Source organism: Haemaphysalis longicornis, unplaced genomic scaffold, assembly GCF_048455015.1.
Source record: "Haemaphysalis longicornis isolate Haplotype H1 unplaced genomic scaffold, Haemaphysalis longicornis Haplotype H1 scaffold_2, whole genome shotgun sequence".
Lineage (NCBI taxonomy): Eukaryota > Metazoa > Arthropoda > Arachnida > Ixodida > Ixodidae > Haemaphysalis > Haemaphysalis longicornis.
Window position 1 is genome coordinate 214,451,617 of NW_027526295.1, and position 288,358 is coordinate 214,739,974.

At 46.8% G+C, this 288,358-nt stretch overlaps 7 protein-coding genes and 1 non-coding gene across 9 annotated transcripts in view; 6 read left to right on the forward strand and 2 right to left on the reverse strand.

The window, feature by feature from the left end:
• The first annotated feature begins 202 nt into the window (after positions 1-202).
• LOC144167624 (uncharacterized) lies at positions 203-43,706 on the forward strand. Its single transcript, XM_077696820.1, has 22 exons — positions 203-348; positions 722-873; positions 6,604-6,709; positions 7,969-8,094; positions 11,396-11,446; positions 12,303-12,555; positions 17,051-17,254; positions 20,960-21,174; positions 22,811-22,972; positions 24,738-25,043; positions 26,436-26,480; positions 28,070-28,163; positions 32,761-32,918; positions 33,475-33,572; positions 35,327-35,414; positions 36,507-36,674; positions 38,926-39,071; positions 39,713-39,806; positions 40,349-40,375; positions 41,610-41,666; positions 42,714-42,785; positions 43,551-43,706. The coding sequence occupies exons 1-22, from the start codon at positions 291-293 to the stop codon at positions 43,574-43,576; spliced, it is 2,706 nt and encodes a 901-aa protein (XP_077552946.1). The 5' UTR covers positions 203-290; the 3' UTR covers positions 43,577-43,706.
• A 14,854-nt stretch (positions 43,707-58,560) lies between these two features.
• On the forward strand, positions 58,561-60,325 carry LOC144169875 (NPC intracellular cholesterol transporter 1-like). Its single transcript, XM_077699283.1, has one exon. The coding sequence runs from the start codon at positions 58,975-58,977 to the stop codon at positions 59,761-59,763; it is 789 nt and encodes a 262-aa protein (XP_077555409.1). The 5' UTR covers positions 58,561-58,974; the 3' UTR covers positions 59,764-60,325.
• Positions 60,326-87,836: 27,511 nt separating this feature from the next.
• Positions 87,837-87,918, forward strand: Trnal-aag (transfer RNA leucine (anticodon AAG)). Its single transcript has one exon. It is a non-coding gene; the product is annotated as a tRNA-Leu (tRNA).
• Positions 87,919-98,423: 10,505 nt separating this feature from the next.
• On the forward strand, positions 98,424-100,011 carry LOC144169877 (NPC intracellular cholesterol transporter 1-like). The gene has a single exon (XM_077699284.1). The coding sequence runs from the start codon at positions 98,577-98,579 to the stop codon at positions 99,351-99,353; it is 777 nt and encodes a 258-aa protein (XP_077555410.1). The 5' UTR covers positions 98,424-98,576; the 3' UTR covers positions 99,354-100,011.
• Positions 100,012-112,044: 12,033 nt separating this feature from the next.
• On the forward strand, positions 112,045-157,645 carry LOC144169879 (uncharacterized). Its single transcript, XM_077699287.1, has 19 exons — positions 112,045-112,352; positions 121,478-121,511; positions 126,001-126,238; positions 128,274-128,522; positions 133,512-133,747; positions 136,726-136,884; positions 138,835-139,146; positions 142,756-142,803; positions 143,451-143,550; positions 144,561-144,721; positions 145,206-145,309; positions 147,763-147,868; positions 148,137-148,307; positions 150,399-150,556; positions 151,498-151,600; positions 152,444-152,482; positions 154,426-154,518; positions 156,056-156,103; positions 157,256-157,645. Exons 2-19 carry the CDS (start codon positions 121,481-121,483, stop codon positions 157,345-157,347), a joined length of 2,448 nt encoding a protein of 815 aa, XP_077555413.1. The 5' UTR covers positions 112,045-112,352; positions 121,478-121,480; the 3' UTR covers positions 157,348-157,645.
• A 3,803-nt stretch (positions 157,646-161,448) lies between these two features.
• Positions 161,449-227,872, reverse strand: LOC144169878 (uncharacterized). 2 transcript variants are annotated; one of them, XM_077699286.1, is made up of 23 exons: positions 227,743-227,872; positions 221,614-221,686; positions 218,342-218,441; positions 217,419-217,493; positions 214,208-214,461; positions 212,532-212,729; positions 208,957-209,390; positions 203,641-203,908; positions 201,464-201,712; positions 198,823-198,966; positions 196,406-196,680; positions 192,244-192,423; positions 191,145-191,466; positions 190,253-190,374; positions 188,287-188,449; positions 185,165-185,293; positions 181,052-181,125; positions 174,784-176,356; positions 173,811-174,176; positions 169,026-170,153; positions 167,414-167,493; positions 164,390-164,554; positions 161,449-163,026 (listed from the first exon to the last, which is right to left on the reverse strand). In XM_077699286.1, exons 2-23 carry the CDS (start codon positions 221,672-221,674, stop codon positions 162,985-162,987), a joined length of 6,402 nt encoding a protein of 2,133 aa, XP_077555412.1. In that variant the 5' UTR covers positions 221,675-221,686; positions 227,743-227,872; the 3' UTR covers positions 161,449-162,984. The 2 variants fall into 2 exon arrangements, with proteins under 2 accessions (XP_077555412.1, XP_077555411.1); XM_077699285.1 differs by having other exon boundaries at positions 188,275-188,449.
• Positions 227,873-228,043: 171 nt separating this feature from the next.
• Positions 228,044-230,483, forward strand: LOC144169880 (centrosomal protein of 19 kDa-like). Its single transcript, XM_077699288.1, has one exon. It carries the CDS (start codon positions 228,321-228,323, stop codon positions 228,816-228,818), a length of 498 nt encoding a protein of 165 aa, XP_077555414.1. The 5' UTR covers positions 228,044-228,320; the 3' UTR covers positions 228,819-230,483.
• A 10,161-nt stretch (positions 230,484-240,644) lies between these two features.
• Positions 240,645-288,358, reverse strand: part of LOC144169881 (uncharacterized) — a 109,711-nt gene continuing 61,997 nt past the window's right edge. The window contains exons 2-13 of the mRNA XM_077699289.1: positions 271,126-271,347; positions 269,307-269,410; positions 265,970-266,072; positions 257,742-257,816; positions 257,122-257,208; positions 256,047-256,203; positions 255,567-255,615; positions 254,644-254,730; positions 252,869-253,013; positions 248,168-248,317; positions 247,922-248,025; positions 240,645-246,292 (exon numbers count right to left, since the gene is read on the reverse strand). Coding sequence (XP_077555415.1) covers positions 246,142-246,292; positions 247,922-248,025; positions 248,168-248,317; positions 252,869-253,013; positions 254,644-254,730; positions 255,567-255,615; positions 256,047-256,203; positions 257,122-257,208; positions 257,742-257,816; positions 265,970-266,072; positions 269,307-269,410; positions 271,126-271,347 — 1,434 coding nt within the window. The 3' untranslated portion in view covers positions 240,645-246,141. The remainder of the gene's footprint in view (positions 246,293-247,921; positions 248,026-248,167; positions 248,318-252,868; positions 253,014-254,643; positions 254,731-255,566; positions 255,616-256,046; positions 256,204-257,121; positions 257,209-257,741; positions 257,817-265,969; positions 266,073-269,306; positions 269,411-271,125; positions 271,348-288,358) is intronic.

Below are 288,358 nucleotides of genomic sequence, written 5' to 3' on the forward strand. Positions count from 1 at the left end.
GAGGTCTGCATTTTACCAGGGGAAAGAAGAATGAAATACCTGTAGTGACCCATGAAATGTCGAAAGGCAAACATGTTTGCTAGCAACTTGAAGCCACAATTGGTCCGAATGACGATTACCTTGCACTTTCTTGAGTGCAACGACCCGTAAAATTTTCATTGCCGTTGTTAGGTTTCACTATTTACCACATATTCGCAGGTTTGAAAGTATTCTCTGTGGGGCCGAGGACGGACATCCTTCGCGCCTTCCAGCATGGCCCCCGTGACGCGGTTGTGGTCATTCCAAATTCTATGGACGACACTCTACTGAGACAAATTGCTCTTGAGCTCACCGAGGAAGTGTGCCGAGGTGAGGCCATATTCTTATTTGGAAGAAGTCAACGCATTTTTGTAAGCAACCTCTGAAAACCAAGTTCTGCAAATACATGCTCCCCTCAAAAAGTTAGCAGGTTAATGGCTAGTTTGAAATAAGTTAAGAGCTAAAAACGTCAGCCTCACTTTTTTTAAATGTAGGAGAGAACGCACGGTGAAATACTTGCGCAAGAGAATGGCTCGGAAAACAATTTTATAGCTCATTTACAAGCGTTGGATAGCGCTAACTGCAGAAAGGCGTCTGGAACATTTTTTCGCTATCGACAGGCGTCATTTTATGCACGCCTTTTATGATTATGCCGCCGTTATCTGATATCGCTTTCTCTTTTTTTTTTCTCTTTTCTACACAGCTCCTATGAGCATAGTTTGCCACGAGTGCCAGCGGACGGCTGTCGACCACGCCTCGGAGTCTTTGGAAGACTTCCAGACACCGCTCACCGTTCGACACTGGGCACTGCTCCCAGCTTCCTTCGCAGATATTCCTCGGATGATAAACGTTACCGTAAGGAAAGTTTGTGCGCTGCTTAGAAGTTGCCGGTCTTCGTAGTGCAGTATTCTGGCGTGGTTTCATTTAAAGGAGCCATGAAGAGAAAATGCAAGTTGGTTTTATTCGAAAGATTTCGTGTTTTATAGTGCCCCCAGCGCTTGTCCGGATACAAACGGTGCTTTATTCACTGAGAAATTAAACAATTTAGGTTAAAATTTTGATTTTCCCGCTCAATCATGCGTTTTCGTGGTCCCAAGTGACATCACTGAAACCGACCACTCTGCAGCCTAGAGTACCTTCATTCACGCATCCGCCGTACAGGGTAGAGACACGTATACGCTGGCGCCGCCATTTTCGGTTGCTCGCTCGCCGCCGAAGCAAGTCATTGTGTCAAAACCGCGCGAAAATTATCGCCGAAACGCGGTTTACTGAAGAAGTTTGAATCATATTGTCTGTTTCGCGTTGCTAGGTCTCGTGGGAAACGAAAAGAATAACGCGTGGAGCCCGTTGGCCCAATTGTGGCGGCACGGGACCGTTCAAAGGTTGTCTCCACCCTGTACAGCGGTGTTGGTTTGTTCCCGCGTTTCTTTAAGTTCCGTAACCTAGATGGCGCCACCATACCGTGGCAAGCGTTTGGTTTGTTTTTGCCCGCATTTAAACCTGGCTTGTTTTTGTTCTGGGAGAAAATATTCGTTCCCTGAAACAGTGCTCGCTCGACAAATGGGGTCACGTAAAACACCGTTGCTTGCGTCAATCGGCCAGTGTCGTCTGAGACAACCCCAAGCCCCGTAGTGCTGTGCAGCGAAACCAAGCATGCTGTGCGCAGTACGAACAGCAGAACGCATCAGTACTTCTATGTTTACATGTGCTTTCGTAACTTCCACTGTTTGTCCCATCATTCTTATTGCTTTGTAAAGAATGTGCCCTAACTTTAAGCGCAAATCGCTCGTTCGTCTAGTTTGTAAGTTCTACCTAATTTGCGTCTGCTTCTGCCAGCCTCCGCCAATCGCAGAGCTTAGCTCATGTGACGACATAGGTTCTGTTGCGGGAAATGAGCTGGTGGGTTTTCCTAATTATGTAGCTTATTTGAGCGAAGTTTACGTTAAAAGTGGTGTCAGTATGATTCTAACGAGACAATCTTTTGAATGAACCAAACTTGTGTTTTCTCTTCATGGCTCCTTTAAGCGTACAATAAGGGACAATCTGATCCAGTGTTTACGGTTAAACGCTGTTCTTCAGACACTTCTTTTTCTGCGTAGACCCGTTTGCATGTGCTTGTGTCTATCTACGTGCGTGTGTTAGCATGTTGTATGAAGGCCAAGTAATTATAGAAAGCACACGGACTGATCAGCAGCTGCAGAAAAGAGTTACGTACTTTTACTGCGAAGCAGTATATGTCGAACCCCCAGAGTTTTTTATTCATGTGAAGCCACTTTACTCGGCGCCGCTTCGGCTTTCCTTTTAGCCACCACCGACCCCTCTTTCAACACGTTTTTGCCGGTGTCTTTCACATTTAATCACGCGCGCATAAGCGGTTGCCGGTTTAGGCGTGCACGTGCGGGGAGTGGAGGGAGCAAGGGGGGGGGGGGGGGGGGGGGGGGGGGGGGGGGGTTGGTGGCATGCACGCGAAGTTACAGAAACTGAATTTAAAACAGCGCTAAAAGACGAGACGAAAAACGACAACACACGGTGCCTTCCTTCCTTCTCCTTCGGGATATCTGGCAGGCAGCGGAATAAACCTATCGGTTGCTATTCAGCGCCGTGTGTTGCCGTTCCTCGTCCAGCCTTTTAGCGCTGTTTTGAATTCAGTTAGTTCAGTTCGAATTCGGTATGCACCAACTAGCCCAAACCACCATTCGAGAGATTAAGCTATCGGTTTCATGCCCTCAGCGATGACATGTCCGTTGTTCTGGCGGGATGCTTACGCGTGGACGACCAACAGCCGAATGCGACACTGGTCGAACGGATTGGGTTGCCACCCGGTTGTGTGTCACACAGACAGCAAGATGCCTACGACGCGGGAGGAAAACAGACGGTCCCAGTTTGCTCGCGATAATAATGCTCGAGTCGGAACCAAGTTTCATTCACATAAATGGCTGGGAAGTATGCTCAACCACGAATTACAAAGAAACGTGGTTTGTTTCGTGCACTCAGTCGACTGCGTCCAGCTTCGCAGGTCACCCATCTTCACAGAATGGAAGGACACTAATTTGTTATATGGAATTACTAGCAATTTATTTAAGATTTTGCAAGAGGGTCCGGAGAAAACAAAGACTAAATTATTATTTAAACAGCAAGGCCAACGAACTAAAGCACTAGAATATTCTACATTGTTAAGGGCAAAGTGGGATATCTGTGTAGAACTGTGCCGAGTAAAAACAACCTTGTCACAATGAAATCACTTGAAGATTATACTCGTGACAGCCGGAGTTAGTTTGTTATCACGGGAGCAGCGACCTATCTAGACGACACCAAAGTTACTTGGAATTATTTTGCAAGTGCGAAGATGAGATTAAGGTTGCTTCCCCCCCCTCTTTATCTGTTTCATAAAGGACAAACACTTCCTTCACGAACAATAACGCCCACCGCCGCTTTCATTTCTTTTTACGACTTGTTTTTTCTCTTGTTCGCGAAGTATATGCGTACTGCTTTCATGGTCAGTGACAAGGGCGTAGCAGGAGGTGGGGTTTGGTGTCACAACACCCCCGAAAATTTTATAAGTGGTGTATCCCCTCTCCTTTCGGCCTTTCTTCCTCTCATTCTTTTAAACACTTCATTTATAGGTTAAAATAAAAAATAAGAAAAGAAAAATAAGATATCGTTTAAAAGCAGACTGTCTGCTTTCATTTTTTTTAACACCCCCCGAAAAATATTCATAGCTACGTTCACATTTCTTTTTTGAGCGAGGCTTCAGTGTCCTCCTCACTGATGCCGTTGTACGATAGTACGCCCTGCTGGAAAGCCAACTTTTTCTGGTGATGATGATGAATGATCCTGGGTGAAGTGGAAGACAAAAACAAAACGCTTCCCGTGGCCGGAATCGAACCTGGGTCCCTTGCGATATGAAGCTGGCGTCTATCCAATTGCTCGTTTTAGGCTTTTTTTAACAATAACTTTATGTACAGAAATAAATATGAGTACAGCTGGCATGTGGGCAAGAGATATGATGTGAAAGTACAAGAGCGCCTACAAGACTTGTTATTACACATGGACACACAGGCACATAGAAATATAGGAAAAAGGCCTCGGTCACAGGCAATAACAAGGCTTGTAGCATAAGAAACAAGTTTCACAATGCACCAAGAAAAAAAAAGCCAAGAACAGTTTGCGGACTATGCGGTATATATACAAAGCATGAATCAGACTTCACGAGATAAATCAAAAGAAAAGGAAACGGAAATAAAGAAATGGATAAGGTAAGTACTGCCGCCTGCAGTATCTGGCGTGCATGCCTTCAATACCAACGTACCCCGTGCAGCGTATGTGCTACATAAGATAAGTAGGCGAGACAGACACGCGTTTGTCTCAGATTATGGGCTCCTTTGTTCTAAAGGAACTCGCCACCTGACCACTTTTCGCCAGTGCCTCACACACTGTCTCGTCCGACTCGGGTCTCTCTAGCGCACTCGTGGCCCAGTTTAATTTTTGGACGAAGTGGCGCCAGGCTGGTTTTGGGCTCACCGAGCACTCAATTGCGTCCACCCGTGCCCCCCAGAGAGAATGAAGCCCAGGACAAGAACACAATCGCGAAGGACCGGACATTACGCCTCCGCACTTAGGTACCTGAGGCTCGACCAGGTTATATGCCATCGTGTGCCAAAGAAAGTCTGTGTATTTCATCCCAAAGTAGTGGGCCGTGTTGCTTGCAAAGAAGACGTTCTCAGGCGTCTGTGTTTTCCCGCGCAGGATGCATCCTGCGTCGTAAGGCCCAAAGAAGCCCCGATACTCCTGTCGCACCATAACGGGCAACACTCCGACGTGAAAACGAAGATCTTTAGACCCGGTGGGCACAGGAAGAGCTCGCACACGCCTCAATACGTTCTTGCCTTGCGCGCTCTCGGGAGGCTGCCGATAAAAAGGAGGTGGGAGGACTTTCGCAAGGGGGTTACAGTAAAGCCCTCGTGGTGTAGCGGCGAGGAGTTATTTCCAGGAATACTGCTCCTCCGAGGTCACGGGCGCAACAGCTACCTCTCTGTAGCAACCGGTGTGACTTAGCCCGTGGTTAACTAAGGCCCTCTGACGTGGCGACCCACCTGGCCAGGTGTGTGGAGCCGAGGTGCTGTAATGCCGCGCGGAGGAAAAACGTCCGGCGAAGCCTAAATGGAGGACGAGACACATTGCTCTATTTCAGCTTGGTCGAAGCGAACTTCAGCAGCAGGTACCAATTCACGCCGTACACCCCAAACCCAAACGTTAGGCCTATGGAGTGCACACCCGAGAGTGTCTGTGGGTATTCTAGAAAAGTGGTGCGTACCTCCAGGGCAGCACATACTCGCAGTGTGGTATTGGCCAACCAAAGAATCCATCACGAGAAAGCTTCGCGTTCAGCCATCGTCGTCGTCAGACGGGGAGTGCAGGTTTTTTTTTTTGTTTTACTGCTATGATAGAAGCACAAGCTCTCTAGAACTCTGAAGAAACCAACTTTCCTGCTAACTACTTGAAATACACCGCTTCATTTGTCCAGCAGTGAGGCTACAGAACACCCTGGACTCATAAATTACCAGAAAAGAAAATTGCATCAATTTTAAACCTCAGTTTAAACTGCGAAACAAATATTCCTTAAATGCCTATATCCCAGTGCATTTTAAAATTTTGTGTTACGCTATTTCTTGTTAACTCTGGTGTGAATAGAAAAGTGTCGTTTTGGTTGTCGAGATTTATTGTTCGTAACCACAACAATACATTCAAAAATTTGTTCGTTCCTGTGATATCATATACGCTTTCGGCTGTACAGTCTAATTCAATTGAAATGTGTCAGATTTAGCCAGGTGGCAATAATTTGATCCTGTCAGTAATAAACTGTGTAAAAACCTCCAACCTCGAAATGTGGAATTACACATACAAATGACGTATTTTTGGAAACAAAAACCAATTCGACAATTTTACCTTTCTAAAAAAGTTGGTTTCTTAAAAGTTTGAGAGTGCTTGGGACCTGTTCTTCTGCTATGTCCTCGACCTGATATGATATAATGCATGTATTGTGATGCTAACCAACATGTTTCAAGAATGCGCAGGATAACAAAAACTCGGTCGCATCATATACGCGTGGTTGTAAGGAACTCTAACCACAAAAAAAAAGCAAGCACACCATGTCACGCTATAAACTACAAACCCGTGGTGCTATCCCGTATGCTGAAGCTTAATGTTTCACACTGCGTACACAACAGAAGAGAGTGTGACCAAACCATGGCATCTACTCTTATAAGCCATTGAGAAACACTATATTGATTGGTGTGCGACAAACAACCACAATAACATTTCGAATACAAGTCAAGCTCTCTTTTAAAGGCGTCATTGGTGAGTCTCCGGGAGGGGGTCTGAAAACTTAGCAGCGCTTACAGCGGAAAACCGAAGGAGTACACATCTCTGCAGACTCGCAATGCACACAGGCCAGTGCATTTAATTACCGAAAAGCGGTAATAAAGAAAAGTGCGCCGAACATTTCTGTTCGTATCAGGACGAAATTAGGCTGGCTGAACAACGTTCACCGTATAGCAGTTAGGACGTACTACTTTTTTTTTTCAGTTTGAATCTCAGCACCTGCCAATCAAGGTGTGCCTGGACCGCTTGAACTCGAACGGAACCAAGGTAACTGCGTACAGTAACCTGTGTCAAGAGACTGGCAGCAAAGGTAAAGTATAGAGCAAACCTACATCTTATTAAAATATCGCATGCAAGTTTAATCGCTGCCGTCACTTTTCTGGAGGAAAAGAAAAGGGGGGGGGGGGGGGGGCGGCGGCGAGGGGTGCTACGCCCCGAAGCTAACCTGGGCTATGATTTGTCGAATCTATCTTTGGACATTCGTATGAATAATGTCTACCGGCAAAAATCAATCACCTTACGAACGTAAAAAAATATTCTAAGGTTCACAGAAGTCCAGATTTAGCCACGTAGTAATTTCACCTTTCTAGTGGTAAAATATGTAAAAACCCTGAAATGTGGTTTTAGACATTTCCACGGCGTATCTTTAGAACCGAAAACCAATGGGACAATATTACCTGCCCTGAAAACACGTTTAAGCCAGATGTCATACGTATGTACATTAAGGAGGCAGTTTCTGGATGTACTGAAAATATTTTTATACCGTTATATCGGTTATATTTAGACGCAGAAAACAATGCGACAAAGTTGTGGAAATTGCAGATACGGTTTGAGTTATGAAGCAGGTCCCCGCCAGTTGCTATTCACATAACCTCGTTTGGGCCGTGTACTTTAAGAGAATGATGGTATTTAGTTTCTTGAGCTTGGTATCAATATTATTTGGTGCAATGCGATAACTTTACGGGTTTAAAAAATTTTGGTACCTGTAGAAGCTAGTTCATCCATTTTTAATTCCTTGAGGTTCAAACATGTACTCTAAAAATTTTAAGCCCCTATTCTTAAGTTCTTTAACTGGGGAATGTAGAGCGAACGAGTGAGTGAGTGAGTGAGTGAGTGAGTGAGTGAGTGAGTGAGTGAGTGAGTGAGTGAGTGAGTGAGTGAGTGAGTGAGTGAGTGAGTGAGTGAGTGAGTGAGGGAGTGTGTGGGTGGGTGAGTGAGTGAGTGAGTGAGTGAGTGAGTGAGTGAGTGGGTGAGTGAGTGGGTGAGGGAGTGAGTGAGGGAGTGTGTGGGTGGGTGGGTGAGTGAGTGAGTGAGTGAGTGAGTGAGTGAGTGAGTGAGTGAGTGAGTGAGTGAGTGAGTGAGTGAGAGAGTGAGTGAGTGAGTGAGTGAGTGAGCGAGCGAGCCCACGCCAACAAATTTTGCCTTCATGGGAAGGGAAACCTTTTCGGTGCCGTTTGCCCAAAGCCTTTTCTTCATTTTCTTCTGCACATTAACACCTTGAAATTGTTCATCGACAAGCGTTACGGCGCGAAAAAAACACGTTTTGCTTATTGTGCTCATGTATTTCAGCCAAAGCGATCCGGTACAGCGTAAAGAAAATCTGCGCCAGCGAAAAGTCTTGGAGTTGTCATTCCCTGCACTTCTCTGTCACTGTCCAGCCCCGAAAAGCCGGTGATCTATTCTCGGAATGCACCGGTAAGATGACCGCGAATATCTAGTCTTTTTCGGCCCTGAGTATTTTTTTCCTGCGAAACGTTGTATGCTCCACTCTCGTTTCCATTTTTGCACACGCTTACCCCGCCTCTACTCAAGCGGTAAAAGCAGCAAGAACTATACTTGGCACCTTACATGGTAGCCACTATTGTGCCCTTACAAATTCGTCGAAAAACTGCTGATCCCCGTAGAATATCCTATCCCCTTGGTAAAGAGTCACTTTATCTTCTCAGATAAAGAAAAATAGTCGCTGAACACAGCTGCAACTGGGCCGAAGGAGCCGCAGGCAGCGGGTAGGGTATCTCGGCGAATCAGTAACAGCCGAAAAAGAGAGTCAACAATGCAGCGAATATTGCCTGCCATACCAAGTTATTCCACGGCCGCTGGCATGGCTTAGGAGCTAGCACCATATGAAAAAAAAAATCAGAAAAATGAAGAACTTCTATCCGCATTAGAGTTGCGATGAGAGAGCCCAAATAAAAGCTGTTAGAAAACGGGCCGGCTTCACACAGTGAACAAGGTGGCAAAGGATTATCTTTTGAAAAAAGTTTTGGAGACAAAATCGAGCAGATGCATCCTGCGGAGAATCGGCTGGAAAGCGGCAGAAACCTCGGAGAGAGACCAGCTTGCGGATGAATGGCAGGATGTTATATATATTAAGCCAGTCTCAAAGAACATGAACCCAATGCACCGCGGCGGATAGAGCGTGGGCTCTGTCGGAATAGGAAGGCGTAGTGTTCATGGATGCCTCTAAAAAAGCACAGCCCTGATGAACCATACAACCGCTGCGGTAACAACCACGCAAGATGTACTGACGCGTGTATCGGCAGATTTCAACGTAGTCGAAGAGCCAAAGGAGCTGGCCATTGCCCTGCAAGACCAAATTGGTCACAGAATCTCAGCAAGCGTATGAAAGCTTTCAGTCAGGTTGGGTGTCCCAATTGGCACTCCGCGTGCTCGACGACCAACAACCTCCGGAAGGACAGACAGAATGTAGGTTACCGCCGGCGATTTTGTAGTGGAGGTCAATGAGTCTAGCTACCAGCAGGCTGCAAAGCACTGATTTGCGAGGCCACGATCGTGGAAGAGGGGAAAAGCCAACCGATTCTCAATTGCAGAGACATAGCCCCGTATTACAGGCAGGAAAGGCGGATGCTACCGGCGCCGCACGCAAACCTTGCGAGGGAACAACAAAATATATACAGGCAAATTTAGTTCTTTAGGTCCTTTCCGCACCGCCAATTATTCAACCGTGCGTTGTCAAACTAATAAGAAGCTTGACCAGTGTGTAAATTAAGCACTCTTCAGCACACGATAGGAGACCGCAGGTTCAGCCAGAAACAGCCGCCATCCCTTTCTGTCGCTCTTCCGATCACCCCCACACTGATTTCAAACGAGAGGTGGTGAATCTATCTGTTCGACCCCGCCACTGGGGAGCAGCTCCGGCTGGTCACAAGGGGTCAGGCGGCGACAGCAGTGTATGGATTCCTGTGAAGAGGAAACCAGGTCCATACGGTGCGAAGGACGCACTGATATCCGCTTGAAGGAAGTTTATTCCCTTTCTGCACTTATCTCTCCACGCGGAACAGACCTCCCAAGTAGACGCACTCACTGGCAGCGGGTGTTTCGAGTAGGGGTGGCTGTCTCTCGCGGTGCGACCTGGGTGCATACCTCGGCAAAACTGGGCGCCACTCACTCACTCGCACAGAAAAATATATTTTTCCTCGCGCATTCACTTACACTCACGCTCACCAGTCGCCCTCACCACTTGTACTCACTCTCATTCACACTCACTACGCGCCCTCCAGCACTCGCAGCTACTCGCGCTCACGCTCACCACTCGCCGTGACCACTCGCACTCACTTGCGCGCACGCTCACCGCTCGTCGTCACCACTCGCCCTCACTCACGCTCACCATTCGCCGTCACCACTCGCACTTACTTGCGCTCACCATTCGTCGTCTCCCCTCGCACGCGAATATGTGTAGCAGACCCTCCGTGAATCATGAAACCGAACAGTACTAGTGCATTACGGCGTCAGATGTCCATTTAAATCATATTCATAAACCAAAACGCCACCAGAGAATTAATTCTAGGGTGCCCCATAGCAGGATCTCAGTGACGACATATTTCCGATGTAAAGCAATCTCTCCACTGACAAACATCACAGCGAGCGGCTGCTGCGACAAATAGCCAACAGCGAGTACAAGCGCAATAGTGGCGCTCACCGCTGTAAGCCCTGCAAATGGCGCGAGTAGCGCGAGTGCACTCGCCAGTAGTGAGCGGGGCTCCCCACGAGTTGCTCTCGCAGTGGTGAGTGGGGCTCGCAGCGAGTGGCGCTCGCACTCGCAAGTGGTGAGTGGGGCTTACTGCGCGTGAAGCTCGCACTCACTGGCACTCATACTCGCCAGTCCAAAACGATGGCGAGGCACACTCACCACTCACTCATGAGGGATGAGTGGGGCGTGTGTGACTGCACTCGTGAGTGAGCCTGCCGACCTATGCCTGGGCGTACCTACCACTCTGTCATTACCGTAAGGCTCTTGATGTAGAAGCTGACATCGCCTTCTGGGGACCTCACAGTCATTACAAGCAGTCTCAATTTGGACCATCTGAAGCGCAGTCTTCTATCCTGGGAGACCCCCGACCTCGAGTGGTAAATCTGGGGACCGCACAAGAGCTTCTTTTTTGGGTCCCTCCGAGAAACGAGAGGAAACCCGTATCTCTCAGTTTTAAGATTACTTTCTTTTACGGATGTCAAATGGCTTATTGCCACATTAGAAGAGATGGTTGCAGCGCTGTGACCAAGGGGCAAAATCATTTTTTGGGTATGAAATTGTCGCGTGACATAAGAATTTGAACTATTGTTGATACAATGCGCACATTCATCAGAATTTCCCAAATAAACGTCGGTCCACCCTCCAGGATTAATGCTTTGTCTCCAGCGTCAAGCATGGGGTTTTACTTAGGAAAATAATTATTGGTCCTAAATGCATTCCCGCATCCAAGAAAATGCCCCTCTTCCTCTCTGTCACCCTGTAGCAAGCTAGGCGCCTTGGCCAGGCTAACCTCCCCAGTATCATTAAAGACTATTCTCTCTCTCCTTGTATCTCTTACATGCATTCAGAACATGCGCGAAGCATTGTACGGTATGCACCAAACCATATCCATTTACTTTTCCCTCCGTGGAAGTCATGCCGTTATTTCAGAGGGCGACTTTTCTGTATTCGTTTGTCCATTGTCTTATGAGTTTGCGCCTGATTATCCATGCTTGTCCCTTTCAGAGTCTGGTTGTCTGCTTCCAGACCAAACAAAGATTGTGCTCACCTATAACAGTAAGTAACTGCGACACCTTTAGCATTGTCAGAAGCTACTATCAGATTCAATCTTTCTGCGAGAAAGCATTAGGTGCTTCACCTCGTAAAATTTCGTCTTTCGTTCTGTGGTAGTGTGAAGCCCTACTGTATGTGCATAGGGAAAGCATGGTAGCTGAACAGTATGCACATATGATGCATTGTGGAAAGAGCGTTAGAATATATATAGCCGGGATCCGTCTTACGTTGCCTTGTCTGCGCGTGTTTGTGCATCGTCTCGCAATAGTTTTAGAGAATGGAAGGCAAACTACTTCCACCGATATCAATTTTTATTTCTCATTTTAATCATTTTAATTTTTATTTCACATAATAGAGCTATAATTGGCATCTTCAAAAACCATATGCATTTCAGTACGGAACTTTCGCACAAATTCTCTCACTAAAGGCTGGTGGGAGATATTGATTTTATGCTACTAAAATACTGAAAACGGTTCTTTGCAAATATTAAATTGAGCATGCGTGTAAGTTGGGCCCGCGTGCACAATGCGAGACCAGTTCACATGCTTTCTCAGGATTGGTTATGTTATTCTTCCATACGTGTTACGACGGAACGGGTGGTCTAGCAGGTGTAATGTTGTTTGAGGACTAGCAGAGGCGGTACCGCAACTGTACTCGCGGAATTTCAATGAGCGATATGAGTTAATGTCGCACATTTTTCACATTCTTACAGTAATTTTACATTATATCAGTATCTCGCAAAAACTGAATTTGCGCTTCCTTCAATACGACTTGTGCGACACTAAAAAAAAACTACTGATTTTTGAAAAATTTTGCAAGTTCTTTGAGTGAAATGCGCTTCTTTCCCATTGTCTCTCAGTTGATTTCCACTCCCCCCAAGACAATGCGTACCCGACGCTTGAAGAACGCGACAGCATTCGCCTCCCTACCGTGCCCCAGTCGCCGCAGTCGATACTGAAAGGCCTGAGCGTAAGCTGCCCCAAGTACGTCGAAGCAGGACATGGCCAACCTCTAGCGCTCAGCATGGACTACTTCGTGGACTTGTTGGAGAAGATTGAGGCGGCATACCCGGAACAAAACTTGTTCGACGTTGCTGCAATGCTGCTGAACTGGTGAGTGAAGCCAGAGGTATAGGAATGATGCTGCAGCACAACGAGGTACAACACATTTTTTCTACTACATTTCTTCTGCCATCACCGTGTGTTGAGACATCAACACAGGCTAGCGTTTTCGTAGGGTCAAAATAAGTGCCACCGTGTCAAATGACAATGTTAGCAATTTTCACTCAGGGGACCCCTTTTTTGCAAACGAAACATGTTTCTTACTTCGTATAGCTTGTCAGCTTCCCATCTTCATCATTTTCTTCCTTGGAGAAAAATTAGAATGAGGAATAACTGATTGGAGTAAGGGTTGGGGGGGGGGGGGGGGGGGGGCGTTTGAGCACCCATCCATCCTGTGTTACCTAAAGAAAAAAGGAGTGAAGCTTAGAGGCTAGTGAACACAACAAATGCTAAGTTGGCCCTTCTTTACTTTTCTTTGTTGGTGGCAGCTATTTCACATTCGGTCGGTAAGCCATGGTGAAGAAGACCCACAGCAGACTAGCTGTATTAGGGTTTACACGTTCCAGGCACAACAGAACGTTTGTGCGGCGCGCTGTTTGGCTTACTACGCTGTGTCTACCTTTTCTTGTGGTGGCACCTGTAGGTACCCAATGCCCATTATCTGCACTCTCATTAAGAAACAAAGAAGAAAAAGTGCATAAAAACAGCAATTTATGTTTTGTGCATGGGAATACTTGAGGGTAATGAAGCGCTCGTAGCACAATTTCTATCATTTAGGGTTTGCTTTTGAACGTGTGGGTCGTGTACTACAAGGAGATAATTGAAGCTAATCTTCCTTTCTTCCTACCAATGGTGATTCCATTTACATTTAGCTCTGCGTCAAATTAACAGCTCCTCTACTTAACTGCTGGTTCTAAACATAGCAGCTCATAATTTTAAATGCTCTGACACAGCTCTTTTATCCTAAATTTACCTGTTTGAGCTAGGAATGAAAGCAGATGAGACGAACATTTCCCCATCAGCCAATGGCAATTAACGCAGAAAAGAAGTGTTTCGCACTTATTTATTTGATTTCTCAATCTATAATTTTTGCCCTAGTTTACAAGGTTGTTAACCTAAATTTATGCTCCGTAATGTCGGGATCAAAGTAGAGAGTAAGGGGCTTGTTCTATCTACAAGCCTAATTCTGTGCAGCACTGATGCTCTTGCAGCCGAAACATTCAGGGAAGGTTCAGAAGGCTTTTACGTGCCGTCATTAGACGTTGCTTGATGTCAGCGGTAGCTAAACATTTCCAATGTATAGAAAACTTCCCGCCCTATCCAAAGAGTAACCGTGTCCCATACAGCGTGTTTAAAAGTTGTGGCCGGATTTGAAGAGCAGTTTGGTTGCACCTTAAGAAAGCTGCCCCATCACGCACCATACCCGACGGCGCGTGAAGACTGTGTTCTGAACATTGTGCTTCTCTTGGACTCTATTTCTGGTCGTATTCTTCAATCGTGCAATTTAGTAAAAATTATTCTACACTGAGCGGCTATAGGACGCCCATGACACCATGTTAACTGTAGACTTCGCCCACCATTGCTCTAGATTCGACCCGAACAAAGGAAACAAAAGCACATTGCAGCTGCAAAACCGTAGTAGAATGTACGCCGCCTATTACGCTCAACATTAAGCATGCGGTATCAATAAGGTACATTGGCACCATCATTATACACGCGCGCATTGCGTCCGCCTGCAACAGCGTTTGCTCTACAAAGGCCGTTCCCGAAAGTAGGGTCAAGGAAATAGCCGTGGGTTCTTTTACAGCGAAGCTGTAGATGACTAGGATCCCAGAGTCTCACGTCCGCGGTTAACATGAAAAAATTAATTTAAAAAATTGGCTGGTGATTACGATACTCCCTAATGCGATATTTGGGCGCAGCAGCAGTGCGCTGAGGCAGGACTCGTGGGTTCTCTCGACGGCAGCGATGATGAGCCTGTGCGTCGGCGGCGCGAAGTGCGTCTCAGGAAGGGACCGCGAAGTGCGTCTTAAAGGGACCCAGAAAAGCTTTGTGAAGGTGGCAATCAAATGCATTAAGGTGGTAGAACACATAACGGAGGATTTTTGAGCAAAGTGTGATCCCCATACGTTGCACGGATAATTTGTAAACAATTTTTGAAGATAGCCTTTCTTAGCCGATGAGCGCGACGCCGCAGCGAGCCGATCACTGCTGACGCAACGGCGATCGCGGCTGACGCAACGACGAGCCGCCCCCTGATTCGCCCAATCGCTGGCGAGGTCGGCAGCCGGTAACGTCACTGCCATTGGCTTCCGGTTGCTCTTCCTCCTTCTGCGTGACCCTGAGGGAAAGGCGGGTCCGCAGCGATTGATGTGTGCCTAGGCGCAGGAATGTAGCTAGCGCAGAACGGAAGTCGAACGTCGCGATGTCACATGGCTATCCCCAGTGTTTCCAGCTGCTTTGAAAGAAGCAGAGAGGGAGAAGGAATCGATCGGCAAGGGGGGAGAGGTGCATTAATTGCTTCTGGCGCAGTTAATACTAAATGTAGATCAATAATTCTAACGGCATTGCATCGGTGTATTGGTGCTACGCGACAATACAGGCATTTTGTAACTTTTACAAAAGGCTTTTCTGGGCCCCTTTAAGCAGGGAACGCACATCATAGTCACGCGCACTACCCCCTCACGTTTTCGCCAAGCGTCGCGATGTCGAGCGCCTCGTGCGGGCACAGCATACCGCCCCCTCCCCTCCCTCACCACACACTTACGGAGAGCGCTGGTTTGCGCCGCCACGGCGAACCGCCCTCCCCTCCCAATTTCGCGACACTCTCCTCCCTCATCGGGATGGCCAGCAGCGCCCACTGTGACGCCTGCGGGGCGGAAGAGACTATAGAACATGTGCTGTGTCGCTGCCCCGAATACTCGTCGGAGAGGAGCGTGCTTGCCACCGCTCTGAGCCGACTGGACAATCGACCATTTACGGTGGAAGCTATTCTAAGTCATTGGTCTTCACCATCGACCTCGCAGAAGGCGACGAAAGCCCTTCTACGTTTCGCGAGTGAAACGAACTTGCTTGAAAGACTATAGTGCCCCAAACGGAACTAGAGTGCGCGCTTTCCCACTCCTATCTCTTCCTCTTCTCCCCCCCCCCCTTTTTTATTCCCTGAGCCCCATTCCCCCAGTGCAGGGTAGCAAACCGGGCTCTACACCTGGTTGACCTCCCGGCCTTTCCTTTCTTTTTTCTTCTCTCTTCTCTCCTCCTCTGCTTTCTTTCACCGTTCGCTTTTTTTTTTTCACTCGTCGGTCCTGCCATCATTTCCTCGGTTACGCCAAGAACTGGCTCAGCCCAGAGACGGCCGCCAAAGAGCTGTGCCCTAAAAATGGAAGCGGCTTAGCTCAGCTGACCTTGGACAGGCAAAGCAAAAGCTTGGCTTAGTCTGGCTGAGTCTTGCTTTCGCTTGGTTAACCTTTGGTGTAGCTGTGTTGCCGGCCACGGCTCAAAGCCGTTCGGTCTCGTGCAACGCTCACAGAAGGAGGCCCTGCCTCGCTTTCATTTTCGGCGAACGCGGTGTTTCTTTTACGGCGCAAGCGGCGCAAGGTGAGTCCCATCGCCCGAGACGCCCCCGTGGCGCATACGTGGTTTGGTCGGCTGTCGACCAGCTGAGCGGCCGCTCCGTCGCCGCCGCGACGGGAGCGGCGGCCATGTGAGTAGAACGACTTAAAATGGGGGCTTTGTGCACAGCGCCCACAGCGCCCACAGCGGGCCCTGCGAATCACGCGATGCGCTTCGAGGGGTGTGTCGCTGGGGGTGTTTCTCCGGTCAAAAGGTTACCTTGCGCACCTTCCGCGAAACCGCTGGGCGAAAGTAGTAAAGCTTTGCTTTAAAATACAACAAGGTGATCTAAAACAAGAAGGCTTATATTCAGCAATGCCTTTGTGTTTAAAGGTGAAGCCGACTTTAAGGGGATCGGTGTAAGCTTGGGCTTCGTAAGCTGGCTTTCCCCCATTGTGAGTTGCACAATGAAGCATGGCAATCTAGGGAGGGAGTGCGGTAACAGCCCCACTATATACTCCTCTCTATAGCCGCCGCCTCTTTCCCGACTCGGGTGGGTATCTACTCCTCTCCACGCGAAGTGTCTCTCACCCCCTTGACATTCCGCAATGCCGCGCGCTCTTCGGCGGCCACCTGTGCGGCGCACTAGAGCCCGCGCTGTGATTGGCGTAGCCGCGCTCCTTACCCACCAATCATGTCCTCAGTCTGTGACATAGAGGTCGGGCCATTGTCCTTACAATTCAGTATAGCAGATTCCCATATAGCGAAACCCCAGCATAGCAAATCCAACCAGAGCACCAGCTTCTCTGGACTTCCCTTTTCCCACGGTGAATGGCTCTCATTTTTTTAAATTCAAACCACTGAAAAAAAAAAAAAAAAACCCTTGGCTGTGAAAGTGGTTGGATCGGCGATTGTGTCTTGAGATGGCTGTCATGGTACATCAAATAATTTTCCGAAAACCATGTTGGAACTCCCTGGCTTTCTCTTCGATCAGGTTCACGGTCAACGAGTTCGATATGACCGACGGCCGCACGGTGGGACGGGACTTGCGTGAACAAATGGCGCTTGAATCTTGGCTGAACCCGTGGCCTCGAGGCCTGGAGGATCACCAACTACCGGCTCTCAACAGAAGCCTGCTCGACGAGAGGGAAATGTGTGCCTTGTTCTTCATGCTTCACCACTCATTCCACGAAAGCACGTGAGTCTGCGTTGTCGTCGTTACTGTTTGATCTCGCAGCTCGTGACTGTAAAAGAGCCATGAAGACAAAACGCAAGTATGGTTTGTTGAAAAGACTGCTTTGTCCCCATAAGAGTGATACCAATTTTATCGCAGACTTCGAACAAATAATGGAGATGTTAAAGAAAACACGAGAAGCAGCTGTGATTCCCCAACCACCTTCTAGGGATTTTTTTTATGACGTCACACAGTCTTGTCTCTGCCATTGGCGCCGCCAGCCCAAGCCACCGCCAAGAAGATTGACTGGGCGATTGTACTACAGTAGCCCGGTCAATCCTCTCTATAGTTCTGGGGTTATATAGTTCTATAGTTCTGAGGCCTCTATAGTTCTGTTTGTTCTTATCACTGGAACGCTAACGCGCAGTTAACACGTTTAAAACCACGCTTCAAGTGTTGGCCCACCATACGTCACTTTTGCTCATAATGTGCCTCCTCAATTTACCAGTCCTGGACAGTCGGCGGGCAGTCCGAGGACTGCCCTCGGACTGAAGGTCCCATAAAATTACAATGGAAAACAGTAAAGCAGTTTCACTCAGCGTCAAAGCGGCCGGAAGTGCAGAGCAGTGATTAATCCGCCCGAGGAGCTGTGGTGCCGTTATCCGTTCATTGCTACCACCCCTCACGCTCTTCCCCTCCTGTCTCACTCCTCTCTTATTGAATTGAACAGAGGTTTTGTCCAGTGCAATTCAAATTTCCTTTCCCGCCTTCGCAGTGCTAGCGCGCTCTCTGCATGGAACAGCACGAGCGGAAGTTCTGTTCTTTTTGTGCTTGCTTTCATCTTGCACGTGCCGGAGCCTTACTGCGCAGTTTGGAACGCGTCGTTTTCGGCGGCCACTTTTTTCGCTTACTATCGTAAAAACCAACCGAACAGGTACTAAATGGACGTGGAGGCTGCCGGTTATTTACATAGATTTTGCCTCAAATGTACCTGCAGTTCTGTTTTTTTTTTTCTTGCGTTGAACAACGGAAAGGTGTATGACAAGCGCCAGTGGTTCAGGAATTTTGAAAGGTTATGACTATATAAGCTGCTTGTTTTCCGAAGCCTCTGTTTGGATCCGTTACGCCGCTATGCCATTGTGCTCTGCTTGGGTCCGTTACGTCGCTACGCCGCCTAATTGCGGCGTGGCTAGACATCGGGACACCGAACGATCCACGACGACAAGGCGGGACCCTAAAGTGCTCTGCACTTAAAACGAGCGCTGGATCGCATCCTGGGATGTCCGCGAACAATCTTGTACTGATAATCCAGGAGACCTATTGCATCCCGTGGCGCAAAATATGGAAGTTTTTCAATAGTTCTTGTGTAAAAAACGTCTTTAGCGGGTGGAGTGGAGTTGAGTGAGTCACCAAAGGATAGTTTTTTTTCTTTTCATATTGAGCAATGACGTATTTTGTCTTTATGGCCACTTAAGGAAGGATTCAGGCGGGAATTTGTCGGCTCCATTGCGTAGTTTAGTTAGCGCAATATCTTATTTTACCCTATATATTCGGAAATCTGGGGTTTTAATTTTGTAAAGCTATCAAGAAGAAAAATCGACCAGATGTAGGGGAATGCGTAACACCTTCACCGCTAGTCGTAACATATTTCCACAATGACGCCACACAGATTTACACTATTTCTTGATGGTGTCACAGTCTCTTATACAGTCCTGTGGGTAAAAAACATTACGAGCTTATTTGGAAGATTGCCTTCAAAGTCATGCTTTACAAGTCTTTTATATGGGAGCTGCCCATTTGCAATACGTTAAATTCCACTCTTCTGACTTGCGGGTGTGTCGTATCCTAAGTTTTGTGACATCTCCACGACGTCATGAAATCGTGGAAGGAGGATAGTAGAAAAAAACAGACCCTTTCAACGCGTAGTGCATGCATACAGATGCATGCAAACTGGCGGAAAGGTGAGACGTCGATTAACTGACTCTGCAAGTGACATTAGTCGTGGTTTTGAAAAAAAAAAAAAAAAAAACAGCTGTGGCCATTATTTAATAACTTGGCGTACCCAAACTTCGCAGTTTGCCCGACATTAGAATATTTTTTTCGACCACTAAACGCTCGCATTTTGTAAAAAAAAAAGGTTCGGGAGTTATTGCCCAGGTGTACACCGGGCTAATGATGCACACCGTAATAGACAACTTAAAAAGTTTTTATCACCTGATGATTTCTAGTGTGCGCCTTTTTTTTTCACATTCACCAGCAGAGTAGCCGCTGAAGACGGGGCTGTTCTTATGACCTAGTTTCACCTACACAAAAGCTTACTCACCGATTCGCCATGAATAGTAGTGCAAAACCGCGTTCCGAAGTTTGACATAACCTTCAGCAAACTCCTCGGACGAGTTTTTTTTTTAATTCAGAATTGTTTCCACCGGTGCTATCCGCGAGAGGGACAGAGATATAGGCGGAATGCCTGACAAAGCCTCTGCCCACCTACAGTTCGACGTAGAAGGTAATGCAAAAAACGTATTCTCAAGCACGCAACAAAAGACACTCGATACATAGTGCTTAGAATAGAACATTCAAACATTTAACATCAGGTTGAATAGAACTCAAACGATACTTTAACAAAACTTTAACAAAATAAAACAACAACAACAACAACAAAACTCGGAACGATTCCGTGTCATGCACAAACACAATGAGTACATTGCAAGTGCGTAACAAAGGGCACGCCTTACATAGCATTTAAAATAAAATAAAACAACCCGATGCATACATTTAAAATTTACAAAACATGTCACACAATGCGCAAATTTGGCATGTCAGCTTTGATAACTTGGTAGGGTAGCTCAGAGAGCTCCCTTTAACGGATTGCGCATGCTAATGTTTGTTAGTATAAGTGAACACGAATCAAGGTCAGCGGTTTTTTTTAGGAGTAAATGGTCACCCAGAAAGAGAAATGTAGCCATAGCGAATGACGCATGTACATTTTTGCTTCCCACAGTTTACTTGCTTACATGGTATCGAATGTGGAGCTCGCAATTGGCATGACCTTATTCGACTTTCTCCAGGACATTGGTGTGTCTATGGCGTTGTAGTCTTCCCGTCACTTCAAAAAACTTTTAACTCAATGTCCCGAAGCAGGACTGTCTTTTTTATTTTTTTTCTCTTCTGCTACTCTTCTTAATTACACCTACTGCCTTTTTTCCTTCTCCTCCATTCCCTGCAGAGCAGCATGTCGGCGAACTCCTGTCGGCAAACCTCTCTGCGTTTTCTTCTGTAATAAAGAGTCTCTCTCTCTCTCTCTCTCTCTCTCTCTCTCTCTCTCTCTCTCTCTCTCTCTCTCTCTCTCTCTCTCTCTCTCTCTCTCTCATGACTTCAGTTAGACCCTTATTTTTCTCTATGTTTCAAATAGCAATCCCACCATTCACAATGGTGTAGAAAACATAATTTTTTGAGCTGCTGTTCACGCTAGCGTTGCTGCTAGATCCTCACTTGTACACAAAAAGTGCCGTCCTTGTTTCAGTGCTTGGTTTTGCAAACTTCCAGAGGAGGCCTTACATACTCTAGTTATAAACATTTTAAAAGAATTTCGAAGCGGAGCGGACTGCTCATGCTACGTAGACACCCAGATACATGATCATAAATAATGCTATAACTTTACTGCGCTATTCGTGCATGGGTGGGCTTCTGACTACATTGGCGTTTATTTGCACTATACTTCTTTTGCAGGGATAACGGTAGTATGTACACCATAGAGAGAGGAGTGGCGCAGGTCAGTTGGGAAGCGCCTAGGATCGCCGTGGCCGTGGCCAAAGTGCTACAGGGCATCGTGGTCGGCATGATCGACAGGACGGGGAACGTGACCGACATCTGGCAGGCGGACGAGGCAGCCAGGGACAGCCTCGTGCCACCCATAGACCCTCAGCTGTCGGCAACCATCGGGGGTGCGTACAGGCTCTACCTACAGACACTGCCACCCATGGGAATATCGTTAGTTCTTTCCACGCATAAAATTTAGCCCGGATCAGTAAGGTTCCAAGAGATAACTCTTGGGAGCGTTTTATATTAAGCAGAAAGGGGACAAGTGCGTCAGCGATACATCTGTGCTCTTGCGTGCCAGCGAGTTTGAGTTTTTGAAAACGTCACTTTGATCGTGTCCTCGGTTTGATGCCTTCCATTTAGTGCACCCTAGTGCGCATGCTCCTAATGATACGTGGATAAATATGAGACGATGCTTCAATAAATGTTAGTTGCAAGTTAGCGCTTGTCCCGGCGTCCTTCTTTACTGTCGTTGTCCAATTCGCGCTCTATTTTTCAAACATAATGCACCAACTTGCCCAACAACTGTGTTTAACAAATAAGTTGTTTAGATCGGCGCGTGTTATTCTTTCATGGCACGGCACTTACGTTATCCCATCTGCGTGTATCGTGTAACCACCGTGCGTGCTGCGAGACATGGCACTAAAGAAATTGTGGCTGCTCATTAAACAAGTGGGGAAGTGCTCTCGCATTTGTGTGCGACTTCATGCAATCATTCACATTGCCCTGTCTCCTGGCTATAAAGCCAGGAGACAGATATAAACACACTTTGCCCTCCCATTTGCAATTGATGTTCTGTAGGTAAAGTATACGCTTCTTTTCGATCATGATGAATAGGTGCCCACAAACGTCAGCAGCTGCCGTACTGTATGAAAACGCTGGTTTCATGTTTTCCGGCTCAAATGAGAAAAACGCTACCCATCCGGCCCGGAATACTCTAACCAGACATAAATCACCGTCTGTATCCACATATTGTGCCGCACGTAGTCCACGACAGGAACGTATTCATGGGATGGGAAATTCAGTCCCCTTCCCGATATGTGGCGCAAATTTTTCAGCTGAAGAAGTTTATATAAAAGAAATCGAGCTTAAGTTTTGATTTTCCATTTCTACTGGAATAGTGGGGTTGGAGGGTAGAGGTATATACACATGTATAATGCATTGACTCAAAAGCCAGGCGCAGCCCTCCCTTCCATTTCATCCCCGCCCCCTTCGAATGAAATTCCGGGTTCTGCAACTGGTTAACACTATGTATGCGTGCACGTGGTGCCACAGTTCAGCCTAACAATGGCCGCATATTCGGGTACGTGTGTACTCCTCTCAAGTATTTTTCTTTGTAGAGATGCAGAAGTTATCAACACAAATACAGTTTAGGTGCAGTGTCCTTTGTGAGGTGACAGTGGGGAATCCGCCCGACAATTGAAAATGATGAAATCAGTGAGTTGAATGGCTAGAAGTTAAGCTCAGCGGGACAGCTTCATGTTGGGTTGAGTTTGTTTCTTAAGTTTATAGATAAGTAGGTAACGAGAGCTTTCGCGACACTGCTTGTTCTGATGCGCTCTCCTTGCCTTGAAAATCATAAGTGCTAGCACGCACACGAGGACGAAAACGAGCGTACGGTTGCACGCGCAGAAAAAAGGTGGGATGGGCTGCAATACAGCATTCTGTGCCTGAAATGAGTGACCCCTCCTCTCATTATCCAGCAATTATCAATGACCGATCGCGCCTTTCATCCGTCGTCTATTATCCGCTCTTCTTCAGTGGTCCTCGCCGTGTCGTCAGTGGAGAGCTTGCTGCACCGCTATGGCGGTAGCATCATGGGCCACGAAGGGTCTTGGACTGGTGAGACATGTCCTAGCGCCTACAGGACGCGAGGCAAGAGACACTGGTGCTCCTACAGCCTGCTCAGGGGCGCCATCGATGGTGATTACCTTTCTTATGCCCTTTTTAATGTTGTAAATGGCTAAACATGTGTACTTCACACCTAACTAGCTTGTTTCTCATGTAATAGCAGCCAACTCGCCGCTAAATGTGGGCTAATCTTTTGTCTTTGCTTTCAAATATAAAAATACAAATGAAGACATCGTAACTTCTGGACTATATCTGATGGTGTAGATATGCCTTTAATAGAATTTCGGGTTCAATACGTATGTATAAGAGCTATTTATACACACTGAGGTCCTTAAACGTGACGAGAAAGGAATGCGAAACTACTAACCAGGAAAGATGAGTCTGACGGAAGAGTTTAGGCATCCCGTTGCAGCATCAGACTCAAATAACGGCGCACGTTTTTGAGCTGCAGAACTAGATGCGCTTTGTGAACAGACAAAAACCGCGACAAAATTGCGCACCTCTACAAAAAATTACATCTGTAAATTACGTCTTCAGTCAAATATGTGCCATATATCTTTCTGTACGTGCCTAACCTTCCACTGAAGGTGTAAGAGCGCTTTTGTTTAGCCAGAAAAGTACCCTCGGTATTTTTGCAGACAGCCTATGCGAAGGCTGAGACAGCGACCCGACGGGTTCTTGTAATATTCCTTTTGTAGAGTGGCAGCAAGGGAACGCTTGCCATCAAATACGCGGCTGTCGATGTGGTCCTTTGGGAGGCTCGGAACCTAGATTTGAACACCCTCAGTAAACTGCACGCGACGGCCACATCTGTGTTACCACTTTATCACTTTATCGCCATCAGTATCACTTATCAGTATCAGTATCAATATCAGTATCGGCAGTATCACTTTATCGCCATGACTTTATCACTTTATTCACGTTTTCTGTGATCTCTCACTTACATTGGAATCCTTGGAAGTACATGGGGTGCGCTTTTTCACAACCAATTCTGTCTGAAGCCACGTTACAACCGTGCTGCCTGAGTGGCACTGCGACGTAGCCGACAGCTCCCAACTTGGCGCGATAAAACCCGCTGAAATTGGCGTTTTGGTTTAGTCAGACGCTTATTGAAAGGGGGCCACCGATATAATGGACAGGAGAAACAACAACCTCATTACGGTGGGGACGACTTGCGGACGTAGCGTCGAGAAGGTGCTTCATTCCTTAATTCGTAATGGGTTCAGTATATGCCATGTTCATCTAAACCTGAGTACTTATGCGGTTGCTGGGCAATGGTTTGGTCGTCCAGGTATCTCGGTACCGAGCGAGAATGCGCAATAAAGGCACCAGATTTGGATTTTTTTCGGACACGCCGCCATAACACAGAACTCAAGCTACATGTAGCTTTCAGGTACGCCACAGTACAATGCCAAATTGCACCTTGCGGAAGCGCATATGCCGTTCAATAAGCAGGTTGAAATTTTCGGAAGCCAATCACGTTTTTGGGATAATACAAGTCCACCAGAGTGTACTTCAAGACTAACAAGGGTTTGCAAGTCCCGCACCACCAAAAGTCAGGAAAGGACGTCTACTATATGGCATACTAAGCAGCCGTTAGGAAAATTGTGGCCACCGGATAACTGCGGGCTATTTTGGTTGACTCCTGGCATATATACTATGCATCAGCCAACTATGCCTGAATGACGCCCTCTCCAAGCATGTAAGGTTAGGCGTCGACGCGGTTTATGTGCTTCTTCCGTAACATTGTCCCTCCACTGTTGTGGCCGCAAGTGTTAAAAATTCTTATTGCAGACACCCATTGATTAACTTCACGCTCCTTCTCGCCTCTACAAAGGTCTCCTTTTGGGCAAGCACGCGAGGCGGGTGTCGAGCCGAGGCATTTCTCTGAGTCAGCTGTTACGCTTCTTCTACGGTGTGTCCGGCGTACCTCGGTCGGTACCCGGGGCGCCGGGCCTGTCGGTGTGCGGCCGCCGGGAGCTGCTGTACCCGTACCTGCGGGACGGTCTCCTCGAGGGCAATGTCAGCCACATGGCCCGAGCCTACCTGTTGCACCGTTACGGCCAGGACTCACACAGGCTCAGCCTCTTCGTAGCCGCCGCAACAGACGAGTTCCTGCAGCGACTCAGACGCGACCTGCTCAGTAAGTGATGCCATGGGCGCGAGCTCCAATAAAATTGAGTGTTGCGCGCGGACATAACCTGAAGCGGAAGGGTGTATAGCGGGTGTTCGAACTTACCGTTTTAATCGTGCTGTAAATTTTTTAATTGCCTTTCCCTTTATCGACTAATGTTCCGACAAGAACTGATGCTATCAGTCGCCTTCAAAGTGGTACCGTAGTAATTTGAACAAAAGTGTGAAAGTATTGTACCGGCTCCCGGTCCACAGAAGATTTAGCTAGGGCCCCAATCTGAGGGGATAATGCACTAGTGAGACGTGGGAGTGCGGCTGAGATGCAACATTTGATGTCCAACAGCGCTCTTCAACAATTTGCCCCTCCGCGGTGAGACTTCAAGGTTGCTCTCACCTGTGATATGCGTTCTAAATGGTGATTTCGTGCCCATAGTATGTGCAGATTTATAACTGCCGCAATAAAGTTATACTGGCATAAGACGTAAGCAATGACTCGGGAGTAATGTGCTTTTCTAGCAGGAGGATCATTTCTAGTAAGCGATAGCACCCAGAATTTATATCCCTTGAGGGCCGAACGTACTGTACACCACTGCGATTCTGCCGCATTTCCTTAAAAACAAGACGTAAGCGTACTATTTCTTTGTTAAGACGATTCGCTACAGTCCTTCATTAAAGCAGCGACATTTCTGCTATAGAAACCGTGTTACTTCATCGCATTTTTATAGGATGTGGAAACTGGCTATACCTGGTTAGGTATTAATTAGTGGCAGAAACTGGCGTTGCTTTCAGAGTGCGCAACAAGGTGTACGAGAAGCCGGTTATGCACAGAAGAATGCAAGGCCTGTAGCTCAACTTTGCGGCACTTACCATGTCCGATTCGGGGTCAGCTGCTGTTTAAGGCAACGATCGAGGCACGGAATGAAACATAAGGCTGGAAGCCCAAGTGACGCCTGGTCATTTGCGGGTCGGTGACGTCCCACTCAGCCGCTCCGTTTCACACGCGGAAATCAGAAATTAGGTTTTGTAAAAAGGCTACATATTTCAGAAACTGTCCAGAAACTGAATACTACATTGTTATGTACAGTCAAAAAGTGATCTCACGAAAAGTGGAACCTTTCATTTGTTAGCTTCCTCAGAGCTATACTGGGACGATAAGGATAACTTGAACATGTGCGTATACTATGTAGGCAGTATGAGCGGAGATTTGAATAAGAAGTTACATATTTGTGTACGTGCTGCGTGGTACATTTGTCTACTTAGTGCACGTGCCTATTAATCAACGCATGTAACCGCAAAAGCTGATTTGGAAGCGATTAAATTTTGTTGTAGATAATGTCGGTTTCCTCATAAAATGCTTCTCTTTTCTTTTCCTTTTCGTTGTTCTATAATAATGGGACTACAGGAAACCCCGAGTTTTGTGACCGGTACCCTCCGACATCAGAGCAAGGTGAGAAGAGCGACGTGGTAGAAACGATTGCCTGGTAATGGCTATACACCTTAACAAAATTCTGCCCAAAAAACCGCGGGTTCGAGTTCTCATATATATCCTATACTCTTGAAACACATCCGATAGCGAGAGGAAATCCTTTGTAAATTCCGATATAGAATAACATGCGATTTGTTTAATACCTAAATTAATATTGAAGGGTAGAAAGTGGGAATTTGGGGACACTGAAACAAATTTCGCTGTTTATGTATTTCTATTTGGAGTCCCCGCGCGTACAAGAACCCCGCATACCGTTCAACACCAGTGAAAGCTTTGCACCACAGTGCCCGGGCAATGCATCCAGCTAGAAACGATGAAATTAAGAGCACGGTGATCACAAAAAAGCGTAGAACTGCTAAATCTTTATTCGTTGATTATGAGGCTTAACGCACTGACGCTACACAGGCGATGAGACCGTAGCGGAGGCGCCGTAGTGGAGGGCTCCAGACTTATTTTGACCACCTGGAGATCTTTAACGTCCGTCGAAATCTAGAACACACGGGTATTTTCGCTTTTCCCCTCCGTCAGAAAAGCGGCCGCCGTGGTCGGGAGTCGAACCCACGTCCTTGGGCTCATCAGAACAACGCAACGCTTTAGCCTTTGAGCCACCGCGGCTGCTAAATTTCTATAAAACGGATGTAGGAAGCCGGTTCTTCAAGTTGTTCACTGGGATCTGCCAACTCTTCAAAAGCAAAAAATTCCACCGTGAAAAGCGACAATTTCATTTTGAATGTGATGCATTTCAGGTTAGAAAGTGCGTGATACAATCGGCTACTGAAACATTTAGCATTGTGCTTGCACCTGTCACAATTCATCGGTGTCTTTACGAATGTGGCATTTTGAGAAGGTGAAAACGGGATTACATTCACATATTTTTGGTGTTTCCTCGATTTATTTTTTGTTGGATAGCATTGATAATCCCACTGTGTTTTTATTTCTGACCACTGGCACGACACGACTCTAAAAATTTCCCAAACTTAAGAATTTCAAGTGTAATGTCAAGAGATGACAAAAAAAAAACCTCAACATGTTTTGGAAAGGATAAATACCGTGCAACCCCCCCTCCCCCCTGCACCTCAGCGAAAATAAATCCCGAAAAGTCAATTTTGTGGCATAAAGCAAGGATTTACACGAAGAGCCGTCTTCAGGATTAATGATCGTGATTTTTACCATCCCAATCAACATTTTTCAGGGAAATATTGCTCTCAACAAGCCGATTGGACCGAACAAATATTTTTCCCCGTCATACAAAAACTTCAAATACATTGAAGAAAGTAACTTTAGAACAGTGGTTCTAGTTCCACTTCTGCAGTTACTTTTTTACGCTGTATGCGCTGCTATGAGGTTCTGAACTTGTTAGAAAGTCTGAGTGTTACAAATAAATCCCACCGTACGCCAGGCAGTGCTGGAAGTACGCATGCCAGACGTGCGCGAATTGCTCACATAACCTCGAGTGCCCAGATTAACCAATGAAAGTGGTTTATGAATGTCCCCTCAAGATAATGGCTGCCGTCTTGTGGAGCAAACTGCGTGTTTCCGTTCCCACACAGCTGAGTGCCAAACACCAGGGGACATATTCATCGTAATGGATGCGGATGCGTATGCAAACGACGACTGGATGAAGCAGCAGCGAAGAACGGTCGAGTAAGTTCGGACGCGTTTTATGTTTTACAAACATTCCAAACATGAATGACCCCTTCTTTTTCTGTATGTGTTAGAACGCGGTTTTAAATGCGAATGCATTTCTTAGCCGCAGGTTGTCTTGCGTCGTTGAGCGGCGTGCGCCTAGCAACAGCTGTGGCGCGCGCCTAGCAACCGGAGCAGGTGCGGAGTAGCGGAGGGCAAGGGGAGAGGAGGAGCGCGCTCGGCGTGTGAGGGTGCTCGCATCGCGGAGCTCGGGGCGGAGAGAGGGGTCGCGCGCGGGCTGGCGCGGGTCTCTCTCTCCTCTCCGCGTACCCCTCTTCGCTCGCTGCGCATATAAATGCAGGGAGCGCGCGCCTCTCTCCGTGACTGCTTGCCGACTGGCGCCTTGATAGCGATGGAAGTCGGTGAAGTCGAATCCGTCGCGGCAACGATACCGCAAAGAAGAATTCGGTGCACCCAATGCATTCGCATTTCCGCACGGTGATCTTCGGGGAGGTGGGGGGATTTTTTCAGACAGACGTAACGTTTTTGCAACACGTGTGATTCTCCGATAGCTTTCTTTTTTTTTTGCGATAATAAGCCCGTTGGCATAAAAAACATATTTACAGGTTAAGGTATGAACCCACCTCGTGGAAGAAGGTAAGCTCTCTTGATCCCAGAATGAAATATTACGAGATTGGCAACTGTTTACCTAAATATTAAGGTTCGGCTAATATGAGAAAATGTGAATTTGAATCGCATAGCTCTTGTTGCTCGACTCGTATTTTCATTCCCCAATTTCGTATTCGATGTCTTCGAATATTTGTCTCTTAGCGAATAGTCGGGTGTACTGACGTGCGTCGACCGCTAAACATGATCTAGTCGGCTGGAGAACGTGCTGTTACCCTCGAAACCCGGAGCCCGGAAAGGAATCATGCCAGTATCAGGCATCGGATAACGGAGAACCACAGATACACATCCGGGTTCATCATTTTTTCTCTGTTGGCATATTATCGCGATCCAAGGGTGTCTACACTTTTAAATAGCACGCGTTTTTCTAGAAGTATAGTAACATAGCAAAACAGCATCCAGTATTTTCCGAAAACTTGTATGATTGCTTTCGATTTATTCAAATTTCACTATTTGGGCGTCCTTACAATATATAACGATCGTTTAAAGTAACTTGGCACTAAACTAGAAAACATTCAGAAATGTAAAAGCAAAGCGAAATAGTTGATTATGATTGTGTGCCCCATCCTTATATTTACTGTTTGTTTATTGAGTAATTACTAGGCGCGTGTTACTTATTCTCCCAATGAGAAATAGCGTTTCTATAATTGCGTCGTTGAATACTGAAGAACTATTGCCGAAAGATGAAGTGCCTGCTATAGTTTTGTGAAAGCAGTTTCACATCGCACTTAAAGAATCTGCGTGAAATGGGCGACCGAAATTACCGGCGTCAAACACGGGTTAATAATTGTTGAGTCTTTCTTGCGCCAGGCGCATTACTGCAGCACCAGAACCGGCATCGCGCGTTTCGTTTCGGATACACCAGGCAGTGTCTCTGTAGTAAGGTGTTCGTTTTTCAAGCACGGACGCCGGATTCCCATCGGATGAAATCATTTTTCTGCGATTTACAAATAAATAGGTAACGAATTCCATCCGCGTTGTGGGTGTTCAACAAAACAGACACTGAAATGTGACCTTCGTGAAAAGTTTGAGCGTGACTAAAGGAGCGGTTTGCTGAGAAAATAGCTTCTAGGACAGTAATTTGTTGTTGTAACATCCTGTACACATTAGGTGAATTTGTCAACGGTAGAAGCAACTGCGCGCCGCACGCTTGAAATGCCTGCTTGTTTCCATGCTTGCTCCCGTCTTTCTTTGTGCTCTTTCTCGGTCGGAAGGTTTGAGTTTAGAGACCTATGACTGCTTACGTGCGTAATTGCGGAAGCATTGAATTTTATTAACAGCGGAGCTATTGTACAAGCTGTAAGGTCGGTGTTGTAGGAAAACATTTCAAGAAGATGCGGAGCGCTCGTGAGTGCGTTCCTCGCGCCGACAGCCGAGCGTCCCCGGCACGCGCAGTAGATTTAGCAAAAAAAAAAATTACTGGCAAAAACCACAAGGAGCAAGAAAATGCCTAGCGCGTGTGAGCGCTTGCCTTGCGGCGACCGCTGAGTCCCGGCTCACGCAATGGCTTTGGAAAAAAAAAAAAGAACTCTAGCGCTGTTGACAAGCACTACCCCACATGTAATGCTTGGAATGAGGAACACGACGATACCGACGCATATGACGATGACTACTTCTAGCACAGTGCGAAGGAACGACAGAAAATGTAAATAGGCCATTTCAAGCTTGTAAAAATACGTGGCGATGTGTCCTTCAGTGCTCACGTTTACAGATATCCTGCAGATTCGCTGTGGTTCAAGCCTTGCGCGACTTATGCCTGTGCTACGCGGCTGTTTCAAAGGCCTTCCGAAGGCCATTGAACAAGTTGTCTATTGAGTGCCCTATTGTAACTATTGTGGGCGAAAGTCCAATCGTCACGTGAAAGTTACCGTGTAGCACAGGTATTAGCCTGTTGAGCTTTGCCAGTTGAGCGGGTGGAAGTCTAAAATGCTGAGGATGACTTTGCATCCACCACTCACCGCAAAGAAGACGACGTTCTCTTCGATGCTGATGGCGATGATTACTAGCGCCGCAATTATGCAAATAACAAATGATACTTAAACTTGACTGTGTTTCCGCCAATGCTCACCTATAACAGCTCCGCCATGGAAGTCTTGCGCGTGAGTACAAGCTTCCCTGAATTTTTTCAATCTATGCGACTTTCTTTTTCTAATAGCTGGCTGGTCGGTCATGATTATACCATCTTTCGTTGCGGCAAAGGCTTCGTCATCACAAAGGTATCTCCTCTAAAGGTGGCGTCGACACTGTTTCGGTAATTGAACGACGAGGATGTCTGTCAGTATCTAAGGTATGTAACATATTGACAGAGAGAGAGAGAGACAACCTTTAATAGAAAAGGATGACCACTGGTCACGATGGGGGAAAGGAATGGGGAGGGAGGGTAAGAGAAAATAAACAAAGTAATGCTGGTCGTTCTCAGTAGACTCAATAACTGGGCCAGTTCTTGGAACCTGCAATTCATGGGCCAGTTCATGGTGATCGCAATAGGGTTTGTGCACATACATCAGTTCGTTCGGGGGAGGACCCGCTCAAACAACCCATGCCAGATCACTTTTAATTGAATAAACCGCTATTTCATATAATAGTTGTGCATCAGTTTGTTGTGGATCGGGATGGGGTTGGGGCGATTTAAATGTACGGTGCGTGGCGAAAGCTGGGCACCACCAAAGTAGGTGTGTGAGGTCTGATGGAGTGGTGGTACGGCAGTAAGGACATCGAGGGGGCAGGTGAGGGGTATACCACTTGCTAAGTGTTTCAGGTGTGTACGCTGAATTTGCAATATATTTGTTAATAAAAATTTCGCCTGAGCGGGGAATAGGAGGTAGGCGACAAGCGTAAACATTGTGCCTTGAACTATGCTGCGCTAGATAACGTAATTGCATCAAACCGATTTGAATCACAGTGTATTGTTGCAATATGGCCCCCTGAGTAAACGGGGCTAACTAAGACATTGTCAGAAAGTGTCGCCCGAGGAACTACATTCAGCTCTACATCGCACGCCGCTTTGGGGGGAGGATTGTGTGGGACACACCTGGAGCATATATAGGCAGATTTCACGCCAGTGTAGTTGCATCACAAATGTTATCACATAAATCACATCTCCTTTACGAACACTGTCACCGCCTCGCATAAAAGTTGATCTGTAACGTGTCCAAACAGAAAATCTCAACCGTGAATGTGGCCGGTGGCAGCAGCGCCTATGGGTGACGGTCGGAGCGATTCGTAGCTGCTTTCGAAACTTTACGTTAAAGGGCTTTCAGTGGCTCCTCTACGTGAAGTTTCTTATATAGCTCCCACAGGGAGCCGAGGAACTCCACTTCTATACATGGTGCCAGTGAATAAAGTTGTATCTTTCTTTCTTTCGATACCAACGCCGGGTGGAAGGGCGCATGCATCAAGACACCGTGGCCCCTACTGCCAGCTCTCATGAAAAAAAATGGAATGGGGTATAGTTAGTGTACGGTGAACGTAAAGATACAACATTTATTTTTACTTACTTTGAATGCGTAGAAATTCTTTGCTGAGTACCACAAAGCGAACGGTGAAATGTCATGTGCCTCCACAGAAATGCGCAATTGTCGAAGTTAAGGCATTTGATTCTTCTAAAATTGAAAATGAAGAACACTGCACAAAAATAAAAATACAATCAAATGAGAGAGAAAGAAAGAATGGTCTTTAACGGTGCTGGTGAGGTTAGCCTGGCAAAAGCGTCTAGCTAGCCCATATTGGCTATTGATAGCCGAATCGGGAAACCAGTGCACGTCGAAGGAAGCTTAAAAACTAAAAACTAAACTGAAGTAAACAGAGCAAGCGGTACCTGGTACAGTCATCGTGGTAGAACGGGACGTTGGTTCTGAAAATATAAGGCAAGTACGTTTAGCAGCGCTTGTAACCCTAATGCTGAGTGAATATTTTGCCATTTTCTCAGGCTCCTCGCCCAGCGCTTAAACATCGGCAAGGACAGCCGCCGTTATTTGCACGTTTACGTGAACAAGCGAGACATGGACGGAGCGTTGCAGGTGCAACTCGCGAACGAGACGTCGCCTTCAACCGCCAGCTGCTACGCTCTCACGGCGAACTTTTCCGGTGAGTACCACAGGCGAGTACAACCCCCGCCGCGGTGGCTCAGTGGCTAAAGCGTCGTGTTGCTGAGCCTAAGGACGTGGTTTGGATTCCCAGCAGCGACAGCGGCTTTTCTGATGGAGGTGAAAAGCGAAAACTCTCGTGTGAAGATATTTCGGCACATGTTAAAGATTCCTAGGTGTTGTCAAAATTAATCCGGAGCCCTCCACTAAGGCACGCCTCATAGCCCGAGTGCAGCTTCGGCGTATTAAACCACATAATCAGGTTAATAAGACCATAGACACGAAATAATGAGGGGAAAAAGTGATTTATAACAGGCCTAAAAGAGGTCTCGGCTGGCGTGATGGGGCGCCTCGGGAGAATGTTACATGCCCATAAGGGGGATTGGCCAAGATTTCGTAAAAGCTGCGCGCATTGGGTATTGCAGCTTGCTTGCTCGCTCGATTAATTTTCCGCTCGTTGGCTCGCCCAGCAGTTTCGTCAGGAAAAGTCAACCACCCTTTTTTTTTTCCATATACAACGTTGCGTGACTCTTGACACGATTTGTGCTTTATTTCAGAGATCGCGACAGACAACGAGGCTGGCGTGTTTGAATCTCTCCGTAGCCTCGTTGCGAAAAATCACTACGGTAGTATCGATCAGCTAGCCCCTTCAAAGGTGAGATGAGGAGCAACGTCCGGGGATCGCTGCACTGAAATTGAAAATGAAGTTAAAAATATCTTTCTCTACCACACCCACAAAGTTTAGCTGTCTCTGTATTAAATGCAATTAAGCTTCTTGGGCCGCCAGCTCTCGTTCTTGAAGCATTGGTTTCGGAGCGTGCATTGCGAGGTTTGGAAGGGTGAGCGGCGAGGTCACCCGGCGTGCGTGTCGAGGTCTTGAAACTTCAAGGCCACCTCAAGTTCACCTTTTCGAGAAGTGTCTGTTGTGGCTGACGGTGAGTTCCCCCAAAGAACGGCCAATCTCGTGCTAGCGGGAAGGCCACGAGCGCGCTCGTCCCAGCGCGACCGCAGCCAGCTTCGTGGTGATTCGCCCCTAGGACCGAAAGACGCACTACGTCAACCTCTCCCATTAGCAGGTGCCCGGGAATTTCAAATCACATATGAGAGCGAAGCTGTCATTGAAAAATTTGCCGCCATTATTTGCGCCCATTCTCGGTGTGAAATCATTGCCGGCCAGCAGTGCAGTGAAGCAGCACGAACAATGAAATAGCGCAAATGACCCGCTGCAGACACTGTGCAGCGACTGGAAATCCATGTGTAGTAAACCCTTGGTAGAACAAACTCCTGGGGACGCAAAAGGTGACCTTGTTATAAGCGGTGTTTTGTTAAAAGGAGGAATTATTATTTCTCCCTGCACTGGAGCTGGTACGTGAAAAATTTGTTTTGTTATAACACTATAACGAGCGTTTACTCTACGGAGGGACGAAGATGCACTTGTGAGTGAAAGAGATCCTTTGGTGTGCTTACTATGTGTTTGATGCGGGATAGATCAGCATTGTACGTAAATTATGCCTGTTTTGGGACCTCGTTACTGGATATACTTGTACGCCCCTCTGATTATTGAAGAGGAGCATTGGAGCTGCGGGAAACGAAGGGATGCGGGACGCACATGCCAGCGACAAGAATATAGCTTTTAATGCAATACTTAAGAATTATATCAATTGCGCTTTTATCTCTCTCACGTACGCAATTCGGCTGCCCGAGTTCCAAAGCGGACATGAAGGACCTCCAATGCTAATCCCGTATCCCACCCATTGTAAGCATGTAAAGCAGACTGTTGGAATGAGCCGAAAGAACGGAGAGCAGTAAAGGCAATCATTACCTCTGAATTTATAATCAATGTTTCTTTTTTGCAACCCCGGTAAAATATAAGAATCTTTACAAACCTTTAAAGGGAAAGAACCAGACGCTTCTATTCTAACGGTCCCTTCTGATGTACTCCTTTTTCATGCGGCTGTACCGGTAAAAGAACACAAAATATAACTGAGGTGAGTGCCAGTAATGAGTCGCTTTTATTACCACTGTGTCCCCTGTCCTTTATTGCTCGCCGCCTCGATGGTTCTACCAACAGGCCCTGCAGTCCTCACCACTCCGACATTTGCACTAAAAAAACACAATGAAACAACTGACTACAAAAAAAATTGTTTCTTTTATTGAGAGTGTGTTATACAGTGCAAGAATAAATGATCCAATTCGCTTTTTCGCAGACCGCATAGAACATCTGGTACGCTGTAAATGGCAACGCTGGCGTAATTCAAAGCTTATACGAATCCAGAAGTTTTTAGAACTTCTAACCAATTGAGTCCACAACGCTACGAAACGTTTCAGTAGAGCCACACTTTTCACAGAAATTAATTGATTCGTTCGATTACTAAAGTTTGCACTTTTTTTTTTCTGTGTACTTTGAAGACCATCGTGATGTTCAAGTTCGGCCATCTGCGTTCAGCGCCTCAGCGGCTGAGAGCACTGCTCCCCCGTGTTGTAGGGAGCAAAGAAGGTACGTAAAAACGAGAACGAGTTAAGGAACACGAATACCCACGCTGTAAGCATCGCCATTTTCACTCATTGTTTTTTAACGCCTCTAAGCATTTTTCTCAAAGAAAAAAAGCTCGAAAACAAACCGTTGACATTAGAACATGGAGCTTCAATGGCCCAAATATGGCTATCGGGTGGTTTTAAGAAAACATCAATTCATTTATTTATGATCCCCTATGGAGCATTTAATAGGAACGCGCTCAATGCCTATTCTCGAGAAGGCCGTGATGATTACGAAATACATGTTAGGCGGTTGTTCTCAAGAATCAGAAGAGGCCCTGTACGATGCGTTGCAAGTGAGGCAAAATATGAAATATGCGCAAATATGTTGAGAACAAGTGATTTTCCACACACTAAACTTCTTACACGATTTTTGGCCGGAACATTTGTAGCGTAAGTAGATAAAGGGTGTTGGGACGCCATTACACCCCTTTTTGATGATATTAACGGAGTTGATGATATTAGGTGTTGATGATATTAACGGAGTTGCTCAGGTTGGCAAAATATGATATCCGCCATAGATCACGCAGTTAAAATTCATTGTTCATTATGTTAATTTCCTTTTGCGTGTGTGTGCGTGTGCGTGTGCGTGCGCGCGAAATGAGCGCCGACGGAAATTGCGAAACCAATCTGAAGCCCTCCTGCCGTTAGGAGCATAAGAGAAGAAGCAGAAACTCGTTCCACAAAAACACAAGCGAGAATCTGGCCCGCCATGCCAATGAAATCAATGTCGCAGCGAAATTGTCACTTAGAGCGCAGAAGGTTAGCATGCTTTGGCCGTGGTTGGCCTGTAACATACTTTGGGAAGCTGGCTGCCAATGGCGGTCGTTAGCCCCCCGTTGTCGCAAGTACGTTGTGTCACTCTACTTTAAAATAGGCGCATTTTTTTTGTCGTAACCCGCGTCGCCATATGCAATCCGTGGATAGAACGGGTTGTATATGGAGACATCTGTTGTATATGTCAAATAGAAGCCTGCGCATGTGTTAAGACCTATATGTCAAATAGAAGCCTGCGCGTGTGTTAAGACCTAAGCGCTTTATTTCGTGCTTCCAGAGTCAAGCTCGATCATCGCCATTGGAAACAATTTTACGTCGTTGCGAAAAATGGTTCGCAGCGAAGGACGAAGCGGCGCGAGCGTCTACGACAAAGTCTTCCTGCTACCAGACGACGAGGATGCGGTTAAAGAGGTCGCAACAAAGATAGCCGAGGAAGCCTGCACAGGTATGGGATTTTTAACATCGTGTGCGGCTGCGTTAATTTTTTCTTTATCCAGTGTTCGACGTTGTACGTGCTTGAGCTGAATCTGTGCTATGAGGCGCGCTCAAGTGGGGTTCTACGTATTAGGTTATACCAACTGAGGAACTTTTATGTCTGCCGAAATGTTGACACACTGGCGCTTTTGTTTTTCAGCTCCACCAAAAAAAAAAAAAACGGCTGCCGCATGTTACAGACTACGTTATTTTAAGAAACGTTCTGAAGTTTTAGCATCTCTGGAAGTTTTTGTTAACCTTTATTATATTAAGGCTTGAAAAAAAATGAATGCTGTAGTGCAAATATATACAGATGAAAATCAAATAGCTCAGACTACACTGTTTGCAGGCGGCGCTGAAGCTATTACTGTACACGCATGACGACCTAGGTTCTAATGTAACTGATCCCGTGGCGTTACTACAGATGGCCCCGATTTCAAGATATGGGGAAGTTGTATGTGCGGTTGTAGCTTGAAAAAACCTGAACGTGTAGCTGCGAAATAAAAAAGACAGATATGGGGGTGGATATGAACATATACTCTGTACAGAAGGAGTGGGCCAACCTAATGATATTAAAACATGACAGCTTATACGGCTTCGGACACGAAAATATTGTAAAGCTTCTTTTTATACATCCCGACCACCACAGCTGAAGGGTACTAATATATTGTTAATGCTAAGCAAACAGAAATAATACACTGATAAGATAGCGGGTGACACCCGTTCAGGTATACGCGTTGCTTAACACCGATACTCTCAAGCTGTGTTAATTGGCTTTCTTACTTTGGAAAAGTGTAGTCCTTACTTAAATGGACACAAACTGAATACTACTTAACGTTCAAGTCCTCAATGCCTGTCTATAGAGCCCCTGAATATGTGTTAAACGGGTCTTAAGTTTTTGAGGCTGCCCGCAGCGGTCACGCAGTGGCTATGGCGTTGTCCTGCTTAGCCCTAGGACGCGGGTTTGATCCCGGCCGCAGTGGTGGATTTTCTGATGAAGGCGATAGGCGAAAAAGTCGGAGTGTCGAAATTTCGGCACACCTCAAAGATCCCCATGTGGTCAAAATTAATCGGGAGCCCTCCACTGCGTCGAGCCGCATAGCAGGGGTTTTTCTGCGGCGCGTTAAATCCGTAAAATTTGTAGGTAGAAAATGTAGAAAATTTGTAGAAATTTGTAGAAAAATGATTTAAAATTGTTTCTTCGGTCGCATAATCCTCATCATTGAAAATTTAGTGCGAACTGAAGCAGGGACAAGAAAAGGGGATGACACCAGCGCCACCAGCACTGGTGTCGTCTCTTCTTCTTGTCCCTGTTTCAATTCGCGCTTAATTTTCATTCATGAATGTTCACCAATTAACTTGCCTCCACAATTAACTGCGCAATCCATCCAGAGTATTTCACGGTGTTGGCTATGACAGAGGGCGGAAATGAACCAATTGAGAGCAGGGGTTGACCTGGTTTAACTGCGCGCTAATGGACGAAGTGTCAGTTTTCATCTCGGATCGGTCGAAAATAGAAGAAAGGAGGTAAGCGGAAGGCAGGAATACTAACCAGGCTATATCCTATTTTGCTATCCTGCTCGGGAAAGGAAAAAAAACAGGAATAAAGTGACAGAGCAGAAAAGGAAGGTGAAAAGAACCGAGCGCTTAGATGTGCACCCGGCATTAATTAGGGCACTAGTCATCAGAGTTCACTGGTCATTGGGGTGTTTTGTGCTGCAACCTTTTGGCCGTAACCCAAGACGGGTACAATAAAGAACTTCACAGGACAACAGCTGGCCGTACGTACACCCGTTGCCAAATTTTTTTAGGCCACCTAAGCCTTCTCGAAAACAAAGAATTCAAAGAACCAGCTTTACCTTCGAAAGTGACAAAATATATGATGACAGCAAGATATAACGATGTTTTCTCTAACTGTCCTGCATAAGAAGTTTCAGCCCCGATCGGGACGTAAGCTTGTTCTTTGAATTTTTGGAGGCCTGCCCATTTCCGGCTTCACCTAGAACATTTTTACAGACTGTACATCCGATTCAAATACGCACGTACTATTTCCTGCCTGTCAAATATTTGGAAAATCTACCTCATCACACGATGCGTTATGTCCTCCTTGTTATGATACGGTATCAGGTGTCCGCATCAGGATTAGTCAGACATTTCTTACAGGATAATTTTTTTTCGAGTTTCCCAGCACTGCTCGTCTTCTCACCCGATTTTCGCTGCAGCTCCTGCAGTGCTTCGCTGCTTAGAATGCACAGAACGAGAGATAAAGAAGAGCTTCTCCTTTGAGGGCACTGTCAAAGAGAATGGCGTCGTCTACATTGTGCTCAGTCCTGAAGATTACGGCGGCTTTGAGAACCTGCGAGTAAAGGTATGGCCCTTTCCCACCATGTTTTCCATCGCGTTTAAACTGTAAGTGTCACAATATTCGCCCCCACGGATTAGTTCACGTCTTGTCTCCTCCCGTTCATAACCCGCGACACCTCATGAACACCACCAAAATCCTTTTCTTGAGTGTTACCTCAAAAGGTGCTGAATTCCAGGACGGTGGTGGAGCTTTATGGCCAATCCCGCCTTGCCAAAAGCGATGGCGACCATAACGTTTGGAATAATTTCATCACAAGCGACGCGAGGGCCGGAAATACCCAACCGATGAAGCCGTAATATATGTAAAAATATTACATGCCTGACATCGAGAGAAGTAACATAGTAACGAATTCATAGTGCAATGCAACGGGCAGCAAGTCGTTGGCAGATGAGTGATGCTTCACAGCAACATATGCCTTCCGATAGCGGGAGGTTGTCGGTATGTGTCATAGCTAGAGGTTGTCAGCGGGAGGTTGTGAATCTAATTCGTGGTTTGTGGTAATCTCGCTGGTAGTTAAGTATAGTATAGCTCAGAGATGTACGGTGTTTGACGCTGGCCTTCGGGGTTATATATCACAACCTAATTACGTGGTGGAGTCTCAAAACTGCATTTCTCAATTTTTTTTTTTCCCTCGTGGAAATCAGGTTCAATCTATTCGCGGAGCATTGAAGGTCTGCCACCAGCGTTCTCGATTTCGGCATTTAAAGCCCCAGGACTGCGACACTGTGTCGAAAAACGGTACGTCCTCGATTATTACTCCTAATAGGTGCATAAAAGGATTGAATAATGCCATTCGCAACACGTTGGTAAAACTCGATGTATTTTTCAGCTCTGCGAAACTGTTCCCTAGATTTAAATCCTGCATATTTCTGCTACACTTCGCGACTACCATTATGTGTATAAAGTTCGCTATATCAGTGTGTGTGCAACGGCAACCACGTTCGCGTATATAGCTGTTACTGGGGGTATATGAAAGGTTTTCGAATGGCGCGTTTAAAAATAGCAACAATTTCAGAAGTCCTTGTTCCAATCGAGGCTTAGCAAGAATATTTCTCTGAATTAGATTTATTTTATGGTAAAGTATTCCTCGAAAAAGTAGCAACGAGCGCCTTCGTGAGTGTAAACACCGGCTTCGAACTTGCTAATTTATAAGTTCCTTCCTTTTATGAGATCCCAGTTCGATCCATTCACCGGCTAGACTTGTCGACCCTGACTATCTTGAATTGTCCATGTTTTCCTCTTCAGTATCTGACATCCCCATTGCTTGCTTCTTCTTACAGAGCTCATGTTCAGGCCAACGTGCAAAGGTAAGTTAGTCGAAAAATCGATCGTCGACTGTATGCATACTTGCTGGCAGCAGGCGAGGTACACGCAATAGCCGGCATGCGGAGCAAAACAGCGTTACGGTGTGCGTGCCGCTTCCAGCCGCCGTTTTGCCCATAAAAATTAGTGTTTCTTTCTCTGCACTTGCTCCTCGTGCGGGTGCGTCGCCCTGTGTTATCTGTCTTATCTTCGGCAAGTCTATGCTCACAGCCCTCCCAAAACAAGGAAAACATGCATTTTTCACGCCAATTCATTCCTTGCACATGACGTCACCGCAGCCATTTCACACGCACTGCTCTCCGCTTTCCTAGCGCTGCTCGAGATAAGAACGCCAGATAGCTCACTGCCTTTCACTGTGCACGCTGTTCACGAACATGGCAGCTACAGTGACGTCAGTGCAATCTATGTGTAACACGTCATTTTAAAATGGCTGCCGCCGTTTTGCAGAATTCCGCCCCAGTATTCTCCCTTTACCTGCGTGGCTGGTTAGTGTATTAGAAGAAGCGTAGAGCCCGAACGCTGCGTTAACAGATACCCCCCCCCCCACCCCCGAACCACCCCCCCCTCCAAAAAAAAAAAATATTAATTATAACTCTACGATTTATCCTTGAACAGGCAAAGTAGCAGTAAAAAAAAAGGCGGTTAAATTTTATCACTTACTGCGATAACTCTCAAATGTTAGTGGATAAGGATATAAATTTCTACTCCGGAGCATTGGATTTTACACTTATGCCTACCTAATTTTAGCGATCTCGCTGAGGTCGAGTGAGCGAGGATCGCCTATGTGGCACCTAAAAAAGTGTCTTTTTTTATTATTGCTTACGGTAAAATGTATTTATGCAGCAAGGAGTAAATGCAAGACGATTCGTGCGTCCATGATCGCTTATTCCGACCTATGTTTGCTTGCTAAAGAAATTATAAGATTAATTTTGGAGCATTGCAATTATGAAACCTGTAATTTTTTAACTTATACCGTCGCAGTGTGCGTGGTTTGAGCACCATTTCATTTTTAGCGTTTCGATTATTTTGTGTGTGTGCTTGTTTCTTGTGGGAAACGGTGGACCAATACGTGAACTGCAGTAGTAGTACATTTCTGTAAAATAGGCTTGCTTTGTAATAACGGATAAATATCATATCCCGTACACGGTCACTTTATACAGCCTGCTACGGAATACATTTTACTGAAATCTACTACTCGGTGGTGTGAAATAATTTCAGACAACCCCTGCCAACCCCTCTACGTGGCAGTTGTCGGCACCTCAGAAGACTGTTACTGTAAGACAATTTTCTTTTCTGTATTAGTGGATATTTTCAGTGTGCGAAAGCGTTATGCCCTCTTCTTCTAATAAAACAAATTCGTGTTGATGTTGACAATTCGGCCAGCAAAACAAACCCCGAAATATTCTCGAAATTTGTACCGAAGGCGTCAGCACAAACTCGGACTTTTTGAAGAATGCTGCATTAGTAATCAAACACTCAGGGGACACAGACGTGTAAAAGCCAGAAAAAATGACTCATGTCTGAACATTCTGTAGAACAAGGCGTAGCACTTTCCGTGCAATGTTCTCATTGGTGTGTGTACAACATAGCTTTGCTCCGTGTCAGATATGTATACAGCAACTTTATCGCGCATAGCTTGAAAAAGAAAATTCTGTAAAACCTACATAAATAAAATCGATAACTCAGAATTTATAATAGCTCGAGTGGTTGCTCGGTCCCGTGTAATGGCATGTAAGAGCCCGTGCTTATAGAAATGCCTGTTCATTTGGTATCCGCTGGTCGCATGCTCCGTTATTCAAACTAGCATAGCTGTACAGCCTCGACTTCTCGAAGTGGGATGGGCATGATGAAAAATCGCGTTTATGTGATATAAATATCAATAACAATGTCATTATGCTAGGGTGGCGAAGCAATATAAAAACGGTTTAGAAGACCCATAGATTTCCTTGTTGCTTTGCGGATAGCTTCTATGTAGAGAACCTTAACAGCGCGCTCGTGTGTAAGAACACACAAGTGAAGCTTGGAAATCCATTTCTACGCTCTGGATTAGGGTACGAATTCACTTGTAAAATATAGCAATAATATCCCCGATTTTTAAAGAAAAACACTCTTTTTACGCTCAAAGAAAACTGGGTTACTCTTGTCAAACATTTGTGTGCTTCAAATTGAGCCCCATTTTGCGGTTCCACTGGATTCGAAGCAACACTATAGGCTATTGCCAAGGTACTGAGCCTAACAAAAGACAGGCATCGCCTGAGTATGGGAGGTCATTTGTTGCAGCTCCAGTGACTGATACTATCTTGCCAACTTCCACTTTTCTAGCCGCAACGAAGCCATCAAACAGCACGTGTGCTCCATCAGCTGGACTAATCAAATACCAACTGACCTTAAGCCGTGAGTTTGATTGCAGCGAATGTTTTTTGTGTGATTTCAGCTGAAAGACAACGCATCGAAGGTGCACTGGAGTGAGCCTGCTGAGACCATATTTGGGACTGAATTGTACAGTTTTACCCATGTTGTAAATAATATGACTCTTAAAGAAAAGTGTAGAGCTTTAATTCACCTGTAAATGGCGACAGGAGGGAAAACCCTTCACGGCAGCCGCACTGACGGCTGCATTCTTCAACATTTCGATTTTCGCGTACTTAATGGTTAATTTCGAATGGTTAATGTTGGTTTATGCACAGGTTGTTGAGGAACTTGTGAGGAATCTGCTAAATTACATATGCGGACATGTCGATTCAGGGAATTGGCGGTGTGATAAAAGCGGTAATTTCAAACTCACCTTTAGCGTTAGAAAAGCTAGTAAAAAGATTGCAAAAAAGAACTGCATGGTTTACGCATTTTAGAATTTCATCTGGTAAGGCAATCGGGCAATGTTTACAAGTCACTGTTGTGTCACTTTGAGGAACTTCCATGGATTAACTCCGCTGCAACACACCTCTTTGACAAATGATTGTGACAAGCTTAACAAATAGGCTAGTGATGTGGCCAAGCATGCACTTTGACTCGAAGTTGTGACCTGTGCAGTGACATTTTGCTGCTGTGTTTCGTGTGTTGCAGGCCCGAAGGAAATAGAGAAAGAGGGGACATATCAGCCCCGCTGCCGGATCTCTCTAAGCTAACGCTTTTTTTCTACTTCGTTTTTTTTTTTTGCAGGTGTCCACAAAACGCTAACCATTTGAAAGTGGACCCTATTCACGACTATTTATGCTCATACACCATCTTGTCAAGAAAAAAAACATATTTCCAGCCACGACATTATTTGTACCCTTGGGGATCAAACATCATCCAGCGTCAAATAAAGGAGCTTCATCCGGTAATGACTCCTGAGGTCCAATTCTCTCAAAACGAGAGGCCGTCGTTTTGAAACGGCATGGTAGCGTCATGCCAATCCAATTCACGTGTTCTCTGGTTGGGGCGCCGCTTTGAGGGGCGGAGGAAGGGCGAAAACCAGTGAGAGGAGCACTCCCACAAGGGCGCGAAACGACACGGAAAATGACAGGGGGGGGGGGAAGTGCGTGTCGCTTTGCGCCCTTGTGGGAGTGGTGTTATAATGTATTTGTCAGGACGACAAATACAAGCTTGGTTCATTAAAAATGCTTCGCCCCGAAAACAATAATACTATTTTTTCCGAAACCTTAAAAACACTGCGATATTGCAACGTGGCGCAGGGCTTGAACCATGCATGATGCGGACGATGTATTTTGCAATATTTACATTGCGGCTATCACAGAGCTCGCACACGCTGCACGCCAGCCACTCCCTCGTCGGGGCCTCGTCGTCGTCAATGGTGGGACATCGGGCGTTTCCGTAACATCATCGAAGAAACTAAATTTTCCGGCAATTTCTCTATGACCTCAGAGAACCTTGTTTGTGCGAACGGTGGTCGCCACCGCCAAGAGTCATGAGTGGGCGTTTAGTGGGTCCCTCCAGTCCCATTTGATCGAATTATCTGAATGTTCACGCGCAGTTAACATACTGGTAACTATGCTTTCAGTGCTGGTCTCCATACTGTTTCACCCTTGTTTATATTACGTCACTGCAGCGCCGAATTTAAAAGCTTCAATATTTCTCCCGTTTGTTTTATATTTTTGGTTAAATACACGTCTTTTATTGCTGGCATGGTGCTGAGTGAGCCGCCAAATGCTACCTCATACAAAACAAAGTTGTACTTTGTCTTTATGGCCCCTTTACGGTAGACGAAGAACTCACAGAGAAATAAATGTCGTGTGCTGGTATCCCCCACAAAAAGAAGTACTTGCCCTAGTGCTCTTTAAAATGAGCTAGCTAGGAGCGGAGGGCAGAAATATAAGGCTGTTGCTGGGTATGAGCGGCGCTGCCCGCTGTACCCTTCGTCATCACCGCTATTGTATCCGAAGTTTTAAAGGAATTCCACAGTTGGAAAAGAACTCCTGGGTAACTGAGCCGAGACAGCCGAAGGTGACTGCGCAGCATTCCAAAGTGCGTCTATCAAAAAGCATTTCGCTGGACAAATGAGGTGGTGATGCGAGATGCAGAACAGTGGAAAATTCACGTACCCCTGAGACAGAACAAGGAGTCACAGTTAATCTCTTGAAAACAGTGTGTGCGCGTGTGCGTGTGAGTTTGTGTGTGCGTGCGTGTGTGGGTGTTGAGACAGACCGATGAAGAACAGTAAGGAAGGAACAGGCGAGCAGAGGCAGGAGTAACCTTTCTTGGCCACAAAGAGTTGCATGATTACTACGTAACCAAGCCACGCAGAAGTTCGAATGTGTGTGTTTGGGTTAGGCACAGATTTCTGCCAACGTCCCCGTCTGATGTGGGACAATAGCCTATTTTCCTCGCAAGCAAGAGCGTTGTTAAGGTGAAAAATAATTCGCGGAAGCATTGTTTAACGAACCACAATCAAGATTACAGTGTAACAATAACACAGAATTTTCGTTGCCACAGTGTCCTAGCGCTTTCCTTTCAGGGTTTGGTTTATCGTCGCTTGTGCGAATATTTTTGTCGTCTGAGTGCAATAATGGTTCGAGCACCGAAATCTCTCTGTTGTTTTCACGAACATTAGCCAATACAAGTTGCTGGTGTAGCAGAGATTCCCCAAGCAGCGAGCCCTTCGACATGCCTTCAAAACAGCGCCGCTGTGCTGTGCCAGCGCCCTAAGAGTCATTCCAGGAAAAGCGCACGCAGAAGAGGGCTTCGCTCGGTATTCATTCCGGGCACAAGGCCAAGTGCTCCCGCTGGGTTCAGTTCGAAGTGCCCAATGATCTGTGTCAATGCAGCGACCTCACCCTATAACATGCAATTTCGACACAAAGACAGATGCAACACGGTTCTTAGAAGCGATTTTCCCAAGCGGATGCATAATGTCTGCCACTGAAGTCGCTCCATGAGGAAAACTCAAGGAGTAATCGAAGCTTAACGTTAGACACTCATTATCGGCATCGGAGAGAGAGAGAGAGAGAGAGAGAGAGGAGAGAGAGAGAGAGAGAGAGAGAGAGAGAGAGAGAGAGAGAGAGAGAGAGAGAGAGAGAGAGAGAGAGAGAGAGAGAAGGGAAAGAAATACGAGGGAGAGGAAGAATTAGAAAAGATTTTAGTGTTAACTGAGGTATCAAGCCTGCCAACGGCAATGCTAAGGAATAAATAATAATAATGTGCACGTGATTTAACAAAAATTTGCAGAAACTGGTGAGTTGTAATTGCCAGATATTGCATATTATTTTTTCAATGGGTTCGTCTCCGCAAATGCACCTGTACGTCTGGTTTCACTGGAGGCCTAAGGGTATTTCATTGAAGGTGACTTTATTAAATAAGAGACCCTTCATTAAATACTCCATGTATACGGATACGATGCGCACCATGTCATGCGTCAAGGCAGCGAATGGACGGATCAACCGACTTCTATGAGAAGTCGCAAAACATACGTAGGCATTAAAATGAAAATAGTAAAGACAACGAGAAAACCTTGGCCAATCATTTATTATACTACAAATCCCCGAGGCGCATATTTATAATGTGAACACAGCGAAAACTCTGCGCCAGTAGCTCGTGCTACCCGTAATGCGCATATTTCGCAATGAATTGTATTGACTTCATAGCATTGGGGACGGTGTCGCTCAGCTCCGACCCTGAGACGCAACTAAACGAAGTCCAAATGGCCGAAGACACCGCCAGTGCTCAAGGGCTCCTGACCGCCATTTAAAGGGCTCCAGACCGCAATTTCAAAGGAGCGCCATTTAAAGGGACCGCCATTTAAAGTACGTAATTCCAGAGGTCGAAGAGGACCAAGACCGGGAAAGACAGATAAATTTTATGAGCAAGTTCTTAAGTTATCTGATGGGCGTAGAGGCGTAATTTTTGGCTGATGTACTTCGCGATACCCTAATATAATAGCACTGTCACACGGCAAATGTAATGGCATTTAGAGCAAATGTCATTTGCTATTAGTTCGGCGTTACGCGAGAACACCGAATGGCATTCAAGGCGAATAGCATTTAGCAGCTAAATGAGGTTGGTGAGCTCATTCATCGGCCAAATGAGTGGCCTCGACGGCAGCGGCGCGTCACTAGACAAGGACGTTCAGTTATAAACCAAAGAATACTGTTTCTAAAATATGTCAGCAAACTGATATCTCCCCATTCATATTGTGGTCATATAAAGAAAGACAAACAAGTGCTTACAACAGAAATTTCGTCCCCAACCCTCATGCGGATTTCTTGCGGACTTGTCTCGGCTTGTGATGCCTACTTATGTCACGTTAAACGGTGATTTTCTTCTTTTTAATTTAAAGCACATAATTATTTGTTTTGTTTAGAAAAAACTATTATGTAGGAAAACATTTTAGACGCACTTGAACCACAATTTTGCAATTTTGTGAGCTCGGTAATCGTCACCGCTATCACTATCAAATGGAATTCGTTTCGCCGTGTCTACCCGCGTGGTCAAACCAAATGTCATTAACAGCTAGTGTCATTCACTTTGAACGACATAAGATTTGCCGTGTGACAGTGGTACAAGTACTGGATGTGTTGGCTGTCTACATTGTGCAAGCATTTAGGATTTCGGAAAAAGTAGCAAAAAGTGTTACAGGGTCCCTTTGAGGAGGAAGGACTGGCGAGGGCTCCCACCCATCTCTTTCGTTACTCCGTTTTGAGCACAAATAAAGTTTACCCCCCCCCCCCCCCTCTCTCTATCCTGATTTTCTGAGTCCGTGTTTATCGCGCTCCAATTTTTAGAATGAACGACGACGACGACGCTGACGACGATGACGACGACGACGACGACGGCTAAACGTTGCGAACGTATCTTGGCTCCAGCTGCGGCTGGTGGAGCGGGCTGCAGCAGCTGCAAGGCATATGGGGTCCTGGACTGAGGACTTCACCTCCTGAAGACTCCATGCAAATTTTGCCAACAATAAAGATGTTTACCCTCCTCCTCCTCTAACCTACCAACCAGGCAACTACGAAGCCTAGCACAGTATTATATTGTCACGTAGCCAAGGACGAAGCAGTTGTTTGGAAAAGAAACAAGTTTATTGGAGCGAACTTGTGCTCCCCTAACAACTGAAAAGAATACAGAGGCGGCGAAGCAGTGGTCAACAAAGTGACGTACGTGCGTCGGCGAGCGTCGCAGAATCGAATGCCCCGGCGTCCGCACTGCAGGCTTTTTATCTTTCGGCGCGCGTGGTTCTCGAAACGTCGATTCACATCGAGAACATAGTAGATCCAAGAAGATTATTCTGGGCTGTTCACGTTAGATCGGAAGGCTCTCCCTATCACAACAGATAACACATGAGGAACAGAAAGAAAGAAAGAAAGAATGGAACACGCGCTTCCCTTGGCGCAGAGATAACACAGACCGGCGCAGCCGGGCGGTAAAAGCAAAACACAAATAAACAAACCCAATGTATGGTTCGCGGCATTACCCCCCCTCTAAGAGTGCATCGACCCGATGCTAACATAAGCGACAGTCCGAACAAATGAAAATAAAAGTTCGTCATCGTCCGTAGAAAGGTTTTAAGCGAACCACGTGGACGACTTCGGGTCGCGTGCGTCGTCGTGATGTGCCGGAGTCACCACTGGGGATCACTTCGTAGGTTAATTGCCCAACACGTCTTAGAATCTGGTAGGGTCCGAAGCACCGTCGCAGGAGCTTTTCACTGAGTCCGCGTCGTCGAATGGGAGTCCAAACCCACACACGATCCCCTGGTTGGTACGCGGCGTCTCGGCGTCGGAGATTGTAGCGGCCCGCATCCACCAGCTGCTGGTCTGTTATACGAACTCGAGCGAGCTGGCGGGCCTCCTCCGCACGTTGAAGATATCCGTGGACGTCGGCGTTGAGGTCGTCGTCTTCTACGTGCGGAAGCATGGCGTCGAGCATCGTAGTCGGCCTTCTACCGTAGACAAGCTCGAACGGCGTCAGCTGCGTCGTCTCCTGGATAGCCGTGTTGTACGCAAACGTGACATACGGGAGCACTTCGTCCCAAGTCTTATGTTCAACGTCAACGTACATTGACAGCATATCTGCGATTGTCTTGTTCAGACGTTCTGTTAGTCCGTTCGTTTGGGGGTGGTACGCCGTCGTTCTTCGGTGATCCGTGTTGCTGTAGCGTAATACTCCTTGCATCAGCTCCGCAGTAAATGCCGTTCCGCGGTCTGTGATTAGGACTTCCGGTGCTCCATGTCGTAGCACAACTTGACTTATAAAGAACTTCGCCACTTCTTGTGCAGTCCCCCTCGGAAGAGCGGCGGTCTCTGCGTAGCGCGTCATGTAGTCTGTCGCTACGACAATCCACTTGTTCTGTGCTCGTGACGTAGGGAACGGGCCTAAAAGGTCCATTCCAATCTGTTGAAATGGTCTCGATGGGACGGTGATCGGTTGCAGAAGCCCGGAGGGTCTTGTTGGCGGAGTTTTTCGTCGCTGGCAGTCACGGCAGCTCCGGACGTAGTGGGTGACGTCAGAGGTAAGGCCGGGCCAGTAGTACCTTGCCTTGATTTTTCCAATAGTGCGGGCTGTGCCCAGATGTCCGGAAGACGGGTCGTCGTGGCACGCTTCCAAAATTTCGTCACGAAGGTCCGCGGGGATGACGAGAAGGTAATTCGCTCTTGTTCCGGGGCTGAAATTCTTCTTCACAAGGACGGAGTTTCTCAGGCTGAATGCTGGTAGGCTGCGTTTGAAGGTCCTAGGAACGGCAACGTTGCATCCCTCGAGGTACTTGATTATGACGCGTAAGTCGGGGTCGGCACGCTGCTGGGCGGCTAGGTCGCTCTCCGTCACGATCCCGAAGAACGCGCTGTCTTCATCAGAGTCTTGTGGTGGTGGGTCGACGGGGGCGCGGGACAGGCAGTCGGCGTCGGAGTGTTTCCTGCCGGATTTATAAACGACTGTAACGTCGAACTCCTGCAGGCGCAAGCTCCACCGCCCAAGACGGCCAGAGGGGTCCTTCAAATTGGCGAGCCAACACAGCGCATGGTGGTCTGTTACAACCTTGAATGGCCTTCCATACACGTATGGGCGAAATTTTGAAATCGCCCATATAATAGCCAGGCACTCTTTCTCAGAGGCAGAATAGTTTTTCTCCTCCTTCGACAGACCACGGCTGGCATAGGCGATTACCCTTTCGCAGCCGCTTTGCTTTTGGACAAGGACGGCACCCAAGCCTATATCACTGGCGTCCGTGTGCATTTCCGTTTCGGCATTTTCGTCGAAATGAGCGAGCACGGGCGGCCTTTGCAGGCGTTTTTGCAGCTCGCAGAATGTTTTTTCTTGGTCGTTTTCCCAGCTGAAAGGGGTGCTATCTTTCGTCAAGCGCGTGAGTGGCTCCGCAATGCGTGCGAAGTTTGCGACGAAGCGCCGGTAGTATGCGCACAGCCCGAGAAATCTTCGCACGCCCTTTTTGTCTTTCGGCCTTGGGAAGTTCGCAATGGCTGAAGTTTTTGCCGGGTCAGGTAGGACTCCCGCGGCGTTGACGACGTGGCCCAAGAACTTGAGTTCCCCGTATGCGAAACGGCACTTTTCAGGCTTCAGCGTCAACCCCGACGTACGAATGGCCTCGAGTACAGACTCCAACCTTGCAAGGTGTTCGTCGAAAGTCCGGGCGAATACCACTACGTCGTCGAGGTATACGAGGCAGGTGTGCCACTTAAGGCCAGCTAGCACAGTGTCCATGACTCTTTGAAACGTCGCTGGTGCTGTGCACAGCCCAAACGGCATCACCTTGAACTCGTATAGGCCGTCTGGGGTTATAAAAGCAGTCTTCTCTCGGTCCCTCTCGTCCACTTCAATTTGCCAGTAGCCGGTCTTCAGGTCCATCGATGAGAAGTACTTCGCGTGGCAGAGGTGGTCGAGGGCGTCGTCGATTCGGGGGAGGGGGTACACGTCCTTTTTCGTGATTTTGTTCAGTCGCCGGTAGTCAACGCAAAACCTTAATGTGCCGTCTTTTTTCTTTACGAGTACGACGGGTGCAGCCCAGGGGCTTTTCGAGGGCTGTATAATGTCGTCGCTGAGCATGTCGTCGACTTGAGTCCGGATGGCTTCCCGTTCGTGTGAAGAGACGCGGTACGGTGACTGTCGGGTAGGTCGGGCTCCATCTTCGATTATTATTCGGTGCTTCGCTAGAGGGGTCTGACGTAGTTTTGCGCTCGACGAAAAACATTCGCTATAGCGACGCAGCAAAGCCAATAATTTGTTCCGTTGTTCTTGCTGTAGCGCCGGATTTACGTCGAAGGGCTGCGGAAGCTTGAAGGTGTCATCGGGTGTGCGTTCAAAGTCGGCGACCGCGATCACGTCACTTGCTTCTTGCGTATTTTCGAGGAACGCAATTGCAGTTCCCTTGTTTAAATGCTGGTACTCTTCGGTGAAATTAGTGACCAAAACGTGAGATTGGCGTTGCTTAAAGTGCGCAATCCCTCTTGCGACGGAGACACCGCGGTCGAGAAGCAACCTTCGATCACTCTCTACGATAGCGTCGATGTCAGAAGCAGCATCCTCACAGTAGACGGCGATCATCAAGCTTGCGCGGGGTGGCAGGGTGATGTGATCGTCGGCGATCCTGACAGCAGCACGGTGACCGGGGTTCGGCTGCGGCGTCGTGGAGTAATCGGAGGAAAAAGTTATCGATTTGGTCTGCAGATCAATTATTGCGCCGTTGTCCGTCAAAAAGTCCATTCCGAGAATTACGTCGCGGGAGCAGTTAGGCAAAATAACGAACTCAGCAGGGTACGTGGTGCCGCCTATGGTGACGCGTGATGTGCACGTTCCACTTGGCGTTACGAGATGGCCTCCTGCTGTGCGTATATGCGGACCGTCCCATGTTGTCGTAACTTTCTTCAGCTTCGACGCGAATGAGCCGCTCATTACCGAGTAGTCGGCTCCCGTGTCGATGAGGGCGACTACGTCAAATCCGTCGATGGACAGCTGGACGTCGGACGCCGCTTTCCTGGAGTTTCTGGTGCGTCGGGGCGTTGTATCTCGGCTTGTGCGTGTTGACGGGCGGGCACCATGCGTCGTCATTCTCGTCATCTTCTCAGCGGCAGGCTCTGTCGTTTCGGGTAAGCGTCGCGTCGTGTCGTTGTCGGGTTCGGGAGTCACGTCCGGGTTAGATCGAGTCGTTGGGCTGCAGGTACGGTGTTCGGTGCGGCCATGCGTCGTTGGAGGGTTTTCGTTTTTTCGCCGTTCTGCAACTTCACCTCCAGAAGTTGCTGCTTTTAGTTTCCCCCGCGTGGGCTGGGGGACCTTCCACGGGCGAAGTCAGCATTGCTACGGCGGTTCGGCGATTGGTACGGGTAGGGCGATGGCGAGCGGTTGAAACGGGATGGGCCACGGCTGGTTTCAGATAGATACTCGTCGATCTCACGTGGTCGTTGGCCAGGGAGAGGGCGAGGTGCGTCGACGGAGAAACCACGCAGTCCGAGTCTCTTGTATGGGCAGCGACGGTAGATGTGGTCGGCCTCTCCGCAGTGGTAGCACAGAGGACGATTATCGGGAGTTCGCCATACGTCCGTCTTCCTCGACGTCTGGTTTTGGGCTACCGGGGGTCGGGCGGGTGACAGTGGGCGGCGGTACGGCGGGGCCTCTTGACGGCGTGTTGGGGCAGGGCGGGGTCGACGAACAGCCGCAGAGTAGGTCATAGCTTGTGGCTCTCGGGGTACCTCGGATGGCGTAGAAGTTCCCAACGCTTCTTGCACTTCTTCTCTAATCATGTCGGCGAGGGAAGCGACTTGGGGCTGCGGCGGCGTTGGGAGAAGTTTCCGCAGCTCCTCTCTCACTATTGCGCGGATAGTCTCGCGTAGGCTGTCGGCCGGGATCCGCGTGCTGCCAAAGTCGTTTGCATTGGCCGCGCCAACAAAGTTGCGGTCATACTGCTTAGCACGCATTTCGAGGGCTTTCTCAATGGTGCTGGCTTCGGTCACGAATTCGGCGACGGTTTTGGGCGGATTTCGGACAAGTCCAGCAAACAGTTCCTCCTTCACTCCGCGCATTAAGAAGCGCAACTTCTTTTCTTCCGTCATTTCGGGGTCCGCGCGGCGAAATAGCTGCTTCATCTCCTCAACGAAGATCACGACACCTTCGTTGGGGTGTTGCGTGCGCGTTTCCAACAAAAGGGCGGCTCTTTCTTTCCGCACGACGGTAGTGAAGGTCTTAGTGAACTCGCTTTTGAACTGAGCCCAGTTTGTCAAGGAGCTCTCGTGGTTCTCGAACCAAGTGCGAGCCGAATCTTCTAAGTAAAAGAAAACGTGCCGGAACGTTTCTGCGTCGTCCCACCTGTTGAATTTCCGGACGCGCTCCAGTTTCTCCAACCATTCTTCTGGGTCTTCTGCGGGGGCTCCTCGGAATGATGGCGGTTCCCGTGGCTGCTGCAGAACGACAGGAGGATTGGCTTGGTTGAGCATGGTGCTGGTTGCGACGTTTTTCTTCTTCGTCTTCTCCGGTAGTAGACCGAACTCGGGTGGTAAATCTTGCACGCGGAGGCTGGCTCTTGTTGGGCTGGCTTGGCGGCTTCCAGAGGTTGTAGTGGGCATGAAGGGTGCGTACCCAGCACCTCCACCAGATGTCACGTAGCCAAGGACGAAGCAGTTGTTTGGAAAAGAAACAAGTTTATTGGAGCGAACTTGTGCTCCCCTAACAACTGAAAAGAATACAGAGGCGGCGAAGCAGTGGTCAACAAAGTGACGTACGTGCGTCGGCGAGCGTCGCAGAATCGAATGCCCCGGCGTCCGCACTGCAGGCTTTTTATCTTTCGGCGCGCGTGGTTCTCGAAACGTCGATTCACATCGAGAACATAGTAGATCCAAGAAGATTATTCTGGGCTGTTCACGTTAGATCGGAAGGCTCTCCCTATCACAACAGATAACACATGAGGAACAGAAAGAAAGAAAGAAAGAATGGAACACGCGCTTCCCTTGGCGCAGAGATAACACAGACCGGCGCAGCCGGGCGGTAAAAGCAAAACACAAATAAACAAACCCAATGTATGGTTCGCGGCAATATGCCATGAGTTACACACACCCTCAGGGGTGTATTGGGCGCCGCTTCATAAGCAAGAATTTGTACTGACTCTGAATCACATACATTACAAAAATTCAAGTGAAACCCACCTCGACCCGTATCTTTTATTTTTTGGTTAAATGCACGTATTTCATGGCTGGCATGGGGCTGAGTGAGCTGCCAAATTCTGGCTTTTTCAAAATAAACAAAAGTTGTACTTTGTCTTTATGACCCCTTTAAGCTAGAAGAATAGTCTAAAAAGAAATCCGTGTCGTGTGCTGGTATACCCCCCACAAGAAGTAGTGTTGTCCTTGCGCTCCGGTTCATATGAGTCATTAGACTCATATGAACCGCATATCTGGCTTATTTTGCACACCATGAATGAATCTGCATAAGATTGAGCCATAATTTAACACCGAAACAGTATATACTCAGGACAGAAATAATTTTTTGCGTCCATCGGTCCACAAAGAGAGAGGCTTTTGGCACTTGATTCTAATCGATGCTTGTTAGTCAGTGAGTGGTAGCACTTAGGCCGGTTGGGTAAAAATCAAGACAGACTGCTGTCAGTGAGTTGTGAAAGCATTCTGTTTTGATTTTTACCCAAGCGGCCTAACCAGTGTTACTGCAGTGGGATTTGAACCAAGTGCAAGAAGCCCCTTCCATCGACAAAAAACCGCCCTGACACGTCAAACACTTGCGGACGATGAGCGAAGAATTAATGCAGGCACCGCACACCATGCTATAAAATGTTGGCCTCCTCCAGCCCGAACTCTTCCAACACGAACTGGACGAACCACTTCTTGTCCGGTTTGGAGACATCCAAAACTGAGGCCAGCGACGACTTTCAACGGAAGCTGTTTGTCGACCACATATCACCCAAGCAAATGGCGAGTGCGCGAAGTGCACACTGTGAGTTTCAGGTGCGTATGGGGTGTGCGTACTATGAACACCAAAATTGTGTCTTTTTATGATACTCTCCACAGTTGATGGCATTGCTCTATTCTGTCTGAAGAAATTGGGAGGCGAGGATGTGGAGTGTTTGCATACAGCATCGCTGGCCATCCACCTTCACGGGGTGAAATGATTCCTCTACTTTTATATTTGGCGGTAACGGAACGTTCTCGAATGGAGAGCGCTTTGAACTAACGGGGGACAAACAGACAAAATTTCTACGTGCGGATGGATGAAGCGCAATATTCATCCGTCTGACCGACCGTGCGTCCATCGTTTTCGTGTTTTTGTCCCCCGTAAGTTTAACGCGCCTCCAGTTCTGGAATGTACCGATACCAACTAGCCCAAACATCGTCTCACTCAAGTAAGGTAACTATAACGCAGTGGAGATCATCGACGCATTTGTCGCTGTTTCTTTGTCACCAAACTATACCTAAACTGAGGACATAAGGTGCGCACCGGGGAAATTGAGGCTTCGTGACCGACATACATTTCCTTCTAGGATTCCTTACCCAGAAATGTTTTTTTATTGGCAGTGTGTGTTGCCCGTGTTTAGTTTTTTTTTTGTCCATGTGCGTTGAAGTTCAGCAGGAACCGTCAACGTAGACTGCCATACTCGGTGGCTAGACTTGTTGCCACAGCGTAAGGCATGGGCTTCAGCCCACAGCGAGCATACCAGCCTTCCTCAAAATTTTACTACGAAACATACAAAGCACTATAACAGGATGATAAGAATTTTACTTTTTTTTTCATTTGTTTTTACTCTTATAAGTACACTGACGAACGAAATTGCTGACAATTGAGGCACAATGACCTAACGCGATATGCAGATGAATATACCCTTAAGGGCGCGAAGCCAAGGCATTGTACTCCTGGATAGAAAATAAGGTTGGAAATGCCTTAGCATTGAGCAGCGTTTAATGTATTTCTTCTGAGCTTCGAATATTACACGAGTCGGTAGCGCAATACCTAACGTGTTTTTCTTCTGCGCACAATAACAGGACCACTGGTTCGAAACCAGATTCCACGTAGGCCGTTGTTCTGATGAATGACTTAAGCAAAAATTGGCGTGTTCACAACGTCACGTCTACTTCAAAAAACCATAACTAACGTAAAATATTTTGTGACCCACATTTTATGTATTTCTACGTAATTTTTTTCAAGCAAGGCAGCTAAAAAAATTACACCATCTTCCCGTAGGGGAACCATGAGTAGTATGCAAAGCAGCCATGGGGTCGATTCAAGTGCCCATTAGTTTTCAGTTCATCGTTTCCGTTAGGTTGAGGTACGTAGCTACCGTTATATTTACAGTTTGGTTTCCATGGTAACTACCACACTTTTCACTTACCGGAACTACGAAATGGGAAATTTCGTAGTTCCGGTAAGTGAACTACGATAAGTGAACTACGGTACCCCTTTGCCCTATATACATGTACGTATGTATGTATGTATATATGCATATAATATATATACATACGTTTGTTTATGACGTCAGCCCTTTTCGGTTACATTGCTTACGTATTTCTTTTCTGTGTAAGCTTGCTATGTTAACTGAGTGTACAAGCCGGTGGCGGGGCGAGGTGGCGGCACTTTCTGGAACTTTGCACTCACAGCATTCCAAGCACTCGTTACTATTTTTTGCAGACCTAGTACCGTTCACATAGAAACGTCTTTGAACCTATTGCGCTGATATATGATTTTTAAAAGTTGTCTCTTACTTTAGGCCCTCTCAGTACTGAGAGAACCACTAAAGGTTCCTTCGCACGCGCCAGGGGCACACTCGTAGAGCATGCATCGATGTGCCGGGAGCCTTTACGCCTCTACCATTGTCAGCTTCATGTCAGTGCCGTTACGAACATCTCCGGAATTTTAGAGTGAGGGCCCTTACACCCACAGATATATCACTTTTAGTACCACATAGCCACGAACACGATATACTGAGGCACCAGATAAGATACAGTTGAACCTCGCTACGACTAAGTACTATCGGGACAGTAAGGTAGTTTGTTATATCGGATATTCGTTGTAACGGTAGAGTTAAAAAGCAGCTCGAAACACTCCGTAATCTGGCTCCTGCAAAAATCCCTGATACAGAAACGCATTCCTTTAAGCTTCGAAGCTGCTACCGACAAGGTAACCCTTACCATTCTCCTTGTGGCATTTCAAGCTTAACGAACCAGCACATGAAACGGGAACTAGAGCAAAACAAACTTCACTAGACAAAACAGGCCAGTGTTTTTTTTTTTTTTTTTGAGTAAGCTTGTGATCGTTGTCTGGTGGCTATTCACAGCACTGACTAGGATGAAGTTTTGCTCAGTGTCCCCGAACAAAAGGGCGTTTCTACTTCTGCAGTTTCGGATGCTGGGAGTTTTTTCAAGTAGCTTCCTAACCTACTGGCCAAATATGTCTTGTTTACATCCGATATTGCGCGGGGCTGTCATGGCTTCGCTTTCGTTATAAAATAATAAGGGTCATTGAAATGAAGCGTGACCAACCGAAGTTCGTATTTAGTTCGTTATAGCCGATAATTAGCCATATCAGTGTTCGTTATAATGAGGTCCAACTGTAGACAGTTTTGACCCTGAATGGCGTAGCCAGATGCCCTGCGACCATGAAGACGCACATACCACTACCCCTACCTTTTATGTAAGAAATGAACAGAGTGCGCGCAAGAACAGAACATGTAGCCAAACTGCAGCACGCCATTCCAACAACTGTACTGTGGGGCGAACGGTCATATAATGCGCCGTACTGCAAGTCGCAGCTCGCAGAGCATTCTTCTACTACTCGAAGTGCGAAAAAAGACCGTTCGGTGAAAGTGCCGAGTTAGCAAACAATTATTGAGGGCGGCGGGCTGTGCCGTGCCGCCTCTCCATTCCCTCCACCCCGGAAACGTCCATTATCTCCTTTCAGGGGCGCAAGAATGTTGGTTCAGGCGGCCACGCGAGTTGTAGAAGTGGTTGTGGCTAAGCTCCTATATTTCTTTATATCTTTTTCCTCCTTTGTATCCCGAAAACTAAAGTATCTAGGGCATCACGGATAAGTAGAAGTACTACTAAATATATATGCCAAAAGCCGTTTGTCAGGTGAGAACACAAGTTTAATCGACAACCCGCGGGCTTGCTACAACTGCCTGGACTGTGACATGAATGCTGGTGCAGCTGTCATATGGTCACGCACTACGACTATGATGGTAACTCGGAGAATACGCACGCAAGAGAGGGAACCGGAGCGAAAAACAGCTGTAAACCAACTTCACCAACGCGAAATGAACGGCAGCGAAGATTACTTTATATTGAAATTCCAAAAGAGTAATAAAAAATACCATGACCCTTTCGGTGCCAAATCAGGCAGTGGCGGCGTCGTGAAAGTTACTGAGGAGAGACAGCCCGAAGACATTTGTCAAAACCCCCTCAAAATACCTTTGCATAGCAGGAGCGACGCCAACTATAGAACGATGGCACGCTGTTTCCATGCCTTTTTACCAGTGTTTTTGTTGTCTAATTCACCCGATGATTATTCTACACTTCACTTGGTGGAGATTTTGTACCCTGATATAAGAGATGAAATGCTAGCTTCGGACGGTCCTGCATCATGAAGCTGCGCGCATAGTGGCGTTGACTCAGACAATCCTCCTCTCATGTTTCAGGCAACATCCGAACCGCTCGGAGGCGTTCGTCATCTGATACGTATCGTCGGTCACGAGCACCGGTAGCAGAAACGGGGAGCACTTAAGCGCGTGCGCTCAGGGCGCTGACACGCATTCAGCGGCCGTCCTACGAGCGTCGCTGGCGACGACGGTCATTTTCTTGCGAGACTTGTTGCTAGGTGGCACGATTTTTCCTCCATAGACAACCATCTCCAGACGGAGAGTGTTTCACAGGCGTTTTCTTTCTGCCTAAACTGCGTCGTCTTTTCAGTAGCGGCGACTCAGCAGTGGCGACTGGTGTGACGGGTTGATTGTCGAAGCAAATAACGACCGGTGCCGCTTTGATCCGAGGCCAGCCGAGCGGAACGGCGCTGTGTACACGACAGCGTCTTCCCTTCTACTGCGTCGTATCGTCGAGGACAAGCGGTGACAGTTTGCAACGAGAGAGGGGCCCCGCACGCACGAAGCCAGTCAGCCGGCGTCGCCCAGCCCCTCCGCCAGCGGGAACCCACCATGAAGTCGTCGAGCCGTAGCGCCGCTTTTGCCTCATCGGCAGCCTTGGTCTTGTTCCTCATTGCCGCAACGGCTGGCGCGGTTTTCGATGCGTGCAGCGAGGGAAAATGCGTGATTCGAGGCGACTGCGACGTGAATGGCGGGCAGGTGCCGTGCGTCTACGACGGCGAGCCGAAGAGCATCGAGAGCGCCAAGAGCCGCAAGGCCCTGGAATCCGTGTGCGGGGACGTGCTGGGTAACGTGTCCCAGCCGCTCTGCTGCGACGGCAGCCAGGCCGAGAACTTCGCCGAGAACATTGAGTCAGCTAATGCCATCGGACTGGACAACTGTCCCGCGTGCAGCGTCAACTTCCGGACGCTCATGTGCCAGATGATCTGCTCTCCGCGCCAGGCCGAGTTCATTCAGCTCCTCACGAGTGACCTGACGGAGAAGAAGGAGCGGTACGTGGTCAGCATGAACTACTACGTGGCGCCGCACTTTGTGCAGGGCTTGTTCGACTCGTGCAAGGACGCGCGCAGTAAGGTAGCTTCCCTCGGCCTTTTCAAGTTCATCTGCGGCCGCTGGGGATCCGACTGCACCCCTGAGCGCTGGCTTGGCTACCTCGGAGCGACGGCTGCTGAGGGCGGTTTGTCGCCCATGAGCGTGAAGTTCATACAGACTAGCGAGGAGCATCGAACTTCCGAGGGAGCTGTGTTCAAGCCGCTGTCTCCGGAACCTTACGTCTGCCACCAGGACAGGGGAGCTGTTAAAGCGTGTGCGTGCGACCACTGTAAGGCTTCCTGCACGTAAGAACGAACTGAAAGCTAATGCCACACGCTCAGATTTCTTGGCTGTTCGGAACCAACTTCTGACGTATATTTAATAGCCTAATGGTCACTAATTCACTGCAAACAGACTTTGTTTGCGTTTTTTATGTAAAAAAATTCCATGTCAGTCACATGGGCGCAAACCATGGGAAATCATGTGTTCTCAAGTGCGTCAAATACTGCTGTGCAATTTAAAAACAAACCCGAGGAACGAGGCCGTCGCGTTGTAATTTTTTTTCTGCTATGCCGTGACGGGGTGTAACCATGCTTTCGTCCATTCCCTGGATGCTTTGCGTTTCCAGCCGGCGATTACTTTGACACAAACCCTGTGCTCTGTTGTGCGAAAGGACAAAAAGTATGTACATCTGTTTTCAACCACCGGGCAGCAACTTTCCTTGGACCTGTTCGCATTCTGGGATGGAAGTGTTATTTGTCATTTGCAATGGTTTTAGCGACATCCTGTTCATTACATTTGAATAGCCTGAGGTGCGCCTTTAAATTGGTTCATGTTCCAGAATTCAAATAAAGACAAAGTAGGATAAAAACGTACAGCTTCTTCCCTTTTGGGGGGAACAATGAAGGGACCAGCGCGTTGTTAATATGTGTGCTTTGTCAGCGTTGTGTCTGCTTTACCAGTCTTGTCTGCGATCTATCTTTTTACGTACAGCGTCGTTATTCACAAGGTATGAGTCTACCTTCATGAGTGGCTTGTTAGAACAAACTCAGCTTACGTCTTTCCGTGGACAGACAGACTGTATGCCGTTATCATTAAAAGTAGACGGAGACGCTGAGGATGCCAGTTTTTCTCCTCATATTTACACCGAGCAGATGATTTTTTTTCCGCAAGATTCCGGCATCCGAACTCAATCGAAAAAAAAAACAAGTAAACTCGGCTGCAATGGGAAAATGATTAATACAATTAGAGCTTCAAGTCGCTGGTGTCATAGATCGTAATAAGAATAAGTGATTTAAGCTTTTATTGGTGGTGGTTCTTATGAAACATCACCCGTTTATTAAGACACCTGGGGATGCTTTAAACAGGAAAACTGTGGCAAAAAAAAAATTAACGACCGATGTTTGATGACGTAGCTTCTTGAATTACTGCGACAATCCGTGGGACAAATGAGCAGTCCTGACAAAGCTCCCGTAAATGCGACACTTCACGCATTATTCGCTGAGCCCTTCGCTAAGCTCTCTACTATTATGTCCTGCAGGACCAAATTTAAATTACCTAATGTGCGCTAGGTAGTCAAATTTCGCGCCTTTTTTGCACTATTGTTATCTCTGTGAAGAAGTGTTCAGGCTAATCAGTTAGCGATTGTAGAACTGTGACGGCCTGTAGTCAAAGGATAACCTGCTTTGCGTCCCGTAAAAACTAATTTGAATGCCTTTTCCACTGTTGTAGCCTAGTACGTGCACGAAATTGTTCTTTCAGCAGTATTTTTGTCAGGATCTGTGAACACAAACCGGTTGGGCTGTGTTAAAAAAAAACCATGCCACGACGGGAAAGCATAATTGAAGTTACATTTACGTAACGAGAAAGGTGACATGACAAAAAGGATAATGGCGACAGCACCACTTTTTCTTCGCAGTAATCATACTTATTTAGCCGAACAATTATGCCAAATCTTTTTCACGCGGTTTTCTGACCATCAGGTCCTGACCCCTAAAGCTTAAAGCAAACTTTTCTTCTTTTCATTTTGCCGCGGAAGAAATGTGCTGATTTTTGCGCATTCGGGTTTCTGGCTTCATAATTGCGTCAAGAAGATATAAAACCTCTGGTAAGCATGATTATTTACGTGGTGGTAGGTACGTGGGTTGTAGAAGAGAAACCTTAACGGGAAGTGCTTCATCGATGAGCTATACGAATTGACGAATGACCTTGTATTTCCGTATTGACCGATCACGATGTAGATGCACAGACAAAATAGAATATTTAGCTATGCGAGGTTCCGTTGTGTTCTTCACCAATACACATTGCCATTTGTGGTTTTTGTTTGTCTCCAACATTTTTAGTTAAGTTGCCTTGACGTTGTCTTATGAAAGAAAGAGCTTGATTTCTTTCAAGAGCTCGGTCATTAGTTCATGCCGTTCTACTAAATAGACAACTAAGCTTAGGGTGTCACGGAGCGTACGACTATATAGTTCTCACTCGGCGGTAGACATTCCAAAGCGTTTATTAACTCTAGCCGACCAGCGACTATTCTACAAGACCGTCTGTTTGTTGTATTATATAGTGGCTTATAAACTGTTTTCTCGCTGCACCTTGGCCCTTCGTGGTGGCTCTGTGTTTAACACGTTCGACAGCGGAACAGGCGTGATTTCTCTTGAATACCTCGGGATATTTCTTAGAAGCACAAGTGTTAAATACCAATGGGGCTCATTAAAAACTCACGTACACCCGAAAGAGCAGAACACCTTTTATCCACGTGTTCATTCGTTCTGCCGAACCCCGGATCTGGTTACTTTTTCTGCGTATACTGCTATAAGGCACGACTCATGCAGATGAGTTAAACTTAGCCTGACCAGGACGGTATAATAAGGAGGCAGAACCACGGCCTTTATCGGCGTCGGCTTGAGTTATCACAAAGAAACATCTCCATGCATCCGTCAGCGATGCTTTTCTCCTTAGAGTCGTCCCGCCCGCTTCAGGAAACCTCGGCGGCAACAAGTTTTTATATCTTTTCGGTTGTTGCGTTATTATTCTGCTTGTCTCGATCCAAAGCCTTTATGATGAATTCGGCTCAGGTTCACGCCCTTCTCATTTGCAATGCGGCCGCGTCCTCATGCATGACGACCCTCGGCACGCCGACTTCCGTCTTATGAAAGTGAAATTATTGCCTAGTGCTTTGTGCCCACCCATTCAGGAAGGGAAGAAATAAAGGAGCGAAAGAAAGACACGTGTAGGCACATGGAAATTGTGCTTTTTTTTATTTTGCAAATTCAAGAGTGTTGACGCGACTTCAATACAACTTTGTTCACATTACCATATGAAAACGAGATGTGGAGTTTTGTACATAACCCCATGATCAACCATTTTTAAAGGAGCCATGAAGACAACGCATAAATTTGGTTCATTGAAAAGATTGCCTCGTTAGAATCCCACTGACACCCCTTTTAACGTAAACTTCGCTCAAATAAATATAATTAGGAAAAAATGGATGGTCATGCGACCCATTAGCTCATTTCCCGCAACAGAACCTATGGTGTCATACCAGCCTGCTCTGCAATTGACGGAGGCCGGCAAAAGCAAACGCAAATTAGGCAGAGCTTATAAGCTTTCCGACCGAACTATTTGCGCCTAAATGTAATACATATCCCTTTTACAGTGGTGAGAATGGTGCAGTAAACAACAAAAGTTACGAAAATACACGTAAACATAAAAGTACCGATGCGCCCTGCTGTTGGTACTGGGCGCACTATGCTTGTTTTAGCTGCACAGCAGTCCGACGCTTTGGAGTTGTCTTATACGACGCTGGCCGATTGGCGTAAGCGACGTTGCCTTACGTGAACCTGTTTGTCAAGCATGCCCCATGTTTCACGAAACGATCACTTCTACCGTAACAAAAACAAGTCGGGTGCAAATACGGTCAAAAGCAAACCAACGGCGGAGTGCTGAGTATGCTAGCGCCATCTGGGAGGTTTGACGGCCAGCAAGGATGCAGAGCCGAATGGCGCAGTGCAAGTTCCTTCTTTGTATACGCGCCGTTATGACTTAATTGCAGACGTCACCAAAGCACACGATTTGGCGGGAGAATCAAAATTTCAACCTGAATTGATTAATTTATCAGTGAATACGAGATCATTTGCTGCTGCGCAAGCCCTGGGGACACTACAAAACACGAAATCTTTCGAATAAAACAAACTTGTATTTTGTCTTTATGGCTCATTTAAGTCATATTTCTTTCTTTTATTGCTGACATCTCGTTAATACATAACATCATTCTCGTGGACGTCAAGTGGTGGACGCAAGAACTCTTGGCGGCACACTGCCTTCGGGTTAGTGAGGGACTCTGGGAGATCCATGCATAGGCGGATACTACAGGGAGGGCGGGGGGGGGGGGGGTGTTACTGTGGTGCCCACGCCTCCTCCGATGTTTTCCGGAGGGGCTGGTGCTGATCCCTGCCCTCCCCCTACTCACCGAAATGTTATTACCAATGTCATTACAGGTTGCCATTTCTTTTGAGTTGCCTCTACCTTTTTACTTAAAATTTTATTAGGGCTGTTACGAATCGGCCAGCGCCACCGTACTTTCCCGCATCACTCCTCGGCTGTGCGGCGAAGCCACTGCGTGCGCCTTTGAAAACAGGCGCCACCATGTCGACGACAACTTGCGACAACCCGCGTCAGACGCTTCGCCTTGGGCGCATTTCAAAACTTCGGCGGCTACCGGCGAGGCTCCTCTCCACGCTCTTCAAGGACACAGAGGCCCCGTCGATCGCAACGGAGTCCTCCTCTCTCCCCTCTCTCGGACTCAACGTGCGGGAGGGCTACCGACGACTAACGAACACTGGAAAGAGCGTTGCGTGTGTCTGTGACGTTCGTGGCGTGTTGCCGCTTGTTGCGTTTTGACCGTTACCGCTTTTGGGTATAAATAGACCCCCGCAAGCGTTGTAAACCATTCCTGTTTGAGCAGCGAATCGATGCTGTCGCTCTGCTCGAGTCCTGTATTGTAACCTCGCCCGTCGGGGCATTGTTCTTTGGCTTCGGCTCACCTCTCGCTATGAAGTAAACAGTTACGTTAGCCTACGGCTTCTGGACTTCTTCACGGCTGCAACAGCGGCTGGTCGCTCGCATCATACACGCTACCACTCGTATGTCGGAGGCCACGGAGCTCGGATCGGGTGCCCCCACTCGGTCACAACAGGGCCAACAGCTTACTGCATCATTGAATTGGCGCAGACATGGACGGTTACTTTCCCACTTTCCATAATTATTCCTTCGAATTCTTACCAGGACGACAAGCGCACTATAGTTCATCTCACAAGCTAGCTGCAGCGCTGTGGAGGCTACATTGTTATCAATAGTGCGCCCACTGAGGGCGCCTAATCCGCCGTGAAGGGGGTCCTGAAAGAACACTCCCTTCTCCCCTCTCGGCAAGTGGCACCGCACGGCCCCGGTAGCCCCGGCGCCTTTTGTCGCTTCCTTCGCGGTGAGTTAGGCGCCCTGAGGGGGACAACAATGTAGCCTCCACAGTGCTGCAGCTAGCTTCTGAGATGAACTATAGAAGCGCACCAGAAGCATGTATGTATGTATGTATGTATGTATGTATGTATGTATGTATGTATGTATGTATGTATGTATGTATGTATGTATGTATGTATGTATGTATGTATGTATGTATGTATGTATGATGATGGGTACATATAATCATCATTATCATCATCATGGTCGGAACGTCTGGGTTGGGGGGGGGGGCGAGCCCTCCCCCCAGAAAAATAAAAACTTTCCGCCCATGGATCTACGAATCAGCCGCCTCCTACCCGGACTAGGGCTGTCAGGATAATAAAATTTCTTTCTCTCTCTTTCTGTTTCTCTCAAACATGCTTCGTCTCATTTGTTCTGCTGCCACGTAATCATGTTTCGCCAAATCTGAATCGGGATTTTTCTTTTTGCGGGAGTATGAAGCAAACGAAATACTGAAGGAAGGTATAAAGCAGGTTAGTTCGTTTCACAAGTCGTAAAGCAGTTGTATTTTTATAGCTAGTTTAATTGGGCCATTACAGATGCCAGCGAAAGTTCCTTAAAAGCGAAGCTCTAAGGTTATCACTGGTGCCGTTCTAGGCCGATACGCCCCTATTATTACAGCTATGTTCTCAACATTATGCTACAGGAGCAGGTGCGTCCCCCTAAATACCTTCTCTTCGTTTCACACATCCCTTCATCTCATACTGAGAAGTATTGTTCAATCTCCTTGTCAAACCCGAACACTATCCATAACTTTGAGCATGAAATAATAAAGTAGAAGCGACTGGGGAAAAAACAAATAAGGGCAATGCTACATGACCACTCTGGACATTGCACCGTACCTATGATGCAAGTGATCGCGGCGATAACGGTGGCAATTAGCTTTGTGCGAGGAATGTGCGTACATCCATTCGCGCGCAACAATGTTTGCTTGGAGCACAGGCGTACTCCGTATTTCGTGATATTAAAAGACAACATATGGTATAGACGAAAACAAAATAAGAGCGCCGCTGAAAAATACACCAGGCAACGGTGTTTTTAAATACAGCAATGCGTGGTGTAATGCAATAGACACAACGCCTACATGCACACACTTTTGCTCCCTTGCCTAGTTTTTTGAGGCTTGGCAAACTGCGCCTTCAAATGCTCCTTGGCACGGCTCCTTGGTTTGCCTGGACAGAGCAAACTTCGTGAATGTCTGACTAGGTGGCGCCATTGCCCTATGCTGCGTGAGAAAAGGCTCGTGGGTGCTTCTGGCGCTCGCCCAACATCGCAGCCTCGAAAACGCATTGCTTTACTGGGAAGTGCAGCGCCCTATTTTCCACATTATACTCCTCACCCGTGTATGGTCCTCAAAAGTAAATTTCCGCTTACAAGAAAGAATGTTTTTGCCTGGGTGATTCGCACCCGGTGCCTAGCCCGGAGATGACTCAGCAAAAATGGGGGATAGCTAATAAGATGACTGGCACGACAAATTTAATGTTTATATAGCAAAAGAATTATTTATCTTAAATAAATGGGAATCGAATAATAAGACCGCATAAAATATTCGTATAAGTGAGAAATTAAAACAGATAACTCACGCGTATGCTCTAACTGCATCGCCACTCAGGCTTTCGCTTTTAGGGGGAGACTGAATTTCTTCCTCGAATATTTACTGCATAGTATTAACTAGTTAGCATAATTAGCTAAGTCAATCCCCACATTTCACTCAGTCATCTCCGTTAAAACACTAACTCATCCACTTTAATCGCTGAGTAATTCGTCCCAATTCACTTAATCCTACATATTATTATAAAGTAATAATACCTTATTTTAAGTTGCTGATTGACCCACTTCAAAACTCTGTCATCCACCAACAATAACTTGTTCCACATTAATTCACTCTCTCATTCTCATTTCTTAATTGATTTTAGTCAACTATGATTTAGAATAATTCACTTTCATATACGATCCCTATTAATTCGCTTTGTCTTCATAATTCCGTTGCCTCCAACTTGATTAACTTTTGGCTCTTGTCATCAGTTTTGAATAATCCTGATTCCTAAAACTTTCATCCTAAAACTCTCGTAGCCCTTAAAATAATGCGATGTAATTTAATTTGATACCTCCTAATTGGCATGTACTCTTTTTATTTCAAATTGAACCCCTTAATTTGCATTGTCCTCGCTTTCTCAGTTGTATCTGTCTCAGTTCCCTTTCAGTCCTGTTCATTTTATCTAATTCAACTTAATTGACTTTGATAGACATTATTTCATTGAATGATCCCTTTAATTCACTGCAGTTAAAATTATTCGCTCTCATTACTCTTATTTCACATTGATTTCTGCCCATTCTTTGTCTTCTTTCGTACGTCGCTTAGAACCACTTTAATTCACTTTCATCCCTGTTAATTCGCATTTATCCATCCTAGTTCCCTTTTCCATTTGCCGTAGGTGGCTTTGATTACTCTTAATGTACATCGTTTTTTCTTAATTTACCGTGCCTTCCTTCGTAATTCACATAGATTTCTTTTGATTCCCTGTAATATAACTTAGATCATTTAGCCAAACAAATAAATTTACTGTCAGTGATTGTTCTGAATTCAAAATAACTCTGATTTTAATTGACTTGGTTGCTAATTGCCTGTGAATACTAATTGACTTACTAATTGACTTGGATTGATAGATAGATTGATTGGTTTAACGCGCCGACGCTTCACAGGCGATGAGGCGCGCCGTGGCGCAAGGTTCCGGATTAATTTTGACCACCTGGGGATCTTTAACCTGCGCCGAACACGCGAGAGTTTTTGCTTTTCGCCTCCGTCAGAAAAGCGGCCGCCACGGAAGGGAATCGAACCCGCATCCTCGAGCTCAGCAGCTCAATAATTGATTTGGATAAATCTTAACTTACCTTTTGATCCTGTTGATTTTCTTTGGTTCAACTTAAATAACTTTGATGTACTTTAATTCACTGAGTAATCCACTTTATTTTCTTCGATTCAAGCCAATTCACTCTCAATCCGCATTTTTCATCTCCATTTATTTTGTCTTCTGCCGTAATTCACTTTGATCCACTGTAACTGACTTTAGTTATTGTAAACTCTGGTTAACCGACCTAATTTCCTTATTTATTCACTTTAAATCACTTTGATTGCTCACAATTAACTTTAATTCCTCTTTATTTGATTGGTCTTCCTTCTTAATCTACTTGGTTTCAGCCTCATATAATTCGGATTCTGTCACTTGACTTTGATATAACTTTATTCACTTTTATCTGACTTAGTTCACTCAGTAATCCGTTTTATTCACTTTGATTCCTTTTAATTCCCTTTGGTTCCGGCTAATTATTTTTGTCTTCCAGATTGACTTTGGTTCCTCTTAATTCCCTTTGATTTCTCTCAATTCGCTCCGTCACCCTTATTAATTCACTGTTTCATCTAGTCTTGCCCGGTCATATGCTTTGGTTCGCTTGCCCTTGCGTCGCTACAGGTGTTCAAGCTAGGGCTGTTTTTTACGACGAGTTTTGACTGCTTGTCTTCGAAGGTGGACCGAATGACACGACATCTAAGGCTTTCGCGTTATTCATAGTTATCATAATATATTTATCAATGTTATCTTATAATGGAGTTATCAGAGCAAAAAGGTTGTCTTGCAGCAGCCCTTTTCCCTGTATGCGAGAAAATACACTACAAAATCGCGAACAACCATCCGCTCTCTCTCTCTTACGCGTGTCATTGACCTCAAAGCATGGCCACTTGAACGATCAGAGCACCCCTAGGAAATCCAACCGTCGCGGCCGTCGACAACTACCAACAGCGGTGCGTAAATTTATAGCGAGCGATGGCACGTAGCAGGTTGGCAGGACGATGACGCGGCAAAGATTTTTCTGCACGAAAACGCAGCAAACGCACGGTGATGCAGCAGCGGCGCGCGTTCAGCAGCGCCCCCTCTATGCGGGCACGGGCGGTGTAGGGTGCCTGGATTTTCCTCCTCGCCCGCCCCTCCGTGAAGGGTGGAGACATCCTTTGTAGCATGGAGGAAATAAAAGGTTAGGAGAGGCCCTGACGTCACATTTGTGAAGCCGAGTCCCGCCATGACTTAAGCCCACGGAGCCCAGCACTCTATCCCATCATCCTTTGCTATCTCCGGTTTGATTTCACTAACATGGCGTCACCCTGCCCTCCCGCTTTGAAGCGAAAACCGCTTCGTCGCTAATTACTCGGTGCGATGTCATGTTCTAAGCTGTTGATTTCGCCTTCAATTTGCCAATTCTAACCCTCACCCAAAGTTTCAATCGAAAAACGGCCTTCATTTTTGAGATAGAAGGACGATTTTTCAGCTCTTAAGCCTGGCAAAGTAGCGTTTGTCGTCGTCATAGCAACAGGCTCGCGGGATGGCGAACGCAGACAATGGGAGCATTGTTTGAGGTGGTACATCACTGCGGTCTTTGCGCGCTACGTCTCAGCAGCGATAAATTTCACTTTACTTCACAACGAAGAAACACACAGTGAGCAAAGAACAAACTGTGGCTCTTGCCAACGCTGAGCGAAGGGGATTTTCCCGGCAGGTCGCCGGCGGCGGCAGCGGCTCGCTCCGCCGATATACAGGAACTCTAATCTCGACGCGACATAAGCGCCGCTGCGGCCGGGGTATGAATTAAGGCCGCCTCCGACGGCAGAGTTTTCAAACTAGCCTAATCTAAAAACGTTTGTCGTAGCGACTGCGCTGGTTTTCAAGCGTAGCGAGGCAGCCACATACCAAGCGCCTTAAAACTTTGTCCGTTCTATTTGCCCAAATTTGGCCGCCGCAGTTGTAAACAAGTAAGCAACATTGTTCATGGGCTCAAGAAAAATAACATCACTTCCTCCACACTTTTCGCAATGCATTGGGATGCTAGGGGCCTCTCCTGAGTATTATTACCTCCGTGCTTTGTAGGGTCCCTCGCCGCCTCGACCGGTTTTCGGAGCCACCGACCGCCATTACGAATCCCGCTCCTGCGGACCGCCGAACGAATTGTGCTGTGGCCGACGTGCTGTAGCTGTCTGACCGCAATTAGCGGCTCAAAATGCCTGGTTGCTGCGTGCCTCTGTGCACAAACCACTGCAGGAATGGTTGGCGAATGTTTAAGTTTCCAATAGAGCCGAAAAAGATACTGCAGTGGACCGTAAACGTGAAAGAGTAGTGGATGGCAATGCAAGCAAGACGCGCGCAGGAGTGAACTTGCCCTGAACTTTATAGACTTTTAGCTTGATATTGTAAATAGAAAACTGTAAAGTTGTGTGTTGTACAGTTTTGCGTATATATACGTACCCTTTAAGTCTCTTTCATTTCCTTTTAATTATTGTGTTCGTGTCTTATTCGTTGCATTGACTGCATTCAACAATTCATGCTACAAACCATGGTTCCGCTGTCAGGCTGCGACACAGAGCCCACGTGCTGGTAATAAACGTGTTCACAAGCTCGTTTTGCTTCGTCGGAATGGTTGCTTTGGTTTTGTATCGCATGCCGCACTGCCCACAACTGGGCACTGTATACTTGCCGCTTCATTGTTTAAGAAACCCCATGTTTCTGTGGTGGTATCTTGTGCAATATTTTTAATTGATCAAGTGAAGGTGCTGAACCATACACGTACTTTTGGGATATCATTGCATCATTTTGAGTATTATAACGAGATGTGGCTGTGTGTAGCAAACTGGGAGACTTCCTGTCGTAATCAGTTCCCCTTGAATTATATTTCATGACTTCTCGCTTTGTTTGGTTGTGTTTGTTTGTTTGTAACTTTTTACCAAATGATCCCCAATTCTTTTACTTTAATTATGAATCGATTATGAATAGATTTTCCTTTTTTCTGATAGTTTTCTTTCAAGTTCCCCTCCTCCATTTTTGGAGGTAGGTCCACCGCCTTACCCAAAATTAACATCTGCATGCTGCGCCACTATTTACTGTACCTAATAAATGGCTTCGCCGATTAGGAATTTTTGTTCAGTTACAAAGCGTTATACATTTGGGACTTCTTGGCAGATTTTTCTTTTTTTTTCTTTAGTGTTAACTGCGGTGCTTTAGATAAGCCTCTGCTATTTTGTTCATTCACTTTTAGCTTTTGTTTTCCCCTTGGAGAAACAACTACATACACTACTACAACAACTGAATGTCCTCGCTTCGCCATTTGCGCATTATCTTGCATATACAAGGTATGCTTTTTGCGGCTATAATTTTCGCCAAAGAAGGCTCATGATTAATATCAGTTAACTGCGAAATCAGACAGACTTAGTGGAAGAACAGAGCGATTCATGTAACATACCTCTCCCGCGAAGTCTTTGCACAATACATTGCCGGTCGGACGCAACTTTTTCGCAGATGAGATTTAACACCAAAACTAACGATCAAGAAGCGAGCCTCATTGATGCATTATTATGCGTGTTACATTTAAAAGTGTAGAGACATTTCTCTGACTGAAGTTTACAAAACAAAAAATTGGGGGACGCACGTACGCGGTAGCGCGCGGATGCGCCTCTGTGTGCCGTGTTTTTCCCGCTATTTCGTCTTGTCGACTTAGCTAGCGCAGTGTTTTCACTGTTAAGACGTACAAACAAGCCCACAAATAAGTTCTCCTTCACTGTGGAAGCGGTTTGTGGCCACGGAATTCGTGTGCATATAACAATCCGATAGCACATCCTCGTGCTTGCAGCGCGCTGCCCCAGCGGCGGGGAACAACATGGCGGCTTCCGTAGCAGACGACGCAGTTGTCTCCACCCGTCACGGAGGGGCGGCGAGGAGGAACATCCAGGCACCCTAGGGCGGTGTCGCCAACAGCGCTCCTGGTGGCGCAACCAGCCAAAAGCTCGAACAGAGAGAGGCTGGTCGTGTCAGAGTGGCCGCGCTCGCGCAGATACAAGCTATCCCGAACCGGGTGTCGCCAATAGGCGTCGTCTCTGCAGCCCGCGGCACGCCTCTCGAGTGTTCATAAACAAGTGTGTACAAGTCTGCACATGTGGTCCTGGGGAAGTACTTGATAAAATGCCCATGGACTTCCCTACTTTGGTATCCTGCTGCTTATGGGGCACATGAAGGAGGTTTCCTAAGAGGTTTCCTAAACGGTACATCTGTGTTTGCTAGTTAAGCCGACTTAAATGGCATGCGGCATTTATCCGACAATTCCCCACATGAAAATTTCTGCAATTTTTTCTGCACGCGCACGAAACTCTCCTGCGTTGAATAACCAGAAAAAAAATTAAAGCCGCTCTACTCAACGTGAAAGCTATCGGAAGCGCAGAGCAGTGATTCCCCATAAGGGGCTGTAGCGCCGTTCTCCGCTCACTGCTACCACCCGATGCAATTTAAATTTCCCGCCTTCGCAGCGATCACGCGCCCCCTGCATGAAACCACGCCAGCGGGAGTTCTGTTCTTCTTGCGCTTGCTTTTCCTCCCGTACGCGCCGGCGTTGCACTGCGACTTTTTTTTCGCTTACCATCGCAAAACCAACCCAACGAGCATTCCTAACTAAATGAACTAAACTAAACTAAACTAAATAACTAAATGAAATGGCTGCCGGTTAATTACGTATATTTTGCCTCAAATGTAACTACAGTTTTCTTTGGGCTAAACAACGGAGAGATATATGACAAACGCCAGCGGTTCACGAGTTTCGAACGCTTATGACTATATAAACTGCTTGGCTTTCGAAGCCTCCGAGTTACGGCGCGACGACAGCCGCTACGACGGAACGCTGTGTGGCTCTAACTTGGGTCCAGCGAGCGAGCTACGACGACAAGGCGAGCCCTTAAAGTGCTCGGCACTTAAAACAGACAAAATGAAAACAAAAATATTCCCGGCATAATTCCCGTCTCACAATTGCCTTTAAATTCAGAACAGGTTCTTTTGTAACGAGGCGAGCAAGACGCATGCATCCCGAAAACTTCTTGGGTTAGGCATACACTAAAAGTGTTCTGGCATTAATGCATTACTTCTGCGCCATTCCAACTGCGCCAATTTTTTTGGCACGTTTTTCTTCCCTCGACCTCAGTGTTACGTTGTTTTTAGTTCGGTTAAGTAACGACCAAGATAACAGCCAAGGCCCGACCTTACAGGTGCCTATAAACTCTCCTGGAACCTCTTAAAGCACGACCATTCTGCGACATCTCGGTCACACCGGCTTTTGGTCGGAGGACCCTGTGCAATTCGCATTATCATCCTCATCTCGGCGTCCTTCGAGCGCAAAATTAACGGGGCCCACGGACGCGCCTGTATAGATACATGCACAGTGACGTGACGAGCGAGTCACATCTCTCCTCCATCGAAGAAGGAACGAGAGGTTAGCGGGTGCGAGGATACAGGCAGCATAGATAACGTCAGGTGTACTTTGTCTATGCAGTGGAGGTATCAAGGACACTCATATGACGCACGAGAAAAGAAAAAGTCCTTGCGTCCCCATTAATGCCTTATTGGAGCAAGCAAACGTTGTGCTTATAGCTGGAAACGATCGTTTATTAGCGGGTCGCTAGAAGCCTGTAATAGGGCAAGCGGGATCATTAAAACTGCTCCATTGAGGAAGTGAAAATGTCTAAGCTGTGATATCAACACCCAGCCCAATTCTGTGGACCGAGACTTGAAGTCTTGGAAGTACGATCCAATCATGGCGTAGCTAGGAGTTATACAGGAGCTATAGGGTGCCATGTTGGACAAGTTGATGGTCATGTTGGGCTACTTGGTAACCAGCTTATACCCCTGTCACACGAGCACTTTCAATCCGATCCGGATCGAGCTCAATCCGGATCAGGCCTCTGCAACACGGCAGTTTCAATCGCGATCGAGCTCGATCCCGCTCGAACTCAATCCTGGTTTCTCAAGCGCGATCGAGGCTTCCAAGCGCGATCGAACGAAAGCAGCGATACTCTCGTCCCCGCTGAGTAATGGCACAGAATGTGACAGCTTCAACTAACGCCACAAATTGTGTCAAATAACTTGACCCAAATAAGCGTGCGGTAATATTTACATATTTACGTATAACTACGACCGCACGGAGCTACCAGACGCCGGCCGCAAGTACATTGTTAGCGCCATCTAGCGTACACGAGTGCAACCCGTGCAACTTCTCGATCGCGATTAAAACGGGCCGTGCAGCAGCGGCAGTACGTCGAGAGCGCTCGATAACTCGATCGTGATCCACTTCAATCGCGATTGAAAGTGCCCTTGTGACAGGGGTATTAGCTGGCAACGGCCCGGTGGATGATATGCCCATATCTCGGCAAAACCGGACGCCGCTCACTCGCACTCGCTAAATATATATATTTTTCCTACACCACTCACTCGCTCTCCGCACACCACTCGCCATCACTCGCGCAGACAGACAGACACAGAGCAAACTTTTCTGGTTTAGGTAGACAAAGAAAAAAATATATTGTCTTTAAAAGCCCTCATGCAGGAGCGCTCGCCTTAGCAAAGCGGTGCTTCTAAGAAAGGAACAGCAACCAAACGATCGCAAGCAAAGCGACTGGGTGTCTGGACATCACTGAAGAAGCGTCTGCGCGCCACTCACTAAGCACTTTACCTAACGCAATGCGTTGCACTCAAAGCTCCCCTTCGCCATGAATCCTGGCGTCACCGGCGTTATCACTAACAGTTCTTGAGGTATACAAATGTTAAATATATCAAAATGCATAAGTTTCGACGAGAGTTTGCGAGAGCCATTTTCGACTGTAATACTCGGTTTTCGAATCGCCAAAATACAGAGGGCTCTACTGCGGCTACAGAACTTTCGAAGTGCTGACATTGCTTTTTGTTACTATAATCTTAGGGTAATTCACAAATGCAGTCACGGAACACGAAGCGCAATAAGGTGCATGAAGTGCAGCCAGAAAAAAATAATGCCATTTCCTTAATCTTTTTGCCGCAGCTAACATGGCTATTAATAAATTCCCATGAGCGGATTATACACTGTTTTCATGCAAGGAAAAATGACTATTTAAATAGTAAGCTTACCGGAAATCTTGGTTCCATGTTGATCCATCGTTTAATCGAGCCGGCGGCACAAAACTTCCGCAGGAGACTTCTTGTATCACCATCACCATTAGTCAACGCAGAAGCCCCAGAACATGTCCTCTAAATTGCTCCTCGCCTGCAGTCGCATCTACCACCACTGCGACCCACAAAAACAAACCTCACGTGCAGCGCAGCTCCCGGTGCGGGAATTCTTTTCAGTGGTCGTTTGGTCCACAGGGAACGGCCTGAACCACGTCTCTGTCCCTGCTACACATATCCGCACAACTCGCACACCCATCAAGGAAGGTATGCCCCACAATACACACGTCGTTTACTCGCAGGCAACTATAAAATGGCCCATAATTTAAGAACGGGAGCGAGGGTACTCTCAACGTAGCAGAGGCTCTGCGGCTGAGGCATCGTCTGCGAGCGAAGGCTGTCTAGACAGACGTGACGGGGCGCTTTTTTTGCGGCGGGTCGCGCACTAGCATGGCGTCGGGCAGAAAACGCAACATCACCACGTCACGGTATCGCCGGCGTTGTGGCGGGGAGCTCGCGAGCGCTTGCACCTTACAAGCACTGCAAGCATTGCAAGTCACTACAATTATACGACCACGACAACCATCTTCTTGTCGGGACGAAAAAAATCCCGGCCGTCTCCACTAACCTGAAGCCCGGGGAGGAGCGAGGCATGCAGTGAATAAGTGTATTCTTGGCGCCCTGGCGTTTTTGTGCACGGAGATGAAACCGTTGGAGGGCAGAGGTATAGAGCTTTGCTGTATACCTCTAAGCTGTATACCGCGAGGCTTTGGAAAACGAGTGTACCGTGATTACATGAAACGATAACAACGACAGGAGACGCCGACAACCCGAGCCCCTACGGGGCTTCGCCTCTAAAACAAATGTATGGCTCTAGGCCCGCGTTCAGAAACACCCGGAATTCAGTGATGCAGGGTGATGGGACAAATTGAAAACACGTGTTTGCTGCATGCCAATGGAAGTAGTTGTGCATGATGGCTAGTGACAAAGGAGCAGCGCTATAAGCAGCTTCTGTGGCTGATGAATAATTGTAACCGAGCAGTGTTAATTAAGTTAATTAGGTTAGGTTAGGGCTGATGATTGCAAGAACGCCAATTTGATCGCGGCCATTATGACCGTTTTCTGATGGCGGTAAAAAAAAGAGAACGGCCATGTGTCGAGATACGGCGAAATTTCACTTTGCCGAAAAGCATTTGCTGCTGAACAATCCTGCTGATGAGCCACGACAAGAAGACATGCATACGAACGAGATATATAGACAGCTTCGCTGTTAAAACGTGACTTCAGTGCCCGGACGCTTCTGAAATAAGAATTGCGATAACGAATCGTTGAACAAAGCAAAACATTCAATAACGCAACAATACAAAATCTACGAAACCTGAGGAATAGCATAACACGCTTTCATTTCGTTATTTTTACGCAGGCTTCCAATGCACAGAAATATAAGCACATGGACAGTTAGGCACCCGGACGTTTCACTACAGGACGACTATGGTAGAAAGAAGAATTCCGCCGTGTCAATGATTAACTTAAAAAACAAAAACAAAGTGAACATTTAAAATTAATTACAGGTTTGTCGATGTTTCTATTATTGTTTTGATTTCGCATAGCTATAAATGGACTCAATTTATTATAAAGTATTTGTCCTGTAATTGTGCATTAAGGATGGTTTGACGGTCCCGTTTTAGGGGTTTATTCTTCATCAAGATCTCTCAGAACCAGGGTGTCTAACCGGAACTGAACCGAGCCAAAAACCGTAACTTTTTTTGCCGCAACTGAACCCGAACGCGAACCGTTATTTTTGGGCACGCTGAACCCAAACAGGAACTAAACCGAAAAAAATAAATAACGGTGAACGGTTCACTGCGAAATGGCTCGACCATCCACTGTTGATTGCGCGTGGTCATGATTATGATGTTTGGATTTTTGTAGCGCAAGGCCAACCGATGGCAAAGTGCGGTCAACTCCAATCGGTGCTTTTCTACACCACACCATCAATATCGCAACTTCTCACGTCTTTCCTCTTCAGATCAGTTAACGCTATCAACACTTTCTTGGTCGTTACAAGATGATGAGAGGTACGCTACCAATTTGTAGTGGTATGCTACTGCTGGTTGCGCGAGCAAAATGCAAGGCTGAGCAAACTAAACCTCGCACTCTCGGCAGCCTGCAGGCTATATGAAACATCGAGTTTGCCCTTCCGACGCTGCGAGTGTGTAAGGGCAGTCGGGCAGTAAGATTGCTGCACTGTGCAACGGTGAAGGCCAATACTTCTCGCATTTCATGATTTTCATACCCCGGAAGGTGTAAATAATTGACAAGTGTGACCCTCAAGTGCTTCTCGGTGGCTGAGACGTTGGCTGCTCACCATAGAAATTCGGGTGTGATACCTGCATCCCGCTGCCGTTTTTCTGGTGTGATGAAGACAAAAAAATCCCGGGCCATCTCCACTAACGTGAAACCTGGGGACGGGCGAAGCATGCAGTGTATAACTGTATTCAAAGATTGTAAGTCTCTGTCCCGATTGGGCGCCGAAGAAACGCCGGTAAGAGGAGCAATTGAGCGCTTACTGAAGCGGTGACGCCCTCTCTTGCGTCGGAACGAATGTAAGCATTTATTGCTTACATTTGGTTCAACGCAAGAGACAGACTGGCCGCAAGTTGTCTCCGTGTCAAACTCCGCAGCATGAAAAAAAAGCATGCTTTACAGGAGCAAAACCTTTCGTTTGAAGCCAATTTTGAGACGGAATTTTAAAAATTCCCCGCATTTCCCCGAGGGGAAGAATATGAAAGTGCGAATGCACGAGTTGAATTTGCGCGGTTCGGTAATGTTCGCGAAAGAGAGATCACACACACACACACAACTACAAAGAAAGAAAGATGCATTTATTCACAGACACCTATTTGTGTTGTCGTTGTACTTGATTGCTAGAGCGGATCTCAGCTTTGAAATTTCGTGTCAGTACTCCTTTAAGCGGGTGCATTAGCCCTTCTCACGCCCGATTCCTGGCCAATCCCCTACGTGGGTATGTGCCATGTCAGCGGCCAGGCAGCGCGCGCCCATCTCCCCCTGTTGCCAAGGGAGACGAGGAGATTCCTGGCCAATCCCCCACGTGGGTATGCAATGCGGACATCGCCAATTGATTGCTAGAGCGGATCTCAGCTTTGAAATTTCGTGTCAGTACTCCTTTAAGCGGGTGCATTAGCCCTTCTCACGCCCGATTCCTGGCCAATCCCCCACGTGGGTATGTGCCATGTCAGCGGCCAGGCAGCGCGCGCCCATCTCCCCCCGTTGCCAAGGAAGACGAGGAGATTCCTGGCCAATCCCCCACGTGGGTATGCAATGCGGACATCGCCAATTGATTGCTAGAGCGGATCTCAGCTTTGAAATTTCGTGTCAGTACTCCTTTAAGCGGGTGCATTAGCCCTTCTCACGCCCGATTCCTGGCCAATCCCCTACGTGGGTATGTGCCATGTCAGCGGCCAGGCAGCGCGCGCCCATCTCCCCCCGTTGCCAAGGAAGACGAGGAGATTCCTGGCCAATCCCCCACGTGGGTATGCAATGCGGACATCGCCAATTGATTGCTAGAGCGGATCTCAGCTTTGAAATTTCGTGTCAGTACTCCTTTAAGCGGGTGCATTAGCCCTTCTCACGCCCGATTCCTGGCCAATCCCCCACGTGGGTATGTGCCATGTCAGCGGCCTGGCAGCGCGCGCCCATCTCCCCCCGTTGCCAAGGAAGACGAGGAGATTCCTGGCCAATCCCCCACGTGGGTATGCAATGCGGACATCGCCAATTGATTGCTAGAGCGGATCTCAGCTTTGAAATTTCGTGTCAGTACTCCTTTAAGCGGGTGCATTAGCCCTTCTCACGCCCGATTCCTGGCCAATCCCCTACGTGGGTATGTGCCATGTCAGCGGCCAGGCAGCGCGCGCCCATCTCCCCCCGTTGCCAAGGAAGACGAGGAGATTCCTGGCCAATCCCCCACGTGGGTATGCAATGCGGACATCGCCAATTGATTGCTAGAGCGGACCTCAGCTATGAAATTTCGTGTCAGTACTCCTTTAAGCGGGTGCATTAGCCCTTCTCACACCCGATTCCTGGCCAATCCCCCACGTGGGTATGTGCCATGTCAGCGGCCAGGCAGCGCGCGCCCATCTCCCCCCGTTGCCAAGGAAGACGAGGAGATTCCTGGCCAATCCCCCACGTGGGTATGCAATGCGGACATCGCCAATTGATTGCTAGAGCGGATCTCAGCTTTGAAATTTCGTGTCAGTACTCCTTTAAGCGGGTGCATTAGCCCTTCTCACGCCCGATTCCTGGCCAATCCCCCACGTGGGTATGTGCCATGTCAGCGGCCAGGCAGCGCGCGCCCATCTCCCCCCGTTGCCAAGGAAGACGAGGAGATTCCTGGCCAATCCCCACGTGGGTATGCTATGCGGACATCGCCGGTGGACGCAGGTTCAGGGTCGCTTAAGAAGTGCATCGCACTTAAAATATTCTGTTATTAATGCATTGCAATCCTGATTTGTCCTGTATTTTAAATTAGTTGAAATCATGTTAGTATATTTTGAACCGGTTTTATCCATTGCACACTTGTTTTTTGGCCATCGTTGGACTTGATTTACCGTGACGACAGGAGACGCCGACAGCCCGAGCCCCTCAGGTGCTTTGCCCCTAAAAAAAGAACTTCTATGTGTCGAGATTTCGACGCACGTTAATTATCCCCAGGTGGTTTGGTTGCTTTGCCGGCCTACAATATACGGTGTGCCTCATACCACAGCCCTGAGTAGTTTCGGGGGCAACAAACACACCAATATTTCTTGGGAAGTGGGTTTCTACGCGAAAGCAAAACAGACAGGCCCCACCATATGGTTCTAGATTATTCCGCCCCGAGTTCCCACATGATCATTTTCTGCTCTTCTTTGCCGCCTTCGGCCATCTAATAAGCAAAACACCGAAAGGTAGATTTTGCTCCAGACGTCCTTTCTTTTGTCTGACCTGTCAGAACCAAACGTGTCATCACTGCAAAGGCAGCGATAGCTGCAGTGCCTGTTATAATTGTTAGTGTTTCAGGACCCGCAAAGCGGACAGTTTCCCGAATGTTTAACGTAACCAAATAAGAATAATGGATATACCAGTGAAAACTGTTCGCGTATTGTAGACGATTCATCATTATGCATTAAGCTGTACCCCCAAAGTTGCGGGCACTACGTATTTTGTCTCGGAAGAAAAAAAAAGCGCTAGAGTAGATGGCACTTGCGGAAAGGTGGGCCCATATTGTGCTCTCCCATTTGCTCAGCGCTCATGAATGAATGAATGAGGGAATGAATATACCTTGTTATAAAGAAGGCACGAAGCCCTTTGAAGGGAATGAAGTAAGTAGGAAGGGGATTAAGGGGGATACCACTAAAATTCATTCTGGGATCATAGGCCCTTTCGTGAGCGTCTTTGTTTTTGTGTGCCGCCTAAAAAACATTAGAGAGACCACTCTTTAGTGTGTATTGGCCAATTTCTCCGAGTAAGAATGCGTTACTGGGGAGTAGCTGTAAGGGAGCATGAGCATGAGATGGCATTGGCCATTTATCAAGCAGTGCGGCTCTGCCCTTGTCCAATGTCGGGCAGTGACAGATTAAATGGCACAGGTTAGGTGTTGTGGCCTGCCCACAAAAGGTACACGTGGATGCCGATGTGGGGGGAAGTGGCACCGTTATACCATTTTCTGGTTACGTCTGGGGTTAGAGCGTTGCCGGTGAGGTTTCAGAGTTGGGATGGTTTTCTCGGCAGCTTTACGTCATCGAAATTCACAGTTACAATATAGGAGCGGAGTTGGTCCGCGAGTCCGGCTGTTTCGTCTCCTGCAGATCTGTTTAGTTTTGGAATGGAAACTTTCATTGATTAGCCTAACCTGCTACTCCTACTCGTTCCGGGGGGAGGGGGGGAGGTTAAAAAATTGGCCGCGTATCTGCTCCTTTCGTTGCAAGTGCCGTCAAAAGACGATAGTCCTTATCGGCTTTTGCGAAGTAAATGCCTCCCTTCGCTTTCCCGCTCACCTCTCATGTTGTTCCTCTTGCGTCGCGCTCCTCCCAAGGTAAAGACGCCAAAGGTTTGCTTAACTCATTTTAAATTTCCCGCATTCCACTGCACCAAACCGGGTGTCTCGATGCGAACGCTGCCGTACGGCGAAGACGCGCGTTAATCGAGGCGCCCTACTTCAACGTTTATAGAAACGCGTTTCCCTACTCCACGTGCGTTGCAAGCAGAACGTCGAACCTATCTAGTGGAACCTTGCGTAACTGTTGCCGGTTGATTTCTTAAAATGGCGCCAGAAGCTATAGTGGCGCGGGCGACAGCAGGCGACGGCGGAGTGAATTCTTTTTGTGCAGTTGATGAAGTATTTAATTTCGCAAAAGTCAAGCATGCTTTATTTTTTTATAAAGGAACACTGCAAATATCACTTCTGTATTGATTTGTTGTCTCATATTTGCGTAATGTCTTGTTCTTCTTCAACAATGTTGACAAGTATGAACATTACACCGGGCATAGACGGGTAGACTTAGCTGTGACTATATAAGACTATTGCGCAGGCATTGTTTTGCTTTTCCCTTGTGGCTGAATCGAGTCACAGACAGACAGACGGACATACAGACAGACAGACAGACATACAGACAGACCGAAATTTCTGGGTTTAAGTAGCCCAAGAAAGACTATCGTCTTTAAAAGCGTCTTCCTGAAAGGGTTCCATCTCGTGATTCACGCGTCCAATCACCCATACAGTTTGCAATCGCATATGTTTGGATAAGATACCGCAACTTAGCGGACGGAATGATGGCGGCGGTCAGACGGAACGGAGACGTATTCATGGCGACGCACACAACCGTAATACTTAGCTATCTCAAAATGCATTCCAGTTATCAGAACAATATACAATGACTGAACGTTAACTCACGCTCACCTTTAACAAGATTTTGGAACACACCCTCGGGAAGTTGACTGCTAACAAATTATCCTAGGTGGCCAAACAATCGAATTCACAGGTGGCATTTACGTGGCTTCTGTAAGATTTCTTTTATACTACAACGTACGAAAAAAATTACGTCGCGGTATTTAAACGAGTCTCTTGCTAATGAACGGAGGTGACTCGACAGTACGCAGCCCTTCTCGAGGGGTTTAACATGAGGGTGATGGGCTATTCCAGAGAGAACATTGCGACTTCAACAAAAAAGGAGGCGAGAGAAAGTATATTCCACAGACAGATGACCCTTGATGGTTGCTTTAAGTAGTCCCTAGGATAACATAAGCGTTTGGTGGGAAAATAGCTGGTAAATGGTCTCTACTTCATCTGTTTTCCTTAGTATCTGGGGTAAAACCTTACTGTTGCCTTTAAAATTGCGCAACTATTATAGGAAAGAAAGCAGTATTTTAAATGCACCAATATTGTATTTAGTTTTTTTGGTCGCTTTAAACTACAAACTGTTTTTTCGCACTTCGGCAACAAAATAACTCACCGAACTGGTTCACGAACCGGTTCAAGCTTGCGAGCTGGCTCGCGAACCGGTTCGGGTTGCGATTTATTCGAACCGGAAGTGAACCAGAACGAAATAAATTTACCCGAACCCGAAACGTAGCGTACCGAACCAGTACTTTTTTTTTCGGTTCGTCACACTGCTCAGAACATGATTTTCGAGGAGTGTGTCTCTGTACTTATTATGGGTATTTCACAAAATTAATATTGCGGGTATTTTTTTTCAACGATTTGTCCAGTAAATATTTATAAAGGATCATTCCTCAAACCTCCTTATTTACTTTTCTCCCAGACTCTCACTTAAGATGTTTTCTTTTTTTAAATATTGTGCTGAGTTCCAACGTTCTTTTACAAAAATGAATAGAATGTGAGCTTCAGTGATGTCAATGAACCGTGATTAGTGTCAACCGGTACCACTCATGTGTGGTGAGTGACGCTCACACTTACTCGCACTCACCGCCCGAAACGATGGTGAGACTCACTCACCACTCACTCGTGAGTGGGGAGTTGGTGGTGTGTGAGTGTACTTGTGAGGGAGCCCGCGGACCTATGGATAGGCAGAAATGCCTTCCTGTAATACGTCTCTAAGCCCTCAATGCGCCCAAAGCGATGTCATTTAATGACCAGAGAATTCCAACATCACAATAGACAAAAATGCAAAAGAAAGTCGTTTCTCGCGCTCTAAATTATTTACCTCTCTTAACCGGCACTTTTATTGTTAGCCTTCGCCACAATCACGTACAAATATTCTTGAGCCCACAGCTTGACCGTTTCCACCGTTTATAGATTTTACCATCCGACGCATGAACGCAATAGCTTTTCGTGTCACTGGCAAATAGCTTTTGAGGAGTTTACGTGGTAGTAATTGCCTTGTGCACCGCGCAAAAGCCGCGGCATTTAAAATACCCTCGTTCGAGTGTAACTCGACCGAGCAGCCGATGTCGTTAAACCAAAGGAAACAAATTATCGCTCAAAAAAAACGCTTGTGGAGAGGGCCCATCTCTCCAGCAAGCACCAATATGCATCCTTGACTGAGGCCACCTCCCACATCGAGGGCGCCAGAAGGTAGTGCTTGCTGCTATGTAAAGCTTTATTCACGCACTTGCAAAACCCTAGTTATCCGGATCGACGAGCGGTGTTCACGGTCACCCTTTTTCCTATCCCAGGCGCGAGGTCACATCCTTGTCAAAGTGAGCCCATTCAGGTCATCAGGAATGACCATCGAACCGGTGCGTACGGGGCGTGATGGTATCATTTATAGCACCCTTGACGCTCTAACACGCGGTGGACGTTATGTGCCGCTTCGCATCTTCCAATTTCGCCTTTCCCAGCGACGTTAGTAGACTGAAAGAGCAAGTCTAACTTTTACTGCCTGACTGAAGGATAAAATGGTAGAAAGACGGAGGTCATGCAGGGCGTCGTTACCGCTTGAATATTCGTCATTCATTCAGTAATAACAGCATACGTACCTGGAACCCTGGACCCGTCGCCGCGGTGGCTCAGTGGCTAAGGCGTTGTACTGCTGAACACAAGGACGCGGGTTCGAGTCCAGGCCACGGCGGCCGCTTTTCTGATGGAGGCGAAAAGCAAGAACGCCCGTATGTACGAGATTTCGGCGCGCGTTAAAGATCCCCAGGTGGTCGAAATTAATCCGGAGCCCTCCACTACGGCGCGCCTCATCGCCTGCGGTGCGTCGGCGCGTTAAACCCCACAATCAATCAATCAATCAATCAATCAATCTGGAACCGTAACCTAACCATATACTCGGCAACAAAGAAGCTGCCACACACTCGACGAATAAACTGAACGCATAAGAACTCAAGATTGCTTAAGTGCTAAGCAAATGGCACGAGGCCAGGCCAGGGTGGGCGATGGAGCGGAGGTGAACGAGACGCTCGTTGTGGAATGGCAGAGAAGCTATAGCGCGATGTGGGCATCCGGCATTGCGAACTTACCCAAGGCTCTTTCTTGCACTGAGGGTATAGTGCATAGCTGATTGATTGTAGGGTCTAACGCGCCGACGCAACGCTGGCGATGAGGCGCGCCGTAGTGGAGGGCTCCGGATTAGTTTTGACCACCTGGGGATCTTTAACGTGCGCTGAAATCTCGTACACACGGCGTTTTTGCTTTTCGCCTCCATTAGAAAAGCGGCCGCCGTGGCCGGGAATCGAACCCGCGACCTCGCGCTCAGCAGCGCAACGCCTTAGCCACTGAGCCACTGCGGCGGGTGGTACAGTGCATAGCATGCACCCACCCATTCAAATTGGCTTTCATTCAAAGCCTCGCTCGAACGCCGCCGCTTTTGTAAACATTTTACTGCGCAAAACAGCGAAGCAAGAAAAAAATAGAAAGATCCTACGCAGAGGGTGGAACTGAAGTAACGCGAAGCTTTCATCGGGGCATATCTGGGTAGAAATAGACTGGCGTGTGGTGGAATTTCTTTAGTGTTATTGGGCTTAGCTTAGTTGCTGATTATTCAGAACGGTGAGCCGTAGCGAATGCTCAAAGCTGCTATCTCCCTGGCGAAGGCGCCATCAGCTCTAAGCGCAGAGACCGTAATACACGCAGGAGCTGCAAGTCGCTGTTGGAAGTCGCTGTCCCAGCCGACCCTTCGGATGCGGTCCCAGGCAGCGAGCGTTATCTCGTGCATTTTGCCCCCCCCCCCCCCCTCCCCCCCTACTCACCGCGAATTGATTGCCGGACCCAGCAGGCGCAATATTCGCCGCGAGCTCGACATGTAGGTGGCGACAGCGTCGCGCTGCTAGTGTGGATGCTCCGCTGAGCGGCCCGTAAGAATGCACACTGTGGGCGCGCTTCGTGCCTTTTTCTCGCCGTATGTGTGCACGAAAGGTGCAAACAAGAGTGGTATGCTGTAGTTCGGTTCCTCAACGTTCAATGTATAGCATGGAAGCGGCAGTCAGTTTTCATTACTACGCCAAAAAAAGCGACGATTCATCGGGAATCTCAGAATGGCCGTAATTGTGACAATGAACTTGTACGCTGTGGCTCGTAGCAAGCTCGATCTTTCCATACTATGGCTTTGAGCCTTCAATGTTAGCATTAATAGAAACAAATCAGGAAGCCTCGAACTCTGAAATTCAGTTTACAACGGCAATCTCAATCGCTTTCACTGGTAGCATGACGCATTCTTGCATTTGTGGGATGCCCTGAAATGGTAACACTACTTAACTGCACCGAAATTCTTTCTAAGAGCTTACGATATTTTTTGCGTGTTCAAAAGGCAACATAAGATTACTGAATTTTGACCAGTGCAGATATATAAATGTAACCGCTCTAACGGGTCTTTTAAATGAAATTTTAGTGACTCTGAAGGAAGGTTTGATGAATAACGGTTTCGGATCACTTATTTACGGCTTTCGTCGCAAGTGAACTTGCGAATTGAATTGTCAACGCACGCAGTACAATCAACATCTCATGTTTAGCTAGGTTTTCGCAAAGTGACAAGCAGGTTTACAGTGTGCAAACCAAGCTTCTGGGACCTCACAGTGAGCACAAATTTTCTGTTACGGCTGCTCTGTTGACCATTTGCGTTCCTTTTAAAATCTAACAGGTGCCTGCAACAGCGAGACGTGTTTGCATTCTTGCGTATAAGGTCGCTTACGAACCCTAAAGATGTCAATAAATGAAGTTGCGCTGTTGCAGATGTAGTAAAACATTTCCTTTTTATTTCTCGTTGCGAATCAACGCAACGGGTTCCCGGTAACTACTTTGTTTTGTAAACTGAATATCGCCTTTGTCTTGGCATTTACTTCTTGAGGATTGGTTAAAAAATAATATTCTGTGCATTTCGTTTTTTTTTCGGGAAAGGGGGGGGGGGGAAGTCCTGCCAACGTTGCAAGAGCAGCGAGAAGAGAATGCATGTAACGCGAAAAGCCAAACTATGGTTATCACTATTACTTACAATCGAAACTACAGTAGGCGTCGTGTTCTGTAGCGGTGAAAAGGCAGTATTTTAACACGTATTTTCAAAACTGATTAACCCCCCTTTGGTCCGAGATTGTCCAGGAATTGTGGCTCGCCTTTTTCAAAATTGTATTGAAAGCAAGCATTGTGAGAAAAAATTAAAAAAAAAAGTGAGTCATGGCACACGTACACCCCTCACACATGTGGGCAACAACGTGCATTATATTACGCGTTTTCTCCTCTTTCTTTAAACTTAGGTCCAACTTAAGAGGTTAAGACGTGACCATAGTAGGCATTTGGTTATGCTGAGACACGTTTCTGGACAAGGTGATTCATGTCGGTATATGAAAATGACACACGGGATGCCACATGACAGACGCAAACTCACAACTGCTTAATTTACCGAAAAATCCCCCCTAAATACTCTTGCGCGTCCATAGAAACGTATTTTAAAGAATACGTGAAATTAGCAACTCGATACAGTTGAATAAATGTTTATTCCTCCTCCTTAGTATAAACAACGACTGTCCAAAAATGGTATTTATTTTAGAACAGGCACGGGAAGGACACGATCATACAGGCGCTTACGGGTGTAAAATACGTGTCCGGTAATGTATGGGCGATAGCGCACGGGTCGTGTGCAGTGTAAATGTTTTTGTTTGTTTCTGCTTTCTATAAGGACACAGCGCAATTTTACAAGGGTGTGGAATTTGCACGCGCATGCACAGGTCTTGTCGCTTCTTACCCGTTTCGTGTACTAAACTTTTATCCTTTAAATAATCACCACGCCACCTTCAAAAAGCACCCTTCGACGTTCCCGAAACGGCAGACGACTGCACTCAGCAATAAGAAAAGTGCAATGTGTGGCAGCAATGTTTATAACACGTTTCACACTCAAGCGGTGACCAGGGCGAAGATGTTTCGTGGAATTAAACCAGCGCATTAACCCGCAACGGCCGCTGATTATTGCGTTTCTAGAGGAAATGCGCAAGCAGAGGGAACTATGTCATTGCTTACTGCCAAACGAGCACACATATTGGTTGTTTTGTCGTGTGCAGCAAGCGTCTTGCGCCGCACGCAACGTGAAAGAGCAGACGACGCGAGAGCGCCATCCACACTAGGAGCAGTTCGTCCTGCCGCCGCCAGGGGCCGACTGTGTTCGCGCTCGGGGCGAATAGCAGCTAGTGTTGTCGGGGGTAAAATAAACCATGCGGCGCGTGGCGCCAGAAACAGCAACAGCCCCTTCCAAACCTGGCAGTATACCCAAAGAAAACTTCGCTTTAAAAAATTGGAGTTTTGTATCGGGGTTGTTATTGTTTCTGTTCGTATAGGGCTTGTGCAAAACGTGGTACTGCACTGTCGTTGATCAAAACTAAATGCCACTTCCTACCTGTGGGCTTATGTTTGCAGTCACACTCGTTGGTAGCGTGGCCGAGCGGTCTAAGGCGCTGGTTTAAGGCACCAGTCTCTTCGGGGGCGTGGGTTCGAATCCCACCGCTGCCACATATTTTTGTTACTTTTTTGTCCTCTGTCGAATGCGAAATTTACGTTAACTATTTTGATTAAAAATCGGGCGTCGACAGGGGACGAAATGGCCTACTGCTCAAAGGTTAACCAGCTGGTCAATGATTCCTCGTAATGACGCCACATTTCTCTGGGAAGCTCCCGTAAACAACGTAAATAATTGAGGTGGAAAGGAAATTCGGTGATTTTTGCTCTGATTGGGACTCGAACCAGGGTCCTCCGGAATGATGTGAGGCGAGCACGGAACCCCGGACCACCGCAGATTTTTTTTCGGTGATTCTAGTTGACTAGAGGCGATGCCTTCGACTTGGAAACATATGCTAGACACATGCACTCAGTGCTAGTGGAGAAATTTGAGCATGGTACTCACTCATGTAGCAAGGGGGGGGGGGGGAGTAACAAAGTGTATTACCTCTAATGGCGTGTGTGTACTATAGGGATAACAAGGGCGAATGACCAGGCAACCCAGTCACAGCACTCTAAAGAGGAAGGAAACGTCGCAAAGTAAAAAAGAGCATGATGATAATAATGAGGGGGCACATGCGTACCACTGGACACGTGCCACTGAAATCACCACGTGATTACCCCGCATAGAATGAGCGCACTGCAATCCACGCGACACTTGCTCTACAAATTTCATAGGTGTGGTGTATGCGGTGATGGACTCTGAACCGTCTACGTAAACACCAGATGTGCACCGGGGTAGCGCGAGCATTAGCGGCATACCCGTTCCACGATTCAACGCTAATGCTTTGGCATTAGTGTTGAATCGCTTTACGAATGTCGTACGTGCTGTCACCACATTCATAAAGCTCCTTGCTTCACTGAATTGTCGCGAAGTTTCTATACACACCAGAAACAAGGATATATGGTGTGTGCCATATTTCCATAACAATTATAAATTACAGTCCCTGGCCCATAACCTATCGAGCAAATTAAACAGATACAACTACACGATCGGATACAACAAACGTGAGCTTACAGCGCTTTTCTGTGAAATACAAATACTGGATTTTTCTTTGTATGTTTGCATCTATACTCATCGCAAAAAAGAAGAAAAACACTTTAGCACATCTTCTGCAGTTTTATGGCATTATATAATGCTGTGGTGATAGGATTACATCTCGTTCTGTACTTTCTCTAGCGCTTTGATAAGCTGCGTTGCGATTGTGAATAACACTGTGTATTGTTAGTATACAAGCGTACATGTATGTATGTATGTATGTATGTATGTATGTATGTATGTATGTATGTATGTATGTATGTATGTATGTGTATATAAAGACATAAATAGGGTCTTAATTCAACGAGCCCCTCATTTCCCTGTCTGATTCGCTATGTATATATAAATAAATAATTAAATAAATATATATATATATATATATATATATATATATATATATATATATATATATATATATATATATATATATATATATATATTAGGGTGTCGAACCGAAAAAAATACCGGTTCGGTTACGGTTCGGGTTCGGGTGAAATAATTTCGTTCCGGTTCAGTTCCGGTTCGACAAAATCACGCACCGAACCGGTTCACGAACCGGTTCGGGAGCTTGAACCGGTTCGCGAACCGGTTCGACGAGTTGAATTATCACTGAAATTAGAAAAAAAACATTTACTAGTTTAAAACGACCGTCAAGTCAAAACACAAACAAAAATTCAAAATTCTGCTGTTCCCCAAGGGCAGTGGCGCGATTGCAAAGCAAACTTTAAACAATCACGAGATATTAGAAAAGCGACGATTTACCACCTTCTTTCTCGCTCAGACATTATGTTGTCCCAGCGACTATTCATAAAGCCACCGCCAAGACATATGACGGTGGGATATGTTTTCTGTCCTTTCCTTTTTTGTTGAAATCGCAATCGTCGCTATGCAATCACCCATCACGCTAACCTTGAAGCCTTAAATTTATTCCTGCGTACTGGCGCGTTCAAATACCAGCGCTTAATACCAATGGCGCACATTTTTTATATTTGTAACAAAACAGAAAAATCCTACAACAGGCACATAAATACTACCAATGAATTAGAATATTTGGTCACCCTGAATAATTTGTTAGCTGTCACCTTATCGAATGTGTTAGCCACAGTTTTGTTAAAAGTAAGCTTTAGATAACGCTCAGTCACTGCATTATTGCTCTGACCACTGCAATTCCTTTTGCGATACCGAAAGTGTGCATTACAATCAGTATGTCATCGTACCGCCTGAACCCCTACCATCGTTCCGTGTGCTACATTGCGGAATCTTATAACAGATAATGCGGTTACAAAATGAAAGGGAAATTTGTCACGCGGAGCATGAGATGGGACTTTTTGGGTAGACGCTCTTTAATTCGTCCACAGAAGTACTCCCCTCCGGAACGAGTCGCAGTAGAAGCAATGTAGCGAGTTGGGCAAACGGCTTAGCAAACGGCTTAGCCACTGAGCAGCTCCTGCGGTCACACTTGTCAAGTATTAATAATTTGCAGGTGTCGGACCTTTTAAACAAATTATGAAATGCAAAAAGTTTGCACACATCGAGTGTGAGCTTTCGCTGTTGCGCAGTGGAGCACTCCTGCAGCCTGATTGCTCCAATGAAGTCGCAACTAGGGAAGGGCAAAGTCATTTTATATCCCCTGCAAGCTGCCGAGAATGACATTTCGTTTGGTCAGCTTGCACTACGCTCGCGCCTCCAGCAGCAACAGACCATTGCTACAATGGTGCTAATTCATTTCCCCTGTTGTTACATAGAGCGTGATAGTGTTCAATTGTCGGGAGGGGAAAATACCCGAGCAAGTACGAAGTTGATGGTACGTGAAAGAAAGAAAGGCCTGAATTGCATTGACTGTGCAATATCAACAACAGAGGGTCGAACCGTTTCGGCATGAACCGGTAACCGTTATTTCTTTTTTCGGTTCAGTTCCGGTTCGGGTTCAGCGCGCTCAAAAAATAACGGTTCGGGTTCGGGTTCAGTTCCGGCAAAAATATCGGTTCAGTTCCGGTTTACGGTTCGGTTCGGTTCCGGTTCGACACCGTGATATATATATAACCCCCGAAGAAGAAAGGTTCTCCTTTCGAAACTGTTGGGAACAATAAAACCCTTGTTCAGTGTTTTCCAAGTGTGTGCACCCAAGTTTTGACCTCCTGCTACGGTAGTTGGAAGAAGGAAAGAAAATGGAGAAATAAAGTGGTCGTAGGTTCGGATCCCACGCGGCGGGCATTTTTTCGCCACTTTCTTGCTTCCAAAAATCCTTTATCTGTTTCAATGACCTTTCACATCCTCCCCTTAGCTTTCCTTGGCGTTCTTGGCTGCCAATCCTTATTTCTGTATTATTTCAACGAGCCCTTCATTTCCCATCCTGATTCTATATATATATTTATATATATATATATATATATATATATATATATATATATATATATATATATATATATATATATATATATATATATATATATATATATATATATATATATATATATATATATATATATATATATGGTTTGGAAATGAGGGGCTCGTTAGGAAAATACGGGAAGAAGCCGGCCGTCAACGCCAAAGAAGGCATAGGGGCATGGTTAGACTGTTTATTACCGTTAGTGAAGTTACATTATTTTTTTAATTACGTGAGAAAGAAAGAAAGAAAGAAAAACACGCGCCCAGAGTGGGGACCGAAACCACGCCTTTCGGTCCCCACTCTGGGTGCGTGTTTTCCTTTGTTTCTTTCTTTCTCACGTAATTAAAAATAATAATGTAACTTCACTAACGGTAATCCCCTATGCCTTCTTTGGTGTTGTAGACTGCCGGCCTTTCTTCCCGTATATATATATATATATATATATATATATATATATATATATATATATATAAGGCATTCGAGATCTAATCGAAAGGCGTGGGTTCGGTTCTTTCTTTCTTGCTCACGTAATTAATAATAATAAATGATAAATAATGTAACCGTCACTAACGGTAAAAAATATTCTAACCATTCCCCTATGCCTTCTTTGGCGTTGTAGACTGCCGGCATGTCTTCCTGTATTTCTAACGAGCCCCTTATTTACAAACTCTATATATATATATATATATATATATATATATATAGACAGAATAAGGGTTGGCAGTCAAGAAAACCTCGTAAAGCAAAGGGGGAATGCGTTAGGTCATAGAAAGAGATGAAGAATTTTTTCATCCCACCCGGCGGGCATTTTTTCACCACTTTCTTTCTACGCTCTTCGGAGACTTTATTTCCAACGTTTCGACCTGAGACAGGTCTTCCTGAGGAAGACTTCCTGGGGAGGTCTTCCTGATTCCTGAGGAAGACCTGTCTCAGGTCGAAACGTTGGAAATAAAGCCTCCGAAGAGCGTACTTCTACTTTGTGCGTATTCCTGCAGCAACTAAGGACTCTACTTCACAGCTATATATATATATATATATATATATATATATATATATATATATATATATATATATATATATATATATATATATATATATATATATATATATATTTATATATATATATATATATATATATATATATATATATATATATATATATACATACTTACGTTTACCTTAAGCTTACACAGGGATTTTCTTTTTTTTTCGTTATTTCTTTTTATTAAAAGTGATTACTTTTTTCCTCCTGTGTTTGCCTGCCAGCCTGCTATCAAACACTGTACACTGGTGTGTTTACGCTGGCTGCTATGTATATGACGGTTCCCTGACCTTCGTCAATTTGATCCACAACTTTCAGTCAGGGAACCGTCCAGAATTAATTACGGAAAATAAAAAGATTTGATTTAATTCACTACACGATATGGAGTGCTTAGGTGTCCTAGAATTTTTTCGTAAATAATTCTTCACCTTGTGACTGTTTTAAGCTCCTCCTCCATATATATTTTTTTTACACTGCAAGGGTGCCAAGCGGATCCTTCTCAAGTTAGCAGCAACGACCTTCCATGAACTGTCCCCCTCCCCTCTTTTTTTTCTTTAGAGCTAAGCTGTATTATGTCTTCACATTAAAACTCCCGATACTTCACATGTCTTTGAAACGTGAGGTGTTGCAAAGCGGGGGAGACGCATACGTGCTTTAAGTCAGCTGTATCGAAAGAGAACGAGCGGCGGCGCAACGCGTGGGAGATAGATCGAAGCCATTTGAAGGCGTAAGGCGGAAGCGCATCGCAAAGCCTCGGGTAAAGCAGCAAGAGGATGAACCCTCCGACAATGCGGGCGGAAGCAAAGCGTCACAGGTCTTGAATCAGACACTAATGCTTTCGCACTAACAACCCAAAATAAGCGATTAGGTGTGTTTCCTGATACCACGGGTTATTTGCGATGACATTGTGGCCGAAGTAGGGGATTTCGGCGTGGATGTGTCGGGACCAAAAAAGGAGGGGTATGTCATAGCGGCAAGAAAGTCGTTGTGAGCGTCGTTACAAAGTGGCAATGACATTGCAGCTACGCTGGTAGTCCCCATTCGTAGTGAGGAATTGCCTTGATTTTCTTGTACTAGACGATTATCACACGCAAGCGGCCGTTTTGCTTATCGCTTCGACCAGAAGGGCACCCACCGTGAACGGAAAACTAACAAAATCACGCCGCGCTGAACAGCAGAATTCCATCGACGTGCAGTGAGCCACAGAGGCCGCTGAGGTATACGGGCTGGACGTGCCCATGGAATCCTTTGGTGTCTTCCACATGGCGCCGAATGTTTTTACCTTCGCCGTCGCTGAGTGCGTATACGTTGAAAGTGCGTGCATACTTCCCATTATAAAACACGAACGGCGGCACGAAAGAGCCCAATTACGTCAAGGACGCCGCCCCTACCGCACCGCCTTTCCTCTGTCAGTTTACCATCGGCGTTTCCTCGTAGGAAATCCGCTAATTTGTTAAATCATTTAAGCAAGCTCACTGCTCGAAGACGAAGAAAGCAAATATTGGCGAGGGTGCGTCCCCATTTAGACGGAGAAGCGTTCGGAGCGCAAAATTAGCAGAGGACTCCCACGAATGCATACCGCAGTACCTTTAGACCTTCGCCACGCTATAGTAATTCCAACCTTGGTCCTGCTTCCTCGAATACGACCCATTCTGAGAATTGCTATGCCATACACAAGGGTGTTTTGGTGCCGTGGGAAGGTTTCCTTAAATATACCTGGCACGCTCGCTGACGAATCGATCGGCTTTTTATTTACGGCTTGGCTTCGCTCCGTTCGGGTATCTGTTAAGTTGCGATGCGCAGCTATTAAGGGTGACCAGTGATTGCGTCCGGCTGGCTACTAGGTTTTCTTACTCCTATAGTACTATCGTGCTCCTAACAAGGCTGATGCTGTATGGAAATAAAAAAAAGTAGTTTATTAAGAATCTAGCCCGAAATGCATGACAAACACGCTGGGGTTTCATAACAGTTAATTTTACAAGATTATCCCACAAATGTTTCATCTTAAGCTAACGTCATGTTTTCCGGCGTTAACAATAGAAAAACACAAAATAAAAATAAGAGATAACTGGTCGTCGGAAGAAGTGACAATGACAGAAGTTTTGTGATGACGAAAATATGGCCGCAATGGAAGACGACATACTCACTACAAGCCTGAGGGTCGCGTACCTCGAAGTAAAATCTGATGTTTTCGCATTTATGTAGACGTACGTGTTTTGCTTTGAATAGACAACCAAATGTACCACACGCAGTGTTTTCCTACAGATTTTTCAACTTGGGCAAGATTTTCTCAGCATTGAAACACTGGTAGACGCATCTGATGCTCAACTCCAACACCGCCGTGTTTCGGCATGTTTTTAAATATCAGAGCCCCTTTCTTAGGCGAAAGATAGTAAAATGCAAAGCTTTTTCCCCCATTCAACCTGACTCAAAGCCAAAGTCCAAAATCCAAACTGCTTCGACTGTGTCGTAATGGCGCAATTGGATAGACGTCGGCTTCATAACGCGTGGGACCCAGGTTATATTCCGACAACGGGAAGCATTTTAAGTGCAGCGCACTTTATGTGCTCGCCTTGTCGTCGTAGCTCGCTAACGGTCGATGCGACTGCCGGAATCAGGCGGCGCAGCGAGATAACGGACCCAAGTAGAGCCTTCTGTACCACCGTCAGAGGGTCACGCTGAGGCTTCGAAAACCACGCGGTTTAAAGGTTTAAATAGTCATAACCGTTCGAACCTCGTGAACCGCTGGCGCTTGTCATACATCTCCCCATTGTTTAGCGCAAAGAAAACTGCAGGTATATTTCAGGTAAAATCTGTCTATATAACCGGCAGCCCACGTGTTCATTTAGTTAGGAACGCTCGTCGGGCTGGTTTTTACGAGAGTAAGCGAAAAAAAATGGCCGCGCAAGAAAAAAAAAATGGCACGTTCGAAATGCGGCAGAAAGGCTCCAGTCGCGCGAGAAAAAAAATGGCGCGTTCGAAATGACGCAGAAAGGCTCCAGCCACGCAAGAAAAAAATTACGCGTTCTAAGGGACGCAAAACAGCTCCAGCATACGAAATTAAAGCAGCAACAAAAAGAACAGAACTCCCGCTGGCGCAGTTTCAGGCAGGGGCGCGCGAGCACTGCGAAGGCGGGAAATTTGAAATGCATTGGGTGGCAGCAGTGAGCGGATAACGGCGCTGCAGCCCATTACGGAGAATCACTGCTCTGCACTTCCGACAGCTTTCACATTGAGTGGAACGGCTTTAATTTTTTCTTGATGCGCTTGATGTGCATTCGCTTATCGTCGTCATAGTTTCGTGAAACCCATTGTGTAAATTTGGCGTTTCTACAGTGCGCCTTGACGCGGCATCGAACGTTATCAGTCAGGCATAGAAAGCTTCGCTTAAAAATAAAGTGTCGAGAATTTAGTTGCCAAGTACAAGGAAGAAAGAAACAAAAAGGCGATGCATTGATTTCGTTTCCTCGGTAGAAATCTCTGGGTTGTTTTTGTGTCCTTACGCCTGCATCGACTGCATTCTGGTGGGGTGTGTCAGCCAGCTTGCCAAGGTCCAAGCACGTCGACAGCTTATAATGGGCTGGTAAATAAAGCCGTGGGAAAAGTTTTATCCGTCAAACGGTGGCTCCTTCTTGTCGTTTTCCCGCCACATTTGACAACGGCCGGGTAATCCTAAACCGCTTCTCATTTCGGCGTGTGTTCCTTGTGAGAAGTCCCGATATTGCGACCGAGAGTGCTAATAGTCTATGACGAGACGAGACGAGACGCACTTCGAGCAACAATGAAAGAGCGTGCGTACACGCGTGCATCAAATCCGCTCCCAAATAAGACAGCCATTAGCGATTTAAGGTCCCACGACAGTTGCGAACGAACATCAAGACGACCGCAGAGATGTTATTCACAGAAAAAAACTACTTTACCATCCCTCCCTAAAGAAAGTTGAGAGAAGCGCAAAAGCTAAAAGTGCGTCCAGCCTTCGTTAAAAGTGCGTCCAATCCGATCGTCAAACCTTTAAGGACCCAACTCTCAAACGAAGAACCAGGGGCCGATTTTTGGTACGCTAAGTAAACGCATCTACCAACGATCTAAGTGTATACCGATACGTAGTTTACGAGATAAAGGTATACTAATTTACTCCTTTCTTTTACGATCGATGCGTGTATTGTCCGATCTGGAACCGCTCCATTTTCGCGATTTTCAAGTAACCGTTTTGACACGACGAAAGCCCGCTTTCACGCACGCGCCGTGTGTCCAGAAATCTTATCAGAGCTTTTCGGTCGACCAAGTGGTCTATGAAAAAATCCATTAGTTTTTTTTTTTTTTTTTTACAGGACGCTTTAGCCCCCACTAAGAAAGCTCTCGCTTTAAAAAAACCAAGGTTGTCTTGTGAGGCATCCTTGCACTTGCATGAACAACGGCACGGCTCTTTCCTTTTAAATTCTTGTTCCACCGTCTGCGAAATGGCTTGCAAGAACTCAAGGAATTCCTAGAAGACCACTGTGCACAGCAAGCGTGGACAAGGAGGTTGAAGGCATCCTGTCAGGCATCGGCATTCCGGAACGTTTATGTTCCTGTTTGGCCTCGATCTGTTTTCGTTCCAAGCGTAAGAAATGCCTGTGCGCACTCCTGCCTGCAATCTAAGAATTTAGTGTGGTTTTTACATCGTTGCGAATAAGCTTCGGCATGCTCAGTTGAAACCACGGATCCGGGATTTACCTGCAGAGCTTTTTTTTGTTGTTGTTGTTGTTGTTAAAAGGCTAACTCCCCATTCATTATTCACCTTAGGTATACATGAAACGTTGTTTCATTTATTGCACCCTTTCAAGACTCTTAACCACTTCAACTTGACAAAACCATTCCAAACTCTAGCGCAACAAAAGAAGCGAGTCTTTGTCGACGACGGTAATACTTGACTGAACGCGGGCCGGGAAGTATTTTACGACGCACGCGTTCCTTGTAAGCGTTGTATTAATTTTGATAGTGATAGTGCAATGTTGGATGCAGCGCTATCCTTGCTTGCTTGCCTACTCGGTGGCATTCGCTCCCCCAACCCTAATATTAAGGGCCGCTTATACGCCACGTATAGAGATCGGCCCACTCGGATGTTTACAAGCAAGACGCGTAAGAGCTATCTTTAACACGAAGCTACCTACGGCATTACAACTTCGAACGCTTCTCTAGCACCTTTGAAAAACGCCAGGGACTTCCTCGAGTGCTCATGTAGGAAAGGAAAAAGAGAAACTGACAAGGGTACGGGGAACGCGTGTTTTATTTCCAGCGCGTGTGAGCTTGTAGACACGTATGGTAAAAGCAAAATTACTGTGTAACTATATTTGCACAAAATATCCCTTGCCGGCAAAACCCCGTATGGAGTGAATGATGGCGTTCTTCACGGCTGAGCTTTCCTTGGCTGTGAAACGTGTGCTTTCCCGCGGCGCTTTCCTCGAACAACGAGTCCTCCTTGTAAGGCAGGAAGATAGCCCCGGACGCCTCATTGTACGTGACCACATTACATAACGCATAAAGCCCAGCACGGGGGAAGCGGGGCTGGTCGGTTATCTGTAAAATGACAAAAGATTTATTTTTAAAAGCGGCTCACGTTAGCGAGCATTAATTTTGAACAAAGGAAAAGCAAGCGACGTCAGCTTTAAAGTCCACTGTTCACGCCGAACATACGGTACTTTACTGGAAACGGCTTTTTTTTTAAATTATTTTGCTTCGTGCTCGAGCGCGTTCGCGTAAGCGCACGGGCGTATCTAGGGCGCGTGTCTGGCTCGTCGCCAGCGGGGGCCTCCTATCCTCAAAACCAATCGGAGATCGCCGAATTATGTCAATTACGCAACGAGACCTCTCCGCGCCAGGCGGCTGTTGAACGAAACATCGATCGAGACTCGTTCGCAGCCTTGACTACAATCGCCAACACCCCCTTCCTTCTTCCCTGCATGGCTGTTTTTTTTTTTTTCCTTACTGCATTTTATGAGCCGGTGGAAGCGAGAAACCAGAAATGAGTCGCCCCTTCCAACCTCCTCGACCTTCCTGCAAGGTACAGCGAGCGCGCGACGGCAGCGCTCCGCGAACAAAATACGGGAGAGCCACCCCGCAGAAGACACTCGCACGCCTGGTCTCGATCCCAGAGAGTGCGGACGGAGACTAATCGCCGAGCAGTCCGGCACTTTCACCGAAGCCGGCAAACCGACATCATGCACTCTTCCAGAGCCATGCTTTTGCTGGCAGCAACGCTGCTGGGCTACATCGTTGTAGGGAATGCGGCCAAGTGCTCGATGCACGGCTACTGCGACGAAAAGAACAAGCTTCCGTGCATCTACAATGGAATACCGAAGCCGGTCACGGACGAGACCGCGCGGTCCATCATGAAGGAGGCCTGCGGCGACTACTTCCAGATCCACGGCGACTCGCTGTGCTGCGACCCTGCGCAGATCAAAGACCTCGCCCAGCAGGTTAAGGCGCTCGAAGGCCTGGGCCTCCGGCGCTGCGAGGCCTGCTACGCCAACTTCCAGAAGGTGCTCTGCAACATGGCCTGCTCACCGCACCAGGGAGACTTCGTTCAGGTCGTGCACTACGACGAGGAGCCTCACGAGGTCGCCGAACAGGTCAAATTCTACGTTGACTACCACACCCTCCGCGACCTGTACGCGTCCTGCATCAACGCCAAGAAGTTCCTGCGGTTCTTGCCTCTCTCGTTCGCATTCTGCGGCCAGGACTACCAGAACTGCACCATGAACCTCTGGTACGGAGCACTTGGAAAGAAGCGATCGGGTCTGACGTCCGTGAACGTGGCCTACGAGCCTGTCGAGAATGAGGCCATCTTCGTGGGTCTACGAGAGTACCGGCCCTTCAAGGACTCCATGTACGGCTGCAACGAGACCGTGGCCGGCAAGACGTGCAAATGCGAGGACTGCGAGGCGGTCTGCGAGAACGCCGACGACGCCCTGAAGCCGCAACCGCTGACCACGTGAGGACTTTGAGCGACCCAAGTGAGCAGGCGAGAGGACCTGCTGCTGCCAGTCGTGCTGTTTGTCGTACTGTTCCACGCCGAGGTGTACGTGCTGTTGAGTGAAACTGTCTTCGTGTACCAGAGACCTGACTGCCCTCGTAACGAGGACTCTCGTTGCTTACCCGCAATCACATGTCCCATTTGTACGCATTCTTTTCTGCTATGTGTCCCCTGTCATCCTGACCATATGTTTATTTTGTCTTCCGTGAGCTGTTGTCCTAAAGCTGCACAAAATAGTTTCCGGAGTTTCACACAATATGTGTTTTTTACGTCTCCCTATCATCAAAAAAAAAGCAAACGGACTAAAAGAGTCGCGCAGAAATTGTCAAGGACAATTTTAACAAACTTCCCAGCGCTAAGCAAGCGCGAAAGGCTGCTCTAAGCCATTTTCCTCTATAAAACGGGCGAGCATATCATTGTGATACAGAGTGCTGTGTTATAGTCCATTTGCGTGCCTTGCCGCGCATATTCCGCTTGTGTTTGTATTTATAGCTGAAAAATACACGCATGCAGAAGGAATATTACGAAAACCACGTTACCCGTGCGCTGTCTGTGACGCGCATGCTCTGTACTATAAATACTCAGTAGAAAAATAAAATAAAAAAGGTAAATACTCTGCATTTTTCCTTCCCTCTGTTTTTTCTTTCCTTTTTTGCCGGCGGCGCCAGCGCCTGCCTCCTTCGTCTGCCCGTTCCAGAAAGATGAAGAACGAAGATCTTCCTTCCGACGGGGCTCAGAATGCGTAATCAGCTATAACGTATTCTTGCCACGTCTCCCAATGGACTCCTGTACGCTTCTGTCATTTCGATCGCAGAAACCGCAAACTTTTATGGTCTTTCACTTTGACGGACACTGTTTTCGAATTCTCGGTCAGGCCGCTAGTTATTCCTAAAAGACTTGGCGTATGCTTTTGCAGTGTTCCGTGTATTTTTTTTTATTGTCTCGAAGAGGAAGATTGGAAATTCCAGCGACCGGTTTTCCAACCTCTTGAAGTTCTTTACGCGTGTTTCCGATGGTAGCTGAAAATTTATCCAACTCTGTTTATTTGTGACGCATTATGCTAGTAAAACCTTGACGCGCACGCACCAGAAAGGCGGAAACACTTAGGTCAAAGGCTTCCCCGCCAACCAATGACGGCGACACCTCAAATAAGGCGACAGACGGCCTCCAGTAATCATGCTTTTCAATAATCTCTCATTTTTTACGCAAACAAAATAGGAGTGCGCGGAGGGATATTGTAGTAGCTAATGAGACCTTGACAGGAAGGTATCAAACGCTAAAGCGCGCAAACCGTCACAGTTCGTGCCATCATTTTGAAGATGGCCACAACCTATAGGCGCAAATGGACCACAGTCTTCATATCGTAAACACACTGCAAGGACGCGCCATTTCAACACCGTGAACAGAAATTTAGGAATTTTAGCGCTCTAGCTTGCGGCGGTCAGTCCACATGGTATTCTACAGGCGTCGTACCTGCATTCCTCACTGCCAAACTATCACCTACTGCTGCACCTTTACTTTATAAAAATGGCGGATGGTGGGGGGCCCTGGTCTCCCGGGCTCTCCAGTCAGAGCGGTCACGAGGCCTTCTGGACTAAGGAGGCTTCCCACACCCCTTCCCCTTCCCCTGTTGCTCCAATAAACGTTCACCACCACCACCACCTCATCATTGAAGAATGCTGATCGCATTCTGAGAAATCGTGATCGCATAGCATATTGCCTGCGGTTACGCGAAATTCTCCCTTCTCTTTCCTGTACTTTAATCGTCAAAGAAAAAAAGTTACAGAAGTTCTGAGAAGTCCCTACTAATGCGTAAGCCTTTTTACATTTAAATAACCTTACGTTTATTGGTTGCATTGAAGCCCCACGTCAACTCGGAGCATTCTTCTTTCTTTTTTGTCTGCAAAATTTTCGTATCGATCCGCGTCGCTCTGTCACAGAGCGAGCGACAAAGGAGCACAGAGCGATAAAGTGGACGTAGCGTGTGGAGATAGCTGCCTTGGAGGGAGGAGAAAGCGGCCTTCGCAATGCCATGGCGCCGTTTCCAGGGAGGCAATAAGTCGAAGCGTGGCTCGCCAGCTGCGTCTGCCTCGACAAGTCGTACTCCCGCCACTGTTTCCACACGTTGTAAAATTCAGTCTGCGGCCAGTGCAGGCGACGAAAGAGGAACGAATGGGAATGACGGTGCGAAATGCCGACACTGGTGGGCAGCAAATAGAGTGAGGGGTAGCCCACGCCATTGCTAAAGCAAGCAAACGTGTCCAGTGACATTGTTAGAGCACTAAGCACGCTGGCACTGTCTACGATAGACATGCGAGATGTTTGCTTTTTTTGGTTAGTCGCGTGAGCGTGCTTGATAAAATGACCTTAGTGGCTTCGTGAATTCATTTGCAGTTTCGATTATATTTTTTTTGTTTCAATTTTAAGTTAATCGCCAGAAGGCGCTAAATTAGGTTGACCTGATTCAACGACTATGCGTACCTTTTTTTTCATTTCTTTTTCTATTCTTACATTTTTTTCTCGGCGACGGACGATGGTTGCCAGATTTGGCTATAAATAGCGAAATTGGGCGACTTTCCTTTTGGTTCGTCTGCATTTTTGTTTTTCTCTGTGTTGTTTCTCTTCGTTTCTTTTTTTTTAATGTTTGACATTTACGCCATATTAACAACTAAATGCCACAACTTCACCGATTGCGAACCTTTGTGCAGATACGTTTCCGCCCACGTTTGTGTATTTGTGGAAGAATACTGGTGCGCATTAAACATAGTGACCCACCACATTAAAAACAGTGACATGCCTTTCTTGTTTTTACCATTGACTTTTATGTTGCAGACGCCTATCACGCTCATGATTTATCATCACAACCCGTAACGTGACACTAGTAGAGGTGGTGAAATGATAATAACTTCTAATTAGTACATTTGTGATTTGTAGTAATTATAATTTCTCCTTCAGTAATTTTTTCATAGTTTGTCCTTCATACGCTACGCTTCGCGTGTATAAAAATGTAAAAAAATATCTTGCCTTTCCCGCATGGCGAATGTGCCTTGCTTCCAGTCCTGGCTATTTTGACTGCTTTTTCGGGATTTCCCGCGTACTACTTGGTAATTCGCCTAAGACGCTGGCTATAAATCATCGGTCAGTGCGTTTAGGCTCTCAGTTGTCCGTCAGAGTATTCATTCCACACGTCAATTCTCGTGATCTTGCAACCATAGCCGTAGGTGATACACTTTTGAACAGGAAACGGCTCAAATGCATGGGGTAACGCGTAACTCGGCGCACTCAGGAACAAATGGTCAGGCCTGAGCTCTTATGAGTGTTTTACGGCGAGGCTTTTGCGATTTCCCTGGTGATCCCATTCAATCTTTCATGTCCCGCATGACATCTTAACCGGAAGTGACGTCGTCGTCGTTGTTGTATAGTTGTTGTTCGGTACAGAAAATGGCCGCCGCTGTAAAGAGTGTACAAAAAAAAACGAATTTTAGTTCGCATTAGAACTGGACCTGGGGCTGTAGAATAGGATCCGAGTACGTTAACCATCGCTCTATCTCCGCGCGTTGCAAGCGGCTGGACAAGAATAAGCCTAATGCGTACCGGATGACAGGTGAACGTGAGAGCCCGTGAGTAGAACAGGGGCATTCCTGCCGGGCAGAGGTCGGAAGCGGTGGCCCGGAGTCTCACCAGACTGCCTGTTGAAGCAATGTGCGCCAAAAGCCGAAGAAACGAAAGCGAAGAGACGCAGATACGGTCTAGCGGTAAAAAAGTCTCGGATAATTATCGCCAGGCTTTCGCCTTGCAGGCACGAAAGCAGGCTCAAGTGCTCCGAGCAATTCTTTATTAATTTACCCTAAAACCACTTACGGGCTTTACGTGCAAGAAGTGGAATGGAAGCAAAACAAACAGAACCACAACAGTCATAAGCAAATAGAAATGTGGACAAAGATATTGAAGTTGGTAGTTAGATTAGTACAACAAAATGGGTTATGGCATATAAGTATAATTAAATACAGATACAATACAATGACAAATGCGTTATGCTAATTCATACAGACGTCAGTTGAATAGCAGTTTTTCGGTGTTTTTGCAGCTAGATCTATTCGTAAGGGTCTAGAATGACGTCCAAATACCTAAGGTTGGCTTGTCACTGATTTCTTTCCACAGAGCCAGGTATGCAACAGGTGTGCCTTTGTAAGCTTACAAAACTTTCGAATAAACTACAGGCGTACGTTTCTGAATATTGAAAAAGGTAACCCGTAGTATTCAAGAATATGGCACCCTCAGAGCGTCCAGACAATAATTTTGAAAAAAGGAGTAGAAAATGTATTTGGCGGCTGAAAAACAATCAACCCTCGCCCGATACCACCACAAGAAACAATCTTAGATAAACAAGTGAGAAGATTGTAAGAATACTGAGGGAAAGCTGGGGCTCTACTAGTGCGACCAACGTTTCTATGAATGCCTTCAACGGCTGGCCAACGTGGCCAAACTTGTTCATTCGGATCATCTTTAGCAAGCACCACATCCGCCGAGTTCCGTTCCCACTCATTTGAGCGGTTCACGCTGTATCGCGGGAACTCCAGAATACCTATACGAATCGTTGACTACACGTGCACCTACAAGCAAGCTCACGCTTTATCGGACAATAGAGAACATATTAGAGGAAACGATAGTCCGCCAACTTCGCCTATCACTCCGCCTGGCTCGGTCGCCTCCACTCGACGCTGTCTCGGGCAAGCTGCAACGTTGCCCTTATCAGTGCAATGTTCTTTCAACTCTTTTTTGTGGGTAGCCTCCGTGCAGGGGGAAAGCGAATGACTCAGAACGCGAGGGGGGGAAAAAAGGCGTTTACAGAACGCAACGCTTGGACGTACAGGACCCGCCCGCTATAAATCTACATGCGTCTGAAGGTAAACAAAGTGAGGTGTGTTTTCTCCCCTGACAGGACCTTTTCTGCTGCCGGCGTACCTGTGTCATGCGGTGTTCTCACAAAAACGGTCGTACAGTAAGTTCACATCGAAAAGAAAGATCGTGTTTATGACCTAATGAACCGAATCTCGGCAATTATATCACTTTGCACACGGCATATATAATATGAAGCCTTTTGCCACAAATAGGTTCGGAAGTGCTATGACAAGTTGTACAACCCTCTTAGTTTTTCGTTGCATCACGGGACCCGGCGGCGGGCCGGGCATCGCCATTTTGTTGAGGTCTGACAAATTAGGCGATGGTAGAGACTTGTACACAGGTCATATCCCACTGCGAGTGTTGTGCACCTCTGCTAAGCACGCAAAGCCCCTGCTGTTAAACGGACCCTGCAACTTTTTTTCAAATGATTGAAGGGCATAAATGAAACAGCGCTCAGACGGGGCACACAAAAATGAAATAAACACAGGCGTTTTCTGTGTCTCATTTTAACACTGTTCTATTTATGACATTGGCCAACCCTCCCAGCTACAAACTCTCCTGCTTTGAGAACGTAGTCAATGAGGACATCCAGCACTTACTCTGAGGGTCACAAAGTACCTTAGCCAAAAGTTGCCGCTCTGCCCCCACAATAAAGCTGAAAAAAAAAAAACTTGCTCGAAAGATTTTTCTCTCTTTCCCGGTCCTCGTGTTGCTTGAGTTGTCCAACAACGTCATTCGAGAAATGTCGCGGCTATTGGCCGGCTTTCTTACAGTTGCAGCAGTCAACGCAATCCATAGCCAATTTAAAGGAGACCGTAACAAAGCAAAGCAGAAACCGGAAGCCGTATCTGTTGCGACAGGAAAATCACACAGTGCCGCCCTGTGCAGGCAACTGCAGCTATCTCAGTGCTTGTAGGCCCGAAAGGAAGAAGGAAAGGGTTTACGGGAATTGTTGCAGGGTCCCTTTAATTTTCTTTCTACTGCTCTTGAAATCTTCGTAGTCCAAGTCGCTGATAAGCCGCGATCCGCGAGCACTTGCTGCAGTATTTGCTGCTGATACGCAGTGTGAACTGAGCGCGGTGCACTGAAAGCGTCGCGGCGGCGGAATCTGTTTGTGCAATGCAAGTGCGGTCCATTGTTATACCTACGGGCGACCGACCGAAAGACGAGCACACTGTTGTGGTAGTATAATAGCTGGAATCGTTGTCGGGTTGCCGAGGCCGGGACCGATACAGGATACGGGAATCGCAACAAAACGGACACTTCTTTACAATGGCGGAGCAGAGAGATCACTGCAGAAAGATCGGTATGGCTTCTTGTACCGACAGAATATTCCCTGGGTATTCTCAGCCCGTCGATGCAGTCCCAGCCGCTACGCGCATAGACGTGCAAAGGGTTTCGCATATGCTAGTTCTAGTCACAGCCCCCTAACCCCATATCCTGCCCCCCGAAAATTACCTCTTCATTAAAAAAAAAAAAAGTTCACTACCCTTCCACTCTATGAAGAAGCATGACCAGCGAAGCTGTTGTGCGTAATGTTAGAGTCGTTTTGGTGGCTAAATGCCTTATAATTTGTTTCGGGATACTTTAGATAACACTAGAGTTAGAGCCGCCTTCTGTAATCATGCTCCCTACGTAGATGGTCATGCTTCGGTGTGCAACACATGACGCGGAAAAGTCAGCTTACAAAGACCAAGAGCACAGCGATACCCTGAAAGTCGGCTTCACCTCTACGCGCAAATGAATTGCTGGGAAGATGTGTTTTCAGGTAAAATATGAGCCGTCTTATGAAAAAATATGAAGGCCCTAGGACTTCGTTTTTTTTTTTTTCTGTACTGGGAGCCGATGTTGGGGCGACGGAGAAACCTGCTTCATAGAGAGCGTGACTAGAGATGTATGTTCTCATGAAATTTCACAGGGCGTGAAAAAAAAACAGGTTTTCTTCATGATTTTTTCCCGAAAAATATGAAAAATTGAAAAAAAAGACGAATTCGCACAGTTCTATAAAATATTCGACAAACTTCTTAAGGCGAAAGCCTTAGATTCCTTATGAGACGCGCAAAGTGACCGTAGTTGGTGGTGACTGCAGAATGAAATGAAATTACGGCTGCTGTAAAAGGGAAATGAGTGAATAGTATATGCATAAAAACCTATTTGGGTTCAAGTGAATTTGAACCCGGGTCGCCAAGAGCCGGGTTAAAACTCTGCACCGTGCCAGGATGGAACAAGAGTTATCCGGATGCGTGCCGCATGACAGGTGAACATGACGGTACAGCAAACACGATGCAGCGGTGTAGAAGTCTTCGATAAACGCTGACCCTAGCCTTCAAAACACTTAAGGGGATTAAGGGCAGTGAATAAGTTTTCTGTTAACACTGAAAAGAATATAATTGTTACGTGCTGCATCTCAAAAGTCCCAGCAGAGCTTCCGCTCTCAAAATGTGCGCACGATTTCTATATATATATATATATATATATATATATATATATATATATATATATTCTAGCCATTCAATTCCATAGGAGCGATGTCCCGTAGAAGCCGGGTCAACTTCTCCAGCGTTGTTGTCCCGCACAAGGGCCGAGCGCCAAGCCGGGAGTCACTTTTAGTACAGTAGAATCTCTATAAACGAAAATCGCTTAAACGGAATTGCCGCTTAAACGGAACAGTAGCCTGTAAGTTGGTTGGTTTCGTATTTAGATAATGTAAAAAAAACTCTCGGTAATCGGAACTAAAATTTCCGCATCACCCTGTAGACGGAACCAGAAATGGAACTTGTGAAACGCATTGGCATGAGAATCAGCATTTTAGGGTACGGCTGTTTCGTTTTTTTCCCCTCCATGGTTTTTTTGGCCTCGTTGTCTTCGTAAACTTCGTCTCGTTAGTGGTCAGCCGTGTTAGCGCAACGAATGCAACATCGCAGTTCTTATTCCAGTCCTTGGGTGTCGATTCAAGACGCCGAAGTTACAGGGTTCAGCTCCGGCCGCCTCGTTCGTGTCATCGTGGTGCTATTTGCACATAAATACGGCGTTGCCGTCTTCCAGATTCGGTGGCTCGTAAGCACTCGCGAAGTTGAGGCCTCTAACCTCCGTGAAGATGCAGTTGCAAGGACTCAAACAAAAATAAACGATGCATTTTGTAGTGCACAGCGACTCTGTTGCGAAATCAACACTGTAAATGCTGTGCCTAAACCTGTTGTAGCTTTCTTGCATTCTAAAAAACTACCAGCTGCATTCACCTTCTAGTGCTTCAAGTTCCATGAAATAGTATTAACGAGTGTGTACGAACACAAATTTGCACTTTCGCAAATCTATCTCAGTAAACGGAACTCCTGTTAAACAGAACTAATTTTTTCGGTCCCTTGAAGTTCCGGTAATGGAGAGTCTACTGTACCTAGTTTACCAGTTGGCGCCCGGCGCCACCAAGGCACATGAATGCACATAGTGCTTTCCACAGCCACGGTGGGCGCTCAACTCTGTAACCACCTGCGGCAGGAGAGCACAGTTAGCAACTGGAGCGTAATTTTACTAATAAAACATAAAATTTTCGCGTGGCACAAGAAATTTGAGAATTTTTAAAATCGCGATATTCGGAGAAATTTGATAGAGGGAAATAAAAGGTGTTACAATATGTAAGTTACATATGAAGTTTCCGTCAAATGTCCAGCATAGAAACCTGAAGACTGGTGTACTTTTGGTGTGCAACAACAGATCAGAGACGGTCCCGCCGCACTTTCATAAAATAACCGCCCCCCGGGAACAAGAAGACCTCTGTGGACCAGCAGGCAGCGTAGAAGAGAGCTTGAATCACCGCACACTCGTCCTGCGGTGTGCGGTCGATACGTGACATGATTGTCGACACGTCGATTGTCGATACGTGACATGAAAGAGTCTGCGGAAGGGCATCAAAATGGCGTAGAACACGAAAAGAGGCGCTGGTGCTTGCTGTGGCATGGGCATTAGATGCCCGAGTATTTCAATCGAAGCTTTCTACGCCTCACTTGCGCCGTAGGTCGTAACACCAAAACGCACTGCAGGAAAGCCAGCTTTACGCAATGGGTTTCCCCAAGGGTCACACGATGGTGGTGATGAAACGCGGACAAAAAAAAAAAAAACGCTTCGCGTGGTCGGAACCAAATCTTCATAGTTCCCATGCATTATGAAGCCGACGTCTGTTTGACTGAGCCATTAGGACACGGTCGAAGCAGTTTGGATTTCGGGCTTCGATTTAAACTCAGGTTGCATATGAGAAAGCTTCGCACTTTTCATATTTCTCTTAAGAAAGAGGCTTTGATTTTTGTACTTTGAGAACGATGATCGCCGCTTCACATGCCAGTTAGAAAATTCGGCGCGTGCGTGCATTTTCTAGGTATTCCCAAGCTTCAAATATCGCATTATACACAATGCAGGAAAAGGCGCCGGATTAATTGAACCCACTCGAAATTACTTCTTGATTGATTGTAGAGTTTAACGCGCCGACGCAACGTAGGCGCGCCGTAGTGGAGGGCTCCGGATTAATTTTGACCATCTGGGGATCTTTAACGGGCGCCGAAATCTCGTACACACGGGCGTTTTTGCTTTTCGCCTCCACCAGAAAAGCGGCCGCCGCGTCCGGGAATCGAACCCGCGACCTCGTGCTCAGCAGCACAACGCCTTAGCCACTGAGCCACCGCGGCGGGTGTTGAAATTACTTCTAATTCGGAGAAACCAGCGCGCAAAAAACTTGGACTAAAAATAGGAAAGTGGGGTGTTGCACAAAACTCCGCAAGCAGGAATGCATGCTGCTTTCGCACGATCGCTCCCATGGATGGCGCGACCGAACCGCCTGCCATCATTCTCTTATTGTTACAGGTGCATATAGCTTTAAAAAATTGTTATCTGAGGAGCCTTTTAGCAGTTACACCTTTACATTAACCCTTTCGGCCCTGGCGGTGTCAATTGACGCTCAAAGAGAATGAAACCAAACTGCTAGTTTTCTGGGAAATTGTTTTTCAATGATTGATGTCTATTGCGACAGACGTCACCGGTGTGGTGTTTTAGCGGAGCTGGACGTTACGAAGAAGCTCCAGTGAAGACAAAATTCAGACGTTGACGCTAAAAACAATGGAGGTCCTAGTTTTATTCCCAAGCTTGTAAATCTTTAAATACGTGCACAGCGAGCTCATTTTTTGTTTGTAGGCTCGTGTTGGTATAACGTTTAGTAAAACATGCAAAAAAGATTGTTCTGCTCATTATACAATTTTAAATGGCCAGATGTTTTAATTAAATGCCTCATTATTAAATCAGCTAATACTTGTACTACCAGCTCTATTTCTTGTTGATGGTTTTGTGAGAACTTAAAATTCAGGAAAACAGACAGACAACATTGTTTGTTTGAAATAAAAAATCGGGGCTGAAAGGGTTATTAAAACAATTCAGAATACTCTTCTAAAAATATTATACTGAAAAATGATATTATGTTTCGTAGCCGCCGGGAACGTTTAAAGGAGCCATGAAGACAAAATACGAGTTGGGATGATTGAAAACTGTGCTTTTGCCCTGATAACAGTTATACCAATTTTAGCGCAAATTTCGAACAAACAATCGAGATATTGAGGAAAACAGATCAAGCAGTAACGACTCCCCGGCCATTTTCCAGCAACTTTTTTATGGCGTCACAGAATCTTACTTGTACGGGTCGGCGGCTACCGACTTAGGCCAACGCCAAGAAACATGACTTGGTGATTGTAGGGAGCCCTCTGGTTTCGTTTGATCGTATCGCTTAAGTGCTAACCTGAAGTACACACTCTAATAATTATGTCTTGAGTGCTGACCCATATTACGTCCCTCCTGCCCATTTCACGTTACTGTAGCGCGAAATTTGAAACATTTTCAGTGCTTCTTGACTTTTTTTGGGGGGTTAAAGGCACGTCTTTCATGACTGTAATAGAGCTGAGTGAGGTACTGAGGCCGGTTATACCAAATTAAACAAAGTTGCATTTTTCCTTCATGGTTAAGCTAGTTCGCGAGCCGTGTCGAGTAAGAATGTAACGATTCCCAGCGATCCCCAATGCCACGCTCGTTGAAGTGCGGCTTGTCTAGATACTCACGCCAGACGTCCATCTAGTGCATCTCTATTACGTCAGGAAAGCCGTCCTGTCCCGCCATACAGACCTTGGCAATCTTTGCCTTGAAAACCTGGCCTCACCTTAGAGACCCTGCCCTGGAAGGTGGTGTACCTCCCTCGTTCTTTCAGTGTGATGGACATGAAGAGCCTGGGACACAACCGAAGCTTTCCATACCAACAAGCACGGCCAAAATATGCTGCCAGCCTTCGGTTGTCTCAAATATTAGCAGGTAGCGTTGTTACAGACGGTGAGTGAACGGGGAAGTTCGTCAGGCTTACGCCTCTGTCGTGATTAACATTGCTATCAAGGCGTCCTGTTATGTTCCTGGCACATACGGCGAATGTTCCTTCCAGTACTGTAAATTTTAAAGGCAAAAATCTGTTGTCACGAAAATAAATGCAAAGCAAAGTGCTTTCGTCGTTCCTTAGCTACTTTTCTCGCTTTCGAAGTGCTGCACTTTTTAGTTAGATAATGTCAACTCACTCAGACATTGTCTGCCGTGAATTTGTTACCAAAAGAGCAAGATAACGTGACAGGCCAACAAATGAAACAGAGCTGCAGGCACACCGACTGCATAGGTACTGTGGTTCATAGGCTCTCCTATTCAAGCACCTATATCTTGAGAATTTCCTGGTTTATCGAATCCAGCGTACCCCAATCCCGCTCTTGTTTATCGGGGGCCTAGAATGACACACCTCGCACTACATCTTCCCTTCCCTGTCTCGGCGTTGACGAAGAATTCGCGGTTTTTAAACTATTTCTTTCTGTTAGAAAAGAAACCTGGAGTGACACAGGCTCTAGGATGCTTCCTTAGGTGACATGTTTCCTATACAACAACCCTATTGTATAAGGTTGCACAACTAAGCCGCCCAACTTTTGCCCGAAAGACTGGATTGTACACGTTTCAAGCGCAACAATTTCATAAAGGACAACATGTGTACCCTCTCGTACATGTGGGGCATATATGTCGCAACGGGCCCCAAGGCAATCAATCTTCTTGTTACGCGTCCAGCTGACTAACTGTATACCACTAAACCGCACTGTCCCTTACCAACCAGGCCAGTCATGTGCAAAAACTCTCCTAGGTGGAATATACTGCTGAAAGTACCTTCCCGGCCACCACACTTCATAATTAAATTCGGACACTGGCAGAATTCTTTCGGAGTATTTTTGTTCGCAGACGTTACAGATAGGGTCTTATCAGTGAAGGAGTGCCACTGGATGTGTATGGTACAAGGCGAGTTCTCTTACTCACGCAAAACACGCGTGCATGACTACTAACGCATGGTTTGTCTTACACATACGGCCTGAACGTAAATATATATGACTCAAGGCACGAGATCCGCACGCGCGGTAACCCTTTTATCGCCAGGCCGTACATCACCATCATAACGCGCCGCCGCCTGCAGAGCCGCGCTCCACTAAGATCGGTTCTGTAAACCCGGACATCGTATCGCCTGTGTACCACCCCCTTGTAAAGCGTGCGCCGGCACACTGTGCGAGGATCAAGAACTTCCCGAGATCACGTCACTGCATCCGAAAGGCCGGGCCGCTCCTTGACGTCGCCTTATAAAGAGAGGCAAACCCCGAGGCGCCGTCCTGAGCGTGCAACCCTCCGACACACAAAGCACAAAAGAAGCAACCTGCGTCCGAGGAAGACTTATCGCCCCTGTCGGAGATAACGTTGAGTGGGCAACCGCGCGGCAGGACGCTGAACGGCTGTCTAAAGTCCGAGGACTCCGTCCGCCGCCATTGTAGTGAGAAGCCGCCAGATCGCGCGGACGTGCCGGGTGCCGTATTTGCCGCGCTTTCTGCCCTCACGACGAGCTCCCGAGGCGGTGGTGCGCGTGAACGTGAAGCTTGTGCGGTTCACTACCTTCCGATTGACTCGCTGGGAACCACGGGTGTCCGCGAGACTCGCACAGTGAGGACGCTACACTGAATCCAAGGTGAGAACCGAAGTCACGGAGATCTCCCGCGCTATCGGTGTAACGGCCGTTGGAGGCACCGCCTTTTCTTCCTGGAAAATGGGCGTAGACGTTGGTCTACGGTTCTGTAGCCGTACTGGCTAGTAGAGCTGTGGCATGATCGAGCCATCTGCCGACGTGGGTGTACCCACACATTCTGGAAGCGTGCTAAAGGGCTTGGGACTTTTTAAACTGAATATAAAAGCGATCTTGTGCCCTTCGAGGCCGGCTTCCATGCCGGCGTTTTTCGAAAGGGTGTTGGCTTCCCGCGATAACGCTTTAAGGCGCGTAACTTGCACTAGTCCGTCAACGGTCATTGACGAGTGAACCAAGGCATAAGATGCTTTCTGCCAAGCAAAACTAGCGAAAGTGATTTCGTTTTTTCATTTCGCTTTCTGTATCATCGCTACCCTAAGGCTATTACAGACGCAAGCATGAAAGCCGCGCACTCCGAGGGAAATATTAACGGCGGTTCTCAAACACTGCCAAGCTATAGGTTTAATTATGACGTCTATTCGGTCGTTCAATTTGGATGACTCCTGCATCGCATACCTTCAGTCACGTAAAATTCCGCTAGTTTTATCCACCATTGAGCTCACCGCCGGTCACCAACACATATCCAGCTCTGCGCAACCGGATAGCCACCTCATGCAAACCCAGGAAATATTCAGGTAAAGTCCGGGGACGCTCTGGATATCCAAATCGCAACGGCATAGTTAAATTATTTAAGAATTAATTCCCTGATCGTACATAATGCACAACGTTAATTTTGCCACTGAATAACTCTGGCCCTTCTTGAAGTGCTTTTAAACCCCGTGAATTCGTGCACGCGATGGTTAACCTTGTTATCAGCAACTCGGACAGCTTCACTTCAAGGTTGTTACATATAGACGGGCTTCTGGCGTGAAACTTGCAAATATTTGGAGAATACTGAAATTTCTCATTCATGTTTTTTTTTTCTAACAGCTGCGGGTGTAATGTACCAGCGCTTGCTAATTAGCACCTATTACTAGTCTTTATTGACTGTTATTGATACTAACTCGTTATTTTTAATTATTACTAACTGAAACTACTCAGTCCGCAGTGATGTGAGGGCATATCATCACCGAAGTGACGCGCACGAGGGCGTCTCTACGATTGGCGACTACTGCGGCGACTGAAAAGAATTAATCGGAGCAGAGATAGATTTTTATCACTGCACACACGGGGGCGGGAAATTTGAAATTTATGTATAGCCTTGCTCTTTGCATTTGGGCGCACACTTTCAAAGGATCACTGTCTCGTCGGTCCTTTTAGCATCCGATGTTAGCGCTCTATGGTCGTTCGAACAATGTTGACGTTTTCGACTCATCTCTCTGTGTTGTACTACGGAGATATTGCTACAAGCAATAAATATTTTATGCTGTGTAGGCAGCATTCATAACGGCGTTTGGATTGTAGAAAAAGCTTAAACACATTTTTGCAGAGTTCTTGGCCGTTAAATGCTGCCGTGTAGAAAAATGTTTCTGAATTTTAGAAAAAAAAAATCAAGAACGCATCTTTGCAGTCCTTAAAGAGACCATGAAGGCAAAATACAAGGTTTGGTTCATTCAAGTAACCAGTTTGTCTCAAAAACAATGCTACCAATTTTACCGCCGCCTTCGAGCAGACGTGGTGTGTACTCTTAACTCAGGCGTAGCGGTTGCTACCAAAGAGCTTTGAAGACCATCAAGGAGTTTGGTTACTGTACAAGTTTTTCACGAATTTCGCCCCTGCCACTAGTTTTTTAATAGGAAGATTTATTCTGGGAAGTGATGTGTATATTACAAGGAAATAGTTGTCCGTACTCACGTATAATTATCATGCCATTTCCGCATCCTTCGCGCTATGGTGAAAGCGACCGATAATCTGATTAGAGGGGTGTAACCGGTTTACGTCCTGTCGGTTGATTTTACGGTATTTTCTTGTCGAGTTGGCCTGAAAGGGTAACAGGCAAAAATAGGTCGACCCGTAACCACACAAGTCAGGGAAAAATGACGCCTTCCTCTTGCCTGCTAAAATCGTTTACATACATCATCCGGTGTCCTGCATCAATACTTCGATTAATGGTTACACGTAATGCGTTAGTTTTCCCTATTGTTTTTAACGCGTAAGTGTTTAATGCCGTGGTCCACCAAGATCTAACTGACGTCATATCCGCCACGGAAATGACATCACCAGAAAAACTTTGAGGTAGCGGCGCCGGGATTCGAGCCATGAACTCTTTCGCCGCAATGGGAGGTACGAAACACGCTCCCGACTGTGCTATGAAGAGTTTTTTATTTCTTTTTTTTTTGTCCAGGGTGAAAGCTATGGTAATCCCAGCCTCTGTGAAAACCTTCTTTTTTAAATTTCACACCAACACACTACCTGTGAAAACATGGATGGAAGAGCGAGGTCTTTTTGTTGCTTGGAACAACTTGTGAGTTCTCTGTCAATAACCTGAAACTACAGAGCATGTGTTTATAGAGTGTTGGGATGCCATTTTCTTCTGGGACGTCCTGATGAGAACCCTAGAGAAGGAGTAGCCGGTTACACCCTATGGAATCAGGTTCCTCAGTGTAAATAATGAAGACAATGTACCGCATGATATGGTTATGCTTTTAGGATTGTTTAGTATCTGGTGTTCTAGAATGGCGGTGCGCCATGCGGACGTCAATGCGCAAACTGTGAGCGCATATTTCAGGAAAAAAAGTGAACTGTCTGCGTGAGTTGTACAAAGTGGAAAATCCTGACGCGGGAATCATGGTAGTACTTCAAAAATTGACATCATTTGATGTTTATAGTAGTTTCCGCCAACCAAAACATGGTAGGCGCTTTTTATTACATCGTTGACTTGTAAAAATGTAAAAAAGGAAATAAATAAAAAAAAAACTGCACTATGAAGAGACGCGTGCCTAGGACGACAAACTCTCCCCATTGCCTTCCTTTGAGATGGTGCTGCCATCTAGGAGAGGCGAAGCAAGTAGTGCATCGTGAGGCTAATGAGCACCGACAGTTGGTGCATCGATGCCAGCGCCTACGTGTACGGCGGACGCGCACCGCAAACTGCGGAGAAGCCGACTTGCAGATGTCGCGCTCGTTACGCGGTCGGCTCCTCATTTCGCTGCCGCGGACCGTGTGTTCACCAAACCATGCGCTGACAAACCGTTCGGTTTCGTTCGCACGGACGGTTTTCGAGCGCCTGTGGTTTCAGTCGGATTTACGCAATGCGCCTACGAGTGCAATCCAGTGTCTAACGGTACCATACCAACGAAATTATATAGCGATGTGCAAGTTCATATCGATGCACAATAAGCATTCACCTGCTCCTGTGAAGGCACATTTCACTTTCGTGTTTTACCGGTTCCTATGAAAGTGGGAGCAACCACATTTTTTTTTGCCATGTAGAGTAGCAAGCTAGGTGTATTCGCCAGGCTAACATTACCAATTGCATTAAAGGCCGTTCTCTCTATCTCTCTTTCGCAGGCGTTGTCTTCTGTAATAGGGTTCCGTTCTAACTTGTATCTCGCTTGATGCGCTATTGGCTGAAATTCATTCTTACCGCCCCCGTTATTTGATCTTTATCTCTTACTAAGGTAAGGATAATGGGCGATGGGACTTTCGTTGAAAAGGCATATCTATCTGGCAATGCACTATTTTTTTATTTATGTACCCTAATGGCTCGAGCGGGCATTACATAGGGAAAACGAAGGTAAAACACAGCAAAAATACGATTTCACAGGCATCCAAAGAACACAACACATTAAAAATACAATAACGACACAGGAATTGCACGGGAAATTGCAGAGTACAGCACTAAATATTGTTAACAAATACAACATTGTATCAAATAACCGATTTAAAGCGATATAATATGGTACAGACAGGAACCGCCATTGTTACAGCCTAAGAAAAAAAATAAGAAAACACAATGCAAAGCAAATTATGAATTGTTTTGAGTCGTTATAAAGACAAAAAGCGTGGTTTGAAGGCCGAAGCATCTGTTAACGAATATTTGAAGGCAAAGAATTGCACTTGTTTATTGGTAGTATAAGAGGAGAGTACTAATATTTTTTTTTGTTTGTGCGAAAATTGAATTAACATTGCAAGCATGGTCGGCGCGTTCAGACGCATATGGTGCTGGAAAGGTAAATATGCGAGCGAAGACCGATGGATTATGGTAAGGAGCATGAAAAAAAGATAACCATGAAAATGGCCAGCGCGGAATGAGAGGAGGAAGGTTCCATTGATCAGCTTTGGTTTCGGGAGAATGAGGGCAGAATAAATCAAGCGGCTTTGTTCTGTAATTATTCAATCGCGTTTATGAGACAAATTTGTGAGGATGCCATATTATTTGCGCATACTCCAGAAAAAAACGAGTGAGCGTATTGTACGCGTGAAGCTTCGTTTCGGAGTTATCAAGATGAAGACGACGCTTGAGCAGACAGTTTTCTTTTTAAACGCTTTTGACATCATTTGTTTTATATGAGGAGCCCAGTTTAGGTCTGAGGTGAATTTGACTCAAAAGTATCTGAAGGAGGAAACTATCTGAATTTCAAAATTATTTATTATATAACTACAGGTTTTCAAACTTGCTACCGAAGAAAATCGCACGTTTTACTTTTTTTCTGCGTTTATTTCCATTTGCTATATTTTGCACCATTCAGTTAATGTTGATAAATCAAGCTGGAGTGCAATAACGTCATCTGTTGTTATTATTTCTCTGTAAATTACGCAATTGTTGGTGGATAGGCGAATTAATGAGGAGTTATTACTAACTATATCATTGACAAAAATTAAAAACAGAAGAGGACTTAACACAGACCCCTTAGGAACACCAAATGAAACACCCACAGGGCTAGAGACATAGTCATTTAATTTTACTGATTGCAATTGGTCTGTTAAAAAAATTTAATCCAAGTTTTTGTACTTCCATCAAGATTTGTAATTTTTATCATTAGGAACTTATGGGGAACTCGATAAACAATAAAGATGGCATCGGTGCGAATGGGCATGTGCTCAGAAGCGTGGAGGTCTGTAACTAGCTCAAAAAGTTGAGTTTGACAAGGAAGATTTTTTCCGAAACCCGTGTTGGTTGTTGAAAAGAGGTTGTTCCGGCTGTGTGGTAGGGGACTATGGGTGACTCACAAGAGAAAAGGGTGGACATCACGTCGCAAAGACAGACGGGGCCCACATGGCGATGAGACAGACGCGTGCCTTCTGGGTGACGGAGAATGGAAGAAAATAAAACGCAGCTGTGACTCCGTGTTGAAGAATTCCACGTTTACACGGCCGGAATATAGCTGTAGATAAGGCAGTTTACTCTCCTATTCCGCGCGCGAGACGGGCACGCCGATAACAGGCGCGTTGGAGCGGGCAGCGGCACGGAGCCATTGTCGGGTGGGCTGCCAGATCTCGATCCTTTGGGTGAAGCAAGTGACTCCACATACGTGCATGTACGTGTACGGTGCCAAGAACTACGATCTAATCGGTGTTGGCTCAGTAATCGAAAACGGGAATGCGGTAATCTGGATGTGAGGTATAAACGGCTCCTGCTTAATGTAGTGCGTAGATGTCCTTGGTTAGGAAATCCGCAGGAAAATAAATGGTCGATAACAAAAAAAAATACTTGATGAATGTTTAATCGTGAGGGTGGCCTAATTTGACTCACTCGGCTCATGCAATAACGCCCACCCACTTACATGCACGTACGCACACAAAACATACATACAACTTTGCAGTTAACACATTCAGTCTTATATAATGTAACAATTCCGTGTCAGAGGTTGTATATATTTGTCCCCCAAGTAGTATACATTTGCACCTACCAACCTGTCAAGTCTTGACGTTTATTCAATAGCCAAAACCGGTATAAAAGTCAGGCCACTTTCAGCTGCAAAAACATGGCGTCTGGAACAAGCTGCTCTCTCTCTCGCGTTAGGGCACGTGACCGCGTGAACCCGCGGGGGAAGGGGGGGAGGGGGTAATTGCTCGACTTAATCAAAGGTAGGGGGAAAAGGAATGTACTGGGGATACTATTGAACCCATCTGGGGCTTCACCTGCGTTCAACCCAGTCCAGTGGTGGGAATAAAGTGGGGGAGAAGAGGATAGGGGAGTAAATAGAGTAAATAGAAGTAAATAGATAGAAATTAGAAAGAAATTACAAAGAAATAGAAGGAAAGTAAAGTAAAGCAAATAGAAGTAAAGAAAGGATGGACAGAGAAGTGATGGGTTGCGTGAAGCGCGTGAGCGGTGAAGCGTGGAGGCGAGGCTGCGATGCGAAGTGGTGTCCACGGTGGTACCGCACCTTGGGAGTTTCCTGGGTGAAGATTCAAGCAAATAGGCGGGTACTGGCCAGCGGGAGCTAACGCTCGACGGCCCGACGCAGCAGAGCGCCCATCGCAGAATCAAACACCGAGCGCCGCGACGTGTGGCCGGCAAAATCTCGAACCGTTGCGGCCGCGGGCGGGCGAACAAGAAGACAAGTCCGCACGCCACGGCAGCAGCAAACAAACTCCGTGAATCCGTGGTGGCCGGAACATAGCGGTAGCACTCCTACGCCCTGCCGTTAGAGCATCTTGCGGGACGACGTCTGCACCTCGGTGGATTCGTGCGCCGCTGCACTGCTGACTGAGGACGTGCAGCTGCGCTTTCTTCCGCGTCGACAACTGGTTTGGATTTGAGATTTCAGCGGCAGACACGTGTGCGTCTGAGCAATCCGAGTTTTAGCAGTCCGTCTGTTCCGGCATGTACGTAGTTACCGTGTTGACTGGGACCTGTCTGGACACTGGGGAATTCGTCGCGGAGGGGGATTAGTTCCGCGGGCCTGCCTTCGCCATGTCCGCGCCTCCTCGCCCTTCCTCCTCGCCCTTTCGCGCGCGCAGGCGCAGACGGGTCCCGGTAAACCCGGTAACAACGTAACCAATGGAACAAACGGAAACTCAGGTTGGGCGCGCACGGAAGCGGCCAATCCGGCGGGTCATCCGGCAGCCAAACCGGTTTTCGGAGCGCAGACGCGTGCGCGGACGCCTCCTTTTCCAGCTCATGTGTTCGATGCTTGTATCCGGAAGAGCGCCGAGCGTATAGTGCCTAGAATATACTAGGCACTATACCGAGCGTGCGCGCGCTCTTCAGTCTCACAAAGAGGTCTTGATTAGTGTCATTAGTATTGATAAATGCGTTCCCGCGGCATCGCCCTCCAGTCTCTCATTAGCGTAGAAATTTGGGCTTGTTGGTGCATAACTTTCAAACTTGTCTGTGTTAGCGCCCTGCGTGTCTACTTGTCTGTGTAGCGCCATGTGTGTCTACTTGTCTGTGTCTCTCGTCTTCTGCGCTACATGTTTGAAAGTCTCTCATTCCCGGTAGCTTCACACCCGATGAACCCATGGATAAAGGCATCGGCAGAAAGGCGACAGATATGGGCACTCAGAGAACGTCACAATTGAAGTGTTTTGTCTACCGAATTGATTTGAATCTTATTTATCACCCCCTGACGTCTGTTTGCATCACCTTATCATTTACGCCTGCCAACACCATCTTGTGCCAGTTTTAGTTGGCGAAGTTAATGCCGGCATTGCTTTATTATCGCACACAGTAACTTCCCTCAATTAGCGAATATGCACGCTAATTCTCCACTAACATTACCGGAGAGACGTAAAAAAAATGAACGTGCAGTCAATGATTTAAACTTGGTAAGTGCACCTTTGGTTGCTTGGACTGTTGTTTTTTTTTCTTCATATCTCACGCATGGTTACCATGTGACAAGTAATTAAAATTATTACTGTAATTATAAAATATATAGTAATTAACATGCGGACTTGTAAAATTCAGCGTATAAACCAAGGAAAAAAGAAAAAACACGACTAATGTGCAAACAAAGAACATAACGACAAGATAGATGCATACTCATCTCGTTTCCTCGACAACTGCCACCAAAATCCTGAAAGCGGGCAGAGAGCTGAGGTATGTTTGCTTAGGGCTATGGTAACCAATAATAAAACAGCGGGGTAAACGTCCGGATCATGAATGAGCTGATAAAAATAGGTAATAAAATTATCATTCGAATCGCAAGGTTCAAGTTTGGAGCCCTGCCATTTGTTAACGCTAGTTCCATTTAAATTGTACGCATGCGATTAAAAATACACGTCTCTAACGATAACACTCAGGTGTCTCAGGTGTCCTGGCATTTCGGTGCATATTATGCTGCAATATGTAATAATATTAAGCGCTGGAATATATAAATAAACGAAAGTGGTGGACCCCAGTTTATCGATGAATGGGTTTGTTGAACCCCACTAATCTTCCAAAACCTCCGCACACTTCATTTAGCAATAAACTGTGGCTGATGTGCATTCACAAACTTGTGCCTTTAAGAATTAGTATTTACTTGCAGCCACGAAAGTTCCCAACTTTACCGCTCGCCCTTTTTCTTCCCTGTATCCTCCATCGGTGAATCTGTTATGTCGGGTGAAATTATTGAAGCGAATCCACTTGTCACCCCCCAAAAATGTCCGCAACTATACCTGAAACTCCCATGGGTTCATGCCGAATCATCGGTTTTCTGATGTCATCGCATATTGCACATCACGGCGCTACTGTGGCATCAATGTCGTGACCAGAACATACATTTCATCTGTAACTCGAGCAAATGTTTAATTAACACCCCTACCCCGCCCCTGCCCCCAATAATTTAGTTCCCAGGTAAACGCTGCAGAATGAAAGACGAAACTTCATAAAAATGTGGCCATGTGGCTTCTACCGTGCCACATAAATTGTATATCTGCAATGCATCACCATGTTCCCACCTGCATGGTCTTCCGTGACCGCAGTATACTGTAAATAAATAAATAAATAAATAAATAAATAAATAAATAAATAAATAAATAAATAAATAAATAAATAAATAAATAAATAAATAAATAAATAAATAAACAAATAAATAAATAAATAAATAAATAAATAAATAAATAAATAAATAAATAAATAAATAAACGAACGAACAAATAAATAAATAAATAAATAAATAAAAATAATCAGATCCTTGGGAAAAAATGATTACGTTCACGTGTCGGCAGCGCTAACGTTTTTTGTTTCTTTTTCTTACCAGGCAATGAAGTTGCTGCTGTCGTTGGTGGTGACAGGTACGTACTCGTCAAAATATGCAAGCCCTCATCATAAGCGGCTCGTATCACAGCCCATAATGTGTCTACACGAGCTGCTGCGCTGGGGACGTTGTGGCTTCGCTTTCTATGTGCTTCCGGTGTTTATTGCTCCTCCAATACGGTGATGATTTCGTCTTTCGGCGTTTCTTTTCCCTTCGCAGCATTTTTCGGTGCCCAAGTTTAAAGTTTAAAGTAAATCAGTGCTCATCGGGGCGTTTGTTTATTGTGACTGCGCGCCTACCAGACCATAAAAGATATACGGGTAATTCGTCTCTGGGAGTGTCCCAGAAGCTGCTAGGATGATCTTCAGCCAGAGGAACCTCGTACCTAACATTCCAATATTTCCCTTTTCACAGATGATAGTTCTGCAAAGGTGGTCTCAGGCGAAAACTTATCCACTCAAATGTTTTGCTATTGTTCAATCTAATCCAACAGGATGAACTCGCCCTCAACCAAAACCTTTCAGGAAAAAAGGCACTTGCCGTTCGTGACACTGCGGTTCTCGCTTTTTGCGAATTTTGAGAAAAAGATATTGAAGATAACATTTCGGGCACATATCAGTACTAACCGAGAACATGGAACCCTATTTATATTACGTACTTATTGAAGACCCCCCCATAAAGTGTTGCCTTCAAAAATGCCGCTAACCTCAGTAACCCGCTTGTCTCGTCGGTCTAAACTCGTACTATCGGCACTGATATTACCGCGAATTTATCGGCTGGCGCGGACGATCAGCACGAATGGCGCCGGCAGCTCCACTTGATCGCACTTGTACGCTTGACCACCAGCGCGTCCATCTACTTCCTGGCTCGCAAAACTGCTCTCTTGCTGGGGCATTAAAGGGACCCTAAAACACTTTTTTCATGATTTTTTTGAAATCTTAAATGCTTGCAGACAGTAGTCACCCAACACACCCTAGTACTTAGATTAGGCAGTCGCAAAGTACCTCAGCCAAAAATTACTAGCTGCTCTGTGCCCATCAGATAACTTGTAAACTCACTCAAGAGGGTTTTCTCTTTTTCCCGGTCTTGACGTTCTTCGACGGCTCGAATTACGTCACTAAGGCCATGTAGCGGCTGTTGGCCGGTTTTCCTTCAGTTGCAGCAATGAACGCCTTTCGATAGCAACTTAAAAAAAAAAAGCCACAGAAACAAAACAGAAAGGGGAGGCGTATCTGGTGCGACGAGCAAATCACGCAGTGCCGCTCCGTGCTGGCGATAACTATAGCTTTCGTAGTGGCTCCAGATGCGAAATAAAGAGTGAAAGCGCTTATAGAAAGTGTTGCAGGGTCCCTTTAACAGAAGTAAAAAAATACGCCATCACTAACGTGAAACCTGGGTGCGGGGGGGGGGGGGGGGGGTAGCATGCAGTGTATAAGTGTATTCTTGGCGCCTTGGCGTTTTTGCCAACGGAAATGAAACTGTTGGGGGGTAGAGGTATACAGCTTTGCTCTACAAGCCTCGTGTCTTCTAGCGTTCTAGCGCGAGGCGTAAACGAGTGTCCCGGTGTTTTAGTACCGTGAATACATGAGACGAAAATTCCGACGACGACAGGAGATGCCGACAGCCCGAACCCCTGAGGGGCTTCGCCCATAAAAAATTCCAAGACGACCTCAGCACGAATTTTGCGAGCAAAATCATTTGTGTCCGGCTGAACGTGCGCTCCATTTCTTTGTGTTTCGCTTGCGACGCGCGCACAATGGAATGGCGTGTGCCCCGTAACGGCGGGTGTGGTCTATATACACTTGGCTTAACGGAAAAAAACCGACCGGCCATTAGGACAGCTAGTCTAAGGTCATTTCTAGCACAACAATGGATATTTTTATGTAGGCCACTGTTAATTGTACAGCTCAGGATATGCCAAAAGGCCGAATGGTAGGGGCGCCCTTTTCGTAGAAATTTACGAATCGTTCACAAGGGTAAGTACGGACGGTGCTAAAAAAAGGTCAAAGCGCTTAAAGGGACACTGAAGTGATATGTAAACATTGCGGGATTACTTGCGCAAATTGTAGTCCGGGGTCCCCAGGCCATGTTTCGACCACTCTGGGCACGTTTACGCGCTTTTATTAAGTCGAAAACTTAATTCGAAAATGCTGTCCTCCTCTCTTTACGCTCGCCCATTTTCTGCGGCGTTTTCGTGTGACGTCGAGAGGAGCCGAGCTCGCAATTGGCTGCGCTATCTGCACGGCTCCCCGGCCTTCAGACAGAGTCAGTCGGCCCAGCGTTTCGTCCGCCGGACGCCGACGGGTCGTCGCAATTCGTTCGCTCAGTTGAAACGAAGCCAGGACACGTTTGTGAATGGAAGAATGGGTCTTTCTTTACTTGGTTAGTTTGTACACTGTATCTAGCTCCAAGTCAAGGTCGCTTCACACAAGTGCTGCACAAGCGCACATGCGACGCTTCGCTGACTGGTACGCCCGTAGGAAAATATAAGGCCTCTTGAAGGCGGGAGAAGAGTCAGCGAAGTCAATATAGGTACTAAGGAAATAAAATCAACTGATATTTTTACCGTACAGCGTAAAAATAGGGTGCGGGAAGCACTTTTTTGCGCTGGGCGAACAAGCACAGCGGTCAGCAGCACGACTACGCATCTGCGAACGCTTTTCCGTCTACGAAATGCAATTGCTAGACGTGAGCTATTGCGGAAACTCGGGGGACGCTTACTGCACGAGCACAATACAACAAATAGTCACCTAAGCTGCTTGAAATGCCAAAACTAAATAAAATGTAAACTTATTGTGCAATATATACCTTATATTACCTTGGTCGGCGCAGCCCGTCTCGTGGCCGAGTTGTCTATGGCTGCAGGTATGTCGCCGCCGAGTGTTTTGCAAGTCACGAGTTCGAGTCCCCGCGGGTACGTGCTTTTTTTTTTTGTAAGTTAACTTTTTTGTTTTCTGCCGATGTTTTCTACATTGAGTTCACCTTTGTTTGGGCCGCAACGTTCATGGCTCCACGAACTAGTTCACAGAACGCGCGCAGGCTGGCACTGGCGCGCTAGCGAGTTCTCGTTGGCGTGCTGTCCATAAGCACCGACTGCTTGCGGGCAGTGGGCACAGGCCAGAATGAACAGACCCTTGGCCTGGTGCGAACACGCATTTTACGGTACAGGCATGAGTGAGGCAAGCTCCAAATAGGGGGGGAAAAGCGCATGACATTTGTGCGTCTGCGGGTACGCGGAGGGCGTCCATGCACTGCGTAGGCCTCGGCTAGTGAATGCTACGATTCCAAGCCGTCCTGGAAGGCTTATCTTTATGCATTCTTACAGCTGACAACATGGCAGAAGCGCGGTACGATGATTACTGAGTTATTGAGAATGCCCATCCAACAACGCCACAGGTTGTGTTTTACAGAACCGAAACTGAAACCGAAACTTGTTTGGTTGCTCACCTTGGGCATCGTTCAATCACGGTCCCGCTCCTCCCGACGTCACAGCTTTAGTTGGTGCGGCCGCCGCAAGCCGCGCATGGTAGTTTTTCTTCTTTGGCGCTTTGTAAAATAATTACCGATTTGTCAACCGGATAAACGATGAAAAGTGGGCTAATTTGAGCCAGTCTACGCAGTGCAAGCAAAAACGGGAGCTTGACAAATTCACTTCAGTGTCCCTTTAAGGTAATGTTTTTTTTTCCTTCGCAATACATGAATTAGAAGTCCACCCAGTGTGCTTTTTATGCCGTCGCTTAAGTGCGGGCGTAGTCTTTTTGCGAAGCTCCGAATATATTCCAGCCTCCGTAGTAAAAACACACAGGCCCAGCTATTTTTATTTGAACAAAGCAATGCGAAGGTCGCAAAATGTTGCACGTCGTTTATAGTTAAGCCTGAGATATTTCGCGCTGCATATAACGCGTTTCCTGCAGACTTACAATGTGACTTAAAACTAGCAAAAATAGGGGAATCGGGGTAAGCGTACACATGGGATGGGTAGCATGTCCTGGTGAAAAGGCGGTAACATTAATGTATTATGCACACGCGCATGGCTTCCAAACTTCAGCGGAACATTCAACACCTTGAAGTTCGGGAAGTTGGGCCTTATTTACGTTACCTCTGCGGAACCGCGAACTGCTAAGGCGCGAAATATGAACGCAGACTTCGCCTGAAGTTTTGAGGAGCTTGATGTCAAGCTAACACCGCCTCTCTAATAGAGCTATTGTACTTTGTTCGTCGGCTTTTGCGTGAGGAGAACACTTCCTAACATTTCATTGAAGGGCCCTCTACTGAGCAGTTCCTTTGACACCTTCGCTTCGCGAGACAAACCCCATTGTGATGAATTAACTATGGTTGCTTATGTACTGTTGGCCTTGGTATTCGGTCTGTGCTGACCAAACATTGTTGCGGCGCCAAAAATTGGTCGTATAAATTTAGAACAAAGCGGAATTCGTTGTCCGTAGCGTGTCCGGTCGTTAGCGCATTACCGTAGCGCGTAAGTACTTTCCTACCTTTTTTCTGACGCGTGGCGTTTCCGCTTGCAGCGTCCGTGCTGCACATGGGCTGTTGCCTGATGGGCAGCACGGCGTTCAGCGAGTACTTCAAGCCGCGCTGCTTTCCGTCCTTCAAGGACAACGTGCATCTCAAAATGGGGCAGAAGCTGCCCCTTGGATTCACCGTGTCCAGCTTCCTCGACAAGCTGCAGGTTCTCGAGCAAAAGCTGGCCGAACGCTACAGCAACCCCGTCACCGCGGTCGACATGGCAGTCTATCTTCTGCGCACGTAAGTCACTCTTGTGCCCGTCGCACAAAGGACCAGGGCAGGGAGGAACAACACCAATGGCAGTGAAACTCGTTTATTTTGCTGCGCTGTTTCTGGTGAGACAGAAACACGGTGATTTTATTTGATCTGACGCGGACCGTGGTGGGGACAGTACGACTGTTCCCCGTTGTTGAGCATGAGATGTTATAAGGCGTGCTCAAAACTGAATCCCCCCCCCCCCCCCCCAATCCCAGTTTCGAGAAATAAATTGGTTGGGCTGCCTTAGCTGCATTAGGATGCGGTACACGGGCACGGAGAGATCTTCTCAACCTTGCACAACCATCAATCAACCTGTGTTCCAGTTTAGCACTCAAAAAGAAAACTGGTGCAGCTTGCACTAGTGGTGCAAGGCTGACGAAACAGCAGAGCTGGCGGCTCCTCTCCCTTCGTCGGAGATCCGGCAGTGGGACCTCACATGGATTTCCGAACTTGCTCCTGAAAGTTCTCCATGACTGGCAGGCCCGGATCGTTTTGTCCGCAGGCTTTCACACCTCTCTTAAAGTGGACTACGTCAGCACGTGCTAGAACCCGAGGCCAGCGGCTTGGCGAAGTCGGCGTCTAGCGCGAGCTGTTGTGTTCTCCCAACTTCAGTCGCGAACGCACGTGAACTGGCGAGAAGAAGAGCGCGCGAGAGATCACGCCCCAAACGCTGGCAGGGTGTTCTCGAAGGTCACGAGGTGCCGGCACGCGCGAAAACGTCATAGCTAGGCGGGGCTCGGGTTTTCCTACGCAAAGGTCGACCGCGCCTCGCACCGAGGGCGTTTTTTCTTGTTTTTAAAGACGATAGTCTTTCTTGGGCTACTTAAACCCAGAAATCTTGATCTGTCTGTCCGTCTGTCTGTCTGTCTGTCTGTCTGTAACTCGATTCAGCCACCAGGCCAAAGTAAAATGCTCACTGCGCAATATTCTTATATACTCACAGCCAAATGTTAACGTCTAAGCCCGGTTTATATGTTCATACTTGTCAACTTTGTTTAACAAGAACAAGGCATTACACAAATATAGGACAGGAAATTAGTACACAAGGGATATTTACAGTGTTCCTTTATTAAAAAATTCCTGGGTGCTTGGTTTTTCGATAGCAAATGATATTCTACATCTACTGTAGAAAACCGCCGCCTCCTGGCGGCGTATTAAAAATCACGCGGCAACAGCAACGAAAGGTTCCACTAGCTAGGTTCCACGTTCTGCTTGGAACGCACGTGGAGCACGGCCACGCGGTTCTATAAACCTTGTAGTGGGCCGCCTCCATTCACGCGCGTCTCTGCCGTACTGTAGCGCTGGCATCGAGTAACCCCGCCTGTAGCAGTGGAACGCGGTAAATTCAAATCGCGTTGAGCAAACCTTTAGTGTGTTTACTTCGGGATGAGCGCGACGGAACAGGAACAGCATGAAACGTGAGCGGGAAAGCGAAGGGGGCATTTCCTTGGCAAATGCCTACAAAGACTATCGTCTTTTGACGACATTTGCAACGAAAGAAGCAGATACGCGGCCATTTTTTTTTTTTTTTTGCGAACGCCAACGGACAAAGCTCTAGCTTAAACAGCTCGGTTATTAAAACTGAGTTTGCCAGCAGGCTAGCATGCTACTTGACCGGTGCAGCGCTGCGGCCGAAGCCATGCTGCAGGGGCCTATCCTCTTTCCCCATTTTGGCTACGGCCTGACAGGGGAGAAGCTACGCACAAAGCGTGAAGCGAACCATGTGTTCTTTGCCGTTTATCCTTCCTTTTTTTTTCCTTTTTTCTTGTTTTTTTAGCTTTACGAACCACAAGTTCGCTTAGTAATTGGATCAAATGCTTTTTGCGCGCAGCATCCTGTAAAGTACGCTGTGATGAAGCAGTTCCGAAAATGCAATGGAGCGTAGCATGTGGACCGATCGCACCTTTAATTTGCGAGAAAACAAACATTTGCCGTGTATTTACGCACTGGCAGAGAATGGCGCTCCAATCGGAGACACACACCAAAGCGCGATGTCTGCTTGGTCGCGGGTGCGCAGGTTCTATCATGATGACTACGTGTGGGAGAACCTTGCCATCAAGGATGTGGGCAACGCGGACCGGACGCGCAACGTCCTGCACCAGGTGATGGAAGCCGTAATGGCCAACCTGGGCCGACCCGCGGTCACGCCCGACGTGCTTCTGGACGACCAGCAGCGCCAGGACGACGACGTCTGCTTCCTCATGTACAGCATGGCGCACAATGTGAACAAGACGCTGGAGCCACGCTTCGAGCTCTACTCGGCCAGGTGAGCTGTAGGCGTCATGTGGGCACCCTGACGCCGTCTGCAGGGTTATGCAGGCGTGTTCGAACAAATTCAATGAAACCGGGAGGGCGAAAACCAGTGTGAATGGAGAGCAAAGTAAAAGTGCTGTGTTTCTCACAATTTAGTTTAATTTTTGCGAATCGACTGTGGTGTGCGTGTATTGAAGCGGCGCCCATGCTTCGACAGCGCACAACGTACGCGACTCGCCGACGGGCTTTCCCGCGGAAGCTGAGTGTTCTCCGGCGAAGCCCGCATACCGAAAGAACCCTGAATGTCCGTGAGGCCTCGACACTTCGGCGCTGCCCAAGGGCCCTCCTGCACATGCGCGCGTGCCAATATAGACGCGCGCGGTGTCTGACTCGTCGCCTCTCTGACTCAGCGAATATGTCTGTTTGTTTGGGCTATCTGCTCTTAGTGTTGGAACACGTTTGACGCCTGTTGTTGGAGCAATTGCGATTATAAAAGCGCTCGTCTTTGGGATAGCTCAGTGCGTTGTTTGGGCTCGGCCGCAGGACGCTACTCTGCCCAATTGAGTTGTCATATTTTCGCACGCCAGTGTTCTACTGTACCGTCGTTTTTATCTACTCGCCATGTATTAAACAGTTTTGGTTTCGCGTGTGGCTCTCCGCCGGAATGGAAGCAATACTCTTGTAAGCCGCGCGCCAGTCATGCGCTATATCACCGATACGGAGCCGTAGTCGTACGCCCCGATTACGCGTAACAGTATCAAGATGGGCGCAAAAAACGAAAGAGAGGGAACGGAGGCACTATAGTCAGCGTGGGTGCAGACAAAAAGTGGTCCTATTGATTTCTGTGATGGTTATAACATGTCTAAAGAACAAGTAAGAAAAGGTGCACACGACGAGTACAATGCATGAAAGCTACGAATGTATTTTACCCGAACGCACGTTCCGAGTCCATCAGTCAAGTAATGCAAAAATTCACACGATATATTGAACTGTATTGTTGGACTAAAAGAATTGTGATAGCTGCGCAAAGCCAGAAAGCTGAGGATGTTTGCATACGTTTTCTGGAGTGTATTTGCAAATAAAGTATAGTTTCAGAAACACTTTAGTTTTTGGTAGCCTTAAGGCAGATTATACTTTGAATGTAGTATACCGTTAGGTAGAATGGAGGCCAGTGGGCTAAGCCTAAGGTGTAACGATGTAAAGTGTAAAGGGCTAAGCCTGAAGGTACCTTTTAGTCACAGGCACCAAGGTACACATATAGGCATTTTATTTACGGCAGTTACTTGTATCCTCTGGGTCACGTCGACGTCATATCGCAATGCAATCGAGCAGAAAGGAACAGAATAAAATGGATTGTTGGGCGAGTTGGTTCATGGCTTCAAGAAAATTAAAAGAGCGCAAAGGACGAGGACAAAGAAACACAGTAGACGGGACGCGCGCTCACTACCAACTAGTTTATTTCGAAACGCAGTGTCTAGAGTTACGTCCGACGGAACCCAAAGTCGAAAACTAGAGTTACGTCCGACGTAACTTTAAGCCAGTTTCTAAAGTTACGTGCGGCGGAACTCAGAATTGAAAACTAGGGTTGCGTCCGACGTAACTTTAAGCCAGTTTCTAGAGTTACGTCCGACGTAACCCAAAATTGAAAACTAGGGTTACGTCCGACGGAACTTTAGGCCCGTTTCTAGAGTTACGTCCGACGGAATCCAAAATTGAAAACTAGAGTTACGTCCGACGGAATTTAAGCTGGTTTCTAGTTACGTCTGACGGAACCCCAAATTGAGAACTAAAGTTACGTCCGACGGAACTTTAGGCCAATGTTTTGAGGTACGTCCGGCATAACGTAAAGCACAAAAAATTTACAGCTCTTGAAGACTCTTGAACCAATATACATGGTTCAAGAGTAATTAATTGGGTTGGGTGTCAGTTAATATTTCAACCCGATTAATTGGCATCGATTAATTCGATTATGCATGGATTATTCGGTTGTGTGGTTTTTCTTTTAGAAAAAAAATGACCAAAAATAATTATGTAGTAGTACATATCAGATCAATATGCTCATACACTTGTTCAGACACATTCCGGATGAGGTAAGTACGTCATCATCACGGCGCATGATGCGGACGCGACGCTTATCAGCTCGTTCGTCACTCACATTTTTTCTAGAAACAGGAACATCAGCGCCCGCCGATGGCGCCAATTAATCGCGCTTTTCTTACTACAGAAATAGTTTATACAACGGCAAAACGGTATGTATAATTGCCCACTGGTCGTTTTTTGTACCGTGTATATTTGTAGTTTTTATTTGAAATTTTGCCCTGTGGCATGAAGATACACGAATTGAGATAAGAGTTGTCGATGAAATATTATTGAGTAGCTATTTTCCCGTCTGTTTTTCGCATACTGGCCTCGTTTTCTGTCTTGACGTAAGGCGGGTTATTTGAACACGAATATTATACTCGACATGCTTGCGTATAATTTCACCATGACATTTTTCTTTCTGTTGCTCAGAAGCTTGAACTGGTTAAAACAAATAATCGTGACTAAAGCATTAATCGATTAATCGGAAGGTTTTCGATCAATTACCTACCACTAATAATAAATAATTGATTAGTGATAATAAAGCGAATGCCCTGGTACTCCTTTATTTCTTCACAGAACAAAAAATGTCGATACATTTTAGTTAACTGATCTGGCTGATTAATGAAAAACGTATTTTATCAAAGTCGCTACTATTATGGGTAGAGTGGGTGGTTTTTATGCCCATTTGTGATATGGAGCAAACAGTCACTTTATATTCAGATGCCAGCAAAATGATATTGAAGTGAAAAGCTGAAATTTTCTCTTGAAGGAAATAGTTCGCACATATTCGTCTATGCATAGTCGAATTAATCGATGCCAATTAATCGGGTTGAAATATTAACTGACACCCAACCCTATTAATTAGTCTTGAACCATGTAAATTGGTTCAAGAGTCTTCAAGAGCTGTAAATTTTTTGTGCTTTACGTTATGCCGGACGTAACTCAAAACATTGGCCTAAAGATCCGTCGGAAGTAACTTTAGTTTTCAATTTGGGGTTCCGTCAGATGTAACTCTGGAAAGCAGCTTAAAGTTCGTCGGACGTAACTCTAGTTTTCAATTTTGGGTTCCGTCGGACGTAACTCTAGAAATGGGCCTAAAGTTCCGTCGGACGTAACCCTAGTTTTCAATTTTGGGTTACGTCGGACGTAACTCTAGAAACTGGCTTAACGTTACGTCGGACGTAACCCTAGTTTTCAATTCTGAGTTCCGTCGGACGTAACTTTAGAAACTGGCTTAAAGTTCCGTCGGACGTAACTCTAGTTTTCGATTTTGGGTTCCGTCGGACGTAACTCTAGACACTGCGATTTCGAAAACCCTTCCCACATATAAATGTAAATACATCAGGGGCGCGCCTGCGCACAGAAGACCTAAAAAAGGCAAGCCACATGCGCGCTACCGATTACGGCACAAAAGGCGGAACTCACTCTCCCGCAAATACACCGATGTCTGGCTGACACAATCTGTGCCCCTTTTTTTAATATGGTATGCCTCCAAAAGTTCACGTGCCACCGTATCCCTGCTGCGGCCCAGTATCTTCAACTGATTAAACAGAGGCACGCATTTACATTCTGCGCAGTGCGCCGGAAGATTCGCACCGGAATCCTTTGTGAGGGACAGCTCATGTTCGCGGGCCCGGTCATTGACACATCGGCCGGTTTGTCCTATATAGGACTTGCCGCAGTCCAGTGGCAACTCATATACTGCAGCCACTGCGCAATCCACATAACGCAGTGCGTGCTTTTTACCACAGGCAGCCCCTTTTCTGGCATCCCCAGGGATGCGCGCGCACAACTTTGCCAGCTTTCGCGGCGCTGCCAGGGAGCGCGCGTCCCGTCTACTGTGTTTCTTTGTCCTCGTCCTTTGCGCTCTTTTAATTTTCTTGAAAGGAACAGAGTAGCAGTCCACTCACAAGTGATGGCGTCACGTGGCAGTCTTATAATGGTTCAGTGGCACAGGTGCGTCGACCAAACTAGCAAACTTTTTCTTCCCAACGCGTACTTGACCATTTAGCATGCAGAACATACGTATTAAACGAATGTTTACTTTCTGGCAAATCAAATCTATTTGGCATAATGTGGAAGTTTAAATCAATCGGCCATGTGCAGAGACACGAGTTAGATGCCTGTTCAGTTGCAAATATCAGTCAAATATGTGGCACTGGGAGTTATCATTAACATTTGAATATTTAGTACATGACATTTGCGTGGTCTTGGCCAGGGGAAAGAGGGGCCAATTAAAAAAATTTTTAACAGGGAAACTTTCTAAATCATGCTACATTGCAAAGAAAACCGGTGCATACGAGCTCCGGTCACACTATGTTTGCGTCACACTATGCTTGCGTCATTTGTGCATTTTTATGCTGAAAAACAAAACAAAACAAATAAAAATACAATATAAAGAAGAAAAATTAACAAAACAAAACTTCAATGACACCTAGGTGCCTATTATGAGTTGTGAATGCCAAAGCATTAATGCAGAATTTGAACACCCCCGAGTGCTTCTTCGAGTTTTGCTGCAAGCTATGTTTTCTGATTTTGCGATTAAATTGGTGCTGGTTTTTTTTTAGTTTTTACTACCATGTTGTCTGTAGAATTGGAATCATTTAAATGATGGTATTGGTGAGAATTCTGCTGCCACATGGGTTTTGGAGCCATTTTACCACTACAGACACCATGAACGCCGCAGCTTTTCTGCTCAATGAACCATTTCTGTGGAAATAATGGAAAGCCTGTTCTGTTGAAATAATGGACAGCTGTCTGTATTTATTCGGGTTTTATTCGGTATTCCTTTCAACACCACGTGTCCATACAATGCGACAAACCTCCTTGCCAGAAATTTAGGATAGTACAGCCAAACTTTGTGCACACATAAGCCGTACCGATTCTGTGGAGTTAGTTCTGACTTCCGGTATGCCCGCAGTGAGGACGACGACATCAAGAAGCGGCAGCGGCCTCGCGAAGAAGGCGTGCTCAGCGTGACGGGCAAAAAGGACGGCGCCGTCGTGGCCATGGGCAGGACTCTTCTCGGCATCGCCGCCGCCCACAAGGACCTCCAGCCCAAGTCCATCCCGGACGTGCTCAAGGCGCTGAATGTGCAGGACGTCAAAAACGAAAGCGACGGAAGCCTCAACCCCATTCCAGCGGCCACTCTGGGCTGTGAGTGACTTGTATCTCCATCAAGATTTCTACGGGGTTTAAGTTAAAGGGTGACTAAAAACCAAAGCTTGGTTAATTCCCCAGCTCGCACGTGCAGATACACTCGTGCAGATTTAATGAGGGAGATATGATTTGCAGCAACTGCACATCTGACAAGATGAAATGTGTTACGTTTGGCTAAGGCCCTCTCCTGCCATGTAAGACATTATCGGCTCAAAATATCTGCCCAACGTATATACCTGTTTCTTCCTTGTTAACGGCGAACCTGTTTAGCAAATCGTAGTTTTTTCTGAGTGCAGCTAAAAATACCAAGAAGGTGCTTTTTTTGCGAGGACACTCATCGCTCGTGAGTGCACGCACGTGAGCACGTGCTTTGCGATGACTGCAGCTTCCCCTGCACACGTTTTTCAAGTTAAGCATACTTAGGAAGATTGGCCAAGATTGCGGCGACCGCCCGGCAGTAATTAAAAAAACTAAGAAAACACCGAGCACTCGTGTGTCCGTGCCTCGTGGCGACCGCCTAGCGTCCCCGGCGCATGTTTTTCAAGCCAAGCATAGCCACTTAGGGAGAGTGGCCAAGATTGGCAAAAAAAAAAAGCAACAAAAAAACTCCAGCGTTCACCGTAATCGTGGCAACACTTGCTCGGAATGAGAAAGACACGTCATATACTACGCCCCTCCAAGGTGATGTCCAGTGATTATCACTTCCAAAAAAAATGAAAGAAGCTCACACTTATAGCAACAATGATAGAGTAAAGGTCGTTGTGGCAGTGAAGAAGAAGCAGATTGGCAGCTGCAATCGTGGACTTAAACCTTCGTGATAATAGCGAAGGTTGCGTACAGCTTTGCTACCTTCAAGTCTTATATAGTGTGACCTTCCTAAATATTTCTTCTGATGTAAGAGAAAATCAAAACGCTTATGTATGCAATATTAGTTGCTTATTTATTTATTTAACGATACTGTTAGCCCCAGTGGGGCCGTTACAGGGTGGTAGACAACAAAACAAACAACACTAACAAAGCTTCTCAGCCCGATACAAAGACGCATTTTCATACACAAAACCAAGACCAAATTTGAGCACAGATACCATTTGCACGCAGTGGCAAGCTATAGCGACAATGAAAACAAACAACACGTGTTCAACAACGGGGTCTCATTATCATTATTAAGGGCTCATTATTAAGGGCTTATCAAGAAAGATATGTTTGACTTAGTTCATTTTAAGGTACCACCATACACAAGGCCTCGTTACCCAAGTGTAGCTTTAGCATGTCAGACGTAAAACTGCTAACTGAACTTTTAAATGCATTTTGAGGATGTAAAAATGTGGATACTAATATGTTCAAACATACATCAAGAATCTGTGACATATATATTTAAAAATGTTATTTTGATATGCATATGCCAGAGGAATTCGTTCCAGTGAGATGTTTGAAAATGGTCATTCAATTTTACGATATGTGTAGGTCATTTGGCAATATTTGTGGGGGAAAAAGGCTCGATGTATTTCCAAAATGTTTGTGGGAACTGCCAATGCTGTCAGTCAGCTAATAAAATGCTGGCAGCACATTTGTCTTACAGTGATCATTAAGGCAACACGCAATTTCATTTTATTTGAAAGGTAGGCAGCTCGTACGTTACTCCACTCCAGCTCTGCAAGAAATGGCATTCATTGCAGACAAAATTGAATTTAAAACGACTTGTTTCAAATTCCCCCTCTTCTCGGTGGTAGATCTTTTTTGTTCCACTATTATGTGCTTAATATGTCCCTTATGGTACACACGAGCTAGGTTAAAGGGCAGGGCGCAAACGAAAATGGACATGTAGTCTGTATGTTGGATACATTGTCGTGTCCTAGAAGTATGGTAATACAGTTGAATCCACTTATAACGATACCGTTTATAACAATACATCGGATAAAACGATGAACAGCTATGGCACTGACCGCTTTTGTATGCTTTCCATGGGAAAATAAACCGCTTATTACAATGCTCCAGTGCCGCGATGTCGGATATAACGATTGAATCCGGTTACAGCAAGCACCGAAAATGCGAGCTGCCGCCGGCTCTCCACGCCAACCACGCCTACACCATGCGCCGATATACACCTCGCATCCCGTCCACCCCTTTGAAAACGAGTCAACTGCGCCACTTACGAGGAACTGAGAGGAGGAGGGGAACAGTTCTCCTTCCAAACACCCCTTTCATGATGTCGCGGCTTTGGTCCAGTAGTCCCCGTGCCTGCTGCTTTGACTTTGACTGGGTGCCTTTTCAACTACCTCCATTTTTCCGCGTATCAGACGTCAGGGCCGGTGTTTTGGAAACATCTGAGTTCCTCAAGAGGCGATTGTTGCGCAGATACGTGCTGCGGACAGCAGTGGCAGTGATAAACTCTGAAGACGCGGTTGCACAGCCTACTCGAGTAGCACCTTCGCAGGAGGCTCAACACATGATAGTCATGATAGTCTCTCAGGGTCTTCGTTTCCACCAAGGACTTTTCGCTCAACGAGGTGAAGCACCTATAGATGCTCTTGAAAAATGTGTGCGCCAGCTTTATGTGCAGCAAACAAATGTGAGACCGAGTGTGGCTTCTTTTCCACAAATAGGTAGCAGTACAACCTCGCTTGCCTGCAAGTAAAATGTTTTGAGCTCTGCTCCGTCTTTTTATTTAGCAACCCGCATATAACAATCATCGGTTTTTACGATGGGATGTCTTTGGCACTTGGATATTGTTATAAGTGGACTAGACCATAACTGCATGTCAAGGGTAGCAAAGCGGCAGGAACTAAAAATGAAGGTACAGGAATTTTAGGTAGTAAAAAAGTGCAGTGGCCGCTTCGTCTCTGTTTCTGTTCTCCTGCCCTCCTCACAAAGTTTTAGCGGTAAAATACTGGCGAATGTCGCAGTGATTGCCTGCAGCTCACTGTAAAACTATTGGTGCATGTTTTCGACCGGCGCCTGTGTTTTCTGATTCGCAGACTTGCTGGCCGTGGCCTCCCTGCTGCCTGAGCGGCAGATGCGGAGTACGGTGGGTCTGCGGGGCGAGTGGCTGGAGCACGGCTGCTTCCTTGAGTACAAGCTGGACCAGGACACCAACACCTCATGCACCATGGCCGGTATCGCCGGCGCCATCGACGGTGAGTCACAACATGCTTCAGCTACTTTCAAGAACAGCACCACTCCAAGTCGTTGGTTAGGAAAAACTGCATGCACATCTCATTTGTATTTGCCAAATTTTCTGCACTTACTGTGAAATGTTTTGTATCATCTGTTGGCACGTTTCGAAGGTTAGCACTGTTGTCTTTCACAGCAGGCCTGGGTACTGATGAACATTTTCTACAGCTGCTAAGGGGAGCACAGAATTTTTTTAAAGACGATAGTCTTTCTTGGGCTACTTAAACACAGAAATTTTGGTCTGTCTGTATGTCTGTATGTCTGTCCATCTGTCTGTCTGTGACCCGATTCAGCCACCCGGCCAAAGCAAAACAATGCCTGCGCAATAGTCTTATATAGTCACAGCTAAATCTACCCGTCTATGTCCGGTGGAATGTTCATATTTGTCAACATTGTTGAAGAAGAACAAGACATTATGCAAATATGAGACAACAAATCAATACAGAAGTGATATTTGCAGTGTTCCTTTATAAAAAAATCAAACTTGCTTGAATTTGCGAAATTAAATACTTCATCAACTGCAGAAAAAGAATTCACTCCGCCGTCGCCTGCTGTCGCCCGCGCCACTATAGCTTCTGGGGCCATTTTAAGAAATCAACCGGCAACAGTTACGCAAGGTTCCACTAGGTAGGTTCTACGTTCTGCTTGCAACGCACGTGGAGTAGGGAAACGCGGTTCTATAAACGCTGAAGTAGGGCACCTCGATTAACGCGCGTCTTCGCCGTACGGCAGCATTCGCATCGAGGCACCCGGTTTGGAGCAGTGGAACGCGGGAAATTTAAAATGATTTAAGCAAACCTTTGGCGTCTTTACCTTGGGAGGAGCGCTACGCAAGAGGAACAACATGAGAGGTGAGCGGGAAAGCGAAGGGAGGCATTTACTTCGCAAAAGTCGATATAGACTATCGTCTTTTGACGGCATTTGCAACGAAAGGAGCAGATACGCGGCCAATTTTTTAACTGTGAATTTAACTGTGAATAGCGGGGGGAAAGCTAAATATGTGCCTGTGTACGTACATCGGGGTGTGGAACAAAGGTGTCTTGTGCCTTGCTGTTTTCTGTTTGTGTTAATGAATAGTATGGTGCCAGAAAGGTAGCAAAGTTGGTTTAAATCCACATGACCACCACGAAAGGTAGCCGGCAGGACAGCCCACTTGGTTACGAACTAATGTACGCAGATTACATAATCTTACAACACTCATAAAAATGCCCATGAGTCTGCTTTGCTACGACCCCAATTACCAATAACTGTGGTTGAGGAAGGCAAAACAAGCCAACGGTGAGGCCCAGCATACAATTCAACAGGAAAAATTTGGTCTGTGCTGTGACATAATGCAATACGAGTATGACCCTTGACTTCTGTGGTGGCACAGTACAGGTCAAAATACCTGGTCAGATCGCACACTCAGACTGAATATTCAATGGAGCAAAGCCAACCAGTGGGTCTTTTTTTTTACTGTGTAGTAGACAATTCAAATTTGTTACAGAGGCTTGGTGATATGTGTTACAAAGCGGCACCCCATCTTACCCAATTTTTTCATACAAATAAATTTAAGGTTATGCCTTCAGATGATGCGAACTGAGGGCATGTGCAATGGCTAAACAAATGACAGCCTTTTTTAAATGCTCACAAAAAACAACTCAGAATGCATGGAAGTGAAAAGATGGCCGTAATGAAATAGACACATCTGTCCCACTAAAATGAGCATGAAGTATTTTTTAATTGAATCATTTGTGCAGCAAAGTCTTATTCACCTTCACTGACCTTCTGGCCAAAAGTTTCTGGCCAAAAGTCACCGTTTCTGGTTGAAAGTCACCGTTATCAAATCCCATTTTCACATCTCGTTTCTTGTGTGCTGTACCAAGCAAATAAATGAAGACGAAATGTGTTCCGATTGACACGGCCTGCTGCAGGCTATATCCTGGGCATGGCACTGAACGAGTACCCGGATCTGCGCACATGGAACCTGAGTACTGTGCTGCGGCTCTACTACGGCCCCAGGGGCATCGCCACGGGCACCTCGCAGACACTCAGCCACTGCAAGCGGTCCGAGCAGTTCAGCCGGCTCAACAACCGTGACATGCGGCAGCAGATCGAGAACTTTGGCCTGACGCTCGCTCACCTGGGACTCGTCACGGGCGTCGAGAGCAAGAAGAGCTTTGTCGCCCAGCGGGTCGGCCAAGCCATGGGCTTCCTGCAGGAAAAACTGGGCGACCTCAACAGGGGTCGGCGCTTATTTCTCCTCCTAGAGTCCGCTCTCTCACTTGCATTCCAGCTGTTGCATTATGAAGATGAGACAAAGTCAGGACATTATTTGTGGAGATGAAAATGCGCTCATGTTTGAAAAGAAGGCAAGAAACAGAGGCGAAGAAAAAAAAAATAAAATATGAGACAAGGCACGAGCTGATAGCAGAGGACAAGTTCCTTAAAGATGGCCTTTATGCGCTCAGTAAAGTTCACTTAAAGTTCTCAATTAAAAGACTACAGTGTTAAGACATGTAGGTAGACTGAAATGACATGCACACCCTACATATAGGTTGTCTTTGCTTTTGTTTATGTTTGAGTCTCGTGTAAATGCTCGGCGCACACCTCGCGTATGTTAACCTTACACAATTAAAAGAATGGTTGGCCTTAAGTAACGACTAGCTTAAATTCTGTAGTAGAATTAAATGTGCCCCCTAAAGCCTCTGATTAAAAGTTATGATGAACAAAGCAATACGATGAGCTTGTGAGCAAAGCTTGCCTGTTCTTATATCCCACCTTCGAGAATGTAGTTAGCTTAGACCTCGTGTCTTTCTTGCGAAAAAAAAAAACACACAGGATAATTACTGTTTTAAGGGAAGATTCATTAGCCTGCCACTCTAAATATACCTACATTTATGCACTTATAAACCGGAATTTCATTGACATGGGGATTTAGCTACTTTGATGTCAATTCGTGTGTTTACCTCGTGCGTGCGTTCATGCATGTGTGCACGTAAACGTGTGTGTGTTTAATTGATCACTCTTCAGTGTGCGAGAAATAAGTGAAGTGACACTTGGCTGAGAGCAAAAATGTCTTGTCAGGTAGTATTGTACACTCGAGCTACTACTATAATTACTTCATTGATGTAAAGTTCGCTAGAGCAACAAGCAAGAAAATATTGGTGGTGGCGAATAACAAACGCCTCCAGCGAACTACTTTCTTGGTGCCAACCTTAAAAGCAGGGATCAGTCATAAGCCGTAAAGCTCTGTCTTCCAACCAGATGAACAGTTGACGTTTATGTACTCACTCAGGTAAGAACATCAAGGTTTGCATGCATTAGTTGCAACAACTACATCTTTTTACTGGATATAATGTTCCTGATCAGGAATAAAATGCATGCGTCTTGCATTACGTCTATATTTCAAGAAAAATACTAACGTAGTTTAGTGAATGGTTAATGTAAATCACTGTCACACACAGATATGCCTGAAGATAACAAGATAAGACAATGATTCTGAACACTAAGCAGCTTCGACTATTAGAGGTCATACATAATACAATGTGCCTTACTTCACTAGCGATGCTACGTGTAAATTCATTTAAAACGCCCGACAGATGTTCACGATGTTAAAGGGAAGCTGAAGCGCTTTCCAAAAAAATTGAGTTAGATTAACAGTTATATAGTTTCTTGCGCGCTGATTCCGAATATCACATTGAAATTTATCGTACATGAGTCCAAGTGGCATTTATCTTGCAAAAAGCGCGGCCCCATTTGAAAGACGCGCGCTTTTCGTCTTTTGACGCCCCTGATTGGTTGCGCCCGTCATGACGTCAAAGGAGGACACTCTTCTGCCGCGCGGGTTGTCGGAAGCATTGCGAACGATCGCACGGTTGCCTTTGCGGCAATTTAGCTTGCAGTTTAATTTTCGCACATGACTGGAAGTTTGTTTTATAATTTCCCGTGCTGTTGTTTCAATTATCTTGGAGCTTAAATTTGCTTTACACGACAGAGAACCCCAAAGCAGTGACTGTGACGTCGACTAGTGGGTTCCATCAAAATATTTTTGAATTAGGCAACCAGCATAGGGGGATTTTATACCGTATGTTAATATTAGGTACTGCCTTAACTGTTTCTTATTATACACAAAACCATTTATGCCGAAGAATGGGCGCTTTATAAACAATCTACCAGCGAAAAGCACGTACGTGCACTGCACGGAAAAATAGCGTTCATGCACTGTAAACGTATATGCGAGACACATCTTGCCGGTACACGCATAAACCAACAAGCAGACTCTGCTTCCGCATTTCCTTTGTTCGTTGTCGCCCACCCCAGCCCCGTTACTCATCCCCGTACACAGACCCACACGCGCGCGCCATTTCGGCAGCGGCGCTACGGCGCCTCCGCGATTGCTATAGCTGCACTTCGATGAGTGGCGTCTTACTGCTTCACATGCATTTATTCTGAAAACACTGCAGCATACTGATGCCTGCTCAGCATTATTGGCTGTAGTAGGGCTTGATTTTTGCTTGTGCGTTGCGCATTCTGCTACAATATTACGGCCACCTCGTTATAATTAACAGACCAGTCGGACAAGGCAGTTACGTTGTAGTTACGTTACCTTAGGTAACAATCACCAAACGTTTGTGATAATGAATCGTTGGCCTGTTTCAGCATTTCTAGATTTAAGCATTTACCGCGCTATTCGGACAGAGGCCGTATATTTACTCTCCGCTCCTAATTTTTTTAGTATCATCCTTATATATATCACCGACTATCACTGGAGCACACTTGAGGTTCAGTGACAACAAGTGCTTGCCAGGTTATAATATGCAGCCACACGGAACCTTGGGCAAAAAATTAGGCCCCCGCAGTCAACACAAATTATGGCACGGTGGTGGTTCGTAGTGGTGTTTTTTTTTAATTCAACATCACCTTATCGTGACATGTATACTTGCAAAATAAGTAATCTGGTTGTCTTGGTTCTTTTACTTTGTAGGAATACTGTTTACCTCTCAGCCGGGAGAGAACTTCTATCAGGATTGGCCCCTTGTTTTAGTTTCGCCAAAAAATTGTTTTTTTGAACACTGTCCTGATCCCATCGGGAAAGAAAACCGACGCGTTTAACGAAACAAGTATTTCCTGAACAAATGTGACTTGGTTTCTGGAATGGAACGAAACATTCCCGGCGAAAGTACAGCATTATTCCCCATCCTTCCTAAATCTAGAATCTAATGTGAACATTCACGTCCGTCACATAAAAAAAAAACGCATTGGAGCGGTTTACAAAGTATTTAACGTAGTGTAGTATATTCTCTGTCATCAAGCACAGCCACCTCGGCTGCCACTTCCATATGTTCTCAAGCATCCCGGCGTGGCATTATTCTGCTTAGGAATACGGCATGATAACGTATGCCTCGTTTGGCGTTCGTGCATACTTTTTGAACACGAAAATTGTACAAATGAGGGCTATCAACCACAACAACAACAAGTATCATTCACAAGGAAACACGGCGAAAAGAGCATGGCCGAGGCGGCCGATCTGGCCGGAAGTCCAGGTATGACGTTTTTCAGCCGGTTTTCGCCCGCGCTCTTCGGTCTTCCGGCATCCCGCGGCGAGATGGGGGCGGGGCATCGGGCCACTTTTGTTTGCTCATTGCGCCGCTTCTATTGCATGTATTGCGAAAATATTTCGTACACATGAACTATTCAATGTGTACTTGCTGCTAGTCAACTTTTCTTTTAATTCTAAAACCGCTTCACCTTCCCTTTAAGGCAATCAGTTTGCTAGAGCCGTCTGCGCACATGTAGCAGTGACGTACTCTCTTGGTGCTGCTCATTTTTCCCAATGATTTTTACTACCGCAGAGTCCTCTGACCGTGATGTGTGCCCATCTGGAGTGAATGAAAATGAGCGTAAGTAAATTCTTTCTGTTCTTGTCTTCCCCTGCCAAGCATAAATTATAAGCTCGGACAGATGATGTCTCTCACAGGTGCATCCTATTTTGCGGATGCCATTGCTACGACCTGCATAGGAGACCCATATTTGGCTGTTGGCAGTGTAAGCTCTGAGCATATATGTCAGAGTGCCACGAACATGAAGATTTTATGGCTAAAGCTGCAGTATAACTTTTTAGAGCTTGAGAAGTTTTTGTCAGGGTGGTTTCATTCATTGGCCTGTGTCAGCGTGGCCATGATAGGAGCGGTTTCGTTGTTACACGTTCAAGCATGGGAGTTTACAAGACGCACTCATATGTGGTTCCTTCAAGTAGGCTGGCTGCCTTAGGCTGCCTCACTACATTGGCATGCAGGCATCGTATTGCATCTAGTGGGTTTAAAATGTAACAAACCTGTTTACGTACCCTAAATCGTCAGGCATGATTCATATCAGTGAGGCAGATGATTTATTTGGTCACTTCGATGTGGAAGGCGCCATTAGCAACACTTATAATGTACTGAGATTATTCAGTTGCACCAGCAGGGGTTGGCCTGTTTGCACTGTGTCCAGTTTTGAAACCTCTTTCTTTTGCCTTGCTCTGTTTCTCTTTTTTTTTTCTATCCAGCTGAATGCGAGACCCCCACGGACCTGTTCATTGTGCTGGACACTTCAGCAGATGTCATTGACAATGAAGCCAAGAGGAACCTGCAAAGCGAAATTCTGGCGTAAGTCTAGCACGTGCACGAACAAGGTTTATTCAGACAATCCGATCACAGTAGAAAACCTAGCTGAAGCCTTTTGTAGACAGCGAATACACATGCTCAGAGCATATACGTCTCCTGAAATGGTCCAAGCTGGCACTGCAGCAGTTTTTTACTTGCTGTGAATGGGTAAAATAATGTACGTGCCTCAGCTCTATGGCAGAAACTACAACTATGGTACGCACAACAGGGTTGAAACTAACTTGAAGCGCAATCGTGCCCAATAAATACAATCGACGCAATAGATGCTATGGTGTTCTAGAAAGGAAGAATGGATTAAATTTGGCATAACATCTTTGCCCAGGTTTTGGTTATAACATACTTTGCTCATTCCAGGAGTCCCAAGATTGTGTTATTAAAAGATTGTGCTTTATGTTAATTATGGACATTCATTATGCACAAGTTTTCATGCAATTATGTGAACCAAATATTATGGCTCAGTGCATATCAGACAACTTAGAAATTCGCTCAAAATATTTTGCCCGTGCTGGAATGTGCTCTGTTAGGGTTTCTATGTCATCACAATGACCAGATTCTAGTTGATTCTTTCTGTTGCAGCAGTGAAAATATATATAATAAATAATTAGAGAACAATGGAACAAAAATGATGTCGAGAATAAAAATGAATATAGAATGCAGTCAGCAAATCATTGCGTGCCGTGAAGTCTGACGATAGTTATAACTTTTGCGGTGCTTATAGGTGTGAAAAAAGAACAGGATGGACAAAAAGAATCAGAAAAGTGAGCCCTGTCCAGGGATTCTTTAAACAAGCTGCTCCAATCCTCTTCCTCCTTCACGATTTGTGGAGGCACAAGTTGCGGCTCGCAGAAAAAAAATGTTTCGGGTGGCTGTTTTCGTGCTTTCCAAAACCTCCATTGCTGCGATATTTGTATTCTCGGCTCCACAACCTAGTGACGCAGTCCAACTTTGACGTTCGTTGAACAGCACATTGGCAACACACTGTTCCTCCACAGGATGGTTACCCGGTCGCTCCAGTTCCAGACCGGCATCAGTAGTGTGAGTGTGTTTGCCAGCAAACGGAACAGCGACGTCCTGCGTGACATCATCAAGGACAGCAGTGCTGGCGGATGCCCCGGCTGCGCAGCGCTCTACCTGAGGGACCTCAACGAGATCAGTGCGTACACTTCTTGAGCTATCGCACAGGCTTGTATGCATGAAATAAACTTTTCCACGCAGCAACAGCCCCTCCACAGCTATTGTTACACGTGTATTGTCTGTTGGTGTACAACTGTAAACCGCAGTTAGTTTCTCACTTTCCAGCTGCTTTTGGTGCAAACTGAAATCATGCAAGTCGCACAATAAATTGGATATCGCTTTGCTGTGGTTGGACCCAACCCACCCATGTGCTCAATTGCTTGCATTGCCATTACCTTGTCAACAGCCCTTCTAGCCAGAAACGGAAATTTGAATGGATGTTATACATACGCACCCGGTACACCCAGCACCATGCTAGTTGTACAAATTGGATCGTAGATTACATGCTAGGTGGGAGGCTGGTTCCACAAAAATGTTTTGCTGATTCATCAGTGCTGAAGACGCTTTGAAAGGCTGGAAAGTGGGCTCTGTTCAACCACATGCCTGTGTTTTCCACTTCCCAGGTGCTGTAGGGACAGACAGTGACCAGGACGTGTTTAACCTGCTGAACAATGTCATCACAAAACACATTCTGCCCACGGACGAGCGGTCTGGAGTTGCCAGCAGGGTGAGTGCCATTTTAAGAGTTCTTGGATCAGTTATGCTCAACCTTAACAGCCTCCAAAAGCAATTCAGAACTTCGTAGTCCATAGTTGCTCCCCTTCATGAAGTAAACAGCAGGTATCTTCCTTGGTTTAATGTAGGGCCAACTACATAGGGAAAAAGATTATCAATAGGAGCAATCTTTGGCTCATGCGGACACTTCACGGCAGCTGGCTTTTAAGTGCTTTTTTTTTGTTTTTCTACCGATATGATCCATTATAGCATTCAATTTTACTTCACAATGCTTTCATTTGCCACTACCTTTCATGAAAAGAGGGTGTGAATTGCAATTTTGCTGCTCACCACCTCCGTATCACTCACATGAGAAGTAGTGTGCCCACTATGTCTCAACCAGAATTGTGATTCTGCTTGTGAATCACATTACAGTAGCTGACCGATTTTTTTAACCTAGAGGAGAACAAAAAATAGTCTGAATAAAAGAGCAGTCCGAAAAATCCGCGAGTCGCAAAAACAAACTTTTTATCCTTTAAATAAGACTGATGAAGTCACGAATGGTTCCATGCCTAAAATTCCTCCTTCGTGTGATGTGGCTTATAAGTAAGCATCACATGGTGCCTAAAAAAACTGGTGTCTAAAGAAAATGGCCACGTATGACCCAAATCCGGTTTTTGAGACTCCTTCTGCAGCAGACTTCATGCAAAATTATGGCTCCCAAAATCAAAGGAGTCAAGCCAATCACCATCCAATCTGAAGCTAGCCAGGTGGCTTAGGATTCAAGACGGCGTTGTCCTGGAGTCTCACCGTGGCTCTGTCGCAGAAACTTTTGTCTGGAAAATCGAACTTTTGGCTTTGTTTTGCCCGAAATATCCGTTGTTCATATACATTACCTCTATGGGGCAACTGGCAGTTCCTTGGGAAAGTCCGGAATATCCAGCAAGTCTGAATTTTCGGAGTCCAAAGAAACGGTCGGCTACTGTATCACTAATTATTGAGTTGAGTACTGATGGGAATGACGTGGATATGGATGAACAAAATTTCGCTTGGAGCTACATCATATCCTGTGTTGAAAAAGCTGGAAATTTAGTTGAGATTACAGATCAATTGCAAGGCTGCATTAAGGCTACGATATGAAAATACATATAACAGTACAATGGAAGACAAACTAAAAACGATTACGAAACACCACACGCGATGTGTCCCAACTAAGGTCTATTACACATTTAATGGGCATATATGTGTGAAGATGTGCGCCTCCAAGGCTTATCGCTAATCAGTATCTAGGAATTACAGCTCTTTGTCTTCTGTGCACTGTTTTGTCTTCAGGTTATACATCACCAACCAGCCAAACTTGCCGTCCTTTCAAACCTTCCTATGATTCACACAGCAATAGAAGAATATGAATTAAGTAGGTAGCCCAATTTATAGACCAAAGTGCTGCCTGCATCATGACCCATATTATAAGTTACGCATAAATTTGTAGTTTGATCATAACACAAGAGGCCCGTGCAAAAGATATATATTTTCCCGCGTATAACCCATCCCTGCATATAACCCGCACCCACACTTTCGGTACACGAATAACAAAAATAAATATCCCTGCATATTGCCTGCACATCTTATACAGGAAAGACTGGACAAAAGCTTTTAAAGCAACATGGTACATTTGTGGATGCAAACATTCTGCACACTTTGCACCATGATAACTCATTATCAGTGCTCTCGCTAGAGCTATTGCTTGGGCTGGAGTCGTCATTGTCATACGCAATATCACCTTTAGTTCCGTTTATAATTCTTGTAACACAGAATTTCTTAAAGTTCTTGCGAACCATAGTGTGGAGCGGTTTCCATGGTGTTTTTTCAATATTGGCATTCACACTCTTTACTCTTGAATGGCGCTCGTCCTTTGCAGGAAACTCTAACTGACTTGCCAAATAATTTTTTTCAGGTTGTTATATTTTTGAGCTGTGTGTGAAAAATGTGCACTATCACTGAGATAAGAGCAGCTTAGTTGCTATTGCTGCTGTAGGGGCCTCATGGCACAACGTGCATTGCCATAAAGCTGCTCCGAAGGGAATACCTCGGGTATAATCTGCCCCCTACTTTATCCCTGAAATTTTTGCACTTTTGGTGCGGGTTATACGTGCGAAAATACGGTAGAAGCCTGGAAAAATTTAGTTCATTCATAGCAAGATTACAAATCCTGAACGAAAAAATGCAATGGAGCATAAAATGTGGGAACATAAGAAAAAGGAAAACATATTTTTCGCCGTCTTTGCTTGACAATTATCCGATCAATACTTCAATGCTAAAAATGATGAAATTAAAGTAACTTGCACCCCAAAGTCGGTATACGAATGTGTATTAGCAACACAGCTAAAGAAACCGTAATCATTGTACCGGAGCCCATTATATATGACTGCGGAATAACAGCTGGAACTGCGTTCTTATTTGCTTCAGGTGGTACTGTACCTGAACCTGCGAAAGAAGGCCGCCAATGGCGGTGCCCGCGGCCGTGAGCGCCAGGTGGAAGAGGCCCTCAACAGATTTCGCGTTGCTCACCCAGGTACGTTGCCCAAAACGTTGCTTCCCAGCTCTGTGCCGAATTCGCGATGAGCGCAATAAAGGCGACCTGCACGTAAACCAGAAGTGGTCATTTGGTCATTGTACACCAAACACTTGTCGTCATTTGGATTCTATTGTAGAATTTCTAGAGACGGGACATTTCAATTTCACTCGAATTCCACTGTTAGTTCAAAATTATGCACTTGCAAGCTTAGAAACTTGTGTAGCGAAATCCTGTAGAAGTCACTTTTTGTGCTACCTGCTTCCAGACGTCCCCATCTTTGCCGTTGGCTCCAAGGATGTGCTAGATGTGCTGAACACGAACTCCGGAGCTCTGTCCGTTGTGGACATCACAAACGTGCTTGCAGAGGAGGATCCCAACATTGACACGCTCCTCACCAACACGAACATCCAGCAGCTCCCAAAGAAGATTTGCCGAGGTATGTGCACAACCGTGTACAGTTCATATGATTTGACAGTGGCTCCTGTGACTCAGACAACTAGCTGCAAACGAGAGAGCTTTTCGCTAGTTTCCAAATATGCGTCTACCCTTTGACGTTCTGCAGTGTGCACTTAATGTACAACCACAAAGTACTCCCGTAACCAGTAATTGGTTATCAGATGCGGTGCAGTCCAAAGAAGAATATAGCAGGCAGAACGTCTTGAGACTAAAAGCCTAGAGGTCCAGCCAAAAAAGCTCTATATCTCTCTCTCTCCCTCTACTGCAATGTTTTTTAATCTCTTACCCTTTAACCTTTACTTTGGGGATGTCCAGGTTTCAGCTTCTCCTAAAAAAAGTTTATTGGTCAGTTTTAAATGCGATAGCATTTACAGGACCAGCACAACAACCTCCTGCTCACCTGTCCATCTATATTCGCCTGAGCACAAATGTCACGTTAATAGCCACATTTCATTTTTCTTATCCACCTCCATAGCTATGCTTATGAAGGCAAATTCCATCATAAACCGCGGGTGGTGGTGGTGGGGATTTATTAAGGAAGCAGGGAAGAGAAAAGAATTGGGAAAATGTTGAACTCAGTCGGGGAGTTCACCCTCATACAACCCAGTCCAGGGAAGGGAAGGGGGGGTTTCAAAGGATAGGAAGAGAGAAAGAGGAAAGAAGGAAGAGAGTGGGGCACAGTCTATGTCGCATTGGTCTCGTGCAACGCTCGATGGCTACAAACGCTGCACCAGTCCTGTCACAACCAGGAAGTTGAAGAGGTGCTGGAAGACCTCCTGTCGTAAGGTGTCCGGTCCTGTGGGGAACAAGAAGTCTTCCAGCTTGTGGCTTGGTGCACTGAGTCGCTGGAGTGTGGTCCGGAGTTCCTCCCTCGCCGTGTCGTGCTGGCGGCAAGAGCACAGTAAGTGCTCGAGCGTCGCAGGCTCTGGGCAGTCGGCGCAGGTGGGGGACGCCCGGCGCCCCTGATGGTGCAGGCGGGCTCCCACGTTGCAGCAATTAAGCCGCAGGCGAAGCAGGAGCGACCGGGCGTCTCTGCTGATGCGTCCGGGCAGGACCCGTGGGGCCTGACCACTGACCGCTCGAGCATCTGGATGCAGGGCCTCCACCACTAGGGCCAGGATAGTCCTTGCAGCGTCGAATGACACCACCACCGAAGCAAATGAAAAAGTGCACAACCTAACCACTAGTGTGACACCTCTCGTTTTACGTAACAGCTTTTTGTTTTCAAGTCGGTGTTGTTTATGGCTAAGCTGCACTCAGTGCTTGTGGGCGCATACACACCTAATATGACCCGTCCGTGCATTGTTGTGCTATTCGCTGAGCCCCGTCGGTGACACGGGCTCCCTAGGTAACTGGTTAGACCTCTCAGTGACACTTGCTTGCTCACTACATAGCCAGCTGGCTCGATGCACAATAGTTGGATGGCTCGTAGATTAATGGCTGCCAAGTCCATGAAGGAGATCTGTTGTCAAAACTTTTGTTTTTTGTGCTTCACACAGTTGCTGTCGAGGCTCACGTGCTCTGTGAGATGAACAGGTGCATGCTATCATGACCTAGAACGAGATAGGCACTTTCCGGCTGATGCTGTGTGCACCGTAGTCAGCTGCTAAAAACGGTCTTTGCTTGAGTTTTTCTTGATTTAGTCACATGTGGACAAAGCAGGCAAAGCTATGAATGCTATGCATTTACGGCACAGAAACAGTTAGAGCAAAGAAGTTTCATCAGTTTCTTCACTGTCAACCACTCCAGCCCCACTTGCAATATCTGCAATCAGCTGCAGTGCCGATTACCAAACAGCCATTGTTTATTCCATGTCAGTACAAGCGACTGCGATGCATCTGTGACCAATAAGAGTAAAAATGTGTTTGTGTGTATGTGTGAATATATACGTGCGCTAAAAATTACAGCATGCATATGGGATAGCAGCGGTGTGCCCAAGTTTTTTCTCATTCTCTCTTCCGGTCCTTTGTTAATCAGGAGTACCCTGAAAGGGGGTGCACAAAAGAGAAGATACGCGCTGCATGCTAAGGCCTTCTTATCAGTGATCATGCACTTTTGTTCTTGTATGCAGTGCCAGCTGGACTGCGCTACAAGCAGTGTCTAGCTCGGGATTCGCGGGCGAGGTCCTCAATGAGCACCAAGTTCCAAGGCGCAGTCACGACTGGCTCGGTCCAGTACTGGTCTTACAACACGGCCTTCTTCTCTGGCAGCAAGAACCTGCGAATCAAGGTGCAGTGCCGCCACTCACATTTTCTCACAGCAGGCTAGTAATGTTGCACGTTTGAGCAGAGCGAGCTTCAATGGGTGGTTTTCCTAGCTGTGAAAATGGAAAGAGCATTTCTAGCAAGAAAGTTCGGGCTTCATTTCCGACTATATTATTAGATTATAGCTGGAATCGACAGCTTCTAACTAGAAAAATTCGTAGTCTAGCTAGAGACAATTATTTCCAGCATGTGGGTTTTTTTTCTTCTAGCTAGCTGGAAATAAATCGCAATCCAGCTACAAATGAACTAAAAACTGAATTTCTAGCCAGAAATTCTGCTATTTCTAGCTAGAATATTTCTAGCTAGAGGAAATTTCTGGTTCAGTAATCTAGCTAGAAAAAAAAACATATATTTTCACATGTGTTCGAAATGTCATATAGTTTCAACTTTCCAGATAGGGTTGCGCATGTGAAAACTTAGGCAGAACAGTGCCATGTGCACTCAAATACAAAAAACAGCATATTATTTTTTATCTGTGCTGCAATGCTTTCATTAGAAATAACTTGTATTTACATGATTTTGGAATGGATGCATGTGAGGGTACCACCCCAAAAGGAATTGGTGGTTGTGTGTGCCACCTTCCACCACGAATTGTTCACGATGCAGCAGTTCTTTATTTAATGCTCACTACTTCACTCACTACTTCAGCTCAGTTTTACTAATCATTGATCGTTCAGAAGATCTTCACCTCTGGTAGACAAGTATTGGAATGAAAGGGGCTTCAGATAAAGTAGCATGTATGGTTACAACCTCCCTCCTGTAAGGTGAAAGGGGCACATCTTTTTAAAGCAAAAGAAAGCAATGCTACATGCACAGTTTGCAAGTCCAACTGGGTGTGGAAGTTGACACATTCAGCTTTGTTCCTTCAGTGGGCTTAATTTGCTTAATTGCTTTTAACTATTTCAGTTCACCACAAATGACAGGGGCAACGTCAAGGTCTGTGATGTGACAGGCCGGGTTCTGGACGGCAGCCTAATGGGTTTGAGGTGCCTTGAAACCAATGCGCAGTGTAAGTTTCACTTCCACACTTGGCACTCTATAGTTGTATATTCACACCTAATAAAACTATGAATAAGAGCTCTATAATGAGAAAACTATGCTCGTTAGAAGGCCAAGTATTATCCCCTGAAAACCAGAAGTTACCATTAATTCTTAAATGTTTCAAAGAAAAGATGAGGAGAAAAATCACTTCCTTTGAAATACATGATACTTCGTGAACTTGGCCAATTTTTTTGCTGCCTTGCTAAGAAAAAAAAAAGAAAAATAGCTAGTTTCTGGCCCCACTCAGTGGAACGATTGAATTCCTCTTAAATGCCGTCAAGTTTAACCCTCCAAGAATAATTCCTCCTCAACTACGAACAAATCTTATTGATGCTTTTCGTAGCCCTACTGTAGCCATATGGTTGATTTTGGCGAGAAAATGTTTTTAAGACGTGTATAATTTTAGCGAGAGAAAGTTTTTACAAGATGAGTTCAAAACCTAGAACTGCCCGGTGGTGTAAATTCATCTCAATTCAGAAGGCACTTCCAGATTCAAAAGCGGAATTTGTCCTCACGGTAAACTTAATTAAGACACAATTCTTTTTAAGCCCTGTAGGCATCAATGCACTTTTAAGTCGTTACTTCAAAAAAATTTCCTCACATGCATATGATCAAATTCTGAGAAAAACACAATTTCGTTCAGCAAAATTGACTGCTGAAGTGCCTGGTTAATTTAAAATACAGAAGTGGGTAGTAGGTTTGGGAGTGCTGTGGTGCCACTGTTCTTTGAACTGTGAGTGTGAGGATTGACTTCAGCATTTTAATCACTGTGCATCTAACCTCATTTCTTTTTGTGTTTTCCCCAACCCAGTCAAAACACTTTCATTCAACTACACGAGGCCATGCAAGAGTAAGTACACTTCCCCCTTAATTATCAGCCCACTTAATGTGAAATTATGGATTAAGCCATCTAATATTAAATCCTAATCTTCTGTTCCTGTGTAAATTATAAATTGCATTCAATTAAAGCTTGCTTTTGCTCAGCCAGTTTACGATTCAGCAATTTTCGTGAGCACAACATCACAGCCAGCTAATCAAAACACTAAACTAAGGGGTGCCTTGGAAAATATGAAGCTTTCATACTGTCTAAAAAATTTCATGCAATACCGGTAGCAAAACAAAACTTTCACTATTCTCAAGGACACGCTAAATTTTCACATTTGCCAGTTTATATACCACTCATTACTATACCAATATACTAATACGCCAATATATCAATATTACTATATTATATATCAATCATTAGCATTACTGGAACATATTTTAATGCATGTACGACTACTGGTACAAATATAGTTTTGCTGTGAAGACTTCGGCTGTAGCTAAATTTATGCACATCCCAGCCGCAGCGCTTCTTTTGTGCATATTGTTTTCAGTTTTGAACGAAGTTCATCATTGTGACTGCCACCTACTCTGAAGACATTTCCCCCATTGAGGCATTTAGTTGAAACATTGTGCTACTAATAGTATTATTATAAGCATGCCAACTACAGCTTAATATCAGAACGGCATGCACGTGTAGTTCTGCACCTTAATTATTCTGCATTGAAATTGCGTGATTCCGCCTTATTGTATTATGCTCATCTCATTTTAACATGAGCATGCACTTATTCCTTCAGTATAAAGAAGTGCTGTTATGAGATGATTTCGTTATTTCATCACTGCTTAATGACACTGACAAATGCACAGTAGTTGTTACCAAGGGGAAAAAAAATACTGGTTTGTTGCGCTGCAAGTGTCACCATGAGTGACCATGAGGTTTAGCAGAAGGTATGAAGCATATGCCACTGGCAGGAATCATAATGAAAACAATGGCAAAAACACTTTGCATTTCTTTATCCGCATTCACAGAAAACCCAAAACTTCATGATTGCTGTGCGTTTAGCTTTACAACATTGCCAATAAAGTTCAGTCCCAAATTAATTCTATCCTTTTTGCAAAAAAACAGCGTTTCATATATATACCCTTAAGATACAGCTAAGTCATAGCGCTCGAATGCATATATGACAGCGATTATAGATTTTTCCAGGCCTGTAGACACCATCTGGTCCCATTGTACAGCTCCAGGTGATTGAACTATGCAAACAGAAACTACTAATGTCCTTTATTAGGTTAAAGGAGTACTGACACGAAATTTTTATGTTACGTTTTTTTCGCTGCTATGCGTGCCTACCAGCCCACTAATCATAGAATGACAGATTAGACGGTCGAGCGCAGCGTAAACATTCATTTACGGCGTCGTTTATTCGTGCCAGTTTCGGTTTCGACAAAAAAACGCCGAGCGGCCGCCATGACAGCATGTATCACATGGCGTCACCATTCTTGCCGTATCGCTGCCTCTCTGGAAGCGCGCGCGAGCGAGCGCACGCGCGCGCCCAGGTCTTCGCTGTCCCCGCAGGCCCGGGCAGCATGACGTCAGTCCCAAAACCATGACGTGTACACACGCCCGAGCAGCGCGCGCCAACCACAGCCAGCGCGTCGGCTTCGTCACGGGAGCCCCGACGTCGGCAGTTTGGGGCACGTAGCAGATGATGTCACGTCGGCCCGCTCTGGGCTTTCTCGTGCGGGCGAAGATTAAAATGGATTTTAAATATGTTTCGCTGAACGGTTGCTGTTGAAACTTGCTGGGAGATATCTCCTGATAAAAAGGAAGCGTTTTACATAGTTATCTCAGCTTTTAAATTTCGTGTCAGTACTCCTTTAAAGTTAACGAGAGCGAGATGTGTAAATTTGTGGGGAATAAGCTAACTGGGATGGTGGCAAACTGTGTCTTTCCTCGTGTTCCTTTCTCAGAGGGCCCTTCCAGCTGTTCTCCACTGACGTACGCCATTGTCGGAAAGGACGAAAATGTGCCACAGATCAATTTCGACACATCTACCTGTGAAGGTAAGGGCCAAACACAAGCACGTCCCATTTGGTTCAGACAATTCGGGGCCTGCAAAGACTTCTCGCACAAGAAGCCCAAGGCTGCAATGATCTCAATGCTAAAAATAAAAAAATTTAATTCATGACTGGAGGGGGAAGATTAAAAAAAGAAAGATAGGGGAATTTCAATTCTGTTACCGCTGCCATTTTGAATTTCAGAGCATCAAAGAGTAACTCCAAGAGACCAGAACAAATTCCAAGTCAAGTTGCACAGCCAGGCTAAAATCAGTAACCACAACACCAGGGAAAGTTCAAATGTGCATATCACCAAAAACAAAATTTTGTTGATTGTTCGGTAACAAAGCTTGCACACCTTCTGCTCGCTAAAACCGGACAACCGTTCGTAGCACCAAAAAGAAACCACACACCCAATGGTCAAAGCTCCAAAACGGGACAGTTCAAGCCAGCACAAAGCGTTTGGTTTTTCAAGAGCGTGACAATGTCACATTACTATATACCACTGGGCTATACATATCAAGAATGCAAATGTAGCTATCTGCATACTTTGCCATCAACTTATATACAGCCACTGCTTCTGATTGAAGATTGAATGAACCAAGGAAAAATGAAAAACCTTTGCTTTAACCCTTTCATTGAACTTCATTTTAAGAAGGAAACAGTTTTTTATCGAAAAATAGTGAACTTTTGGTTAGAAAATGCTTCTCTTCCAAGAAAAACAAATTTGAACTTTTAGTTCAGGAGATATGAGGTGGTCACCGTGCAGGAAGGGTCTACCAGTCACTTTCAGTGGAAAGCCGCAGAACAGTCCTTGTTTCCCCGCGAGTGCAAGGGGACATTGCACGTTTCACATGCATGCCGTTCTTGAAGTCGGGGATTTTGTGCTGCACGTACTGCACATCCGCACATGCACAGTGGACCAGGTGCATGACCATCAACTTCAGTGACACGGTGCTCTGTACTAATTGATTGCAGCACTTAGTATTATATACTTATACAGCACGTTATCCCATGCTATCAACTCAGCGAGGACACAAAAAATCAAGAAAAGGTGGTTACCTGGGGTGACCACCATGCTGGAAAGAGCTAAATGAAGCCAGGTGAAAAAAATGAGCAAAACACACATTTTCAGTCTGTCCTCTATTTCACTGTGGCAGTTCATTCTTTGAAGATGGCCAACTGGCCAGCATTGTCCTATCAATGAATAAAGGCTTCCTTCGGTGGGTCCAGACAGTGGCCTAATTGACGATGTTATATGCATGGACAGAGTGCGAAGATGCATTTTGATTTTAGTTGTACATGGGGAAATACGCCATAATGCTACAGTTTAGTATTTAAACACCACTAAGTAATGGAAATGTTATTTTAAATGATTAAATCTAGCTAATTATTCACAAGCATGGCTGTGGGTGTGTTATGTGCATCAGAAGCAAGAGGTGAGAAGAAACCTATGAATTACCTAATTTAAAGTAACGAGATCGCTAGTTGTATGTGACGCAGTTTTACCGTTCAACACAATTTTCTTTGTTTCCATGTACAGGCATGTGCAGGAACCCCCAGCAAATCAAGTTCGAAGTCGAGCATGACGGTAAGTCGGACGGTCACACATATCCTTCTGGGGGCATCACAAGTGTGCCTAAAAAGCAATAATTAAGTAGATCAAGCTGCCCACGGCCACAGGGGTGCAGCCTGATTTCTTCTCTGCTGTGTGTGCTATTGGCAAATGTAATGTTGCATGCGTGAGCCACAGAGCAGTCAAAAATGAATGTATGGTGTCATTCAAGTCTCTATGTTTTTGGTGATTCCACATGTCAGTCTTGCATGAAAGGCCACAGGGGGGGTCTGTAGCGATGTCAAAAAATGAGGTAAGCATAAGTTTGGAGTTAGGAGTCCAACAGTATTACGAATACAGAGGCCGCCTCCTTGTGATTGAAGCAACTCGTGTATACATTATGAAAAAATATACCCAAGGTTTACGGATCCCTATCACGTGTGAGAACAAGCTTAGTACTATAGTAGGTAGCATAACAGTATAGTACCTATATAGTAGGTGGAAATTCTGAACAGCACTAAAACTGTGTAGAATACTTTACATGAAGATAAAAAACAAGAGTAATGAAACGAATTAAGAGAGTTTTTCTAGACTGCACATAAACCGATCTATGCCCGAATAAACCCAATTCGAATTATAGCTTGGGCACACTGAGAAAGCAGCTTTAGTGGACATGTGCCGATAATAATCACCTGCCTGTACAGCCGAGATATTATAGGCAACTGAAAACTTACAGAAGCCTTCCTAAAACAAATGATTTTAGGAAAGGGCTCCTTTTGAGCAGGTGCAGGGCCCAATCATTGTGTGAGCTTGAAAGCAACACGTTTCATTGAATGATAAATTTATCAGACTCAAGCACTTCTACAATTAATGCTTCTTATCACAAGGTGCTGTTAGGCATAATAAAATAATTTTCGTACTTACGCTGCAACATCGTTCCTATAATGCAAAATGTGCTGAAATTTCACACTTTGAACTGCATACGAGTGGGTGTATTGTTCATTGTTTAGCATCGTTTGGCACCGACTTAACATTCACACGGCAACTGCTTGATATAACAACTTTATTGCTGGCTTTATTAGGCCGACAAATTTCAACATTTCAACCTTTTATGTTGTCACATTATCCTTCCCTGTGCAACCGGCCTGCGTTGCACGCAAGTGATTTGCTACCGTGTCCTCTTTGCAGGAATGTACTGTGCCGGCGTTCTGTCGGCCGCATTCTCTCCATTCACGCTGCTTCTGACAGCTCTGGCACTACTGAGGCATTGGGCAAGTTAGCCGTACACGTACTCGGAGCCCCCCATCCACCACGGCCGCGAGGATATGGGGATCCTGTTACGCCGGCACATGCTGCCTGTTTGCAGGGAGGCATCAGCCCTTTCTGCACTTCCGTGTCTGCGGCCAACAGATACTGCCACGGCTAGCACTACCAAAGGCACGGAGGGGAATTCGAATGAAGTGGATCATCAGCTCCATCGTCAGTTAGAACAATCAATCGCTGTACACACTACGTTGCAATGAATGCACCCCATCAGTATTGAACAGAAGAATAAAGGGAGTTATTGGTTGAGTGAAACGCACGAGTTTTAAGTTCAACCGATCGGTTGGGATTGCCTGAGCTAGCATCCTGCCGTTGCCACCCAGGAACAAGAAGAGACGTATCGCCAGTATTGCAAAGTGAAAGCTGACCTTCAAGCCTATTTTATTTGCTGGGACTGCTTGGAGTGGAAAGGTTGGTGTTTAGGTCTCGTGAAGCCAAGAATGCAGTAGTATGAGCCCAGCAGATTAATTTAAACTGCCCACATTTTCTAACTCCTGAAATCTAGAGTGCCCAGTTTATAATTGCACATTTACCAAAAATACAGGCGTTTTGGATCTCGGGTAGATTGTTCTCATAAGGGTGCATTCTAGAACATGAAAGGGACACTTAAGTGAGTTGCAAACATTGCCTAACCACCGCATTAGATTAAAGTCTCGTTTGCGTAGGCCTTGTCTTGAATGTTCTTGGCCGAATTTCACGAATTTCGAACAAGAAAAATGAGTTTGAAAATGCCATTTCCCCTACACCATCATCCCTACCAGTTTGCTGAGGTAGCTAAGATGACACACTGGCAAGAGCAGATTGCAAGCAAGTTTAACAACCTTAGTACAAAGATACAAAGTCTACAATAGCAACAAATTGGTAGAAAACAAAAATTTTGAATGCTGTAGTAGCATTAAAACGCATTTCAAGCCAGTGTGCCGTTGCTAGAGACCGCAACTTCACGCAACATGCCTATTTTTTCCTAGAATCCATGTAGAGCCTATTTATAAGCATAAACTAAAGGGAAAGAAACATTTTATGCAATCACTTAGTGTACCTGTTAGTGCCTACTTCGAGGTTTGTGCCTATATGGACTTTTTAGCGCCCAAAAATGCATTTTAACAGCTAAGCTGTTTAGCAAATCGGAATTTTTTGTGTCCGCAGTTAAAAATACCAAAAAACTGCCGAGCACACGCACGTGAGCGCAGGCCTTGTGGCGACCGCCAGGCAGTTAACAAAACTAAGAAAATGCCGAGTGCTTGTGTGTGCGTACTTCAAAACCAAGAAAATGCCGAGTGCTTGTGTGTGCGTACTTCACGGCGACAGCCCAGCGTCCTCTGCACACGTTTGTCAAGCCAAGCACACCCACTTAGGGAGATTGGCCAAGATAGGCAAAAAAAAAAAAAACTCCGGCGTTCTCCGTAATCGTGGCAACATTTGCTTGGGATGAGAAAGACTCGAGCATCTGCCATAATCGCGGCAACACTTGCTCGTAACGAGAAAGACACGTCATAGCGTACGCCCCTCCAAGGTGATGTCCAATGATTATCACTTCCAAAAAAATGAAGGAAGCTCACACTTATAGCAACAATGATGGAGGTAAAGGTCGTTGCAACAGTGAAGAAGAAGCAAATCGGCTGGCTGCAATCGTGGAGTTAAATCGTCGTGATGGTCGTGAAGGTTGCGTACAGCTTCGCTACCTTCCAGTCTTACATGTTAGTGTGAGGTTCTTCATTTTTTCATGTTATATATGCTTTTTTTTTTAGTTTTCGAGCCCATGTTCCACTTGGAGTGCTCTCACTTCGTCGCTGTTTGGGCTTGACGTCCCCCGTGTCCACGCGAGCTCTTTCATTTTATGTTCTTCTGTTGGGCTGTGTCCAGACATCAACAGCGAAAACTTTTGTTGACATGCCCGATATTATAACGCAATAAAAAACAATAAAAAATAAACACGCGACAGCCGTGCATGTGCCGCTCAAGGTCCAGCATGCTTCCCGGTAGACAACCATGTGCACGTAAACTTTTGACACATGACAGTTTCAAGGTGATGCTACGAACACGTGCACAGACAGCTATCGATCATGGCTACACTGCCAGTCAGCGAGATGCAGCACGTGTAGCACAAAAAAGGAAAGAGAGACGAAGGTTACAGAATGAGCATCTCAGCACTTTTCGAGTGTCTGGTCATGACAGCCGTCATTTGCCGTGCAGGTAACTTTTAATGGTGTTTTTAACCTCGCTTTATGGGTTAGCTGATTACGGTTGTTTAATCTGCATATAGTGCATGGTACAGAGTGGTGTTATCCTCTACAGCTTCGCGAGCCATCCACTTCTGCAGGACAGGATGACTCGGCAATTTATCCAGAATTATTGCAATTCACTGTACTATCAATGATTCAGCGGTGTTGTGAAGAGCTCAGGATGTCGTTATGTTCTGTCAACGAATAAATAGCTGCAGTCAAGGTAGCATATTTCGAGGCGCGTTCGTGTCTTCAAGGATCAGTTACAGATTATGCCTCTTCTACCAGAGCCCGTTGTTACACGTTGAGAAACTCCGCTAAGGGCTGAAAACTACCACAGAAAATACTTAGGTGGTATTAACAGCTTTTCAGTCAACAAAAGCGTCGCAGTCCAAACTGCTCTACATGGCGCTACACTTAATGTGACTGGGTCGATTGGTGTACTTGTTTCACATTCTTACCATCAAGAATTCAGCAGCTAAGAACTTATGTTGCCACGCTGATTCAGAATGCCTAGCCCATTTTTAAAGTTCGAGGCAGGTTTGTTGCCGTCATCCCCGGAGGAGCGGTTGCTTACAGAGCCATTCCGAAGCTTAAATCTGTCTCGGACGTAAAATTCCTGGATCTCCTGTGCTAAGAGAACTACTAAAGGTTCCGAGTGGCAAACATTCTGACATTCCAGATGGAATTAGATCACGAAGCCAACTTCGCCAACTTCAGGAGTGTTCTTTTTTCGCACACAATTGTCGAATGACTTGAGGTACAATTTCAAGCCATAAAACATTTAGATGGGGCTGGTTTGCGATGCCTTTTAAGCCTTTCTTTTACTGTCGAATCACCTCTCATTTTCCGTAAATACGTTAAAATAGTGACACTTGTGTTGCCTATTTTCACCAGGAAAATAAAACTACTTTCCCACAGCACAAGATTTGTACGCTACTTTCATCGCAAGTAACAAAAAATTGTTCTAAAATACACTGCTGAAGTAAATACGGATCAAGTCTATATATGCCTAATTAACCGTCTTTCGCATACACATATGCCTAAATGACACTTTTTAGTGCAACTAAAACCTCGATTTTTTGTCTAAACTTCGGGTCTCTAGTCATTACGGCAGTTAGCGCGGCAGCCACAAATAGCGCATGTTGTCATGTCTACCACCCATTGCAGATAAGCTAAGGCTTTCCCTGCACAGTCAAATAATGCATTGCATATGTCGGGGGGGAGGGGGGGAAGGGGGAGGTAGGCAGTGCGGAAAATAAAGCAGCAAAGAAATGGAGCCTCGATGGTGAGAGAGAAATGGTGAGAGAGAAACCTACCAACATGGAACAACAGGGCAAGGAAAGCAACACAAGGGGTGGGAGGGAAGCACATCGGTTTCCCAACTGCCATGGGCATTCCCAGTTTTGCGCGAGCCAACTATGCATCGTATTTATGGGTAATTCGCTGGGACTGAGATGTGTTGTTAAAAGTAGGTTGCCGCATACCCAAGGGACATATAATCAAGCTACCACTTACTTCTGAAGTTGCGCTGCAAAAACGACCATTTATGGAAAAAAAACGAACGACTGTGAGAGCCTCAGCACCAATGAGAAGCAAGCTCAAAAGTGCGTCAGTGAACAGGCTGCATACGTTAAATATCTACAGGGGATATATGTATAGTATTGAATAAATTTAGCAGGTACTATTTGGCATGCCCTACAGCTGTTTGCCTTGGCACCTTCTCTTTAAAATATGCTGTGCCACAGTGCAATGAAGGAAATGTGAAACGTTCCATGCACAGGATGAGAACGCTGCACGAGAGACACAGAGAGAGAGGGGGACAGAAACGCCTCATACAAGCAACATTGCCACGTCTTTATTTTGCTCTCATGCACAAGATATATCAGTCGGCTCTCAACACTCCATTGCTGCAAAAAATAGGCAGGCTCTCCTATTTTTTTCTCCACCGTATTGTCCAGACCTGCGCTGAGTATTCTAAAAAGACGCCTCGGGTAATATTCAGTTCACAGTCTTCAGCTGCACTTCAGATTCATGAAGATGAAGTTACAAAAGGAAACGCCTCCTCTGGGCAGAGAGAACCACAAGTACATACAAATCAGGCGCTTAAAAATATCTTTTCTTACAACATACGTATCTATATACACTGTACAGGGGTAAATTTCACAGGGACGAAAAACGTAACAATTATATTACTCACCACTTCCATATGTACACACTCGCTCCTATTTACACACGTACAATGCGGGAACCTGTACACAAGCACTGTTAGGCTTAGTAACTATTTACAATGCACGAGCGACACGACTGCCAATGAGCCGGTGTGGCGGACAAACAAAATCCTGTCACGGTGTTACCACGAACCAATGGGGCAGGGAGAGCGCGTGGCGACATTATAGAAAAAATACGACATTTCGGTGCTTGTACTTCACAGCTAAAACTGTTCTCACCAATTCTCCTCCCTCCATCGTGCCACACGGGGTAGCGGAATAAAACACAACAAGCCTTAAAAAACTCATTTCTACGAACCAAAGGCTCGTTATTTCTTTGCCTCACGATGCCTTACTCCATGCAATGCCTCTGCACCATTTGTTCCCTAAGCCCCCGCCCTTCCTGCATCTTGTACAAAACCATTCGTGAAATATGTGCCTTCGAAATGCATCATACCAACAGTTCCAAATCGTCTCCGCAAAAGCATAATTAAAAACAAACAGACAGTTACCAACACAAATCATGACGGATGAATACGTTACGAAAATCGGAGCCCCACCTACTGTGAAGCTTCAGCAATATCCCTGCTTCGCCCATTGTTCCGCAATCCATTCCCTTTTGGCAACAAGCAGCGACGTAACAATAACAAGAACAGCAACAACAAAAAAGGCTAAAAAGAAATGCCAACAAATGACAGTCTTCCAGTGCCATGCACACCTGTCGCACACGATTCGCTTAGAATGTAAAAACGGACTCACTTATTACAGCGGATTGTTGCGATGCCAGACCAGAGGCAGTGGGATGCAGTTTGATTTTTCTGTGGGAATGGCAGGCGAGAAGGAAGCCGTACAACAGAGTGGGGATGGGGGCGGGGGGAGGTGACGGCAGGCGAGGCCACGAATGTATGTACAGATGATCGTAGCGCTGCGCACCCCCTCCCACACCCGCATGCGCTACTGTAGCTTGTCCAGTATGTACAACATGCATGTAAGTAGTAGTAGCAGAAGAAGATGGAGAGGCGAGCCTCGGCGCTGCGTTCTGGAGGCAGAGGCGGGTTGCGGCGTTCCAAGCCGAAGCGCCCCTGGCTGCGCTCCTGTCGTTGTCTCGGTGAACACATGGGTGTGCGTGGATTGGCAGTCACTATGCGGGCCGGGCTCAATTTCAGCTGGGTTTTGATCTTTTCGGCGACGACAGCAAGTGGCTCTGGAAGGATGAAAAGAAATCCCCAGTTGACTCTTCCCTGTAGAGAATTCGTAAAAACATTGAACACAACACGTGCATTCACGAAACATCACCGTTAATGATGAGACGGGAAACCATGACCCCAACATTTAAAAAGGATCGCTTCATGACATTCTTCTGTACTGACTGCTGATTTGCCACTGCCTCTCATAAAAAGCGAAATAGGAGGTCATTATGACACTAACGGGGATGAGGCTTTGTGACATACCCATTTATGGACAGATTCTGCTGGGAGCTATATATTCTATGACGAATTGAGCGGGCAGACGGCTCAAAAGGAAACATCTGATTTAATCAGCCATACACTAGCAAAACAAGTGTTGCACTAGAGCAGGGGTCAGCAACCGCGGCCTCGAGTACGTCGTCAGAACCCCCACCCCTCCCCCTGTCACTTCCCAGCTCAGGGCCGACCCGCTAGTTTCGCCCCAAATGGAGTTAGACGGGAGACAAGAACAAATGATGGCTTCCAGTTTGGCATTGCCCCCCATCTTCACACTTAGCCGGATTATAGACAATTATTGTCAAATATTAGTGAAGTCACTGAATTTTTTTCTCTTTGTCGAACGTGTCTACATTGTAGTCGAGCTCTTGATATGCAAAGCATCGTCAGTGCTTTCTTTTCCCTCTTTTCCTCTCCCAAACAATACTGCCAATCAAAGCAACACAAAACATCTCTTTTAGAAACGGTGGTAACAAAAAATAAAAATAAGAAAAGACTGTCTACACTACGTTCCCAGCTCCAGAATGAAATTTAAAGAAAAAATTAAAGCCATTCCACTCAATGTGAAAGCTGTCAGAAGTGCAGAGCACCGATTCGCCATAATGGGCTGTAGCACCGTTGTCCGCTCACTGCTACCACCCAATGCAAAAAGAATTTCCCACCTCCGCAGTGCTCGCGCGCCCTCTGCCTGAAACAACGCCAGTGGGAGTTCTGTTCTTTTTGTGCTTGCTTGTCCTCGCGCACGTGCTGGCGTTGCACTGACACTTTTTTCACTTACTATCGTAAAAACCAACCCAACGAGCGTTCCAAACTAAATGAGCGCGAATGCTGCCGGTTAATCACGTATACTTTGCCTCAAATGTACTGACAGCTTTCTTTGTGCTAAACAGTGGGGAGATGTATGACAAGCGCCAGCGGTTCACGAGTTTCAAACGCTTATGACTATATAAACCGCTTGGCTTTCGAAGCTTCTGGGTTACGCTGCGACAACAGCCTCTACAACGGAATGCCGTGTGGCTCTACTTAGGTCCAGCGAGCGAGCTACGACGACAAGGCGAGCCCCTAAAGTGCTCTGCGCTAAAAAGTGCACACCACGGAGCGCACCTTCTGCCACTTCTCGACCAGGCGGTTGTACTCGTGCAGGTAGAAGGCAAACACTTCCTCGCAGTCCTGCCAGGCCTCGTGCTCGGGCGGGTTGTACGTCTGGCAGTTGCGCTGCACCAGCAGCATGTCCTCGTGGAAGTCCGCCAGCTCCCGGTACTGGCCGCCCTGCAAGGGAGCACATGTGCAGTCAGGGAGCTGCTTTGGAGACTCAGTGGAACAACTACTCGCCGAGGTTTCCTTTCATCTTCTCCTACGACACCTGATTGCCGCATGTTCCCTCACGCGTGCGTCATCCAGTAAGGATTAAAAATAACGCCATCAAGTGTTAAAGGGACAGACAACCAATTTTTGTGGAGTGCATGTCCTCTAGCCCATATGAAAGCCAGCATTTTATACACTGGGATAACCGCAATGACTTTCCAAATAAACAGGCAGAAATAATTTTAATTTTGCACTAAAATTTCTGAAGTCTGAAAGGTGGCCCCCTCTAGTGTCTAAATGCGACACTACCATATGTGTCCACACAACTCCGTCGGTTTCAACATGATTCAAAGACCGAAAGGCTGCACGTTATTATTGTTTCGGCCGGGGACAAGTTTTTAAATACCTCTTCTCATCTCACAGGGAGTTAACAGCATGTTTTCGCACGGCTCACTGTCATGTTCGCCAGTATTCCTTTGGCCAGATAGATCTAAAAATTCCAATTCAAAAAGTTCTCGTGAGCTATCAGCAAAACCGTTTCTCGCTAAGGTGCCCTTTCATTTGGGATAGAGAAACTATACTCAACGAAAATCGGTTGTCCGTCCCTTTAAGCGCAAGCAGTCCACAGCAGGACTAGAAAACAAGACGGCTACAACTTGTAGCTGAAGCACTTGAAGAATCATCGGGTGATGACGCGTGCGCATGCAAGGGTAGCTCCAAAGGTGCACCTAGTGCTGCCCCCAGACTGTAACTGACGTATGGTGAAGTGTAGCACAAAAGGATGATGTGAATAGTGGCATCTCACACACCAAATAATTGCGCATGGACAAACTGAGAACTTGACTTCGTCCGTGTCCCCCTTTCTTGCGCAATTATTTGGTGTAATTTTGGTGTACCAATGTGCCCAGAATGCTACCCTTATGAACTTCTCATCATGGCCTTCTCCCACTTTGTGAAGCCACGTTGTTTTGGGGTTACCCAGCACATCTCCCTTCCCTCCCACTAGTTGAAAGCCCCCCTGGAATAGAGGAGGATGCTGGTGGCATTACAGTAGTGTATGTAGCCTACATGTGCAGGCACAAGCCAGATCCAAGGGTGTACATACTTCGTAATAACTACGTAGCGCACGGTGGCAGTGGTTTGGGTTACACACGCGCTTCTATGCTCACCATGCTTTGGAAACAATGGCGATGAAGTGAACACACCAAAAGAGCTTCTTTATTCAACCTGCTTGAGGCCAATCATAGAGTTCTGCTTTGCTTGGGAATCACAACCTGGCTACTTGGAAATGTTACAGTGTGTCCGAAACTGAGTTGACAGATTCGTCACGTATAATTACAATTTTTGCACCGGTATTACGTTATAGAACAGTTTAATTCTTTGACTATGGTGCCATAGGTCACCGGACACGGAGTTCCGCTGACTTCAAACCTCCCGCGAAAACTCCAAATGGCACCTTCGCAACAATATTGCCGCGTGACGTGTTTATTGGCAACTCCTTTTTCACTTTCAGTTTCGTTTGTTTACATTTTGAGAGCAGAGGATGCGTTGCAAGCGAAATTTGAACCCAAGGTAGCTCCGAGTTGAGTGGAGGTGGTGTCTACTTCACGTTGCGCTCCGCAAAGGCGGTCTACCGTTGCTGGGACTTCAGCAGCTGCTGCTGCTAACCTACCACGTCTGCCGCAGTGGTAGTGCGCGTTCAAGCCCTTTATCCCCCGCCGAGACAGGGGGCGCTTGCACCCTTTGAACTGGTGGGTGCCCAGCGGTCCCAGACCCCGCCCGAAGGGGTTCGAGGGACCTACCACATGGCCCCCCATGGCTGCTTGTGGTCAAGCTCCAAGCGTTTGTTCCACTGTCGAGGCAAGCTACGGTACGGGGACGCTTGTACCCTTTAAAGAAACCGGTGGGTATCCGGCGGCCCAGGATTCGAACCTGGTACCTCCCGCTTACGATACGAGTGTTTTACGACTCGACCATCGCCGTTTCGCTTTTTTTTTGCTTTGCTAAGTGGAACAGCCGTCGGAGGCCGCTTGATTGACGGGCCTTCAAAAACCCAGAACATGGTGCACAGGGTTGATGTATATATTGAATGACAGCTAAGGAACATACGAACAACTTGCATATTTCAGATTTCCTAAAATAATTTTCTGGCTTAGTACAACTGCCTATTTCTATGATGCTTATACTTTTTATGCTTTTTTTTCTGTTTATTTGACATTTAAACTTTGATTAATTGTACCTCTCACAAAACTGCTGCTATGCATTTGAAAGGGCAAACTATAAGCTACAATTTTATGTATAACAATGCTAAATGTGTCCCGTTGCTCGAGAGAAAAAAATTTATTGTGGAGGCACCCTAAATCAGCCAACAAAAGAGTCAATTGGGATCCATTAAGTTAAGTAAGTGTTTGCAGCATGTCAAACGTAACTTTCTCTACCACCTCTATTAAAAAAAAAGCTGGCACTGATCCTAGCTCCTCCTTACCTACATTACACTTCGTATCCAAGAGATGTGACTTCCTTGTGGTTTTAACAATTATGAGCTTTATTTTTCCCCCACACCATCAGTATATGAAATAAATTGTCAAGTATGATTGCTTGTGCCTCTGCAGGGTGTTGTGACAAGTTTTCTTTTTTTCTTTCTTTAGTGTTTTTTTTCTTTGCACTGCCACATGTGTTTCCAATTTTCTTTTTGTCTCCGCCAAAATATATGCACCCCGTATTTTGTGAATTTCCTCCCGGCTTATAATGTCTGCTTGGCAGTCCATGAAGAAATGCCGGTAAATACGTAAAGAAGAGAAGACTTTTAGAGAAGACGCTCACCTCTAGCTTTTTCCTTATTGTCGAGAAGTCCATGGGCTGTTGTATCACGTCATAGTACCCAGGAGCATCCTCAGGATCAACTGCATAGATTAGCACAGAAATTAAATGAAGATCCATTGATGTATCTCTTAAGAATGCGTCTCATCCCTAGGCCGACAAATGGCGACAAGGCGCGCAAACACATAGCTGAACGCCACCGTAACCACCTGTACCACACATTATTACCCCGCGCAACGCTGCCTGTGTAAAATTGCCGTCACGTGACGCCCTCTCCAATGGGAAGAATAGAAATGCCTAGTTCAGCTGCTCATAGCAGTGTGGCGTGCGCCGGCAGAATGCCACTAGGTCACTGCTCAAAGCGTACCTGTTCACAAGCCCGTGCTCTTTGGCAGGCACAGCCAGATGCATAGCCAGCGCATCGTGCATGCATTTTTTTTTCTTTTCAATATTGTTGATTCTGACCGCACCAATCATCTACATTTGAACTACTACAGTCAAACCTCGTCATAATGAAGTGGTATCGAAGCAGTACAGTAGTTCGCTACATCCGATATTCGTTGTAAAAGTAGAGGAGGTGAAAATCGGTTATAACAAATTGGCAATCTGGCTCGCGCGAAAATCCTAGATACTAAAACGCATTATTCTCTGCTTTGAACTTGCTATACACGATGTAATCCTTACCTGTCTCCTTGTGGCATTTCAAACTAAATGTACCGGAACACGGCAACGTGAAATTGCAACAGGACAAAGTTAGTTTGACAAAACATGCCTGCGTTTTCACTATTTGAGGAAAGATGTGATCTTTGCCTGGCGGCTTTTCACCCCACTGCAGGATTAAGTTTTCCACAGTGTCCACGCACAACTGGGCCTTTCCAACATTTGCAGTTTTACAAACTTTTATCTTCTAATTTTTTTAGGGTAGCTTTTAAGATTCAAGCTTCGCACGAACCAAATATTTTTCCGTTATAGCCGATATCCGCACGGCTCTAGCGGTTTCTGTTTCGTTACAAAAAGAATAAGGGTCGCTGAAAGAAAGCGTGACCAACCAAAGTTCTTATTTAGTTCGCCATAGCCGATAATTCACTATATCAGTGTTCGAGGTTCGACTATATACTGCACATGGTAACTTGACCAACTACACAGTAACTTTGCAGATATAACGTGTCAAGCTAGAGTTGCCACATTTTTGCACAAGGGTACTTGCCAATGAATGCTGATGCATAAAAATGGCTTTCCAACTAGCCCAAACTTGCACGCTATTCCGTCTCAGGCTGTTGCCATTCTATCACATGGTTTGGTCCTTTGGCTCCAATTCTGTGTCTGACTGCCTGTCTAAATCATGTCGATGCTCCAATACCTTCCACGAACCAAGTGGCCAACGCCCGTTGCAGTTTGAAAAGTTAGATTGTGATTCCGTTCCTCAAGTCAGCAAGAAAATAGCCAAAGGATTAAGATTTCGATTATGCTTTTCACAAGGAACAGAATTCAGCTTTTGGTCCAAGTCAGTTTCTAAGCAAACAAAACGCACACAACATTGAGAGAGAGAAAAAAATAGGGGGGAGTGCACTTTACAGTAGGCAGCCAAGGGAGAAAGGTGGAGGCGATGGCTTACCTGGTTCCAGAAACCAGTGTGCTGGGGAAAGCATGCCCTTTGACCTGTTGGTGCCCCGGAACTTGCACACCCGGTCCAGGAGCCCCGACGCAACGCGCGCCCAGCCCGACACATGAACCGAGGCGCACAGGGACTCATCCATCAGTGCCGTCACCCGCCGCTTCCTCTTCAGGAGCTGTGGCCTCGTTGCCCCTGTACCCCTGGAGGTACTCGGCTGGGACAGCGACGCAGAGGTCAGGGGCGCCGACGAGGTCACCGCTCGCTCCACAGGGTCCATCCCCACAACGACCGCACTATCAACCGCCACGTCGGCGTCCGCAACAGCCGAGCTGGCCACCGAATTTTCTTCAAGGTTCGCCGGAAACCTCGACGTTGACGCAGGACCCTCCTGTACACCATTCTCCAGGCCATGGTGGGGGCCCCGCTGCCGCAACGCGGACGAACTGACTCCCAGCGAGTTGCTCGGCACGTCGTCCTCGTTGTTGCTGCTGTCCTCGTTGAAATTCTCCGAAGACACTGTCATGTCGGCCGTCACCTCGCCGTCCGCGAAAATCACAATTTCCGACGAGGACGTGCCCGCCACGCACGCGTGTGCCCCGACGAGGATGACTTCGCCGACGGACGAAGATGTCGAGGCCAGGCCGTTCTCACAGACCTCGAATTCGTCCACATTCCCTGGCGTTGCAAGGTCCGGCAAGCTGCCGCCACCAATACTACCACTTCCACTCTCCGCCGCTTCGTCGTGGTTGTCCACCGGCGACCGCCGACTCCCGTTGGAACTGCAGCTCGGCACAGCACCATTCGACGCAGTGGCAGCATCCTCGCGCAGCGAGAGGGTTGCGGAGGAGTCGGCAACAATGGGCTGCGCGCTGTTACTCGAGGCAGAGGAGGAAGAAGAGGAAGAGGAAGTGTCGAGGTGTGCTGCGTCGTGTGTCCGGTGGTACGCGAGCGTCAGAGGCGTCGCGTCAATCACCGGAGACGAGGATGAAGTGCTGGGGCCAGACGACGAGCACGACGGCAGGGACAGCAGGTGGTAGTTGGACGGAGATGGGCCAGCGTTTCGCTGGGCTCCAAACACAGTGCTGGACACCGAGTCGACCATGACTGAGGTGATGCCTTCGCTGGCTTCTGCAAGATGAGACGGGGAGAAGCGGTCTGCTTGAAGCAACCTCCCAGACCCAGCAGAGAACAAGCTGGTGTCGGTAAAACATGGGACAGGCCTCACAGTGGGTGCTTGCCATGAGTTTGGAACGAAATGACACAGCATGCTAACATATTGCAGCTCGTATTTTTAACAGCACAGCTGTTTAAGCTTGAGCTTGGTCTGGTGGTGTTATAACTAGGGGTGTGCAAATATTCGAAACTTCGAATATTCGATTCGAATTTTTTGGTATTCGATTCGATTCGAACGACACTTTTATTGTTCGAAATATTCGAACCACCCAAAACTAAAAAAAAAACAAAATTCAGAGCGTGTCTGTATCGGTGTTATTTACAGTGGACTCTCGTTGATACGATTCTGGGGGTGCGAATTTCGGGATGATACGAATTTCCAAAAAGTCCCGGCGAAATTGCATCGTTTGCAATGGGAAAAATTTCGGCTGTTACGAACGGACCTGCGCGGCCCGGCGGAAGGTACGAACGAGCCGGCGAGGCACCCGACTGCTGAACGAGCAAGTGACGGCTCTCGCTGCCCTGTTTGTCACTCTTTCTCCAGAAACGGCCGGGCTGTTGTTTTCTGCTCGTGAAAACGCTCTGCGCACGCCCAACGCGCTGACACCGCCGCGAAACCACCCCCACGCTGCGCGCGGCCGGCGACGTCAACATGGCGTCGGCTCCAGCCGCGATTTGGCGCGGGCGCTCGAGCGACCGCTTCTAACCGCTCTTTAAAATGCGGCTCATGGGAGACACGAAGTTGCTTGTGCGGTAAAGGAGCTGATAATTCATGCGATAACGGTACTATAAAACATCATCCGTGCCGCTAGTGAAAGCGCCCATAAAATATTTGCCGGGGTGCTAAGCATAACCGTCTCTGGCGGAGCCAAGCCGGCTGTCTCGATCTCATCGCAAGTAGTCAGGCTCCTCCATTCTGCCGCGCGCGTACTGCGTCATTTTCTGACCGAGGTAGGCGCTACCGCGGGCGCGAAATCGTCGATGTGGGCGTGAAAATACAGCGCTCGCAGGGCCAAGGCGAGCGAATCGCGTGCAAAACCGCACCATGCGGTTCACGCTTGGCTGTTGGGGCGTGTAGCGAGCTTGGGCACACCGAGTGAAGAGACGAGCGCGAAGCTTTACGTGCTCCAGAAAGGACTGCTTTGCGACACGGGGGTTAAAAAAAGCAGAAAAATCACGAATTTCTTCACGCAAAAGTAGGAAAAGAAATAAACGAAAACGTTTTTCAGCGCTAAATTTTTTGGTCTGTGTTGGTTCATACGAATTTCGGATGATACGAATATTTTTCGCAGTCCCGCGAGATTAGTATAATCAAGATTTTACTGTATCAGCGCGCGGCAATGTGCACGGGCTCGGGCATGCCAGCTACTAGTGTCTCAAGTGAGCGGCTGTTTTCGATATCTGGTAAAGTGGTGACGAGCAGGAGGTTGTCACTGCTCCCCGAACATGTCGAGCAGTTAACCTTTCTCCATGTTAACATTTAAGTGAGTGCAGACCTTAATCTGTTGAGTGCAATGGTATTGTGTAATTCCTAATTTTACTTCGTGCGATTTGTTGTGCAATAAAGTTGCAGTTTTTGTGTCTCTAGTTTGTGAAAACATTAATTTTACAAAAAACCATAAGTATTCGTATTCGAAAAATATTCGAAAAATATTCGATTCGATTCGAACTTTGTTTTTATTATTCGAATTCGCTTCGAAATTAAAAAATTGATATTCGCACACCCCTAGTTATAACAAAACATACCAACAAATAAACTGCGCCACCTATCTGCACCGCCACAGGTAGGATATAATACTTAACAGTGAAGAAGGCTTTCGCGCCTGCTCGAGTGTGAGCAGAAGGGGCACATGCATTAGGGCACTCTTTACTATATCATTTTAAAGGCGATAGTCTTTCTTGGGCTACTAAAATGCAGAAAAAAAAAACAAAAAAAAAAAAAAACTGGCGCAGCTTGCAGTAGTGGTGCAAGGCTGGAGAGACAGAAAAGCAGAGGGTCAACCTAGCTTCTTCCCCCAGGGATCCACTGTCAGTGGCGGGGGAACGACTGGAACGGCCTTGTAAAATCCGGCTAAACTTGGCCTCACACCTAAACACTTAGCCTAGCCTAGCAAGAACATCGCAAAACTTGACAAAACATAGCAAAGCCTAGCAAAACATAGCAAAACCAGATGAAGCTAGGTCGACCCCAGCTCTGCTGTTTCTCCAGGCTTGCACCACTAGTGCAAGTTGTCATTTTTTTTTTTAGCCCGGCAGAAAAGAACCTTACTGCGAGTTTTGAGAGTTAAAAGGGCACTGATACAAAAATTTTGCACCTTGTTTTTTTTGTTGTGATAAGTAGCTAATGACCTATTTATCACGTGTAGAAACCTCATTTGCTTCAGCGCGCGATGGTTGTTTAATTAAAGACGTTTTTAATGCGGCCAGTCGCAATTTCGGTTTCAGCAGGTGTGGCAAAAGGCTGGATTTGGTATAAACAAAGCTGCCCACGTGACTGTCGGACGGATGTCACAGAGCAGAGCTGCCGTAGCACTGTTGATTCCGCGTCGGCAGCAGTTTCTGCTAATTCCCCTACGTACTGATCTCGTCAGCCACTTAATTAAAAAGTGACCTGATGCAGGCGCCGCGCGTGCAAATTGCTGCTGCGGCTAGAGAACGATGCGCGACGCTCGAGACAGCGGGTGGGAAGACGCGCGCTGGGAGCAGCCGGCCGGTCTGCCTACAGGTCTGCCTACAGATGTGTTAGGCTTGACACTGCGGCGGACATTTCTTGTAAGCGGTGCAGATGACGACTTTTAATGCAATTCGCCATCGCATCATTAACTCCTTCCTCGTATGTGCTGCCTTGTTTGGGAGTTTAGTCCCATTTCATTCAGCGGTAACACACTATCGCTCGAGCTACCTGCGCCGGCCTGCGCCATTTCGTGGCCGTGGCCGCCGCCTGCACAGCGACCGTGCAGCTCGCTTATATGCTTTTCATGTCCCCCGCGCGTCTTCGTGTCCAGTGTAATAAAAACCAATAAAAATAGAGTGCCTGGAATTGCTGTAGAACTTGAAAGCAAAAGCACTGACCTCTGATCGGAGCGGAGAGCTGGTGAGAAACACCGGCATTGCGGAAGCGGTCAACACAAACTCGTGACGTGTTTGGACGTTTGTTCACGTGCATGGCATTCTAAATTTGTAGTGCATTCGCAGTTCTAAACACAACTGGGACAAGCACCAGCCTTGAGATTGCCGTGGGGTCTCACCTTGTCAAAGCTACACCTTGTACAAACAAGAGTCGAAAAGGGAGCTTGTCCCCACACATCAGGACAAACGCACTCAGGCACTGATACTCGGCCGTGTTAGTGGCCCTCTAATGTTGTTAGTCACTGATCTGAATTCAGGTGCGAGGCTTAAGAGGCTAAACTGAAGAGCTGGGCAACAAGGTACACCATTATGAAGGGCCAGGAATCAATTTGGACCCCTGAGAGGGTTTCAACTTACGCCAAAATCTTGTACACACTGGCGTTTTTTGTTTGTGACACCATCAGCCAAATCCCGCATCAACAGTCCCTTACAGATAAGCGACACATGCAAACAATCACAAGGGTAGATGGTGGATGAGCCTACCAGAATCACAGATAAGCAACTCGTAGACTTCCTCCGCATCGTTGCCGGACCCCGTGGGTTCCGCTGCCAGTGCCACAGAGAGCCCATCTCCCGCTTCAGACTGGGTTGGCTGATCTGATGCCGCGTTCTGCAACCTCTGATCCTCAGCGCGACTGCTGTTGGAGGCTGAAACAGCACGTGACGACTCCACGCCCGAGTGGGAGTCCGAGGATGCTTCGTCAGAGGCTGGAGAGCCAGTCCCCATGGCTGCTGCTGTGGCTGCTGCTCCGGCGGCCCCACCTCTGATGCTGCAGCTGCTGCTTGTGCCCACGTCACTGAAGGCTTGGACGGTGGGAACGACTTCGTGTGAGTCCACTTCCACAGATCCTGAACAAGGCACACACAGCAGCAGGGAAGATTAGACAGCAGCATCATTGCCGTCGTCATTGATCACCTTGTGTGGGACAATAGAGGTGTCCCCCAGTGATTTGCAGCAGCTGCTACCGTGCTTCCGACTCATTTATGGCTCCCTGCTGCACCCAGATTTTTGCTTTCTGCTGGCTTTTGGAATTCATACTGCCACTTGCTTGGTCTATACGCTGTTTACTATACACACTACACTTCCAACTTAACGTTATGTTTTCAATAAACTAAGAATGCTCTGTTAGTGAATTTATCCCTAATTTTATTAATTTACAATGCCTGCCTGCTATTCTGCCGCCTTTCTTTTCATGGCTGTATCAAATCAACACCACCTGCGAGTAGCAACACTGAGCACCTGCGTGGAACGAGCTGAAAAGTGGAACAAGACTGATCTATCAGAAGGGCCCTACTGCATGTGTGTGCAAGCCAGTAGGGCTTGCACCACAGACACAGGAAAGGCACAAGATGGGGTGCGCCCTCACTATACGATGTTCATGCTTTACAGAGCAAACAAATCTCAGAACAGGCACTACCACTACAGGGACAGACGGTCGCGGACAGCAGCACTCACCCCCCAGATATTCCGACTCTTCAGTGCTGGACACAGACAGAGGCCGCATGTCGAGGTGGAACACACTGCCAGACGCCGTCGCGGCAGCCGTCGCGTCGACAGTGGAGCACGTGATCTCCGCCAGGTCCTCCGATTGCACCAGCACCACCTCGGCAGTGCTCACCTCCTCGTCACTGCTCATCATTAGCGCAGTCACCAGATGCCCCGCCTCGTTGCCATCAACGTCGTCGTCATCATCATCATCATCAAAACTGGGGCACGACACTGCTGACGTCACTTCGTTGTTTGCTGCAGACAAGCTACCACCATTCTCCGCAGACGTCACCTCTTCGCGTTGCGATGACGTCCCGGGCTGTGCCGTTATAGCTGCAGAGCTAACCTCGACAGGGCCTTCTTCCCGTTCCGACGACTCAACGGCACTATTGTTTTGCTCCTCGCTTCCAACGACGACACTGCTGCTGCCCTCCCCACAAACGTTTGCCAGCACCTCTTGCGCATCTGGCGTTGGTGACGAGACCACAGAAATCTCGAGGTCAGCCGATGTAACGTTTGAACTTCCACCGCCGCCACTGCCCTCGCCGAAGGAAGACGGCAGCTGGAAATGCCCCACAGATGAAGTCCCCTCGCTCGTCTGGTCTGGAGAGTTCTGCTCGGGGGCAGATGGCGTCGAACTGGCAGCTGCTGACAGCTGATGCTCACCGAATATGGCGGCGGTGGAAGGCGTCGGCACGACAAGGCACGGCGATGCCGAGACCGACGTTGAGCTGCTCACGTCGCAGACACGCTTGGCCTTGTGGGCGTCTCTCCGCCCGTGGTCGTTGGACGAGGAACTAATGATGGCAGACTGCTCCTCTTCGGGATTGCGCAGGTACAGCACCGCGGCCGACGACGAACTCGATATGGAATCCTGGACGTCCGTCGGTCCAACAGAGTCCTCCTCTTCCTCGTTAGCTCTGTTGCCCTCGTTGGAGGAGCTCTCCCTAGAACTGTCGTTCGAGCTGTCGTCGGAATGCCGGTTTCTGTTCCTCAGAATCAAGTTCTCAATGGAGTTGTCCACCGAGTTGTCAGCCGAATTTTCTGCAGAGCTGAGACTGGGCACCCGGTTTGATGACGCACTTGGTTCTGCGCTCGGATGCCCACCGCTCGCACCTTCTGTCGCGTCTACGTTTGAGTTTTCGTTAACGCTTTCCATCGTCACTGCCCCCGATGATTCTCTCGGGAGCCCACTAAAGGCCGACGGCGTAGCACTAACACTAACTACTGGCGTTGGTTGACTGCTGGCACTTGCGTGCTGAGGTCCATTGAGCTGTTGTTGCCTGCTGGGCAGACTGGATGACGAATGTGGGGCCTTAGCGCCGTGCCTCCACACTGAGGCTACTGGGAACACATTACTAGGGCCAGGAACGGCTAGATCGGAATCACTCAGATGGCTTGCTCGTCTTGGAGATTGTGAGGAGGCAGGTCTGGCAGGCTGGGTAGTCATTATTGCTGATGAGTTGGCAGGTGTTGAAGCAGAGACGGTCTCATTGGTCATGCTGGCTGATGAAGCAGGGATGGCGATGGTGCCCGACACCTGCAAGAACATCAGTGAGTGAAAGCCATGAGTACAAGACATCCTGAACAAAAAACAAAGAGGAGGGGGGGGGGGGGGACAGCTGAGGTTTTTTAGGTACCTATACTTGAAAAGCGTGGACACGCAGTGGTTAAGAAAGACTAGAAGGCTAACGATGAAATACGGAAAGAACAGTGGGGAATCCAAAACAGCCAAGGTAACCAAAAAAGAGGCAAGGCAGATTGAAACGAATAAATGGAGGGAAAAAATTGAAGCTAAAACGTTGTTAGAGATGTACAAGGCTGAGAAGATGAACATCAGAAAGGAAAATTTCTACGATAATTCCCAGGGCAGTGCTTTGCTTTTTGAGGCTAGAGCAGGTTGTCTGCGAACTAAGAGTTTTGTGGGGAAGTATTCACAAAATGATGGGGTATGCGTGGTCTGCGGAAAAGAAACAGAAACTATGCGGCACACAGTGTTAGAATGTGAGGGTATCCATCCAAATCTACATGCAGGGAATATTGGGCTTTCAGAAGCCCTAGGATTTAAGGGTATCAGAGAGGAAGTTAACTTCAAGGCTGTCGAGGGGACAAAAAGAAGATTAGAATGCTGGCGGACGAAAAGCAGAGAGGGGAATATTGCCTAGGACAGTTACCCCCTATAACAGGGAAAAGAAAGTATTTCGGGCCTAATAAGCTTTAGTGCCTTCCCTAAGCAGCGCTAGTATTAAACAAAGAGTGTAAAACATGGTTATATTAGTCCTTTTTGGTAAGATGACATGTCATCACCCCGCTTCAAAGGGGAAACCAATAGGAATCATCATCATCATCATCATCATCATCAGAGGAATGGAAAGAAAACTGCCTGAGAAGACATATAACCCTGGTTTTATGACGACCTGTTTCTTACGACGGATCATCACAGTCCCAGCAAACTCCCCTTAACTCTTTCACGATGGCGCCATAGGCAATCGGAAGCCAGCGTCCGATGATTTTAAATCTCCCGCAAAATCTGAAACCCGCACTCCACAGACAACTATCGCCATCTGGTGCGTTCATTGGCAACTTCTCTTTCAATTTCGGTTTCGTTTGTTTATGTGTCTCGTGTGGTGGGGGTGAGCAAGAGAAATTTGAACCAACGGTAGAGGGGAGGAGGAGGAAAAATGGCGTCGGGTTGCGCCGCGCTCCGCACAGTCAAACTGCTGTAGCAAGCACTTCGGCAGCTCCTGGTGTCGATTTTTCTGATTCCAGCAGCAGTGAGGGGTCAAGCAATGATGTGGGATCTTCACATTTCAGTTAGGACGAAGCTCCGGTTCAGGTGCCTCGCACTTCAACAAGCACTGGCAGGTAATTTTGTTGTGACTCCGCGCGTATTTATAAACAAAACGTGCTTCTTATCTAACGACTGCGGTTTTAATTTTGTGTTTAGGGTCTCGAGAACGTACGGCTGGGATATTTTGCCAAATGCACCGCGCCGTATCGCGCTATCACCTTCAAGATAACCTGGCGCTCGTGTCAGATTAGCGCTGCAGGGTTCAGGTGCGACGCTTGTCGAGAGCGCTAGATTTTTTTTCTGGTTTTTTACCACCGAACTGATAAGGATTTTGTTCGAGGACACAAAAGAGTATACCCTAATTACCCGATTCTAACGCGCCCCCGATTCTTACGCGCACCCGATTGTCCTGACAAAAAACCGAAAAAACTTGCACCTCCGATTGTAACACGCACGGAACTGTGTGAGCAAGAAAAACGAATGCGAGAGAAACGGTTGATTTATTTCCCGAAGTAATCTCACTCATCTCACTCTCCGTCGCTCTCCGCTGACCACAACATCTCGTCCTCGGTGCCGTCAAGCACGTTCGCGATGCCACACTTCTGAACTAACGTTCAACCATGGTCGATGAAATCGTGGCCCACACCTCACACGCCCATCCCGCGAGCTTCTCCAGAGGCGCACGCTTCAGCCGACCGCTCGTTTTGAACGCGTGAGAGCCGCTGCTGCCATTGCTGTTATCAAGCGCGCAAGTGGAACAATTTGACGATTTGTGTGAACGCCGATAGAAAAGCCTAGGCGCCTATGCTTCCTGCGTCCGAAAAATCGTTGCTAAAAGGTTTAGCGCCATCTTGACATGGCGATGGCGATGGGTGGGACGAAATTTCCGCTGTTTCGGTTTCGTATCCGATTCTAACGTGCATGCGATTTTTCGACCTATTTTTCCGGAAAAAATGTGCGCGTTAGAATCGGGTAAGTACGGTACTTGGATGCACATTTTACAGAGACTCACTCAACCTTGAGTGCCCTCGCAGCGTGGCACAGCCGTCAGTTGCGCTAGGTTGACGGGCCCTCAAAAATCCAAAACTCGGTGTACACTGTTGATTTATATATTGAATCATAGCCAAGGAACGTAGGAACAATTAGTATATCTTAAAATACCTGAAATAATTTTTAGTCTCGGTAAAAGTGCCGATTTGTGTTTTTCATATACAGTGGAATCTCGGTGATACGAATTCGGTTGATACGAATTTCGTTGTGATACGAATTTTCGAAATTCCCCGGCCAAAATGCATTGTGTGCAATGTAAAAAAATTCGGATGATCCGTACGCATTTATCACTCCGGTGCGGGTGATACGAACGCGCGAGCAGACGACTGCGGCGTGGACGGGAGGCGGGAGTGTTAGTGCGGCCGTGCGGCCTTGGTTGTGCGCGGGCACAAAAGCATTAGTCCTCCCCCGTTGACGGTAATCCTTCTCGTGGGGAGGTGCTGTTCCGAACGAACCGAAAGTTTCGCCCTCTCGATGCCTGTTCTTTCTCCCTCCCTTATTTTATCTCCCGCTGCAATCTCTTCTCTCTGTACCTTTCGTTTCCGCTGGCTGCAGCTCGGGTGCCTCTAGCTTCCTTTTTTTTTTTGTATTATACTTCTTGATTAAACCGCGGCAATCAAGCGTTCCCTCAATTCTGACGGCGAATACCCTCGCCATTTTGCCTTCGCATTCCTCGCTTACGTCTATGCCCCGCGCTCTACCTATCCAGTTGTCGCCTTGCCGTCTTGCCTGCGCCACTTGCGCGTCGATTATGTTGAAGCGTGAACCGTATGGAGCGTTTTCTGCTCACGAAAACACGCCGCAGGCGCGCTGACGCCGCCGCGAATACCACCTGCATGCTGCGCGCGGCGGCAACATGGCGGCGTCACCGGCCACGAAGTGGTGCGGTGTGCGGGTAGCTCGACCGACCGCTTCTGATCGCTCTTTAAGAAGCCAGTTAAGAAACAAATGAAGTTGCTTGTACAGTAAAGCAGCTGATAATGTGGGCGAAAACGACACTACAAAGCATCGTCCGTGCGCTTAGGGAAAGCGCCGATCAAACATCCGCATCCGCTACCGTGGTAAGCCTTAACATCTCCGGCGGGGCCGGCGGGCTGTCCGGAGCGCTTTCAAACTGCCGCCGTGAAAAGCGCGCCTCCCCAATGGAGCAAGTCGGCAGGCTACCCCCACTGCCGTGCGCGTAGCGCATCATTTTCCGAGCGAGGTAGAATCTGACGCAGGCGTGAAAATAACGCACGCGCAACGCCGACGCGCACGAATTGCATGCCGTTCACGCTTGTGTTCGTGAGCGTGCGTCACGTCGGCGATGAGCGCGCGTTCTTTTGACGCCCGTGTCGACGATTTCGCCCCTGCGTCAGATGCTACCTCGCTCGGAAAATGATGCGCGGCAGTGGGAGGAGCCTGCCGACTTTCGCCAATGGGGAGGCGCGCTCTTCAGGGCGGCAGTTTGAAAGCGCGCGCAGCAGCTGGCTGTGCCACCTCCGCGGCGGATATTTGGCGCGGATATTTTATAGTGCAGTTTTCTCCAACACTGTCAGCTCCTTGTCACCGCATGAACAATTTAGTTTACATCTTGAGCTGCGTTTTAACAAAAGGTTAGAAGCGGTCGCTGAAGCTACCTGCACCTCTTCACGCAAGAGCCGACGCCATGTTGCCGCCGCCTGCCGCATGCGCGGCACATTTCCATTTTTTCTCGTTTTCTGATGATACGAATTTTCGGGTGATACGAATATTTTTGCCGCCCCTTCAGATTCGTATGACCGAGATTCCACTGTACGTTTCTTGGGGGTTTTTTTCTGATTACTTGACGAATAAAGTGTAAGTAATTGTACCTTTAACAAAACTGCTGCTTTGTGTTTGGAAGAGCAATCTATAAGCTACAATTTCTTGCATAGCAAGGCTACATGTGTCCAGTAGCTCAAGAGAAAAAAAAACGTTTTGTGGAAGCACTTAAAATCGGCCGTTTTTCCGCCGTAACGAAAGAGTTAAGGGGCTGTGTCCCCCCTTGAGGGTGGGTCGACGTATGCTGACGTAAAGAAAATCTGGCACAGCATGTTAAGCGCTAAATTCAGTGCTCGCATGATTTGAAGTTAGTCCATGCCCTTTTTGTTAAAAAACATTTCCCTCCCCTCTGCTTCCACCAGCCTGAAATTTATGATGAACTGAGCAGCACACTGTTCTTGCATACTAACTTGTTTAGGGCTAGCTGATTTCGATGAACAGTTCATTCTCTGGCTCCTGAAAACGTTTTTCATTCGGACACAATATAGTACAAGGCGCAAACTCAATATGCCTGAATGCTTGGCAAAAAAAAAAAAGGCCCTGTATTATGCACAGCTTTCTAAGGTACAACAGAGCATCAGCAAAAGCGAATAAGATCAAATGGTTCCGCACCGTCAGTCCTAGCCTTTCCGCCACCTCGGCGGCCATGACGCCGTTGCTATTCCCTGGAGCATCTTTCCTGTGCCCTGGAACAAGCAGACACAACACACTGTTAATGCCAGGCACATGTATGCAATTACAAAAGAACTGCGCCCCTGACAAACCTCGCACCAAAGAGGTTTTGAACTCACAAAACCTGACTTGTCCACAAATCCTCTCACCTTTAGCAGCATGCAGAGCAGCCCACTGAGTGGCTAAGAGAAGTCACCTGATTGACTCTGCAAGCTCAGCAGGAAACGTAAGCAAGCTAGCTCATTGGCTGCGGACTGAAAGCTGATACAGTGTTGACTGCTTATAACATATTTCTTGGGAGGCACGAAATTCTACACTATAAGTGGTACCCCACTATAAAGAAAACATGCACGAATACAACCATATTGCAAGCTACCTTTCTATCATTGTTTATCATGACTCAAACGAATGCCACTTAAATAAAAAAATTAAGGCCACTCAATGCAAATGCTGTCGGAAGTGCAGAGCAGTGATTCGCCATAATGGGCTGGGCTATAGTGCTGTTATCTGCTCACTGCTACCACCCAATGCAATTCGAATTTCCTGCCTTCGCAGTGCTCATGCATCCCCTGCCTGAAACTGCGCCAGCAGGAGTTCTGTTCTTCTTGTGCTTGCTTTTCCTCCAGCACGTGCTGGCATTGCACTACCACTTTTTTTCACTTACTAACGTAAAAACCAACCCAACGAGCGTTCCTAACTAAATGAATGCGGGCGCCGCCAGTTAATTTAGTATAATTGGCCTCAAATGTACCTACAGTTTTCTTTAGGCTAAACAATGGGGAGATGTATGACAAGCGCCAGCGGTTCACGAGTTCCAAACGCTTATGACTATATAAACCACTCGGCTTTCGAAGCCTCTGGGTTATGCCGTGATGACAGCCGCTACGACGGAACGCCGTGTGGCTCTACTTGGGTCCAGCGAGCGAGCTACGACGACAAGGCGCGCCCCTAAAGTGCTTTGCACTTAACACTGAGGTGCGGTCTTCATTTCATCTTTTTTTCCCTGCATCAGCATCAGCCTCTGCTGCACGGTCTCACAAACCATAAGTGCAGCTTTTACAGATACTTTGTGTTTTGAGGGACCTGCATTTTTTAGTGTCCAGGAGAATGGATGGAGCAGAGAGGCAAGCAGCCAGGCTTATGATGGCGAGACAAAGTGATAAGAACACGAGCCTGATTGCTTTTGTTTTTTATTCCGCGCAGGCGGTTGCTGATCAGCACAAAGTACAGGCACTGGAAACCTCTGGCATTGTGGCTCTCTATCTCCAGATGTTCGAAAAGGAAAAGGGAGGTTGCTTCTCTGCCCAAGGTTCTAACAGAAATAACTTATCCCTTGCGCAGGGGCTGGCTATCTTCAGAGGTGCGCCAAGAGCAAGGGCCGTTGTGGTTATCGCGCGAGTGCAAACGGAGCACACGAACTAAAGGCTGCCTATTTTCTTATTTTCTGTGCCTAACTTAGAGGAGAGAAGCGAGCACGGGCTACGTCGAATGGCTGAATCCACCTCCTTTCTTTTTTTGCGACCATAAAACGATGCTGCATTTGCATTGGTTGATCAGCGCACCAGCCAAAAAAATGCACTATAAACGGTATTGTGCTTGGAGCAACCACATTATATGCGGTACGTTTACGCATTGAGTTGAATGGGAGGCCTACCGGTGGCCAGGGAAACCCGCGTTATATCTGGTCCCGCACTATAAGCGGTTACGTTATAAATGGTCTACACTGTATTCCGGTACACTTAGCTTATTATCCTGTCAGCAACCACTCTTCTCAAAAGCTAAGCGCAAAGCAGGTTGCGACATTCTCACAAAATTTCCCTCAGCATGTATCACACAACGATAGGGCTTATAATGCTTTTTATATGCCCCAGTTAAGTAATCATGTTCACGCCATTATCATTAAAGGGACCCTGCAACTTTGAGCCGTGCAAGTAAACCTGCGCGACGCTTAGCTTACACTACCAGAAATACCTGAGCCAAATAGTACACGTGCACGTGAAGCGGTGAGCGCGCAAATCGCTGTGAAAGACGCGGAAAAACCAACCGCGCTCTCTTCAGTTCTCCTTATATGGCCTCAGCGACGACATTGAGGCCATGGCTGTCCGATCGGTTGTCACTGGTCAACTTCGCGGCTAATTTTTCGCATTTCCTGTGACGATCCGCCGTCGTCGGCGCTGTGTACGAACCTCTTCTATGCCTGAACCTGTAGGCACAGTTTTGCCATTTCTTTTGTGTTTTGAGTGCGCGCGGAGTTTGAGTAATGAGCTCAAAACTTCCCTTTCAACCAGACCACTCGACAACAAACGTTTATTGCTTCAAAAACGTCCTACCAGTCCGAGTGCGGGCTTCCGAGCAGGCACCTATGCCTGCTTTTTTGGGCACCAGACCGGAAATAGACCCCTCCACGTTTCGGAGAAAAGGAGAAAACTCCCCGGCCTGTGATATATAGAAGGCCGCGGAAGAGAACGCTGCGAGCCGCGCCCCTCTCCGGGAGAGAGCGCGAAGCTTTCGTCGCGTTGTCCGCGGTCGAGTTTAGAGGGAACGATTATGCGCGATTTCTCATTGCGCGTAGTTTCTGTGATAGTGAACGGATTTTCATAATTCTTGCGGGAGGAGATTGCTGGGAAAATAGACTTTACCCCAAAAAACATTTCTAGTAGTCGATGGTAAGTGCTGCAGGGCCCCTTTAAATTACAATAACATCCTAAATGGACATTAACACCTATGCCCCTTGACACTAAACACCACAGCAAAAATTATAATGACTGAATAACTTCCAGCTGAATTTGAAGCAATGCTTCAATAATGATGATTCACTCCCAGTACTCGTACGACATCAGTGTTTCATCCTTGAAAGCACAATCCGGTTTATCACCCCTCTCTGTTCGCCGCCGTATCGCCACCCTTTCCCTCTTTCATAAATTTTTTCATTCTTCCCTCAATGCAGCTCCTTACATCCTCCCCCCGACATACATTTCACACCGCACAAGCCATCCACTTCAAGTGCCCTGTTATCGCAACAGAACTGCCACTTTTTCCGCTTCTTTTTTTCCCCGCGCCGTCACGGATTGGAATGACCTTCCCTCCATTGTTTCAACCACCTGCCCATCATCCTTCATTGCAAATGTTACTAATCACCTGCGCTGCGAAAATTAATGTGTTCAACTGTTTTCTTTTTTTGTGTATCCACCCCTTATGTAATACCCCCAGTGGGGTCCTTAAAGGAGCCATGAAGAGAAAATACAACTTCGTTTAATTTGAAAGAACTAGGATTCAGTATCTCACTCAGCTCCATTACAGCCAGAAAAGATGTTTTTTAACGAAAAAAAAGCAAAAAGTATTTAAAAACTTTCAAATTTTGCGCCACAGTGACGTGTTATGAGCAAGAATGACGTCATACGGGCCAACAATAAAACATAATTTTCAGTGCGTTAACTGCACGTTAGCATTCAAGTGATGCGGTCAAATGGACCTAGAGGCCCCATTACAGGCGTCCAGTCATGTGTCGTCGCGACAGGTCAGTTAGGCGGCCGCCAATCACACAAACAAGGTTCCGTGACGTCATAGAAAAGTTGCGGGAAATTGGCTAGGGGGTCGCGACTGCTTCACACGTTTTCTTTAATATCTCCGTTATTTGTTCGAAGATTGCGATGATATTGGTATCATTGTTATCAGGACTAAGCGCTCCTTCTAATAAACCCAACTTGTATTTTGTCTTCATGGCTCCTTTAAGCAAATAAAAATGAAATGAAATGAAAAATGATGTTCTTTATTTGTAAGAAGGTTGGCTCTGGATAGCACGCAAAGCTAGACAGAAAGGCTGCCGCTTGTACACTGGTGCATTTGCTGGCACCGAAAACTTGGGGTTACAACAGGTGACAAAGTAAATGAAGTTTTCTCAAGCCAAAAATGTTCAGAGGAGGTCAATCATGAAGTATTTCCCCTTTATAGGTCAGTGGTGGAACTGGTTCTACAACTTGCACTACCAGAAGCGGAAGGCAGCTCCAACTTTCACTTTCCGCAAGAGCAAGGGAGGAAACGCCACCGGCTCACCATCAAGACCCGGTCGTTTCCTATCTGGACTGGCAGGCTTGCCAGGGGCACTCCGAGGGGCTGGTGGCGGTTGGCTGCCCTCATTGGTGGGGCTTCTCGGCTCTGTCCTCTTGGGTAATGTAGGCATACCTTAGATGAAAAAACAAACAAGCGTAAGGTGGCAGTTAAGATTACGCACACTGTGTTGCATAATTTATTCTTAGGTGACTGCCCCCATAAATAATGTGTGATACAATGCATTCCATACATGGACAATGTGGTACTGTGGGGACTGTGGTAATTGAAACTAAATTTGTTATTTATGCACCAAATCTAAGCAAACTTGGTGCACGAGTACAGTTGACTATGACAAAGACAAAACAAAAATCAGTTTGTAGCTATCTTGTATAGTTTTCAAGTTATGAATAATAAAGCTTAATAAAGAACTAACAGAACTTAATCAGAATAACAAAGAACTAATAAAGCGTAACTTTCTTTGACATTTTGTGCCACTATATTCACCAAGATGTATTGTGTGCAATAAGGATGTTTATCTCTATAGCCTCAGTAAACACTAACAAAAGTAGCATAATATTCATGCCCTATTCAGCGAGTCAAAAAAATAAGTGTATGCTGAAAATTTGCATACAGTCGAACCCCGCAATAACAAAACCGCTGAGGAAAGCCAAAACCTTCACTTTTGTGGGAATTTCGTTGCTGCGAGAATGAAACATGAATGACAGGAAAAAATTGCTCGCAAACTAAATACGTATTTCCAGAAGTCAGTTACATTATTTTGAGAGCCTTACCGCGTGGCAAATTCACACCGCAGCTCTTACACTACAAGTGCCTCACCGCTACTCATCTTGTCAAACGCATCCAAATCGTCCCGCGCATTTGACTTCTCTGCACATTTTTCACCTTGGTATTTGGCACCGGGCATGCTCGAGCAGGCAAGAGAAGTCCAATTTCTTCTGTTGACTAACTTTCCCAGACAGTGGCACCTCGTTGTACCAATGCTGTTCACAAAACCAAGTGAGCACCACCTTGATGAAGTCCGAAAAGGCTGCAGCCATCACTGTTATGTTTTGGGGACGTGAACTATGCAAGAGTGATGGCCTTGCTTTTCAAAATGGTAGAGAGTGAGCTGCACATGGTTCCAAACTCATCAGCGCTATCCTCCCTTCCTCCACTTGGGCTAGTGACTTGGGCAATGATGGCTGCCTTATTTTGTAGCAATAAAAACTCCCGCTTTTGGGCTGCCGGAGGCATCTTATCGAAAGCAAACATGCCGATCGCCACACACACAATGCACGCACGCGCGCTGCTCAGCGGTAAGGTGGTAGCCTAGCCTGAGCCGTGCCATGAGCCACCATGTGTCGCCCCTTTATTGTGTCCCTGTGAGGCTGCTTCCATGGCCACCTGCTGCATGGTCCTTTTTGTAAACCAATAAGGCGGCGGCCATGCAAGCGGGCTGTGGCAGAAGATTGTGCAATTTGAGTCCGCAAAAAATGCATTTGGGCACCTTTTGGACACCGCTAGCCTCAAATTGGTAGATAGCATGCCGACCAGACTTGTGGCAAATTTCAATAATGCGGGATCACTATACACAAACATTCCGTTACTGAGAGATAAGAAATACATGGGATTCTATGGATGTTTGCCGGGAGTCTGAAAATATTGTGTTGCCATGGGAATTTTGGAGTCATGGCAGTACGTTATTGCGGAGTCTGACTGCACACTCTTTAAATTTACTTACTGCTACACAGCCCTCAAAGAATTAGACATGACAACCTCTGCAATTACTCGATTGTAACGCGCACTTTTTTTCCCAAAAAATATGTTCCACAATGAAATGTGTGTTAGAATCGAGTACTGGCCAAAACAGTGCTAGTGGTTACTTATCATTAGCAGGGCAACCATAATTGCAAGTTTGCACAAGCAAAGCTTCAAGGATTGCGAGGACTGTGGCAACGCCAAAATAGCAAAACAAAAAAGCAACCTTGGTTAATGTTTCCGTGTTCACAGAAGGCATTACCCACTACAACAACGCAGGCACACAGAAAAAAAAAAAAAAAATTACCCCATCTTCCCGTAGGGGAACCCTGAGTAGTATGCGAAGCAGCCATGGGGTCGACTGAAGTTCCCATTAGTTTTCAGTTCGTCGTTTCTGTTGACGTTCAGCTTCGCGTGCCTTCGTTGTATCAGTAGCTTCTTGACGTAGTTTGAGAAGGACATAAGGCGCGTTCGTAGCACATGCTCCCGTCTCGGTTTGTAGCGCAGTGGGAAGAGCGCCACGTACCTCCCGTGGTGGCCAAAGGGTCGTGGGATTGAAACTGGGCGCCGCCTAACTATTTCTTTTATTTATAGTGGACTGCGCTGACGTCAGCCCAAATGCTGACGGGGCTGAAGAGACGCGCATGCTCAGTAGAATGCGGGCGGCGGACAACGACAATGAGGGAGGGAGGGACACAGCCCCGAGCGTGAGATGCTTCGCATCTAAAAAAGAAAGATGCACAGGGGAGGCACTTCTATCTCCCATGGGGGGGGGGTGGTGCAGGTATAGTGAACTGCAGTGCGAGAGTGTTATCTGCAATGTGCAAAGGTTGCTCTACGATGCTTCATGAGCCCTTCTTGTGTTGATAAGAATTCAAAAGAAGCTATAGCAGATGGCCAAGGTAGAAGACGGAGCAGCGAATGTACACAGTACCATGCAGTGCACTCCTCTCTACAAAAAATTCCCGGTCCGTAGCAACCTCTCAGTGAACAGTTTCTACATTATTTTTAGTTTCTGCAATTTGAGTTTAGAATGCCACTCAGAGTGCACAAAGCTCCTGTGACAACAAAGCGACGAGAGCAAAAAACTGCAGAAAAGCCAGCTTTCCAGGACAAAGCTTACAACAAATTTCACGAACATGACAGGCTGAAATGGCAGAGAAATACGTTTGTACTCACTTAGCTGATGGCTGTACACGCACCTAGCCTCATTCTAAAGGCTACAGCCATAGGTTGAGTACAGGTAGAAATAGACGGCCATCACCACGCTTTCTGACCTTGCCGTCTGATGTTTCCACTGTAATCTGCTTTGTGTGCTGCACAGGGCAGCACTTTCTTCCCAAAATGCCACTCACCAACAGACTCACCAGGTTCTTCTTTGGAGCTTGCCGGTTCCTCAGCTCCTAGACGACCATTTTGAGAGGGCTGACTGCTGTCTTCGGAAACGTTGGCAGGGTTTGGCGCTGTCGATACAAGCTGACTACTCCCATCTTCGGGAGCATTGGCAGGGGATGGGGATGTCGACACGACCTGAGGGTGCACCACGGGAAGCAATGAATGATAGCAGCGCAAAGTGTAAGTGCTTGATTAAGGCGCAGAAAAGGCAGTAAGTAAGTGTGCAAATCATCTCCAATTTCAGCTTAGGGTGAAGGGATCCTGCAATCGTGCAAAGATATACAACTTGGCTTTTGCTTTTTGTCTTTAATGCAAGCGAATCCCTACGATAGACTGAGGAATTTTTTGAGGCGAAGCACCTTAGGGGCTCGCGCTGTGGGCATCTCCTGTCGTCTCGTGTAATCACAGTGCTAAAACACTGGACACTCGTTTTCCAGTACGTCGCCCTAGAACGTTTTTCCATGGGCAAAAACGCGTACTAAAAGAACACGCCGGGACACTCGTTTTCCAATGCCTCACGCTAGAATGCATGCCGCGGCGTGTGACACAAAGGCAACTTACGGCCAATCTGTCTCTCATTTAATTGCTTAAATCCGGTTCAACGCAAGAGAGGGCGCCACCACCTCAGCAAGCGTGCGATTGCTCCTCCCACCAGCACTTCTCCGACGCCCAATCAGCGTGCACCATGTGGCAAGAGAGGGACTTCCAATCTCTGAATGCACTTACACACTGCATGCTCCACCCCTCCCCAGGTTTCACGTTAGTGAAGCTGGCCCGGCTTTTTGCTGTGTAACTTAAAGGTTCCTCATGCATGCAAAAACACATACCAATGTAGTCAAACTCTTAAAGGGACACTGAAGACAAAACCGAAGTAGGTCCAAATAGATAGATTGGCATCCCCAGAAAACAAACATACCAGTCTCTGGGGCAGTACCCTTAAAATAATCCCGTAAATGATCAAGAAATGCAGCTACCAGTTGCCCAGCAGAGATGATATAAACGGCAACTGAGCAGATGTGCCAAGGTTACGTTATGAACAACGGAACGAGAAGTGCACACACAAGCTCTCAGAGAAACACGTAAAATATGGCTTTGAACATTAACTTTCACAACTCAAACAATTATAAATGTACAGGTGTAATGCAAGCTATGCCGACATTCACAAGCTCCCAAAGCTGCGGCGCCAGCAGCGGTTGCAATGGTTATTGCAGGTTTAGCATAGTCACATGCCTGTTACCTCCAACTGTACGTATACCAAGGCCGCGTAACGTAAGCCCATCTGTTGAGCTGTAAATTTGAATGCCTTTTTCGAGTTTTCGGATGAAAATGCACATGCACGCCTGCATAGTAATAGAACGCAAATGCACACGTACATCGGAGTACGCAGGCTCCGATATCCCGCTAGGCATTGGACGTGGCTACAAGCCGAACTAACAGATGACATCATGTATCAAGCCAAGTGCACCAAAGCTACTAAAACCAGACTATCCATAACTAAATTGTGAAGCACATCGGCGTCCCTTACATCGTTCTCGCTGCGGTTGCACTGTCCGCTAGACGTTTTGTAGGTGCAGTAAAGGGATGCGCAGAACATTCACATTGTTTAACCACCATCGCACGTCCCGTGCGGCACCATGGTTGGCGCACACACAGCAGCAGCTTGCGGACATGTAGGGCGGGCAAGTTGTTTTGTTGTATGCGACAAGAGCGCGACAAATGGCTCCTGCGGCCGTGATGACTCACTTGGTAGGTTTTAGTTTTCCTGCTAGACCCTACCACTGTCTCACTCGCTTCCGGCCTCTGTTTACATCACGCAAAGCGTCATGAAATGGCGCGAGGGATGGAATGCGTTTCCCAATTGGTAATTTCTCGGCAATTAAAGCCTCTTTCACTGCCGAATGAACACTGAGAGGCAACAGGAGGGGCTGCTGTCATCACCTCGAGTTGTAGTCCAGGCTGAGCAGCCACTTCCACCTGATGGCAGACGATCGCCTGGTCCTGCAGCAGGCAGGGGGCTTCCTCGACAACCGTCTCCCTGCTGCTGCCCCCGTTGTCCCCCACTGCGACCACAGGGAGAGAGAAATGGGTCACAGTCAGCCCACAAATGATCATGGCACTTTGTTTCTGGGGATGCCACGTGAACATGATTGATTGATTGTAGGGTTTTAACACGCTAACGAAACGCAGGCAATGAGGCGTGCCGTAGTGGAGAGCTCCGGATTAATTTTGACCGCCTGGGGATCTTTAACGTGCGCCAAAATCTCGTACACACGGGCGTTTTTGCTTTTCGCCTCCACCAGAAAAGCGGCCGCCACGGCCGGGAATCGAACCCGCGACCTTGCGCTCAGCAGCGCAACGCCTTAGCCACTGAGCCGCCCCAGCGGGTGCCACGTGAACATGGCCCTTACTAGAACTGTCTCCTGTACATGACAATCTGTTTCAAATTAATAACTGAGGTGATCAAAAATTGATTTGTCAGCTCGTTTCAGACAAATAAAATGCTTTTTTTTTTTTCAAGGTTCCATGCACAATTATTATGCAATAACATACAGGGGCCGTTTGTGAAAAAGTATACTGCGGGCCTACACACTTGGTCCACCAAGCTTCCCCTTTTTTAATGCTGCTACAAAAGTGGGAATTGTCACGCAAATCGAATTAAAAAGGCATGTATGAATTTTTTTTTCTTTTTATAGTCCATGGGCAGTCTGTGGACTGCCCACAGATTGCATCTCGGGCAATTCGCATGCGGCCCGGGACTGATGATCAAGGAGGCATAACACTTTTAAGAAAAAAGCGTAAGACAGCATTGTCGGGTCCATGTGCCACTCACTTAGGTTGTGTCCGTCTCCCAGCAGAACGGCATTGTCGTCCAAGGGCACTGTGTCGACAGCCACCTCGACTTCGGCCGAGGGCACGGCCTCCTCGCCAACAACGAGCAGTGGTGGCGTCGGCGGCTGCTGACTGCCCCTGCCATCTCCTTCTCTCCCTCCTCCTCTCCCTCCTTCCTGCTGACCCTGCAGGATGCCGGCTGCCTGCATCACCTCCGCCAGAAGGGTGCTGCTGCTGCTGCCCGCCCCACTGTTGCCGGCACCGCCACTGCTGCCGCTGTTGCTGCTGCAAGTGCTGCTGGCCTCCAGCGAGGGCTCCAGCGGCTGAAAGAGCAGGGCACAGCACCGGTGTGAGATCACCATAAAGTACTGCAGTCTACAATCCAGTTAGGGCACAACACCGAAAAAAGAAAGCATAGAATGGCAACAGAAGACCACGATGACATACCAGCTCCCACCACGGAGCCCTTGATGGCTTATCTGTAAAACACGGCTCCCGCGTTGCCAGCAGAAACGCTGTTATTGTATCTACTTGTACAGCAAACACACTCGCATGACGAATGCATGCACGAGCCACCAGAAATACAAAATGATGCACGCTCATAGCTCGTATTTACTGGCGAGGCACGCATGCAGGCAACCATGTGAGTGCGCTGTCACTGGTTACATCGAGCTCCACGGGATGGCGGTACTTGTCCATGCTAAGCATATGATGTGTGTTGGACGTTCCAAACTCTACCCCACCAAACACAATATAATGCTTCGACAGCAATGCGAGTGCGATTAGTAACATCTCTGTAGACACTACCGCTGAGAATCGGGTTCAAACGGAGCAGATGACGCACGCCAGTATTTTTTTTTTTTTTTTCCTGTGGTGTGCAGGCGCAGTGGCACAAGCCGCGCCATGTCCTTGGCGCCTCAAGCATGTCCATGGCCATTTCTGGTGTTGCCAAGTGAAGAAATTGACAGCTTAACTTTTCAGTGAATACCAGCGATACAGCAGTACACGAGCTCTGCTGCAATGATTAACTTGAAGTGGCAACATCCAACTTGGCCCTGCACTACCGACGCCAAACAGCCAGCACCTAATAGGGACTTCACCTTTCTCATAAAGGTGGCAGGTGGCGGCAGGGTCCTGACCGCGGTGTCCCTGGACACCCGAAGGAGAGGGCTGGAGCACTGCTGGGTGTGTGGAAGCGAGGTCTTGACCACCGTCACAGTGCTCGGCGAGCCTAGGGCTACCTTGGGTCGGTCTTGCCTCTGGAGGTAGGCGATAGACTCCTGCAGGGCAACCACACCAGTGCTCTAACCAAGTGGCCCAGATTAAAGGGTGGAAGGGGAAAAAGAGACTGCATTCGAAGCACAAGTGAGGACAAGATAAACAACATCCTTTAACTTTCGTTAAAGTCCTAGTTGTATTGGTGGTAGCCATGTGCAGCAATGTGGGTAAAATCCCGACTTAGCCAACTGCTGCCTATAGCCTGACATACCGTAAAATAACAATGGCCCCCACCCTTGCAAGCCCCTCCCCCACCCATAATCTGAGTATTTGTAGTTTTTGTGTACTAGTGAACAAGCGCTCCCCCCTCCCGCAACCACTCTCTGACGACCCAAACTACCGAAACCGAAACTGCCCAGGAATGCTTCTGGCTACGATTTCATCTAATCCAAAATCATATCCAAGAACGCATGACGTTATAAATTACACACACGCTCACCATCTTGTTATTGCCGTTTGACTGTGCCGAACGTGCTCGTGACATGCATTCGTATACAGTTAAGAAGAAAATCAAAGTTGTGGAATGGTCGAACATAGGACGCCGAAAGACAACCTGCAGAAGCTGTCACAACAAGGTGCCATCTACTTTTCTTTCCAAAGCATGGGCCACTGTTATGGAGGAGACGGTCGCACGCTCATTCAGAAGGTGCGGAATTTCCAATGCACTGGACCGTTCTGAGGACGGCGAGCTGCCTTGCTGACATCGGCGCTGCAGCACCAGAACAACGTGAGAGCTTGCAGAGATAGTGCCTAGGTCTAGCCTTTGGATCCAACTCGGAAGACTCTTTTGGCTTCGAAGGTGATTAGAGCGAATGTCCTTTAATAAGGCTTTTAGTTGCACCATCTTCTTTATTAAAAATGTGTTTCTCTCCAATGCACTGCATTATTAATTTTTAGTTTTTCTTTGGGTGGGGGTTTCCCGCATCGGGGGAAGGGGGCGGGGTTTGCTCGGTATTTTACGGTACACCTTCATTTCGTTCGAATAATTTCCTAATGGAAATAACCCTCATGGAGACTTTAACGCGAAATATACGCAGCATGCTGGACGACACTTTGCCAGCAGTTTGCAGTAGTTCGCAACAAAGCCGTCACTAACAAGACTCAGTAAGTATAATTTGAGTGGCCTCTGCAAATACAGACATTTTAACTACAAGTACAGCTTTTCTCATTTCATGCTCATGTCAAGCATGCACTTGTACAGTCAAACCTCGCGATAACAAAATGCCATGAGTACAAAATTGCTGCGGAAGCGAAATATTTTCGGATCCCCGGTGAATGTCCACAGAAACCAACGTATTTCGTATCGCGCAGTAACGAAAAATTCTTGGAAAATGATCCTGCAATAACGAAATTCACTGCAAGTATGGTCGGCATTTTGTCTACCAACTTGAGGCTAACAGTGTTCAAGAAATGCTCAAATGCATTTTTTCCAGACTAAAAGTACGTAAACTGCCATGGTGCGCTAGCATGGCCGCCGCCATATTTCTTTCCAAAAAAGACCGTGGCCGTAGAGGCAGCCTCGCAGCGACACCACCACGGGGCGACACATGACGACTCACAGCACGGCTTTGGCTTTGGCTACAATACCCGGCTACCGCTGACCAGCGCATGCGCATTTGTCGTGTTTGTGCCAATTCACCCGTTTGCCCTCAATAATATGCCTCCGCCAGCCAAAAAGCGCAAGTTTTTATTGCTACAATATAAAGCAGCCATCATTGCCCAAGTCAGTGGCCCAAGTGGAAGAAGGGCGGATAGTGCTGACGAGTTTGGAACCGCCTTTAGCTCCATCTACTATTTTGAAAAACAAGGACACCACTCTTTAAGAGAGAGTTTTAGAAAAGAGGGCCCCAACGCTGTGGGTTTCCCAAGCGGCTTGAGGTGCCGTACTGCACATGCGCAGAACCTGAGCCATCCTTGGGGTTTGGGGTTTGCACTTACCAAACACGTTATTTTGCCGAAATAGCAGTGCAGCAAGGTTGGCCCCAAGAGGAGCTTGCGTTCTTTGCGTCACTCTCACAGCTAGCGAGACGGCGTGTGACTACAGCTGAAGTGAAACCTGCGGCTCATTTCCCCATCCACCCGATCAACTACGACAATCGCTGAGATTGTTTGTAGATTCCGTGCGTTGTTCGCAACAAATAGATAAACAAGGAAATTGTGAAGCATTCTCTGCCCTTGGAAATGGCCCGCACACATGCTCACCACACCTGCTCGCACAGCCCACAAAGCGGCTCAAACTGGCGCAGATACGGTAGCAACAGGTTTCTCACCGCTCTTCCAAATTGATCTTAAAGCTAAAAAGAAGTTCCACATGCGAGAAAGGAGATGTTGGCGTGGCGAAAAATTGTGCTAGGGATTGTTATCACCGATGATTTTAAAAGCAGCCATCAGATATCTGCCGCAATGCTAAGCCTACGCTGACCAGCCGCGGAGGTTCAACAGTCCGACGGGACACCGCGACACGGAAGGACGGCATTACCTGCGTGGAAGAATCAAAAAAGGCTACGGCAGATGCCTTGGTCACCAATCGCTCAAACGGCAATTGTAGTGAAAATAAAGTTCTACCTGCGGGAAAGGGGATCACAGTGCGGTTAACAGTTGTGTTAGGGATTGCCATTTGCAGTTGCACAGTTAGCGGCGATCAAATATCCACCACGATGCTAAGCCTAAAGTTCTTATCACCCGAGCTGACCCGAGCAACGCAAGCCGGTTGCGGGCTGTTGCGGACGCCCCTCTTCAAAATCTCAACGTGCACGAGTGCATTGCGTTAGGGTTCCTGTAATTTCTTGCGGGCCCCAACGCCGGGTTCCCCTATTCTATAACTGCCTAATGGTGCACGTACACAAAACAAAACAGTGATAGCTGCAACCTTTTTGGACGTCAACAAAGGGGTGCTCACTTGAATTGTGAACAGCGCTGGAAAAACGTGCAGAGAAGGCAAACCCACAGAATATTTTGGATGCATTTGACATGATTCAGTCGTTCTCAGGCACGCACGACAACTAGCAAGGAACAACTTCTTGTAGTGTGAGACGCGAGTTGTGAAGTTGCTGCTAGGTAAGGCTCGCAAAGTAACATAACTGACCTTGTGAAATTAATTTTCGGTTTTCGGACGATTTTCCTGTTGTTTAATGCTTCATTCTCGCACCAACGAAATTTTTGCAAAATTGAATTTTTTTGTTTTCCTTAGCGGTTTCGTTATTGTGGTGTTCGACTGTATTACAAAGACAAGTCCAGTTTGTTTTAACAGTACCTGGCAGAAAAGTTTGGCTTTTCCAAAGTCTGCATATATTGTTCCGCAGTACCCTACACATTTAGCCAAAAATGTTTTCCGTGTACTCCCCCAACTTCCCATTTTCTTCATGAAAAAAAAAAAGAAAATAAAAGTGCAAGCATTACGTGAGTAAATACAGTAATATGCAGCAATTAAAAAAAGTAAGAGAGAAAATCAATGCAAGTTGGAGGCAAGTTTTAAGTAGATGCTATGAGCAAGCAAGGATGCTACGTCACCTTGGATAGCCTATCATAACAGAGTGGCAGCTACTGAAGTTCAAACAATGCCGCCTGTATAATATTGCCTGTCCCGTAACCCGCTTCCCAATGGGATCAATAAGGACACCTAATTCAGCTGCTCAACCATCATGTGAAACATCGAAGTGGGTGTCCTGCCTTACGTCACCCCACTCGAGCTTGACACACAGCTTACCAAGCAGAGACCGAGAAAACATGAACTCGTAGGAGTGCCACCTCGAAAAGGCGGGGCGAATTCTGCACATTGTTTTTTGAAGTTTCCGCGAAGCGGCACTCCCAAGGAAGTGACTGCCTGAGACGAAGGCACACGTGAAGGCTAGAAGAGCATGAGAAAGGGCAGGAGGGAGCAACGGGAGAGCGTCTCTTCGGCCCTTTTTGGCTGATGCAACAGGCACCATCATACAGGCGGTGTTAGTTGAAGGATTTACGAACAAATTACGAGAGCAGACGCACCGTCGACTTGGTGAGGTGAGCAATGGTTGACGTGGACGGGGAAGAAGAAGTGCCGGCGGCCTGCTGAGCCTGTGGCCACACCTGGGCCTTGTGCACCACGATCACATTGGGCTTGGAGCCCTGGTGCAGGCCCACCATGGGCCGCAGGCCCAGGGTGGGGCTCTGCCTCTGGCTCAGGGATGACACGCTCGGCGTCACCGTCCGGCTGATGGTCCGCACAAGGCCGCCCGGTTGCGAGGACGCCGTGATCACGTTCACCACCCGTGGCTGGTTGCCTGCCGAACCGAGAGGAGGGGTTTTCAGAGAGAGGGAGAGAGCGAAGAACAGGAGCCGCCTGTTACCCGGGCTACACTGTATCGTGTGTGATAGCCGCAGCAAGCGCGTCAGCCCACCCGCGCGTGTGGAATGTTCTTGTCATCGCATCGCAGCGGCGCATGCTCGCTGTGCACTCCGCCCTTTCCCAATGTATGCCATAAAACTGTCCGCCGAATAAACCGAAAGGTTCTTCTCGTCAAGGCTTGGCTTCACTATCAGCGGCGGTCGCGCAAACACGAAACAACACAGGCAACATCGCAGAAATGCCCGACAGAATACAGACTAACGGCTACCCTATTCATTTGGGTGCCTTACATTTCTTTTTTACCTTGCCTCGTTCGGCAAAGAAAAAAAAAACTTTGCCAATTCCTTAAACAGCTCGGTCATAAATGCACAGGAGCTCCATTATCAGCAGTGAAGATGGAAGTTGACAGGCATTTAGGCCCCATAAAAAAAAAGGTGCAACTATTGGTGCAAACACTCAAAGGCTGCAAATATCAAGGGGTGAACTGAACTGACAGCCAAACTAAGGAGAGTGCAACAGTGTTAAATACCTGGAAAGAGAAGCCAAGCCCCCACATTTTCATGTAACATTGGATTAAGCACGCTAGTCGCAGCAGCCCTCAAGATAGCCTCAATGAAGTCTCCCTTTATTTGAAGTGAAATTTTCAGCCTGAAGTAGTTGTGCTGTGACAGTTCCTCAGGCAGGTCCCTCCTGTACCACCTCCCAAAGAACTTTAGGCTTTTGAAACGTCCACGTCTAATAAAGATGAAGGACTTCGTTGAGGCTATCTTGACAGCTGTTGCTAATAGTGTTCTCAATCCAACGTTGCACGGAAATGCGGAGGCTTCGGTTCTCTTGCCAAGTATTTTCTTAAGGTGCATGTACTGAACCACAGCTGCTTCAAAGGCTTACATAACACTAGCCAACAAAGAGGCGCAGAATGCACAATGCAAACACTAGTTTATCAGAAGGTCCAATTATCTAACAATGATTACTGATATAGTGTAGACTGCTTATAATGTATGTCGTGGGAGCCATAAAAATTGATACCATAAATGGTACAGTGCTACAAAAATAAAAGATGCGTTAATCCAACCCCGTCGCAACCTACCTTTCAATCATTCTTTGTTTATGATCACTCTAACAAAGACACAAGCTTTATTTCGTTTTTTTTTTTTTCCACATCAGATGCTGCTGCTGCATGGTCTAACAAACTGCAAGCACAGCTTAGTTTGTGTTTTGACGGAGCACGCCTGCATTTATTAGTGTCTAGAAGGACGGAGGCCACCGGGAGGAAAAGCCTAGCTTATGCCAGCAAGGCAACGTGATAAGAACCAAGCAGGATTTTTTTTTTTTTTTCCGCACCATTTTGCTTTCGTGACGCCAAAGACTGCAACGTAAAGGTAGTGGAAACCTCGAGTATCAGGGCTTGCTATCTTTTGACGTTCAAAAAGGGAAAGGGCAGTTAACTATCTGCACAACGTTCTAATAGAAACAACTTACCGCGGGTGTGGGGGTTAACATGCGAGTGCAATCGGAACACGTCAATTAAAGGGCAGTTATGTTTTTCTTTTATGCGTTTACGTTGGAGGAGAGCAGAGAGTGCAGGTTGAGTCCGATGGCCGATTCAATTTGTTTTTCTTTTTGCAACCTTAGAACGATGCCCCAGCTGCGTCGATCAATCCGTGGACCTGCCAGAAATCCACACTAGAAACGATACTGTGCTTCGGGCAACCGCATTTTAAGCGGAATGTTTGTGCATTGCCTCCTATGGGAGGAAAACCGGTCGCCCCAAAAACCCGCATTATATCTGGCTTCGCACGATAAGCAGTCGTGTTATAAATGGTTTACACTGTAGTAACAGCCACCGCTAAGCCAATCTGTTTCTAGCCTATCCTAAATAGGAAAAGCAATTCAATGAGCTGGTTCTGTCATTACACAGACCTAAAGAGCCGCTCCTTTCTGATTGAAACGGATCCTCCCGGAATACTGGTCCAGACAAGTCACTGGAGGAGGAAGAGGGGAAGGGGGGTGCTGGGTGCAGCAACCAGGGAGATAAAGGCCAGTGTGAGGCAGCAACAGCCATCGCGGCACGTACTAGTGATGGAGACGGTGGAGACCCGTGGGCCGAGGCTCAGGGAGCCAGAGGAGGATGCGGTCGGGACCGCACAGCCAGGGCCCGTCTTTGACACCAGCTTCGTGCTGGAGAGGGGCAGCTGGCCTTGAGCAATTATTTTCACCGCTGCAGTGAAAGAGAGAGGGTCAAGTAAAGATTCGTGAAGGAGAGGAGCCGCTGCCGAAGGTTCACTGCACCAGCTTGCTTTGAGACCCAATTATACATACAACCGCAGTTAAAATATGCTTCGGCAAGTCACTAGCCGAAGCCACGGCAATTTGCCACCTAGCTTCGCAATGGGTAATGTTTCGTAGTAACAAAACTTCCAACATGGCTAACATGTGACAGGAAAGATGTAACGGAGGGATAATGCCAACATGGTAGGGAGACACCTGAACATGTCACTACAAGCGACTGAGCAGCGCAAAATGCACACAGCAAGCAGCCACCAAGCTGTAGTTGGCATCCACAACTTAGAATGTTTTTTTAGAAAGTAGACATCACAGGGCACACGTCAGCTAATTGTCTACTATGAAGGCAGCCAACATTGGCATTCGGAAAATAAACCCTGAATTTTCCAGTGACTCTAGCCTTGTTGGATGGAGTTATTTACACTGCATTTTAAAATACAGTAAAATCTCGATGATTCAAACCTCGCAAGACCGCGAAAAATATTCGTATCATCTGAAATTGGTATGAACCAAAACAGACCAAAAAATTTTTTCATTTATTTCTTTCCTTACTTTCGCATGACGAAATCTGTGACGTTTTTCTGCTTTTTGTTTTTTAACCTCCATGTCACTGAGCTGTCCTTTCTGGACTTTCGTCTCCTCACTTGCGATGCCCAAGCTCACAAGAGCGTTTTTGCACGCAATTCGTGCGCGTCGGCATTGTGCGCGCAATAATTTCACGCCCACATTGGCGATTCTGCGCCGGCGGCCGCCTGTGCCTCGGGCAGAAAATGATGCGCGACGCGCGTGGCAGTGGGAGGAGCCTGACGACTTGCGCCAATGGGAAGGCGTGCACCTCAGGGCGGCAGTTTCGAAGCACTCGAGACAGACGGCTGGCTCTGTCGGAGATGTTTAGGCTTAGCACCCCGGCAGAATTTCATGGGTGCTTTCACTAGCGGCGAGGATGATGTTTTATGGCACCGTTTTCACCCTCATTATTAGCTCATTTACCACACAATAAACTTCGTGTGTGCTTCGAGCGGCATTTTAAAGAGCGGTTAGAAGCAGTCACTCGAGCGCCCTGCACCACTTCGCGACCGAAGCCGCCGCCATGTTGCCGCGGTCGGTCACACCCCACGCAGCGTGTGGGTGGTTTCGCGGCAGCGTCAGCGCACCTGTGGAGTGCGCGGCGCGTTTTCGCAAGCAGAAAACAACAGCCCGGCCGTTCCTGGAGAAAAAGTGACAAAGAGGGGAGAGAGAGCCTGTATGCTCGGCAGTCGGGCGCCTCGCCGGCTCGTTCGTATCATCCGCCGGGCCAAGCAGCTCTGTTCGTAAGAGCTGAAATTTTTCCCATTGCAAACAATGCGATTTCGCCGGGACTGATCAGAAATTCGTATAATCCCTAAATTCACATCATTAAGAATCGTATCATCGAGATTCCACTGTAATGCGTGCTTTCTAGATGTAATCACCAGCACGTCCTTCCCGCTCCTCATGTATTTTCACACATGTATGTCCATAGTAAACGAGAGATGCGGCCAATCCCCCAACCCTGGACTACCCTTGCCCCTCCATCTAGACCAACAGCGGGACACAAAACTTTGCATGATTTACTGGTGCTACCAAAAAAATGTTTCACATTGTCAGCTACCGCTGGTGCAGTCCTAAACATAGCCTCTTGAAATCCAGATCCACCTTCACGTACCCACATGGAACATACCCACATGGGGGATTGGCCATGCACACCATGTGCAGGGGAGTAACGGCTAGTTTGAATGCTTGCTGCCTTGCTAAGTCAGATGTTACATGAAACTTCTGACACTGAAATTTGGAGTCCCCTTGCATCGTCACTTTCATTTATCCTGACCCCCTCTAAAATGTCCCCCCTGAAAACAAGCTGCCAAGTTTATAAGAGACCCAAAAGAGAGAAAAAATTAATTGTCCAATTATTCTATCGGGTTAAATTCTAGGATGACAGGCTGTGTTTGGCTGATTCAAGTGAACTTTACAGCAATATTGATCGGGAAATACCATTTCCCTTGCAACCTTCCACTTCACCGATTAACTGATGTCTGCTTTGATGGCATACCTTTCTGAAAATTCCACACGGCAGCACTTTGCAGGTGGCGAAAACATTTAACTTGCATAAATTGCCCGCAAACAAACAATGCGACATCGCTGCAGTGGCTCGCACGGCTGCTATCAATGGCATGTGCCATGTTCTCTTCTCCCAAGTGTAACACATAAAATAAGGTCCAGACTTTCATTTAATGGTGAAAGCAAAATGAACTGCCCAATGCAGCCGCAATCACGAGTTCAACTAATTCCCCCCAGTGTCTCTTGAAATAGCAAAAGCGTCGCTGCCGTCAAGCAGAGCTTGCGGGCGGCAACTGCAGTCCCTCCGGTGTTCGAGACGACAGCCCAACAACCCAGGCTGTGCAGGGGCCACTCACTGCCTTCCTGCCGGTACTGCATGATGGCCCCCTTGGGCACCGAGATGGTCGCCTTCCCGTACGATGCCGACGACGGCAGGGGGCACGTGTGCTGTGGGGGCGGCAGCAGGGGGGCCAAGGGGGGCGCGTTGCGGGGGGGCGCACCCCGTGTTGGTATTCGCAACGGGAGCCGGGGATTCACTGTCACCGCCCGAGGCCGCAGGCGCACCACGCCGGGTTCGCTCGTCACCGAAACACCCACCGATGGCACTGCAGCAATGTGGGAAGAGCAGAATCCTGCCGCAAGTGTGGCGACAAACTCTGCAAGGGGGCCACGGAGTCTGCCAAAGAGCTACAGCCAATCCGCCTTTTTCAAGACGCCACTGCGCATGTGCGAAGCCCTAGCGGTGAACGCGAGAAACTGTTTGGAGGGCCACTGCACCATCCGTCTGCAGTGTCCACCGATACTCGGCTGAGGCCCATGCATCGTCGGCAACGTGAACTGCAAATATCTAGCCACCTTTGTGCCGTTCGAATGCAATGCCGCTTTCGTGTGCTGCGTATGAGTGCACCTCTCGAGCCAAGGGTAACAAGAAGGAGCGTTTTTTTCACTTCCCATCAGCTACGCTCGACAGGCAACGCCGAGAAGCCTGAATTAGGGCTGTGAGACGCCAGTCTGAAAATGGAAAGCGGAAGTAACCGCAGTTCAGTTTAACCGTGGTTACGAAACTTTAACCGTGGTTATCACAAACTGCAGTTTTGTTTGTTACACACGAAATTCCGATTGTGGTGACCGCGGTCACTTGGTTGTGAGCGTAACAAAAATAAATTACCGCAATTTTCACTTAACGAGAAAAAACAAAAGAGAAGCAGTGTAGACAAAACGAAATATTGTTAAAGCAGTCGCTTCAGACATTTGCTTCAGACCCAAACGCAACGCACTCACGTGCGGCGAGGAGAGGGGCTTTCCCAACTGCTCGCAACCGGCTTGGTTTGCTCAGGTCTGCTCCGTGTTGGGAACTTTAGGCCTAGCACCGCGGTGGATATTTGACTGCCGCTATCTCTAACTGCGAATTACAATCCATAGCACAATTTTTCACCGCACTAACATCAACTTTCTCGCATGTGGAAGTTCTTTTACGCGATCAGATTGATTTTGAAGAGCGGCGATAAGCTGTTGCTGCCGTGGTCTGGGCCGGTTCGAGCCGCTTGCAGTTCTGTGCGGGCAGGTGCGCCAGCGTGTTCACAGGCCCGGCCGACGTGCGCGCCGATCGTTTCCGTGTTCTGAAAATGCTTCATGATTGCCTGGTTTATCAATTTTTTTTTTCGGATGACGCGCAATTTACAAATTTAGCCCGGCTTTTGTCGTAGTGATCGTGTGGATCGGGAAACGAGCCGCTGCTGACGGGCAGTCGCGCTGCTTGCGAGAGCAACGCAAAGAATGCCAGCGCCTCTTGGGGGCAGCGTTGGGGCGCCCGCTATTTGAGAACCTTCGTCTCCTCGGAAAACGCCAGGTGATTTTTATTTATTTATTTATTTTTTTTTTCACCTCCACTGATGCGCCACCACTTGCATCCGAACTGACTTGCGCGATTTTGAGCACTGCGGCTGCGGGAACTGCGATTAGCGTGACTGAACTGAGGTGGCCAAGCTCAGTTTGCGTTAACCATGGTTAGCGGGGTAACTGCAGTTTCGTCTGCCATGTAACGCAGCAAACTGCGGTTTTGTCTAACCGCGGTTCGCTTAACTGTGGTTAACTGCGCCCGTGTAACTAGGGTATTATGGGTAGTCGACCGGGCCAAGTCTGTCCAGCCGTTGGTAACAGCAAGAAAGCCTCCCGGAATGAATTGTTCCCCTGGTGATTGCATGCTGATGCAGTTGCAGTCGTCAGGGGAAGTACAAGATTAAAAAAAAAACGACGACTAGGTGAGACGGAAAGCTATCTTCTCTTCGAACGTCAAAAAAAAAAAAACGCGCTCACGCCGAAGGCAACAACCACGACGCACCGCGCTAACCTTGACCTTTGATCTGCTTTCCGTCGCTACCTCAAGAGGGCGCCACACCGCAGTGAAAAAGGCGGATTTCTTCTGAACATTCGTGATAAAGTTGGCTCTGTTACAAGGCATTTTTTAGTTTCGCAGACCCCTAGTGATAGAAAGCTTCACTTTAAAAAAAGAAAAACGGCTGGTCCTACGCACCAGGGGCGGTGACCATAGATGCCACTGTGGTCATTGCTGCCGAAGACCCAAAGGGGGAGGGGGAAGAGTGGGAGCAGTGGCCTGCAGCAGCCAAAGAGGGCCCAGGTGGGCCAATGAAGGTGGGTGCCCTGCCCTGGTGCACAATGGGGATGGTGGCCGGTGCAGCCACCGTCTTCACCACGGGCACAGCCAGCGGCGGCTGCAGCAGGCTCGACGACACCGCACTGGGTGTCGTCGCTGCCGCCGTTGTTGTGGACACCAGAATTACCTGCGGAGAAAAGAAAGAGGGACGTGCACAACGTTGAACACACGTTTCCTGTCTCGGGGAAGATGTCAATGTACAATAGCCAACTGTTTTTTCAAAAATTTGAACTTGCTGGATATATTGGACTTTCCCGAGGAACCGCCAGTTGTCCCATAGGAGTAATGACTCACGGATTTTTCAAACCGCTCTTTTATTCAGGCTATTTTTCCTTCCCCTCCAGGTCCAAAAAATCGGTCGGCTACTGTACAGTCAAACCCTATTATAACAATCCCGGATAGAGCGAATTATGCTATATATCGAACAAAGAAAGATCAGTTACGAAAATACATGCGAAACATATTTCTTATAACGAAGTTCACATCTGATATATCGAACTCGGTGCGCCTAGAATTGCTGCCAAATGCATGGTCTCGGAGTGGCGATAGAGATGTCGATTGGCTGCATTGGAGATGTTGAGCCTCCCATGGAGCGACGTGACTACCGGCACTTTCCGTAACTGTTAACGATGCGACTGACTCACGATTAAACCCTCCCAGTCAGCGTGTCCGGACCAAGATGGAAGCATCAGCGAACTGTGGGAAGAGCCTGCCAACGTTCCCGATGTTGTGCTGAAAGGAGTGCCCTTCAAGGATTGCCTGAGTGCCGATGACAACGTTGCCCTCACTGTGAGCCCCTCGGACGCCGACACCGTCGCCAATGTCATGGCTGCTGGCGCTGCTGGAAGCACCGAACAGGCGGGGGATGTCGCAAGCGGAAGCCGTCCTAGGCTTAACGAAGCTCTTTCGGCAGTCAATGTGCTCCAACAATATTGCTTCGATATTGAAGGACACTAACTGCAGCTGATGCAAATGATGTCTCATGTAGAGAATGGTGTGCTAGTTGACGCCGCCAAAATGAAAGTGAAAACAAGAATCACCGCTTTTTGGGCAAGTAGGTAGTTATAGCGGAAAGTAGCTTTATTGCTTGCAATAAAGATAGTTTTCTGTATGGTAATGGCATACTTTATTATGTTCGTTTCTGCATGCGGGGATGGCAGGAGAAGGGGGGGTGGGGGTAGGGAGTCCCGCGTACTGCGAACTCGTAACAAAAAAACTCGTTATATTGGCGGCTATTTCGAACTATTGGATATATCGAACTAATCGTAGTGCATATTGCAGTTCGCTATAGCCGGGTTTGACTGTATACGCAGCTCTAGGTGGGCAGTTGTCCCTTCGAATTACTCTTAAGCTTTTCGTGCAATGAGATCCCCACTCATGGCGTTCGAAGCAGGAGGCTCAGAGAGATATCATGAGTCTATGCACATGCACACCACAGCTCTGCCATCAACTATGGAAATGCAACTGTCTTTACACACAATATTTTTACTTATTACGGCTAGCAGTTGGCATGCAAACACTTTACGCGCAATATTATACATTTTATGCTTTACATTTACCATTTTATGCGTACTGTTTTGCAAGTTATATTGTAATTCCATATGCGAGGCAGGCTTCAATAATCTAAAGGTGCTCAGATTATCAAAGAGCACCCACCTCATCCTCCTCCTTCCTCATCAAATTGCGAGACTAAAGACTTCTTCCTTGACTGCTCCACGAAAGCTGACAGAAGCACTGTGAAACTGCAGTGAAGTCTTCAAGAATTCTTCACATTAAACCCTCCAATGAATGCATCTGTGCACATGACTATCAGCTGGGCCAATCGCACAAAAACCACGAGTTCCGTGGGAGACAGTCTTTCCCTTCTCCATCGCAGCCAGTCCAGAACTTGTTTCAGCAACCTTCTGCCAGGCACAATGTCTGCAGTTGTCGAGGAAATCTGAACCCTTGGAGTTTATGCGCTTCGTGGCACGAGGCTTACAACTTTGCCATGGTCATTTCACAATTATAAACTACTAATTTATATTTGAACAAACTTTTGACCAAGGAAAATTGGAGTGCAGATGGCCTTATTAGGCAGTCAAGCTTTTATTTGCGATTGCATCCTGCGGTATACCTCGTGTAATTTTTTCATTTAAATACACGGCAAAAGGCCAGAGTTTGCTCCAAAGCCCAAAGGAACAGAAAACAACAGATGACCTTTGTGGCCACATCAGAAACTGATTCAGGTTATGCGGCTTCAACGTGCTGAATCTAATCTACACGTGGGCTATGAGGCATGGCATAGTGGAGAACTTCGGATTGATTTTTACCATTTGGGGTTCTTTAACATACGCCGAAATCTCAATGCACGGGCGTTTTCACTTCTCGCCTCCATCTGAAAAGCAGTTACCACGGCCTGGATCGAACGCAGCATCCTTGGGATCAGTTGCAGGCCTTAGCCATTGAGCCACCGGGGTGGGTGACCTCACCTCAGAAGCTACCCCAAACACATCGAGGTTGCTTGCAATGTGATTTAATGCTTTACGAAACCTCCATGCTACGTTAGGTTAATACATGGCATTGGCTTGGTTAAGGGGGCACATGGGTCTTTGATCAAAAACTTTATTTTTACAGTTATTATGATAAAAATTGGGGGGCACATGTAGTTTCTCATTCTGATTGTAGATATCAAATTTGTTTTTGAGTAAAATGATTATATTCAAATTTATTTGGATTTTTATATTCAATTTTTTGACAGCCTTTGTAAAAACGCTGCTGGAGGGATGCAGCTAAACAGGGGACCAGTGAACTGTGCACAAATCAAAGAGTGCAATAAGACTAACATTATCGTTCTATCTAGTCTGTAGCAGAAGTTACGACCATTTGAAGTTTGGGCCTGGAAGGCAAAACCGGTTTTTCTGGTTGCCACCTTTCAAGCCCAAACTTCAAATGGTCGTAACTTCTGCTACAGACCAGATAGAACGATAATGTTAGTCTTATTGCACTCTTTGATTTGTGCACAGTTCACTGGTTCCCTGTTTAGCTGCATCCCTTCAGCAGCTTTTTTACAAAGGCTGTCAAAAAATTGAATATAAAAATCCAAATAAATTTGAATATAATCATTTTACTCAAAAACAAATTTGATATCTACAATCAGAATGAGAAACTACATGTGCCCCCCAATTTTTATCATCATAACTGCAAAAATAAACTTTTTTGGTTTAAGACCAGTGAGCCCCCTTAAAGGAGTACTGACACGAAATTTCTCGTTTTCAGTTTTTATGTGGTAAAGAATACCTATTGGCCCAGTAATTACGAAAATCGAACCGAAAGGCGTCAGCCGCCAACACAGAATTATAGCACGTTTATTGCAACCAGTTTCAAATTTGGCCGCCGCGCGGGAAAATGGCCGTTTGAAGGCCAGCCTGCAAGCGGGCCACCCTTACGTCACGGTCTCACCCCCGACGTCAGGGACGTTCGCCGCATCGTCTGCTACGATTGCACACGGTCCGCACTCGCCCGCGCAGTCGACATGTCGTCTGAATCGTCAGACTTGGATGAGTCGCTGCCACCCGATAGACAGAGCAACTTTATTTGGCCAGGCGATTAGGCCGGCGATGTCTTCGCCGTCGTCCGTTTTTTATTATCACTGCGGTTCGAACCGGCGCAGACCGTGATAGCAACAGCTTGTCGCCACTCTTCTAATCAATCTGATCGCGAAAAAGAAGTTCCACATGCGAGAAAGTAGATGTTAATGTGTTGAAAAATTGTGCTAGGGGTTGTTATCAGTGCTGAATTTAAAAGCGGCGGTCAGATATTTGCCGCGATGGTAAGCCTACGCTGACCGGCAGCGGAGGTTCGGCGCTCCGACCCAGCACTGCTGGCACCGTGGTGCGGCGAGCGGCTGAAAGATGGCGCCACCTGCGCGCTAGAATCAGAACAGGCCACGGCAGATGTCTTGGTCACCGATTGCTGAAACGGAAATTATTGCCAAAATAAAGCTCAGTATGCGAAAAAGGGGATGATAGTGTGGTGAAAACTTGTGTAAGGGATGGTCATTCGCAGTTGTACAGATACCGGCGATCAAATATTCACCACGATACTAAGCCTGAAGTTCCCAACACCCAAGCTAACGCGAGCAACGCCGAGCCCGCTGGCTTGGGCGACAGTTCTTGCGGCCGCCGCCGCGCACGAACTCAGTCCACGTTTAGCGCTGCATGTCGTGCACCGCCGCATGTCGTGCACCGCCGCATGTCGTGCACCGCCACGTCGCCGCAGTGTGCGTCGACATCGCGCACCGCGCAGTTTTCAGCACCAGTGCAAGGGAACACCATGCGCCGGCCACGAACTGAAGAGCAAAGACGTCGAACACGCAAAGTGCGCAAAGTTTACAAGCATTGCTCACACAGCTACACCCGTACGTCTCCTGCCCAAACGAATACCACCGACAAAAGCAGCGCGGGATATCGTTTCCGGCTCCGAAAACGACTATATGACGTCACCCTGAACCGGCCAGACACGCAGGCCGATGTTTCGTCACGCCGAAAGCGATTTCGCTAGTGCTGCCGATTTGTGGAAGCTCGCGGCCGGGACAATCAAAATCGATCTTAGATGTGATTCCGGCCTCGGATTGTTGCAAAAATTTCTGTGAGGCATCGTACAAACTACTGAAGCCAATTATATCATTTTTTTAGGCGTCAAAATTTGGTGTCAGTACTCCTTTAAGGCACCACAGAAACATGCACTCACAGCCTACTAAATGTCCCGCACTAGACATCGGTGCCACCGTTTCCATCACCAAGCTGGCTGGGGAAGATAGTGAGAGGGAACGCTTATTTTATAAACAACTTCGAACACCCAAAAATTTTAATGTGATAATGTGACCGGACGATTGTTTCATTTATACTTGATGTTCACTTACACGGTGAACACCACCAAAGGTCATCATCGCTGCACCTAAAAGCTTAGATAATGCATAGACAATAAAAAGGCCAAATTATGCTTTCAAGACCTTGCATACTCTGCCAGAGTATGTGACCCCAACTACAAACACCTCTTGTAACACTCTTTACTCCCACGTAATGCCGAGTTTTCTTGCTTTACGGTCGCACAAAGCACGGCCAACGATATCTGCCCGGAAAAAAAAAAGGGGGGGGGGGGGGGGACTCCTTAGCGCTTAACGAATGGACCTACCTTCTGGGAGCACGCCGCCACGGTAGTCTTTTGCACCGACGCCAGGGAAACCCTGACTGGGGCGGAAGCTGAAGCCACAGGAAGGTTGATCACCTTGGTCGTTACACAGGGCGCACCGGTTGCCGTGGCGATAGGCACAGACGTCGGGACCACCAGCTTCGTGACAACAGGTCCATTGGTGGTTACTCTCGGAGAAGGTGGAGGAGGAGGGAGAGGAGGGGGAGGAGCAGGAGCAGCAGGAGCAGCACCAGCAGCAGCAGCAGTGGCAGCAACAGCGGGAGGAGGAGACGTCGTAGCAGGCACAGTAGGGGAGACCCTCGACATGGCCGCACAGCCAGCAGCTGCTGGAGGTGGAGATGACAGGGAGTCCAAGCTTAGAGATCGTTTGCGCTTCCGCAGGGTGCTGTCTTCCTCCATCTGCTTTTCCGGAACTTCTGCGCATGGGGAGAGAAGCAAAAAATGTAAGTTGTCGTGCAACGCCCCACCCATCGCCGCAACACTTTATTCAGCGAAGAAAAGGTAGGGTTTACCAACAACAAGCGTCACGATCTTGTTGATAAGAACCCGTAATAATGAGGACTGATAACTCTGAACATGATGGTGAAAGGGGCCTTAGAAAAAATAACTTACGAAAGCAGCAAGTAGTGAACAGTACAGGAAAGCAAGAACGCGGGAACTTATTCGCCGAGTCCAAATCGGAGGCCTGCGGCTGAAGACAATGGACATTCTGGTGCGAAAGCACCATTAGCTGAGCTTGACTGATTTCGCGTGAGCGGGTTGAATCCTCCTTGACGAAGCCCTCCCATATTTACCAGTTAACAGCTTACTTGAGCAAAGGTTTATGCACAGAAGAGACAGCGGGTGACACAAGTATGCAATGGCCCAACGTTTGCGGTCCAGCGTCATCAACCGGTACCCACAATGCTTTTCACCCAGAAAGGCTCTCTTCCAGTCTGCACCGCCAGAGCACTGAAAATGCCCAATACAAATTTTCCATTACACCGCCATTGGTTCTTAATGCAGCTGGTAAAGCAGGATTCACACGATGGATGAGGAAGCCCATGGAGACGGACAAATCTGTGACGCCAGGAGAACGTCACTGGATGGTCCGGCTTGGCGGTGCATCTACATGTGTGGGGTGACTAGCAGACAGCAGCATGGAGGAAGCTGGACGGCTCTTAATCTCCCGCAGCGCCCCCAAACCCTATGGCACGCTTCTCCCTTCTCTCCGACGGCAGCAGGACCAGCAGCAATATTCCAAGCGGTGCTCGCACTTGTCACTTCCACACGTGTCGACCATGTGTTGAAAAAGCTACCCTCACACTACAGTGAACTAAAATATTTTAGTTCACTGTATCTCGCACCTCCTACAAACTAAAAATAACGTAACCACAATCAGCGTGCGTTGCCAAGCTCCACATTGCACTTTGCGCCAAAAACAGGTTCCGTTCCCCGCGGAGGTCCGTCACGGTCAACTGAAAAGATGTAGCAGCATTTTCTTTGCTGAGGGGCGGAGCCTAGAACTGGCCGTGTGAGCAAGCTTCGTGAGCCAGAAAGACGGTTTTTCTTCAATTGTGTGAATCGCGCTTAAGCAGCTGCATTTTACCAACTCTTTGTTTTTGTAGCAAATTTTATGCAAAATATAATTTTAAGGGAAAGCCTCATTTGTTACCCCTGCATTAGCATCTTCAGTTTCTTTGTTACAGCTGCACTAAAATTGCACTGTGAATCTGCAAAAGAGGTGCTGGAAAATCGAAACTGCTTTGGTTATATCGTATTTACTCGCATAATGAACCCACTCGCGTAATGAACCCTCCCCCCACTTTTCTTCTTGAGAATTTACTTTTTGGTCACTTTGAATAAAAAATGCAGCGGGGATATGTTTTTATCTCAGCATGGTTGCTGATGCTGTAGACGATTGCAGTAACTTGATATCACGCCACAGTACACGCAGAAATGCTAAAAACGCATTCCAATAAAAAGAAATCGCAACAGTAGCCGGAGACGTGAGCGGGAATGCTGTGGCTCACAATTAAAAAATTGCGCGCTTGCAGTGCGCCACCTGCTGAACACAAAACAAACCTTGCGCCATAAAAACGTTGCGGCATGCGAACAAAGTGCAAAACGTACTCCGCACTCCTTCCTTGCTCTTCCGTTCCGGCTGGTTTTGGCGGCATGCGAACAAAGCACTAAACATATTCCACACTCCCCTGCCCTTGCTGTTCCACGACTTCGCCATGACGCTCCGTGGTGCTGTCGTTCAGCTGTGTTCCGACCTTTTTTTGTGCTCCTGGTGCGCGCCACACGATGGGCCAGTACATGAGCTGCACAGACGGTTTTAAACTGAAGGTGGTGGAGCATGCGTTGACGCACATGGAAACCGTGCGGCTGGGCGGCACTTCAGTGTTGACCCACTGCGTGTACGCTACGGGAGAAAACAAGGTTTTCGGTCGGTGAACAAGGATCGCCGTGTGTTTCGTGGGGCCAAAAAAGGGGAGTTTCCGGGTGTGAGAAAATAAGTTTTGGCGTGCCTTGACGGCACGGAAGATGGTACACTGTGGACCGACTACGAATGTAAAGCCGCAAGCGACTTCAGTGAGGAGGACAGCTTGTGGCGAGTAGGGGGCCACTGGCATGTTCAGAATAAAAAAGAAATTCCATTACATAATCCCCCAGGTGTTCTTACAAAAATGGTAAGGCTTTGACGCACTTTTCGCAGCAACTTTATTGTGTGGAATTTCAACTTTTAAAAAATCTGTTGCAATTCTTTCCCGCATAATGAACCCTCCCCCCAAATTCATGCAGAATTTTCTGGAAAAAAAAGTGGGTTCGTTACACGAGTAAATACAGTATTTTGTTATATATTCCATGAAGTCAATAAGGAATCCACAATTACTATTTCCCCGCTTGTCTTCGCAGGTCAAACTTTGCTAAAAACGGGTTGAATGGTTAATTTGCTCATAAAACTCAGTTCCCAAACACACACCTCCTAAGGGATAGCTTTCAGGGAAGCAGAATGCGCTCGCAAGACTCTGATGAACCAAGGCAGCAGCGGCAACAAAGGAGACAACTTCGGAAGCGTGGGCCATGAAATCGGTAATCGCCGAGCGCCATGAGTCAAGCACTCAGGCGTGCCTGGCGCTTGGACAAAAAGTCTTCCCCGTACCAGCGGCGCCAACGCCTCTTCTTCCTCAAGGCCCGTGATTGGACCAGACATGTGAGTCAGATTGTAGGTCCGTGATTGGACCAGACTGTTGGGAGTTGAATTCCCTAGAAGAACTCTAAGGACTTTTTCTTGCTCAAAAAGGTGGTGTTGCGAGCTGCCGGATGTTGCTGGCTGTGAGATTTGTTCGAGGCACAGCATCCAAACTTGTTCTCATCATGTAAATAGTACGTGTATAAAGTTTTTTGTCCTTCATCAGCAAGCCTCGGTCTCCTGATCAACGTCTCCGGTCACCAGTCATGCTACCAAGATGGATACTCAAACCACAGATCCGCAACAACTGGTAGCAGCGGTGGGATCAAACCACGCAACACGCAACTGCGTGTACCAAAGGAGCAGCAATGCAACTGACCTGTTGATGGCGGTTCCGTCTTCACAACAACACCACCAGGCAGCTTGGACGCCAGGCAACCAGCAGCCACTGGTGTGCGCGTCATGCCAGTGGGAGCCACGAGCATTGCGCCTTGTTGCAAAGTGCGGGGCGGCATTGCCATGGGGCCATTGAGCCCCGAACACGATGGAGCAGTCAGGCAGGGGCCATTGCCGGTGGCTGGAAAGAGACATCCAGGCAAGTGCTTCTTAAGCAAGAAAAAAATGTGGGTGATGTACCTGTCATTTAAGCTTCAGAACAGTGAGAGCTGTACTACGTGTTCCAATCTGGCTGTAATAACCTTCACCACCCTGTTTCACTGGCTTTTTTTATGTGCCACCACACACAGAAAAAGAAAAATGAAGCATTGCCAGCTAGTCCACTTGAGCACAAGTAGGTATGTTACAGGCCACGTCACTAACACTGAAGCGTTCTGGGGGCAGGCGAACCTTGACACAAAAAAATTGAGGCTAAAGTACCAGGTGATGGCACAGCTTATAATACATCACAAAAAACAGACCACGAGCGAAATTCCCGAACAGCACATCTAAAAGATAAAAAAAATTGCTAAACAGAAGCACTTTGCCCAGATTTCTCCCTCAAAATTTTACCAAGCGCAAGGCCTTCTCAAGCTAACATACAACAAAATAAGACAACGCTGTGGCAGTACCTTAGGGCCTCTTACCATCCATACAATCAAAACAGTCGTCGTTTAGGACAACAATTTCAAAAGCATCAGAAAGCCTGAGCTGCATAAACTTGTCCATTCTCATGGGAAGCTCATCCATCTCGGAAAATCGTTCATTCTTGTAAACATGGTTTGCGTCAAAGGCATTGTAATTAATCGTGAGATTCTGCAGTGGTACAGCCTGCTCAATAAAAAAATGGCCGTGTATCTGCTCCTTTCGTTGCAAATGTCGACGGAAGACGATAGTCAACTGGCGCGCCTGGCAAGTAAATGCCTCCCTTCGCTTTGCCGCTCACCTCTCATGCTGTTTCTCTTCCGTTGCGCTCCCTGAAAGGTAAACACTCCGGAGGTTTGCTCAAGTCAATTTAAATTTACCACATTCCTCTGCTCCAGGTCGGGTGCCTCGAGACCAGCGCTTCTGCACGGCGGAGATGCGCGTGAACTAGGGCACCCTACTACAACGTTTATAGAACCACGCTGCCCTACTCCACGAGCGTTTCAAGTGGAACGTCGTGGAACCTATCCAGTGGGACCTTTTGCTGTTCCCGTTTGATTTCTTAAATGCCGCCAGGAGCAATGGTAGCGCGGGCAACAGGAGGCGACGGTTTTCTGCAGTTGATGTAGTATTCCATTTGCTATTGCAAAAACCAAGCATCCATGAACTTTTTTTACAAAGGAACACTGTAAATATCACTCATGTACTGATTTTCTGCCTTATATTTGTGCAATGTCTTGTTCTTGTTCAACACTGTTGACAAGTATGAACATTGCCACGGGACTTAGACGTTTAGATTCGGCTCCGGGTATACGTAAGACTATTGCACAGATTCTGTTTCACTTTTCGTAGGGTGGTTGAATTGAGTCACAGACAGACAGACAGACGGAAATTTCTGCGTTTAAGTAGCCAAGAAAGACTACCATCTTTAAAACAGGGAGCCTGGATAGCCACCTTCCAGCGCTCAGATCTCACCATGAAGTGGCTCTCTGTCAACAGCAGCAGCAGCGGTGGCAACGGCAGCGACAGCGCTGTGCACGGTGGGAGAGGCAGCATTGCTCTTGGACGCGGGCGGCTGCTGTTGCGCTGCTGCGGCCGTGGCAGCCACGTTGTTGGCGATGTTGTTGGCCAAGGCACTGAAGGCCGTCTGGGGCACGAGCCGAGGCATGAGGGGCACCAGGCGGCGGCCCTCGATGGCCCAGTCGGACGACGTGTTGGGCCCCACAATGCTGCAGACGACAACCACCGGGGAGCGACACCACACAGAAACCGCATGAGCCTTTGCTTGCTGCCCACTGACACCAATCACACCAACCGCGCACTCATGAAGCTTTACCTGACACCACATTGCTGCCTGCCGTGGTAGTTCATAAAGAGAGGAAAGAGGGGACTCCTCCCTATGCTCCCCCCCCCCCCATGCATTTCCTACCCCCTGCATGCAGCTGTTTAATGCGTTGCAAACGGCTATGCATGGGTTGTGTCTCACGGACACTGGAAACCAGCCACAAGAAAGCTGTCCAGGTTTGCCCTATCGAGCGCTGCTTCATATTAAAAAAGAAACCATAATCAGATCTCCGCAGGAATCCATTCCACGCAAATATGCCCCCATTATCTGCTCCAGTGCATGTGGCAATTCTTTAAGGGCCTTAGCCACAGTAAGGTGCAAGGGAGCATAGAATTCATTCTCTGCCCCTTTTCACAATGGGGGGGGGGGGGGGGGGGCTATTAGAATGGTCTTTTTTTTTTCTGCAGAAAAACACAAGACAATGATCCCAGATACGCTCCAGTAGTTAGGAATTCAGCATGTTGCAGAAAAGCACCAAGACTGGGAGCACTCTGTTCTCCATTTAGTTAAACTTCCAATGTTTCCAATGCTGTTATTTTGCAGTCCCTGACCCTCCCCTCACCTGCTCTGCCAACTGAACCTGTAGTTTACTACCAACCATTCCAGGGTAAACTCCTACAGACTAGGGCTGGGCGTCGATTAAAAATTTTAATCCGATTAACTGGCAGGGTTTAATTGGTTAATTAATCGATTAATCGGTTGCATTAGTTGAAGAAGAAAATAATACAAATAATATTTCATAATAATTACAAAAATATAAAAATAAATATTGTAAGTATGCTCCTAGACCTGCTCGCAGCTATTTGTAGTGGTTTGAGGGAAGAGAAAGGGAAAGGAAGTGCAGTAGGGATATCATTGAGCTCGGCAGGGAGCTTGCCTGCATACAACCCAGTGCGGGGGAAGGGGAGTAGGGGGGACTGGAAGGATAGAGCTGAAAGAGAGAAGAATAACAACAGGGCTAAAACTATGACACACAGGCGCCTAAAAGGCCTTTGCAGAGAAGGACTGCTACTGAAGCGGCGTTCGTCTCGGTGGCACACGACAAAGGAGAATCTCCTTCACCGCAGCGGGCATTTTCCGTAAGGGGTGTTCGCCTATCTTTTTTCCCGGACGAAAAGGGGCAGCTAGTGGCGCAGCCTCGTAAGCAGGCGCTTGCAAGTCACATGCTTCTCAGAACTTAATGAGACCAAATGCGATTTCATAATACTTTCATAAATTGTGAAAATTGGAATTAAAAATAAATTGCACCATGCAAGCCTAATCGTAATGTATTTTTGTAAACATCTGCCCACTGTTGCCAGATTAGGCATGGAACATAGGCTAAAAAAGCACTACGTCGTTGCTGTTTAATACAAATATGTGAAATTACCCATTTATTTTTTCTAAACAACAATAAAACTCACGGTTCCTCTGAAGTAATAAAGAAGATCTATTAGCCACACTTTATTTTTGTTATTGTGCATGCTTTTTCCACAGAACTGCTAGCGCCACTTTAATGGCGTGTCAGTTGCGGGAACTACGTAACGGAGATCAAGGGTTAGTGTGTGTCAGGAGCGCCACTCCTTTCCACAAAATGTCTTTTGACGTGGGAAAAGGGGTTTAGTTTCAAGGAGATCTAGCATTGCCATTTGTCATAGGTATAAGTCAGGCTAGCAACACACATCACAGATGGGCTGAGCAGATCATCATCATGACGTTGATGCAGACGGAACGCCGAACACTGCATTCGTTACTCGCACTATTTCTAGAATCACGAACATTGGCACGGTTCGAAATTGCAGGGGGCTTCAATTAGTCGTGGTTTACATACGTTATTGTTGGTTCATATAATAATAAAACGGTGGGAGTTCCCGCTCACCCTTTTTTGTACAGTGTGTATTTGTATTCAGAGTATCCATCTTTCCATCTGTCTTGTATATGAGCTTGCGGTTTTAATCACTGTTGTCTCTCAGCATACTTGCATCGTTTTCTGTTGTAAGGTAATGTAGGGTTATTCGAGCGCGAATATGAACCTCAACATGCTTGCGCACAATTTAACCATGACACCCTTGTTTCATTTCGACACCGTGACTTCAACCGATTAACCGATTTAAAAAAATTAATCGCGACTAAAGCATCAATCGATTAATCAGAAGGTTAATCGATAAATCGCCCACCCCCTACTACAGACGGCCACAAACTTCTTCTCACTCCATGACAGACGCTGCTAATTGAGAACACAAAACTCGTCGATGACATCAAAAAGTAACATCAATAATCCCTAGCCTTATGAAGATTATAAAGAAGCCAGTACCGATGCTATGTGCTATCGCCAGCCTTGGCCTACTTTGAACAAATTATTTTTTTGAGTACCCAAGTCCTATTAGGCCACTGTCCCCAGAAATCGATTCTTGGCATCAACACTGTCCTCCCGGAATCAAAGTAGCTGCAGCACTTACACTGCCTGCACACCTTTGAAATATGTCCACAAAATTCAACAACGAAAATCAACCCTTTCAGGACTGACAGCACCCTGCTGTCGATTTAGAGCGGCATCTCTTCCATTTCCGACCGACAGAACAAGTGGCTTCCTGCCTCTAAATGCCTATAAACGTTACCACTTACTATCAAAAACCCAATGTGAAAGGTGGCACAGGAAGAGTACAAAGGGCTTTAGCCAGTCTGAATAAAGGAAAGTAATGTCATGATAGCAGGTGTACACAAAGTTGAAAGACATACATTCGGGAGACAGGTTCCTGCACAGCCATTGACTAAAAATGTGTGGGACCTGCCTTGTACATCCCGTAGGTTTCAATGGACTGCTCAGCTAAAAAAAAAACAGCCGAAAGTAAATACACTCACCGCTCTGCGATGGTGTTCAGCCGCTCATCATTCACCGCTCGTCGTATCTCCGCCCGGTGGCGTTCCAGCGATATGCTGCAAATGGCGAAAAACAGAGATATGCTGGTTGCAGTTAAAAAACGCAATGGGTTCTGGCTCGTTAAATCAACTAATAATTGGGAATAAACTTGCTCGCTCCCACGTGGCTCCGTAAAGCAAATTATCGCTAAAAATGCCAATTTACAAAACTCCTTACTGTTTCACATTGCATTTTGGGTTGCCAGACTCTAAAAGCAATTACCCGGATGTAAGATTTCAAAAAACAATGCGGGACAAAAAAGAGTAAATTGGAATCTAAACTTTCCGACAATCACTTTACTATTTTGTCCCTTGGCTGTTTCAAGGATATGCTTGTGCACTGATCTTGCCACCTCCCTCAACATTCAGCGTGCAGACACTTTTTTTTTTCTTTGGCTGAAAAAAAGAATGCATTATAGGCAAATGTAACCAAACAATGTAAGCTGTGAAATACCAACGCGCAACACACAAAACGGTTTCAGTAGCCTAAGCAAACCACATCGCTTACCGTAAATTTGCGAGAAATTATATGCGAAACCTTGCTCAAGAACATACCATTTCCAACAAGCCCCCGTTAGCTAAAGTCCTGAATAATGAACTTCATGGCAACTAAAACTGCAGAGAAAATTCAGGAAAGTCAGGGCTTCGTCCTACAACAAGCAGTTGTAGAAGCGATGGCAAACACTGCGGCCCTGCACTTACAAGTACGCATAGCAAGCACCAACAACACCATTAAAAAAAAAAAACACTTAAGGCACAAAATTAGTTTACACGAATAGAGTACGTACCCAAGCAATAAATACTCAACACTGTACCACCACAGCTCATTAATAGACTGTAAAACAACAAAAACATGAAGCTCTCACCAGAGGATATTGCTCAGTTCCTGCAGTGTCTTCTTCTTGTCCTTGGTCAACTCCCCTTGAGCCCGGAAGGCTGACACGACGGCAGCGTACGCCTCCAATTCTGTTTTAAAATGGCACACAGGTGTGTAACAACCGATGACGAGCACCCACGCTTGTCCTCCTTAGCCACAAAAGGGCTACAATGAGACTGACAGCCATCAGTTACAAGCTACACACACACGACACCGTTTCAGGCAAGAAAAGTAATCCCTTGCCACTCAATCACCTGTAAATCAACCGTCACCCGAGATTAGAGATATGAGGAAGACAGCCAGTGCAAACAACGGCCGCGAGCAGCAATTCACAGGACGGTACAGGTGCAACAGCTTTGCAGTGTTGCTACATGCGTCGATCGAAAGACCTAATGTCACATCCGTTGCAAAGAATTGGGTAAAGATGGGTCAGACTACTGTTTCACAAGCACGCATATGAGCAATGTATTCACGCAACAAAGGAGACACGTGTCTCAGTCACCTGCAAGCTATGCGCGAGTACTGCGGGGCATTGGCCATAACAGCATTTTCCCAGACCGTTCGCACCACTTTGCTGCCGACACATCACCACAGCATCAGCCATTCTTTTCAAACTCATTTGGCATGCCACATCAAGCGTGCGAAACATTTTCGGTCAATTTTCAGTGTCGTCAGCAACTGGAAAGCAGCAACTGCTTTGCAAGGTGCCAGTGGTACTTGTTAGGCAGTTAAAACAAAAAAAAGCCAGAGTTCTCTGACCTTACAGGTGTTGACCGCGGTTTCCATGAAAAATTGCATTTCCAACAAAAGCATGCCACTCCGTCCACAATAACATCTTTGCTCTCCAAAGAAATTAAACACTAGTGCCGTAGCAGCATGCAATGCAACTCAATAACTACAGCAACTAAAAAACTGACAAAGCAGGCAGGTTAAACAACTTTTTTCTTTTTTTTTTTTTGCTCGTTATTTCCAATGACACACTAACGCTTTCACTCGCGCTTTACACCTTTCGACCCATTTGCATAGAAAAAAATTTTCGTGCGGAAGGCTACCTGCAATGGTCAAATTGAGCAGGTCAGTTTGCGGAAGAGTCTATACTTCAACTACAGCAATAATGCACTTCATACAAATTTCACTGAACAAGCTGCAATACGATTTTCCTCAATAACCCACAAGCTCTGCCAATGTTGAGCCGCTGTTCCAAAGGCAGCCTCCCTATTTCGCCTCATGTTAATCTGACACCACTTGTGGTCGGGGGAAAACAGCGAGCAACAAAGTTCTTTCAGCCAGCCTGCACTGCACTCCTGCATGAATGAACCGAGAGTAGCTAAGTGCGTGTGCCAGCCCTTCCACATCTGCGACCCCATTACGAACAGAAGCGTGGGAGCAAGCGCAGGTGTATCACAAAGAGGCACAAAAGCCTGCAGCTGCCATGAGCTTCCACACAGTGTAGATGCACTGACTTAAACCACTGTGAGCCCAAATGGGCACCGCAACCCCCCCCCCCCTAACTCTGCTTGCTACCTTTGCCTTCTATTTATGGACACAATAGAACAGCTGGCCTGCCACAACAGCTCAGTGGTATAAGGTATTGACTCAATGCCCAGTTGCCATGGCAATTTTCCTCCCAAAAGCAAGAAGCGAGAACCCCTGTGTGTACAAGACTGTGGTGGTGGTGGTTGTTGTATGGGATCAGGCGGGGTTAGCCTGGCTGGATATGCCGGCAATCGCTCCGCTCAAGCTCCTCCTAACTAGTCTGTTAGGGTCTTTTCACCACGAGTTCACCAGTTCCGTCTCCCGTAGAACGCTTAGTAGAAGGTGCGACACGTCGCTGTGCAGCATCCCATGACCCCTCTTGCGCAAGATCCCTACATGGTCTAAATTAATCCGCAAACCTCGGCTCCAGCTGCGGCTTCAAGATGCCAAACCCCCATTTCGAACATAGGTTTGGAGAGGTTTCGGTTCCTGGTCTTTCTTGACAGTTGCCTTCTTTTTTTTTGCTGTTGCTGTCATTGTTCAGGAGTGTACATACAGTGGGCGAAATGTACGACCCTGGTCAGCTCAACTAACAAGGCATCGAGCTAAAGTAACCCTTTTTATGGCCTGACCGTGCGAACTTCGACCCAGCCAAACAAGCACCAGACAAGAGGTAATAATTTCAAAGCTGCAAGCTTTGCTGCAGCCTGCCAACCGCGCCTTTACATTTCCTTATCCTGTACAGCACAGCAAGGAGCAAGGCACCTTCACAGAAATATATGGCCAATGAATTTTTGTAGCGACCTAAAAAGTAACTTTGGGGTGGAAGCGACTACGGTGAGAAGGAATTATAGTTTCGAAAAAAAGAAAGATTTAAGGAAACAATTCAGGGATGATTCCGCATTGGAGTGATCTGGTCAAAGCACAGTAACTCTCCCCTCAAGGACATGTACACTAATGGCAGAAGCAGCATTCATAAGAAACCTGTACAACGGCGTAAGATATAACGACCGCCTATGCTTCTCAGCTGTTGCTTCTACACAATCGAGGTACGTTGAGCACAAGTGGGTTGCTGGAAAGGGGCTTCGGGATGTACAATAAATCCTCGTTAAACCGTACCTGACAGGAACGCGAAAAAAGTATGTACTAACCAACACTACGGTTTATCCGAATGCACTATGTTAAAGGGAAACCGAGTCAGGGATTTGGCGTAACTACGTATAAAAAAGAAGTACGGCTTATGCGGGTACGGTTTAACGAGATTCCACTGCACATAAATTCTTCACTATAGCCAGGTGGTAGGTACATTCTGCCGTGACTAGAACCACAGCCGTCATAGTTTTTTAAAAGCCCAATGTGCTTCGCATTAGTTCGGAGAGCACTGCTAGACGGTGCTGCAGGTACCCTGTTCTGCACAGTGCAGGAATCGTAACAGGGCCACTAAGCCAGCCACTGACAACCACGAAGAACAAAAAAAAAAAAAAAAAAAAAAGACTGTTTGCCAGAGAGCAACCTTTCTAAACCCGCAAGACTAAGCTCAACCTAAACTAACCCCAAATACTTTCCTAAAAGCCTACTGTGTTTTTCCAAAAGCCTATCTGCATTTCGAAACATGGGAGAATTGCAGTTTTTCCCACTGCACCCCGTTTAGTAGACAGAGCAACCTAGTTTTGATACAGACAATACCAAGCTTACTTCTCTTTAAGCTCTTCCCCAGTGTGTGCGAAAACGCCTCCAACAGAACTGAGAAAACAGCAGGCAGCGTTCCTGCGCCGGCACACTTACCAAGTTTTCGAAGCATTCTCTGGCATTCATCTTTTGTGTAGTCCAGAACCATCGGCCACATGACTGGCGACTTCTAAACGAAAAGAGAAGAAGCGGCATGACTACGAAAACTAGAAAAACAAAAACGAGTGGCAGATGTCACAAAAAAAATAGACAGCGAAGTTCCTTGTCTTTCGAATTTGCGCAGAGAACACAACTCAAGAACCAGCACAGCAGAAGCATTTGGCTGGCGTCCTATCTGTGAGAATCCATTAGCATGTTCCAGCATCCTGCCTGCCACAGTCTGCACGTCACTGGGACAATGTTTTGTAAACGTGTCTGACCCGCTAGTTTAGCTATCTCTCCCAATGCAGGTCACAGGTTGTTGTTTCAGCTGCCGCAACATGGGCTGCGTCGTAGACAGGGTAGCATTGCCCGAGATAAGAACAAGAAAATGTGACCAGCAAAAACAAGAATGCCGATAAGCAGAGCAAGCAGCCTGCATTGAGAGAACAAAGCACCGGTCTGAGAGCATAAAAAGTGGAAGCGCCAGTAGGACTTTGCCCTCCAACCATGCTGCCAGCAACAACTGTGCCACGAATCAAGGGGCACACCTTCCAGCACAAAACAACAACTGGCAGTGTTCAGGAAAGCAACTTGCTAGCTAGCATGCAATGAAGGATTATCTAATGCGGGGAACAAGTTCGTACAAGCAAATCCCAATGAATATGAAATGCAATTTTGCAGATTTCTCAATTTCAAGAACAAATTCTGAATTCCTCAGAGTTGTTCATTAGGCCAAATGTTTAATCTAAGTACAGCTTACGAGCATCCAACCCAATTTTACAAACTTGTGCGACAAAAGTAGGCAGCAAACAGCTGTGCATTTTAGTAGAAGAAAGGCGCCGACAAAAGGAATTCAGAGGATGACATGCTGTTTGTCATCCTTGATGGAATACAATAGCCTCATGACAAATCCTGGTAGGTCATCATGCTTTGAAGAGCACCACAGGATCCCTGGAAAGATGCCTGTGGCCATAATTTGTTGTTTGATTCGATGCGGTACAGCATTTCTCAATTTCATGAAGTTCGAGACCCAACTAAAGTTTCCACACCACCGCTGACTGTGTTATATGTACACCAAGACCCTGCAAATGGTTTCGCAACAGTACGTGCTGCAAAAACCCACTAACAGAAACTCAGAAACATACTACACCAGCATGCTGTTAGCACTGTGAAAACAGGGAGACCAATCACGCTTTTGATGGAAAAATGATTTCTATTTTCATGAAGTTTCTTCGATTCCTTTTTTCGTTTATGCCGGAGACCTGAAGCAACGACAGTGGCCCGTGGCACAGTGTATTGATCAAGACGCTGATGATCAACACGCCTGACAACTTTTGGTCAATACTCTTGCAAAATGCACCTCTGTTTCACCTCCAGTCAGTGACAATATCATCTTTTTTTCACAATAATTGCCAAAAAAGAGAGAGAAATGTTAAAAAAAATTACCATGTCATTTGTCAAAACGATCAGGCACCTTTATCTGTCACACAAACGCTCAGAAGGGTACAAAGGCTCCCGTTAAAAGCAACGCACATTTGCCCCGGCGTCCTTTCACCAGCACGGTTATAAAACCAAAAGCAGTCAAATGTTAGAAGAAATGTCAACGCACCTAGGAAGATAACATACCCGCAGTAAATCTCTCCATTACGGAGACGAAGGGCATGCGGTAAAGTGGACAGGAGCAAGTGATTGGAGAATCTGGGAGGGCTTCTCCTCGAGGCCCTAAAAACCCCCGTCGGCATCACACAGCCAGTAATCACCCCATTCTCTCTCTCTCTGGACCTCTGTTTGCACCTTCCTTCGGTCACCTGATTTCCAGTCATTTCTGGAATTACAATGCGCTGCCTATCAACAATGGAGCAATAGTGAAGGTTTGCAGTGAGGGAAGAATTGCGGCAAGCTGCGCACAGCTGTGATAGAGCTATTTTCCCCGTGTCCCTGTCCCGGTTGTGCCGCCGAGAACGCTTCATTCCTGAACCGACGTTACCAGCTGAGTTGACCCTTCAGTTGGTCACTGTTTATGGCAAACAGTTAAGTAAATCATCTGTAGGCTTTATTTTTGTAACAAAATCATCCCACAAATGTCTAGCTTAGTACGTGGCATAAGGCACTGCTTGCCTGTACACTTAACAATGTAGTAGAGCTTTATGTCCAAAAACAAGCAAGATTAAAGCCGATGTAGATCTCATTTTGCACACAGTAGAAGCAACGAGAGCACAAGATGAGGACCCTGCCCCATTTATGTGTCTTCCTTGAGCAGCTGCCGGATACTAAATCTGTGAAAGATGCTTGCAGAGCTGAAACACACAATTTTTCTGTCCGTTCTGCTGAAACCTATTGGTGCACGAGACCTCAAAAGAGGTTTCTTTTTTTTTTTCAACTAAAACATTGCATTAAGAGGTTTTCATTCAACTAAGGTTTGGCGGCAGCACAAAGTAAACAACTATGACAAGTAAAACTTTGCAACGGACACACGTGTAGGCTGAAAGGACTTGCAATTTCACATTGAGCGTAACTAATCCGGGGGGTTCGGAGGCTATCATGAGATGGTGTCATGAGATGGCCGGAAGAGGAGAATCGACCATGTAGGGGTATGTGCCAATCAAGAGGTCACCACAAGTGAACCGGCAGAATAGCCCCAAGCATAAAAGTGACAGGAGAAGGGTGATTGGTGACAAAGGGGGCTGAAACCAAAGGAGCCAGGATTCTGAGGGCTGCCTGCAAGATGCAGCAGCCGTGGTCTCGCAAGGCTGTCGTGAGGACACCCGGAAACCCAGCCAGGCTGCAGTGCCAGCAGTGTGTACTAGCTGCTTGTCGGCTGCGCATTAAATCACTGGCCTCAACTGTGCAACGTGGGGTTCTCCGTGTCGAGCTACCAGGGAGCCACCAACAACATGAATATTTTGACTGCAGCCGAGCACGGGAGACACTTACTTATCACCAGCTTCTTACTAAAATGAACTGGGAACTGTTGTTATTTTTTTTTTGCCCTCGCAAAACTTCGTGTCTTTAGGAATGAGTATACTATCGCATTTTTCTTGTCACTGTAACGTTTGTCTCGTTAACTCGTCCCCTTTCGATAAATGTTCATCTCCATTTTCTACACACTTCTCCACCACCTGTCTCATTTTTGCGGGGCGAGTCCCAATGACTATCCACTAATACCATCACAGAGGTGTTTTCTGCCTTCCGCACAACCTTACACCTCCATCTTCTGAACAACCTTGCAGAGTTCCAAGCTTATGCATTATTTCTGCCTTGCTTAGGTTAACACTCGTGGAACTGTCTGGTTTGAGCATGTCGACACAAAGGTAAAAGACGCTCAGGAAATGACAGAACACAAATGTCTGTTCTTGCAATGGCAATAAACCTTCCTCAATAAACTGAACCTAAAATTCTTCAGAGCAATTGCCCTAAAGCAACTCTGCCTCCTCCTTTTCTGCTTATACTATGACTTTTCTGCCATATATGCCGACATATGAAGCTCCTACACAACATATATTTCTATCACCCTTCCTAAACCCTGAAGTCTGCGCAGTACCAACAAGACTAACCCGCCGGACGATTCACTTACTGTATAGGCCCAGTGCACGGAGATTAGATTACAAGTAGTGCACCACTGAAGCATCTCACAATAGCAAAACGAATAGTAAAAACAAAGTGTAGCCCAAAATCTGCTTTCTATTGAACAGGTAAAGAGCCAGTTCCCACACTTGAAACATGTGGCTGCTTACACTGCTTGCAAAGTTCTTAACATGTGTATAAAGAAATCCAGGGACGAGACAAAGCGCTAAAGTAGCGGTGCGTGCTAAAACGTAGGAAATTCAAATATCTTCCAAAGAGTCGTTGCAAGCGCAGCAAATCAAGAGCCATGAAATAGCCAAATATAGCTATTTTATCGGTCTCTCTCTCTTTTTCGTCTCGCAACAGTCATCTTAGCAACATGCTCTAACCTTCTGCTGCAACTGACATATTCTCCCGAATTTCTGCTCGACTGATAAAAACAAGAACCATCTTTGTGGGATAGACGTATCACAAAAGAAAAAGCCTGGCATATGGTCTTTAACTGGGATACGAGACAGGGCAAGTAACCAAACATCCCGGTGTTAGCAGCCCTTTGCCACAGCATGGTAGGTGCATATGCACCAGCCTTTGTATTCGTCTAAACTTAAAAAGAAAAAAGGCTCCCATTGAAAAGTGAACACCATTTTCAATTATGCATGCATTTAAGCAGGTTGGCTTGCTTTTTTTTTTCTTCATCAAAGCTGTTTTATAATATAGCAGTGGTAACAGCCCTAGTATTTTCGGTCTTATTTTAGCCAGGACTTATCAATATTGACCGCAGGTAGTGGTATGCACCGGCTTACTGATAATGAAAAACCGTAACGTTTGCGAGTACCTGTATCTTTACCTCGCTAGGTCAGAGGTATGCAAATCGGTGATACATAATGAATGCCTTACCACTTCTACAGATTTTAAAACAATTAAGTTTCAGGAGAAATTCCCGTACAATAAGACTGATGAGAAAGATGGCACCAGTAAAACCATCGGTATTTTTTGTGACTTAAGAAAGTGATCAAACAATACGATGGACGATGTAGTTGAAGCAATTCTAGCTTTTTTCAGGTGCCAGGATACGATTTTTTTTACGCCATGACGACTTCAGCTAAAAAAGGTAGATTCTGATCTGCTCACAAAGAGCATAACTGCCATATTTCGCAAACAAATATTACTGGCTTGGCCATCATGCTAAGGTTGTTCCATGATTCCTAAATGAAAGGAAGGCCAAAGAAACTGTGTGAGCCGAAACTGTAGTGGTAAATCGCATAGGGAAGATCCGAACCCAATCTCATGGGCTTTTAACCTGCACGTACCCTCCCAAGAGTCCTGTATAAACCCTCAGTGACTGGATAAAAAATAGAATGCGACCAATGAGGCAACTTCTGCAGTGAACAGAAGAGAAAAACGAGTGGGTCTGCGTGAAACTGTTTCATGTAGGAGTGTGCACAAAGATTTGAATATTTCTTTGAAATTAAATAAGCAAAGATTCCAGGTAACAATTTTCCCGAAGCTGAGCTCAGCTTCATGTACGCAGGAGTACAAACAAACCAGAATATATCCAGCAAAAATTCTTCTCAGCTACTTAGCTGCACGCACTTGCCCCTAACGAGAAACTGACGAACGCCCCTCATGAAGTTCCACCCAGTGCTAATCCCCTTTTCGTGTCAGCGTGGAACATCATGTGCCCGAGCATTCGAACGCAAGTACAGCGTCTGCGGCTCAAAATCCTCGCGAAGAGTCGACGGCGCCGTAAGCGTACCATCACCTGACAAGCTCGCCCGCTCGGAAGAAAACGCGGGGTTCAGACAGCAACATAGGTTGGGTGCGACAGCGTGAGTGGCTTTTCTGCTGCGCTCAGACGCGTTCTCAACGTCTCGACGCAAGGCGGCCTCCTACTGAACTTTTAGAAGAGAAAAATCGACGCAGGATGCTAAAATACGCGCGCCCGGGCAGCGAGACGCTGCAACCATACGTGCATTCGGTTCCGAGCAAAGCGGTGGCGACCGTTCAGGAGGAACAACGAAATGCCGCGCGTCACCCCTTAGCCCGGCCGAGTCGAGAGAGAAGCTGAAACAAGGCAGCAGTCTAAGGCTCGATCGCCACTTTGCCGTAATCAAGACGCCGGGACATGCCTCGCAGCAGACGCAGCTCACCGCCGGGCGATCATTTCGAAAGCAAACAAGAAGCAGTAATTATCGCGGTCAACTCTCCTCAAGCGCCAGACGCAAAGAAGCTTTGCCAAATTTTCGAGGGAAAAAAACGGGTCAGCGATCCCAATTTCGGCCTAACCGACGCGCCGACAAACAAGGGGGACATCGAAAGTGTTAAACAAGCTCCAGACCTCTTTAAAGCGCGGAAAACGTGAAAGTAAGCGACAAACACAGTGAACGAACTTGAACAAGCCCTTACGGTCACAGGACAGCGAAAGGTTTTCCTCGCCTAGGGCAGGCGCCAGGGCAGTGCTCTAGGCCCGAGTACTCGGCCAGTTAATAGACGAATGTTGCGGCAGAATTGCTCGCTTACCTGATGTTCCGTTGTCTCCTAATCGCAGGCGCATTTACTCTCCATTTCACTTTCTGGCTAGTTTGACGTGCGCCATGTTTGACATGCATAGAAGGAAGTTGCCCGGCAGAGGCAACCGCTCAATAAGTGTCCTACATACAAAAAAATTCTATAAATTATTTTAGCTACTAAAAATATTATACTGCTTACTTTACGTGTTTGATTGGTTATGCTTTCAAAGCTAGTTATTGTACTTTATTTGTGCTTATCGGATGCGAAAGGATGGGCCACTTCCGCTAACAGCCTCCGCCATGCCCCGCCACCGCCGCCACCATCGTTTGTTGTCATTCCATCGTCTGCTTCGCAACCGGGCCAGCCGAACCAACTTCAAAGATCTTTGACGCCAAATTCATTCTTAGTTCCGCTTGAAATCAACGAAGGCGCTTCGCAGCTTTATTACTTAAGTGGTGCAAATTATTTTTTTTTTTTTTGCCTACCACCGAATTCGTGCAGCTGTCTACGTGCGCAAGTCTCCTAGATTACCATCACACCAACGTACGTTCTCTTTGTACAGACGTACAAACTTGAATTTGTAAAGAATGGCTCCCACGGATATTGTCATCAAGAAAATCGGCGTGCGGCTAAACAGCCCCGCTGTCGTTATCGTGTACCAAATGGGCAACGGCACCCTCCACAAGCGAACGATGCCCGTCAGGGGACTGTTCAAGGATTCGAATGTGAAGAGCACTGCGGAAGCCCTTCGCGACCGGCATTCGGCTGTGTTGGGCGGCGCTTCGCTCGTGCAAGTAGAAAAGATGATCCGTATCCTGCAAGAGAACATGAAGGGTTGCTCCTTGGAAGAGTGCCTGGCTAAGGTGAACGCCGAGTTCACGGTGAACCCCGACGAAGACCTCAACAAGCTGGACGACGAGACGCTGCAGATAAAGAAGGACGTGATGAATCTGTCCTTCGAGAAGAGCTGCAAGAAGCCGGGTGATCCTGACTTTCAGTACGACGTGGAGGAGGACTTTGACGTTGAAGCCGCCATCGAAACCTCCGGATGGGACTCGGACAAGAGTGACATGTACGACTTTTAATCAATACGCGGCACCTCTGCGTTCGCACAAATAGCGAGGAAAAAACAGGCGACTAAGAAACAGTGTGCCTGATAGAAGCCTAGGACTGTACTGATTACAAGTTACAAGTCCGCACGCGTGCACCACTCGATCGTTGCGCCGTTCGTCGATCTGTCGCGGCCGGTCCCATGCTTCGCAATATATTAGTGCTCAAAAAATCGTTACAAAATATGTAGTACCGTTTTTATTAATGCGTTTATTTGCGCATAGTGCAACAGAAGTGTCGTCACGTAACACAGATAAACGATCTGTGAAGGATACGTAACTTCGTGCGAGCCGCTGACGTTTATCTGTGCGCGCGCTCTACGCGACTGTTTCTGTAGTTTTCCGCTACTGCAGCAGATGCCGCTAGTTTGCAACAACGCATCGCTTTCGCTGTGCGCGCTTTTTGTGCGTGTTCATGGGCGTCCGGAAGGGGGGGCAAGGGGGGGCAACTGCCCCCCCCCCCCCCCCTGGAGTTTCGGATATTTTCATGCAATACGTACAAAAAAGCTGCACATATCTTTGTTGGCCCGTAAAAGATAACTTTGCCCTGAAGGACGAAAGAGAGGAGAGAAGAACACCTACGTTCTCTCCTGTGTCCGGTCCTTTAGCGCAAAGTTTTTGAAATTATGTACGTGAACCAACCAGCCCAACAATCCACGCTATTCAAATGATAGCACACTCAGGTCCCGCGTATCCGTATGAAACGCCATTCAGGACTGCGAGTCAACATTGCTCATTAAACACTGACTAATATTACCGGTCATGTCACGGGAGTGAAACAGACTGCCTGTGCTGGCTATTGAAGATAGCGAACAGTTGTGAAAGGTTTTACGTTTTCTTTTTCTAAACTCTAGATTTATGCCGCCTCTCCGTAGCGGGGAACCTAGCCACAGCGGCGGCTGCGCGTAAACGGTTCCGACCATCCGCCCACTTTGCGGCGGGCAATACCCCGTGTTAGGATCGGTCAACGCGGGCCTGGGAAAAATTCCTCGCAAGCTCTCTAGCAAGGTGTACGTGGATGAATCACCCAGAGGCACGAGGCGGCAAGAACCGCTGGCGCCAACGGCGGCGGCGACGGTTTCAAGTTGCGGCTTCTACCCTCGGTTCACCGGACGCTGGGGGCCACTTCTTTCCTTCATACCCGGACGATAGAAGGGTCCACCGAAAGAAAGCTGCGGTTTCAGGTGCCCAAGCTCTTCGGTTTCCAACCGTCGGCGAGAGCAGGAGGTCACTCCTCTTCACATGCTGGGAGGCGAGTTGAGATTCCGTTCTCACGGGACCTCCAAAATCAAGACTTGCGCAAAGTGGTGCAACTCCGGCACAAGGCATGATCGGTGACGTGGACATTCACCCTTTCCATCGACCAAGTGGCCCGTGTGCATCAGCCCCACCTCATGTCGTGGGCGGTACATCAAGTGCCGTCAACTGCTCAACTGATTGGACAATTCTTGTGTGAAGCTAAATTCCCCAGCTAGGGATCTGGGGAATACGAACTCTATTTAAACGACTGTATTTGTGCTATTCTGGTACTCCTGTCTCTACTGTCACCATGTGAATAAATCTACTGTACATTTTCCTCCTAAGCAGTCATCTCGAGTCTCTAGTCCGACACCACGCCGAACCGGGACCTGCGGGCCTGGACGAGTCAGACAACCCAAGGGCCCTCATCTCTAACACCCGTTTACAAGAGCCGACACGGAAACGTGTTTCTGAGTTGCAGATTGTGGCGTTTCTTCGATAGTAATCCCCTGCACGTGCGTCTCTGTGTGTGTTTGTGTGATTCGGTGTTTTTAAGTGTCCTGCAGCTGTCAACGGAGCTGGGAACAACCAGGACAGCCGACGAGAGAACGACAGTGGCCAGCAGTGTGTGTGCGGTTGCTCGACTGTGTGGGTGCGCGAGCGAGATCGAGCCATGTACGAAGCTGTGAGCGTGTACTTTAGCCTGTAAATAAGTTTTCCCTGTAAATGAGGCGCTTTTCTGTTTTCAACTCCCGCATAACTATTTATCCATCCACTCAATTAGCGTATACATTTTATAATATTATCAACCACCAGGAACTCTCCAGCGAGATTTGCCTTGTGAAGGCCTAAATGACAGATATACGACGCTTCTTCAAGCGTCAGCGGGTGTCTGACGAAGGGTTATCCAGCAGCCCAGCCGAAGAACCTAGTGTGACATGTGACAGCGTTGCACCACTTGACCAGAGTGATGCAGACTTTTATCAGCGGACAGAAGCTGAGGTCGTCGACTCCATGGAAGAGACTCCGTCATCAGTGAGCTCCCGTGACGTAGTAAGTCATGATGATTCCCTTTGTCCTTCCTTGGGATTGAACTGCGGTGAGAGTAGCAAGAAAGCAACTAACTTGTCTCAAGAACACGATTTAGGAGAGTTTCTGGGCAAAGGTAAACACACGGGCATTTCGGACTGTTTGAAGTTACGCCTTCTGACTAACCCATGGTCGCCAAATGTTGCATACGACTTTAAGAAAGATGTAACATCTGACAAGAGGACATTTCGCTACCAATGGCTGGCAGATTACGCCCCTTGGCTTGCGTATTCAGCGACGTTGAAAGGCGCCCTTTGTCGTTTCTGCGTCATTTTTCCGCCGAATGTTCACCGGGGTACCCAAGGTAGTTTTATCGTGCGGGCTTTCACCAACTACAAAAAAATGCACGAGGCGTGCAGGGATCACGCAAAATCCCAATGGCACCAGGAGGCAATGGCAGCCTCACAGAACTTTATGGATGTGATGACAGGCAAGCAGCTACCCGTTGTTCAGCAGCTCAACAGAGCACTCCAAGATCAAGTTGAAAGGAACCGCCAGAAACTATTTCCGATTGTGTCTACCATCATCTTTTGCGCAACGCATGACATGCCAATTCGCGGGAAGCAGTCTGGCAGTGGAGTCTTCAATGATCTCCTTGACTTTCAAGTAGAAGCTGGAGATATTCGTCTTCAGGAACACTTCGCATCCGGTGCTGGCAATGCTAAGTACACGTCCGTACGAGTCCAGAACGAGATCATCACAATCTGTGGCGACATCCTGAGAGAGCATATAGTGGCCGAAGCTAACACAGCGTTTGCTTTTTCCGTCCTCGCGGACGAAACCGCAGATATTGCAGGAACAGAGCAGATGTCTATAGGTATTCGCTTCATTGACAAGACGGGAACTAACGTATACGTTCGAGAGCAGTTTATGGGATTTGTTGAGCTGGAGCAACTGAACTCTGCTTGCATCGCTGCTACGATCGTGAAGTTTTTGAAGGACACCGGGCTGATTCTTTCAAACCTCGTTGGACAAGGGTACGATGGATGCTCTACAATGGCTGGAAGAGAAGCTGGAGTCAACAGATTAATACAGAACGAGCTTCCAAAGGCACTGTTCTTCCATTGCGCAAGTCACAAGCTGAATCTCGTGATCAACGATTTGAATGAAGTGTCTGAAATTCGTAACACAATAGGGGTTATCAAACAAACCATAAACTTCTTCCGTGAGAGCGTGCTTCGAAGGAAATTAGTGCCCAACATTCCGATGCTCTGTGAAACAAGGTGGTCTGCAAAATACAAGTCAATTAGGATCTTCTCTCAGCATTACGTGGCCATAGTCGAAGCACTCGAAGAGCTCGCGTCAATGGAATCAACATCGAACGCTGCAACTAGGCAACGCGCTCACATCCTCTACTGTGCAACAACAAGTTCATCTTTTATTGTCTGCTTGCACATTGTAGCGAAGTATAGCGCACGGCTGGAACCGGTTACGAACGTTCTGCAGAGCGTATCCATGGACATCCATTCTGTACACGACCACATCACTGAGTTGCAGAATATTTTTGGTGGCCACCGGACTAACGCTGAAGAGCAGTTTTCTGACATCATGAAAACAGCAAGTGAGGCAGCCGATCACCTAAACGTGTTGATATCTGTGCCAAGACAAGTCTCTCGTCAGGCCCACCGACAAAACTACAGGATTCAGTCACCGGAGGAATACTACCGCGTGGCAATATATGTGCCATACTTGGACTCGCTTACTGCTTCTTTGGCTCGCCGCTTCTCTGAAAGCAATGCGAAGAGTTTTAAACTCCTCCAGCTGCATCCAGCAAAAATGAAGTGTTTGAGCTGCGTTGAATTTCATGCTATCGCTGAAGAACTCCAAGGCTTTTACAGCATTGAAAACTTCAAGGAAGAAGGCATCTCTTGGTACGAAATGTGGCGCAACAAAACGGGGGACCCCTCCCAAATAACTTACGCCGAACTTTTGCTTCAGGCCAAGCCATTATTTCCAGCTGTAGCAAAAGCAATTGAGGTAGCACTTGCCTTGCCAGTTACGACCTGCACTGTCGGACGCTCCTTCAGCACAATGAGAAGGGTAAAAACTTGGCTACGATCTACAATGACAAATGACAGGCTGGACGGTCTTTGTATGATGAGTGTGCACCGAGAGCGTGTAATGAAACATAAGAATGACTTCATCACACATGTCATCTCGCAATTTGCCCAGAAAAACCCGAGGCGTCTGCAGCTGCTGTTTAAGGAAGACTGACGGAGTGCAGTTGTATGTTTGTGACCGTATTGTGCTGTGTGCTGGTGATCTGTTGGCGTGAGTCGAGGACCCTCACGCAGCAAGACTTACCACTTTTATTTACGAAGGGACAGTAACTTTTCACATTTTCGTTATTAACTTTAGTTCTTTGTTCGGTAATAAAATCCAGTGTATATTCTCCAAGTGTGGTTCTAATTCGCTGTTTATCATTTTTGTTTCATATGCGTACTTTAAACCACAAATAGCACATTTTTGGTGCTGCCCAACCGTACCCCCCCCCCCCCCCCAGCTATGGATGCCCCCCCTTGCAAAAATTTCTCCGGACGCCCTTGTGCGTGTTCATCCTACACACGGTCGATTCGGATTGATTGGTCATAAATTCAATTGATTTCATTGATTACCTTTGGTTTCCATGGGATGATGACGTGGGCCATCTCACTAAAGAAACTAAAGTATTAGTTCTTTAGTTTTAGCGCTACTGTATTATTACGGCATGCAGGGTCCAACTAAATTTTGTCCATAAGCGGACGCCGTCAGTCGGATGCCACTCACTTGCAGCAAGCTGTGCAGGCGGGAGTTTTGAGACTTGTCGACGTCATGGTCCTGCACAAGGTTCTGGGCCATATGCATCCCAGCCATTATAAACAACCAATTGGAACCACCTGCACTTCCATTGGACCAGTGGTGTTGTGTACTGGTCCAATGTGATTTCATGTCTCAAAGGCTGCAGGCTGGAGTCAAGTGTTTATCGTAATTCATTATTTCCATTTTTTGTACGCTCAAGCTTGGGAACCTTACGTCGTCGCCTCCGTAAAAACACTCTAAAGTGGATACAAATCGAGTGACCCATAGATATCTTGTGGTATCATCATCATCAACCTGTCCACGCCCACTGCAGCGCAAAGGCCCCTCCTTTAGATCTACAATTATCCCGGTCCTGTGCTAACTGCGACCAATTTATCCCCGCGAACTTCTTGATCTCATCTGCCCATCTAACTTTTTCCGCCCCCTGCCACGCTTGCCTTCTCTAGGGACCCTCTCCTTATTAAAGGAGCCATGAAGACAAAATACAAGTTGGGTTTATTAGAAAGACTGCTTCGTCCCAATAACAATGATACCAATATCATCGCAATCTTCGAACAAATAACGGAGATATTACAGAAAACGTGTGAAGCAATCGCGACCCCCTAGCCGATTTCCCGCAACTTTTCTATGACGCCACGGAACCTTGTTTGTGTGATTGGCGGCAGCCTAACTGACCTGTCGCGACGACACATGACTGGACTTCTGTAATGGGCCCTCTAGTTCCATTTGACCGCATCACTTGAATGCTAACGTTCAGTTAACGCACTGAAAATTATGTTTTATTGTTGGCCCGTATGACGTCATTCTTGCTCATAATACGGCACTGTGGCGAAAAATTTGAATGTTTATAAATACTTCTTGCTTTTTTTTCGTTAAAAAAACATCTTTTGGGGCTATAATGGAGCTGAATGAGATACTGAATCCTAGTTCTTTCAAATTACACGAAGTTGTATTTTCTCTTCATGGCTCATTTAATGCCTGCGCATTACATGCCCCGCCCACACCCATTTCTTCTTCTTAATTTCTACTAATACGTCCTTTAAAAGCGTTTGTTCCCTGACCCACTCCGCTTTCTTCTTGTCCTTTAATGTTACACCTGCCATTTTCTGTTCGATTGGTTTTGTACGGTATGGAAAGGGAGAATTGGCGCGCACTGGCGAATGCGAGGGTGCTTGACGAAATGGGAGCAAGGGGAGGGGTGGGGGGGTACAGCGGTAGCATTTCGGTTGGAGTACCCGCAAATTTTCCCGCCATTTTTTCGCGGGGCTACCAAGGTTGCTAGACCAGGACTGCCCTCTGTTGATTAGCTCGCATCATCCGTAAAGGCCGCGGATCTGTCAGCCCGCTCTGGCTATACAAACCCCTGCGCGCTCGCGCCGCGGGCTGGGGCTCTAGCCCGGGTTTTTTTTTTCGCTTCGTCCCCATGGTTGCCAGACCAGGACTGCCCTCCCCTTTACGGACTGCCTTTATGGGCCCCATACGTTTGTAGTACCTCCCGTGGGGACGAAGCGAAAAAAAAAAAACTGGGCTAGAGCCAGAGCCCGCGGCGCAAGCGCACAGGGGTTTGTATACCCAGAGCGGGCTGACAGATCCGCGGCCTTTACGGATGATGCGAGCTAATCAACAGAGGGCAGTCCTGGTCTGGCAACCTTGGTAGCCCCGCGAAAAAATGGCGGGAAAATTTGCGGGTACGCCAGCCGAAATGCTACCGCGCATTGACCACTTCCGACACGGTTTTTCCCGCAAAGACAGCTAGCAGGTAAAACAAAGCATAAAATGGCGACAACCGCGAAGAAAGAGTGTACTTGAATTTAATGAGACGGCTTTGACCGCCACTGTAGCCCGTAATAGTATAAGCTGTGAACTAAAAGGACCCAAAGCGAACCCTGAACTGATATCGATACAGGAGTGACTCCTCGTCTGTTTTCGCGTTCACATATGTATAGTCGGTCAGCAACACATCCGCAGCCACATGAGGATCGAGTCAAAAGTGGAACACACTCAGCTACTGCTAATGACGTACCCTAGACCGATCGATATACGTATACAGATCAATAGCTGGCGAGGCGCCCAGTAGCAGCAGGTAGGGTATGATCCTTAATGTAATCCTTAATCTGACCCTATAGTATAATCCTTAATCCAGGCCAGAGCGAAATTTGCCTACTTTTCTTTTCAATTCAACAACAGATGCTTTGTTTATAGAAGCTTTGCTGAGAAATATGGTGTCGTGCAGAACACTCGCGATCATTTGCCTTTTGTTACCCCTTGAGCAGTTGTTACTTTGTGTTCCATATCCGTCGGTATATCATCGCCAGGCTGCACGATATGCTCGAATAAAAGCAGCTTGGGGTCGAGACGCACGTTCGAAATGGATGGTGCTGACAGGGAACACGCGTCTGCCAGTCCAGACGCTGAAAGACAGCCTGCAGCGGTTGTGCGTACTTGCGAACGCTACGATAAAGACGACGCGGCAGAAAACGGGAGCCAGCTCCTGGACCTCAACGTCACAGTGCCGTAAACAGGTCCCTTCCCCTCTAAATACCTTGCAGTGTTAGAGCCTCAGCGAGTGTTATGGACAGCTCCACCCTTCCTACGACTAATCGTGATAACCCAAAGCATTTTGCCGGGCAGAGGTGCTCCAGGAGAAGAATATGCAAAACACGCATTGTCGGCTACAGCGGCTCAAAGGTGCGCCGTGTCTCGTACGTGGCTCTTGGCTGTATACAATTATTGTTGCCCCCTCGTAGACGTTGGGCACAGAGGGGCTTCTCGAAGGCCCCTTGTTTCTTGCCGCAGCTGTAGATCTCCAGCCTATAATCGTGGTCTTGGTCCTGTGGGAGCAGAGGCGCGGCCCGAGTGCGGTCACACTTGAGCCACACGCCCACCTGCATGCGGGGCTGGCCTGCCGCTGCACCACTTGTACCTCGCGGTTTTCTTACGCTATGAAAAAAAAAGAATATGGCAGAAGAAATAGACGGATTTCCATGGTGCGCCCTAAGCACTGAACACTGTCGGTTTGGACCCCCCTTGTCCCCCCTCTTGCTATATTTCTCACCCCGCGCAACTCTTTTCGAACCGCTCCCCCTCCTTGGCCCTGACAGCAGTATTTCCATATTTAATGAAAAGGCAACTACGTTTTGTCCTCATGGTCATAAAACTGGAGAAAAGACAGGATACCACATGGTACGTCGACAGAGTCGTGCGCGATGGTCTGTTCTGCCGGGCCCGGGGGACAATCGGTTGCCTTCTCAAGTCATGACATCCTCGATCTAGTTTTTTAGAGGGTGTTATCCAGGCGGGGCTGTCCGTTTGTGCTGTCCACAGTCGTTTAGTAAATTTGGGAGCAGATGGCTCGCAGGTCGCACTTTTCAGGGGGCCGAGATGCGAGTGCTTCGGCGTGAAAGTGAACGTGTCACGGCACGTGTGTCGTTATTTTCGGTTCCTCCTTCCGCAACCCGCGGTAACCGACCCGGTTGTTTTAAATGCAGAGCATTTCTTTAACTCACGATGTCACCCGGCGTTGTCGGCGTGCCTCGGCGTCCGCAACAGCCGTTCCAGGTGCGCCCTCTCTCCCACTCCTCCTCTCCCGCATCACGCTACCCTCCTCGCTCTCAACAACAGGTCCGCACCCCTCCCCCTACACTATATAAAAAAATAATACTTACCGGCGCCTGGTTTCGATCCCACGACCCTGCGGGTGGAACGCAAGGTACATGGTGCTCTACCCACTGCGCCACAAAGCCGACACAGAATGGAAGGCTACGAACGCGCCTTATATCCTTGACTCATTCAAACTACGTCAAGAAGCTGCTGATACAACGCATTCACTACCTGTGGGCGGAACGCGAGGTACATGGTGCTCTTCCCACTGCGCCACAAAACCGACACAGAATGAAAGGCTACGAACGCGCCTTATATCCTTGACTCCTTCAAACTACGTCAAGAAGCTGCTGATACAACGCATTCACTACCACCAACTCTCCAAACACTAAACGTTAACGCAATACACCCACCCCCTATGCAACGCATTTACTCGAGTCCCCCTCGCGGGGAGATGGGCCCTTTTCTTTTCATTAATCAACAAGTGCCGTGTTAAACCCCACGGCGTTTACATATCTCGAATGGGCGCCGATCTAAGCATACGAAAAAGCTGGGATGTCGACCACCTGGCCGTTCGTCTTGCTATTCACGAAGATTGTTTGCTTCTACAATGCAACACGCACGTTTCTTAGCACTGCCCCACGCTGTTCGGTGATTGGACAGAAGCCAACAATTGTGTGCTTTCCGGTTGGCTGCCATGATTGGGTAACCGGTCTGCGCGAGGAGAGAAATTGCTCAGAGAGCGACCGGCTGCGATATCGCAAAGCGACATCACCGCAAACGTCGCGCAACGTCAGCGATTTGAGTCTGCTCCCAACATCAACCCAGCCCACCAGTCCAGCGCACCTACATTCACAAGGGAAGCTATATAATTCACCGCACCTCCCTTCCTCCAGCCCCGCAGCCGCCGCCTCATATCGGGCCTCAAGCCTTTCTTTCAAGCTTAGTAAAAGTTTTCTTCCTCCTCCTGCTGAAAAACTTTCAACTTTCTTGCCAGACAAGACCAGCAAGACGCAAGAATGGACCAAGAATGGACAATGAAGGAGGACGCAAGAATGGGCCTTTATTCAATCTGCGCATGCGCGAGCCGCCCTTCCGCCAAGGATGGTGCATGTTCATTGGCGGGAGCTTTGGTCGGTGGCCGCCAGTCACACAAACTAGCACAAAAAAGGGCGGGGCGAGGAAGAGGGCGCTGAGCCGCGGCCGATTCAACTGTTCTCGTTAATATTTAGTCCAATTGTTAGAAGTTTGCATTAAAATTGGAATTGTTCTTTTTCTGACGTGGTAATTAATCGTTCGAATGAACCAAGTGCGCCTAGATTTTGAACCGAGCAGTACAAGCTAGCCGGCAAATGAAGGCAAATGTGCAGCGAAGAAAAAGCGCACGTGCCGCGGTGGCCATGCTCGAGCTCTGATATATTATATCCTACTTTTCCATTTTCCTTATCTTTTTCTGCGCACTACGGCTGAGTACGCCCGAGAAAAATCAACAATTTTTGGTGAGTGCCCTACCGTGTACGTCGCCATTTTCTTCCGAGTGCCAGTAACAGTATCTCGTTTTAACTGCATGCATAACCATTGCTATGAAGAGTCAGCAGAAGAACTCGTCTGTGCTTCTGTGCGCTTGATATGTAACACGTTCGTCGCACAAAAACCTACAATTCATTAAAGGTCCTTTCTATTTTAATTATAATAGTCTTCTGGGACCGCTTATAATAACTAGTCTTTAAGAAAGTGTATTTCCACCAATGCGTTAATGTTTTGTGTGAAGCCAAGATCAAAACAACTTACATGGGGTCATGGGCGTCGGCAGGATTTTGTCTAGAGGGGGGGGGGGAGAAAACCCATTGTACTGAGCGCAAAGAGGGAGAGGGTGAGGGGGCGGGGCAATTGTTTTCGGGTGGCTTGGGGGGGGGGGAGTGCCCCTTTTGCACCCCCTCCCCCCTGCCGACGTCCATGCATGGGGTTTCAATTAGGTATTTTATGAAAAGAAGGGCTTTCATGCTTTGATATCAGGCTGCATTTGGTCCCCGGGAAAAAATCTTTAAGCAACGCATTCGTGCGCAGTGGTGAAGCCGACATTGAAGGGGATCGGTGTGAGGCACGGCGGTGAACGCACCTTGTACTTTCTGAAAAGTTGTTCTATGTGTAGCGAGCTTTCAAGCATATCACCACGTTAAAAACTTAAATAATATGCTTGAAAGTTCTGCTACAGGAAAAATGCACTTTCGGGTGTTTTTCTGTTCCGGCTCCGTCAGAAATACAGCCTCTGTTGGCGGGAATCGAACCCGTGACCTCACACGCAGCAGAATTACATCTCAACAGACTCCCTCAATGCCTTCTGGCACTAGTCACAATGCTATGAAACTGCTGTCTGGATTGAGTAATGGTGAAACGATTCCATGGTGTACGTACTGCAGTGTTACGACGGGAATTGGAACCCTTTAAAAATTTCTTGAGCGAACCGCTGCTCCGTTTGCCCTCAAACTTCACACGAATGTCGCATTTTGTGGTCTATTTCGTTTGACATCGGAAACAACGACGGTACTTACCTGCTTATTATGATAATAAATAAACACGATTTTCGCCTTTGGGAAAAATGCGGCCGATTTGGACGTGCGTGCCAGTGCAAGCTGATCTTGAAACGACGGCGCTACCTGGGCTATGCAGAACGAAAATCCAGAGAAGCCTGCAGGCTTTTCTGGATCTAGGTAGGCAAGTATTGCCTTCTGTGGTACAACAGTGTATTAATTGTTTTGCATTTCAGTGCCTGCCCTCATGTCACAGACCACGCCCCGCTAAAATGATAAACACTAGTGCACCCATGGGATGGCACGACCTGTCTCGAGGCTCCAGAACCTCAATGCCGCTGGAATGCTCCAGAACCTCTATGCCGCTGGAATAATATCCCATTGAACTACACAAATAAATGGTCCTATGAAACGTTTTCTGTCCTTGCACTGCTGGGGACGTTTGTCCAATGCTCACGGATGTTCTTCGGTTACCTATAGCTCCCACGCCTTTTTGTTCAAACACGTCACTTTCACCACCACAGTCAGAAAACTATGCAAAACATGACATTAATAAGACGTTTTTATTTTATTTCACGCCAGTAATTTTCACATGAAACAACAGGCAAAAGAACATAAGGCACGAAAAGATGCACGGACTTTGAATGGGCTCCAACCTTGAAATTTCAGGGTAGGCTGGTTTCGTTAAGTCACGTAAGGCACCCTTAACAAGTGCTCATGGGCGCTATGTGCAGTAGGAAACGACTCCACACACAAAAAAAATTATGAAGCAAACAATTGCATTGAAACTTGCCGTATGTCTGGCATATACAAAAAACTTTTTAAATATTTACAATGTAAACAGAAATAAGAAATGAACAGGCATGAAACAACTGAACGGGTCTCCAACGGTCCTACCGCACATAACACACTTTGCAAGCCAACACTCAAGGAACACAATTAATTCACAGCCTATACACTAATCAAGTTTCCGTGTATCGCAGGACGATAACAGAAGAAAGGATGCAAAACAGAAAATGCCTGCCTGATGGGAATTTCCATTTCCCATTCTACACAGAACTAAATAAACCAAGCAAACAAAAATCTAAGCAACAATGTAACGATCACACATTTTGATAATGACACAAAGGCTTTTAAACACTTTTTTAAATAAACTTAATGTTGCACACTGAGGGGTGCATATATTTATTTACATATTAACACGTGCTCCCCTTTCAGTGTCGCTTTAATTAATGCATATATATTATCTGGATACGTAACAATGGACACTTGGGTTTCCAAATAACAAGAAGCTCCCAATGAAGATAACTTAATCGTGGTTGTCGAACATGTACAACTTAACCTTGCTATATTGCAAGCGCAGCTTTCACAAGGGGCGCTAATGTAGCTCATGCGCATGACTGTCGCATTGCACATCACTGGCATGCCATGAATCAAATGTTCGTTGGTACCAAATAAAATTATCTTCTGCTTTGGTGCAGCTTTGCCCTAACATCACTGCAACTTAAAAAATGGAAAGAAGGAAGAAGAAACAATATCTTTTTTGGGTAGCGCAGTTTCGTGTGTCTTCAGATAATAACGTGGTATCAAATGTACTTGGGCATTTTTCTCCATCTTTTCCCAGCTTTTCTGGCAGCTATCAGCTGCAAATATATACAGAATATAAGGCGGTGGGAAGAACAAAATCATCTCGTGGTGTAACGTTATGGAATAGAGCTTCCATGCTGTGGGCAAAGGTCATGCATTCTTACGCTGTGTGTGCTTTCACACTTGCAGTACGAACGAGTTCTCACTTAGCATGTCGTCATCTTGCCCAGCCGAAAAAAAAAACATTGGAAGTCTAATTGGACCTGTGCATTGAACGCCATTGAACCAATTACACTTCCAATTGGTTCAATGGTGTTTTGTACAGGTCCATTGGACTTCCAATGGTTCATTGCAGCTGGGTCTGCCCACCATCCATCCATGTTTCTTTCCTGCGTGACCTCCCCGCACTGAAACATGGGTCAACTAAAACCGTTTAATAGGGACATAGAGTGAAGAACCAGTCCCGGTACAGTAGTCGACTGCCCATGTGCAGACATAAAGACAGTTTCAGATGTGCACATGTGTAGGGGTGCCGACAGATCTGTAGGCAGCATTCCCCTAGAGACCTTATTGCAAGATGACCTCAACTCAGGGCCATCTACCTTTAACATAACCCACCCTCACAAGAGCACCCGCTCAGATAGGGCCATCTTTTAGTGCCTCTGTAAGATGCCATTCAAATCGTGGTAGTTATTCGAAGTACAACTTACGATTGCAGGTGAAACCACCTCAATAACAAAAAAGACATTAAACAAGGATCTCTATGTTTTAAGGGCAGTGACCGGACAGAAATACCAGAAAGTAAGGGCAGTGACCGGAAATTTTCTGAATAGCAGAAGGTACAGCAGGATAGCTCGCGAGGTAGTTTTGTGCCAAGCTCGATTCCATAGTCCAGTTAAAACTGCAAAAGTAATTGTTCTAAGTACAGCACCACGTGTGTAGTGGGGGAACTGATGGCAGTATGTAAATGAGGACTCTTACGTTCCTGCCTACCGTGTATAAGCACGTAGTCTTGTGCTTCTGTAGGCAAAATGGCTGATATTAGTATTGATGTATGAAGGTGCCAGGCAATGTGGAAAAATTAACGTGAAGCACTGGGGATACTACTTTGAGTTGCCTTTTAATTTTTTGCCTCATTGACACACCACAAACCACAAATGAAAGAGAGCATGAAACCAGTTTTTCTAACTGCTGATTACCATTTACTTTGCAGCAACAAAATGGGTGTAGTAGCGAGCACCACAACATGAAGACGTGCAGGAATAAGAACATGGATACAGGACGTATACAACTGTGTTCCAACTTTAAGTTTGAACTCTGACTGCAATTTTGATTTTTTTCCCCTCCCATTATTTTTCTCCTTGCCACCAGACTTCGCAATTAAGCACAGTCATAAGACCAGCGTTCTCATATATGTCACGCTTCTTCTGGTCACAGTGACATATTCGAGTATGTCTTGACTATACATTCCTGGAGCAAACCAACAGGTGCGGCTCACAGATCAAGCCTTGTAACTTTATTGAACCTTTGGTCTAAGTGACTAGACGTTAGTTGATAGCACAAAGAAGGAAGCGTTGTCTTGTTATGTTGGACTCAAAGGGGATGCGCATTTGCACAAAGGAGCAAATCTGGACAAGGGAGCATCACTGTACTTTTATGCAGATCTGCATAGAAGTCCAATGATGTTGCAGGCCAGACCCCCAAGCTTCTCCTTTGTGCTGAAGGAATTTACTACTGCTTAAGGCAGTTGCAACAGCACTGCCTGCAGTTTCTGCCTTTGCATAGCTAATTTTTAAAAAGTAGCATCATGTTTTTTTTTACACATAAACACTGCATCCATTGGCCAGGCGCTTAGAAATGTCATTGCACTTGTAACCTCTGACCGGCGTGTTGGATCCAGCAAGTACTATAGCACTATTCTTGATTGACTTACAGCATGAAGTGGTGTTGGAACCGAATATTGTTGTCCGTGTTTCTGGGTGCCAACCTTTTCCCCTTTATTGACCCTCCTTCTTCTGATCAATTCCAACAGCACAGTTGGTACGTTTTCAATTGACCTGAAGTAATCACATGGCCTTGTAAGGGAAGTAACAACTCATCGCAAAGGTGTGAAGTGCACTCGTTAATGTTAAACAAGCGAGCAGAGATGGTCAGACGCACAATTTTTAACGGTGCGATTTTTACACCTTTGTTAGGTTGAACAAAGACAACGATGGCGGGGTAAAGGGGTCACAAATCACCCAAGCCATGCATTACATTTTAACTGCTCCATTCCTGCATGTTAAAATCCACTAACTGCCGTTTAAAGAATATTAATGATGTTGTTTGTAATGCCGATGCAAAAGGGTACAGTTTAAGTACATTTTGCTGATTTCATATTGTGGTCGTTCCGGCCTTCCTAGTAGCCCTACGGGTGGTTACGTATTTTCGCAGTCGTAGCTATAGTTCATACCACAAGCTGCATGCAGCACTGTGGAGGCTACATTGTTGTCAGTAGAGCGCCCACTGAGGGCGCCTAAGTCACCGCGAAGGAAAGCGAGAATGGGCGCCGGGGCCTTGCGGTTCCACCTGCCGAGAGGGGAGACTGAAAGGTCCTTTCAAAACCCCCTTCATGCTGAATTAAGCGCCCTCAGTGGGCGCTGTATAGAAAACAATGTAGCCTCCACAGTGCTGCATGCAGCTTGTGGTATGGGCTATAAACGCAAGACAGCTGCATGACGTTCTTGCCCTTGATGAGGTAAGGCACATTCATGCCTTTCTCTCGCCTCCTTCGTTCCCTGCTTTCAGGAATACTCCGCACAACCCTGCACGTTGCTGCTTTGTCTAACGCTACCTCAACAAAGTGTAGCACATCAGACCGGCTCGCACAGATGTAGACATCAGAGCCTATACGCAGATGCATAGTAGATGCGTTAAAACACACACACATACGCACACACACATATCATGCACATTATGTACAACATTTGTAAAAAAAGGCACTCAAAGTTTCTAAGCAGTGACAAACACACACTATACAGCATGTCTTGTCTGAAATTGGGAACTGTCTTTCCTTAAATTGACCAAAATTACACCGTCCTCAGTAGTGTCTGGGGAAGCTGCCAAGCCCCACTTCCATTTAAAAAAATCGGTTCCACTCAGGCTAACAATAAGGGGGCTTCTGTTATGCTGATAAATAGCATAAAAAACTGATCTGCAATGAAACAAGCCATAAATATTCATTTGCTTTGCAATTGCCGATGCCAGCTTTCACGACACATTTCATAAACATTTGTAACACTACGCGGATTTTGCTGAAACTTGTCCCAACACAAGTGGTGTATACAGCTTTTGCGTTTACACGTAGCATTTCACCATGAACTTCTGTCACCTCAAACAGATCCCGAGAAGCTGCCAAGGTTCAGTTCATTTGGAGCCTATTCATGCTTGGTTCGGAGACCCGTGCAAGGTGTCGACGCCGAACATTGCGGAAAGCATCGCATAAGTCTTGTGGTCGGCCAGTGCATCAGGTTGTGACCGATTCAAGGAAGCAAGCACGTCGTTTGCAACGAGCTGCACGGAGCTTTCCAAGCCCTGCAAGCAGGTGCAGACAAACAGAAGAGCCTGGCATTCTTCCTTGGATCAGTTGTGAGAAATGTCATCTTTGGTATACACCGAATAGCACCTGCTTACTACATATGAAGCGAGCCAACACTGATGTCCGCAGTCTTGACATTCCCATGCCTCAAAACACCAGTTTAATTCCAGGGAATATAGTATACGTCGAGCGACACCATAGCTTCAAAGTTCTTTTTTTCTAGCTGCAACCCACAAATGTATGGTCAGGCAATCCGAAGAGACAACAGTTTTTAACACAGTGCACACAGGCAGGAAGTGCACAGTTGCAGCCATTGATTTCTTGGTGGCCTAATAGTGACCAATAGCGTCAAGACTTGCAGCTCAACTTATGCTTTTAACAGTTACTCTTCTCTATGCATAACATGCAAAGCACGTGTCTTCCTATCGCCCTTCATATGATATCTTTCAGTCCATGAGTTATGCAGCGGACGGAACTGCACTCAGCTCCCTGGTCGTGCGAGCCAGCGCCGACGTAGTCCAGGGCACAGGATGAGTGATGTAGGCTCGGTGCAGGCACTGACCATGATGGGTCAGGGCTTGTTTTGCATAGAAACAGTGCTAGCTTTGAAACACCAAGAACCCTAACAGTTTAGCACAAAGTTCCAGCCACGTTTATCAAGCATCACGCACATAAGCCTTGTCCAAACCACGAGGTGATGTCCCACCAGTAAGTACGTAGTTCCGACAGAAGGACACGGGCTTGCAGTCTCGGAGCGCAGAATGGACAAGATTATCCTTGCACGTTTTCTCGCTGAGGGAAGGGTGTCTACAGTCTGTGGGCTGCCGCCCATTCACGTGATTGCAATACAGTTCCATTTCATCTTTCTTCGAAAGTTTCAGTAGTGGTAGTCAGTGTCAGACTCTGCGTAGTCATATTCGTCATCATCCAAGCGGCCCTGGCGACCCGGCCGGCACCGTAGTGGCGCCGTGAGCTTTTCCAGGTTCGGAGAGAGCTCATCCTCATCAGGATCGTAGTCGCCGTATAGGCTGCATACAAAAAAAAAGAGTGAAGGTTGCAACAATAAATGAAAACTGGAAACAATGGAATGAAAGCATGCTGCTTGGCAAATTGATATGCCTTGTAACAAATGAGAATGGGATAGGATTTCAAAATCAGGGTCAGAGCTACACCTTGGCACCCGCAAGGTGGTTAAAAGGACCCTGCAACACTCTCTAAGTAGTGCAAGTAAACCTGCGCGACGCTTAGATTACACTACCAGGAATACCTGAACCAAATATTACACGTGCACGTGAAGCAATGAGCGCGCAAATCGCTGTATGAGACGCGGAAAAACCAACTGCACTCTTTTCAATTTTCCTCATTATGCAGCCCTGGCGTGGGTTAAACGACGTCATTGCGGCCATGGCTGTAATCAACTTCACGGCTCATTTCTCGCATTTCCTGTGGCGACTCACCGCCGTCGGCGCTGTATACCAACCTCTTTTATGCCTGAACCTGTACGCACAGTTTTTGCATTTGTTTTGTGTTTTGAGTGCGCACGGATTTGGAGTGACAAATTCAATATTCCCCTTTCAACGATACCACTCAACAACAAACGTTTCCTGCTTCAAAAACGGCCTACAGCCTGAGCACGCGCTTGCGATCAGGCAGCCATGCCTGCTTTTCTGTGGTACCGGACCGGAAATAGACCCCTCCACGTTGTGGAGAAAAGGAGAAAAATCCCCGGCCTGTGATATATTGAAGGCCGCCGAAGAGAACGCCGCGAGTCGCCCCCCTATCCGGGAGAGAGCGCGTAGTTTTCGTCGCGTTGTCTGCGCTCGAGTTGAGAGGGAACAATTATGCGCGATTTCTCATCGCGCGTAGATTCAGTGATAGTGAACGAATTTTCATAATTCTTGCAGGAGGAGATTGCTGGGACAATAGACCTTACCCCAAAATACATTCCGAGTAGTCGACGGTAAGTGCTGCAGGATCCCTTTAAGGCTCTGGCACTCAACCACAATACCGGGAGTTTTTTGTCCCACATGCCCAAAATATTTCATACACATTGTCATTTCAGTATTTAGCTGCAGAAATGCCTTTGTGAGTTCGACCTTTCAACCACACTCGTCATTGAAGAATGCCTTATTTCCAGTGAGGTGTCAAAGGGCAGAAAACTGATCACCACAAAAGAGCAGGCTGACCATCGCTAGGAAGTTGGAATGATGGGTTAAGTGCTTGTTCATTTTTCTATTTAGTACGATGCTTTACTTCGCAGTTGTAGCTAAGCTGTGCTTAACCATTTGAATGCACACGATAAACCTATTCTACTAGTGGTTTGCATTCTTCAGTGAATTTGAGTTTCACAATAACTTAATCACAACTGATGACCACTACTGCAAAAAAATAAGGCAAAAGGAATAAAGATTTTATTTTTTGAAAATGCACTGTTTGCATTTTGGTGGTGTTAAACGAAGGTGGGCATTGAATTTTGAATTTAATACTCCATGCTTTCCTGGAATGAAAGCTTTCCATTTTTCCTTGCTCCACAGCAACAAAATAGGGTGGTCGTTTTTGTCGGTGTTGTTATGCCGCAGAGCATAAGAAGCGGTTGGGATTATCAAACAGCATGTAGCACCTACAGCCAAATCTGTAAGATCCATACACCTACTTACAGTTCATGGTTCTCAAAGTTTCCTTCTTCAGCCACTAGAAGTTCGTACTCGTCCGCAGCGTACCTGTCCCAGTCGGAAATCTCCATGCCATCTCCGTCGTGGTCCTGAAAGACCAAGTCCCACAGAATGGTTTTTTTTCAGTATCCAAGGAAACCTACGCTCTCAGAGGCCTGTGGCTTATCGAAACGACAGCAACCCATATCCCAACGATTGGCAGGGAGGAGAGACGGCATGCACGGCACGTACCCTCTGCGAGGCAAATGGGTCACGCTGCTCATGGTCCAGGTACTTTTCGAGGTTGAAGAAGGTGTCAAAGAAGATGGGTGTCATCTTGCACCGCTTCAGGTCGGCCAGCGACACCTTGCCCTTCTGGCAGGGCTGCACCATGTCTAGCATCTGTGAACGCAAAACGTAGCGGAAGCTCCTCTAAGTAAAGAAAACAAATATGAAAGGCGTTCCCATTGCAGTGTCGCAAATTTCACATGTCAGCTCAAGTTAGTATTAATGTAAGCTATTGATTGATGGATTGATTCATTAATTTATTTAGTTAATTGATTGATCAATCGATCTATTGATTGATTGATTGATTGATTGATTGATTGATTGACTGATTGATTGATTGATTGATTGATTGATTGATTGATTGATTGATTGATTGATTGATTGATTGATTGATTGACGTGGTGTGCCCTATTAGCCATTTTCAGCTACTCCTCCAATGGGCTTGAGTGCATGTGGGCCGGTGGTTACGGGCCTGGGAACAAGCTAGTTCATTGGTTATAATCCCTGCACAAGCATGTGCCTCGTTGGACAGGTGCCGCATGCTCATGCTAGGGCTCACTGCTCCGAAATAATTTACAAAAACTTCTATTATATGACTTGAACAAAATGTCGATTGATTGACTGATTGATTGATTGTAGGGTTTAACGCGCCGATGCAATGCAGGTGATGAGGCGCGCCGTAGTGGAGGGCTCCGGATTAATTTTGACCACCTGGGGACCTTTAACGTGCGCCGAAATCTCGTACACACGGGTGTTTTTGCTTTTTGCCTCCATCAGAAAAGCGGCCACCGCGGCCGGGAATTGAACCCGCGTCCTCGTGCTCAGCAGCACAACGCCTTAGCCACTGAGCCACCACGGCGGGTACTTGAACAAAGTGTCACATAGGCATTACATGTGTTGCACCTCAAACAGTTGAACAAAGTGTCATTTACACAGGCATGACATGTGTTTCGCCTAAAACAGGTGGCTAAAAGCCAAACCCGCAATCAGGCGAGGAACTGAGCCCATGGCCAACTGTACAGCACCTACAAGGTTGGGGGAATCTGTATAAGGGCGCGGGCCATCACACCTGGCAGGGAGGGTGAGAGGGAATAAATGGATCACGAAAACCGCGGAAAGGATCAGAGAGGTGGCTTCATTTCAGGATACCTCAAGCTCAGGTCACTTCAGCAGTTTTTCTGATCAGGCACAGGTGATCATTGAAGGGGCCATGCGGACAAAACACAAGTTTGGTTCATTCGAAAGATTGCCTCGTTATAATCATACTGACACCACTTTTAACACACACTCCGCTCAAATAAGCTACATTATAAGGAAAAAAGGGAATGGCCATACGATCCACTAGCTCATTTCCCTCAACAGAACCTATGATGTCATATGAGCCCAGCTGTGCGATTGGCTGAGGCCGGCAAAAGTAAGCGTAAATTAGGCACAGCTTATAAGCTTGCCGAATGAACTATTTGCACTTAAATGTAATGCATATTCATTTTACAGCAGTAAGAATAGTGTGGTAAACAATGAAAGTTAAGAAAATACACGTAAGCATAGAAGTACTGACGCGCACTGCTGTTGGTACTGGGTGCACTATGCTTGTTTTAGCTGCACAGCACTCCGCCGCTCTGAGGTTGTCTAGCATGACCCTGTTTGTTGAGGATACCCATGTTTCACAAAACGATCACTTTCTACAGTAACAAAACCAAGCCAGGTGCAAATACGGTCAAAAACAAAGCAGTGGCAGAAAACAGTTCGTGAGTGAGTATATTCTCGGTTACAACTAAATTAAGAACGGCCGCAGAAGTTGTCTCTGTGCTTCATGACCACAGCCGGATGTTACTCCGCGCAGCGCAAGTAGTGCGTTACTGGGAATATTTTGAACGTGGCATGAGCCACGTTCCTGATTTTGTGGACTTAATATGCCTATAAAATACTGCAGTAATGACAATAAACTACGTGAGAAAAGGCAGGCGATATCACGCATTCATAGCAATCCCCTTTCAAAACGCGCGCGCCCGTTGGCATCCGGGTCCGTCGCTTAGGCGTAGCGATACCGTACATGAGCTATTGCCGTTCTTAATTTGTGATGATGATGATGATGATGATGATTAGTGGCTTCCCCTAAGTAACGGGGTGGCGTTGCACAGCGGCCTTAGTCGCAACGCCACTGTACAATCACCTCACCAAAAAAAAATAAATAAATAAAAAATAATGTCAAAATAAAAAGAAAATACTTTTACAAAATTTTTGTGCTAGTCTGACTTCTTTGTTCGCATGTCTTCCCAGATTGTTCTCTGCTCTTTTCCCACCAACATTCTAATCTTCTTTTACTAACCTCTACTGTTGTCCAATTCCCTTTTCGGTTAACCTTAAAGCCAAGGGCTTCCGGAACCTGGATGGCTCCATCACTGAGGACTGGACGGATACTTTTGCACTCCGTTACAATATGTCGCATGGTTTCTGGCTCATTTCCACAGCCTGCGCTTAGTTCTTCCTGTACCGGCTCGCGGATAAGCGATTTTTTCCGCAAGCAACCCGCCCAGGCTTCAAAAAGCAATGCACTCCCTTTGATATTGTCGAATAAATTTTCCCTTGTGATCTCCTGCTTCCCGATCCTGTAGATATCTAAGAACTTCTTCGCATCCATCCTCTTTTTCCAGGTCGTTGTCTCGGTTTCTTTCACTTCATTGTTTATTGCCTTGGTCGTTTCCCCTGCACTTACAGGTTTCACATCCTTTGTCCTGATCCTTCTGGTTCTTTTCCTCCATTGTGTGTCCACGCTTTTCATGTAAAGATACCGTAGCACTTTGGCCGCCCATCTCCGATCATCCATATTTCTAAGTCGTTCTTCAAAACATATTCTGCTCTGTGCTTCTCTCATTTCGAAGGATGTCCATCCCATGCCTCCCTGCACTGCCTCATTTGTTGTTTTACTGTGTGCTCCTAATGCCAATCGACCTACGGCCATCTGATTTACTTCTAGCCCTGATTGAATCTCTGATTTGACACACACTACTGCGTTTGAAAAGGTGAGTGCTGGTACCATTACTCCCTTCCAGATTCCTCTCACTACTTTATATCTGTTATATCCCCACAGTCTTCTGTGCTTCATGATAGAGGCGATTCTTCTGCCTTTCATTCTTAAATGCTCCTCATAGTATAGTATGAGTATATAGCTCCCCCGAGTATAGTAGCGCCATCTGGGAGGGCTGACGGCAAGCAACGCTGCATAGCCGAATGACGCAGTGGAAGTTTGAATTCACGCACTTATGACTTCATTGCTGACGGTATGAAAACACATGATTTGTCGGATGAATCAAGATTTTAACCTAAATTGAATAATTTATCAGTGAATACGGCATCATTTGCTGCCGGAAAAGCACTGGGGGCTCAATAGAACACCAAATCTTTCGAATAAAACAAACTTGTATTTTGTCTGCACGGCCCCTTTAAAGAAGCCATGAAGACAAAACACAAGTTTGCTTCATTCAAAAGATTGCCTCGTTAGAATCATACTGACACCACTTTTAACGTAAACTTCGCTCAAATAAGCTACATAATAAGGAAAAAGGGAATGGCCATGCGACCCACCAGCTCATTTCCCGCAACAGAACCTATGATGTCATTCGAGCCAGCTATGCGATTGGCGGAGGCCGGCACAAGCAGACGCAAATTAGGTAGAGCTTAGAAGCTAGCCGAACGAGCGATTTGCGCTTAAATTTAGGGCACATTCTTTACAAAGCAATAAGAATGGTAGGACAAACAGTGGAAGTTACGAAAGCACATGTAAACATAGAAGTACTGATGCGTACTGCTATTGGTACTGCGCGCACTATGCTTGGTTTAGCTGCACAGTACTGTGGGGCTTGGGGTTGTCTCAGACGACACTGGCCGACTGACGCAAGCAACGGTGTCTTACGTGACCATATTTGTCGAGCGAGCACTGTTTCAGGGAACGATTATTTTCTCCCAGAACAAAAACAAGCCAGTTTTAAATATGGCCAAAAACAAACCAAAGGTTTGCCACGGTATGGTGGCACCATCTAGGTTCAGGTAATGTAAATAAACGCGGGAACGCCACCTTAGGGTACCTAGAACCGAGCACCGCTGTACAGGGTGGAGACACCCTTTGAACGGTCCCGTGCTGCGGCAATTGGGCCAACGCGCTCAACGCGTTGTTCTTTTCGTTTCCCACGAGACCTAGCAATGCGAAACAGATAAGATGATTCAAACTTCGTCAGTAAACCGAGTTGCGGCGGTAATTTTAGCGCGGTTTTGAGACAATGACTTGCTTTGGAGGCGAGCGAACGAACCAAAATGGCGGCGCCAGCGTATATGTGTCTCTACCCTGTACGGCGGACGCGTGAATCAAGGCATGATCAAGGCACTCTAGGCTGCAGAGGGGTCGGTTCCTGTGATGTCATTGCAGACCCCAAAAACAAACGATTTAGCGGGAAAATAAAAATTTTAACTTACATTGAAAAATATCTCAGTGAATAAAGCATCGTTTGCATACGGCGCTGGGGACACTATAAAACACGAAATCTTTCGAATAAAACAAACTTGCATTTTCTCTTCATGGCTCCTTTAAGGTAGGCACTGGCCAACACTCTCTCCCAAAGCTCTTCGTGATGGTGGAGGTTGAAAAGGTTTAGGGTATATTGGTAGTACCTGGCAGAGGCAGTCGCCAAAAGGCAGCGTCTCGATGCCCAGAGCCTCCATGCGCGTGAGCTGCTCCTCATAGAAGTACTCCAGCTCGTACATGGACAGGTAGCCATCGCCATCGATGTCCATGCACCGGAACCAGTACTCGATGCTGCAGCCAGCGGCGCCATTCCCCAAAAGGTTATCTCCTTAGACGCCTCCATAAAAGGAACATGCTGATCTGAACACAGCGTAAATTCATTTGGCATCACAAGATTGTGCATTTTGAGGCACTTTCATATGAGCTTGGGTATTACATTAATGCAGTGGCTTGGGCTGTCTAGTGCATATTTATAGTGGAGAAAAACTGCGCAAAAATTTGACAGGGTAAAAAAAAAAAACAAGCACCAAAGCATCTCTGTCGCATATTTTCTGTATGTTTCGCACTTTTATGCTTTCCGCGGGGTGTCGGAATTGTGGTAGGAGCATTCCCCAACCCCGAGAAGTTGTCCTGCCTAAAGCGGACACTAATTCCCGGTTCCAGAAAACTGCTAGCACTGTATCTTGCATGGAATTGATCAAGGCACCCTCAAAGGGCGACAACAAAACTGACCGCACACTGTCTGGACTCCGGTCACAAGATAAACGTGTGAACCTATAGTGTGCATAAATATTTAATTTTTATGCTCGATTGACAGCACCCTTTTGAAGGCTCGTGTAGGCCTTGCGCGTGAATAGAAAACAGTGCGCTGCAAAAAGACTGACCTACCACCCACCCACAGGCGTCAGTAACACACGCAGGATTTATTTTGGGGGGCAGCCAGACTTCTCTGCCCCCATCCCATAAAAAGGAACAAGGGAACATAGAAAGGACGAAAAAAGTAAAAAGTGAGGACAAGGACAAAACAAACACAAACAATAGGTCACCAAAACTTAAAAAAAAAAACAGAGGTCACAATGCTTTCGGCTTGCACTTCTTAACCTCGCGATTGGGATATACATTTTTACATTTTGTCACAGAGGCATTGCAAAATGGGTGATCGTTATGTTAAGAGCAGACGTGAAATTGGGGTAAGCTTAATGGGTGAATAGCATGTGACATAAAATAGTTTGGAGTATTTTTATCGGATAATAGGCTGAATTAGTGCCCCGGTTCTCAACAGCCCAGCCCCCGCTCTCGAACCCAAAAGTTTCATGGGGGACGCAGCCCCATCTTCCCCGGTTGCGTACAGCTCTGATAAACACCAAAATGCGATAAGTTCGCTCATCAATGCGCGGCCTTTAAATGTCTCATGCAACAGTTCCTCCACCTTTTTTTTTTAAATCTGAAACACTCCTACAACATGGTCAATTTAGGCCTGTCCTGCCTTTAGTCCAAGGGACCACGAAATATCTGAGTGAAATAATGCTGCTGTATGTATGAGATAAAAACCCATTCAAAAACGTTTTATCTCTACAGCACATTCCTCAAAGTCAAGACATTTTTTCGCAAGCTTTTGTGACAGCACACAAGCAGCACTGCTGCTGGCTAGTTTCCTTTCAGCTGCAGCCATAATAGAACACCAGAGCCACTCAAAAAATGTCACAACAAAAACAAAGCAGAGTCTTCTAAAATGGTATCTGCTATGTGCAGCAAATTCCAAAGTGCCATTTTATGTCGGCGATATACATGGCTATTTCAGTGCTCTCGAGCACGAAGGAATAAGTGGATGTGTTATATCAGCCCTGCTGCAGGATACATTAAAAGAATAAGGAGGGGGTGGGGGGATGCTGAAAGAGCAACCAAGTATAAATAGACGCACCTCCTGGGATGCCTCTTGTCTTCTTCAGAGATGATGAACCAGACGAACTCGCTGTAGCTCATCTTTCCTTCCCGTTGGATGGGTCCTCTAGAGAGCCATAAGCCGGACAGAGAGGATGAAAGAGAGTTGGTTGTGCAAGCCCTTGTTTAAGCACAACAGTCAAAAGCTTAAGCATTATTACCACCATGTAACCAAAGTGCAGGGACACACGAAGGCACGCATGCAGGCTCTTTGACTGAACCGTAAATGCACTAGCACAAGTTCAAATATGGACGCCTGTATGTGTATGCACACTAGACTGTTCTATTAAAGGGCCTATGTTGTTACAGAATTAAGGAAGAAGATGGCAGCGGGAATAGTGGTATAGAAAGATTAGAGCACGGGTGCACAATTGCACAGCTGCACTGGTTTTGCTCAGCCCGCGATCGGTTTACGTGGAAGCATTGTGTTGTTAATCTGACCATTGCTCGAAAGCCACCAAAGCTTGATTATGGAAGTGCATGAGGGGCTCTTTTTATGCCTAATAAAATAAAGCTTCTTGTTTCGTATGGAAAAGAGGCACCTCAAAGGCAGGCCACATTTGCTACACGTGGAAAAAAGCAAAGAACAGACGCAGAAGTGAAGTTCTGGCTAATTCTATAGACTTAATCTGTGGGAGTAAAAAAATTCCCATACCACCAACGTCTTTATTATTGTTAATTTCAGTATGTTCATGACAGTTCCCTCCACACTGGATCCAACTTAAGACAATGCCCACCAGGGCATGACTAAGCGGGTTGTGCCAGGTGTCAGCTCATATACAGAGATTAACATTGAATAAAATGTGACAATTTTTTACCGGGAGGTCGTGCAAATAGCTATAAATAGGTAGGTACAGCACGTTTGATAGAGAATTTGAACCAAAGTAAAATAAAAAAACATACCGCGTCACAGCTCCTGAGAAGATCCTGTCAATCATCCGCATAGAGATAGCTGACATGGAAACGTAAGGAAAAGAGCATAGCTCAACACAACAGTACATACCTTCTGTTACCCTCTTACAGAAAAGGCGCAATGGAGAATGTAAAGTTAAGTAATATCTAAACAACACTTTCACACATAAAATGGCATTTGTTATCGTGTAGCCAATAATGGCAAGCTTGCTGGCAAACTGGTTTTAGTGAAAAGCATTGTAAACAAAATATGTTCGCTGTACCGGATATCCATTAATACAGGGGGCAAAAGAAGTGTACGATCAAAGAAATAAACAACCAGGTTTGTTCCATAAAACATCCACACCACTAAAAAAGAAAGGAAAAACAACCGTCTGGTAACTCAATTTCATTTGAAAAAATTGGAGGAGGGGGCTATAAGCCATCATATTATGAAGAACTGCGTTGTCAGGGGGAGGGGGGCGCACTCACCTCCCTCGTTGTGCCTGGAGAGGTCGTAGCGGTCGATGTACAGGTCGTGGTCCTTGTCGAGCTCCCAGAACTTGCAGTAGATGACGTAGAAGTGCTCATAGGAGAAGTACTCCGTGATCTGGTTGATGTCCTCCTCGTCCTCCATTAGCGACAGAACCTGTGCCCACAAGTCATGTCAACGGTGCTCGTGAACAGGTTATACCTAGTTGTGGACTGAGAACGAATGTCACATTATTACTCCGTTAAAGGTACATTCCCGTATAAATGTGGCAAGCAAACTCGCCAAATTTTTTCTGCATTCACACGGCGGACCAACGCAGTACTCATTGAGTATAATCAGCAATGTAATTTTAAGCAGAAGTAGAAGAAAAACACCCGTTAACCTCTTTACATGATGCTTGCTTTAAGATCCAAAGAAAGAGCATAATAAGGGTGGAATGGAGGAAGAACGACAAAAAGGTTGCAAACGCACCAAAAATAAGGAAACAGTCTATAGGGGTATTCTACCTGCATTCACCGTAACTGCATACATATCACTCGCTTACAGCTTACAGAGTGATCACCTGAAAAAGGAATTTTCAGGCAATCACTCTGATTGAGAAAGAGAGAACCTCGCTTTTACCATTTAATGGTAAAATCGAGGTTAGCCGAGCCATATCGCTTGGCATGCTACACCATATGAAGGAACGAAAACGTGAGGTTCTGTGAACTAAAATAAATAAATAAATAAATAAATAAATAAATAAATAAATAAATAAATAAATAAATAAATAAATCTGATTGATGCGGTAAGGTCTGCGCTAGCAGTGTGATTCCGGCTGTGCTACAGATTTGTGTTGATAAGGTGAATTCCCTTTCCCCACCCACCCACCATCTTCTCCTACCCTAAACCCTCCCACCACCCCTCCACTCTCCCCCCAGCCCAGCCCTCCTGCCCATTAATGCCGAGGCTTTAATAGGCTTTAATGCCGATGCATTAATACCGGGTTTTCGCGAAATGACAATATACTACTGCTTGCGCTGTAAAATGATGTGCACGGAAAGGCACAGGAGAAGTGTGTGTTGTGTACGCTACCTGTAAGAAGTTGCTTTTCCTAAGTTCAGGTATGGTGATCCTGCCGCTCCACGACCTATTTACACAATAGAATATCCTAGCGATCACCTGAAAGCAAAACAGAAAAAGTGAGGACAGACAACGCGGGCTACATCACAATCTGCGCGGGAAAAAAATTACACGCGACAAATCCAAGTCATGGCACAGCAATGTTTGCGAGGCAGGTGTAAAGAGCGTGACACGGAAAATCGTCCCTGAAGTGTTCAGGAAAAGTCCAGAAAATTGTTGCGGGTTATTGACATTGCTGATGTATTTCGTCTTATAACAAAAAAAAAGTTAGATGTTGCAGTACATATCCCAGACAAATATTTAGGATTATAGACACGCTTTCGTAATAGCAGATGTCAGGCTAAACAATTCATTTTTTTGTTTGACAACAACCAAAATACCTTAATTCATAGCAAAGACAGTGTGGAGGACCCGACAAGAATGAAACGCAACTACCTCTATGTGTTTGGTCTTCCATGTGAATATAATTACCAGCCTCTCTCGCTTACTTTACTTGTGTGACTGTCAACATTATTATGACATCACCACAGCCAAACAGATGCGCAACATGGCATGTCACATGTTCAACTCACCGTGTTAATGTACCTTGAGTGGAACTCTACAGCTTCCTTGAGGAACGTGAGTCCCGGGTGGGTGTCTATCACATCCTGCAAAAACAATAACATAGCACCTCTTAGACATTTAATTTAAAAGACACAAGTTTTCTGGGCTACCTAAACATGGGAATTTTGGTGTCTGTCTGTGTGGTTGTCTGTCTGTCTGTTGCCCATTCGGTCGGTTGGACGGTCTGTTTGTCACCTTAATCATCTATTGGATATGCCTGGGTCACACTGCTGAATCAAGGGTTCCCCGGATAATGAGTGAGATGGGTAGATAGACGGAAAAACTTGGGAAAAGGAAAAGAGAGAGAGAGGAGAAAGAGAGCAAAATGGAAAGAGGAGTGTAGAGTGAAGGGAAGGAAGGAAAGGTTGTAAAGGCAGGGGTATAAAAGAGGGAGAGGGGGATAAAATGTGCCTAGGAGGAGGGCTGGGATGGAGAGGGGCAGGAAGAGAATAGCAAGCTGGAGGGTGATTGGAGGAAATGTGAAGAGAATTGAGGGACTGAGAGGGCATGATGTGGTGCAAGGGACACACTGGACGGAGAAGAGAGAGGGGAATATGGAAAATGGGAGGTAGAGAGGCAGTAAAAGAAAAAGGGGAAGAGTAAGAAACGGGCGAAGGGAAAAGCATGTGTTAGGGTAAGGACATGAGGAGGAGGGGTAATAAAGGCGAGGCAGGATCGGAGAGGAGGGGAGATAGGGGAAGAAGGAAGGGTAGTCTTAAAAGAGGGTCGAGAGAGGAGGAAGAGGGGAAGACCAGTGGATCGAGCGAGGGGGATATACGGTGACACGAAGTGTTGCATTGGTTGAATGCGAGTACTGGAAGGAAGAATAGAGGGGGGAATTGTAGGATTGGTGGGTAACAGGAGGAGCCATCGGGAGGAGGTGGCGTGAGGGGCGGGAACGGAAGAAGAAGGGGGTGTTATGAGGCAGGGTCCGCAAAAATGCTATTGTTTTCAACGTCATGTGCAGCGCGAAGAAAGCACATATGCAGCCACATCTTTTCCCCTCTGGTAAGCCCCGCGCAATTTTTTTACAAACATCACGAAAATAACACTAAAATAACAGATAAATGAAAATGACCGAGTGAAACAGACGCACGCAGTTCAGTAGGTTGCTGTATGATGGTTTGCAGCAGAGTTGCTTTACATAGTGAAACTTTTTGCACCCGACACTGATGCGGCATTTTGCTTCTTTTTTGTGCAAAGAGGTTTTCGCACACTGGTTCTTTGAAAGTGAAGAGACCTGAAATTTTGAATTAAGGGCAAGCACAGCTTACCACCATTTCACATCTGCATGTACATTCCTGCTACGTTACAAAAACAAAAAATGTGTTTGATTCCTCCGTCATAGGCATCGGTAAAGCACGAAACTGAAATTTGCAGCCAAATCTGCAGCTGAGCATGATTTGCGGGTCGGCGGCTGTCTTGTGGGTGTGCTTGGCGAGCAACGTCCTGCTGGCGGGTCGCTTCGGCAAAGGTGTACTGGCGTCATTTTCGTGACGGATATGTTGTCACCGAAATCTTGGTGTATCTCGGCATGAAACACTTTCGTGTTAAAATATAAAACCCGAAAACGAACAACCCCAAGTATAGGGACCGGGCGGCCGTTGTATGGCACCACCGTCGCTTCAGCGAACAGCGCCGCCCGTGGCGAACCGCTCGGTAGTGGAATGCCGGGGTGGTCAGCGCAGCGGTATTGTGCATGGTTTTCTTTTGTTCTGCTGCGGTGCGGCTTGCAAAGCATACATAACCACAAGGACTGTTTTCAAATCGGTAAATCTCGACAGTGGAGGTGACCTTTACGAGGCATGCCGTGTGTGTGATTTACGCCCATACTCAGTAATTACAAACAGCTAACGACGCTCAATGCGCCAAGCTGGAAGTCAAGCTGGTAGTGAAAGTCCATTTCTCCGCATAATTTCTTCATGCGTGCATGCAGTTTGGCATATCGAGGAGTATATTGCAGCTAAATGCTCCCACAAAGCCGGTATGTGCAACCGATCCAGGAATGCTGCGGCGCTGGCTTTTGGCAGTTGGTGACGAAACTGTGTAGTGCACAAGCGAAAGACAAAGTTGGGGGGGGTGCCTTCTAAGATGTACCTCAAAACAGAAATTGTGACGGAGGACGTTTCCGTAACTTCATTAACTACGGTTGAAACGTGTTTAATTTCCCGGAAATGATCTTACTGCAGTAATCGGGAATCGTTTACAGAATAAATACCGCATGACAGTAGAACGTTTTGCTTGTCGTGGAAAAGCATTGCTTTACAAGAATCGCAATGGTTGTTGGCTAGTTGGTTAATGGTTTTTAAAAACCAATTCCTGCGTGGCTGAAGGACGCGAGACAGGAGGGTGCCGAAAACCTGAACTCAGTTTCACAACAGAATGCTGCGGTAGGTTTACAAGCTGCCACCTACGCTTGAAAAATCATGTACTCCGTCTAACGACGATGAGAGTTTATAGCAAAGCTTTCTCGCTTGGGTTCCCTTGGTTGCCTTCTGGATTTAAACTTTGACTAGTTGAGCTTAGAATTCGACCAGCACGCAGTTTGGTCTTTTGATCGCAAAGTCTTTGACTGACCATTTCCCATTTTATTTCTCACAAAGAAAGCTTCGCGTTCAAACATCGTAATCGTTAGACGGAGGGCTGGATGATTTTTCTCTTCAATCTCTTTTAAACTTCCATGCACGCCTCTCCATATCTAAACTGCTTCCAGCGTGTCGGAAATGTGTCTGTGCTGGAGGACTCGGGCTGATGCATCCAAATTTGAGGCAACTAATCGCGCGTTTAAGGTGTCTTCACAAGACATTACGCGATTTTTTTAGGTTTTCTGTAAAGAATACTTAAGCATTGAAAAATACAGGCTAAAGTTAAGGCTGTCACATTTTTAACTATCGGTGCCGGCCGTTAATCCACGCAGTTGGTGAAACTAGTGTTGGTTGAAATGAATACCAATATTAATAGTTTTATTCCTACTCAGATCGCACGAAGCCATGCGGAGAGCGCTGCAAAAACGCTCATGTCAATGCAGCCCATTCATAATCTGAGAAGCGTCAAGTAAGTTTACGTAGCCGTTAGTAAATTTAAGAAGAAATGAATACTAATAATAGTAGTTTTATTCGTACTCAGAACGGGTGGAGCCAAGCGTAGATCGCTGTAAAAAGCGCTCATGTCATTGTAGCCGATACCCAACTTTAGAAGCGGCCGACAAGTTTACGTAGCCGTTACTGCACTTAAGAACTTAACACGCCGACAAGTTTACGTAGCCGTTACTGCGCCTAAGAACTTAACACATCTGTTTAGATTTCGTTTCACCGCACATATCCGCTCACAACACCACCAAAACATTCAAAGCACCGAAGCAAACACGGCAAGAACAACGGGAGGCTGTGTAGTCCAATGCACTGTCTCATTCCGCTAACGAGGAGAGCGCCGAGTCGTGGCGCCACCCGTCCAGCTGCCCGGTTCCTATAACGTACTCGTGATGATGATGATTCCTATTGGTTTCCCCTTTGAAGCGGGATGATGACATGTCATCTTACCAAAAAGGACTAATATAACCATGTTTTACACTCTTGGTTTAATACTAGCGCTGCTTAGGGCAGGCACTAACGCTTATTAGGCCCGAAATACTTTCTTTTCCCTGTTACAGGTGGTAACCGTCCTAGGCAATATTCCCCTCTCTGCTTTTCGTCCACCAGCATTCTAATCTTCTTTTCGTCCCCTCGACAGCCTTGAAGTTAACTTCCTCTGTGATACCCTTAAATCCTAGGGCTTCTGGAAGCCCAATATTCCCTTCATGTAGATTTGGATGGATACCCTCACATTCTAACACTATGTGCCGCATAGTTTCTGTTTCTTTTCCGCAGACCACACATACCCCATCATTTTGTGAATACTTCCCCACAAAACTCTTAGTTCGCGGGCAACCTGCTCTAGCCTCAAAAAGCAAAGCACTGCCCTGGGAATTATCGTAGAAATTTTCCTTTCTGATGTTCATCTTCTCAGCCCTGTACATCTCTAATGACGTTTTAGCTTCCATTTTTTCCCTCCATTTATTCGTTTCAATCTGCCTTGCCTCTTTTTTGGTTACCTTGGCTGTTTTGGATTCCCCACTGTTCTTTCCGTATTTCATCGTTAGCCTTCTAGTCTTTCTTAACCACTGCGTGTCCACGCTTTTCAAGTATAGGTACCTAAAAACCTTAGCTGCCCACCTTCGTTGATCCATTGCCCTCAACCTCATCTCAAAGCATATTTTACTCTGAGCTTCTCTAACTTCAAACGACGCCCAGCCCATATCTTCCTGAACTGCTTCGTTAGTTGTTTTTCCATGCGCGCCTAAGGCCAAACGTCCTACCGTTCTCTGGTTTACTTCAAGGCCTGATAGAACGTCTGATAAAACTCGTTAGTCTGATACTCGTTAGTCCTAAAGGTTGCTTCCCCGCAAGAAGACCCTATGTGCAGGGGTGCACCCTTTACAGGCCGCTTTCTTCGTTGTACTGGCGTCACTTCCGTGACGGATATGACGTCACTCAAATGCTTGCGTACCACGGAATAAAACTCTTTCGTGTTAAAATTCAGTGCAATATTTTATTCTGCGAATGTGGATGACTACCGGAGCTGTTTTTGGGCTATTGGTTGGCCACACACGATTGCTTAAACAGCGCCGTCGCTCCGGGGAAGCGTTCAGCGGAATTGCAGACACGCTGATGTCTTGCGTTTTCCGCCTCGCGATACTCGGGATCCCGACGGGCATCGCGCTTACGTTTAACGTCCGCGGCCCGATCGTAATCGGAGGTCTCCTTCAGCCGCGTTCGTAGGAATGGAGTCAGCCTATTTTTTTTCTATATCAGTAGACTTACACAATGTGGGAAAACCAGCTCTACAAAAACCAAGTCCGCATCGATCTTCTTGAAGTCGTCTTCACTTCTAAACACAAATGTGTTGCCGAGAAGACATCTTTTAGCATCAATATACGTATACGCTATTATTAGAATATTCTATTTCACTCTACACTCATGCCAAAATACGAAGTGTCCAAGGTGAACAGGTGCCCGAAGGGAGGGAGTGTGCATACAGCACGAAAGGAGAGCACTTGCAGCTAGCCATGGCAGGTGCACAGTACGGGCAAAGAGCTCATAGAACGAGTGACTTTTCCCATCCGATAACGGCTCCGCTTAAAAAAAAACAGGCTGTGTTTCAGCAATATTCACCTTGTTGGGATTGTTGATAAACGTTTATATGAGCGTTACAGTTTACGTTACCATTGAATTTAGCTATGTTACAGTTACATTTACGTTAAAGTTGAATTTACGCATAAGCCGGGCCCTGATCCAGAATTTTACTTTAACTACGCACAAGCCATGATGTGCCACTGCATGAGCTGAGTTGCTCCAATAAAGTACTAGTCGCAAATGTTCGCATAAATTATTTATTAATTTTATTTTGGCGTATCCACTAATTAGGACGATGTGGTATTATCCCCACTACCGCGAAGAACTAGTTACATTCGTTTGCGATAGTCACGATAGCAACATTTTGTTTGCTTGAAATGGGCGCGAACTCTACAAAGAGATGGACTTTTCCTGTTTCCTTAGTATTCACCGTTACGGCAATTTCTGCGTACAGTATGCCGAAAGACCGTCCGCTGAAACGCAGGTCTGAACGGTGCGCGCAGAAAAAAAGTCTCTGCGTAGGAAATTGCATGTACTGAAAGGTATGCCAACGGGAAAGTTTTGTTTAGAAAAAAAAAAAGATCAAGAATAAATTAACTGGATAGTTCTTATAGTTCGGCGAGAATTCCACACGAGAGCATCACCTGACATTGCATACCTTCGAGAAGCAGACATACAACTTAGGTTAAAGTTGGCCCTTTTTGGAGTAGACGTAACTATTAATGTAATATAATAACTGCGAAATGCTCTAATGCTCTGCTGAAATCTCACACTCACAGGTAGTAGCCAGCCACACTCACATTCATTATTACGCCGTACCCATTTATTGTGCACTACGACGGTTTTCACTGCCCCCTTGCTTTACAACAGTCCCCTTGCATTTATTATACAAGGTCCCCTGATAGTTCTCTTATTAATTTCTAGTATCTCCTTTTGTAACACAGATCACGCAATGACTAGGTTAATATAAAACTACGTTCATACAGGAAGTGTAAGCGTCTATCTGCGCAGCACCTCGCCCAGTGCCACATAATTTTAATCGTGTTTTCCCTTTATAAGACAGAGGCATGTTTCAGATGTTCTAAATCAGAACTTCAAATAATTGTTTCGCGCGCAGACGCTACACATTATTTATTATGCGCGCCTAAGTAACAGCTGATGAGGACCAGGCGGCTGCCGGTGATTCGTACGGCTAATGGGACGCATGCGTCGAGAGCTCGCTTCTTGGCGAGTAGGCATCGTAAATTAATTATACGGGCAGCTGGAAGCCAATGAAGTATTTCTAAACTGCCACTGCCCAAAGCAGAGCTGTGCACGGCCGGCCATGTTTTTTCGTTGATCAACTGAAGTGCAGACCCAAGGGCCATATGGCAGACAATTGTGGGAAAAAAAAGAAGAAAAAGGGGGGGGGGGGGAGGCTGGTAGATGACATGAATGTGAGTGACGTCACTCGCCAGCTGTGCAAGCTGCGAGGCCCTGACAAGAGACCCGCACCATCTATCAAAAATACATCAACAATTCACCTGCCCCCGTCACGCGAGCGGCGACGAAAGCCGACTTGTGGCACGCGATAGTTCTCATTTCGACTACCGCTGTGCGGATCAGAATGCGGTTGAGCAATTAAGGGGCTGTCACCAAGAAAAACAGCGCTAAAAACTAGCCTAACAAAGAGAAAGACGAACACTCTGCTGACTGCCAACTGATTTGTGGACTTTCGCAAGTACCATGCATGGGGGATACACAAGAGGCAGTAGACGTCCTCACCTCCTTTACCGCCTTCCCCACCCCTGACTAGACCTTGAGTCACTTCTTCTAAAAAAAAACTGATAACAATAATATCTTGAAGAAGAGTGAATATATACTACCATTGGAAAAGAGAGAGAGAGAGAGAAATTTGGGGATGTCACGCCCGTTTTTGGTGCCCCGTGCCTCAAGACGGTAGTATACTAGAGTCACTAAATGAGCTTATTTGGTGACACTAATTGTATTAGTTTGGGCGGAACCTACTGTAAAAAATCAGAGTCCTTCCACCCCGCGAAGAGGGAAGTCCGGCGAAGCTGACGCTCTGGATGGATTTGCTATGTTGGGCTTGATTATAAGGACAGTGGCCCAATCTCTACAGCACAGACTAAGGACACATGATTGGTGGGTAGAGGCAATGGCGTTTTGTTATAGCGCGGCTCGCCAACCACAGAGTATGCTCTAGTGCGCCTCACGTGGCCTCCGAAGAGCGTGCGGCATTGCGCAGTGTCGGGTGTGTGTGTGTGGTGCGTGTGTGTGTGTTGGGGGGGGGGGAGATGCCGTGCATGGTGAGGAGTACACACGACTCGGGAAAGGGGTGGCGGCGATGGAAAGAAGTTTAAAGTGGGGTTGTAACCATACTTCCTCCGTAGATATCCATGCTTCACTGCACAGCAGCAAACAATGTGGGGAAGCCAGCTTACAAAAACAAAGGGCACACCGATTTTTTAAAAGTCGGCTTTACCTCTAAACACAAATGTATTGATAGGGAGACAATTTATCAGGGGCAGTAGAAGCCATCACATCAAAATGGGGACCCTAACACCTTTTTTTTTAATTTTTTATGAATTTCTCTATGCGCTGTACACACGCCGCCAAGTAAATTATTGCCGCCGGCGCGATATCTTGGGATCCTAGCTATATCCTAGTCATACAAAACTTTTCTGTAAAACTTGGCAATGCTTTAAACTACCTTACACACGCATTACATATATACTGGCTGTTCTATTGCGAACGAATACAAGCCGCAGGATGAAGAAGCCGACGGGACTACGCTAGAAGCGTACCGATACAACCAGATTATATTGGCAACACGTGCTAAAGCTCTTTCTTTTATCCTTCAATAACTACAACACATTTTTTAACCTATTAATGAGAAAGCACACATTTGCCAGACTATTCTATGTCCTTCCGGACGTAAATGAATAGTGATGCGCTTGTTCCAGCACACGTCACCGTAACAGAGTTCCAGCGCAACTGCGTATACAGCGTTCAGAGACACTCACCTGCATCATGGGAATAAAGTCCTCGGGGACAAGGTAATTCCTCGTGCCCTTGCTGAGAATCTTGACGAACCAGGTCGGCTCGTCGCGTCCCCCGGACACTATCCTGCAAGCGCGAGCACCGCGTCCCAGCGTTAAAACTCCGCCCGTCTATAAACATGCATTGAACGTAACGCTCACCTCACACGTACACAAGCACGCGGTACCTTCTTTTATAACTTGATAAAATTACCCCAACAACAGTTACTCCCTTTGCCAGCCCAAGTGCAGCCTTTGTGCCGCGCACAGCGACAACGGAGCACGCTATTTCGGCGTGCTCCGCTTCTTCTCCGACCACTGGAGCTTCACTGGTATACAGCGAAGGGTTTGACGCGGGTGGCTCCGATTGGAGGCGAACTGGCGTCTCACCACCTCCTTTGCCGGCTATATGTGAGCGTAGTGAACATTATTAAGGCTCTTTCTTTCTCTTCTTTGGGTAACCCGAATTGCAGCGGAATAGACGTCAGGAAACAACAAACCAACAAACAAGAAAGAAAGAAAGTGAACGAACAGTCATAAACATGCCCGCCTCTTTTATTCCTCGTTCAATTTTTCAGTGTAACAACTACTCGACCTGTGATTATAGCTCACTGAGGGTGATTGCGCGCGCGTGTAACGGCTTTGCTTACAGTGGCGTATGAAAGCAAAACAAGGCATCTGTACATGGCTGACAAATAGAGATGTTGAAACACGCTCAGCCATAACAGGGACTAGGCGTCGTTCGTGCATATGCGCCGACACCGTGCATGCTAAAAAAACGAAAAATCGTTCATTTCACTTTAGGGCTATCTTAGATGGATCGCTTCACGCTGGTATGAACGGACTTATTGAAATGGGTGGTGTTATAGAGGTAGGAACGAACGGTATCCTGAAATCTAGCGCCACCTGTTGCTCGGTCAGAAACACCGTGTTATTATGCGTGAAATACACGATGAAAAATTTGTAGAATGCACTTTCGACTGCCGCACAGACACCCGGTAAAAGTTATAAAATATATGATCCCACAAGGGGTAAGAAAATAGTAAAAACTTGGAAATCTCAAGGCATGTTTATAATTCGTAGGCACACTGTAGTTTCTGTTTTTCCAATTTCTGCTTATGCGAGTACGAGTTTTCTATGCGGCATATGTGTTCTCAGTTTGCACTTTTCGTTGAGTTATCCCACTCGAGTTCACAGCATTATGCATTTTGCACGCGTCCTGTTTTTGTCAACCTTAGGTTTTACACGTTGTACCCAACAGCGGAAAACGCGCCTAACGCATTTCCGCGCTTATGCGCACTGAATTCCTACATGATCGTTCAAAGTTATCCCGAGGTGTTTTCCCCTTAATAGTCTTCGTTATTTTGTTTTTGTTTTTCTATCCGTTTTTTTTTTGTGCAGAAAATGGCATCATCTGGTTTGATACATTTCGTTCTTATGTATCAAAGTATCACAGGTTGGTGGAAAATCTCAGTTCAACTACACGGCAGGTGAGCTTTCGTACGTGCAACGCGAATTGTAGTTGCGACTGAAAGCTACCGGAAGGTACCTGCTAATGCGCATCGCACGTTTTGGGCGCAAAACGTCACTTCCGGCCGCCATTCCCAAGCCTTTGTCAGAATCGGGGAGAGGAAACACGGGTCGAGCGAGAGGGATCGGATGGTCACAAACTGCCCGAAGAGATTCTATATTCGGTTTAGAAGCTCGGCTAAACGTCAATTTCTTCTCCCCCTTTATTTTTCCGCCGAGAAAGCTGGAGAAAGTGCCCGCTTTTATTTATTTTTATCTCCTTGCGTCTCGGCATCGGGTTCCGTTGACGTGAAGGAACACAGGAGAACGAAAGAAGGAACGGATAAACAAAGGAAGTCACGCAGAGATCCGCTGCGCCAGTGCCTGAAATAGTACTGGGAGAACTGTAGTGTTTACCTTCGATTTCCAGAAAAGAAGGCTGCTTTCGCGCAAAACGTTTCCCTAAGGTAGGAAAACCGTGACCGATCGTTAGAGCTTAACGTTGAGTTTCGTATTTTCTCTTCCGCTCGTGTCTCCACGTCTGGCTCACGCGAGCCGAGATAGTGATGGGTCACGGTAGGTTTCTTCTTCTTCTTCTTCAGCAGCAATGCACGTTTTTCTCGGCGTATGACTTTTCCCCGTCCAAAAACGGACGCTTAATAGCACGTTTGAAGAAACGACATGGCTGCTATTCCTCCGAAACCGCCTTCCGTGTCCGCCGAAAACTGCTGCACTCGGGTCATGCTAAATCCCGCGCACGTTGCGTAAGTAGATCTCCGAGACGGCTTTGTTCAGTCACGCACGACATATTTGCCACCGACGAGGTGCATTCCAGTGACTTCAACCTGCAGGGCAATAATGCCTAATTTTTGTAACAGTGTGACACACGTGCTGCATTGTTCGCTTTGAGGCTATAAGCGAGTTAGCTACAATGCCCGTGGAATTCACCATCCTTGTTTTCTTTGCTAAACTCGTTTAGTTTGTTGATTAAAATTAAAATAAACGCTAAGAAAACGTAACCGGCACGATGTGACGGTCGTGGGAATGAGAAATGCCGCACGGACCACTGCTCAGTGAACAGGATGCAGTAACGGCAAGCTGATATGATGTACGAAGGGGGGCCATTTATATTTTCATCCGTTCTGTTAAGAAATGACGAAAGGCTAGTTCACTGGTGGTTGGATGTGGCCATCTTAGGCGAACAGTACCCAGTGTTCGAACTAGCGCTTGCATCACCGCTTGCGAAATCTTTTACCGCCACCCCCCTTCCCCCTCACCCGCCAAAAGAAAAAATAAATAACATCCTTTCCCCCTTTCCCCCTTTGACTTCCCAGAAAAAAAAATGTACTCTAAATTTGTCTGGCAATAGCATCGAAACCCGTTGAAGACGAATTATAATTTGATATACGTAGTTTTAATTCGCAGTCACGGCTTGACAGCGCGGAGTATGAAACGCGAACACACTCGACGCTCAAATTATAACAGGTTCGCGTATTTTCTCACGAGGTAAAGTGGAGTACGATCTAACCTCCGAAACAAAGCCAGCGGAAACCAAAAATACCTCCTGCATCCGTTCTCTCGCGGGGAAAAGTAGTACTCTGTGTGCAGTTGTTATTAGCGCTCGCTGTTATTATCAACGGCTGTTGGTTTACGAATATAGGGCGACCAGTTGCAGTCTAGGACGACGGGGCACAGGCAGTCAGGGAAGCACGAACGAAGTTGACCACCCGACTGTGCCTTCCCTCTCTGCAATGTCTCGTTCGTAAAAGGAAGCCGGTTACACACTCGAGGCAAAATAGGCGTGCGTTCCCACCTCTTCCAGAAGTCGACGAAGACGTCGCTGGTGACGTAGCCCCGGGTCTCTCCGTTGCACGCAGAAAACAGCGGCATCTTCCAGTAGAGGGGAACGCCGCACGCCTGCGGTACGGAATAATTGTTTGCCTGTACAGATGTCATCAACAGTAATTCGTACACCGTCTCCCGAAATCAACAAAATTCCCCCGCCCTGTGATGCTTCTTCTCCTGGTGTGTGTGCGTTTAGGACAGTCTGTTTAGGACACTGTGAAATGATTTACACCTTTTTTTTCTGTTTATAACTAACACCCATTCATTTCAAGGCTCTAGGGCAGGAGTCGGCTCTAGGACAACGTTCAAGGGCTAGGCTCTAGGGCAAAGCTCTAGGGCAAGGGTCGGCCACCTGCGGCCGGGGGCCGTATGCGGCCCGCGGGGAAGTATTATGCGGCCCCCAGCACGTCGTCAGAACCCCCTCCACGTCACTTCTCAGCTCAGGACCGGCAGGCTAGTTTTGACCTCAAATGGGGTTAGACGGGAGGCGAAAACAGTGAGTTGATGGCTTACAGCTGGCATTGACCCCCATTTTCACACATAGCCAGGTTATTGTCAAATATTGTCAAATATTCCTCTACCCCATTTGCTGTCCGGCCCTCTGCCGTGTCCGCTTCATGCAACTCGGCCCTCAAACTCAAAAGGTTGCCGACCCCTGCTGGTCTAGGGCATTAACTTTGGTTTCTCTTTCCATTGCCGCCGAATTTACGCTACGCGTCTATCATAAGGGGGACTCACCTCTTAATTAACATTCCTACGGGACCTAATACTTCACGGCTCACGGATTTAAAAACCTTCGTGCACCAGTACGAAAAGCTTTACAAATACATATCAATGTCCACACTGGCTTAGTTTGTTTATTTTAGAGATTTGTCACTTGTCTATGAAATAAAGAAATTGAAAACTCTTGCTTTCTAGACAGCTAACACCATTTAAAAAAAACTAGATAAATCAAATTGCAGTTCTTGTTAATTTTTTATCTCAGTAAAGAAGTGATATAAGTATAAAGGAAGCAAGCTAGGCCGTTAGCAACACTTCTATGAATTGTTAAACCTTTTCAAATCGGCGCACGATGCTTTTTAAGCCCGTGGGTCATGAGTTAGTAAGTACCATAATGTGACCATGGGACCCGCCGCGGTGGCTCAGTGGTTATGGCGTTGTGCTGCTGATCACAAGGAAGCGGGTTCGATTCCTGGCCGAGGCGGCCGCTTTTCTGACGGAGGCCGAAAAGCAAAAACGCCCGTGTGTAGGAGATTTCGGCGCACGTTAAAGATCCCCACGTGGTCAAAATTAATCCGGAGCCCTCCACTACGGCGCGCCTCGTCGCCTGTGTAGCGTCGGCGCATTAAACCCTACAATCAATCAATCAATCAATCAATCAATCAATCAATCAATCAATCAATCAATCAATCAATCAATCAATCAATCAATCAATCAATCAATCGATCGATCAGTCAATCAATCAATCGATCAGTCAATCAATCAATCAATCGATCAATCAACCAATCAATCGATCAATCAATCAATTAATCAATCAGTCAATGCGATCAGGAGCCTAAGAAGCGTCGTGAATTTTATTAAGCGGTCATACAGGCCGAGCAAATTTGACTCTGCTTATTCATCCCTTACTCACTCTCTCCCTCACTCAACAGAAATCAGGAGCGAGATAAAGCTGCAGCTGGCTCCAATCCTCGTCTCTGCGTCCCACTCCAGTCTAGAACAAAGGGGACAACCGCTCGAGAGACGTCCGCGTGGGGGCGCGTTAATTACTCCGCTCAATTGCTCACCCTGGTGATGGCGGCGAAGTTCGTCCTGGTGGCGCGTCCGTCCCGGAGGGCGGCGAAGGCCGCCTTCACCTTGGCCAGGTGGGCGTCGAGCTGCGCGGGCGTCATGGGCTTGCCGAGCGGGTAGTAGAAGCGAGGGATGCAGCTCGCCTGCTTGGTTGACGAGCGCACCACGCGCTTCAGCGACGCCGTCTGGGACTCCACGAACGCCTTCTCGTGCTGGCTCTGCGAACACGCGCCGAGCGACGGGAAAGAATAGGTCAAGGCGACGCCGGAAGACCACCACGAGCTGGGGATTACAGTAAAAGCTCGTCAATTCGAACTCGGTTAATTTGAACTTCCGGTTAATTCGAACTCGTGCCTTGGTCCCGGCACAGCCCTGTATATTTCACTGGGGGAAAACTCCCAATAATTCGAACGCGTCGGTACCCAGAACGGTTAATTCGAACTATGATCGCCTGCTTTACATCGCTCCTAGCAGAAGAAGTCGGCCCAGAGTGATTACAATGTGTTGCAAATCCAAATCAAACCAAATTGTTTACTGATGCAAAACAACGAAACAGAAAAACAACAGCGAGGCACGCGCGCTACGCTCCTGCAACAGCTTATTTCGCGTGTACAGAGGGCGCCGCGCCACCGGCGCAAGTGGTCCGGCGCATGTAATTATTATTTACGAAGCATTATTTACGAAATCACCTACCACAAACGTGTAGTAGCGCCTAATTCGCGATAACGAGTCCAAAGGTGGCTTCTCTGTGCGCTGCCCGGGCAGTGTGGCGTGATTTTCATTCATTCTAGCGCCCTCCTACTAATTCGAACTCAGCTCAATTCGAGCAAGTTTATGGCCATAAACTTGTTCGAATTGAGCGGAGTTCGAATAAATACCTCTTTTTACACTAGGACCTTCCAAGAGACGCTCTGAAATGCTTAAATAATGAGAACATGTGCCCATTCTTACTTTCCATATGCGGCGGCCCAGAGACAAGAGTTCAGTTTGCTTTTTAGCAGCAGCTATTTAGACTAAGTTCGGCACGAATTTACTCATTATAGACTGCAGGAAAAATAGAGGTAATTTATACATTCCTGTTTCGTACAGTCTATACAGAAGCTATAGACTTTTTATTTCCTTTGGTCAATACAAAGTAAAAGTCAACAGAAGGGAAACTCAGGAAACACAGAGTAAACACAAAGGAAGCATAAAGGAAAAGTTCATTTTCATAATGGGGTCCCTTCGAGTTCGGATTAACGAGCTTTTACTGTACTGTACGACTAAAGATTAAAGGAACCCTGCAACACCTCTTTCAACATTTTTCGAAATCTTAAAAGCTTGCAGAACGTAGTCAATCAACACATACGGTAATTTGATTAGGGGCCGCAGAGTACCTCAGCCAAAAATTGCTGCTCTATACCCATCAGGTAACTTAGAAACTCGCTCAAAATATTTTTCTCTCTTTCCCTGTCTGGGCGTTCTTCGACCGCTCGGATTGCGTCATTACAGCGGTGTTGCGGCCATTCGCCGGATTTCCTTCAGTTGCAGCAATGAATGCATTCGATATAGCCACTTTAAAAAGAAAGCCACAAAAGCTAAGCAGAAACGCAAGGCGTATCTGCTGCGATGAGCAAATTCCGCAGTGCCGCACCGCGATGGCGATAAGCATAGCTTTCGCACTGCAAGGAAAGAGTGAAAGCGTTAATCGGAAGTGTTGCAAAATCCCTTTAAATTGACACGGAGGACATCCATGTGAAAAACAGGCTCCCGCAAGGACAAAAGAAAAAGTGTCTACCTGTTTAGCCAAGCCTCTCCTTTTCGTATAGCAAACGCATCTATATATGCGAACGATCTAAATGTATACCGATACGTGGCTTATGAGATAAAGGTATACATTACTGTACTCCTCCTTCGTGATCGATGCGCGCGTATACGGTTTTATCTAGAACCGTTCCTTTTTCGCGATTTTCAAGTCATCCTTTTGAAACAATCGAAGCCCGGTTTCACGCAAGCGCTTCTGTACAGAGACCTTATCAGAGCTTTTCGGTCGACTAACCAGTCTATGAGGAAATGCATTAGTTTTTTGGCATAACGCCATCGGTATCACTAATAAAGCTTTCGCTTTAAAAAGGGGAACCGGTGTGCTCGAGATCTCGGCGTACGTCAAAGAACTATCCGGGGGCAGAGAGCACTGTGTAGCACTCCGCGAAGCCGCTTCTCATAAACCCGGCATATCCTCAGCGCATGAAACCCTGGGATTTTTTTAACACGAAAGTGTTTTATTCCGGGATTCACGATTTCACTTGCGTCATATCCGTCACGGAAATGACGCTAGTACAACGAAGCAAGCGGCCTGTAAAGGATGCACCCCTGCGCACAGGGCCTTCTTGAGGAGAAGCAACCTTTGGTACTAAAGAGTACGTTATACTTCGGGTTGTTCGTTTTCGGGTTTTATATGTTAACACGAAAGTGTTTCATGCCGAGATACACATAGATTTTACTGACGTCATATCCGTCACAAAAATGACGCCAGTACACCTTTGCCGAAGCGACCCGTCAGCAGGACGTCGCTCGCCAAGCACACCCACATGACAGCTGCCGACCGGCAAATCATGCTCAGCTGCAGATTTCGCTGCACATTTCACTTTCGTGTTTTACCGATTCCTGTGACAGAGGAATCAACCGCAGTTTCTTTTTCATTCCTTAGTTCAAAAATTGGGCAATGTAATGAGTAAAAAAACAAGAAGAGAAGCAACTCCAAGGGGAAAATCCTCCCAGACAGTATCGACGTTGTGCGCGATCGCTGTATGGATAAGTGATATACGACCGAAACATTTATGAGCTGAACTACAAAGTTTCTTATTTAGTGACTCTAACCTGAACCAGCGAAAGCGCGCACGCAAGTTTTATTTATTGTAGCCCATATTTGCTATGTCCAACAAAACAGCGACAGCAGTCAGAAAAATGAAAACCACGGGGATGGGAGGCTGTAGAGGAGCGGGCCGGATGCTTCGTTCTTCTTTCAAGCGGGGGCACCGGAAAGGCAGCAGGTACGTATCGGCGTTGGCGTGTGACGGCGAGACCTTGCCTAGAAGGTCTCCGACTGTTTGCTGCTCTGAATTCGGCTCGGGGCCCGAAAATAACCACCCGAGGCGCGCCGGCCGGCGTGCAACTGTAAACGTAAATCCCCACGGGGTCATCTTTGCTATGCTAATGCCGAGAACGTCGTGTTGGTGAAGAATATAGGTGAGCGCAAAAATAAAGCAGTCGGGGATTCTCTTTTCTCGAGGTATTATATGTCGGGATCGCTGTAATGCATCCATGCCTCGTGAAGTAGGTATTTGGGGCTGAGGGGTTTTATGCCAGTACTCCACATTTCATTTTGATCTTTCCGCTCTGCTCGCCGGGTTGGTTTATAACTTTTGTTAATTTTTTAAAAATTTTGACGCGAGTCATTAGTGCTCCTTTCCGCGGCAAATCTAGATCTCGTCATCTTTTCGCGTGTCCGCGGGGGTTTAAAGCACTGGGTGCTATTGTTAGAGATATATTTTGTAATTCAAGGCAAGGCGGTAACAAAGACGCTATCTGTCAGGACATAGTGGAGGGACACGACTACGGATACAATATTAAGCGTGAGATTTTGCGCGATTTTGAGTACGATTTTCCAGGAGATGACAAACCCGCCAAGCAGAAGATTTTTTTTTCTTCACGGATGGCCAGCATAGCCCAAGGCATCCCAGACTAAGGAAGCCTCCCACCGGGCGGGTGCCCTAACATCAGCACCTGCTCTCCAATAAAGTTTATTCATAATCATCATCATTCTTCCCTTGCCATCACGTTTAACGCCATGTTTTGCACGGGTCATCGGACGTAATCTCCCGAGCAACAACAAGGATGCCCTGATACAAAACTGGGGGGAAAATGGCGAATACCACGCATATGGGTATCGACGTAACGCGAAGCTTTCATCGTGGCATAATTGGGTTGAAGTGTACTTGCTTTTGTCATTTTGTACAGCATTAGGTGCTTGGTCGGCGTATATATAGTTGTTGATGTTACAGAACGGTGAGCGGTGGCGAGTGCGTCGAGAGAAATACGCGACGTAGCGAGAAACCTTCCACGCCCTTATCCCTGGCTAAGACGCCACCAGTTCCAACCAAGCGCGGAGAACGTGATACATGCAGGAACTGGAGCTCCCCTGTCCAGGCGACCCCGGGTGATAGCCCCCCCCCCCCCCCCCCCGCCGCCCCCCGCCTTGTTAGTCGTGTCGGCCGACCCATCAGGCGCGGTACAAGAAGGCCAGCGTTAGCTCGGGTAACTTACCCGCGGGTTACCCCCGTGTGAAAGCAGCATCAGCAGCAGTCCCCGTAAACTGGGATAATAGCCGAAGAAAGCTTCGATTAAAAAAAAAAGCGTCTTCTTAAGGTTTCTCTAAAGTGCAGTGCATCGAGCAGCGTCTGCACGGCTGTAGCATCAAACGCAGTGCTCACCAGCGTTTCTTACTTCGCCTGCGCAAGAAACACACAACCACCAGGGATCGTTATTAACGAAGCTCGGTATCAACATCACGACCTTGTCGTTGCCCGAAGGTCCCAGCCACTGAACCTCCGCGGCGGGTATTGTTTCGGATTTCGGCGCTTAAGCAATGTTACGCGTTCGTCGCGCGACTCAAACGCGCACAGGCCGATTCTTGGACCGAGCGCTGGCCGAGAAGATAACCACTCTTGTGTTTAACAAAGCTATAAACAGACAACCTCGCTCGAGGCGAAGAAACTCTTCTCTTTTGCAGAGCCGCGCGTCCGGTGGCTGCAGGCGTTGTTGGCCGGCTCGGCTCGTCGACTGACGAGCGTGGGCTGTGGGTTAAAGGCTTAAACTCAAAAGGCCAGCCGTAGCGCACCGGAGTAGTTATACGCGGAGCCCGACGCCCGGTTGAAAAAAAGGAGGCGGCGTGGGCGTGTGTGCGTTTTCCAGCGACCGGCAACAGCAAACCCAGCAACAGCGGTGGCGGCCTCGCCGACTTGAAAGCGTCGTAACTCACGTCGGAGCCCCAAATGTGGACCCGTGTCGAGCGCGTGCTGCTGCCGCTGCACGCGCTGCTCGCTGGTTCGAACGAAAACGTAGAGGGAACTAAAAGGTTAAGATAATAAATGCCACCGCCGCCGGCGGCATCAGGAATCACTCAGCTGTCACGGAAAGGGGAAAACATATACCCGACCTTTCCGCGAGAAAGGCGCGTCGAATGCATGAAATGCAATGAAGCACGGTTGTCCGGACGTTTATTCCCGCGCCGAAAGCAAGGGGAAAGTGTCTTAGCATAGCCGCAGCGTCGCAAGCCTGTGCCACCAACTAGAGAGATAACGTTTTTGCTTTCCCACTGTACGTGGCACGTTCCTAGATACCCGCCATCGACTCCAGTTTACAGGAAGTCCACGGAGACTGGAAAAAAAAAACAACTTCGAATTAACAGGACTTCCAATCATACAAAAAACCATACAAAAAACAAAAAACCTCTGTGATAGGAATCAGTAAAACACGAAAGTCAAATGTGCAGCGAAATCTGAGCTGAGCATAATTTGCGGGTAGGCGGCTGTCTTGTGGGTGTGCTTGGTGAGCGACGTCCTGCTGGCGGGTGGCTTCGGCCAAAGTGTACTGGCGTCATCTCCGTGACGGATATGATGTCAGTGAAATGTAGTTGTATCCCGGCATAAAACACTTTCGTGTTAAAATATTAAAGCCCGAAAACGAACAGCCCTTAGAATAATGTACTCTTTAGTACTAAAGGTTGCTTCCCCGCAAGAAGACCCTGTGTGCAAGGGTGCACCCTTTCAGGCCGCTTGCTTCGTTGTACTGGCGTCACTTCCGTGACGGATATGACGTCAGTCAATTCTTGGTTGTATCGCAGAATAAATCACTTTCGTGTTAATTGATTGATTGATTGTGGGGTATAACGCGCCGACGCAACGCAGGCGATGAGGCGCGCCGTAGTGGAGGGCTCCGGATTAATTTTGACCACCTGGGGATCTTTATCGTGCGCCGAAATCTCGTACACACGGGCATTTTTGCTTTTCGCCTCCATCAGAAAAGCAGCCACCGCGGCCGGGAATCGAACCCGCGACCTCGTGCTCAGCAGCGCAACGCCTTAGCCACTGAGCCACCGCGGCGGGTCACTTTCGTGTTAAAAAGCTTCGAGTTAGCCGGACTTTCCATCATACAAAAAGAACGACAGAACCATTGTTATCTGTAACACGTTCCCTTCTTGATTTTGTTCAGGATCTCCACTTTCGTCGCCAAGACGAGTGTACGACACGGTGTCACGGATTGACAAGACAAATTGAGACTTATCGCTAAAATCGAAGGCTGAAGCGTCCACCACACAAACAGCTCACACGGCGCTGTGCACAACAAAGAAGGCTGAGAGCCTGAAAATAGAGAGATGCTACCGCTGGCGCGACCTTCAACTGGCCTGCCGCTTTAACAACTGCTCGCTGCTTCAGTTGCAATGGCGTCGACATCAGTGCACGTGGAACACGGCTCTGTTCTCGCGGTTGAAAATTTTGAATTTCATCGATAAATGACGGCCACCTCGATGCTTTCTATTCGGAATAACGTCCAATTAACTGATATAATAGGTTTTAGTGTCGAATTATCCAACAATTTCTTTCATTGGATTGCATGCGAAATTGCCGGGACCAGCACAACTAACCGGAAATTTCAATTTAGCGACTTCGAATTCTCGAGACCGTATGTGCAAGACGCCAATTCGGTGGAGGCCTGCCCACATTCTGTTGCTGAAATCAGCTTTTCATGCGCGGAGTGAACACTTTTCCACCCTTTAGGTTCCCTTCAGGGGCAGAATTCTAACTTGCGTCTCTTTCATAGATGCCCATCGTAATCAACTTATTGTTCACCGGCCAAATACAGTAGTCAGTGGAACTCATGATACTCCGCAGCCAGCCTTCTCACTCCGTCAACAGCACGGAGATGAACGAGCTGACGACGAGAACCCTAATTAGGGCGTGGAAGGCATGTCACGAAAGGAAGCGCGCTTGCAGCCGTTAATTGGCTCATTTAAAAGCGAGCCCCGAGCGCGCTTCAGCGGCGTACTCTCCTGCTCTTTGGAACTTGCGGCGGCAGAAGTTACCTCGCGGTGGCGCTCATAAAACATAATGCTCTATGGTCAAATCTCGTTTGTGGGCAAACGTTCACTACGCGAATGAGCCCGCCATTGCTTAACCTAAAATTGCGATACCAAACTAAAGAAGGAAGTTGCGAAAAAAAAAAAAAGAAATCCTCAGAGCACTTAAGTGTGCTCACGCGCTTTAAAGGCGAAAGCATGACTGCTGGCCATACTCTGCAAACTACTTCCTTACTGCTACACCGTGTTTTCGTTTCTTTCTTCGCTTTCCTTTCTTTGTCTTTCGAGCATCTTCGCTGCACGCATTCTTCACCTCCTGCGCTCTGGCCCTGTTGGTGTATTTGCGCGGTCGACGGCGTTTGACCGGCACAGAAAGTAGCGGTACGTACATACGTCCAACATAGAAGCACTTTCCGCCACGAGACACGGCCCGATTAACCTCGATGGGCAGACCGGGGACACTTCATGCCGCTACTTGCCCCTAATCAGCGTTCTCTGTCGCTGTTCTCCCCACGTGACATCACTTCACCTTTCCCCCATTGGCTGCGCCGTTACGCGCCCAAACACGTGCGCACTGAGCGCACCCAGGGTGTCGAACCGGAACCGGAACCGAACCGAAAACCGGAACCGAACCCGAATTTTTGCCCGGAACCGGAACTGAACCGGAACCGTATTTTTTCCGCCATTTTGGAACTGAACCCGAACCGGAACGAATGGAAGGAACCGTTCCGAACCGGTTCCGGGGCCTCAAAGCTGTGATTTATAGTTTTCCATCCCGGTACCCTACCTTGCATCCGAAGATACTTTTACCATTCGCCAGACGGCACCACGCAATATTTTGCATAGTCTGCAGTTCCCAAGGCCCATAAGGTTCTCATCTTATTACCCTAAATTTAATGTAAAGTCCGTATGCACTATTAGTTTGCTTTAGGTATTGCCCATCTCCCCAAATTATCTTTTTGCATTTACAATAACTTAAGTTAGGACGCATATTCCGTGGCAACATATCATGGGGTATTCTTTATGGTTTCTATGTGCAGTGTGTTTAAAATCGTGTGACGTTTTCATGTTGTTAATTCGAATGCATCCGTGTCCGCTTGTGAAGGCCTTCAGGGACACCATCAACAATAAATCCGTATCTTCCACTTATTTTAGTTTGAGTGGGCACTTATATAAAAACAGCACTGAGACACAAACACTCACAGTTCTCTACGTCACCATCACTTTTTCTTGTACAGTGCCGTTGTGTCCTTTGGTTACTGCCCTAGGAGAACATGAGAATTGAAAAAAAATTGGGGCCTTCTCATTTTCACTTTTAAAGTAAATGCGATAGCATTTCGATGCATGGATTTAAGTCGATTAACGCGGATTAGTGGGTAGACTAGGGTGGTTTAGTGAGATGAGTGAATGAACTAATGTGAATTAGTGGGACTGCGGTGTTGATTAATATGGATTAGAGGAATTAGCGGGTCAGTTAGGCGGATTAGAGGGTTGGACCTAACATGATATATTTGGGGTCCTTGGCATTTGCAAATTTTGCAGCATTCTCTTTCTCGCCCAATCAGGAAATTTAGTTACGCACAAAATAGCCGGAAAGTTATGTGTCGACCACCTGAATGCTATAAAAGGCCTTTTTATGCACGTATTACGCTCTTATGTTATTTCTCGCGTAAGATTTACATCTCGCAATGAAGTTAAAAACTAATTGCCTAATGCATGTCTTATATTCACCAAAAGGTTCTCAAAATGTGTATATATAGGAGGTAAGACTAAGAAGAAACTAAACTGAAAGAAAAAAAAATGGAACGATCAACTGGTTTGATGCGAAAGACGCCCGATAGCATACTCCGATACCTTCTCTTTCTTCGTGCTACCGTTCTGCAGCCTTCCGCAGGTGTAGCATCTCAACCCACGAACACAGCTCCTTCCAAGCTGAGGAAGAGGCGATAGCAGCCAAAGGGCCACCAAAAGTCTAATAACAGACTCTTATCAGGCGTGGCGCAACTTTGCCAACAGTCTATTGCATATTGCATGTTACAACACTTCGAATGAACAAGCAGAGACCACCAACGAGACCAGCCAGGATTGTATGGGCACCAGCTCATACTGGCATCGCCGGCAGACAAGATCACCAACCTCGTGGCTGGACATTTGACCCGCTTAGCCAGCGCTGATGTAGCCGAGCCCGAGCGCATGTATCCACCAGGAAATTAATTAGCACTATAGGCTCTCCCGTAGAACGTATTCCTTCCCGCACAAATCACTAGCGAATAACCAGGAAAGATTATTTCGTGCACTGCGGATTAACACCTTCCCACACATCACCAGTCTTCACCTCTTTGACGGGACACAATTCTCTCCATTTCGTCGCTTCCGTGGGGAGCCTGGGAACCTCACACACACAGTAGGCGGCTGCGGCAAGTCCACCCTAGATCCATCCAACCTACACGTTTCCATAAAGATTTGGGAGAAAGCCTTGGCCAGCTCCGGCCTGGAAGATCAGTTTCTCTTGATGAAAACGACTGTCGACTCTACCCCTCGAATGAGGACACCTCTCTGAAATCTGAAACTTTTCCTCGATTTATTTAAAGTTCATTTTCCCTCTCTCTCCGAGGGATATTTACTGCTGCTTGTGACTTCACTCAGCTATTATCTTTCGTAGAGCCCAACCGCTCTCACCTGTCGCTGAAGTGCCATGTAGTAAGTTCCTATCTCCGGTGGTTCCCTATCTAATGCCATCCTGTACACGGCGTCCAATGAGTCATTAAAGCCGTTCTTTCTTTCTAACTGGCACGTTAGCATACGAAAGATGAGCAGAAGGAAATCGCTTTAAACGCCACCAGCCACGCTGGACAGTCGGAGGTTGACGCCGACGCGGGACTGTTTTCGACTTCTAGCAGTGCTAATGATTTCGTGTTAAAGCTAAAGCGCCGTTGAAACAAGGGGTACATGAAAAGCGTAGCAGACCAATCAATTTATTTAAAGGCAAAATTATTTGCCTCATTGTGCGGAAACAGGGGTGCATGCGCGCGTGCGTGCCTAGACATTTGGTAGAACCAAAAAAGATGTTGGGCGCTCAGGCTCTCCTGCGCGCAAAAAAGGCTTCCCGCTCGCCAGTAAACTACCTGCCTGCCTGGCTGCCTGCCAGGCAGGCGATTTCTGCGAGGATGCGTGATTTCGGGACGAGGGGCGGCCCGCCACGAGACGCCCGGGCGGAGGGGGGAGGCGGCGGAGACGCAAAATACTGTACCATGGCGACACTCCAGGGTACAAAAAAATTTCTGCAGAAATTCAAACAATTATCTACTAATGCGTAGCATTCCTACGCCGCTTGTCCTCAGTGTTAGTTTCTACAGCCAATTTTTTGGTTTTTATAAATCCTGTCCGACCAATTCTCTCAAGTGACGCTGCTATAATTACAAATATAATATTCGCGAAATATCCATTATTGTGGAAATGCAGGCAGTTATACGGTTTCCCATTTTCCTTAATTGCTTAATATTTTTCTTATTTTATAGTTTTTCAAAATTTTGTTCGACCAATTATTTCTATTTGCGCCATTATAACGATTACATTTGTAACTCGCGAAATCTGCCTTATTGTGGAAATGCAGGGTGTTACACGGTTCGCCAGTTTCCGCAATTATTTTACATTTTTTTATTTTTTACATTTATAAATTTTGTTCGACTAATTATCTCCATTTGCCCTATATAACGATTACAGGTGTAAATTTCTAATAATCGTCATTATTGTGTAAATGCAGGGTGTCACACAGTTTGCCAGTTTCGGTTATTACTTTTTTATTTTTTAGTTCTTCAGAAATTTTGTGCGACCAGTTATCTCCATTTACGCTATAGACCCTATGCAAAATGCGCCCCGCCATCTCACGTCGACTCCGGTAACTAGATCCGCCATTTTGGTACGGTCGTTTGAAACCGAAACCAAGTAGCAAAACATGGAAGGCGGGCATTGACCGCTCTTGGTGATGGACTACAATGCCGGAGCATTGCTGCGTGCGGCAGTGCACGCAACGAGGAAATACCGGTCCAGATGGAGAAAAGGCACGTAAAGTTCCACGCTCTTGAACGAACTTTCTGACGCGAACTATGCCGGCGCGAGCAACCTTTGTGACACGCTGGGCGCGGTGCGCTGGGAGCGAATATTTGTCATTGGTTCGCTAAGCGCGGGATTTCGTAGTCGCTGTACGGATGAAAAATACAGCTGCGTTGGAGTTCCGTGGTTCAGCCTTTGTATTCTAAATGAAGCCTGAGCGTCCGCTGTCAGTCACCTATTTATGACTGACAGAGGCGCTCGAGCGGGGAAACAGTACCACACGTTGTCAAAATTAGACTTTATTTCTTCACTCGTCCCTGTGGCTCTACGCCCGCTTCATTTCATTGTTAAATGGTACCGCTTAGCCCCTACACGAGCCTTTATCTTACCTAGGGCTGTAAACTTTTCTTGCCGCACTACGCCGTCACGGCGCGGTTGAAAATTTCCTCTGTGGCGGGCGCGCACGGTATTAGAGTATGTTGTTAGTTTCTTTTCGGTGCATTTAGCCGCGTGTCGTTGCGGAAGTGGCGTACACTGTTTTATGATGATCTGACGTTGAAAAATTCGAGTTTCTGCACTTGGTTCCCGATTTTCCGGGCTGACAGGTTTGTTTACGTCAAGTTAACTTGTTGCCCATTGTCATTTCAGCCACGATGTATTTACTGTCTAATATTTTGCGACTAAAATACACACTCACTCCTCTAGTTTATCACATACGGCATGCTTACCTCCGACGTAATGATAGTGGCCATTGATGTAGGTAGCTGAGGCAATTTTCAAGTATACATAAAAAAAAGACGGCCAGGGTTGCATCAGTCTGCCGCGCATCAGCTTGAGTGCTTTTGCTTTTTTTGTATCCACAGTGAAAATCCCAGTAGATTAAAATACTTCGCTGATTTATAACGCGTGCAGTATAGCAAACTGTGGATATAAATGGAACAAAGGGAAGCATTCGCGCACCCCTGCATGCAGCGGTCTAGTAAACACGACGTTGCCCAGCCTCTGCGTGCTCGTGAGATGACCACGGCGTGATGTGGCTTGAATGCTTGCTGGTAGCTCATAGGTGACCCTCCAGGTGCCATGCCAGTCCTTGTCCTTGTTTCTGTTACCGTGGGGGGTGAGGCCAGCAAAACTGAGGCAAAAAACCCATTCCAAAGGCTACCAAGTTTTCTCCCAAGCGCTTGCACGGCACTTTATTGCTGCTCGCATTGCTCCTGCACTCGACGTGCGCCGAACAGACGCAATGGCAAGGGAAGGGAGGGGCCATTTTCTTGCGGGCTTCTCCAGTCAATGTCTTGGACACTCGCTGGACAGGGCATCCCCTGCTGTCACAGACGTCCCCACTGTTGTGGCAGCTGTGCACGCAAGCTCCGGTGGCGCCTCTTTAAAACCTTGGGCTTGCAAGAGGAAGAGTAGGTGCACAGCCGCCAGGATGTGACTGCATGCTCTACTGCAACCCGCCGGGCACTCGCACGCTGCCTCCACAATCTCCCTACTGTCCGTCTCAGAGGTGAGACACACAACATAGGGCCGGCCAATTTTTCTTTGGGAGCGAAAGCAGCTGCTGACCACATGGATAAGGCTCAACCTGCAAGAACAGACAGAGTAACAGTAAATAGCACTCAGGGAAGAACAGGACTAGTCCGCTACAGTTTATGCTAAAGGGACAGAGCAGAAAGTCAGCAATGATGACAGCAATGATGTCAAAATTGTTTTTCAAGTTCGAGCGTGCAAGTATCGCTGCATGCTTTGTTAATGTACTTTCAAGAGAAGGAAGTTTAACATTTATAAACCTCACCGCGGGTAATGATACCAGTACCCGCATATTCGTGTTCGTCATAACTTAAGCAAGCAATATTATGATTATGTGGAAATTACTTTCAAAAACTTTCTAGATAAACAGGTAAACATTCGGGCTATACCGATGACCCATCGAATTTAAAAAAAAAATTTTAGTTCAGTGAGTTCGAGCTAACGAGGTTTTACGGTATTATCTGTTCGGGCACACTCAAAACATGCGCTTTAGAAACTACCACAACCACCCCACTGCCAAAAAAGGACAAGCCAGACGCACAAACAGATTTTTGCGGCAGGACATGCGCAAAAAATAATGAAAACACACACAAAACAGAAAATTCAACGCGCATGTGCACTTTTGTAGTTGACTTCGCCGCAAAGCACGAATGCTTTGCGGCAAACGCGCGGGCAGACGACCGTCACGGAAAACGGCCGCAACCTTTCCGTAAACATCTTCGCCAAAAATAATCCCGTAAATTCTATGTACGCCGTTTCAATCCACCCACTAGCGGCACGGTCTGGCGATTGTCGCTTTCCTCTTTCAGGGTTACTGCAACAGGGTCCCCGCTACACATTTGCATGGTAAACAACGGTGAACAAAGTGCTATACAAATGCTCATACCGGTTAACTCGGGTCAAGGAAAAAACAAAGATTTACTTACTGCGAGTCGCACGTGTTTGTCCGCACCGATGAAGGCGAGCAATGCGGCTCGGTGGCTAGGCGGCATGCCCTGCTCCGCTGCCGCTCGGATGGGTCTTTGGCACGGCACCACGAGTGGTATGAGTCCACGGACACAGTCGGCAGCGCAGACGAGTCCTTCGCCCACAATCCGTGGTCGGGACCCGGAAAACGGAGTCCAGTTTGAGCCATACCGGGTCACCGTAACCTACTCTTCCACAGTAAACAATAAGAGACTTCGCTATCATCGCCCGTACCAATATGGCGGACGGTCTTGTTTACATCAGTGTTGCTAGATCACCAAGCAATTTCACATAGGGTCTATTATAGCGATTACAGGTGGAACTCCCGCGAAATCGGTATTTTTGCGGAAATGAAGGGGGTTACACGGTCCTTGCTGTGGGCAAAGAATGGTACGCGTTAAAACGATTGTGGACGGACGGGTCGTCTGCTTAGTAGGACGGGGCATTAGGCAGTCTGCAGGGAGGCTGCCCATTACCAGAAGATTCTGGCGAAGATGCATTGAGGGGGAGGCGTCGGAGGCACCAGTGTGCTGCCCACTGGTCAGGAGGCTACCTGTTTGCCTTCCAGAAGACTGTGGCGAGAACGCATTATTTGGAGACGATGTGCGGCCCGTCACTTGTCGGCGAAGGGAGTGGATCACATGGCTGCACAGCGGCTACATAGAGCCATGCGTTAAAGCGCAGCCCTTAAGCACCCGCTCCTGTGGTTTCGCGTAGTCCCTCAGCGTTGGACTCGTTGTAACCGAGAGAAGGAAGACGCCACCGAAGATAGAGCTGGCAGGAAAACGGAGGTTGCAAGTATGACGAAAGTGTAAGGGGTAGGCGTAATTCCGTGACCGTGCGAGACGTGCTTACCAGTGGCGACCCCTTACGAGATAACGACAGAGTATGCCGCGCGCCGTCGTGCATTAGCTGATGACGCGACCACTTCCTGAGGCACAGCATCTATGCGCCGTCGTCGAGAAGACTACAGTTCGCGCTGCACTCAAATTTCGCATTAGCGAGTGTCGTAATCGTCCGTCATTTTCTTCCTCAAGAAAACAACTGCGGGGTATAAAACTGCAGTGTTATGATCCAAGAATAAATTAAATTAAATTATAAAAATGAAAGAAACTAAATCAATAAAAATAAACTTGCGGCCATAAAAAGCGGGGCTTTCAAATTCATACAAATACGCAGTCTTATGTGTCCGAGCGAATTTTTCATTTCGCTTCAGTTAATGTTGTAATCGTAGACCTACTATAGAAAACATTTTGCAGTACATTTTACAGTTAAAGGAACTCTTCAACACTTTAGATCAACGCTCTCACTCTTATCTTCGCATCTGGAAACACTGCAAAAGTTATAGCTATTGCCAGCACAGAGGAGCAGTGCGGGATTTGCTCGTCCCAGCAGATACGCCTTCCGTTTCTGCTTCGCTGTTGTGGTTTCATTTTAATGTCGCAACTTAAGGAAAGCCGGCAATTAGCCGCTACATCGCTGTAATGACGTCATTCCAGCGGTAGAAGAACGCCAAGACTGGGGAAGAAAGAAAAGTATTTCAAGCAAGTTTGTAAGTTATCTGACGGGGACAGAGCAGTACTTTTTGTCTGAGGGACTTTCCGACTCCCTGATCTAAGTACTGGATGTGTTGGTTGACTACTTTCTGCAAGCATTCAAGATTTCGAACAAAGTTGAAAAAAGTGTTGCAGGGTTACTTATTTTTGGCCAAAACAAAACACTTGCACAAAAAAACCTACATTATGGCTTCGTTTTTGACAAGGAAACCTGACAAGGAAACAAAACACTAGCACAAAAAATGAACAGAAAAAAACACGCTTGCTTTTTTTTTTTCTCCGAACCCGTTCGAACCCGTTTGAACCGGTTCGAACCGGTTCGAACCGGAACAGAATGGTGCGCCGGAACTGAACCCGAACCGAACCCGAAAGGCCTGAACCCGAACCCGAACCGAACCAGAAAAAATACCGGTTCGACACCCTGAGCGCACCTTTATTCAACTAGAACCTTGGAGCTACCGTGGTGCCGCCGGGGTAGCGTGCTCGCCTCGCAAATTTCCCCGCACCGCAATGTGCGATGCAAAATTTTCTTCATTAGTAAAACAGGCCAAGCTGTATTATCTGTCTTGCGTGTGTCCCCGTATTCTTATATTTTCAGCGGTATTCTGCGATGCAAACTTTCTTCTCAACGCCATTTCTTTTTTTTTTTTTACAGAAACCTCTCCGAGAAATTTGACATCAATGCGAGTGTTTTTTGTGTGTTTTTAATATTTGAGCCGTCAGTCATGTTTTGCACCATCCGCTGCGAACGGTCAACGGTCAATTACGACGCCCCATTTTCGACCCACGATCCATATAATGCTTCCTCATAAAAAAAAAAAAAGTGAGATCCGTTGCGCCGTTGCGGTTGCAGTGCTGGACCAACCGGCCGCAGGCGTTGCAGGCCAACGTGTACGACAGCAGCGAGCAGAGACAACCGAGCCACCGAGCGGTGACGAAGGAAAGGAACAACAAGAAAGAAAATAAATGACAGGAAGGAAGAGGGGTACCCATCTTTGCTGGCGCCACCGAGGCGAGACGCTCTGCGCATGCCCACCGCGCAAGGGTGTTGCCTAGCAACAGAGACGAGCCTTCCTCCTTCATGCAGAAGGTTTCTTTCCATGGAAATTCTTTCGTTCAAGCGGCTCCATAATCCTGGCTTCTTCAAAAACGGAGCATCTTGTGCTTTCGCACAAAAAGGGGGGTCAATGAAACACGTCAATTAAACACGAGCAGCCACGAGTTAACATAAAACTGTAAAAATTATGTATGTATGTATGTATGTATGTATGTATGTATGTATGTATGTATGTATGTATGTATGTATGTATGTATGTATGTATGTATGTATGTATGTATGTATGTATGTATGTATGTATGTGTGTATGTAGAGAGAGAGAGGGGTGGGTATTGGGAGGAAGCTGAAGAACCGAGTCCAGCCGACTTCATTAAAGGTTCGGTAGGTCCAAGGCTGGTACATAATTGCCTTGTAATGTAAACACAGTCTACACTTGTGCTTTCTTCAGTTTTCTGACAGCCTACTACGCTGGCGGTTATGTTGAAGCTCTAAGAACAACTGGTTATGTCAGTAAATTGTAGCAACTGTTGTTCGGAACTGTCATCCGGCAGTTGCTCTCTTATGAGACAGCGACTTTCCGAGAAAGGCTGGGGATGCATCGACAGTTCACACGTGCTATTTATAGCGCACTGCGTCGGCTAACGTCCGCACACGCGTTAGAGGCAAGAAAAAAAAAGAGAAAGAAAGAAAGCAGCCAAATTCGCGCCCGTGTTAAGCCTTCGCTGTTCTCCCCAAGTCCTTGAGCAACAGCTGCGTACACAACCCACGCTGTCGCGTCTGCTGTCCCGTGGCTTGGCTTTTTCTCTGCTTTTTTTTTATCTACCTACAAATCCATGCACTTACACAACAGGAGTTGCAAGACCCTCAAGAAAAAATAATAATAGACGTGTCTGTTTTTGTCATGTCGTACGGGTGTTGTGTGATCGAGTGGAAACGTTGTTTTCAAC

Excerpts from the sequence above, each read along its gene's own strand:
- LOC144167624 (XM_077696820.1), top strand. The coding sequence starts at position 291 with ATGGACGACACTCTACTGAGACAAATTGCTCTTGAGCTCACCGAGGAA. Across the intron at positions 8,095-11,395 it reads TCTATTCTCGGAATGCACCG|AGTCTGGTTGTCTGCTTCCA; the intron begins GTAAGATGACCG and ends TGTCCCTTTCAG. Across the intron at positions 40,376-41,609 it reads GTTCAGGCCAACGTGCAAAG|ACAACCCCTGCCAACCCCTC; the intron begins GTAAGTTAGTCG and ends AAATAATTTCAG.
- LOC144169875 (XM_077699283.1), top strand. The coding sequence starts at position 58,975 with ATGAAGTCGTCGAGCCGTAGCGCCGCTTTTGCCTCATCGGCAGCCTTG.
- LOC144169877 (XM_077699284.1), top strand. The coding sequence starts at position 98,577 with ATGCACTCTTCCAGAGCCATGCTTTTGCTGGCAGCAACGCTGCTGGGC.
- LOC144169879 (XM_077699287.1), top strand. The coding sequence starts at position 121,481 with ATGAAGTTGCTGCTGTCGTTGGTGGTGACAG. Across the intron at positions 128,523-133,511 it reads TTCGAGCTCTACTCGGCCAG|TGAGGACGACGACATCAAGA; the intron begins GTGAGCTGTAGG and ends GTATGCCCGCAG. Across the intron at positions 152,483-154,425 it reads CTACACGAGGCCATGCAAGA|AGGGCCCTTCCAGCTGTTCT; the intron begins GTAAGTACACTT and ends TTCCTTTCTCAG.
- LOC144169878 (XM_077699285.1), bottom strand. The coding sequence starts at position 221,674 with ATGTGGCCGATGGTTCTGGACTACACAAAAGATGAATGCCAGAGAATG. Across the intron at positions 203,909-208,956 it reads TGGCGGCGTGCTCCCAGAAG|GTAATTCTGGTGTCCACAAC; the intron begins GTAGGTCCATTC and ends TTTTCTCCGCAG. Across the intron at positions 170,154-173,810 it reads GTTGCTTATCTGTGATTCTG|AAGCCAGCGAAGGCATCACC; the intron begins GTAGGCTCATCC and ends CTCATCTTGCAG.
- LOC144169880 (XM_077699288.1), top strand. The coding sequence starts at position 228,321 with ATGGCTCCCACGGATATTGTCATCAAGAAAATCGGCGTGCGGCTAAAC.